At 43.6% G+C, this 288358-nt stretch overlaps 1 protein-coding gene across 1 annotated transcript; it reads right to left on the reverse strand.

The window, feature by feature from the left end:
- Positions 1 to 6379: 6379 nt before the first annotated feature.
- Positions 6380 to 194632, reverse strand: ALDH1A1 (aldehyde dehydrogenase 1 family member A1). Its single transcript, XM_085633036.1, has 13 exons — positions 194461 to 194632; positions 173891 to 173995; positions 142972 to 143112; positions 137732 to 137861; positions 132807 to 132868; positions 119754 to 119882; positions 106734 to 106847; positions 100733 to 100835; positions 94783 to 94967; positions 73684 to 73848; positions 65308 to 65465; positions 41036 to 41110; positions 6380 to 6596 (listed from the first exon to the last, which is right to left on the reverse strand). Exons 1-13 carry the CDS (start codon positions 194557 to 194559, stop codon positions 6524 to 6526), a joined length of 1539 nt encoding a protein of 512 aa, XP_085489162.1. The 5' UTR covers positions 194560 to 194632; the 3' UTR covers positions 6380 to 6523.
- Positions 194633 to 288358: the final 93726 nt, after the last annotated feature.

Genomic DNA, 288358 nt, shown 5'->3' on the forward strand with positions numbered 1-288358 from the left:
CAACTTATGCATTCGTGGGTGTAATCGGATAGGCACGTTTTACTATATGCTCTATACTTGACCATGAACCATGAGCTTTTGGAAATATATACTGCTAGACCTGAGGTTGTCTCTGGGTTTTCTGTCCCCTTGGGGAAAAAACGCATGCCCCTGAATATATGACCAGGCTCCTCCGTGCCTGCCCAAATATACCAGAATCCTATGTAACCTGGGACTAGTGGTGGCATGAAGATTTATTACTAGACTCTAAAGTCACCAAGTGTAGGGCAATGGGGCTCTAGCATGGTCTGGCATGCTTATTGATGGAAGGGTCAATTTATATTGATGGAGGCAGCCCCAGGTGGTTCAAAAAAATATGGGATGAATGGATTTGACCTTTATGGGGTAGTGGCTTTCTGGGACTGTGAGATTTTACTTTACCAGATGACTGGCACTTTCATTGTCTATTGCCTCTTCTGTAATTGATAAAGTCATTATTTATGATTGACTAGATGCATAAAATGGATTTATTTTGGATAAATCTAAGGGTCCTGGTCTCTAAAATAATCCTGATTTCTCAATTCACAGTCACCCAAAGATGTTTATGCAGCAATGGAATGCTGAATGAAATATGCAGGTACTAGAGATAAGATGTCTGAGGCTAAAGTATTACATATTCCCATAGTCAAGTAAAGGATGTACCGGAGCAGTGGCTATCCTGCCTTCAAGATTAAGCTAAGAATGAATCAACATAGGACACTGAGATAGTAGAACCAGAATAGGATTGAGGTGACTTGTCGTTAAAGATATCAAAGATTATGTTTTGAAAATGAAGTGCTTCACTGCTTTCTAAGGAGGCAGACACATCCCCAATTCATAAACCCAAAGGTAGTTATACCAGACGTACTCACGGTCACGTCCAGTAGGACCGTTTTTTTGTCATTGACACAGTGTCAGCTCATCCAGCCTTGGATCTTCAACATGCACTGAGAGAAATCTGATGCAGCTGTCCCCCAATTAGAGGAGGGCTTGTTATTCTTAACATATGTATCAACATGGTACCCCTATAACCATAAGAGACAATGCAAAGGTTCAACATACATATTGAAACAACCAGATGCCAATGAATTGCCTGAGGAACCACATACGAAATGTGAGGGACTATGGAGGTAAATGGAGGTATGGAACCTCCTGAGGCGGACCAGTTAGAATCCAATTAAGCTGCAAAGTAAAGTGCTCCCAACGTTATATATGATACACTGCCTGTTCAACCTGTCAGCCTTAGGCTGGTCGTTTCCCAAACATTTTTGCCTTACTCTTATCTATTTTTCAGATCTCGTTTTTGTTGGCCTGAGGAAACTGTGAACTTTACCACTGCTAACCAGAGATAATTTGCATGTGCTCATTCCATAAAACAGGGTAGGATTGGCTTGGCCTCAATTGCCATATTTAATTTGCTGATAAGTTCCTAATAAACTGGTACTACATGTACCCAGGGCGTGTAAATTAAATGCTACCAGAAGGACTGCCACACTTGTTGTGCCGCCCACTTAAGTAGTCTTGCAAGGGGAACAACCTTTACAACGCAACTTTTACAACGCACTACACTTACAACGCATTTTTTACAACGCAACATCCACTACAACGCATTCCATTACATAGCATGACACCACAACGCATTTTTAAAAACTACCTTTACAACGCATTCCATTACATCGCATACTACCTTTACAACGCATACCATTACAACGCATAATATTACACTACACTATCCAACACTTACCCTACTGTTGCACCCCCTGGAGTTAGAATAGTAATTTTTACCCCTATACTATCCAACACTTACCCTACTGTTGCACCCCCTGGAGTTAGAATAGTAATTTTTACCCCATACTATCCAACACTTACCCTACTGTTGCACCCCCTGGAGTTAGAATAGTAATTTTTACCCCTATACTATCCAACACTTACCCTACTGTTGCACCCCCTGGAGTTAGAATAGTAATTTTTACCCCTATACTATCCAACACTTACCCTACTGTTGCACCCCCTGGAGTTAGAATAGTAATTTTTACCCCTATACTATCCAACACTTACCCTACTGTTGCACCCCCTGGAGTTAGAATAGTAATTTTTACCCCTATACTATCCAACACTTACCCTACTGTTGCACCCCCTGGAGTTAGAATAGTAATTTTTACCCCTATACTATCCAACACTTACCCTACTGTTGCACCCCCTGGAGTTAGAATAGTAATTTTTACCCCTATACTATCCAACACTTACCCTACTGTTGCACCCCCTGGAGTTAGAATAGTAATTTTTACCCCTATACTATCCAACACTTACCCTACTGTTGCACCCCCTGGAGTTAGAATAGTAATTTTTACCCCTATACTATCCAACACTTTCCCTACTGTTGCACCCCCTGGAGTTAGACTAGTAAATTTTACCCCTATACTATCCAACACTTACCCTACTGTTGCACCCCCTGGAGTTAGAATAGTAATTTTTACCCCTATACTATCCAACACTTTCCCTACTGTTGCACCCCCTGGAGTTAGAATAGTAATTTTTACCCCTATACTATCCAATACTTACCTTAAATGCAATTTAATAATATGCGTTGTAATGGTATGCGTTGTAAAGGTAGTATGCGATGTAATGGAATGCGTTGTAAAGGTAGTTTTTTAAAATGCGTTGTAGTGTCATGCTATGTAATGGAATGCGTTGTAGTGGATGTTGCGTTGTAAAAAATGCGTTGTAAGTGCATGCGTTGTAAAAGTGTGCGTTGTAACGACATACATCCGTCTTGCAAACCTGCCTCAGGCCACTATTTCAGCCTGTGTGTGCAGTCTCAACCTGCCTTTCGACATTGCAAAATAAACCTCTTGCTCTGCTCAAATCTACCTTTTTAATACATGTAAGTAAATCCCAGGGTAGGCCCTAAACAGCCCACAGGGCATTGTGCAATGTATTTAAAAAGTAGGACATGTAAGGTTTTACATGGTACTGGAGGTGAAAAACTCTTACATTCATTTTTCACTACTTCCATGCTAGCTTCTCCCATAGGATGATATTGAAGTTACCTTATTACATTCAATAGGCTGTAGCGTCCAAGTGGGACAGGTAAACAGTTCATGTCGGGTGTCATTAGAATTGTAATGAATAGTCCTATTTTATGGATTTTGTTTTACAATTATGAAAATGTCACTTTTGGAAAGTTGGTATAAAGGAACAAGGGTCCCTGTGACCAATAGTTATACATTTAGTAAAAATAAAAAGTTGGAACCAGACACACTGTCCAGGAAGACAAATAAAAAATGAATGTATTTAACAAATAAGTCAAAATGGTTGGCAGAAACAGAAAAACCAGAAGACAAAAAATCATATAGACAAACTCAGGCAATAATGTGTAACGCAAATCAAAAAAAGCTTTCAGTCACAAATAAATATATAGCAGCAAATCTGCTTAATATTAAATATTGTACCCCCCCCCCTTAGACAGCTACACACAATAGAGAGCTCAGGTGTGTACAGATGGGACATCACTGGCAGGATGGGCGTGCAGAGGTAGGGACATCCCCACTTACACCTAAATAGGCTGTGTCCTGCTGTCACACAAAGGACCCCTTGTAGTTAGTCTTGAGCCAGGGAAAGAGAGGCAGGAACCCTGAGCTCTTCAAAGGGACTCCTCAAGAGGTTTCTACCACTTCAAAGAAGGCACCAGGTATAAATATTGCACCTCGGACACTAACTCCTCAGTACACTCCTGGACCTGTGGATACTAAAGAAGGACTGCTGTGCTGCTTTGCTACCAAAAGGTTTGCCACTCTGCTCCCCTGCTACTCTGCTGCTTACTGAGAAGAAAGATTGAATCTGCACCCTTCATCCCAGCCTTAATTGACTCCGAGAGTCAGCCAGCTGACCTTGTATTCTGATCTATAGGGACATATTAAGCTGCAGAGGCTCTCTGCAACTGCCCAGCTGATCTGCTGCCTGGACCTGTGGCTGGATCTGAAACTGGACCTGCCTAAGCCCTTCTGGCCTTTGCTGGAGGGAGTTCCTGATCCCCAAGTGGTGCCCCTTCGGTTCTGGACTGTTGGTGTGGCCTCAACAGAGCTCCCCTGAAGTCTGTGTATCTTCGCAAAAGCAAACTGGTCCATTGGCACCAAAACATTGACTTTTGCTGCAACAACCAATGCTACACTCCGGTGAACCAACTCTTCATTCTACAGCATCAGCCCTTGTGAAGACTGCCAACACGAACCGCCGGCAAGGATCATTTGCAACACTGACTGGAACTTTGCTTCATAGTGACGACCGTTCCTGACCCCAACCTGCTCTTTGAACTACTTCGCTGCCACTTCCCTAGTGAACGGAACTCGTTGCTCTGGACTTGAAGTATCTCGTTCACTGAGACTGACCTGGTCCCTGTATCTGGCCCACGTTCCATCACATCAGCCAGATCTTGTAACTTTTGACCTGTCTGGCATGACCAGATTGTTGCAGTTGCCACTTTGGGATTTTTGGTGCTTTTTCCACTTTAAAATTGTATATCTTCGTTTCTACTGACTGGATTTTTTTTGTTTTGGTGTCAAATAATGTATTCGACTGTACTTTAATTATCTTAATTGGTTTGGGATCTGCTTGTGTTGTGTTTTTACTTTATTGTGCTGCATAAATACTTTACACGTTGTCTCTAAGTTAAGCCTTCCTGCTCTGTGCCAAGCTACCAGAGAGCTGAGCACAGGTTAACTGGGGGTTTGCTTGTGTCTCACCCTGGCAAGGATTGTGGTTGCTGCTTGAGTAGGGTTTCACGCCCCTCAACCAGTAACCCAATTTCTTGCACTGCCCAAAAAGATGACGCAGTCTACAATGTCATAAAGGATAAAAAAGGCGAATGTAATGACATTCTCTTCAAAGGCCTGTCTGTGGTCCTCCACAATGTCAAGTAGAACTGATTCCATACCCTGCCCTGTAGAAATCCATCTTGATATACATGCAGGGGTATAAGGATTCTAGATGACTATGGACCAGGGTGGGCACAAGATATTTAAGGATTTTGCTGGCTGCAGCAAGGGATGAAATCAAGCAAATGTCCCCAGGACAATGGGATTCCGAGAAGGTTTTCAACAATGGGGAGAATGCTTAAAAACATTAATTAATTTATTTCCATCACAGTGGATTCCGGTTTAAGATTAGCCGGAGCTCTACCTTTATCTGAGAAATCACTAGTGTCAGCATCCTTTGAATACAAGTAAAGTAGGAATTCAGTGATGAGAGACAATTTAGGAAACAGAGGGAAAGGGAACTGTGAATAACTGCGGCTCTGTTTGCAGAGTTTTGGGGTCACAGGTAGATTAGCAATGACCCTCCTAATACCAAGACCTTTCTCTTAAATAAACGCACATCAGCAATGTCCTCTGTAAGAATAGATCCGTGTCTACCTGCCCATTGGAAATGAAATCACTAAAGCGTTCACCCTCTCCCCTCAAAACCAACCATTAGGAAGCTCCTACTTATAAATAAGTAAGGGATTGTTAGTAGGATTTTTAAGCCAGGACTATTGAGGAAATATCATGTCTCCATATATCTAATATTAGTTGTGGTACCAACTAGTGACTAAGAACCCTAAGGAGCGTATTTGGTGCCAATCCCAAAAAATCTGTGCAGTGGGCGATACCAAGTGATCAAAAACGATAGTCATCCATGATGCAAATCTGTCATGTGTCACAGAGCAAATGACGTCATATGTGTCCATGGGGAGGCAGGCAAGGAGTAAAGCAAAGCAGTGAAATGAAAAACTCGATTGCCTGATGGTCAGGTCACATCAGAGGGAAAGAGGAGGCAAATTAATCAGACCAGAAGGAACAAAAGCAGACAAAAATATGGTCGGCACTATCTGAGTGGCCATAAGATTAGAATCAGGGTTCAGAGGTTACAGTAACAGAATAAGATGACTCTGCTAGAGCTGGATAAAATGGGACCCCTTTGGTAGCACAGTGGGAACCAAAATAGCTACTTACCAATATATTTTGATTTGTTCATTAAATATATATAATGTTCTAAAACAAAACCAAATCTCATTCTACTATTTTCAAGCATTCATTCATACTTCACCAACGTCCGTCAAAATCCAGAATGGCTGGGTTTGTCAGTATGTGTTTTTGCACATTAGTATTTATAGAGAAACTAACGAAGCTAGAGGGGTGATGAACAATTTAAATTTCATGAAATGTCTACAAAATAAACAAAGCGCACATGAATAAAGCAAATGCTCGTAATATCCGACATAATGAAACAGAGTGTTCTATGGCCCGTTTTTTCATCTTCTAATCAGTTATGTTTTGCTTAAAGGGCATATGATAACAAAAATTACTCTGCAAACACAAAAGCATAGGTATTCAACATTCTACTTTATTATAAGCATATGTCAGGCTTCATGCGAATGTCTAACAACTCGAGATTTTGTGAAAGAATGGAGTCTTTAAAGATCTGCTGCGTTCAAATGGGTTCGCTTTGGTTCGAAAGTGTGGTATGTTTAGGAATTCTTCTGTGGTACTTTGATTGTGACAGTCTTCACTTCTGTATACTCATGAAGGCCATATTCTCCCCTGTGAGGAAAATAGAAGAAAGCAGAAAGACCTGTTAATATTGACATTTATTAAGGTGTGCTCAGAGAAATTTAACAAAAGATATATGATGAAAAATGCCTTAGGTTTATTATTTGTACAAATCTGAAATATATTAAGGATAAAGTCCCCTTTGCCGTATATGATAAGGATACTGCAAACGAGGAGTTCCATAACCTTGTAGAGAAATGTGGCAGAAGGCCAAGTTCCTTTATATTGTTATGGAACTCTGAGTTGACTTGCAATATCCTTATCATGTACTCCAGGGGGTACTTTATCCCATATAATACTGGTCACATCATCACCTTTCCCACAAACCACTTAAAACCTTGGTGTGCAACTCTTTTATATGAAAGAGTGAGTAAGTTTGCAAACATGAAGAATAAAAATAAAAACTCTAGTGCAAAATAAAACACATCTAAAACCTGTTAGATATTTTTAGCAAGCAGATATTAAAAAAATGTTTAATACAAGTTAGTTTATTTTAAAAAAAAAAAAAGAAAGAAAAAGCTGCAGTAGCTTGGGAAGTGTAGCACCATGCAGAAAGATTCTAGCTTTTCTCATTCTAAGGAGTGCAAAAAATAAACATATTCTCATTGCTTTTCATTGTAAGTTATCAAAATGGGGCAGAAGAAAGAAAAGCAAAGTTCTGTTTGTTAGTTAAACAGCTGCTTTAATTATGCGCCATGACCTGACCTGACTTTCACCTGGCTGCTGGATCTGGCAGCAGGCATTGTGACATATGAACTGGACTGTAATAACCTTACAATAGTCCAGTTCTGACATCTTTTCTTTAAAATCGGTGACTTGGTGTGTCAGAAGTCACCGATTATAAAGAAATTAGTGACTGATGATTATACAGGAATAACAGAACCCCATGTATTTTAAAACACTCGAGTAGAACGGAAAAACGTTGACAGACAGGAGCATTTTTAAAAAGTACAAATCACATTTCTGTGTAAACAAATCTTCGCACCCTTAAACCTAGTCCCTAAAAAATTGCAATTGAAGAACAGATTGCAGGCCCTCACTGTTTTGTCACTGTGTCCAGGGGAAAGTAAAACACCGGGCATAGAGAGAAATGTTGCGCTTAAGATGTGGACACTCTGCGTGTTATTTAGTGAGATTACTTGGGCGGAGCTGGTGTGGTACAAAATGACGTAAAGCATTATTTCAATGTATTTACCATTATAAAAGAAAGTGGGTTCAGCGCATACCTGCACAGCAGTATTGTAATTCAAAAACATTTACTTCTGGAACCCATAAATTGCTGACTGCACCCACTTGTAAGGGGATGTTTGGGGGGTCCATGGGACCCCCTTCCCTCTATCCTCCTGCCAGAGGTCCGCTCTCAGGGGGCACAGTCACAGTGCACCACCTTCTAGGTGGTGCACTGTGAGTGCGCCCCCCTGAGAACTTCTTTGCCTCTGCGCCCGCATCTGTAATACAGCACGGGTACAGAGGCAAAGGGATTCCCTCATTTGCATGTGGCACGCCCTCATACAAATGAGGGAATAGCCCTTAAGATAGTGCTGGTGCTTTATGTGCACCAGCACTATCAGTATTACAGAAGGAGCTGCACAAGTGCCTGAGACCCCTTCTGTATTACCAGAGTGCCCAAGGGGCGCGCAAAGCAGGATCAAAACCCTGTTTATTTTATTTTACAGATTTTTATATAGTGCGAACTTGACCCAAATCGGGTATCAGAGCGCTTTACATAGCACCAGTTGCATTAATGTTGCGCCCCCGGGGCACTTTCTGTAATAGGGCTCCAGGAGGTGACCTGGGTCCAGCACTAGCTTGAGTTAGATTTCCAAAGCCAGGAAGAGTAGTTGAGTAGTTTACTCAATGTAATAGGATAGTCACTGAGTGGCAACAGAGCTCTACAAAGTGGCAATGTGGTCTTGCCAATTTGAAATACACCCCAGAATAGTGCCTTCTTGGGTACGTTTACTCTGAATCGGGGGGATGTCTGTAAAAGTGGAATAGTGTCTAGTAGTTGAAACCTATCAGGGATAGAATTAGGCCCTCCATCAACCACCACTGTTTAGGTATTCATTGGAGCTAGAAATCGTCCCTTTTCCTTTGGGAGCTTAGGGTGTAACCAGGAGTAATAACTTGAACACCCAATAAAAGTGGGACTTAGAAAGAATTTGACTTCCGGAGGACTGGAGTGTGAGGAGCCAAGGTTAGTTGATGAAGGTGCTATTTCAATACTCAATGGATTTCCTTTTACCCGTGCCTATAGACTTAAATTGCCGCTTTGCTGTTTTGTGTTCTTTTTTATATTTTAACTTTAAACATTCATATTACTTATACAAATTTGACCATTTTTTGTTGTTTTTTATTCATGCATTTTCTTCATTTTATTAAGTAGAGTTGAAGTTTTATTAGTTGGTTATCTTAATTGTCCTGCTTTTTAAAGTGGCTGGAAAATGTTAGATGCTGCCTGTTGACCTGATGTTTGAGCTATAAGCTTATACATATCTACTTTTACCTACTAATTTGGTGGGGATTCTCCCCTATTCATAGTACAGTTTCTCTTAACATGCCCAAATACAACAAACTTACGTTTTTTTAAAATTAATATCCCAAAAGCAGTTTATCAGCAAATTGTAGTCCAATCAAATTTAAAATATTTATAATTGAACACTCTCAATGTATAGTGTAATAGAGCATTCCCTAGATACAGTATGATCCGTACTTGTTGCAGGGGAGTGTGTCCTATACCCACCAGCTTTAAAAAGATTGACAATTATTTGATGGAAAGCCGGGTAATTTATTAAGGGGTGTGTAGTTGCTTACGTGGCACTGTGCAGCAGTGCTGGAAAGTAAGGGGGGCCTGCTTGAACTGGGTTTGAGCAGCTATTTCTAGGCTGAATCCCCAGGGAAACATGTTGAATTTGTCCTGGTTGACAGACACCGGGACATAATTCAGCAGTGTCTGCATGTTGCCAGGATTCTGTTCAGAGGGCAACCTGTGGGCAGTGAGGGAGGCTTTCTTATTTTTCTTATTTTTACTTCCAACTGCCTCTAAAACAAAGGCTTGATTTAAAGATTCATCAGCCCTTCTTTTGTCCAACTATCCTCTCAGCTGTGAGACAACTGGAGCCTAACACTGAGATGCCAAGAAAACAATGGCCCACAGCTCATCACTTCACAAGTACTTAGAGAGACTTTTAAATGTGCAGGCGGGTTGCCAACTGCACTGTAAAAACACAAAGAGGTCGTAAAGCAGCTGTTTTTTCACCATATGCGCTGCCCCCAAGGCAGCACAATTTCACGGCTGCCCTGGAGGCAGCACATTCATCATAATAGGGCACATTTTTAGGTCTCGCCTGACCCAGCGCATGCGCTGGTCTGGTGAGACTTATTGAGAGGGCTCCAAAAAGTGCTACCAGGCCAGTCTAGAGCTACAGTGCATGTGCGCGGGAGCGCGCGCCGCGCTTGACCGCGATTACTTTCACTTTCACGGCCGCACAGCCCCTTTGATGTTTGATCGCGATCACTTTCGCGGCCGCACAGCCCCTTTGATGTTTGATCGCGATCACTTTCACTTTCGCGGCCGCATGGCCGCTTGGCATAGCCAATAGGTCTCGCTTTTGGGACCATATAAGTATTTAGTTATGCAACTGTTGCATGGCTAAACACTTAAAAGGTCTCAAAGGCGAGACCTATTGGCTATGCCAATGCTTGTTATTGTTTGCCCTTTGCGCACCTTTTAAAAAGTGCGAATGGCGCAAAAATGAAAATGTGCCTTGTATGTAATGCAGCCACTGGTGTGACAGGAGTTAGCTTAGTTGGGAACAGGCCACCAACAAAGCAAATTTCAAAGTAGACCCATGTTTACTATGAACATGCTAAACTGGAAGTTCTTGAAAGTCTTTTGTGGTGCCCATCTGGTTTACCTGTTCACTCCCTATTCTGCAATTAACCTTTCCCTGCCTTCCCAAAAGAGAGACTTTAGTATGCCTACTAATTCCTGAGGCCCTTTGATCTCCAATAAGAGTCACTTCACATCTGTGCTCTGCCAAGGAAATCAAATGGCTGCATAATGGTGGCTGAGACAGGACAGCACCATTATGGGGCTTGTCTAGGCTTTAGCAGAGGTATACAACTTTCCTGAAAATCATCTTTGCAACATATTTATAGAGTGTTTATGGGTATGAATTTCTCTCCATGTACCTTGAGAAAGCAGAATCATTCCTTGTTGTGCCTTAAGACCAGTGCTTTTTTTTTAATAAGACACCACTGCTTATGTGTGCCTTAACATGTACAGACCCGTTTCATGAATGATTTGAAAATCATTTTTATATTAACCTGAAGTGCCTGAGCCCCAGAAACCCTTCTATGCTGTGTTGTACAATTGCACATTTTCTGCACTTGGTAGTAAGTGTATCAGCATTTCGATGATTGTCAGTACAAAGCATAAATTGTAGAAAGGAATGGAGTCTGTATCTCGTCTTCAAGGACTTTTCGCATTATTTCTTGTGAGAAGATTCTTCCATTTGTTTATTAGTTACTTTCTTTCAAGTAACAGTTTCCATCGCAGGCTCACATTTCCATGGGACTGTATTGAGAAAACACTCTGTAAAAGTGTGCTTAAAATGCATGGATTTTAGCACTTTATGTTTCAAGTGGATTTTGGACGAAAGCGCTGGTCAATTGAAAAGACAATTGTCGCGCACTATTTAGCGTGCATACTGGCTGTTTTTGCAATAAACACGTTAGACTTTTAGGGTTCCCCGAACTGTTGTATTTTATTTTAAGGTCCTGTTGTAGTACTGGTGTTTATTTGTCGGCTGGATTTAGTGTACACTATGCTTGTATTTAATATGATATTTTCACTCTTGTGAGAATGTGGTCTGGGTTCCAGAACATCTAAGCAACACAGAGGCAGTTTCTGCATGCCAGGGAGCTGGCCAGTTTTACTGGGTCACGGTTCCCTGTTCTGGATTAAATCTTCTTCAAATCTAACCACTGGTTCTTCTATCGAATGCTGTAAGAATACCACACCGATATGGAGAAATACCACAGAGAATGTTTTTGTTGTGTTGAGATGTCAATCCTAATATATGACATTATATTGCATTTTGCACCCAGGGCTTGTGGGCTACAAGGAACTACTTATAAGTAATTTAGGATTTTAATCATCTAAAAACATTTACCTTAACATGTGAATGATCCAGCATCCAGCAGCTGAGGCTGCTGTCTTTGGGTGTAAATATATGCTGAAAGCCACATATGATATATGACATTTACATTAGCGATACATTGCTGCAGATGTTACTAGGACCTTCCTACATGAATTAAGGGTAGTTAATTATTATCCATTATTAAAGGCCTGAGCACATGCGCTGGGAGTTGGTTTAGCAGTCTCAGTGCCCGGAGATAACAAGTGCTTTAAAACCAGTCACATAAATGTAAAATAATCTGGGAAGAACATGCAAAAAGGTGTACTTCCCTACACATATGATGTAGTGACTGTTGAAAGGCATATTAAATGTTAGCATAGCCAATTTATTTCCCTCTTTTCAAGGCATGTGAGAGAAGCACATTTTTTATTATCATGTAATTAGTAGTCAACTGCTAGTCCAAGTTTCCTTTCACACTTTGTCAGAAATGTTTTCCATTAAAGAGATTTGAAAGCAAATTGATTTGCATGCGACCATTAAAATACAAAGGTACGATTTACTATTGACTAAAGGATGAGGTAAAAAAAAATCTCAATCCAAATCCTTCAGTTATGTGGCTGAAGACAGATTTGTTTTTTCTTGTAAACCACATGACATATTTGTTACATTATGGGGCAGAGGCAGTTCCCGGATCCCTAATGTAAAACATCTCCGTGGGTCCTGCTAAATGGGGACAGATAAAACATTCAACTTATGGAAAGTATTCCTTATCAGACCTCTTTCAAGTTAGAATGCTAAAATTACATTCTGGATTCTTCTGAGTGTTCTTCATATAAAACAGGGGTTTATATAAAATAATAGTTTCGGTTAACTGATAAAATTGGGAACATTGGCAGAAATTGTCCTCCTTGGTCAATTTTTTGTGGGGCCAGGATGTAATTGTTCAGCATTTATGTTAGAAGTACAATTGTTCTGCTCTTGACTATTGGAAAAACATACCTTTTTGAAGAAATAGATGTACTTTCTGGTGAGTGACAGAGAGAGGAGGTCATGTCAAGAGAAGACGGCCTTCAGATGACTCCCACCCACTCCGCCGGACACACGCTCGACCCCATCATCTCAGCCAGCAACCACGTCACCTTCAACCACACCACGAACTCCACGGGACTGACCACCTAGCCTTCGAGAAGCCCACCACACACCACCGCACAAAACAGGCCCCCGACCACAGCTGGAGCAAAGTCACCGAAGACCAGCTAGTCACTACCCTTGCCCAAAACCCACCAACGGACACTACCGACACCCACTCAGCCGCCCTCAACCTCAGGCAATGGATTGACGACTGCGCCAACACTCTCGCCCTGATCAAGAAACCCTCGAACAGATGCTCCGACAGAAAAGCCACCTGGTTCACTGCCGACCTCCAGGCATCCAAGCAGGCCTGCCGTAGGCTCGAGAAGAAGTGGCACCACAAACAGACACCAGACAGCAACACAGCCTACAAGTGCGCCATCCACAGACACCACCAACTCATCCGTACCGCCAAAAGGACATCCTTCAAAGAGCGCATTGACAACAACACACACAACAGCAAAGAGCTCTTCAACATCGTGAAGTAAGTTTCCAACCCCAGCTCCAACTCCAACGACATCCTGCCATCACAAGACCTCTGCGACTCCCTAGCCACCTTCTTCCACCGCAAGATCGCTGACATCCACGACAACTTCAGCAACCACGCCTCCCCACCTGACACAGACACCTCAGACTCACGGCCCCCCAGCCACATCAACATCGACCCCTGCTTTCCTGGACCCACGTCAATGACGATGACACCATCAAAATCATGAACACCATCCACTCCGGTTCACCATCCGACCCCTGCCCGCACCACATCTTCAACAAAGCAAGCTTCACCATCGCACCCCATTTCCGCAACAGCTCCTTCGAGACCGCCACCTTCCCGGAGAGCTGGTAGCACGCCGAGATCAACACCCTACTCAAAAAACCCAAAGCTGACCCCAAGGACCTCAAGAACTTCCGGCCCATCTCCCTCCTCCCGTTCCCGGCGAAAGTCATCGAGAAGATCGTCAACAGGCAACTGACCTCGAAAAGAACAACATCCTGGACCTGTCCCAATCCGACTTCCGCAGCAACCACAGTACCGAAACAGCCCTCATCGCCGCAACCGACGACATCAGGGCCATGATGGACAACGGAGAAATCGCGGCCCTCTTCCTCCTGGACCTCTCAACCGCCTTCGACACCATCTGACACACACCCTCCGCACAAGCCTCCACAATGGCTGGACTGGACCACCTCCTTCCTCACCGGCAGCACCGAGAGTGTCCGTCTCCCCCCATTCAGTGTACCCCAAGGATCGTCCCTCAGCCCGACACTCTTCAACATCTAAATAGCACCGCTCGCCAACATCACCAGATCGCATGACCTCATCATCGTCTCATATGCCGTCGACCCCCAGCTGATCCTCTCCCTCACCAAGGCCCCCACCACCGCTAAATCCAACCTCCACGAAAGAATGAAGGCCATCGCTGATTGGATGACGATCAGCCGCCTGAAACTGAACTCGGACAAGATGAAGGTTCTCATCATCGGATCCACTCCCTCTGCCTGAGACGACTCATGGTGGGCAGCCGCACTGGGAGCTGCACCAACGCCCACTAACCACGCACCCAACCTGGGAGTCATCCTGGACTCCGCATTATCAATGACCCAGCAAGTGAACGCCGTCTCCTCCTCCTGCTTCAACACCCTCCGCATGCTCTGCAAGATCGACTGTTGGATCCCCACCGGTACCAGAAGGACAGTCACCCAGCAGACTGGACTACAGCAACGCTCTCTAAGCAGGAACATCAGCCAATCTCCAGAAACAACTACAACGCATACAGAACGCCTCTGCACACCTCATCCTCGACATCCACCACCACAGCCACATTACTGCCCACCTGAAAGACCTACACTGGCTCCCCATCAAAAAGAGGATCACCTTCAAGCTCCTCACCCACGCTCACAAAACTCTCCCTTAGAACTCTGGACCAGCGTACCTCAACGAACGACTCACCTTCTACACCCCAAACCGCCAGCTTCGCTCCGCTGACCTTGCCCTAGCCACCGTCCCCCAAATCCATCGAGCGACCGCCGGCGGCAGATCGTTCTCCCACCTCGCTGCAAAAACCTGGGACACCCTCCCCATCCGCCTATGACAGACCCAGAACCTGCTGGCCTTCAGGAGACTCCTTAAGACCTGGCTGTTCGAGCAGTAGCAGCACCCCCGCCCCCCCAGCGCCTTGAGACCCTCACGGGTGAGTTGTGCGCTCTACACATGTATTGATTGATTGATTAAGTGAATAAGAAGGAGGGGCCTATAGACACTGACGAGATAGTGGCACAATGGAGTGAAACAATAGCAGACTGAGGGGTGAGCCTGTCTGGGAGGGATCCAGTGAGTGGGGGCTGTGATGGAGCGCAGACAGTAAATCATAAACAAGAGACAGTGAAGCAGCTGTAAGGCTTAGAATGCCAGAAATCAAGCAAAGGAGAGAAGGGGGCACTGATCATGGAGCAATAAGACAACAAGGCAGGGTTCCCTCATATAATTTACAGACACTGCTGGCACCATTTAATTTCCATGTCGCTTCTCTCTGCTATGGTGGACTATTGTGGTAAATGGGCTGGTTGGAGTGGTCGTAATGCGCTTGGGTTGGTTCTATCTTATCGGAGTCAGTACTCTTCCTCATTAACCACTGTGCCTGAATCCTTGACTGTTTCAGATCATGGGAGGCGGATTAGGTGGGCTAAAATTACCTGTGATTATTTTTGTCTCTTGTTGAGCAATTTATCACTGAGCGGGGGAACTGTCTTAGCCCTGATTTATGCCCGAAAGACATCCTTAGAGCTTTTTTGGGCCTTTGTGCAGGGGCCAAGCTTGCTCTCACTGCTCCAAGCTCAGGATGCCCTACCACCAATAACCCACTGTGGTTTAATCAAGATTGTTCCAAAGCCTTGGGAGCCTTAAGGGCAGCACTTAAATCTCATCCGAGAAATAGGGTGGAGATACAATGCTTAAAATCTCTATACAAGAGGGACCTTAAAGAGAGAAAGTATTCCCTCAAGGATGACATCTGGGATGAGTCGGTCTCTGATAGTGACACTAACAATCTAGTAGCATTTTGGAACAGTTTAAATCATCCCTTTGTGGCTTTGGATTCTTTATCTAGCATGGCCATTGTTATTTCGGAAGATCACTGGTCTGATTATTTTTCTTTAGTTTATTCCCTGGATGATCGAAAGGGTCTGTTAACATCAAACCTTGGCTTACAAGGGGCTAATCTTCCCTGCCTTTCATTTACCTTCCCAGAGGTTTCTCTTGCCATCAGTCGTTTGTTTGCCATAAGGCCCTTCGCCCCGACGGCGTTCTAGTCAATATTTTAAATGAGATATAGCAATATTGGCACCTTTGCTGACAAATGTTTTGAATGTTGTGGTTGTTTCTGGTCCTCTGTCCTCTTAGTCCCAGTCCATCATAGTTCAAGAATTTAAGAAAGGTGACCGGGGGGACACAAAATGTTATAGGCCAATCTCACTTATTACTCATGGTTAAACCAGCAGAACGCGTATTTGCGCTTCACCATTGAGTACAATAAACACCGTTTGGCCTTCCTGGATATCTCCATCTTTGTTCATGAAAACTCACTGGGTTCTGAACTATATAAGAAACCTATGTCCAGAAACTCGTTGCTGTCCTTTAATAGCCATCATCCGAGGGCACTCCGAGAGAATCTGCCAGTTGGCCAGTTCCTGCGGGTCCGCAGGAACTGCTCGACCAGACAACTGTTTGACAAACACGCTGAGGCACTTGCCAGACAATTAGAAACACGGCAATATCCAAAACGTCTGGTGCGTAAAGCTTGGAAACGGGCGTCAAATAACAATCGTGACGCCCTACTGGACACTGACGTGCTCAAGACCACTAATGAGAGACTCACATTTGTCACCACTTTCTGTACTATGTCCAGCCAAATACAGAAAATAGTACGGAGACACTGGCAAATATTGAACATAGCGGATGGCAAGATTTCGCCTCCCTTATTTGCCTTTAAGAGGGGTCCTAGTTTGCGTGACAGTCTGGTCCACACCAGACCGCTGTCACGTCCCACAGCTGAAACCAACACTTTGTGGTCACTACCGCCAGTTAGTGGCCACTTCCCTTGCGGAACCTGTAGTGTCTGTCCGCAAACCACCAAGACCATCTCGGTGGACATAGGCACAGGACGTCCCTGGGTATTACGCAACCACACGAACTGCAATTCAGACTGCGTTATCTACAGAATCACGTGCCCGTGTTCCCTACATTACATAGGGTACACCACACGCAAAGTGAAGCTCCGCATCAGCGAGCATAAAAGTACCATCCGCTGCATGAGACAATCTACTCGGATGACGGAGCATTTCCTAGCCAAAAAACACAAGGCTGAGGATCTAAGGTGGCTAGTACTCGAACGCCCGTTTATTCCTCAACACATAACGGACGTTGCCCAGTTCTTATTTCTCAAAGAACAAAAATGGATTTTCAAGTTGAAAACTGACACTAAAGGACTGAACGACAATATTCCATGGGCTTCGGTCTATACTTGAATCGGTCAGACTGTCTCAGTGTTAATCACTCCGGAAATATTGTTGGTTGATCTAGTTCAGTTACTGTATCTACAGCTTTGTGGTCACCCTAGGTCCCAGTCGATATACCTTTCCCTAGAGACATCGCTATATGTCGACTGATCCGATGTCATTACGACATCTCATAGTATGCGGAGACTTTTAGTTTCACTGTAGATTGATACTACATGTAATTTAACAAGGGATTATATTTCACCATCTGTCCCACAGTCACGGTGGCCTAACCACTTTTGGCGCCTTCTCTATGCCTTAAAATTCCATATTTCGAGAGAAGGAATAATCCATACCAAATTGCCAGTTGACAGGATTACCTTTGTCTCACACCACTGATCAGTTACACTCGAGTGCCCCTATTGGTAAACATTAATGACTGGGTTTCACATCTACCCAGGGTATTCCCATGTCCCAGGCATGCTTGGGAAGAATTCCTGGCCTCCCTAAGCGGGCTCTCTAGATACACAAGGTCCTCCCTACATTGTACCTCAAACGTAGGGGGTCTTTCTCTCATGATCATCCGAACTCGTGGTGATTAAATATTTGACAACACCATTTTTTTCGAAAAGAACCAATTATCTACATTTAAACAAATGCAAGTAGACAAGTCCACTCCATCCGCGCTCCACATTACAGGGATATATGAATGCGCCCACTGCTTGGAACTAAATACTGGGTTTCGGGATGTTACGATGTCTAGCGCATGCGCGGGTTGACACCTTGACTCCCCGACGCATGCGCGCTAGACACACGAGGCCCTAGTAGGGGTGGGATGTATACTACACACTACACCGTATACGTAGGCGGTCTGATCCTGCGGGATTTGCCCTGTCCTGATTGCTCGGATTATTCCCATCACTTTTGAAATACACTCGGACTTACAAGTTATACTAGCGCAGTGTCTGACACTAACGCATGCGCACTTCTGTCAGCATTCATCTTAGGCGCATGCGCGTTACTTCGCAGAGACGCGGCTGAAATACAAGTGAATAAACAGCTGAATTCAATTCACGACGTACGCGTCCCACTTGAGCACTATGAATAGCAGCCTCCCCTTCCTGTCGATACCTCCCAGACAGCTTGTGAGCCAGTCAGAGGTATCGACGGACAGGTGAGGAGGCAGGCTGCTTGTGCTCTTGGTTTACTCCAGTTTTGGATATAATCCTTAATTTAGAACTGGCTTGTTGACCCCTGGGCTGGTTTCTTTCTTCTCCTTTTTACTCACCAACCTTTCATGGGTAGATTTGCCCCAGGTCACATATGAAGCCTTACAGGTTCTTCTGTCTTCAAGAGACATTAATTTAAATATACAGACCTATTCTTGGGGTCTTGGACTTGTCTCTGTCAAGCACAAACAGAATTAGCTGTTAAAATCCTGTTGACAGCTCCTTCAACTACCTAATTACAATCATTTACAGTATTGTCTGACCCTGGTCGCACTAGATGTCAGATAGACTGTTTTAAAAGTGACATCACCTCAACACTACTCCGATGGGCGGCCACGAGGTCTCGGACTTTTTTAATCAATTTGGGTTCCTTTTTAATTTGTTTAGAATATGTGTGTTGAGCTTTGAGCAGACGGGTATCCATTGGCAATCTGTCTTGTTTTCTTTCTCCACATTTAAACAGAGCGGTGCCTCCTTCTCCGAGCAGTCAGCCGGGTGAGGTGAGGCTTTTCTCCCACACAAAGCTGGGTGAGTCTTTTTCAATTTTCTATACTAATTTAGTATCTATAAACATCATTTTTGAGTTTAGTTGTTGATCTGGGTGATGCTGAATCAGCTTTACCTTGTGGCAATCAGTAGTTGTGTTTTGTTATACATGAGGTTCATATATATTTTTCTTTTTTAGGAATGAAGACATCGTTCTTACGCTCTAGTTTGAGCCTTTTTTCGGTAGGGTGGCAATTGCCACACCGGTATCCCACACTCACGTTTGGTGTATGGGTTTAGTTTATCACTTTGTAACTAGTTTGCAGTAGCTCTTTTTTCGGTCCTGATGAAAGCCGGGTTAAGTCACCGTAACGGCTGAAACATGTCGACCACACTCTCACATGAACCAAAGACTAGCCTGTAGAAATATACAACAGACTATAGGTTCTTTTAGACATGAAACTTGGTTGATCCACATTAAACATATTTTTTGACCAAGTATTCATTTTTAACTCCACTTCACTTTTTTGCACTGCACATCACTGGAGCCCTCAACTACTTGGGTACAGACCCTGGCAGGAGTTGATTTCCTTTTGGGGTATCACTGTCCGGTGCACCTAGACAGAGTCCCTGGGGATCTGCATTTATAGGTCTAGACAGTGATTCCCAGGAGCACCAGATGACGAGGCTCCACCAATAAGGGTGGGCTGATGGACTCCTACCTCCTGCGGAGGGCTTGTCTCAATTATTTGTAGGATCTCTTGTGTTTCTCTACATTTACTATTGTTTTGCTATCTTGCTCTGCCACGGACTGTGCACCTTCTTGTTGTTTTCAATCTCACTTATTGACACCACAGTGAAAGTTTTGGGTCAGATTGCTTTAAAAAGGTTAATGGATTGGGCCGATGAGAAGGAAATCAGCTATAACTGCCAGTACGGCTTCGGCCAATGCCTGAATTTGCATCTTTTGATCCAAAAATACATGGTGGCCAAAAAGGGGACACTCTTTTTGTGTTTTATGGAACTTTCAGCAGCTTTGACACTACTAATTAAGTAGCATTTTGGAAAATTTTAAATCATCCTTTTCTGACTTTGGATTCTTTATCTAGTGTGGTCCTGGCTATATCGGAAGTTCACTGGTTTGATTATTTTTCTTCCATTCATTCCCTGGATGATAGCAAGGGTCTGTTACTATCTAATCTTACCTTAAAAGGGGCTAATCTTCCCTGCCTTTCATTTACCATCCCAGATGTTTCTGGCGCTATCACTCGTTTGTCTTGTCATAAAGAACCCTGGCCCAGATGGTGTTCTAGCCGATCTTTTTAAAGAAGATATAGTCATATAGGCACCCTTGCTGACAAATATTTTGAGCACCGTGGTTGTTTCTGGCCCTCTGTGTTGTTAGTACCAACCGATCATAGTCTCAGTATTTAAGAAAGGTGATCCGGGGGGGACCCAGAATGTTAGAGGCCAGTCTCACTTATTGACACCACATTGAAGGTTTTGGGTCAGGTTGTTTTAGAAAGGTTGATGGATTGGGCTGATGGGAAGGAAATCATCTCTAACTGCCAGTACGGGTTTAGGCCAATGCCTGAATTTGCATCTTTTGATCCAAACATACACAGTGGCCAAAAAGGGGTCCCTTTTTCTTGGTTTTAAGGAATTTTTGACAGACTTGGATTGGGTGAACCGATCAAAGCTGTGGTTAATATTATTGTCTTTGGGAGGTTGAGCCAGAATTGGTGTCCTTTACGGAGAACCTTCATAGGGGTATGTCTGCTTCAGCTAGATTTACAAACAAGGGCTCCTGTACAAAGAGTTTTACTATCACCAGAGTTGTGAGACAAGGATGTATTTTGTCCCCATTCCTGTTTACCTTCTATATTAATGGCCTGGAGGCCGCACTCAGGGAAGTAAAAAGGACACCCTCCCAGGGTGGGATCGTGAGCACTACCAGTCCTACTATATGCAGACAATGCTGTCCTTATGTCAAGGACAGCACTAGGTCTTCAACATCTTTTAGATTCTTATTTGAACTTTATGGATGGTCAGGATTTGTCAGTAAACACATCTAAATCATTTACGATGATGTTGGGGGTTAAGCCCACCAAACCAAGGAGTCATTTTTGTCATAATGCTAGGATTGTCCAGGTATTGTTTTTAGCTAACAGGACATCCTGTTTGATGATAAATCCTCCTGGGGTCCTTCCTTTCAGTTAAAGAAGCTATCTCTTGCTAGACTGTGCGGACATGGACTTTAGTTCTAAGGTGGGCAGGAAACCTGTTGAAGCACTGATCCACGTGTATAAAGCCACGTGTGTCTCCGCAATTAGTTGTGGCAGCGAACTTTGGGAGTATCGGTATTGTGGTTTAGTACAGAAGGAAGAAAACAAGTTCCTGAGGTAGCTTCTGGGTGCTACGCATAGTTCTTCTACACTCGCCGTGCATATGGAAGTGGGTATCAGTTACATCTCTGACCTCATTAATCTCAGGCCTTTATTAGGTTGGATCTCAATCTGGCTTAGGAGTGAACACACATTATTAAATTGATTATCCAGGACTGCATTTCCCTAGATAATCATACAGTTATAACATGGCTAAGCTATATTAAGTCTGCATTTTCAGCCTTGGACATCCCAGTCTTTTCACGCAGCTTGCGGACATCATTAAACATGACTATCAATGGGTTTCACCACAATTTCTTAACGCATCTATCGGCCACCAGAGAGGACATTGAGCTTTATAAATTATCCATAAAGGCTCATTGTTTGATTAAAACAGGCAGCTCCATGGAACCATACTTGACCTGGGAGAACAATATTTATCATCATCAGCTTTTATCCAGGTTCCGATTGAAAGTTTTTTTTCCACTGATAAGCTTCCCTAAAGGTTGGGCCACAGATGGCCTTTTAGATCCCTGTGAGATCAATAGTCTTTCAGGGCAGTCCATGCTGCACGTTGTCATCTTTTGTAGTATTTATACTCTGTCAAGGAAAATGTATTTGGTTCCCATTTTGAGAGAGGCTGAGCTTGTTCAAGGGAGGTCTGATATGCCTTTCCTTGCCATGTTGGGAGATGCTCGAATAGGTGTTAGTATGAGCTATTTTTTAAGCAATGTAATCAAGATTTTAGGTGCTTGGCCATAATGCATCTGTCTTATAAAGTTTGTACACGCTGTATATTTCGTTATCTATTTACAGTTTCATCTTTTTTTGAATTTTACGTACTGTGTACTTTGAGTTTTGTCATCATGTCTAACATTTTTTTATTGTTTTTATCTTGTGTTTATACATTTTATAGTTATTTATCTTACCGAATAAAGATATTTACTACTACTACTACTTCCACCCGGTAATAGGAGGCAAGGTGAGGCTGAACTAATAAGGTCCTGAGCCCATCACTTAAAAAAAGAAAAGGAGCAGAGTGTAATGAACTACACCAGAATCACCCATAGCAAGTCAAGCAACATAAAGAACAGAGTGGCAGGGAAGGTGTTATTCATCTCCCCCAACTTTGTAACAAAACAGTTACTGGAAAAATAAAAGCAGCACAACAATATAAACCAGTTCACTCGCACAGAATGGTAAGAGCTACAAAAACAAATGGCTCAATGGAACAAATTACAAAAATACATTTTTAAGAGGGGGAGAGTCAAAAAGGACAAAACAGAGCTATTCACAGAACTTGATAAAGGGGAATGGCAAGAATAAGAAGACCCAAGTCCATAATTGCACGTCGTACCAGAGAGTCCAGAAATGCTTTAGAGAATACAATCCACACAGTGTCCAAAGATATCAATCACCTGAAGACAGGCCTAAATTATATTGTGGCAAAAGTGACAATAATAGAACTCAATGTGCCAAATCAAGACACATCAATTAGAAAGCTCCAAAAAACATATGTTATCTCAGAGAAGCCACCTACCAGTTACAAGCCAGATCGGATGATGCAGACGGGAGATCAAGACAGAACAATATTCCCCTGGTAGGGATCCCAGAATAGGCAGAGGGAGGATCAGAAGAATGATTCATGGAGACACCTCATCACAAACACACTAAAACCACTCAAAAGAACCCACAGTGTGCTGAGGCTGATGCTGAATTCTGATGTGAGACCAAGACCTATCATTACCCAAATCCTTACTTACAGGGACTGCAATATACTACTGAGGTCAGTACAACAGAAATGGGCCTATTCAGGTTCATAACTCAAAGATTATAATGTTTCCTGACTACACTCAAGAGGTACAGGCGAAGAAAAGCAGGACCAATCAACCATCACGAAAATCTGAAAGCAACCAATCCCTGAGAGGGGCCAGTGACAAAGACCAGACAGAGCCAACTATGGGCAAAGGCAACAATGGGTCTGTTGGGGAACAACAGACAGGAGTGCATCAGATCTAAAAGGCCATGAACTTAGGAACTGATTCACAAAGGGCCCCTGAATTTGAGTGCAGAGGTCCTTTCTGAATCAGGCCTAAAGTTAGAACACCCTAAAGCACTGGGTTCAGCAAATGCCTGTGGAAATCAGTGGTGGGGAGGGACACACCCTGACCATTCCACACATCATTCACAAAAAGGGGAAACTATCAAAACAATGCTACTCATATAGACCCATTTTGCTTCTCACTCTGGAGACAAAAATCCTACCTAAAGTGTTGGCATACGACTGTAGCTGGAAATACCTGTTAACTGACAAATTAATTAAAGTAGATCAATCAGGATTCATGCCATTAAATTCAATGCAACGTAGTCTTAGAAGACCACATGGGTAACCTGGGAGGAAGAACACAAAACAAGAACCTGCAGTGCTGGTGGCACTGGATAATGAAAAGGCATTAAACTTGCTCGAGCAGCCTTACTTACAGGTGGTCCTAAAACAGATGGATTTTGGACCTGAGTTCCAATCCTGGATCGCACTACTTTACACTGAACTGCTAGCAAAAGTGCGAGTCTACACTTCTAGGGGCTCATAATCGGCCAGGACACAAATCAGAGATGCCTTATCTCCCCTCTTCTGAATGGGATAAGTTGCTTGGGAACTACACGAGAGGAAGCTCTCTCATTAGAGGGATCAGATAGGACCTAGAATGGGAGGGTGGCATTTCCTTATAAGCAGATGAGATACTTTTAAATTTGGCAGATCCAAAATGATCGATCTCCAAAGTCTTAAAAATACTTAATACTTGGGGAACACCCATAATTAAACACAAACCAAAGCAAGTATATTATGTTTCCCCTCAGAAAATGGTGACTGTAAATTATTTGGGGTTGCCTACTAAAACTGTCACAATACGGGTATAAATAGTTGGAAGTACATTTTACAAATAACCGTAATACATCCCTAAGGGAGAACCCAACGAACATTTTAGATGAATATCTGCCACATTGGAGAAGGCTGACAATCTCTCCTTAATGGGTCTATATAAAATGATCACAGTATCCAAATTCCAATATATCCACCCAAAAAACTGTACAAGATTCCAGAGGAATTTTTTACGAAAGTGAATTACGTCACAAGAATCCTTTCTGGAGGTGTGCTCAGGATTGAGATGAAAACCCTGACCTGAAGACCATGTGATGAAGGAATTTTCGTAACAGGACCAAATGCTATACCACTTTGTCTCACAGTTGATACTAATTAATGACTGGGCGTTTACTTCACAGCTGAACCCCTCTGTATGCTCAGATAGGAGAGCTGTGAAACCTGGAGGCTACCTAGAGACTCTATATAAGGGAAGTCATGAATCATGGAACCCTCACAAACATTCACTGTGCGAGGGGAAGTCACATCAGAGACATCAATATGGACATCCAATGCACTTGGAGACCCAGAGAAAGGTTTCAAGAAATTGAACATTTTAAGGAATCTCTAAACTGGGTGAATTTGTAACAAATATAAGATACTATAACTTGAGGACATGCAAACACATTTTGAATTAGCTGACAATAAAGGATATAAATATTTGCAAGCTGAACATCCATTAAGTAGGTTCGGACTCATATGGGCTACAGTTGAATAAATTGTGATCTACTCCAAAGCTTCTTCTATGGTTTCTAGAGTTGTCTCTGTCCCTGATAGCTTTCTCACCATTGTCTCCATTCTAGTCTTCGCAATTTTCCATCCATAAAAATATGTCAATTGATAAAGAAAAAACTGTATATGTACTACATTGCTCATGGGTAATATGTTCAGTATTAATAACAAATTTGAAGGCTACATTCATAGTGCTGTGATCAAAAAAATAAGTATTTTCATTTTGACATTTGGAAATTAGGTACACAGAGATTTTTCCTTGTGGAGTTTCCAACAATTGCAAACGTTCTTATTTAAACTTTGTGACTGTTGTCCAATACCATCTATTTAGGATGCTTTGTTGTACAATACTAAACCTTAAATAGGATTATTTTATAGTTCTACTTGACAAAATATTGTTCATGTAGCATCATCAAGGCTAATAGGAAGTTCATCCTTTCAGTTCAATGTATTTGGAACCTGACCATCCCTGGTTGTTACAGTCATTGGGGTGATGACTTAACCTATTAATTATTCCACTTTAAGATTCAACAGGATTTGTAAGACGTGTCTAAAAATACACCATATTTCTTTCTTTGATCGTATTATTCATTTACTACCCAACAGATGAAAGAGTATGTTACAGGTACACATGCTACCCAAAGTAAAAAGAACATAACTGTATTTGATCTTTTTCCAGTCTTCACCTGCTTGTTTCTTCGTTTGACAGGCACCTTAGGCACAGCCTCCATTTTAAGAATATCTGAGTCTTGCCTCTCGATTACCATTCCCCTCATACATATTGTTTCAAATTCTCCCCAGGGACCCCAGATTTTGATAAAGTTCTGAGGGCATCCTCACATCTTATACATTTTTCCATGGCATGCATGCACCGGTCCCTATTCATTCACAATTGATCTATTGAGGGGTAGATCGGCTTCCACAAAGTCTAACTATATCTAATCTGTGCCATCATTAGTACAATGTTGCAGAAAATATCAGAATATTTTGATGTGGTTGTGTCCCGCTATATCCCCAAAAAAGCTAGGTGTGATTGTAGGTCTATATCCTTGTTAGCTGCATTCGTCACTAGGCTACCAATCTCCCTCCAAAAGTGTTGAATTTGCAAGAAACTCCACATTCTGTGGAACAGTGTACCAACTTGGTCACAGTCTATAAAGTATCTATCATTCTTGACTCTCCCCATTTTCAGCAATCAGATCCTTGTAACATAAACCTAGTACACTGCATCCAGACATTACCTCTACCACTCTGACTGACAACAGTTTGTCAAACATAGAGATAACCACTGGACGGGTTGTCCTCTGTGTATATTGAAAGGAACTACCTTCACAGCGGTTCCTTTCAATGTACATAAAGTTTGGTGGATGACTGCTGTCAGTTTTTCAATAATATTTTTTCAGAAAACAAAAACATTGATAAACTCCACACCGTGGGTGTCCTTATTTGTTCCTTCACAGCCAGGTTTTTCCTGCAGTGACATACAGGAAAACCAAAGCATAACATAGTCCAGCTTAAATAGGGCAGGCTGTGTAATCACCTTCCTCTGATGAAGTTTACTCCTTCAGGTCATCAGAGAAAGTATTCGGCTGACCAACGGGCGCTCTGTTGATGAAATACTTAAACTTCACCCTTCCATAAATGAGGAGGGTGGACCAATGTTAAGGGGTATGGTACTCTGTTGCATTGGGTTTAGGTCTACCAAACTCTAATTAAGGTCCTAAAACGTGATTGTCATTGCCATGCTTAAAATAGTGGATGGTTCTCTAAGCATCTTTGGCAATCGAGATTCCTCCATCAGTATCCTCCTGGTCATATCAGATGAATTTGATACAGACAAAAACCCATCCTCAACAATTCTCAAAGAATGCATGAGATTAGATAGAACAGTCCTCATACTTAAGTCGATGAGTTCAACAAATAAAAATCAGTAACTCTCAAGCGATTCCTTCTTTTGACATGAGGTACACCAAAGGTTCAATCTCATGTCTATCCTTTTCAATTTCTACATTAAATCCCTTGGATCCCTCCTTAAACTTTTCAATATTTCTCACCAGTTGTATGCTGATGATATTCCATCTCTGAAGACATATGTCCCGTCACTCAAATACTTAAAGGTATACCACCATGGAGGACAAATCCCCATTTCAAAGTGAACTGTTAACATTTTACAATATTTCTCACTTCGTGAATGCAGATAACACTCAGTTATACGTGAGGGCCTCTGCTCTTACAGACTGATTCTCTGATTACGACACTTAAAGATATAGACTACTGGCAAATTAAAATGTAGCTTTCAACTTAAATTTACAACTGAATTTACCTCAGTGATGCCTGCAAGGAGTTCACATAGTGATTCCCGATAGGCATTAGCCCATTTACTTGTGCAGAGATCTTCACCACAAATTTTGAGATCTCTTTACCCATAAATTCCAGTTAAGGGTTGGGATTGAGGTTGTTTGAAAGCGTGGTTAGCCTTGGGAGTTTGCGAATGACCACTCATGTAGTAGTTTGGGGTATTCACAAACTTCCAAGGCTAACCACACTTTCAAACAACCTCAATACCAACCCTTAACTGGAATTTATGGGCATTCACAAACTCCTCAAATTCTTATTAGAAATGGTTGGAAATGTACTCTGATCAAGTACTGGTGAAAATCCCTTACCAGGGTGGGAAAGGTATGTATGTATGTGTGTTCTTATATAGCGCTCGACTTACCCTTGGGCATCTCGGCGCTTGCATTGGGAATCCGTCCTGGTTTTCCCCTGTGAGATAACCCGTACTGGGCATCCCCAAGGTGAAAGACAGGCATCCCGCTGCGGAGGGGCCGTTGTGGAGATTAAGCAAGCTTGTTGCCCAGAGCTGCATAGTGTGAACTCGTGAACTCATGCTTAGAGTGGGCACCGAAGCGAGAATTATCGAGTCCGTGGACAATTGGGCTCCGGACCCTGCCGCGTTGGGAATCGAACCCTGGTCCCGGGTCTGACCTCTGCCTCAGGATTGGCTCCTGAGGCGGAAAGCCGGGAGCAGGGCTATTCACTTAAAAACCTGTACTTGTAATACTGTGTTTTTATCTCACGCACCTGCATCACTGGGCTTTCTCAAACAGCGCTACTCGCTGCAACGATCCCCGCCATTCCCGAGGGAGAGGCGAGACACGCCCCCTCGGCTGGACACGCCCCCCGCCATACCTACAAGTAGAGCGCGCCGCCCTACAGCGTCGCATTAAAGATTGGCTCCTGAGGCGGAAAGCCGGGAGCAGGGCTATTCACTTTTTAAAAACCTGTACTTGTAATACTGTGTTTTTATCTCACTTACCTGCATCACTGGGCTTTCTCAAACAGCGCTACTCGCTGCAACGATCCCCGCCATTCCCGAGGGAGAGGCGAGACACGCCCCCTCGGCTGGACACGCCCCCCGCCATACCTACAAGTAGAGCGCGCCGCCCCACAGCGTCGCATTAAAGATTGGCTCCTGAGGCGGAAAGCCGGGAGCAGGGCTATTCACTTTTTAAAAACCTGTACTTGTAATACTGTGTTTTTATCTCACTTACCTGCATCACTGGGCTTTCTCAAACAGCGCTACTCGCTGCAACGATCCCCGCCATTCCCGAGGGAGAGGCGAGACACGCCCCCTCGGCTGGACACGCCCCCCGCCATACCTACAAGTAGAGCGCGCCGCCCCACAGCGTCGCATTAAAGATTGGCTCCTGAGGCGGAAAGCCGGGAGCAGGGCTATTCACTTTTTAAAAACCTGTACTTGTAATACTGTGTTTTTATCTCACTTACCTGCATCACTGGGCTTTCTCAAACAGCGCTACTCGCTGCAACGATCCCCGCCATTCCCGAGGGAGAGGCGAGACACGCCCCCTCGGCTGGACACGCCCCCCAACGTACCTACAAGTAGAGCGCGCCGCCCCACAGCGTCGCATTAAAGATTGGCTCCTGAGGCGGAAAGCCGGGAGCAGGGCTATTCACTTTTTAAAAACCTGTACTTGTAATACTGTGTTTTTATCTCACTTACCTGCATCACTGGGCTTTCTCAAACAGCGCTACTCGCTGCAACGATCCCCGCCATTCCCGAGGGAGAGGCGAGACACGCCCCCTCGGCTGGACACGCCCCTCCAACCTCCTGACCCGCCAACATAAAGCATGTGTCTTGCCAGGAAGCGCAGCGGACGTGCGCAGCGGGCGCGACTTTTGCGCGCCGAAGGCGCGCCTAAGGCAAGCCCGTCTGCGCCCGTCCGCGACCGACCGGGACCAGGGGGGTTGAATTTGGTTAAGGAAGCCAGTTTGGCTAATTTGCTTGTGTATTTTTGCTTTCTACATGTTAGTAACTGAATTGCAATATTTTAAATTACTATAAATCTTGCTTTGCCATAATTTTATTTGACTCTGAATTTGGTTTTCATTGCCTGCAATATCGAATCATGAGAATCATATGTGAGTGGGTACTACTTTGCAGGTTTTCACAAGGGGATCTGTTATTTAACTTAAATCGACCCTCGTCAACTATTTTGTCAACATCAAAACCTGTTTAATGCTTAAATACGCATGTAAGAATGGGGGGTGGAGAAGCCCCAAAAACTAATGCCGGCCGGGTCGTACCACACCCCCCCTTGCTACGCCACTGCTTAAATAGTAGTCAGTGGTAACCTGGTGTCCTTCTCAGTGTACTCATTCTTGGCAGCAGAAGAACTATCATTACATAAGTAATAACACATTGTTATATTCTTTGTGGCTCCTTGTTAAAGTCTTGGAGGATTTCAAGCAATTTAAGTTTTTAGGTGTAAGAAAAATGTATGAGCAATTAGAGCATTAGAATGTGGAGCACTCTATTAAATACAATGGAGTGCTCCAGGCTTCTACTGGCAGGTAGAAGCCCACAGAGCAACATTCCAATGTTGTTTTTGTTGACAAAGTTCTCTCGGAGCTCAAGGACAATTTAACCCACTTGGGCTCCGAGAGGCCTTTGTTTTTAGTAATTAGAATATTCTGCCCTCTTGCGGCAGAATGTTCTAATAGGCTTGGAGCTCTCCTAGCGGGCTCTAACAGCCATTATAGGCCCACTCACTTGTTCAAAGCCCTCACCGTCGGCTCGGGCCTTTAACACTGGTGCGGGCCTTTAATGGCCGGTAAAGCCTGCTAGGCTAGGCTCTAAGGTTATATTAAAAGCAAGATTCAAGACTGCCAGAAAAAATATCAGCTGGAATTCTAACAACAAACCGGGATGTTTTCATCTACCGCATACACTTCTGTGTGTGGACAGAAAATTACATGGCAGAGAGGAGACCAGATTACAAAGCCTTTGCACGTTTGACCTAAGGTTTAGGGGGTTGCAGGGATTCAATCCTGCAAGCACTGTTTTCCGTGCCCAATGTCGTCATTAGAACCACTTGAAGAAATGAATGCTGTCACGGAGCTTGAACTTTTATCCTTTGTGATCCATCTCTTGCAATCCCACAGGCTGTAATTGCGTTCTTGGCCGGCTCAAGTAATTCTGCTTCTTAAGCTTATTTGTAAGCATAACTGAACTGTAACCAGCACTGTAATATTTAGGTAGGTGTTTCCTCAGCCAGTCACGCAATTTTCACGACATCCTAAAGCTTGGTGGAATAATTTATTTATTGCTTTTTAAACAAAATGCTTTTTTCTCCACCTCATATATTCCTTTTTTATTTAGAGATTCTAGAAGACAGTAAATACTCATGAAACAGAAAATACTATGTGTACATATATTGCATTCGAGAATTAGTATGTCGTATTAGTAATATGAAATTATTAAGAATGCACTCATAGCCAGGACAAATAACAAGATGAGGCATACTAATTATGAACATGATCCACAACTTGTAAGTATTTTTCCCGAAAACCCTGCTGACCACATGATATCTTGCCAGATGCAGCTGTGAGCGAGATACAATTTAAACTGCACTCTTGTAATACATATACAATATCATATCAATAATACTGACAGTCATTATAATAATCACAATATTAATAATAATAAAAATATTAATAACTCATAATAAGCACAATAAAATGATTAATATTTCATATTACTTCAATTATTTTACCATAATGCTTCCTACTGCGTTTCTGTTACTAAACACTGTAACATAAGTTAGTTGCTTCTATTACCCAGTTACCCAATTTGATTTTATGCACTGAATGTAGCAGATAATAAATAGTTTTAATTGTTTAAGCAATGATACTTTAACAAGATTATAACTGATTGTAAAAACAAAGCAACAGATTTTTAGCAGGAGTCAGAGCGCTATCGTAACAAAAGCTGAATCTCTTTTGTTTAACTTAATTTTGAGAGAGGGCCTTGACAATTGTTTTGAAGAGATTCCCAGCAAAGTGCAACAGAAAATACACGAAAAGGGCCTTGTGCTGTAATTGCAACTTTCATCCATTGATGTATGACCATGAGTGTTACACTTTCTATGTGCAGGCTCATCATGTTTTGTGAAGCCGCACACTTCTCTGATGCTGGAAGTCACTGCTTGTCTCCCAGAGTCAATCAATCAATCAATCAGAACATTTGTAAAGTGCACTACTCACCCGTGGGGGTCTCAAGGTGCTGGGGGGGAGGGGGGTGCTGCTACTGCTCAAAAAGCCAGGTCTTGAGTAAACTGTGCACAGTGTGGATGTTCCTCAGACCCTTTTGGCTTCCGGAAAACGTTTTCTAAATTTTGCCTACCCTAATAATAGGTAACTAAAGTACCCTAAAATGCTACAGTGGCAGCTTAGCCGGTCCAAGAAAGAGACCCATCCTCACTCCTACCAACACTCATATTTATTTCTTAAGAAAGCAAACACCTGTTTTCAAAGACATCAGTACATCAGTTCTTTAAAATCATTCTATTAAATGCATATACTTAAACCATAGCAAGGACTCTTGTGATCAATTCTCTCCATACAAGTGCTTTCCACACCACAAAAAAAGAACCTTGGTCCATCAAACCATGACATCTATAGGCCGATCACAAACGTCCCATTTCCGGGAAAATTGGAAGAACGCTTTTTCCAGCTCTGCACTTCTGCAGAGGAGAATAATGTGTTGTCAGATCTACAGCCAGCATTCCAGCCAGGCAGAGGTATTGAGATACTACTGGTAACCACCTGCATTGATGTGATACTCATCAAATGGAATGACTGCACTATAACCACTGGACTTAAACACAAAGCCTTGGACACCCTTCATCATCAGAGACTTAAAACACATTTAAGAGTTTTTCACTACCACAACATGTAAAACTAAAAAGTCCATGTCCACATTTTTAAATGCACTGCACCCTGCCCCATGGGCTGTTTATTGCCTACACTAGTGGTGTCATATATGTATGAACAAAAAAGGCTTAGGCCAATAGAGTGAAGTGGGATACACTGGGGTAGAGTGGAGTGGGGTACAATGGGGTAGATTGTAACGAGGTAGATTAGGGTAAAGTGTGGCAGACTGGAGTAGGATAGATTAGGCTAGATTGTATTGTTTAAGAGTGGGGTAGATGGAGTGAGGTACATTGGAGTGGAATGGAGTGGGGTACATTGGAGTTGAGTGTGGTGGGTTGGAGTGGAGTGAGGTAGATAGGAATGGGGTAGATTGGTTTAGGTAGATTGGAGCGGGGTAGATTGGGGTGAGAGGTGATGTAGATTGGTGTGGTAGATTGAATTGAGATGCATTTTGGGGGATTGGGGTTGATTGGGTGGAGTGGGGTAGATTGGAGTGGGGTGGATTGTGGTAGTTTGAAGCAGAGTTGAGCATGCAAGACTGCAGTAGAGTTGGGCAGATTGGAGTTCAGTGGAGTGGATTAGATTACAGTGGAGTGGGGCAGAGTGGAGTGGAGTGGGGTAGATTGAATGGAGTGGTGTAGATTGGTGTGGAGTTGGATAGATTGGATTGGAGTGGAGTAGATTGGAGTGGGATAGAGTGGAGTGGGATAGTTTGGAGTAGGGTAGATTGGGGTACACTACAGTGGAGTGGAGTGGGGTATATTGGAGTGGAGTGGGATAGACTGGATTGGGTTAAAGTGGAGTGCAGTAGAGTAGTGTGGGGTAGATTGGGATGGGTGGGGTAGAGTGGGGTAGAATGGGGTAGATTGGGGTAGAATGGGGTAGATTGGAGTGGAGGAAGTAGATTGGAGTGGAGGAAGTAGATTGGAGTGGAGTAAATTGGTGTAGATTGGCGTAGGGGAGATTAAAGTGGAGTAAATTGGGATGGAGAAATTAGGAGTAGGGTAGATTGTGGTAAAGTCGGGTCAGATAGATGGGAGTGGGGTGGATTGGGATGGAGTAGTTTAGATTGTCCTGGAGTTGGGTAGTTTTGAGTGGAGTGTGATACATTGGAGTGATGTAGATTGAGGTAGAGTAGAGTGGAGTGTTGTAGAGTGGGGTAGAGTGGAGTGGAGATGGGTTGATTGGAGACTTGTGGAGTGGGGTAGATAGGGTGGAGAGGAGTGGGGTTGATTTGAGTTGAGTTTGGTAGATGGGGTTGAGTGCTTTGGGGTATATCTTGGTAGATTGGTTTGGGGTAGAGTGGAGTGGGGTAGACTCTAGTGGAGTGGAGTTGTCTAGATTAGAGCGGAGTGCAGATTAGAGTAGAGTGGGGTAGATTGGGGAATAGTGGAGTGTGGTGGATTGGGGGTAGATTCAAGTAGATTGGAGTGGGGTGGGGTAGATTGGAGTGGAGGTGGGTAGATTAGAGTGGATTAGAGTGGGGTACATTGGAGTGTAACGGGTGGGGTACATTGGAGTGGGATAGAATGGGTAGATTAGTGTAGGGTAGACTGGAATGGAGTGGGATCATTTGGGTTAGACTGGAGTGGAGAGTGGTAGATTGGAATTGCATTGGGTAGTTTTGGGTAGATTGGGGTAGAGTGGAGTAGGATAGATAGAAGTGGGTAGTTTGGATGGTGTACATTGGAGTAGATAGGAGTGGTGTAGAGTGGAGTGGGGTAGAGTGTGCTGGGGTAGAATGGGAAGGGGTGGGGTAGATTGGAGAGGGTTGCAGTGGGGTAGATTAGAGTGGAATGGAGTGGATCAGAGTAGAATAGATTTAGGTTGATTGGAGTAGGGAAAATTGGAGTAGAGAAGATTGGGGTGGAATGGGGTGGGGTAAATTGGAGTGGGGTGCGGTGAAGTGGGATGCATTGGGGTGGAGTGGGTTAGATTGGATTGGAGTGAAATGGAGTGGGGTAGATTGGGGCAGAATGAGTGGATTGGGGTAGAGTTGAGTGAAGGTAAGTAGTTTGCAGCAGAAGGGAGTAGATAGGGTGGATAGGAGTGGGGTAGATTTGAGCAGAATGGGGTTGATAGGGGTGGAGTGCAGTGGGGTTGATTGTGGTAGAATGGAGTGGGGTAGATTGGGATAGGGTGGAGTGCTGTAAATTGAAGTGGAGAGGAGTAGATTGGAGTGAAGTGGAGTTGGGTAGATTAGAGCGGAGATTGGAGTGGAGTTGGGTAGATTAGGGAAGAATGGAGTGGGGTGGACTGGGGTAGATTGGAGTGTAATGGACTGGGATTAATTGAAGTGGGGTATATTGGATAGATTATAGTAGGGTACATTGGAATGTAGTGGGGTAGATTGGAGTGGAGAGGGGTTATTTGGAGTGTAATGTGTCAGTAGGGGGTTAGACTGGAGTAGGATAGATTGGAGTGGGATAGATTGGAGTGAACTGGGGTAGATTAGGCTAAAGTGGAGTAGATCTGAGTGGATTAAATTGAGGTATATTTGGGGAGGGGTAGATTGGAGTAGGTTAGATTGGTTGGGGTGGATTGGAGATGGGTAGATTGGGGTGCAGTCGGGTAGGATAAATTGGAGTGGGGTGGATTGGGGTGGAGTGGGTTAGATTGGATTGGAGTGGGTGGATTTGAGTGGAGTGTAGTAGATTGTAATGGGATAGATTGGAGTGAAGTGGAGTGGGGTAGATTTGGGTTGAGTGGCGTGGAGTGCAGCAGAGAGAGGTAGACTGGAGTGGAGTACATTGGAGTGGAGAGGAGTGGGGTAGATTGGGTGGACTGGAGTTGAGTAGATTGGAGTGGAGGGGGTAGATTGTGAGAAATTGGAATAGAGTAGATTGTGGAAGATTGGAGTGGTTTAGATTGGGGAAGAGTGGAGTGGGAAAGATTTAAGTGGAATGGGGTAGATTTAGTGAAGTAGCATTGGATAGGTTGGAGTGAAGTTGGATAGATTGGGGTAGATTGAGTGGAGTCGGGTAGATTGGGATAGATTGAGTGGAGTAGATTAGAGTGTTGTGGAATATATTTGAGTACTGTGGGGTAGATTGGAGTAGATTGGAGTGGAGTAGGGTAATTTGGGTGCAGTGGACTGGGGTTGATTGGAGTGGAGTGGGGTAGATAGGAGTAGAGTAGATTGGTGTAGATTGTAGTGAAGTGGAGTGGGGCAGATTGGAGTAGATTGGCGTGGAGTGGATTGGGTTGACTGGAGTGGATTAGGATAAATTGGGGTAGATTGGAATTGAGTGGGGTAGATTGTTGTGAAGTGGAGTGGGACAGATTGTGGTAGTCTGGAGTAGGGTAGACTGAGGTTGAGTGGAGCAGGGTAGATGGGAGTGGAGTGAAGTGGGATAGATTGGAGTGGAGTGGAGATTGGAGGCAAGTGGGGTAAATTGGAATGGAGTTGGGTAGATTGGAAACTGGCGTAGATTGGATTGGAGTGGGGTAGATTGGGGTGGAGTGGGGTAGATTTGAGTGGAGTTGGGTAGATTGGAGTGGAGTAAGGTAGAGTGGAATGAAGTGTGGTAGATTTGAGTGGCATAGATTGGAGTGGAGAGGAGTTTGGAGGCGAGTAGGGTAATTTGGAATGGAGCTGGGTAGATTGGAAACTGGCATAGATTTAGTGGAGTGGGTAAGATTGGGATAGATTGGGTGGAGTGGGGTTGAGTGGGGTAGATTGGGTGCAGTGGACTGGGGTAGATTGTAGTGGAGTGGGGTGAATGGGGTGGAGTAGGTTGGTGTAGATTCTAGTGAAGTGGAGTGGGGCAGATTGGGGTAGATTGGCGTGGAGTCGATTGGGTTGACTGGAGTGGATTAGGATAGATTGGGGTAGATTGAAATGGATTGCGGTAGATTCGAGTGGGGTAGACTCAGGTTGAGTGGAGTGGGGTAGATTGGATTGGGATAGATTGGAGTGGTGATTGGAAGCTAGTGGGATAAATTGAAATGGAGTTGGTAGATTGGAAACTGGCATAGATTGGTGTGGAGTGGGGTAGATTAGAGTGGAGTGGGGTAGATTGGAATAGAGAGGGGTAAGTGGTGTGGAGTGGAGTGCCCTAAAGTGAAAGAGCATAGAGTAGAATGGCGTGTTGCATCGTGGAGTGAGTGGCGTAGAGTGCAGTTGAGTTGAGTGGGATGGTTTGCCATCCAGTGTCTTAGATTAGGGAGGTAGAGTATCGTGGAGTGGAATGTCATAGAATGGAGTGGTGTGGCATACAGAGGAAGGGCATAGATTGGAGCAGAGTGTTCTAAAGTGGAGTGGCATAGAGTGGAGTATGCAGGATTGTCACAATCATTCTCTCACTTTGAAATCAGAGAAAGAAACGTAAACACCAAGCTCCCTTGGAAGACAGAGCCTGACATTTAGCTTCTGTGTTTGAATGCACAATAAATGTGACAAGATAAGCACACGGTCCAAATACCTGTTTTCAGAAAACAGTAAACAAGGGATGCTCACGGGAGCGATAAACTCAAGCTGTACAACCTAAAGCAAATAAAGCCAGCAAATATAAAGCAAGCAACTGAATTACAAACCACAAAGCCAATAGTAAATAATGGGTGAAATGCATTCACAGGGAAGCTTCAGAATGCCCTCAAGAAGACGTAAGCGAACCTGACAACCACGTTGTCTGGTAGCCTTCAACCTAAAAATGGGGTTTGCAGATTGTGTTCACATTTTACTGAATCTCACTTACATATTTTGTGCATTTGCAAACTATTAAAATATGATCGATGATATGTATGTTGACCAGTTTTGTTAAAACTGAAGTTCAATCCTTCCATGGCACTACCGATTTATGATAGGTACAGGCATGTTGGTCACCTACACTGAAACTGCCAGGGGATTGTTTACCTTATTGCTGCTTGTGAAGACTACCTGTTTACTGGACTTCCCTGCTAATCAGGCTCTCCAAACACATGGCTGACATGTGGGTCCTGAAAAGAAGCAGCTGGATCAGAAATGAGGCTTGCATTGTTGAAGATACAGATAAGCTAAAAAAATAATTTGTGCATGGGTTTATGTGAGTGTATCTACATATGTGTGCGTATGTGTGTGTGTATAAGAGAGTGTGATGGAGACTTTGAGTGAAGTATACCCACCACCCACTGCATTTTGTGAACCCTCCTCACCACTGACTGGGTCTAAAATTGTGTTCCTGTCTCAAGAATAATCCCTGTACTTGCAAAGTGATGGTAATTTTCTCATTGTGGTAAGCATGGCTTAATGAGCTCTATCACAACTCTGGCCTGGTATTATGGTAGTAATTCTTGAAATACCATAGACAGCATGAAATTATAACAACCACATGTTAGCATTATTTGCATAATGTCTGTGTTTACATCTGAATGATGCTAACCTCAGTATAATTTGGACTATGGCATAATGGTGTTAGTTATTGGCATGGTGCGAACAACCGTAATCATACCTAGGGTAATGCTGGATCTAGTGTGATGGTATCTACTTCTGCCATAATTTTGGCCCTTGAGACATTGTGGATTGTTGGCATATTGTGGGCAACCTTTAGCAAGTGAGGAGCAGAGGCCACTTGCATCCTACATATCCTTAACTATCATCAGACTTTGTCAACAATTCAAGATCCAGTCATACGTCAATCTACTTTCATCAGCTTAACCATTCCTTCAGCCAAGCTCATTCTCAGAACATCTGTTCTTCTTCTCGCTCACTCATTCATCCATCCATAAGCTCATCCATCCTGATACCCACCCTGTCCTTGCACCCATCCAACTAGGCAGTCATCAAGTCATCTAGTCTTCCAGCCTGTCACTTAATTTCACATTCTCCCACTTACCCGTCCACACAAACAATGACACAAACTCGCCAATCCATGGAGAATCAACTGACTTTAGAACAGTTCGATGTTTTGTCCCTACTAATTTAGTTTCGTTCTAGGAGAGCTAGTTCCATTGGACATACCCCCTTGCAGAATTATCATGTTTATTATTGTTTGCTTCAATTTTATCAAGTTAAAAGAAAAAAGTTGTTTTTCTCTCATGGGAAAACCTCCTTGAAGTGGGCTATTTTCAACCATTTTAGTTTAAAGCTGTAGACAAAGGGGCACGTGCCTCTGTTCATACAGATGTGTTCTTTGTAAATGTGATGATTGTTAAGAAGATGCTGCTGAAGCCATGCTGTTTACGACAGCAACAGGTGAAATAAGCCTGATGTCTAAAATATCTCTATCCATCACCCTGGGCATTATTTGTTCTTGATTAGTCATTGCTATTTGCACTACTGCATAGAGCTACCAAAAGCCAAGGAAATGGGAGAACTCATTATATGTTGTCACATTGGGAATTGTTCACTAAAAAGGTAGTAAACCTGCATCCTTAGAAGTACTACTTTTCACAAATATTCCTAGTAGAATACCTGCGAAGCAGAAAAGTGTGGCAAGGGCATTTTTGTAGGTGAGTAAAAGTGTAGAAAATCTGCACAGGGGAAAATGGAGCCTCATATGTAAAAGAACATTCTTTTTTTCCTCTGTGGGAAAACATTTTGGCCTATAGAGAAAGTTCTTCCCTCACATTCCACAAGATTTTGGTGTCATAAGTTTCTCTTCCCATCCTGGCTGGAGTAAATCTCTGACCTTTTCCCAATTGGAAGGAACTCGGGAAGGAGTTTGGGAGCACCCACACACATTCATATTTGTGGGCATGTTTGACTTGCTGAAATCTGTCAGGGAACAATAGTGTGAGTGTTACAAGGGTGGGCGGAACTCGCGGTATTTTACTCTGTGGTATTCTGCAGAGTTACCTAAAACCTCTGTGAGATTCTGCGGAGTTGGGCGAGTGGAGAATTCTGGTCAATTGTACTGCTCATGCTGATTTTTAGCACTGGGAGCTTGTCCCACAATGTAAAATCAGCGCACACTGCACCAACCCAGAGGGTGCTCCTTCTTTCTCAAGTCGATTTTCTAGTAAGCAGCAATTTTTGCAACACGACCGTCAACTTTCCCAATACGCATGGTAGCGACCTCCCGTGAACCCCCCGTGTTGAGATATTTAGCCGGGAGGCAGTCTAGCACTCGTTTTTAGGTCAAGCATTTGAGACCTCTTGTATTTACTTTAGTATATACTTATATGTGTATGTACTTTGTGGGTTCTGGAGTTCAGCCCTAGTACCTGTCTGCTTCCACCTAGGGACTTATTTTCTGTTCAACTGCCTCTATTTAACTGTATTGATAGAAAACGACCAGTAGAGGTCAGTAAAATACCAGAATTGCTTTCTGCTGAGGGACATTGTTTTTTAAAATTTTCTGGCAACTGCCTCCATTTAACTTTCTCGATAGAAAACGACCAGCAGAGGTCAGTAAAATACCAGAACCACTTTAGCATTCTCTAGATTCCAGTTCATAGAAATTGTCTCCCACGAGCACCCGTAGACAATAATATTTTTTTCTTGTATTTTCAGTGATATGACCACCGAAGGCCCTGATTTTATATGAAAAACAGAGCTTTGGACTATACCATTTCCCGCTGAGAGGCAATATTTCTCTCCATGTGTTCCCATACGTGGCATGTCACGCAGTTTGGTGCTTACTTTCCCTCCATGCTAAAGAACAGTAGATGTTTCAGCACCCAGACTAATGTGCTGCATATCTAACTACATAGAAGGTCCCAAAGGCGAGACCGATTGCATAGCAAATGCTTGTTTTCTCACTCACCAATTTAACATTGGCGAGCCGAGTTTGAGACAAACACCACCACAGGGTGGTTTGTGGAGTTCTTGTCGAACTTCGCGCTCCAAGCAGAGTGGGCATAACTCAGAAAACTCCACTGGTTGAGTGGAGTTTACAGCCCACCCCTAAATATTACTCCATTCTGATTTATTTTCCCATGTTCATTTTAACAGACAAATACTGGTAAAATGTGCATGAGAAGAAAATAGAGCTGAATGAGGAGAAAACATGTTGGGGTTCCTGCTGAAACACCAATGCTCACAGTTATTTCCCATTTCACAGGGAAAATCTCTGAACTGTGCAGAATTACCACACATTGAAATTACCTCACTCCAAGGTATCAGAATTGCCAGGTGCAGCAATATGACAGTGTGAGTCCTGTGGCTATTAGGAATAAGCTACTTAGGCTCTCAGTTTGAGTTGCCCTTACAAAAAACCCTGCTATTTCCATTACCCATCACCCGGATTTCCTGGTATTACGGATCCCAATAGTTCCAGAGGAGGGAAATAATGGGGATTATTTGTTTGCGGGCACTCGCATACGGAAATGGGCCACTTATAATGATTTTAGATTGATGAGATAGTTCCCTCTCTGTCACTTTCAAACCTCCATCCATTTCTTCAGTAACCTCATGACACTTCTTCCAAATATCAGCTGCCCTTTTTGTGTTTGACTGGTTTATTTTATTGATCATATTACATACATTATCATGATGCTCAATTGTGGTATGTTGGCAAGAGGGCCCTGAGAAAGCATGAATGAGGTTCATAAGAAAGCATAATGAACAATGCGAGTCAGCAGTCAGAGTTCCAATGCCAACAGTACATCCTAGTAAACAAAAAATATGTGTCGACATAATCTAAGGAAACATATCCAAAACAAAAGTTTATGTATTGAAGCATAACAGAGTGCACATGCCTCTCAATTTTTTCAAAAACTATCAGCAGAAATAGATGCTTAGAAATATTTTACTCACATTTCTCTTCCATTTCCTGACATTTTAAATCCTCCAAAGGGACACTGGGATGACAAGGCACTATAGCAGTTAACCCTAGTAAGAAATAACACTTGTTAAGTAATCACTTTAGTGGTTTTCCAAACAGCAAGTCATCACTTTGCATAGTTCAAACTTACATACTGTTAAAACATCAAATTCAAAAAAACTCTGCACTTTGTGTACAAAATATGAAGGGCTTTATTTAGAGGGGCAATGTCCAAAGCATGCCATATGTCAAGTCTGTCATATATAGGCTGGAGTTGACATCAATACACTCATAATAGGGTGAATGGCCAATCTCCCACTTTTTGGCAGATGTTCTGCACTTGCAAAACTCTAAGCAAGGACTAAGTCAGGGCTTTAAATATGAATAATGCAGGAGGCCACGCGGACCCCCCCCCGCCCCTGGCAGCCCCGGGGACAGCTACCTCTCCAGGGCTTTAACCAAAAAGAATGCAGGGAGGCACACAGCCACCACGCAGTCCTAGGAACCACCCCTCCCGGGGGCTAAATCGAACAATGGAGGTGGGGCTGCGTGGCCCCCCTGCAGGAGCCTTAGATGGCCCTGAGAACTGCCACCCCTCAGGGCTGGCTCCTGCAATGTACTGGAGTGCCCACCCCGGGAGATTGTAGTTTGCTATGGCTTGGTGGGAGCCGCCAAGCCATAGCAAACTCTGCTCTGCTTTATAGAATTGAGAGCATGTAACTGCTCTTGCTTGCACAAAGTAGAGCAGAATTGCTTTTTGATAGACGGAGCTGCATTTTCAGCAGCTCCCTCTGTCCAAAAGCAATGCTAGCAATGGAAGCCGGTGGGACTGCGGGGTCTTGAGGCTCCCCCAATGGTCCCCAATGTGAAATACTAGGTGCCCTAGGGGAGACTAGTGCACCCAGTTTGTGGCCAGGCCCAAAAGGATAGGGACCCTGGGGCCAAAATTGGCCCGGGAGGGGGGTCGCATGGCCACCCTCCCATATTAATAAATAAACAGCAGGCTCTGTACTTCCTGGGGCTGTATGTCAATTATCAATACCTCACCAACCCCACCTTTTCCCAAGTAGTCATGGGGTGGGGTGGGGTGTGGTGGTGTCAGTAATCATCAGTGATCCCATCCCACCCTATGAGGAGTTGGGAAAGTGTGGGATTACACAGAATCAGGACTCTGCCTGTGTAGGAGGTAGCAGGTGGGCAGAGCAGTAAGTGAGAATGTGACATGGCATCACACATTATCTGGCACATATGGGCTCCACACATTACAGTTCTGGGAGACGTTATATGTAGAAAGCGCTAAAGAGATATAGTAAGTGGATGCCTGCTGCATGTGATATATCTGGTGCCTTTGCTTTCACCGAGACTCAGCACTTCTCAGGTCCTCTGCCCTCAAAATCTCCCAGATCTCCCTCCCCTTTCTTTCAACCCCTCTTTTAGTTTATTTTAACCAGTTACGTGTGGATCATCCCTGTCTGGGGTTGTATCATCTTTGTGTACTTTTTAGGTCATGCTTAGATTGACCTGTTATATCTCTGCCGTGGGGTTTGACAAACCCACCGATGGCCATTGGTTACTATGAATGACATTCAGAAATGCTGGCTTCTTATTGGTGCATTTCTGTAAATGTCCCTCCTTTGTGTGCTTTGCTCTCTTTCCGGTGATTTCACTGAGAGAACACTGAGGGGCATATTATCAAGAAATGGCGTTAAAATTATCGCTGCTTTAGCGGCAGAAAACTGCTGCTACAGTGGCGATAATGGGCTTGATAATATGCCCTGGAGAATTCCAATAGTAGCCCATGTTCTGGTGTCAACATGGGCTTCTATTGAAATTCTCGTGGGCATATTATCAAGCCCATTATCGCCACTTTAGCGGCAGTTTTCTGCCGCTAAAGCGGCGATAATTTTAACGCCGTGCTTGTTAATATGCCCCTTTGTTTGGCCATCACACTGTATTCCTCCCTAATTCGGTGTTGGTATTGCAGCCTTTACACAGCTTGGTTCTCTTCCACCTCGCTGCTGCTAGCTGCATGGGGCTTGTAAGTGCTCCTCGTTGTTGTTTTTTGGACAGCCTTGTTTAGGACTTGTTATTCTAATACACAAAAGTGTGAAACCCCGCCCACGCCCCATTATCAATGCCCAACCAGTGCAGCCCCAGCCGTAGGAGCAGCAGCGTCAGCAGCATTTTTAGGTCTCGCCTGATCCAGCGCATGTGCTTGTCTGGCCGAGACATTTAGTAGGTGCTTTGAAAAGTGCTACTGAAGCAGCCACCAGCTTACTGTCACGCGCACAAGCGCACGCGCTATTGCGCGCACATCCCTAGCATGCTTTAGCGCATCATCGTGATCACTTTCGCTTTCAGAGTGATCGCGATGACTTTCGCTTTTACAGCCGCGCGGCATTACTTTTACTGCCGCGCATCCAATGCTTGTTAATATATGCAGTGCATTCCTCTCGAAAGAGCCCTGTCAGTGGAGGATTCCACGAGTGAGAACATTCAAAGTTCAAACATGTTCTTTTTCTTGTAAGTAAATCCAGTCGTAAGAACTTGGGGGCATATGTATCAACATCTCCATTTGCGATTCTCAAATAGCGATTTTTAAAGAATCGCTATTTGAGAATTGCAACACGGGATGTATTTAAAAAATCGCAAAACTTTAGCGATTTCTTAAAATTCCTTAATTGCGATTAGCAAATTGCAAAATCGCAATTAAGGAATACCTTCCCATTCATTTCTATGGGCCAGGAGACCCATAGGAATGAATGGGAAGTAATTCTCAAATTGCGATTCGCAATTAGCTAATCGCAATTTGAGAATAATTTCAAAGGTGCAAGGGTGTCAAGATGACACCCTGATGCACCCCTGAAATTAGCATGTGTGGTCATATGGCGCACATACATGCCCTAAGGGCATGTATGTGCGCCACGTGGCACTTTGTAAAATTTAAAAAAGTGCATTTTTAAAAAAAATCGCAAATTAACACCAACTTGTAGTTGGTGGTAATTTGCGATTTCTTAAGGATTATTCGCAATACTTTGGTGCGTCTTACATTTCATTTAAGAAATCGCAATTTGCGATTTCTTAAATGCTTACGCAAACTTAAGAAATCGCTAAATTAGCGATTCCTTAAATTTGCGTTGAGGATTTGCCTCATACATCCCATTTTGCGAATTTTTAATCGCAAACGCTGTTTTTTGCGATTCGCAGCGTTTGCGATTAAAAATTCGGTTGATACATATGCCCCTTGGTTCTGTGTTCTTAAGAAATAGAGGCATTGGCTTTTCAAATAGAGCGATAATAGGATATAGAGATAAAGCAAAGAAGACTTTTATTATTGTTTACTAGACGCTTGTATTTTGTAAAATAATCTTGCTGTGGCTTGTCTGTTTTAATTTTAACCCCTTCGCTGCCAGGCCTTTTCCCCCTCCTGTGCCACGCCCTTTTTTGGCTATTTGGCGCTGAGGCCCCTGCAACTTTTTGACCACATAAGGTATCCACGCCAAATTTGTGTCCTTTTCTTCCAACACCATGGGGATTCTGAAGGTACTCAGGGTTTGTGGATTCCCCTGGAGGGGTCACAGAAATGAGCCAAAATACAGCAAAATGTAGGTTATTTTTGGGAAAATCGGAAAAACAGGCTGCAAATGAAAGCATCTGGGTTTTTCCCTGCAAGTGTTATCAAAAAAGGGTTTCTGGGGCTGAAATCACCATTTTCCCAGCTTTTAGGGGATACCAGACTTTTGTCAGAAACCCAACATTTTTTACACAGTTTTGGCATTTCTGTGGGACATAGCCTATTTTTGCTATTTTTTGTGCTTTCGACCTCCTTCCAGTTAATGGTAGAAATGGGTACAAAAGCAATAATGGATCCTGGAAAGCTATACGTTTTAGAGAAGTAGACAAAATTCTGAATTCAGCAAGGGGTCATTTGTGTAGATCCATCAAGGTTTCTTTATAGAAACTAACAGTTAAATATAGGATAAATTGAAAATTTGTTGAAAAAAGGCACCTTTTGTGTCAATGTTTTCACCTGTAACTTCTTCTAATTATGACAGCTCTTTGAAAGCAATATACCGTTACATCCGCTGGACATTACTGGTTTTGGGGATATATAGGACTTGTAGGTTCACCAAGAACCCGATGAACCCAGAGCCAAAAACTGAGCAGCAACTTGCAATGGTTTTTTATTATGTACCGGGTATATAGTAATTATTCTGTAAAAATGTGTACATGGAAAAATCGGTATGAAAGACACCTATGTATTTCTGAAATGGGAACAAAATATAGAGTTTAGAAACAGTAGATATTTGCACATTTCCGAATTTGGGAATACTCATACTAGCATGAGAATACTCAGTCATTTTTTAGAATGACTTCTTTTTTACACAATGTCTTTCATTTGGAAGGCAGAAATGCATCGAAAGTCAATAGATAATAACAGTTCCTTTACAAATCTGAATTACCCTAAGTCCCGATAAAAACGGTGCCTCACTCTTGTGGGAGGCCCAAGTACCCGCGACAGGCAAGGGTCCAAAACGTAGTGCGCCTCAACAGGCAAGGGTCCTAAACGTTGTGCGCCTCACTACGTTTTGGACTCTTGCCAGTGGCGGGTCCTTAGGCCTCCCACACAAGTGAGGCACCGTTTTTATCGGGAGACCCGGGGGAACGCTGGGTGGTAGGAAATTTGTGTCAGCCCGGTGATGCCACAACTTTCCCACACAAAAATGTGTGAAAAGGTGATTTTTTCAGCTAAATTTGAGGTTTGCAGGGCATTCTGGGTAAGGAAACGTTGGGGGATCCATGCAAGCCATACCTCCCTGGAATCCCCCGAGTGTCTAGTTTTCAGAAATGTGTGGGTTTGGTAGGTTTCCCTAGGTGGCCGCCGAGCACCGGGCCAAAAACCCAAGTGACCCCCTTGCAAAACCAGGTCGTTTTGAGATAGGCAATTTTCATGTCGCCTCACTACGTTTTGGACCCTTGCCCGTGGCGGGTCCTTAGGCCTCCCACACAAGTGAGGCACCGTTTTTATCGGGAGACCCGGGGGAACGCTGCGTGGTAGGAAATTTGTGTCAGCCCGTTGATGCCACAACTTTCCCACACAAAAATGAGTGAAAAAGGTGATGTTTTCAGCTAAATTTGAGGTTTGCAGGGCATTCTGGGTAAGGAAACTTTGGGGGATCCACGCAAGCCATACCTCCCTGGAATCCCCTGGGTGTCTAGTTTTCAGAAATGTGTGGGTTTGGTAGGTTCCCCTAGGTGGCCGCCGAGCACCGGGCCAAAAACCCAAGTGACCCCCCTTGAAAAACCAGGTCGTTTTGAGATAGGCAATTTTCATGTCGCCTCACTACGTTTTGGGCCCTTGCCTGTTGCGGGTACTTGGGCCTCTCACACGAGTGAGGCACCGTTTTTATCGGTAGACCCGGGGGAACGCTGGGTGGTAGGAAATTTGTGTCAGCCCGATGATGCCACAACTTTCCCACACAAAAATGTGTGAAAAATGTGATTTTTTCAGCTAAATTTGAGGTTTGCAGGGCATTCTGGGTAAGGAAACGTTGGGGGATCCACGCAAACCATACCTCCCTGGAATCCCCAGGGTGTCCAGTTTTCAGAATTGTGTGGGTTTGGTAGGTTTCCCTAAATAGCCGCCAAGCCCGGGGCCAAAAGCTCATGGGACCCCCTTTGCAAAACCAGGTTGTTTTGTGATAGGTAATTTTGATGTCTCCTCAATTGGTTTTGGGCCCTTGCCTGATGCGGGCACTAGGCCTACCCACGCAAGTGAGGTACCATTTTTCTCGGAAGACTTTGGGGAACGCGGGTGGGTGGAATTTTGTGGACCCACGCAGATTCCAGAACTTTCCACCACAGAAATGTGAGGAAAATTTGTTATTTTGGACACATTTTTAGGTTTGCAATGGATTCAGGGTAACAGAACCTGGTGAGAGCCAGTCAAGTCACCCCATCCTGGATTCCCCTCGGTGTCTAGTTTTAAAAAATGTACAGGTTTGCCTACGTGCCAACTGCGCTAGGGCCCAAAATCCACAGGTATGCACATTGCTAAAAAAAAGCCGGAGCCCAGTGGGCTTTCTGCCGCCCGGGGGGGGGGGAATCGGGGAAGGGGGATTCATCCCGATATGCCCCTAAAGGCAGATCAGGGGCCGCTGCCGCCAACTACCCTCCCGGGGGGGGCAGAAAGGCTGGAGTTTCTCTGGGGGTGGGGTGGGAGTATTGTCATGCCCATTTTGGGGAGCCCCTACCCCTACACTAATAAAACAAAAAAATCCATGGTTTCTAGTGGGCTTTCTGCGCCCATATTGGGGGCTACAGCTTCCATCTGCCTCCTGGGGGGCAGAAAGACTGTCATTTTTGTGGGGGGGAGGGTGGGGGCATTGGCGTGCCCGTTTCGGGCAGCCTCCACCCTAAATAAAATCCATCACCCGAAAGAAAATTGCGCGAAAAAATCCCTGGCGTCAAGTGGGCGCTTTCCGCCCCCCTGAAGGGGCAGATTAGGGGCCAATGCCCCATCTGCCCCCCAGGGGGGGGTAGAAAGGCTGTAATGATGGCGGGTGGGTGGGGGCATTGGCGTGCCCGTTTCGGGCAGCCCCCACCCTAAAAAAAAATCTAAAAATAAATCCCTGGTGTTTAGTGGCCTTTCTGCCCCACCGAAGGGGCAGATTAGGGGCCAGTGCCCCATCTGCCCCACGGGGGGCTGAAAGACTGTAATAATTGGGGGAGTGGGGTGGGGGCGTGGGCATGCCCGTTTTGGGCAGCCCCCACCCCTATTTTCTTTTTTTTTTAACCCCTTCGGTGCTCATGACGGAACGGTTCCGTCATGAGCCACGGTTGAGCTGTGCTCATGACGGAACCGTTCCGTCATGACCACGCCCGCGCAAGATTCCGTCAGCACAGCGGCGGAATCTGCGCAGCATGGAAGGGGTTAATTCCCTGGTGTCTAGTGGGCTTTTTGCCCCCCCGGGGGGGCAAAAAGACTCAATGGTGCCGACGTTATTTGGGGGGAGCAAAGGCTCTTGCCCAAGGGGCCACTCCCCCCTCCCTGGTGTCTAGTGGGTGGATCCCTGCTTGGGGATCGCCCTTCTGTGGCGATCCCCAAGCAGGGATCCACTGAGATTCTCCCCTTTCCAACGATACCCCTCCCGTCTTTCTACGTGCTCAGGGGGCTGAGATAGCACCCTGAGCACGTAGAAAGTGAAACTGAAATGAGCCTCTTGACTCATTTCAGTTTCACTTTCAGCGTAATGACGTCGGCGTGACATGCGCGCCGATCGTCATTACACTGAAAGGGGGGGGGGCCTCGGGAGCTGGGGAAGCTCTTCCCCAGCTCCCGAGGCTATTTTTAATTAAAGGGAATCCCTCTGGTGCCCGCACCAGAGGGATTCCCCAGGGAATGCCTCATGACGTGCTGGACTCGTCATGGGCACAGCGCGACTGTGCTCCATGACGAGTCCAGCATGTCATGGGCACAGAAGGGGCTAACATGTGTCCCAATTGTCCGCACACCAAAAGTCCATAAATCACTCAAGCCAATTACTTGAGAAGGTTTTTGAGTCTGAGAATGTTTTGGTCAAACAGTGTGGTGGTATTTTTTTTTTCCGTGAACAAAAACATATTTTTCTGTCAGTGCACATGGAGGGTAAAAACAACAGAATGGCTGTTTTCCCTTGCCCTTTTTCTTTGTTCGGGAAGCCAAGTTAAATAAACATGTTTTTCTAAGCCTTTCTGTGGTGAAAGCTGTGACCGATGACGCAGCTGAAACGAAGGCCATTTGACCGGGCGCCATACCTTTTGTCTGGGCCAGGCTGCATGGCACTGCTCAGTGAAGGCTGTGGCAGCGCTAGCTTTCATACAGATGCCCTACGAGACAATAGTCTTTTCAAAGCGAGTGAAAGCAAAAACTTTTGGAAGATTAATGAGGATTCCCGGAGGCCTATGTCCAGATTGCCCGTGTCCTTTCATCAGTGATATCTGGTGGACAAATAGACCCAATGCAAGGACAATAAGGCTCCTGCGCGTCTGCACAAAGGAAAGAGGCCTTCTCGACAATAGGGTTAATTGCACTCTCGCCCCTGTGAAAGCCATAATGTAATAGCAAACTAAATGAAGAGGGCGTTCTTTACACTTGCCAAATGCTCGTCTGCTTATTCAGCTTTTTGAGCAGACCTAAGGGAGAGAAAAGACAATAAGCAATCATATTATAGAGGCCTTTCATGTTCTTACACTCTGTTGGTCCTACTCTCCTTCGCCCCCCAATACATAATGTTATAACCCCTTCGCTGCTAGGTCTTTCCCTTCCCCTGTGCTAAGCCTTTTTTGGGCTATTTGGGGTAGAGCGCGCTTAGGCCCCTGTAACATTTTGACCACATAAGGTATCCACGCCAAATTTGTGTCCTTATCTTCCAACATCATGGGGATTGTAAAGGTACCCAGGGTTTGTGGATTCCCCTGGAGGGGTCCCAGAAATTAGCCAAAATACAGCAAACATTTGTTTTTTTGGGGACAAATGGGAAAAACGGGCTGCAAGTAAAAGCATCTGGGTTTTTCTCTGCAAATGGTATCAAAAAAGGGTTTGTGGGGCTGAAATCACCACTTTCCCAGCTTTTAGGGAATGGCAGACCTTTGTCAGAAAACCAACATTTTTTACACAATTTTGGCATTTTACTGGGACATAGCCTATTTTTGCTATTTTTTGTGCTTTTAACCTCCTTCCAGTTAATGGTACAAATGGGTATGAAAGCAATAATGGATCCTGAAAAGCTATACATTTCAGAAAAGTAGATAAAATTCTGAATTCAGGAAGGGCTCATTTGTGTAGATCCATCAAGGTTTCTTTATAGAAACTAACAGTTAAATATAGGAAAAATTGAAAATTAGTTGAAAAAAACAGACTTTTGTGTCAACGTTTTCACCTGTAACTTCTACTAATTATGACAGCTCTTCAAAAGCAATATACCGTTACATCCGCTAGACCTTCCTGGTTGCGGAGATATATAGGACTTGTAGGTTCACCAAGAACCCGACGAACCTAGAGTCAAAAACTGAGCAGCAATTTGCAATGGTTTTTTATTATGTTCCGTGTATATAGCAATTATTGTGGGAAAATGTATACATGGAAAAATCGGTATGAAAGACACCTAGGTATTTCTGAAATGGGAACAAATTATAGAGTTTAGAAACAGTATATATTTGCACATTTTCGAAATTGGGAATACTCATACTAGCATGAGAATTATCGGTCATTTTTCAAAATGACTTCATTTTTACACAATGTCTTTCATTTGGAAGGCAGAAATGCATCAAAAATCAATAGGTAAAAACAGTTGTTTACAAATCTGAATTACCCTAAGTCTCCCGATAAAAATGGTACCTCACTTGTGTGGGTAGGCATAGTGCCCACGACATAAAATGGCTCAAAACCCAACGTGAACACACCACATTTTCACAATGAAAATTTACCCTTTTTTTTGCGAAGTGTCTAGCTGTAGTTTTTGAACACTAGCTCTGCCGGCACCTAGGGAAACCTAGCAAACCTATACATGTTTGCAAACTAGACACCCAGGGGAATCCAAGATGGGGTGACTTGACTGCCTCCCACCAGGTTCTGTTACCCAGAATCCCTTGCAAACCTAAAAAATTGTCAAACAAACCACATTTTCCCCACATTTCTGTGGTGGAAAGTTCTGGAATCTGCGTGGATCCACACATTTTCACCCATTCCGTGTTCCTCAAAGTCTTCAGAGAAAAATGGTACCTCACTTGTGCGGGTCGGCCTAGTGCCCGCAACAGAAAACGGTGCAAAACGCAACGTGGTCACACCTCGAATTTGCAGGGAAACATGACCCTTTTTTGGCAAAGTGCCTAGCTGTAGTTTTTTTACTTTAGCTCTGCCTGCACCTAGGGAAACCTAGAAAACCTATACATTTTTGAAGACTTGACACCCAGGGGAATACAGGATGTGGAGACTTGACTGCCTCCCACCAGGTTTTGTTATGCAGAATCCCTTGCAAACCTAAATAATTGTTTAAAAAAACACATTTTCCCCACATTTCTGTGGTGGAAAGTCCTGGAATCTGCGTGGATCCACAAATTTCCACCCACCCCGCGTCCCCCAAAGTCTTACGAGAATAATGGTACCTCTCTTGTGTGGGTTGGCCTAGTGCCCGCGACAGGAAACGGTGCAAAATATAACGCGGTCACACCTCAATTTCGCAGTGCAAAATGACCCTTTTTTGGAAAAGTGCCTAGCTGTCGTTTTTGAACCATAGGTCTGCCGGCACCTAGGCAAACCCAGCAAACCTATACATTTTCGAAAAATAGACACCCAGGGGAATCCAGGATGGGGTGACTTATCTGCCTCCCACCAGGTTCTGTTACCCAGAATCCCTTGCAAACCTAAACAATTATACAAAAAAACAAATTTTCCCCACATTTCTGTGGTGGAAAGTTCTGGAATCTGCATGGATCCACAAATTTCTACCCACCCCGCATTCCCCAAAGTTTTACGAGAAAAATGGTACCTCACTTGTGTGGGTTGACCTAGTGCCCGCGACAGGAAACGGCAAAATGCAATGTGGTCACACCTCAATTTCGCAGTGATAAGTGACCCTTTTTTTGCAAAGTGCCTAGCTGTAGTTTGTGAACCCTAGCTCTGCCGGCACCTAGGGAGACCTACCAAACCCACACATTTCTGAAAACTAGACACCCGGGGGCTTCCAGGGAGGTATGGCTTGCGTGGATCCCCCAACGTTCCCTTACCCAGAATCTCCTGCAAACCTCAATTTAAGCTGAAAAAATCACTTTTTTCACACATTTTTGTATGAGAAAGTTGTGGCATCAATGAGCTCACACAAATTTCCCACCACCCAGCGTTCCCCCAGGTCTCCCAATAAAAATGGTGCCTCATTTGTGTGGGAGGCCCAAGTACTCGCGGCAGGCAAGGGCCCAAAACGTAGTGAGGCGACATCAAGATTGCACATCTCAAAACCACCTGGTGTTGCAAGGGGGGTCACCTGGGGTTTTGCTCGGCAGCCATCTAGGGAAACCTACCAAACCCACACATTTTTGAAAACTAGACACCCGGGGGCTTCCAGGGAAGTATGGCTTGCGTGGCTCCCCCAGCGTTTCCTTACCCAGAATCCCCTGCAAACCTCAATTTTAGCGGAAAAAATCGCTTTTTTCACACAATTTTGTGTGGGAAAGTTGTGGCATCACCAGGCTCACACAAATTTCCCACCACCCAGCGTTCCACGGAAAAATTGGTGGCTCACTTGTGTGGGAGGCCCAAGTACCTGCGACAGGCAAGGGCCCAAAACGTAGTGAGGCGACATCAACCTTGCCTATCAAAAACATTTTCGGGCCCTTGCCTGTCACGGGTACTTGGGGCTCCCACACAAGTGAGGCACCATTTATACCAGGAGACCTGGCGGAATGCTGGGTGGTGGGAAATTTGTGTGAGCCCAGTGATGCCACAACTTTCCCACAGAAGAATGTGTGAAAACAGTGATGTTTTCAGCTAAAATTTAGGTTTGCAGGGGATTCTGGGTAAGGAAACGTTAGGGGATCCACGCAAACCATACCTCCCTGGAAGCCCCCGGGTGTCTAGTTTTCAGAAATGTGTGGGTTTGGTAGGTTTCCCTAGATGGCCGCCGAGCACGGGGCCAAAAACCCAGGTGACCCCCCCCTTGCAAAACCAGGTTGTTTGGTGATAGGCAATTTTGATGTTGCCTCAATACGTTTTGGGGCCTTGCCTGTCACGGGTACTTGGGCCTCCCACACGAGCGGGGCACCGTTTTTATCAGAAGGCTTTGGGGAACATGGGGTGGGTGGAATTTTGTGGATCCACGCAGATTCCAGAACTTTCCACGACAGAAATGTGAGGAAAATGTGTTTTTTTGGACACATTTTTAGGTTTGCAAGGGATTCTGAATAACAGAACCTGGTGAGAGCCAGTCAAGTCACCCCATCCTGGATTCCCCTGGGTGTCTAGTTTTTTAAAATGTACAGGTTTGCTAGGTTTCTCTATGTGCCGGCTGCGCTAGCGCCCAAAATCGACAGGTAGGCATATTGCTAAAAACAAATCCGTGCCTAGTCTGCTTTCTGCTGCCCTGGGGGGGATATCGGGGGTGGGGTTGCCCTGATATGCCCACAAGGGGGGCAGAAACACTGTGGCTATTTGTTTAGGCGGTGGGGGCATGGACATGCATGTTTTGGGCAGCCCCACTCTAATTCAAATTTGCCCCCAAAAAAACCCTGGCGTCTAGTGGACTTCTTGCCCCCCCAGGTGCGGTACATTGGGGGCTAATGCTCCCATCTGCCCCCCGGGGGGGCTGAAAGTCCAATAGATGCCAGGGAGTTTTTTGGGCAAATTTTAATTAGGGTGGGGGCTTCCCAAAACAGGCATGCCAATGCCCCCACTCTAATTAAAATGTGTCCAAAAAATCCATGGCGTCTACTGGGCTTTTTGCCCCCCGGGGGCATATTGGGGCTAATGCCCCCATATGCCCCCCAGGGGGGCCAGCAAGGCTGTAATTTTTGCAGGGGAGGGGGTGGGGGCATGGGCATGCCAGTTTTGGGCAGCCCCCACCCTAATTCCAATTTGCCCAAAAAAAATCCCTGGCGGCTAGAGGTCTTTTTGCCCCCCCGGTGGGACAGATTGGAGGCTAATGCCCCCATCTGCTCCCCAGGGGGGGGCAGAAAGCCTACTAGACACCAGGGATTTTTTAGAGCAAATTTTAATGGGAGTTGCATTAAATGGGCATGCCAATGGCCCCACCCTAATAAATATTTGCTCTAGTGGGCTTTTTGCCCCCCCACGGTGGGGCAGATTGGTGGCTACTGCCCCATCTGCTCCCCAGGGGGGGCAGGAAGGCTCTAATTTCTGCGGGGGAGGGGGTGGGGGCATGGACATGCCTGTTTTGGGCTGTCCCACTCTAATTCAAATTTGCCCTAAGAGAAACCATGGTGACTAGTGGGCTTTTTGCCACCCCAGGGGTGCAGATTGGGGGCTAATGCCCCCATCTGCCAGCCAGTGGGGACAGAAAGCCTACTACACACCAAGGATTTTTTAGAGCAAATGTTAATGGGTGTTGCCAAAAACGGGCATGCCAATGCCCCCACCTAATAAAAATTTTCCCCAAAAAATCGCTGGTGTCTAGTGGGGTTTTTGTCCACCCGGGGGGCAGATTGGTGGCTACTGCCCCACCTGCTCCCCAGGGGGGCAGGAAGGCTGCAATTTTTGCGGGGGAGGGGGTGGGGGCATGGACATGCCTCTTTTGGGTAGCCCCCACCCTAATTCAAATTTGCCCCCCAAAAAAACATGCCATCTAGAGGGCTTTATGCCCCCCCCTGGCGGGGCAGGTTGAGGACTACTGCCCCATCTGCCCCCCCAGGGGGGCAGAAAGGCAGTAATGGTGGTGGGGGGTTGGGAGCATTGGCGTGCCCATTTCGGGCAGTCCCACCCTAAAAAAAATTGCGCAAACAAAAATCCCTGGCGTTAAGTGGACTTTCTGCCCCACCCCAGGAGGGCAGATTGGGGGCTACTGCCCCATCTGTTTGCTAGGGGGGGGCAGAAAGGCTGTAATGGTGGTGGGGGTGGGGGCATTGACGTGCCTGTTTCGGGCAGCCCCCACCCCCAAACAAATGGGGCAAATACAAAATCCATGGCTTTTAGTGGGCTTTCTGCCCCCCCAGGGGGGGCAGATTGGGGGCTACTGCCCCATCTGCCCCCCAGGGAGGCAGAAAGACTAATTTTGTGCCAGGGGGTGGGGGCATCGGCATGCCCGTTTTGGGTAGGCCCCACCCCTAATGAATAATTTATTACAAAATCCCTGGTATCTAGTGGGCTTTCTACCCCCCGGAGGACAGATTGGGGACTACTGCCACCATCTACTCCCCGGGGGGAGGGCAGAAAGACTAATGGTGCCAAAAAATGTATAGGGGGAGCAAAGGCCCTTGCCCAAGGAGCCGCTACCCCATCCCTGGTAGCTAGTGGGTGGACCCCTGCTTGGGGATCGCCCTCCTGGGGCGATCCACAAGCAGGGATCCACTAGGGAGTGGTACCATTGGATTCTCCCCTTTCCAACAATACCTCTCCTGAGTTTCTATGTGCTCAGGGGGCTGAGATAGAATCCCTCTGGTGCCCGTACCAGAGGAATTTCCCACGCGATGTTTCATGACCTTATAAGTGTTTAGCCATGCAACAGTTGATGTTGTTGCACCAAGGATATTGTGCTGCATAACTAAACACTTATAAGGTCCCAAGGGAGAGACCTATTGGCTATGCCAATGCTTGTCTTTGTAGACGCTGGGAAAGCCGACGCCGAGATTCAAACTCGGAACCTCAGTCCCAAAGTCGGCAGCTCTGTTCTTTATTGGGTGTGGCTTCATGCCTAGTTTACTCTGTCCTTGATTACTGCCCAGACCCTTTCACACAATGGGCCTATTGGGGCATTTAAAAGTTTGTGAGAAGTGTCATGGGGGTTTCATCATATTTAGCACCAACATCACAATTGTTATTAAGTAAATAGGTCAATTTATTACGGAATTGTGTAGGAAAATGCACCATTTTCTAAAATGTTCTCAGGGGGAAAACTCTTCCTCCCCTCTCCTGTTTCACGAATTTCCAGAGAACAGTCAAGCTCTTCCTTACACTCGCTTATGCACCTTGGGGGCATATTATCAAGACAGGCGATAAAATTATCGCCGCTTTAGCGACAGAAAACTGCCGCTAAAGCGGCGATAATGGGCTTGATAATATGCCGTTGAGAATTCCCATAGAAGCCCATGTTCTGGTGTGAACCTGGGCTTCTATTGGAATTCTCTGCTGCACATTATCAAGCCCATTATCGCCGCTTTAGCGGCAGTTTTCTGTCGCTAAAGCGGTGATAATTTTAACGTCGTCCTTGATAATATGCCCCTAAGTTTGTTAAATGGTCTCACACCTGACTACTTTCAAATTCCACCAGCCGCCACTGCCAAACATTACTGAGCAAACTGTGAATACTCTGGCCTCGTTGTAACTTTGTGTAAATCATTCACAATGTGATTGTGTAAAGCTATTGAGTGATGCTTAATAGCCTCTTTACCATCAGGGACGCTTTGCAGAAAGTTTCAAGCATTCGTTTTTGTCTTCTATTCACGTATATTTTATTTTAACGTTTTATCAAATGAATTATTTTTTTAAATGATTCATTAAATAATGACTTTAAAATACTTAGATGTTCTTGTGTATGTCTATGCACGGTGAATTGCTACTTCCTTTCGTTTTTAGAGTGCGTGGCTGTTGTCTGGCTCGAAGAGCCTGCGACCTTTATTCCACAAATGAAGCAGCGGTTGCTGTTCGTTGACACGAATATTAGTTTACAGGCATTGGCTCCTTCTTTTGTGGGAACACCTCTGGTGCAACCTAATGCAATGCGCTTTCTAAAGGCAGGGCGCGGCGCTGGGAGAACACATTAATTAGGCTGTCTCGGTGTCTGCAATGGAACCTACAGAGAGGAAACACAAAACTGGTACTCGTGACATTCAATGGTGCCCAAGAGATTAAATATTGATATGCATCACCTGGAAAAAACGAGGTGCGTAGCACAACATCACGTGGTGTGAGAGCTGCTGAGGTGTTTGAGGGGAGTGGTGACGTCAGTCTTATTAGAATTCTATGCACGTATAAATACATTTTGTATCATCTGTTTAAATAGTGCTAACAGGAGCATCTTAACTACTCCTGTTGTGCCTTACATGCTAATGTCAATTTTCAAAAATACTTTTCTTTCACCTATTTTGAGCCTGAGCTGCAAACACTGCCGATGGCTGCGAACTGCTCAATCACGACAGCTCCTCATCTGATGGTGGTACACTCACTCATTCCTTGGGACGGCAGACCTACAAACGCATGTGGTGCTACTGGGCGACACACAATATCAGCTCTCATCACACGGTCACCCGGCGAGGAGCCAGTAACACGCGGTGGCAAGGAAAATGAGCTCAAAACTACTGTAAATAGTGGATTTCCAACTTGTTTTCTGATGCTTTGAACTGCCTAGTCATTCATTTCATTTCATAAGGCTTTATTCGAACATAAAACAAGTTCATAAAAGCACACATTAAAAACAACATAAATATGGCATATACACTAAATTAAATACAGAGACAGAAAATTTCATCAGCAAAAATATAGTTAAAAAAGCATACTTTTCCTAGCATTAATGGATTTAAGTAGGAAAGTAGCAGTATAAAAACACACATCCGGATAATGCAAGTTAAAAAGTAAACTCATACAGTCTTGTAACGATCTAACCCCATACTTAACAAACATGGGTTTTAAGTAAGCTATCCGGATGAATTTATACAATTGACAGAGTAGAAGAAAGTGCATGGTACTTTGTGGAGTGCAGTTATCACAGGGACATGGGCCGTCTGGATGTTTGTTCAAAGAGGGGAAGGCAACAAGGTTGTGGACTACTCCCATTCTAAGTCTAGTTAACACAAACCGATGTGCCTTCCAGGCTACTTGAGACAAATAGGGTTGAAAACCCCCAACTTTGTTTAGATCATGGCTAAAAACATAGGATGAAAGATTAGAGCTGCTATAATGTCTCTTAATGGCAATCTGATTTAAATTACATTGTTTAAGATGGGATTTGGATACCACGTCTACCCCATGGTGATCCAAAATAATGTCGATCTTAAAGATCTCTCGGAAATTATCAATAACATACTTCAACCACGGGATCCTTGTGTAATAGTCCAAGGCAAGACAATCAGAAATGATGGCTCTACACAGAGACGTCTCGTCTTTGATCCATATTGAGCGCCATAAAAGCAGGGGTCTAAAAGAAATCAAATCGGAGAGGTAATGCATACCCAATTCATTATGCACTAAGGCATTAGACACAGAGCTTGGTAGGCACAAACGTTTCTTCAAAAATGTATTCTCCTCAACCTGAAGAGATCCTGCCGGGGCATAGCCCCATATACCAGCTCCGTATAGGGCAATAGAAACACACCGTGATTGAAAAATTTTAAGCATGTCCTTTACCCGTCTATCTCCTAATTTGCTTGCCATGGTAAAAATTCCATAAGCGCTCCTGGCCATTTTAGACCGTACATTCTTATGTTCATTAACCCAGGAATTATTATTTGAAAAAGTAACCCCCAAATAGGAAAAATTGTCAACAGCCTGAACCTTTTGGCCCTCTATAAAGAAGGCAGGCTGTTTCTTTCCTGGTCTACGCCCATATTCCATAGTAAAAGTTTTAGTTTTATTTAAAACTAACTTTCTGCCTTTAATAAACTGCATAAAACCATCCAATAGCTTTTGAAGACCATATGGTGTGCGAGAAATTAAAGCCGCATCATCCGCATAAAGTAATACTGGGATATATTCATTATTAATTTTGGGGGCGTCCACTGCCAGGGATTTGAGGAAAGAATCAATCTCATTAATAAAAAGTATAAAAAGCAGTGGGGCTAGGACACAACCCTGGCGTATTCCACGGCCAATCTTAAACATGGGTGTACATTCACCTTGCGGCCCATATCGGACACAAGCTCTCAGTTTGGTGTAGACGTGCTAAAAAGAAGATAATACCCTCTGGGGCCCCCATTTTCAACAACTTTGCCCAGAGAATGCCGTGATCCACCAAATCAAATGCACTGCTTAAATCCGCAAAGCAGAGATAAATAGTGCCCGTCTTGGCCAAGGTATATTTGCCGATGAGCAGTTCTAAATTTAAACACTGCTCAATCGTACCACGACCCTTCCTAAAACCAAACTGGCTCTCGGCCAAAATACCGTGTTCTTCCACCCATTCCTCCAATCTTACCAAGAGCACTCGGCTCATAACTTTTACCGAGGAATCTAGCAGGGAAATTGGTCGATAGTTTTTGGCTTCCCCACGATTACCCTTCTTAAAAATTGGGACTAAAATAGATTCTTCCCAGGTTGGGGGCATTTCACTACTAACTGCTGCATTAAAAATATTAGTAAGCAGAGGCCCCCATATTTCTGGGACCAATTTGTACACATCAATTGGTACCCCATCTGGGCCTTGTGCTTTCCCCCCTTTGCTGTCCCGTATACTAACTAAAACCTCTTGGACCGTAAAATCTAAAGGTATATGCGGCCATCTATTCTTTATGACATTAGAAGCAACATCTGATTGAAAGATTTTAGAGAAATGCGAAACCCATTCTGTCTGTAATACATTGGAGGTTAGTTCCGGAGTGTTATCATTTTTAAGAAATGGGGAATTAACAGTTTTCCAGAACAAGGAACAATTATTCAATTCGGCTGCCTTAGTCAAATTGTCCCATGCCTCCTGACGAAGTTCTATTTTCCTCTGGTTAAGGGTTTCTTTATATCTGCCTCTTAAATCTACAACCAGACCCTTATCTCTAGGTTTGGCAGATAAGGCAGATTTCAACTGCCTCAAAGCCAGGGTGCAGGTAGAATTAAACCATCCCCGTAGTCTATCCTCCTTATGTTTACGTGTACATGTAAATTTAGAGTTGATGACCGCATTAATACTAATAAAATGCTCAATGGAGCAAAAAGTACCAATTTTACCTTCTAGGATCATAGTAATATCTGCCAGACAGCTGGATATAATAAAATCCGACGTAATGTCGGCCTTATCTCCCTTCCATCTGAGTCTTGTGCCGTTGGGGCGCTCAGCCTCAATACAATTAATAATACGGGCCGGGGTATGAGCATCAACATTTTCCCACAGCATGGCCTTTACTACCAGGCAATTATGGTCACTAAGTTGGATATCTATTATTTTTGGGGCCATAATCCAGGCCTCTAGGCCCGGGGAAATACAGATAAAATCTATAACTGAATTCGAACCCCGACCTATAAAGGTAGGGCAAATTTCCCCCTTAGCGTTTTTTTCGTTTTCCATAATATACATATTATATGATGCGAGGAACTTATTTAAGGCATCTCCATAGTAATTATGTGGAAAGTGAAGAAACCCGTCCTCGTGACCATCCACCAGCCCACATACATTGGCCTCTGAGAAGGGGCAGGTAGTGATATTAAAATCCCCAGCCATAAGCAAATCAAAAACTTCATTAGTATCCCTAAGGAGATCCTCCGATGCATTGAAAAGATCTTTAACAGGCTGGTCCCTAGAATGTATAAAAAAATGGTTATAAAAATTCATTAAAAGGATATTTCTGCCTCCATTTATATGCAGCCATAAAATTTGGGAGTTAGTCCCAACTGGGATATATTTGATAACTGATAAGGGGGCTTTAACTGAGATCAAAACAAGTAAGCCCCCCTTTGCTCTTCCTGATACCGACCCCAGTGCAGGTAACTGATATGAGTTAAAACCACTAAAACCTTTAAAATCGGTGCACCATGTTTCCTGTAGGCAAATTATGTCAAAGAGGTTTAAGAATTCAAACCACCCTAGACTCTCAGCTTTTGATCTAATTCCAGCGATGTTCCAGCTTACAATATAGCAACCGGATAAACCATATACGTCCATCCCTGGATCAGTAATATTATTGGCCTGTAGGGGGGTGGCAATATTTCAGAACTCTCCGTCTGATACCGGATAACCGGATAACCTATTATGTCACTTTCCTGAGGGGTTACCCCCTCCTCCGTTCGAGATTCCGTATGTATAATGGGAACGGCCATCTTATCCATAGTGGGGGAATTATTATTTAACTCTAGGGCGACCCCCGTCTCCTGTCAATCATTTTGGTCCAGCCCACTCAGACATTGAAATCGATTGGCAGTGAGAATCTGGGGGCTGTTTACCCAACTAGACATCTCTTCTCTCCTCAATCTCGCTCCCCCCTGATGCACAGGGAGGTGTTCCATATGATGACTATAGAAATACCCCAAAGGGCGGAGTGAAATGCCCTGACCAGTGCTGGGACGGGACGAGGCATGGATCAAGGCTGTCGTGGCAAGATGGGGATTACCAAAATTAATAATAATACAATCACCAGAAATGTCTTTGGGGGACATTCCAATCCAATTGGTTCTGCCTAGTCAATTAAGAAGTGTGAAAACACCACAGGGCATCACGCTAGACTCAGAAACGTTTACGTTTTTTTGGGGGTGGGCAGGAGACGGCTCGGGGGCAAAAGATCCTCTGAGGCATTTTTTGGCACACGCTCCGCCCCCTCCAAGTCCCCGCCCCCTTCTCTCACGTGAGATTTTTGTACAAGTTGGCAGGTCTTTCTCTCACCATACTCCTCACTCTTTGATCAGACAAATACTTGTATACTGCATATAAGTGTAAATGGAATTGTATGGAATGGTAGCAATTGTTGAGAAATGTAAACTTTACTGTGACATGTTCTCTTATATTATTAACATTTGCCAATTCCAAATCGGTGTAAAGCAATGTTGTGAATTTTGGACTTTCGAAACATATTTGGAGAAATACAAGCACTCAAATGGACTAAAAAAACCTTCAAATGAGATTCTGTGAGAGCAATTCTGTCATGCGATGGCTGCGTGTTTCGTTACTAGCCAAACTGCTTATACATTCTCGCATATTGGAATCTTCCCAGCAGAGGAAGAGGTACTAATGAATTCTGGATCAGTAAATCTGATATCTGCACAAATAGCTACAAACATGCCCGTGTGCAGCCATCCTATGTTGAGTAGTTAAAAACTGCATATCTACCCAGAGCTTAATTTGTGAATGAGTGAGAGCCAGTGCCCAAAGCTCTGCTCAAACACTGTGGCCATGGCAATTAAATGTCAGCACACCGAATACCAAAGCTGTGTAACCTTCAATTCACCTCAGTTCTCTTCAATACACTACAAGACACTCCCTCGCCGTTTAATTCACTTGTGCGTATTCCTGATTTTTCCTGTTATGACAGTTTTCCCGTCTTTCTCTTACTCTGTTTTTCTGTTTGGTGTGTTTAGCATTCTCTGGCTTTCAGTAAAGGTCTGATGTGAAAAAATAAGTACTGGTTGCAAAAAAATAAGTAGCAGTGGACCCCACCAGCAGCCATCAGTTCAAATTAACCACTATATCCATCACATTACTTCAGATTGCGGCTTTGTATGAAATGGTTGATTCATTTCCTGATGAATGAATGATTGGGCAGCAATTGTGATTGTTAGACCTGGCATGCTTGCTATGATTTTTCCTACGTTTTTGCCTTCAGACCTTCTGTTTTGTTGACCTCATTTTTGCTAGCCTTAGGATTCTGCACATTTTGCCACTGCTAACCAGTGCTAAAGTGTCTGTGTCCTTTCCCTGAAATATGGTAACATTGGCTTATATCCAATTTGCTAATTTAATTTAGATGTAAGTCCCTTGTTGGATGGCATACCAAATACCCAGGTTCTGTAAATTAAATTCTATCAGTGAGCCTTGAGCACTTATTGTGCCACCCACTTAAGTAGCACATTAAAACATGTCCCAGGTCTGCTTTTGCAGTCTGAATGCACTTTTAAACTGCAATGTCAAATTGGCATTTCAACCCCATTGCCAAGCCTTAAACTCCCCTTTTATTAAATATGAGTCACCCCTAAGGTAAGCTCTAGGCATCCCATAGGGCAGGGTGCTGTGTAATTAAAGGTTTGCACATGTACTTTTAGCTTTTACATGTCCTGGTCATGAAAAACCCTTACATCCACCTATCTCTCTCATAGATTAACATTGGAGTTGCCTTAGTGCATTTTATAATTGTAATTTACATGTGGGAAGATATAGCCAGTTCATCTTTGGTGTCTCTGAAATCACAATTTAAAATCCTAGCTTATGGTGAAGTCGGATTTTAAATTGCAATTCTGGAAATGCCACTTCTAGAAAGTTGCTGCAACAACAAACTATGGATGGAATGCTGAATAAATCAAACATTTACCCCCAGTCAAGAGGTCTGGTTTAAATCTGTTGTTCTTTTGCTCACTACATCACCCAAATCTTGGCCCTGCTTCTCATGGGAACAGCCCAGCCAGGACTGCCAAGCCAGGTGTTCCTGGACCTGAAACAAGCATCCTGAGATCGGTTTCGGGGTATCACCCTTCATCAGCCAGACTTGCTTGAATCTAGTGGTAGTGTGAGAAAGGGACCCACATCTGGGCATACCCATTCCACTTAGAGCAAAAAATGCTGCAGCAACAAATGATGGACGGAATGCTGAATAAATCAGTTAAGAGATCTGGGTTAAATCTATTGTTCTTTTGCTGGCTACACCACCCCAGTTTGGCCTTGTATTATTAATTAAAATAAGCTCTGTTTTTCTAACCTGATATGGGAATCTTTCTGTGTGGTGCTGTCCCTGTTTTATTGTTTGATATGTTGCAAGAAATACTTTACACATTGCCTCTAAGTTAAGCCCTCCTGCTCTGTGTCAAGCTACCAGGGAGTTGAGCATGGGTTAATTCGAGGTTTGCTTGTGACTTACCCGAACTAGGATTGTGGTTACTGCTTGACCAGGGCTCACATCCCAGCCAACCAGTCACCAAATTTCTCACAGTGATTAACACAATATGTTACGATTCTTAACTCACTGCATGTTAAGGTATCGTTCAATCAAACAAATCTCACACCACAGCCTAATTCAGACTCCCTTCTTCAAAACAAAATTTCAGAGCTGCTTGATTTCCAGAAAGTAGTCTGGAGACATTCAATGTCAGCAGAAATCAGATCCAGCGCTGTCTCTTGTACCAGATAGCCGCTTAGAGCACCTACACATTTCTCCATTATCACCATATTTTCTGTCCCCATCATGAAAATGAAAAATCATATTTTATCCTACAGAAAATCCCAGTCGTAACCACTTTAAAGACTGCCCACCACTAAATTATCTGTGACTCTTTAGTAACAATTTTTCCTTTCTCCATTCAGTGACTCGTATGTTTTCATAAGTCCTCTGTCAGCCCTTTCTATTGATCCAGTTGATTTGGTTCCATTCACCCCATTTCAAAATGGCGTGGAATAAATCCACCCCTGTTCATAACACCTCCGTGCCCACAAATTCACCCTGAAACTGAGACATCCAAAACAACATCTTTTCTAAGGGCCTACAACTTGGGAACCCTCTGTAAATGCTTAATGATTTTCATCAACCAAAAGATCATTTTCCTGTTGAACCCCTCTATATAACTTACCTATGCCCAGACTCAGACAAAAGCCCGTATGAGAAGCTAAATATGCTTGCCTCTGAGGATTTCAGGTATCACCTACTCTATGAAGACTTAAACAATGCATATGGCTCAAATCATGCAAATTCATAGGTGATGAGTGCAAAGCATGCAGAAGTCTCAGCCAGCCGCAATCACTCGGCTGTACTCCATTCCATTGTTTTTCAACTATTTCCCACTTCTGATAGACATCTAGCATATGGAAATCAGGTTCGGCCCTGCTTCGATAGGAACAGTCCAGCCTAAACTGCCTGGTCAGTTCCACTGGATAGGAACACAGGCAATCTTAAGACCAGTTTAGGTTGACTCTGCAAGCGCAGGTTGAGACCTGTGGCACAGTACGCATGGGACCCATATCTGGGCAAAGCCATCATTCTCTTCTTGAAAATGTATATACTCAAAGAAAATGGCCTCATGGTTAAATATTTTGGAACAGCCAGGCATATCGCAGCACTTTTAAGCTGTGATTTTTAACTGTGGTCACTTGAGTCTATGTAAATTAAATGCCCCAGATACTTCATGCTTTTGTAGTTGAACATTATCTATTTTCATGTGAAAGAGGCTGGAGAGATGCCTTTTCTTAAGCGTGACTACTGTTCCGGCATGGAATGCTATTCTACTCAATAGGTAAATAAACATTAAGGCAATGTTTCCCTTGGCAGTTACAACTGTGTACTTAAAATACAAAAACACACTAGCTGTTCTTGTTTTCTTGCTCTGCTCTGATATAGGCTGATGCCACAGCTCGTTCGACCTCATGTTATGTTATGTTATGTTATGTTAGATGGTGTTTTATTGAGCGCTCAGCTACTCAAGCAGAGTGTCCCGGCGCTATCAGACCCATAACGGCAGAGCCCCGGCGAAATAGAGGAGACTTATTGGCCGAACAGCCACATTTTGAGCTCCTTTCTGAACGACAGTAAGCTCTCACTCTTTCTTAAGGACAGTGGGAGGGCATTCTCATGACAGGTAGAATTTATTGGTACTTTAGTTTGAAAACTACTGCAGAATTAATTTTGGAAACAGCAGTAGGTGCATGCTATGCACGACTCTAACCATGAATACATTCGGGATATTGTGACAGTCAAAATCCAATGAACAGACAAAGGAAGAGCAGCTTACCACACAACGCCCGCCTGAAGAGCAGTAGCAAAGGTCAAGGCCTTGTCTAGGTCTTTGGTAAACACTCCTGCTGCCAAACCATAGGTTGTGTTGTTTGCACGTTTAATGACTTCATCCACTGTTTTAAATTTCATGATTTGTTGGACAGGCCCAAATATCTGTTACAATGAACAAAATGAAAGAAAAACATGCTTAAGTCGAGATAATGCTTAACGTCTGGTCAATTCATTCGATTCCAATTGATGGTATTTTGATTTTTAAACTTGTACTGGTTCTCTCCGATGCATACTTTCAGTTTTTTGGGTGCTCTCTCTGAATTGTATGGTAACAAAAACTGTGCCAGCGCAATCACGTGCCAAGTTATTACAGACGTTCAGCAATATACCATTTTGTAGTCAATCCACCTTTTCTGCATGGTTACCACAGATTGTTCGTGTTTTTACCTGACTTAGGGGCAAATTTACAAAGAAACGGCAGAGCGTGGTGCTGCAGCAAAGTTTGCAGCGCCGCACCATGCCATTTCCAAAATGCATGGATGCTCAGCATTTACAACAATACAGTGAAACCCTGCTTTTTCCCTAGCGCTAAAAATAGCTGCCTAGTACCAACAAAGATATCCTTGCGCCATAGTGCAAGGGTGCATCTGTTGCAGGGAATTATTGTTTATCTGCAGAAAGGTGTCCCTTCCTGCACATAAACAATCAATAATGCTGATTTGTTACTTCTATGTGCTATGTGTGTTGCATCCTGCAGCACACATAGAATTAGCAAATCGTCATTATTTAATGATTGTTCATGTGGAGGGAGCCATAACTTCCTGCACATAAACAATCATTAATGGTGTTTGTTTTTTCTATGCGTGCTGCAGTGCAGCACATATAGTAAAAGAAAAAACAAGGAGAAATAAAAGTATTTATCCTCATTGCACAATTTTAACACCTGCCATTGCATGGTGTTAGTTTTTGGCGCTGCTTCAGACTTACATATCCTTGTAAATCTGGGGCAGGGTCAAAAAGCAATAGATGTTGCGGGGGAACGCCCTCTGCAACAACCACTGCACACCCCTTTCACGCAGATACCTGCATGAAAGGGTAATATATTTACAAAGCAACGTTAAGCCACAAAATGGCACTTTGTAATGTGGTGCAGGGCATTGCGCCACCGGGACGTCGGTAAAAGTGATCCTCCGGTGGTGCAATCCTCTTGTAAATATGCAGCCTTGGTTTTGTTAAATAAACTAAAATCTTTATTGTTTTCAGCTGAAAGCAATTACAATACAAGTTACCACACTTATTAAAAACTGTAACCTCACAATATATAGGGAAGTTTAAAAATTCCTTATGGTTTTGTCCCCTTTAGCCCGGGAATATAGAAGTATAGAGGAAGATTATTCACACCTAGCTTCCAGGGCAGTTTGTGCTTAAAATCTGTCTACTGTTTCAGTCTCGCAAGGTACCACATTGGTACAATATAGAATGCTACTGGAATGGAAATGTCTTCAATGTCTGACTGCCAGGAGAGGATAACTGCTTCTTTGCATTGCCGTATCTAATGTCATCTAAACCAGTGGTTCTTAATCTGGGAATATGGACCCCTGGAAGTCCACAACACTGCTCTGGGCTCCGCCACTGTTTAGAAAATAAATATTATCAGACAGTAATGAGACAATCGTACTCCCTATTGTATTCAGTGTTTGAATCAAGTATACTTGTTATTGGGTGCTGATGGGTTTAGTCTCCTGGGCTCAAGACGTTAATTACATTTAGATTTGATGCGTTTTCCTTAAGAGGCGAAAACGTTCGCAATCTGCACTCACTCACTTATGTTGAAAGAATTGAAACATTAATCCAATGTAATCTGATTTTTATATTTATTTGCTTTTCTTTACTTTTCTTTTTCTCTTCCTTTATTTTGTTCTTCAATATTCAGCAATGTTACTTTCCCATCACAACATCATGATATTATGTCCTTAAGGCATTCCTCTTTTTTGGCAAGCCCAATACATTTCAGGCTAGGCCCTTCATCAGGGGCTATCTCCTGAAAACGTAATTACGTACATTAGTCACTGAAACTGAGTGCCACCTTCACAAGTAAAGCATTACCTAATCCTGAGGTAAAGTATTAAAAAAGAAACTATCTGCATGCTTGAAATAATGGTTAGCCAGATAGTTTCCTATCCTTGGCCATAAACCAAAAAAAGCTACGCATCTGCCCAACGTTTTTCTTTGAATGTTTCTCTTAGAACGTTTTTCTAGACTTCTACCCTTGGGCACATGCTTAGCTTATTTTGGTTTATGGCCACAAGTGTACTTTGGTTTATGGCCACAAGTGTACTTTCGACACGGGTTCAATATTCACTATATGTTTACACGCACTCGGTCACGCCCGTCGGGAATCTTCTGTGCACCTGGTTTTCTTTTTATTCCACCTTCGGGCAACCACGCTATACTTAAGAATAACTTTACAGGAAACTATCCGGCTAACCATCATTTCAAGCATGCAGATATTCTTATTTTTTTAATACTTTACCACAGGATTAGGTAATGCTTTACTTATGAAGGTGGCACTCAGTTTCAGTGACTAATGTACGTAATTACCTTTCAGGAATAACCCCTGATGAAGGGCCTAGCCCGAAATGCATTGGGCTTGCCAAAAAAGAGGAATGTCTTAAGGACATAATACCATGATGTTGTATTGTGAAAGTAACATTACTGATGAATGAAGAACAAAATAAAGGAAGAGAAAAAGAGAAATAAAGAAAAGCAAATAAATATGAAATTCAGATTACATTGGATTAATGTTTCAATTCTTTCAACATAAGTGAGTGAGTGCAGATTGGGGAAGTTTTTGCCTCTTCAGGAAAATGCATCAAATGTAAATAGAAAATAAATATTGGCAGACTAATATAGTATACATATATAAAAAGCAAAATTGAAAAATTTATATTTTAAAATGTGCTCTAAATGTGAAGAAATTTAAAATTGGAGGCTAAACAATAAGTTGGCATCCTCATGTTGATGTGTGGGAGCAGCACAAGTACCACAAATAAATCTGATATGGATAATTGGTGGCTTCAATGGAAGCACAGGCATGTGCTGACAAAAAGAGCAGGTATTTGGATCAGAAAAGAAAACATGATATGCTGCAGGTCAGCACACTACAATATCTGTTAGAAGTAAAACTAGATTTTGAAAAACTCCAACCTCTGCCTTCAAATGAAAATTTTCGATTTTTACATTTTTTTTTTGAGAATTAAATAAAACATTTCATAATTTGTGAACTTGTTTGATGTATACTTGTTTCTGTATTGGTCTGAGGTTCAAAATGTAGAAATTGCTTTGTCGGGGGTCCTTGTCTTCCAGTAGTGGTTCAGTGTGTGTCCACAGAAGTCAAAAGGTTAAGAACTGCGGGGCTTATTTGCAAACCCATTGCGCTGCCGTTGCGTCACTTTTATTGATGCATAGGCTGCACTGTGGGCTTCCCCATATTAACAAAGCCATGTAAATTCACCCTGCATGACTTTTCATGAAATATGTTTCCCTTTCATGCATAACTCTGAATGAAATGGGCATTCCATGGGTGTTGCTATGGAACTTGACACACTCCAGGATTTACAACATTTTGTAAACATAGGAATGCATCAGAATCCTATGCCTCCCCAGTGGAGGCGTAAGGAGGCACAATCTCCTCATTTTTTCCTTTTTCTATGCGTTCTGAATTCTGCAGCAAAAAATAGAAAGAGGAAAATACCATCAATTATTGTTTTTGTGCAGGAAGGTGTTCCTTCCTGCACAAAAACAATCGTCCCCTCACCACAGGCACCCTTGCAAAATGCACAGCTGCTGTTCGTGCATCGGTGCAGTGGAGAAGGACAGGAATGCGCGGTATCTTGTAGGTAGGGCTCATTGCTGCCCTTTTATTTTGACCAACCGCAGCTATGCATGAAGGCTTGCTGCTCTGCCGTGAATCAAAATATTGTAAAAGAGGCCCTGCAGGTCTAAATAAAGGATCGCGTGTCCATTTCCTGATGGCCCTGGTTTTCCTGCAAAGGGCCAGGAATTTTGTTGATTTTTGAATGCAGAGCCATGGTAAGCAGGAAACATAATATTTATGCAGGCTTGCTTAAGGCTAACAATTGAGTAAGTAATTAAGGATTTGTTCAGTGGTACTTGTGAAATTGTTTACTACTTCTCAGCATTATTGGTTCATTACGAAATGGTAACACAATCCAAAGAAGCTTACATCAAGACTCATTAAGTGCATGGGTTCTCGACAAACAGGTTGTGAACAGATATAACAAAAACAACCGCCCCGTGGTAAATGATATTGACTGCTGATAACAACCATAATATTAATCCGCGCAGATGTACCCGGACTATTATGTTCCTTATTTCAAGCACACGGATTAGGAGTTTCCATAACATATCTGTAGCATATTTTAGATAAATGGCCCAGTTTTTAAATACCTCCTCTGGAGAAAATAGGAGATTCGTGTGGGATTTTCAGATTACTTTAAGAGCTCTGGAGACTTGTTTGTCACGAGTCAGAACGTGTTTTGACCCAAGCATTTAAGTGTGTGAATGGGTAAAAGCATATGTAATGTTACCCAATCGCCTCACCTGCTTTTCACAGCTGGGTAAAGACGAAGACCGCTGGATAAACTCTGTGAAGAGGCAGATTTAAGCGTCCTTCTACTCCCTGGGCCTTGTGATAAACCAGATTTAATTTAGACCAATGCCCCATAAATTAGTTGTTCTAAACAACATAACGTTTGTTGAAGTAGCAACTGGATCATACCCATCAAATAAAAGAGAATGTGTAATGGAACTGTGCCCTGTGTCCAGTGTGATCGTTTATAGAAGTGTAAATAGCGTGCACCCATCAAATATTCATTTTTTTCTATCCTATTTTATGAATTAAAGGTACGTGTTTAAATGCTTTATTTCTATAGTCCTGATGTGATGAAATTCATAAAAATTTATTTTCTTAAGGATACGAATGAAAAGAGCTAATATGAGTAGGAAAATATATGTGACTAACTTAGAGATAAAATGTCTTCTAGATACAGTGTTACATTCTGGCAGATGGATAAACAGATCCATGAGAAAATTATCAGGACAAAACATTCCTGCTTGCTTAGGGCAAACCGTTACTGCTTGCCTAAAAGCCCAGAAAATAATAGAGTCACTCTTTATGAGGTCTGGATCCAAGGTTAATACCATCAGAGGCTGGGCATTTATCAAATTCAGATACCGTGCTACCAGTCCAACCAAAATGTGCATTTACCCATAGGGCTACCTTCTCTCACAGGAGGACTTTAAATAAAATGGTGGCTTGTACTGTGGGCATCTTACTTCCCCACGGAGCGTTATTATCCTAGAGAGAAATATCCCCTGTCATGCGTTAAATTCCCTTCCAAGCGGGATTTACTAATTCTATCTACTTTGACCCTGCTCGCTCTGTTTGACTTATGTAACAGTGTACATCTATTTTATGGGCTGATTTGAAAGCAAGCGGTAGCAAGACTCAATTGAACAGGCGCAAAAGTCCCACACAACCACTTCTGTAGTCTATCCTCCTCTTATGAGGCGGGGGAGATGGGCTTCTCAATGGATTGCCGCTGACAGTTCTGCTGTAATCTAACAATCTTGTGTCACTGCCTAACATAGTGAAAAACAGACAGCTGGCCAATATAGGCATTGTTGACTATTCCCATTTTCTGGCTTTTGGAAGAATTGCACAAAACGCACTCTGACCAAATAGAAGAAATACCCACATGTCAGTAACCCTTGTGGGTAATCCCTGGTTTAGGCTACATTTTAAGTATCCACATGTGGTGATGCCAAGTCTACAAAGTCACACAAGCATGATGTGCTAGCAGCCAGTGAATTTTTGGGCTTGAGTAAAAGCTACAGTGCTAAAAAAAATACCTGATTTGGTGGAAAGTTTAATGCTACAGACCTGCCACTGATTGTGGAGCAGAGGTGTTTCCTCAGTACAATTTTAGATGAATGGGTCAGCCACCAAACCTTAAAGCAGGCCCGTAAAATGTACACATTTCTATAGGATTGTTTATATCTGTCTGTTAAAGAGTGTGATCAGCCAGCTTTAGGGCGGTGCGACCTATGCAGCCGCACTGGGCGCTGGAGGGAGGTACTGACCTTGGGGTGAGCGCTGTATGTAAGATTTAAAAGCACCTACTGCCGAGAGTCTTGTGCGTCTAGCTTTCAGGCAGCAATAAAAATATTAATGTTTCTCCTAGAGAGAGAGATTGGAGTTTGTCTAGTAGCAGTTTTAACTCAACATAAAGTAGCGCGGAGGGTGAATATGCCTGCTGCAAAGAACAGATCTGCATTTTATGTGGATATTTGAGTCGATTAGTAAAGCCAGCCTTGACCAGCACTTTAAAAGAAAAGAAATGTATGTGAAAGTGGCTATAGCGAGATGAAGGGCACTTTTGCTCGGTGGTAGTGAGGGAATCCAAAAAGGAGTCCATAGGGGGAGGGGAGGGCACCAAAAACGATTGTTGCTCCGGGCACCACCAGCACTAAAGTCGGCCCTGAATGTGATGACAGAAAAAGTTTTAATTTATTTTCAATTTTCATCTTCATGATCTCAAATTGTAAATGCAATCTGAAAAATATTGTGGCTAAATTATTGTTCATAAAAATGGCATCCCATTAGTTGTAGATTTGCTAGTAGTAATTCCAATGGGACAATATTTTTGGAAGCAATATTTAGGGCATGATGTTTAAGTCAGACAACCAACTGGCAGCGGTATTCTTGTGCCAACCGTACCCATGGTTTGTAGTTCAGGTGAAATGTCATTAACAGTATTACTGAGAGGTGGAATTTACATGTGAGAAGGCCCATGGAGTTGAGGATATATATTCCATGAAGGGTGCAAGGCCAGGAAGTGATGTACATGACAGCTAGTGCATGATCCCTCTTGAGCGTGCAGCTGATGCACTGTGTGCCGTAGCCTGTTGGACTGAGAGCATCTAGCAAGTGTGTGTTTGGGGGTGGTGGTGAATGAGCGTATGAATTTTATATGAAATTTATATGTGGTGATTATATCTGTAAAGTTAGAATATGACATACTAAAGAGTATGCATTGATGAGCCAAAGGTGCAGTGTCTCAAAAGTGTGCTAATAGTGAAGAGTGATGTGTGGTGATGTGAATAAGGTAGTTTGGATTGGATGAGCAGATATGATGTGTTGCAGCACTGGTTAAATGTGTGCATGATGAATGCAAAGGATGCTTATCTGGCCTGTGTACTTGTCTGAGGCACAATGACTCATGCATGTGTCATGGTGGCTGGCTGCTATGGGTCCTCTGGCGGGAGGCAAGGAGGAGATGAGTGTGATTCCAGGACTGACGTTGCTGCTGGAAAAGCAGAACTCATTGGAAATTAACCTTGTGTCCTTGGCCACAATATAATGATGATGGCTTTTCGCCTTGGTGGTTGAACGTTGAAATCTATCACTGTGGCCCCAATCCACGATGATGTTTCCAAGCTAAGATACCATGTGCAGAGGAAAACAATGAAGGCTACCCAATCCAAGATGATGGCAACCATTACCTCTTGTTAAAATTTGTGCAGCATGAATTACCTTGATGTACTTCCTTACAAAATGCCATATGAAAATGCAAAGTTGTCCAGCAGACTGGATGCTGCTATCTCTGGCTGTTCCAGACCTCAGACATCTCTTGATTGGTTTCTTGCTTGTTCCTGCATTACCATTCCTGGTTAGTGCCATTCCTCCCAGAGTTACTACTGTTAGTTTGGCTTGGAGAAATTGAACCTGATTAGGGGAGGAGGAGCCCTGGAATCTATTGAATCTACTGAGACATTTGTCTGCAACCTGATGAGTTAGCTGGCCCTAGAATGGCGCCACATTTACATGTTGGGGGCTTACCCCACCCATGAGATGCAGGGAGTCTCTTGACATACCTGGAAGTACTACAATATTTAAGGATTCTCTTCCAGGCCTGCCTCTTAAACCTCTAGAGCTATAGCTCGTACTGTCTGAAACATCTTACTATCACATGCATGGTTTGTCGCAATTGTTTCAACATTTTCCTTGGTGTAGTCCCACCGCAACTCCTATGGAAGATGGCAGGGGCAGGCTGACTTGTGTGTTCAATATGGAACAGGCATTAAAGCATTTTGTAGGGGTACTTCTAGCTGCAAGCCCAGTCTAATCCTATTAACAAACATTAATGATTTATGCTCCCCTTAAACCTTCTCAGGCTGCGCTTACCTCGTGATTTCTGTTGTTCAAATATGACTGAAGCTATGTCAATAGATATAATAGAAAAGCAAAAAATACAAGAGAATGAAATATCTACAAAAGATTGATACATGTGTTTACCTCTTCTTTGGCGATGCGCATGTCATCTTTCACATCAGAGAACACAGTAGGCTCAATGAAGAAACCTTTGTTCCCCCAGGCACGGCCTCCACAGTGCAGTTTTGCTCCTTCTTTTTTCCCACTTTCAATTAACTCAAGAATTCTGTCAAACTGTTCCTTATCAATCTATTAAAAACATGAAACAGAAAACAGAAAATAATTCGTAGGTTGAACTCATCATACATTACACCCTCTTAAACATCATCATGATTACTTATCATAATATCGATTGTCTATATCTATCTATCTATCTATCTATCTATCTATCTATCTATCTATCTATCTATCTATCTATCTATCTATCTATCTATCTATCTATCTATCTATCTATCTATCTATCTATCTATCTATCTATCTATCTATCTATCTATCTATCTATCTATCTATCTATCTATCTATCTATCTATCTATCTGTCTGTCTGTCTGTCTGTCTGTCTATCTGTCTGTCTGTCTGTCTTTCTGTCTGTCTGTCTGTCTGTTTGTCTGTCTGTCTGTCTTTCTATCTATCTAACTTGCTTCCCTGCCTGTCTGTCTAATTTGCCTGTTTATCTGTCTGTCCATGCATCTATCCATTTATCTAGCTCAGTGTCTATCAATCTGTCCGTCCGTTCCTCTTTTTGCACAAAGTGAAGGTTAATCACTTTTTAAATCAGGGCATTGAGTTTATGTATCATGGATTAAATGTCCCAGAGGCACAAGTTTACATTTCAGTATATTCCTAATTCACAGAGAAATGTGCAGGAATGTGTACCTGACACGTTTCTCTTCCCCTCCTGTAGTCCTGGTTGAGCCCAGATCGGCTGTTCCGAGAGTCACGGTTTACGAAAGGGATGTATCTCTCTCTTCCTCCATATTCCAGACCCCTGCTCCACTGCTCGCATATTACCTGAATGGCGGTGTACTGGTTTAGATTGCTAACCCTTCTTATGGGTAGGGGTGGAAATGTAAATTTCAACATGGACCGCACCTTTGAGGCCCCTAGGTGTCAATGTTGCTCCTATATTTGACGTAAGCATGGGAGATGGGAGCCAATGGGAGCCTGGTAACAATGGCAGACCCTCATCACCATGCCTACATGACTAATGGGAGGAAATGCATACTTGGGCAACATTAATACATTCACTCATTGTTAGGCAGAGGGCCGAGCAGGAACTGTGAGAAGAGCATCATGTGCTCACTGCTTGGCCCTCCCGCTAGCCGTAGGTTACATTTAGGGACATGGAGCCAAACATGTCCAGCCTATTTTAGGAGATGAGTAGGACAGAGCCATTTAAAACTTTCTGACAGGGCATGTGTCTATGTTTATAGATGGACTTCTGTATGAACTTGTAGAATACAACACAATTCTCTGGTTGAGTGCCAGGCAGTGCATTGAGTATATTACTTGCGATACACAATCAGGCTCAGTGAACCCCAGGATAGTAGCTTCAGGGGGGTATTTGGGGTGTTACACCCCCTAATAAATGTATTTTCAGGCTAATCATTGGGTACAGGGGCTTCTAGTCTGGTATTGTGAGGTTTCTGTTGGATTTCACCAGGAATGTTTACATACACACAGAAAACAATGTACACACATTCTCCCTCTTTGTTTTAAAAATCTTCAAATAGTGTTGATTACTTTACAAAATATTGTATTTTCCCTCACTTAGTGCCCTACCAATCCACATTCATTTCCCTTTCCACGGCAACTTCAGCCCCTCCAAAGCACGCTGCTTATCCTATGATATGCCAACGTGATTGCTGGAAAATCTGAATCTAACCCCCCCTTCCCCAATCTTACTGACCAAGCTACCTCCCTGGTGACACAGCCACAGTCTGAGCAGATGCAATCTATGCAGACTGTCCATTGGCAGGTCCAGATATACTGGGTGGTTGACCAGAGAAGATATAAATGCAACATTCAACTTGTAAGAAACATGATGTTGTAATTTGACTAATTTGAGAAGTTGTGTTTACTTTTAAATTAATTTTAATGTGGAGGTGTAAGAAATTGGGTTATTGGTTGAGAGGGGTAAAAGCTACACTCAAGCAACAACCTCAGTCCTTGTCTGGGTGATCATAAAAGTCACTAAATTAACCTGTGATCAACACTCTGGTTGGTTGGCAGAAAAGCAGCCAGGCTTAATTTAAAGGCAAAGTATAAAGTATTTATGCAGCACACAAGCAGTAATAAAGTGAAAACACAACGCAAGAAAAATGTCAAATCAATTTAGAAAAATAGATTGAATAAATAAATGATATCAGAACGACAAAAATCCAATCAGTGAATCTGAGATATTGATTCCTACAGTTTTAAGTGAAAACATCATCACGATTCAGAAAGCACCAACTGTCGGTATCTGGTCACACTGCACTGGGGCAAAATCACAAGTTCAAGCCGACTGCAATGCAGCACAGGCTGGGCACATGAGTTTGGCCTGCTGGGATTTGCACCTTAAGTCCTTCGTGTGAGGTCTGTGCGGTGTTGCTTTGCGCGGCTGCTCATCGTTCCAATGCAGCTTTCAGCTGTGCAGTGAGACTTTGTGGGGCTTGGCGTTGATTCCGATGAAGCTTTCAGCTGTGTTGCGAAGCTTTATAGCACTTCGTGTCACTTGCTATCGGTTCTGATAAAGCTTTAAGCTGTGCTGAGAGCTTTGCTGGGCTTCACATAGCTCTGAGTTGGAACCGGTGAAGCTTTCAGATGGGATCTGAGTGGCGTTGTCCTATAAGGCTTTGAGTTGCTGGCGAAGATTCCAGTGAAGCCTTCAATCTGACACTGCACAGCTTTGTGAGGCACTGTGTCAGTTCATGCCAGATCTGAGGGAACCCTCAGTTAAGCAGGGAGGAGTGCTCTCTTATGCCAGCCACGGGTCCAGAACATGGTGGCACCTTTTGGGGCTCAGTACTCACTACAGCACAGGCCAGCAGCTGAGCTAAGACAGGGCCAGTTGGAGTTGGTCTGCTGGGCAGTTGCAGCGCATGCCTCTGTAGCTTACACAGGATGTCAGCCAACTGACCATTGGAGTCAGTCTGGGTAGCTTGGGATCAAGGCAAGCAGATCCAAACTTCCTCCTTCAGACAGCAATGCAGTCTTTCAAGTAAGAGGGCAGTCTTTCTTGCAGCAGGGCAGCCCTTCTTCTGAATCTTCCAGAGGTCCAGGAGTGTTCTGAGGTGCGGTCTGACGGGGCCACGTTTTATCCCCATTGTTGGACCTAGCACTTTCTGCAGAGTTATCCCCAAACCTTTAGCCTTCCTCTGCCTATTGTTCTGACCTTTTTGTTGGCTTTAGAACTCTGGGCACTTTCCCAATGCTAATCAGTGCTAAAGTGCATGTACTCTCTCCTCTAATCAAGGTATGATTGCTTTTCACCTGTTTGACATATTTAATTTACTTGAAAGTCCATTGTAAGGGGTTATCCTATATACCCAGGGCCTATAAATTAAATGTTACAGGTGGGCCTGCAGTACTGATTGTGCCACCCACAGACGTAGTCTTTCAAACCTGTCTCTGGCCTGCCACTGTATGGCCTGGGTGAGCAGGTTACTACCACTTCAACTTAGCACTTAAAACTACTTGCCAAGCCTTAAACTCCACTTTTATTACACATAGGTCACCCCTAAGGTATGCCCTGGGTGGCCCTATCGGCAGGGTGCTGTGTAAGTAAAAGGTAGGACATGCGCCTTTATGTGTGACATGTCTTGGTAGTGACAAACAGCCAACTGAGTTTCTCACTACTGTGAGGCCTACTTTTTTCATAGGCTAGCATTGGGAATTCCCTTATATAATTTTAAGTGGTAATTTCAGATCTCAAATGAGGACGTTGCCATGTTTGGTATGTTTAGAATAGTGGTGCTAAATCATACTTACTGGTGTAGTTGAATTGTGCATCACTCTTTTAGAAACACAACTTTTAGAAAGTGGGTATTTCTCTGTGCTTATGAATCTTTGTGCTTTTCATCCTGACTCCAATACACGTGTAGGGCTGGGTGACAGCTACACTTGGTGCATACGTTCCAGACAGCCACAACACAGGGAGGTCTGAGTGTGACGGGTGACATCTCCATTCATCTGCATATTGACAGTCTTCCTGGGCTGGGAGAGGGAGAGGTTCACACTTTACATCTGTATAGATTGGGTCCTGCCCTCACACAAAGGGCTAATTTACCCCTTACTGGTCTCTGGAGCCAGGGCTGGGTTGAAAGGGATTGTTGCACACTTATAAGGGTACCTTTGAAGTCACCCTTTGATCAAAGACAATTTTAAGTATAAGAACAGGGAATCTGTCCCCATGTTTTAGCCACTGAATGGTCTGGTAATCAGACCCTACTGGCTCTTTGAACTGCACATTGCCAGAGGACTGCTGTGCTGCCAGGAGAAACCACCATTGGGAATACTTTCTTTGTTGTGCTGACCTGCTTGCCTGCTCATCTGCTGGAGAGACTGCCACTCAGCCCAAGTAAACTAGTGTGCTGGCCTGCTGCCTGCTTCCATGCTCTGTGTGTGTTCCAGGCTGTTGGCATGTCCCCCTTCCTGCCCTTATGTTTTTTTTTGAGGATTTAGAATGTATCCATCATACCACCCACAATCGGCCATGGGACTCTTGAATCCGGTCATCAACATCGTTTTCATCAGCGTGTGTTGAATGCTGGTTGCAAAGAAGGTAGTGCTTGCTGAGCGCTCCTCATTTCTGCCGAGCGGCCTGTAAAGTGGGAGTGCCGTATCGAGGCACCCACTTTCTGTGCCCCGCATCACCGTCAACCTGATGGAAATCCCTCGATAGCCCTGCTCCCTTTCAGGAAATTGAGGTTGCTGAGTGACAGCTGCAATTTGAATGCTCCGCATGCGGAGGGACCCATTGAGGTCTCCCCACTGATACTATGGTGTGTGCACCCTCCTCCACCCCCCACTCCCATCGGGTCATGTCTTGGAGTATTTGTTCTTTGGAGCCACCTTTCTCTTCAGTGGCATTACTGGGTGAAGCCTCGATGGAGGCCGCCGGATGTCACTCAGGATGAACCTGAATTACCATATCACAACAAGTAGGCAGGCAGGTGCTTCTGCGGCCTACGCCTGGATTATAAATACTCTTGTTTTTAATGAGGCTCCCAAATCTACCATACTCCTGCTGGGATGAGCGGCGAGGTGCTGGGCTCTAAGTTCTGTGGATATATATGGGCATTTCATGTCATTGCCTCTAAACAAGATTGCATTACCTGCAAAGTATTTATGGTTTCATGGTGATATATGGTGATTTATGTGTTTTCTTTCTCTAACCAAACTGGCATTACATGAACTGATATTATGATGTATGTCATTTTGATTCTTGCATTGTCAAGAATAACAAATACTATCTCAGATTATCATAATATGCACAGTATTTATGATTCATGGTGTTTTGGTCTTGTTTTATATACAATATACTATATTTATTTTTAAATAATCCCATGTCGAGTCTTTTTTGTGGTGTGTTCATTGTATTTCTGTGTGAGTATGTTACTCAAACGCTTTACACATCGCCCCTGATGATAAGCCTAACTGCTCTGCGCCAAGCTACTGGAGGGTGAGCACAGGTTATCTTTTTTTGTAACTTACTTGCCCAGACTAGAGTGGTGGGCTCTCCCTGGCTTAGATGCATGCCCTAGCCAACCAGAACCCCATTTCTAATACGCATTGACAGCCTTTATGTGGAGGAATTATCAGACTAATCCCCAAAACCGGTTCAGGTCACTTAATTCCTTCCTATGGGCTTGGCTCCAAACTGTCTAGGGGGACCAAAGGCCTGGTGTCAGATTCCTTTTTGTGCGCTCTAGGCAAGCCCTTTGAAAACTAATCAGGGAAGGGTACAGCACCTCCCCAGCCATCCCGCCATCTGTTTATTTAAAAAGTTTATTTTGCCAGGTTAAAAGGGCAGTTTAGAACTGCACTACAGTCAGAAGTGGCAGGCATGAGACATGTTTTAAAAGCATACTTTAGTGGGTGGCACAATGAGTGCTGCCGCCCACTAGTAGCATTTAATTCACATGCCTGAGGTACACGTGGGACCTTTTACTAGGGAATTGCAAACTAATTAAATGTGCCAATTAAGTGTAGTCCAATTTTACCATGTTTTAAGGAGCGAGATCAAACACTTTGCCACTGGTTAGCAGGGAAAAAGTGACCAGAGTCCTAACAACCAACAAAAAGGGATTCAACAAAGAATGGCTGAGGAAGGCAAAAAAAACTGTTGTGACCCTACTGAAAGGACCAGGTCCAACAGGAGGCTTTTGCACAAACATAGACACACCACTGTTGGAAAATCTTGAAGTGCACTTAAATGGCACTAGTCTCCTAAAATAACCTGGGCATTTTTTAATCCATGTCCATAAAACTAACCATGTTTGATGTTGCTGCTGCTTCCCACTTGCACCAGTAAATCAATTGAACTGTCTTCCTCTAGCTGTAAGCCAAGAGATAATTTGTTGAAGCTTTAAATTCAGAATAGCTTTAAGTCCTGGTACTACCCGCTCAGCAACTTATAATACACATCAGCTGCAAATAATTGACACTTCCCAGAAGATGCCTCTGAGTGAATTATAGCACTTTACAAAATACCAAATACAAATACAGATAGGTCACATAAGTATGAATAAAATCCAAGGAAGGTGTCAGCAGTTTCTTGGTAGTGCCAGAACTTAGAAGAAGTCGGCGCCCATCATGAAAGAACCTTCATCATAAGCACTCAGTCAAATAACTCAAAATAAGCTCCCATGGGGGTAAAGTGAAACATATCTGTACCGTAACTGACAACACACCAGAAGTGCAAAATATGTTATCCAAATTTGTAAACAATGGTAAAGTTTTTAGATCATCTACTTTACAGTTCGGCTGTCACTGCGGGAGATATTATATGACATCTCAGTATCCAAAAAGTGTTTGAGGCTCTAATATCTAGAGGCCACACAGAAATAAATATTTATACACCCATCAAGCAAACTCAGTCCTAATTGTATGATCATACTTTCCAGATAAACAGAAAGCATCTCCTTTTAATAGCCTTTAGATGGTGTTATTGTGTTCTATTGTGTTAGTTCTATTCGAATTGATTCAAATGCAAGAAATAATAATTTTAGTAATAAACCTTTCAAATCACAAGTTGTCATATTTATATCAATACGAAAACAAATTCAGTTTTAGCTCTATCATATAAACATTATTTCCAAAGAACCACTGTAGTCAGATATTTGGTGGAACTAAAGCATTTCCAAGATAATATGATGAATCTGGCCATATTTAAATGAGAGAGTACTACAACTTCAAATTTGTCCCAAAGGTTTTGAGACTCTTAAGGCCTTTAATGCACTCAGTGTACAAAAAGAGATATAACTTTACAACATTAATGCTCACGCTTTAAAAGAGTCCTGAAGAACACACAATTTGTGAAGGAGACAAAATTTGAAATTTGCTCTAAATTCTGTTAATGTATTTATTTTCTCACTATGCAAGTGCAAAATCATCCAGTAGACACGTCTGGTTTGCAGGAGTATACCTACAGGGGCAGTAGGATAGTATATTTTGTAAAACACAGAATCGTGGAGGCTTGGAAACAGCACTACAATGTTGAAAAGAAATTCTGGAGTTATGTACATGTTTGGAATTCCAGATCTAACTGTATATGAATGTGTGGAGTCCCACCTTAGTTTAGAAAGATGAGTTTGCATAGGTTGAAATCCCAAAGTGACTAAAGAAGAAAGGTGTAGGCTTTAAGAGGAGTGACTGCATAACTAGTAAGGACACATGACATTGGAAAAAGGTGTAGTACGTAAGGAAGCAATTCAAGATGCACAGGAAATTAAGCTGTAGAATGATTTAATGCTGGGAATAAAGGATGGCATGGTGGAGAAAGAAAAATAAACATGTGGGAATGAGAAAAAGTAGGAATTACAAAGGAAAAAGAACAAGCTTTTATAATAAAGAGGAGAGTGGCAGATAAGGTGAAGGAGTGAAAGAAAGTGAAAGATACCAAAGATAACAAATATCAGACAGTTATGCAAAGAAGAAGAAAGGATATTTATGTAGTTAGAGCTTTTCTTTTGCCAGCCATTGGAATTAGTTGGGTACAATCTCACCATATCTGGAGGTACTTCTCTACCACAAGGGCAGATAAGCCGCTGGGGAAATGAAGAAAGAGATATGGAGCCTGATTTAAAGTTTGGCACACAGGGACAAAGTACCCTGCCCACCAAACACGTTGTCCACTGGCCTCATTTAGAGACAGGTGAAGCATAAGCATTCTGTCAACAGATCCCACTTCCGCTGATGGCTTGATGGAGTAGGGGTCATCAGAGGAAGAAGAGTTCCAGGGTGTGGGGTGGGGGGTCGTGTTTTATTAGTTGTCTACAATTCTGACTTTGGTAGATTGCATTTGAAAACCAATGACCTTTTTAAAAGTTTGATGGCTGGCCATCATGGCTGATGGCATTGTCCATCAACCTTCTCCTACATAGACGGGAACTGCCATGACAATATCAATGTAGAGAGATATCCATGTGGAAATCGCTGAATGTGGTGGCGAGATCTCCACCAAGACATTTCTAAATCAGGCCAAAATAGTTATCTACAAACAACAATGACCTAGCTTGGAGTCAGACATACCCAGAATCAAACTGGAAGCTACCTACAGGAAAGCTAAATAACTCTCTACCTGCAAGAGCATGGGAATAGGAAAAATAACACCAGAGATGAACCACTGTGATTAACTTCACTCAGCATTACATTCCACACTTCAAATTAGACCATATATTATAATGTATATTTTATGTTCCATTACGTCTACTAAATGAACTTTGGGTGCAATTTAGAGTTTGGAGGATGGGTCCTCCATCATGAATGTGATTGACATTCCGATCGTTTTATGACAAGCGTGTATAATATTAGTCATGAATAATGTCTGTGGCAGAGTACCAAGACCACCACACTCTAAACCAAACCCTATGTACGTATTTCTATTACGACTGTCCGGTGTATTGGTTAGCTCAAATATGATGTTTGAAATTTACCTTAGAAGCCCTAATACACAGCAAATACACTGTATGATTATCTTAATCTAAGAAATGCGACTTCTCACTTTTGCAGGTAAACATAATTAAGACTACTTTGAATGAGTCATAGCAACAGCAGGCAATGCTCCAACCTCAGAAAACAGTAACTTTGCATTCCTTCATCTAGTTTGTTTTGTTGTGCAGCTAATTCTGGCAAGAATGTGCACCTGCCCCCCATAGGAATGGATATCTTTTCATCATGTTCTATGCTTTGGAAGCTTTTGCACTCCAGTTCCATTATTATGTAAAGCGATATCTGATTAATTGAGGATTAAGTACTCTGTAGAAATATGGCCAAAAAATGCATTTAAGCTAAGCCTCCACCCTGCTCAAATATTTAATAGGTCAATAAAACTGAAGCCAAGAATAGAGCTCGGTGATCTGTTTTCTAACGTGACCTGTGGGCCACAACTAAGGGTATTTATCAAAATGATTTAAAAATGAATGTGCACATCAGTTACCTACCTACCCCTTGCTTATATTGCATGGCATTGTGACTGAAAGGAGGTGATTTGCCAAATAGCCTCTTTATTTGAGATAGAACGGGTAGACCCAAACTTCAGGGACCTGGGCCCTTGTCAAGCTTAGCAACTTGAATATTTTCCCATGGTAGTCTGTTTAGCATCCTTTTCGTTTTAACATGCCCCTTTAAACAGTGAACTTTTCATTTATATCTCTCCAACTAGAGAGCATGCAATAGAGCATTCATGCTGTACTCAGTAAAGAGGGCACTAACTGTCAGGAAAGGCCTGCTCCTAACAGCCCTGAACATTGGAATGAAACAAGGATCCACCAGTAAACCAGTCACTCACATTCTTTTGCTGCATTGGTTCAGTGTACTCTGGGAGATGCCACTCTTTGAACTGCCTCTCGGATAATATTGGTTAGAAAGTACATTAGGCCACATGATTCATGTTAGCTTTCCTCAAATTTGGAATGAATTTTCCTTCCGACCTTACTATAATCATTCCATCCCTGAAAATAAAGCATTCAGGGCCAGATGTACAGCGTGATTTTGTATGCGCATACGGGTTTGCAACCCGTTTTCACATGCAAAATCACTGTGGGCATGAACAAATACTATTTTGAGACTCGCAAAAAATGACGACTCGCAAAATAGTGTTTAGCGACTCACAATTAGGAATGGGCGTTCCACGGGCACCCCTTCCTAATTGCAAATAGCAGCCCTATCTGTGAATGCTCTGCGACCGCAATTGCGGGTGCAAAACACTTGCAATTTATTGCCCTCTTCAAGAGGGTGGTAAACCAGTCACAAATGAGATGGGGTCCCCAGAGGACCCCTTCCCCTTTACAAATGCAGGGGAAAATATTTTTTAGGGGCAGGCAGTGATCCCAGGGACACCTTCCTGCCCTTAAAAAATGAAACGAAAAAGTTTCATTTTTTTTCTTTAAATGCATCCTGTTTTCATTTAAGGAAAGCGGGCTGCATTAAAAAAAACTTCTTTATTTAAAAGCAGTCCCAGACATAGAGGTCTGCTGTGCTCAGCAGGCCACCATCCCTGAGAGGGCCAGGTTTTCCCAATGGGGTCGCACATTTTGAGTGCCTCATTAATGTTAATGAGCCTCGCATTTTGCGCTCGCAATCAGTGTCTCTGACACTGTTGTACATTGCAAATTGTGACTCGCAATTTGCTACTCGCAATCGAGCGCATATTGCGAGTCGCAATTTACACTGGTCGTACATCTGGCCCTCAATCCCATAAAGTAACAAAATATGAGAGAGGAGGGCATTTTACACTGAAAAAGGGCTCCAGCCATGGCATGGAAAAGGTTAATCCAGCATCCACTACAGTTCGCAGTGTAACTAAGGTGTTTGTTTGGACTGAAAACAGCATAATTAAAATTAGTCAGAAATGTTTTGCCACTTTTCTTCTGCATCGCATGTCATATTTCTGTTTTGTATAGATTCATTCTCATTCAATTTTCTTCCTTAGAATATCATGGAAGCGGTCACGAACGCCACACGAGATGGTCGCAGGGGCTTAAATCGGTGAACGCTTGTCTCCACGGCGACTCTCCAGGATGTTTTTGTCTCAGAGTGCTGGAATCAGTTTTGGAAGGTGGACACCTTCCTCTACACCCATTATTTGGCCTCTAGTGACCTCTGCTGGCTTTAAACTCTGCTTTCAGTGCGGTTCACTTCAGAAGCGCTTGTTATTTTGTGACTCTGTGAGGATTTCCCCCAATACGTCTCACCGGCTAGAGACTCTTAATTTAGCATCTCTGCGTACTAGATCGCCGGTGTCCCTGTTGCAGTAAGACATTAAATATTATTCTCTAATGGGCGTTTTCTTTTCTTTTGGAGTCCTCTGACTTGCGGTGTTGGCTGTGTCCTCATTTGTTTCTGACTGGATTTGGGCTATGTTAAGGGGTTCCAGGCGTGTTTCCCTCTTAATGGCCTCACCTACCTTCTTTTATGTACTGTAATCTGCAGAAGTCACATGCTACTGCTAATACCTGGGTCACAATTGACTTTTTGGATTATAGACTATTTTTGGCAGGGATACTTTGCATCGTTCTGGTCATCAGCCTCCGCTGCACCTCTGGACTTGATCAATTAACAGTTTGGACTACTAATTTATGGGTAGGTCCTTGAAGCAAAAGTACAAAGTTACTCCTCACACATCTCCCATTAAAATCATGTCATTAAGGTCATCAAAGTGCTCTTGCTCCCAAGATCTTGTCAGCCCTTATGGAGATCCCAAAAGACCTTGGGATGGGATGTACTAACGCTGTATCTGCTGCTCTGCAGAGGAATTCTTCTGCTCCAGTTATGAGACTTGAGAAGGAATCACATTCTTCCTCCAAGTCACCCCCTCCATTCACCTTGAATGGATTCTCCATGCTCTAAAACCCTTTGTTGTGGAAACTAATGCCTCCCTTTTGAGCATTGAGGAGAAATGGTCCTCTCATTACCACCGTATTACTGCTATTGAGTAGAGGATTAGTGATGTGGGGGTCTCGCTCTCCATGGTTTCTCAACTGACAAAGGCAATAGCACTTCTGAAGAGGACCACAGAAGAGCTGAAAGACAGGAATTGTAGAAATAACTTACGCCTTTACGGTATTCCAGATAATTCAGAGGGTGCCAATATAATCTCCTTTTTACAACAGATCATCCCTACTATTGTGCACTTACCGGATCACAGTCAGCTTAATATTCAATGTGCACATTGCCTCAGTCCCAAACCTTCACCCATAGTGTCTCTTCAGAAACCCTGAGGCATCATTATCTTTTTCTTGCAGCACAGTGATTTAATGCACATCCTTTCAGTGACTAAGCAAACCGGACCCCTACAATGGTCTGACCACAGGATCTTTTTCTCGCAGGGTTGCAAGAGTCACAAGGAGGAAACATTTTCTTGAACTTCGCTCACAGGTATAATCCATGAACAGCAGATTTGGTCCTGTTCATCTTTGCTTTTATAAAATCACATCTAAGGAGACTTTTTACACTTTTGAGGACTGAGCCAAACTTCAGGACTTTCTTTAATTGGGATTCACTTAGAGTGGCTTCCAGAGGATGTATTATTAGCTATGTTTGTAACAAACAGAAAACGATGGAGAAAGAATCTGCTTCCATTTTAAATGAAATCAAGCGACTAGAGAACAAGTGCTTTATGTCTAAGAATAATAAACCCGACTGAGATGCTTTGATGGCTGCCAGGATTCCATTCGATATATCAAACATAGAGAAAGCATGTGGTGCTCTCCTTAAGATTAATGCCAGATATTATGGAGATGACAAGAAAACTTGAGCCTTTCAAATATAGATTGAACCATTATGATGCCTTTTCTGGTTTCCAGATGAATAATGTACACTGCGTATACGGATGACATTCTTGTTTCCTCCTCCAAACCAGAATCCTCTCTTCCTCACTTCTTTGAAGAGTTAGTTACATACTTCAGGGTGTCTGGCTATAAACTTAATATAGATAAGTCAGAAGGGATGCTTTTAAATAATTTCTGTTTAAAATCATCTTTTGCAGGAGCAGGTTTCTCATGGAACCCCGATAAGATCAAACGCCTAGGAATCTTATATTGCAACAATCGTAGACATACACTTCATTCTATTAAGGATGACCTTCTTGTAAAAATTGCAAAACGAAAGCAGGGCTGGTCATCTTTGTTTTTGTCGTGGTGGGGCCGCCTTGATACAATAAAAAGATTCTACTTCCTATTGTTAATTTTATCTCATGATGTTGCCAAAAGAATCCCTAATAAATACTTCATAGCTATTGATAAGCTTTTATCTAGATGCTTGAGGAATAGGAAACCTTCTAGTATCTTCCTACATTACTCAAAATTACATAAATATTCTGGAGGGGTTAACCTACACAACTTCTTTCACTATCACAAAGCATTTGGTATTAAACATGGCCAAGATTGTTCCCTTGAGTTGTCTGACTCTCAGTCCAAACTGTGGCATCAACTGGATCTAGCCTTTATCTCTCCATTCTCTCTTAAACATATACTACATATGTCTCACACCCCCAAGTATTGAATACTGGAAGTCATGTCACACTCCTGCTCTCTTTTCAAGCCGTATTTAGTAGCTCAACTGTCTTCATATGAGCAATTTGTTCACAGTCCTTGTTAGACCTGGCATCTTTTGGCATGTTTCCCCTGTCTTTTTGCTTTCTGTCCTCCTGGTTTTGACTCTGTTTTTGCTGGTTTATTGTCTCTGAGCACTTTCTAACTGCTGTTCAGTGTTAAAGTGCAAGTGTTCCTATTGTAAATTATATTATGAATTGGTGTTTCCATGTTTGGCATATTTGATTCACTAGTAAGTCCCTAGTAAAGTGCACTGAGACTGTCAGGGCCTGTAAATCAAATGCTCTAGTGAGCCTGCAGCACTGGTTGTGCCACCCACATGAGCAGCAATTCAAAGGTTTCACAGACCTGCCACTGCAGTGTCTGCACGCAGTTTTTACTGCCATGTCGACTTGGCAAGTGGACCCACTTGCCAAGCCCTAACCTTTCCTTTTAGTACATGTGAGTCACCCCTAAGGTAGGCCCAAGGTACCTCTATTAGCAGGGTGCAGTGTATTTGAAAGGTAGGACATGTCCTTATAGTGAACTACAGTGTAATTCGTTTTTCACTGTTTAAAGGCTATCTGTCCCATATGATAAAATGAGTAATACTTTGTAACATTTTACGAGTATATCCTCCCATTGGCACAAGGGAGAGAAATAGAGTTTAGTATGTCTGAACCTAGAATGTAGAAATGCATCTTTTAGTAAAGATGATTTTTATGTTCTGTGATTGAAAATGCCACTTTTAAAAAGAAGGTATTTTCTTGCTTGGCCATCCTGTGTGCCTCTGCTGGGTTGTGGATTGACTGTTTGGCTTTTGAGTGACAGGGGCTTGGGATGTGCATTCTCTTCAGAGTGGCACTAGGGGTATCAAGGTGTGTCCTGCCTTTCCTGGATGAGTCAGGACTGGGCTGAATAGACCTAGGCTGCATTTAGAGTAGTGGGAGGATATTTCCTTGCACTTGAATGGGCCTGGTCTGCCTTGGACAATGCTTTCTCCACCTCCTACCGGGAAGCTGGGCCAGAGAGGACCAAACTGGTTTGGACTAAGCACAGACACTCTCTGCCCCAGAGAATAACGAGACATGAAATATAAATATTGGGGCCCAGACCCCAGAACTTTAGAACTCGCTTAGATCAAGGAACCTGTCAAGAAGAACAGCTGGAAGAACTGCTGGGAGGAGTACTACCCCGTTCCTGTGTTGTTGCTTTGTTGGGTTGGCCTTCAGTTGCAGCTTTTGCTTTGGGCAGTGAAAGGTTGGACTGAACTTTCTTTACTTGTTGCTGAGTATCTCCAAGGACTTGAAATAGAACAAAGACTTAACCTACCTCTGGGTACTGCCTCTTTAACCGTGGTTTCAGTTGCCACAGAGGGGGAAAGCAGCCAACACCGTCACTGACTCCGCTGAGGACTCTGTATTTTCACGGCACCACAGAGGGCACTGCTGCACTTTGCACCACAACCCTGTTCTCACCGACGACCGCCGCGGCCATCGAGCCACTGCTTGCAACGCGACCTGTGGGCACCGCACTCCACACCGGCTCGCTTCACTTTGCCGCCCTGGTCTCACTGACGACGTTGCTGCCGGATCACTGCGACACCCATGGGGGCACTGCTCGTAAATCACACAAGCCACTGCCCCGTCTCACACTGCAGTCTTGGCAGACTGACGCCAACTCCCATCAACTGGCACTGTCGCTTGCACCAATGCGATTGGCCAGAACCAAAGGTCCTTTTTACAAGTCTGCTGACACTAAAGCCAATCCGCACAGACGCGGTCGGCTGGAACTGTTGGATTCTGTTGTTTTCACCACAGCTGTAGCACCGGACTGAGCTACTGACTACAAGGAACTGCATTTTTAAAGTCATACTTGCAAAGTGCCTATTTTTGATTACTGTATGTTGGTCTTTTATCGTTTTGGTCTTGTTTGCACAGATAAATACTTGTTATATTTCTTAAACTAGTGTGGTGTCTGTTTGTAGTGTTTTCATTGTGTTACTGTTGGTTGTGTGCAAATGCTTTACACACTGCCTCTGAGATAAGCCTGACTGCTCGTTCCAAGCCACTAAGGGGGTTAGCAGTGGTTATTTCAGTAGTGTATCACCCTTATCCTAACTGGAAGGAAGGGCCCCTATTTGGACAAAGGTGCAAACTATTGCCAACTAGAGAACCCCATTTCTAACAGTTCTATTTGGTATAATCAAAGGATCGCGGTTAATGGCAAAGCTTTCTTCTGGCAAAATTGGTTAAATAAGGGTTTATTTACAATCTCTCAATTGCTTTTCAAGAACAATAGTATTATCCTATTTGATACCCCAGACCTGCCAACTTCAACAAGAATCTCACCGTGTGAGCAGGGGAGGGGGCCTAGTGAAAGAAGTACCTATGAGGGACTTTTTCCACCACACCGTCGCCAAGGCTCCTCCTCCTCCCCCCAAAAAATAAGCTTGCTGAGGATGGTGCAGATGCCCTGGGGTGTTTTCACATCCCATGATGGACGTCAGCAGTTCAAAGCCTCAGAAAACTAGCTGAAATCCACTATTTACCATGGTTTTCAGCTCATTTTCCCTGCCACTGTGTGATATCGGCTCCTCACTGGGTGACTGTGTGATGGGAACCAATATCAAGTGTCACACAGTAGCACTGTGCGAGTTGGCAGATCTGATACCCTCTCCTCTTCTTTAAAACTTGCTCCAAAATATCTCAAACAAAACCAGCTCTTGGAATCACTGCTGACTCCCATTCTTGTCTCTCGCCCTATTCTTTCGGCTCAGGACAGAGTCCACAACCCTCTCAGAGCTACATCACCCACCCTCCAAAGCAACCCTAATTTTTTTAAAACGGATAACTCCCACTTTTGACAGACCTGAATCCAAATTGAGAATCTGATTTGCTTTCTTGTAGGCCTATATCTCACTGCCAGAGAATATAGGAAAAAATATATTCGACCGCACCCCTGCCAATCTCACTCAAACATGATACTACTTCTATGACAGGCTCTATCATACATTAGCACATTTGTTTAAGTTCAAATTACTCAAGCAAGGCACCTGTTGGCATTGTAATAATAATCCTGGTACCTATCTTCACATGTGCTTTTCATGTCCTAAGCTGTCCCATTTTTGGGTGCAGGTATGGACAAGAATAAGGGACGTCACTCAAGTTCACATTTCCTTCTCCATTGTGTGTTTGCTTCTTTGGGGGGGGGGGACGGGGTGAGTAATTCATGGCCACAGAATAAAATGCTTTGCAAACTAGCTAATCTGTTGATGGCAGCTGACTTCCAGGTAATTACATCTAATTGGAAATCAGAAGATAATATTACCCTTTAACCGTGGTGGGATTTGGTATGCTACAATTTGCATTCTGCATTGTTAGCAGTTAATCGTTGAACACTGTGTGAACCTTTGACTCAATATTTGACTTTACATGCAAATAATATAATTTAATTATCTCTGTGTTCCAATATATAATGCTTAGGCCATTGTTATGCTCAATTCATTATTGATACTATTTTTCCCTTTTTATTGTATAAAGTATTAATACATTGTTTGTTAGAAAGTTATTTTTAATATATATTATAGAGTGTACTTTCTTCTCTTCTTCTCTCTCTTCCTTTTTATTTTTCTCTCTCTCTTTTTTGACTATTTTCTCCTTTACTCTTTCCTTACATTTTATTACCTTTGATTACATTTCATACACACTGTTTTTTACTTAAAGGCTTTGCTTGTATTCTAGATGTTAGCAACTACTTTATAACTTCTTTCTCACTGTACTTAATTTAGTTAATGGACTGTTTTGATGAAATTCATGTGTTGCTATATTGAATTGCTATACATCTCTCATATCCAGATTCATTTGCTTCTGGGAGTGTCTAATTTCCCTTAAACCAACCATTGCTTCAATTGCACTGTCGCCATGAATGGATTGTGCTAACATTTGTATTTCTTATATTTTTGTTCATTTTGCTTTTTAAGCGCACTCTTCAAAGCATTATTGCTTCTATGGACAGAAGCATGGAGTTTGAATGCATAGCGAGTTACCGGTGGATACAAGTAGTGATCAGCTTCACAAGAGGGACTGGCAGTGGTTGCATACAGCGGCCCGGCAGCTGATTGAAGAGTGGGAAGGCGAATGTTGCCCGAGAGTGGCAAGTAAGAACGGGGGAGGCTGCCTCCCCCAAAAGTCATGCCACCCGCGGCTGCATTGAGGATCACAGGAGAGTCTGGGTCATAAGAGCTTACTGCATGCTCCCAGTTTCTTCTTTTGGCTAAGCCTGGGCGTAGTGGGGCTACGCGGAGTGCCACAGAGCTGAGAAAAAAATCTGTGGTGCTCCGCGTAGTTCCGCTACGCCACCCGCCCTATTAACAAATAATACAACTTCTCAAAAACGCCTTTAAAATAAATAAAAAGAACCTTACCTTAGCTGCGGCGTTCCCGAGCAGCCCTCCTCGTCTTCATCTCATTCTCGTTGAAAACTGCGCATTCGCGGGTGCCCGCGCATGTGCATTTCTCGTGAATTTGCATTTGTAGAACAGATCATTTTGTTTTTCTGGGAGTTTGTGCAGTTGTGGGTGGTTTGCCACAACTGGTTTATGTGTTTTCTGGCTAAATCTCAGACTCCTCAATGTGCTGTGCAGCTTTTGGGAACTTTGGTTTAATAGTCCACGATAAAGGTTGATTTCCAAGTCGAGTCTAGAGTTCCTCAGAGTCTCGGCTAGTTAAGTGTAGTGTGGGGAATGAATGAGAGGGTTTTTGGGGGGTTTTGATGGCAGGAGGTTTTTACTACTGCTCCCACCTGTGAGATTTATGTCCAACAAGACCGACAGCTTTTTTGTTTGTTATTTAACCTTGTTGGCAAAAAAAAGAGAGGGTAAAGGGTGTGAATGTGTACTGAGCTCTAGCATAGATTTATGCTTCTGAGCCATATCATTTTCAGCCATTGTCCTCCATTCCTCAGTGTTTAGTGACTTTGCTTATGCTTTTAAATTGCTTCAATACCCGGTGCCTCCAAGTTAAATGTGAATATCGCCCACATAGCAGCTTAATTGAAGTTGGTATGACAGCATCAGTTTCATTAAGGGTGTATGAAAATGTTAAAGAAGACAGGTAATAATGAGAATCTTTTTTGACTTTATGGGTATAGTAAAGGAGTTTTCTCTTTCTAACACATTGTGCCAAGAATGATTTAAACCATTTGAAGGCCATTTTTAGGTGCATGCTTAAAAGATGGAAATACATTTTGAGTTTACAGTGTGTACCAGGTTATTTCGCTGGTGTGACTCTTAGATCTGAGTTTTTATAAGCATTATTTAAACATGAGATGGACTGGCATTGGTTTTTAGCTGGGTCTGACAACATGAGGGTATGGTGATTTTACATGTGTCCTTGAAGAGAGTGGATTGTGCTGTCCTTTAACCTAAAGTTGAAGTTTTCATCTACTGAGATGTGATTATAGGTGAGGAAAACATCAGTTAATAGGGGGCAAAATGGAAAGCGGTGTGGCTTGCGGTCACAAAGGCACAACTAAGAGCTCCTCGACTGACCCTCTAAACATCCACTAAAATATGTGCCCGTGACCCTTCTGGGACGTGAAACTACATCTGCATTGTTGCCCTCCTTCCAAGGGCCCAAACAAGTGGTTAGCTTCTGGGATAGCGGTCAGACAACTCCCTTTGCCCACCACAGAGTGTGCCGCACTGCAGGCCACATTGGTGACAGTGGCTTCTGGGGCGGCGCACCGAAGAGGAGCCACTGGGGCTGATGGCAGCCGTGAGAGGTGTTATACTGCTGGGTTCCAGTGCCATTGCTCCAACTCAGCTGGGCTGTCTTCTGGCCTTCCACGGGGGTGCAGTGAAGCCTGCCTCGCCATTGCATCTAGTGAAGTTGGAGAGGGCCACATCGGGATTGCTGGGAGGACAACTGACATGCAGCACTTTGAGGACTCTCCGCTGGGGCCTGCAGCATGATTGTGCTTGGTTGGCGGCACTTCGGAGGGTGGCTGTTGAGCGGACAATGCCTGTGACTTCTTTCCGCCTTCAAGGCTGCAGAATTTTCACTCTAGCCATGTTGGACTGCCCCTAAAGCTATGGCTGAGCAGCGGGTGTCGCCCTGCTATGTCGTAGCACCTGGTGAGACAGCCGGGTGGATTGTCGGCACTGACAGGGCCTACTTCCCCGGGGTCTTCAGAGGTGACTGTGCAAGGGCTGCGTTCATTCAGCTAACGAAGATCTGCATCTCCAAGGACCTAAAGCTGCAAACCAAGGTCAGGATTTTTAACACCAACATAAAATCAGTCCTTCTATATGGAGCAGAAACTTGGAGGACCTCATTGACTACCACCAGCAAAGTCCAGACCTTCATCAACACCTGTCTGTCGAAAATCCTCCAAATATGCTGGCGAAACACCATCAGCAACAACAAGGATGGGGTCAAAAATTCAGTTTCCGATGGTGGGGTTTGCCCATTCCGCGCTTTGAGAGTATAGCAGAGTTTTGGCAAAACTCTGCGAAGCTCTGTGTGGCAGAGATTTTTTCTCACACATGGTATGCTAGCATTAAGTTGGCGAGCACTAGTGAGATTTTTGGGCACTAGAACGTCTCCTGGTTGAGATTTTATCAACACGGGATGTTGCGCCAGGTTGTGACCGTATGCGTTAAGGAAACTGCCACTTGAGTAGAAAATCTTCTCAAGTGCAGAAAGAAGCAGCACCGTCTCATGCACGGTTGGTGTAAAGTCAGTGCAGAACAAGTTACTGGTGCTCAAACTCAGTGCAAGCATCATGTGCCAATTCCGCCCACTCCCGGAGCTCTAAGAAATCTTGCAGATTTGTTATGTAATGCTACAAGTTCCGCCCACCCCTTCCGAACACCATCATCAACAAAGACCTATGGCAGTACACTTTACAACTCCCTGCTCGTGAAAAAGTCATAAAAAGAAGCTGGGGCTGAATAGGTCACACCCTATGCAAGCCTCCATCATACACCAACAGGCAAGCTCTGACCTGGTACCCTCAAGGACAAGAAAGGCTGGCGTTGAGGGCTCAAGGCTGACTGTAAGGAGATGGGTTACACCTTGAGTCAGATTGAAAGACAAGCCCACAATAGCGATGGCTGGGGAGCCCTGGTTGATGGCCTATAACCCAGAAGGGTAGTAGGCATATATAAGTAAGCAAGTAAATTATAAAAATTGGGAATTTGTCACACCTTTTTAATTAATTAAACAGCATGGTACAACGAGTGTGGATGGTGGCAAAACTACAGTCTGAAGTATTCCTTTCAAATAAAAAAAAGTCTTACGCTGTGGTGGTGCACAGAGTATTTAAATAGTTCAAGAGAATGGTTTGGTCTACTTGATAAAGACATGTTGAACGGTGATAAGTAATGTTAAATGATTATCCCAAAAATATATTGTATACTTTTAATGAGAAAGAAAAGTGATTTACCTGGGGTCCCTGATTTACTCCAGGAGTAACAGGATCACCAAGAACCCGTGTCTTTGCTTTTTCAACACTCCGTCGAACAAACTCGTCATAAATAGACTCTTCCACAAAAATCCTGGAACATGCAATGCAGCATTGACCCTGGTGGTAGAACAGGCCGTTGTGAGCATGCTCTAGTGCATTGTCCACTGAAATGAGAAAAATGTTTTTTTTGTTAGTGATATCAATTTAATTTCACTACAATTGACTGAAAATGGACAGTAAATTTGACTCATGTTGTTTCATGAAAAAAATGTTGATGAACATTGTATAGTTGGAAAGTTTTGCATGGAGATTTGGGATTGTCATTGTGATAATCAAACCCATATTTCATAGAAATTCATGAAATATATTTCAGTATTTCATGAGTACCTTTGAAATATGGGATTTTATACAACTGCAATTTAAGCATTGTTATGGTTAATGTTGCTCCTAAGATATTATTATTTATTTAAAACCAAATTCTGTGACAATTTAGGTATGATTTACATTTTTTTTAAACTTGGAATTCATCATTTAAAGTCATTCATAGCTCGGCACCCAATCCATTGGTCATGACATTGACCCTGATTTCACAGACCACAAGGCACCATTGAGGACATGACTGGAAAGATACCCATAGCTGCCAAGTTTCCCTGGTCCATGCTCGATGAGCAGTTCCAATCCATGTTTTTTCATTTGAAATCTGTGACTCGTAATCCGGTTTTATAATGGAGTATGCAAGACTACAAGTTCCAGAACTCAAAGAAAAAACATGGACCGGAGCAACATATCACATATGGACCTGGGTAACTTGGCAGCTCTGCATTGCCAGTCAACTTCCAATTGGCATTGTGAATGACATCGCTATGGATTGAAGCTTCATACCAAACATTTAAAATGTTCATGCAAATATAGCATCTCTAGGCTCATCAGTTTAAAACAGAGGAGGCTCTACACTGAAGAGTTATGAAACTTGAAATCCTTATTGCTGTTTAGAATCGACAAAGAATGCATAGTCTGCCTTTTCATCCTGCTGCTGAACTATAGGGAAATGTTTTGTCAAGAATCTATTTTATTCAAAGATAACGGGCCTGGTCCCATAAGGGGTTGGGTATAAGGCCTTGTCAACGGCAGGACACTGCATTCAATCTATGCTTCTCATGACCAAATCCTGTCTGCATTAGGCATTTTGGTACTAAGGTTGGGCCATGTGGGAAAGCTGTGTTTAATGCTTGGTTACCCCAGATTTTTCATCTTTTGCTTCACCCTTAATTGTGCTAGCTTCAGAACATATTGCACTTTTCCCCTTCTAAACAGCAGCAGAGTGCCTGCGCTCGCCTTTTAAACATGGTCAAATTGGCATAACCCAAATTAGCATATGTAACTTATATAGGGCCTAGTATATAGTACAAGGAGCACCCAGGGCCTGTAAGGCAACTGTTACTAGTGAACTGCAGCACCCATTGTTCCATCCACTGGAGTGGCAGTCTAAGCGTGGCTTCAGACCTATCATCGTCGCCTGACTGTAGTAGTGTAAAAACTGCAGTTCGAGCTGTCAGAATATAGCCTTTTGAAAGGTCAAAACAGTCCATTTAAATATCAATAAGTCAACCCTATGTAGGTTTTGTAGTCCAAAAGACAAGATGCATGGTATTTAAAAGTAGGACATGTACAAATGTAACGTTAGCATGTCTTTACAGTGACTAGCATCCAAAATGTATTTTCACTGTGGAGTACTGATTAAAATACTAATGCATATCTTGGAATGGCCCAGCTAAATAAATGTTCAAGGAACTATTTTAATAGGTCTTAAAAATACAATTCAATGGTGGAGTCAGATTTATATTAAATACTTAGGAAAAGTAACTTTTAAAAAGTTACTTTTTCCTGCCTGAAGTTCTTAGAGGTTAATTTTCATTTTCTCTTCAGCTTTCCTAGCTAGCAATTACCATTGAATCCATGTGAATTGATGTAAATTGCATCCCAGGAACAAAAAATAGGCTGATTTGAATCAGAAGAGAGGACTCCTCTAAACCTCACAGAATATGCTGGGTGTGGCTGTGGGCCTATTTTTTGATACTACAGTGTCAAATCCTATTTGACAGGTCTGCTGGTTCACATTTAACACCTGGGGCACACATGAAAGGGGAGAGAATAGGATGCCAAGACAATTCTTGTGTATCTACTGTTTGGTTGCTGAAGGTCTCTGCTTTTGTCCTACCAGACTTCAATTTCTGGGTTTACATATAAGCCATGGATCCCATTAAAATGGGGAGGGAACAGGATGCCAAGAAAAATCTTGAAGATCCACTGTCTGGTTGCTGATGGACTCCGCTTTGGTCCTACCAGACCTCTCTATCAGGGTGCAGTGGCTGCCTCAGACTGGATTTTATTGTTAGATGAGGGATATTGTACTCCCCACACATACACCCCCAGACCTCAAAGCACAGGTTTAATATCACTGAAGACTTTTGCCATCTTAAAAAAAACCCAAGTGAGTAGGGATGCCTCGGTAACGTTTACCCCATTGGTAAGAGCGTGCCCATGAATCATTCCCATCCACTAGCTAGTTGTGGCATAATTGCGGCACTATCAGGCACCGACTTGAGAACACTTCCTGGGCCTGTAGAAGATCAGCAGAGAACTGGACTTGCAGTTTGAGACCTGACAGGTGCCTTGAAGGACTGGACCTGCTGCCTCCTTTAGCCAGGACAAAGGAATAGGCTTCAAGGGCCACAAGGCTGGTCTCTTGTTCAAGCTACACGGATAGAACAAGTTACAGGAGGCCTTTCCTGGAAATACCCAGCATACCAGTGGCAACTGGACCTGAATTGGACCCTGCTGAGTGCCTCTGCTGGATACCCTGTGAGCCTATAAGTGTCTAATGGCCGGTGGGGTGGCTTTAGAAGTGTACTCATGGGGAAACAGTTGGAACACCGTGGCCTCAGCCACATATATTCCAACACCACAAGTTTAACCATGCTTGCCTTAGCCATTTTTAGGGCTTAGAGGAGGGCAGAGTAGTTTTTAGGGCTTGGGTCTGGTAGTGTTTTTAAAATAGGGGTTTAGGTTTTACACCTAAGGGCAGTGGAAGGAGTTGGGGTAGTTTTTGGGACAGCGCAGGGGGTTGGGAGGGGTTTGGGGTAGTGTTTGTTAAGGGTTATGGACAGCGTGGGGGTAGGGAGGGGGTTGAGTATTTGGACCTCAGGGCGGGGAGCAGATAGAGAGTTGTAGCTTAGCGCGGTGGGAGGGGGGTCGCGACCTTAGCCATGCATACCACTTTACCACTTATGCCTTTACCATAAAATTACATGTTAAAGGCATGCATGGTAAAGGAAAGTGTGGTTAAGACGCATTGGTTGTTTAGGCTGCATGGTGAGGTACACGTGATTTAGTTATGCTGCCTCTATAATACAACCATACTCATGTAGTGGATGTGACTTAAAGGACAAAGTGTAAAGGTAAAATCTTTGACCAGGATGAACCAGGTTGGTGTATCTGGCCTGCGCTCCATCGCGGTCAGCCTGAAATTGCACAAAGGTCGCAGTATACTGCGTGTTTCATTGGAGCTTTGTGCTTTTTTTGCGCTTCTTGCCTCTAATTCTATTTCAAGCTTTAATAAATTGTATCTCCAGTTCCTCTTAATGGATTTTAATCATTTCAGTGCTATTTTGTTTATAAAAGTTTATTCTATTTGTCTAATTAGGTTTGGGATTTTTACTAATTTATATTTTGACATTAATACTGTTTTGGTACGGCATACATACTTTACATATTCCCCTAAGTTAAGTTATTGGCTCTGTGCCATTGCTACCAGGGGATTGAGCTAGGGTTAATTTAGAGACTTCAACAGTTCCCAAGGGTTGTGATTGTTGTGTGAGATGAATAGTCACTCACCGCAAGCAATAATTCAATTTCTTACAGTGTGTAAGGTCAGTTAAACATGTTCCATTCAGAGCGTGTTTCAGGAAATGTTTTCACCTTCCCCAGGTTAGGGGCAGCTTCCTCAAGCTAGGTTCATGAAACAAGCACCCCTCCCCCCTAACCAAACATGAAGTCTTTTTTAAGAAAATGATGGTTTAACAAGGTAACAGACATTGCCTTAGGTGGAAACAGCCTTCAGGAAAATGTGGCATTTCATTGGCACCTTAGCAGCATTTGATGCATATGCCCACAGATGCAAACTTCAAGTATTAAAAAGGGCACTATTTGATAGACATTTTAAACGTGATGTGCCCAGAAAATTGGTGTAGAGGACAATGGTGAGGAAGAGAAGCACAGGAAAAGAGGAGCTATCATTAAGGTAGAAGGCTAGTTCACAATAGCTGAATGGAATGGAATGTATTCATAAGACTTAATACCGACAATGAGTACTGAGAGCTAACATGATGCTCAACTTACAGAAGATAATTGCTTTAGGGAGAACACATTTTATGTTTTACCAAGTGCAAGCTAATAAATTGCTGACACAAAATTCACAGCTGCAACAACAGGACAGGATATTGCAAATGATCAGTGGATAAGGTGACTACCTTGTCATGGATCAAATAGTAATGACAAGAAGTTTTAAAAATGGCAGAGATTTTGACTGCTGTATGAGATATCAGAAAACACTTGGGGGCAGATTATCAAGACAGGAGATAAAATTATCGCCGCTTTAGCGGCAGAAAACTGCCGCTAAAAAGGCGATAATGGGTTTGGTAATATGCTCTATGGAATTCCAGTTGAAGCTCAGGTTAGATGTCGTTCACATCTAACATGGGCTTCAATTGGAATTCCATAGAGCATATTATCAAGCCCATTATCGCCGTTTTAGCTGCAGTTTTCTGCCGCTAAAGCGGCGATAATTTTATCTCCTGTCTTGATAATATGCCCCTAAGACACTTTAGAAATGTTGAGGATATAGCCGACTTAAAAGGAAACACTTGAACAATCAATGAAAAAGACACAATGAAAAGCAATAAAGTCTTTGCAGTTGAAAAAGGCACATGGTAATGATAGATGTATGTTCCAGTACACCCAAGAAACAGCTAATAATGTATTTCAGTCGTGGATTTGGGAAGAGTGGTTAAGGTAACGGTTTTGTACTGTTAATTGTAGAAATGGAGTGCTGGTGGGCTACACCAAAACATGTCTTGGCCTTGTTGAGGTTGTGCTACATACTACAGCCTACAGCCAAATCACTTGCTGGGAATGATAACAATCACATTATGCCCACTCCTCTGGCCCTTGAACAAATTTGCTTTAACACTTCTCTATATTTGGCTAAAGTACTTAAAATGTAAGGAGGCATATGGAGCAGAAGAGTGTTACTAAAGATGCTAAAATGTTTAGGCTCAACCTTTCAAGATGTAATCTCTCCAAAACCATAAATGAATTATTCACAACCAAGGTGTGAATTCCTGGCCAGTCTCTGTAGAACTAGAAAATACAGTACATCACCACCAGTAGACCCATAACACTGTTATCATCAGGTATGGGAATGCTTGTCTTGCTGCTCACTGGAAGGCCAAAAGCTATCCTTCTAAAACTCATATACAACACTCAAGTGGAATTAATAAGCCACATAATGAGGCGAAGTCTAGTGAAAGAATATTTTCCTAGGCATTTAGTGAATAATCATTGTGGGAAAAATAACTTTCATATCTTTGAATATCACCATGGATTTTAATAAATTGAAGTGGACATTTCCCAGAAAGTATGTACCTAGATTTGCTACAGATATTTTGTCCAGCAAATGTGGTTGTTCTACGAAGACATTAATAAAGCCATAACTTAACTTCAAAAAATATATGGGTCATCATAGAGAACAGAAGTAGGAGTTGATGAACACATTCTTTAACCTGCCAAATAAACCATTCTTAAAAGGTCACTAAAGAGAAGTTTGATGATCAGCATCAACAGGATTACACCACGAATAAAAATTACTAACAATCAGCATCAGCAAATACGACAATTGGGCTCTTTCCTCCAAGCTCTAGAGTCACCCTCTTCAGGTTGCTTTTTCCAGCAGCTTCCTTGATCAGCTTGCCAACCTGAAACAACACAACGGGAACAATCAGACCAGACACCTGTTTTATCTTTACAACTGAATTCATACAACAATGGTGCACTGTGCCATAGATCAAGCATTCTCTATTTTGGATTTGTTTGCCTTCTGGAACACGGTGCAATCACTTATGGGAAAGATCTCACTCATGAAGATGGTGGTCCTCCAATGATGTTTATATGCCATGCAGGGAGCTGTGTATGAGATCACACACAGTGTGTTCCATGATCTCAACCACTTATTGGTAGAACTCCTTTGGGCAGGAACATGCTGTAAAATTAGCCTACATACCCTTAAGAGGTAATGGGACATGGGTGGGATGGAGGTTCCGGATCTGGAACTTTACTATTTAGCGGTACACCTGCAGCACATCATCCATTGGCTAGATGGGTAGCCTAACTGGAAGAGGGCACTGATGGACGGTATACTTGATGGATACCAACTTGGGGCCCTACTGATAAGAGGAAGGGATATTTCCAATATATTTCTACACCTGATACCTGATATGCCTGCTGGCCCATCTCAGGTGCAGAGGGTGATTTGGCTTGCGCCGTATGCCCCGGACTTTTTCCTTTGGATAGTGAGATCCTTTGAACAAAAAACCTGGACTATGGTGATTGACAGGTGGCTGGCGGGGGGGCTGAATCATGCTGTCAAATCTATATCCGTTAGGCCTCTTTATAGTGCTGAAAGATGCAATAGAGAAAGAAGTATGGGATTGGGTAAAGGACAGTTTCTCCAATATGCCAAGATAGCAGCAATTGTGAGACATTTATGGCCATACTTTCCAGATGCCCCTGACACACACAGACACAAGCGACCATGCTCTCAATGGTGGGTGGTTGCAAATTTATAATGTACAGATACCGAGCATTGCGAGCAGATAGATGACTAGCTCCACTAAAACTACAGAACACCTGACAGCTTGTGTGCGAAGAGCTCCTTACGCCCAGAGACTGGCTTAAAATACAAGCAGGAGTGTGCACGGTGTCACTTATGCGAGGTTTAAGTTGGCCCAATGTTATATGGCCTGACTTTATCATGGCTCCCGTGATGCACTATAGGACGTATCCTTCTGTGCCGAATACTGGAAGTGTATTTAAATACCTCCAGTGAACACCTCAGTAGCACAAGTTCTAAAGGTATTCAAAGTAATGTCCTGGAGAGGAGGTAAGAATGCCGTATGGAGTAAAGGCAGGCTCATGGGGAGTGGCATTTTATCAATTTTAGACTTGGTATTCTTATGCAGCCAATGCTTACTAGTAGATTGACTGTTATCCCAGGGGGTCTATCATACTTAGGCCTGGGCAGTGAACTTCGCTCTGTTCGAGTTTTCTGCACTCATCACTTCGCAGAGTGCAGAACACTCTGTTTCGCGATGTGCAGGGAAGTTTTTCCCTGCTCGCGATCGCGAATTTACTGCTCGCAATTGCGAACAGTAAGTTCTCGAGCGCCAGCTGCTGCTCGGGTAGAATTTCTACCCGAGCTGCAGAAATACCAGCACAAACTGCAGTTCGCGCTGCACTCCACCACTCGGGGAACTTTGCGGAGTTTTTTTGTAACTTCATGAAGTTCCACGTCCGTGAACTACGCCCAGGCCTAATCATACTGCGTCGATCCAGTGACGACACAGCATCTTTATGCAGCTACATGCTCTTCAGTTAATTTATTGTAACCTCATGGGGGTCTATCACACAGCGGATAAGACCACTGTATAATACTTTGGTAAAAAATTAAACATTATATATAAAAAATAACAATACAGATGTCTGTCCCATAGTGGATACAACCCACTGCATTTCAGTAAGAAATAATAAAAATAAAAAATAGGAACTCAAATTTGTTTTGGAAAGTGAGGACAATAAGTAATTTGTCAAATAATCTCCATAGGAATTACTGGATTTAAGAAGACCTGGGGCAGCCCGTGTATTAACCCCTTCCATGCTCATGACGGAACGGTTCCGTCATGAGCCACGGTTGAGCTGTGCTCATGACGGAACCGTTCCGTCATGAGCCCGCCCGCGCTCGAACCCTTCAGCACCGCGGCGGAATTCGCCCAGCGCTGAAGGGGTTAATAACTGGATGAAGGTTCTATAATCTGAAATAGAACTATATGCCATCTGTGACTCACTACAATCCAACAAAGATGTGAAGGGTAAGTGAAAGGAATTTCCTTCTCTGTCCCATTCTGAGGCATTTAAATCGCTATATTAATTTTACTGCTCTTGGGTTTTTGATAGGTGCGGAGTGGATGAATAACAAATGGAAGCAAAATTCATCAGTACATCATAGACCCTTCAACTGTTTTAAGAAGTACATGGAACTAGAGGGGACCCGGAAAAAGGGTGCGTATTCTAGTACAAAAAGGTCCATTACAATGATGACTTTATATCCACAGATTGAGACTCCTTAATAAGTGCTGGTACACAAATCCAGAGATATATCCTCGAGTTCAACAGCAGTATTATATCCATCACTCTATGAAGCAAGTTATGAGTGTAAGTAAAAGAAATCTATGAATTAATAATACAATAGAGGAAACAGTTATGTACATATTTTTGGGAACCCCCCACTGAGGTAATTTTTTATGTAAAAAAACAGAATAATAAAGAAAAATATTCTTCATAATTTATTTTCATTTTATTATATGAAATGATGTTTTTTTATCTCATCAGATTTTTTATTCATTTCTGTTTCACAGATTAATCACTTTTTAAAAATAAGTATTGTAAGAATATATTAGTATTTCTGAAATTGTCCTGAAGAAGGCGGGGAATGACTAGATAATCCACCGAAAGGCCGCATCAACATTAGTTCTATTTAAAGAAGCAGATAAATTAATTTAATAAATGTTTTAGAGGTTTTATGTGAAAGAAACCTACATGTATAAGCAACGTTTTATTCATATATATAAACTGATTTTATGATTGTATTGTTGTGTATATATACAATGTTTTGAATCTTCTCTATGTTTTTCGTTTTATATGTATGAATGTGAAATAAGCGTTTTGTATCTGTATTGGAAGACAATTGATCAATAATTTAAATAAAAACTTTTTAAGAAGTGTAAATAGAGGAAATTGACTTTTGTATGTTTTTAAGGTAATAGATTTCCTGAGACTATTCTGGTTCAGTGCACCCTGTTTGATGATAGATTTATGAATTAATACAGAGCACAAAAGGGATCCTTGTGTTTTACAGTTCAATACTATATGGTACACATGGGGTGTCTCTTCCCTAAAAGGGTCTGCACCATCTGTCCAGACGGATTCCAGAGCTGCAACAGGTGCGGCACAATGGTGGCAGATTTTCTGCACATAGTATGGCACTCCCCGGACATAGCGGTCTACTGGAAGGCTATATTGCAACTCATTAAACACATGACAGGTTGGGAGGTTCAGTGCATGATTAAATATGGCGTGTTAGGGCTCCTTCCCGATAATCCAAAGAGGAAACTGAGTAGGCGCCTTGCAATGTTAAGGCTTATATTGGCCAAATGACAGGTTGCAAAAGGTTGGCTGAGGGCTAAACCCCATGCACAGAAAGACTAGAGACGGGACATGCTGGAGGGGGCTGGCACTGAGAGTGTTCATATGGGGAGAACCGGCAGGGACAAGAGGGTGGCGGATGACTTGTTATCCTGGAGTATTATGACACAGGAACTAGAGGAGACAACTGAGGAAGACCTGACTGAGATGATTTAATAACTTTGTAACAGGAAGGGAGGGGTGAGAGAGGCGAGGGAGGGAGACAACCAATGGCCAGGGACTTCCCATGTTATAAGAGATAACACTAAACTGTTCAGACCACTGATTATTACATATTGCCCGGCTGGGTGATTGGAAGCTGGGAGGCCTGGGATTGGGTGGGGGACTTATGGTGGACGTCATTGTAGATTTTTCTTCCACAAAGCTTGTTTCTTTTTTAATTCATTTTGTACGTAATATTTTAGTAACTATAGAACTTCAGATACAAAACTTGCAAAACTGTACGACGTCACCTACATAGGACTAAGACCAGGCTAGTAATATTAAAAATCCAATTCTATGTTAAAAATGTCCTTTGCTAACACTTAGACCCACTCAAAGACATACACAATATAATGGGGTAAGAAGGGGGAGGAAAGGAAAAATAAATACATACTGGGTTAAAAAACTAAAAATAGAAATGTTGAAAAATATAATCGTAGTACAACATACATGCATTAGTATAGCTCAATGAATTCCTTCCATATCTTATCATATCTACTTCTATATTTTTGTAGAAAAAAACTTTCACAATCTGTGGCAAAACTGCCATATCCATATTCTCTTCTTCAAATATTACTATAATAATGTCAATTTGCTGCATCATTTAACTGCTGTGTTTTGGGGTTTTCCCACTTAATGAAAGCTGGTGCTAACGTTTTTAAGAAATCTTCATGATGCTGGCAGAAGTACAATACATCACATTTCTATACCCCTAACCCCTGTCAGTCCAAGGCACATGAATAAGTGTGCTATATGAGAGAGTCAGGGGCCCGTCATCACATTCTGAAGGAGGGGACATTATTTTACGCCGCTAAATTTAAATTTTCCGAAATTAGTTTGTACTATTCATGTAAGAACGAAGGTTGATAAGTATGTCAATGGCTTTCAAACATGATGGCTTATTTCATCTGAACCATCATATTGAAAACTGAGTACAAGTCTTCGGAAAAAGAAAACATTTTAGTTAGTAAATAGGTGGGGCTTTATTGAAGATATTTTAAGACTCCTGGGTTAAATGCATGTTTTGGAGCAGGAGAAGCGTGTTTACTCAGCTGCTAAACTGAATGATCATAGGGTAGGTGATTGCATAGGAGGTTTGCGTTTTCTTTCGACTAATGAAGGATCCTGACGATTGAATAAAGAGGCTGATTAAATATGGGTAGTGTTTTGTTTATTCTGTGGAGTTGGTATGGAACGGAAATGAGACTGAGGAACTAAATGAACTGATGACATATTTTTTTTTTTATTGCTTGTGGCTGAAATCCAAAATTCATGAGAATGATATAATCCCTGTGAGCCATGGAAACCAATTCCTGCTGACAACATTCATGTAAATTGCATGTTTTGACGCTGCTGTGCAATACTGTTTCTACTCTGATTGTGGGAGAGCCTCCGTACTATGGGCCTCATTACAATGATGGGCGGACTTGAGTCTGCCCGCCATCGTAGCAGGGACTGGCACCGCCCGCCTGTAAGACGGCGGTCCCCCATCCCCGATAACGGTGCGACGGCCACCGTGGCGGTCGCATCGCCCATACTTTGCATTGTGGCGGGGATGAGTTCAGCAATCCCCTCCACAATGCAAATACGAGGCACTTGCATATCCCTGTACTACATGGCAGGCACCATGCGGTGCCTGCCACATGGTGCAGGGATATGTAGGGATCACCATAGGTTCCCTCCAGTGCACTTGTACAGGGCCCAGAGATGAAGGGGGGCCCGCTACGGGCCCCTAAATCCGTTTCCGCCTTTCTTTTCTTGGCGGGTTGCCCGCCGCGAAAAGCCCGGCGGAAAGGGATATCGTAACCCTACGGCGGTGCCTGCAAGGCACTACTGGAATGTTGGCCTATGTTTTCTTTCTGCAAGGCAGTGCAGAACCGTGGCAGGCACTCTTTGCGACCGCCACGCTTTCGCATCGATTCCCCAGCCACCGTAATATGGCTTAGGAAAATAGCGGTTCGATGGTGGAGGGACCGCCAACACGCAGCTGGCAGTGGCGGACCCTACTCCATCATGATGACCCCCTATGTGCCTGCACGTCGATCTCCATAATGTAAATATGATAAATGGGAAATCCTACTTTACTAACAATTTGCGCAAATAGAATTGTGAAACCATATTTATAATGTACATACCACTGTTGATCCAGTGAAAGCCACTTTGTCAACATCCATGTGTTGAGAAATAGCTGCTCCTGCTGTTGGTCCGTAACCTGGCACAATGTTCACAACACCTGGTGGAATTCCAGCCTAGAAAAGGAGCAATAGCAGAATATATCAATCTTTAGTGTTGCAATAGAAATATTGAACATTTTGTAGATATTTTCATCAGCAATTCGTCAAACTTTCTATACAAATCTGAATGAATCAGATCAGGATAATTTTCTTTTTTCCTATTCTGCACAAATATTTATTGTTATATTAATTGGCATTTCTGTAGCCTATTGGTACTTTTGATTTTGCTCAAATATCTTCATGGAGGGCGTAAAGATAAAGCTATTTAATGAAAGTTGTGATTTAAAGCGATTTAAAAGAATCTGTGGAACGAGCTCAGGGGATTCACAGATGCTACTCAGATTCATGGGAATAAGTATGATGGAGATGCATCCCAGGTTGCACAGCACTAGAATGTCGTCACTGACATATGCATTTAGATAGCTTCGCAAAACAGAATGTAAATAACTGTATTTCATTCACTAAGTGGTGACGGTGGTCTCCCACATGCATGTGGCACAAAACGTCACAAAGAGTGAATGTACTTAACCCAACAACAGACTGCACACCTGAAAAATGTCTGACTCATTAATAACGATTATAGCACAAATTAAATGCAGGTGTGCATGGACATAATTTATGCACCCTTAAATTCGGTGAAGGTGTGTGAACCTATCACACCATTCAATGAGTGGCCAAAGGGATGCAAAATACAACTGATAGTCTTTGCCAACAAAGAAAATAATTTTAGAGCAGAATTGACAAACCAAAAATTAAAATAAGCTGCTCCATGATTTCCTGCTAGTAAAGCACTTTTGTAGCATAAGTATATTTTTTATTAGTTTCTGATCAAAAAGATATGTTTTCTCAGTGTAAACTGTTTATTTTGTAAGCGCTTGAAATATCGCGTTGTTTTCAGCGTGCGCTGAGTCGTGTTTAAGTTCCTTGTTCAAACTTGCCTCTGGGCTCGTGGCCAAAACCATATTCCTGTGCGTCGCATACATTTTGCATTAGCACAGTAGCCGTTGTGTAATACATGTGCAGAATTGAATGTAAATGAGCAAGACAAATAAATAAGGTGTGGGAGTTAGGATAATTTACACAAGGAGTGTGAAGCTCGAATTTTGAAGGATGTTTCTGATTTCTGTCTCAATCACCTTGACCCAGTTTCACAGAAGTTGTGCTCAACTATGCATCATTACTTATTCCAAGGATCTGCACGGATATATGCATTTTCAGAAATTCACAGGTTCCTTATGAATATTCTACTTAAATCTACACAGATTTTGAATTGAAATATGTACCAATGGGACACTATGCACATTCCACTGTAGTATACACAGAAATATATAAAGGCACATTTTTTTACTTTATTATTTTTCACAGTGAGGAACAGCATATATCCCTTTGGGCAAACCCCTTTCCCTTCAACCCCATTCCATAAAGAATGGCACCCATCCCTTTTATTCATTTCTTTATTAAGGCATAGATTACATGATAGAGAGTATTAATCAAACGGTGAAACAGATAAAGCAAAAATGAGTATGACAAAATATCACAAAATTAACGCAAGTGTCAGAACCACTTTCAGGCAACCATGGGGTGCACAGGGGATACTAGGCCCAACCGGGTTGGGTGAGGTCTTTTACTCCTGATGACATGGGCCTGACCTACTATGGATCCTGCTCAACTGGGCCAAGTACTCCTTCTGCATTTGGCTCTCAGTGGATATCTGTGGTTGAGCAGCCAGCCCTCCCTCGGGGGGAATGCAGTCACAGGTCGGAAAACACAACTCATAATTTAAAAATGCAAACAGTACACAAAATAATTCACTGTCCAGCCAAATACTTGCTTTTATAAAACAAATATAGCATTTTGTTTCTAACTCTATACATGCAAAGATATGCGACATCAGATTGTAACAAAACTATCCTCCTTGAAGTCGGGGGTCTAGTAGTTGTCAGACGAATCCCTGTCCCACCCTTCTTTGTGTAATGTGTTCAGGGTTATTCCCCATTCTCAGGTGCCCACATCAGGGAATGCAAATTATTAGGCTGTACTCAAGAATTCTCCATTTTGACCTTTTAGGAACTTAGTCAAAAGTATTTATGATGCTACAGCACCATGTGCAGTGAGTTTCCACGGGGCCCAACCGGCCTAATTCACATCTTACCTATTCTCGCAGATCAGAAGGGTTCAGTGATGCAGCATGTACCTTCAAATGCTCACCCATGAGTCCTGCTCAGTTCAAAGAGGTCGGGTTGCTCGAGGCCCATGCGGCAACACCCGGCGGCACATGCTCTCTCTCCTGAGTGACCTTGCTGGAGGTCTCCGAGATGACGGATCAGCTCCCTGTTCACGAAGACTTTGTAAGCTGACTTTGCTCAATTGCTCAGTGGTGTAAGGAATCCTTTCTTCAGCTCCTGACTGGAGCCACCGAGGGTGCATTGTGGTCCGTAGACCCTCTGGCAATCCTCAGTTGTGAGTCAGGAGCAGTTCCCTCACAGAGAAAGTCCAACAGAAGGATCGTCGCCTCAGTCTTTCCTTTAAGCGGCGGCCCGAGTCCTTTAGCAATGTTGGAACTGGCAGTGCCTGCATGCATATGAAGTTGTCGCAGTATGGGGTGATATGGGCGCGGGCTCTCCCAGCCTCAGCGCCCTGACCCAGGCAGTAACAAGTCTTGGTATGCCTTGAAATGGCACTTTACCAGTGGCTCCCTCTGCCATATGGGATCACCGCAGTGTGGCAGTACGGGGGTAGCAAGAGCCACATGGCGCAACACACATCTCAGTCTATGACGGCCCTCTCCTTGCACATGGGATACAGCCCAATTAGTCCACAGTCAAATCCTCACACCTCAAAATGGGAGTCCTCACAGTAGTGCTCCCCATTGGACCACACTCTCTTCAACTCTCTCCTCACAGGGCACACTGTTTTTGGCAAGCAGGCCAGCAAGGGTGCTCTAGGCTCTAGGGCAGATGGTCTTCGTTTCCCTGTGCTATGTTCCCTTACCTGGCAAGGAGACTAGCAAGCCTTGATCCCAAGTCCTGGTCACAGGCAGACATCTTCCAGAGTTTTGCCTTCACACACAGCCCATATGGCTGCTTGGCAGATGACACATTTTGGGGAATTCAATCTCCCCTTCTAATAATCCTTTTCCAGACACCAAATGTGATTTAGGGGCTGGGTGTTTGCTTCCTTTGAAGTGGGCACTTCTAATTTTAATCTTCCTTCATGAAAGATGTCTGTCACTGCAGGCACAACTCTGGAAATGATTTTCCACAACACAATTCATTGGATTAACCAGAATTTTTTTTTTTTTGTAATTGTATTTATTGGCATTTTAAAAACAATGCTACAAACAATACAAACAACAAGTCAGTTGTTAATCGATACATAATTATCACGACGTAGGTCCACCACTTTAATTACAAAATGTCATTACATGCATGCTCGCTCCACAGCATAAGATTTGAAAAGGAGAAAATACATTTTATCATAAAAATAAACAAGTAGTCGCAATCCAAAATACAGTTGAAGAAATAGTCCACTGCAGCACCACCCAGGGCACACAATTAAGTAGACCCAGTAACAAACAATTGCATGGTTCCTCCCAGGAATCGTTCACCCCCCAGCCCCCTATCCCTCCCCAAGTCACCTGTGCCGATTCATAAAAGCCCAGGTCAGGGCGTTGCACCTCCAGCAGCCTCCTGATGCTCTCGGGCCCACACAGCAAAGGGTTCCTAGATGTCCCTGGGCCTGGATGCCAAAGGCATCAATTCCCAAAAGGTGGTCAATTGTGAGTGTCCAAAGGTAACATCTCTAATCCAATCATTTTTAAAGGGAACTCCCCTACGACCACAATGCATGGCAACTCGGCGTTTAGCAAATAGGAGTAAGAGTGCGTGCAGTTTGCGAACCTTGACGGGCGTGTCCTTGACATAACCCAATATCCCCTGTACAGGGTCGGGATCCGCGGTCATGCCAATTATTTGGTGAATCACAGTAAATACGTTGGACCAATATGTTGCCAACCGTGGGCAACTCCATGCTATATGTAAAAAAGTAGCAGGAGCAATTCCACATCTCCAACAGCTTTTGTCATCTTTCAGGCCCATGTGATGCAAACTGGAGGGTGTCCTATAAAATCTATTCAAGAACTTAAAGTGGATTAGACAAAGTTTATAGTAAGCGGACAATGCTGTAAATTGGCAACCGAAATAATCCCACTGGTCCTCTGTGAGTGGAGGTTGGAGTTCTTAATTCCATGCCAGGAGTGTCAAAGGGGCCGAAGTTTGCATGTGATTATATATCCGGGTAATGAGTCTGCGAGGTGAATCTGATTTAAGGATGTTCTCCAATGCGTTCAGGGTGGGCGGGGCGTCCGGAAAAGTGTCATGAAGAGACCGACATGCAGCCCAAGTTTGTAATATGCGAAGAGTTCAGAAAAAGGCACAGTCTGACCCTCTGAGGACACCGGGGGCAGCCGAAACACTTCCTCTGGATATAGGTCTGCGAAAGTACGGAGGCACATTTTTTGTGCCAACTCCTTGCTAATACCATCACCAATAGCGAACAGCATAGGGTTATAAGCTAGGTGTATGGATGGAGCATAGAGAATAAGACTGCCAGCCCTCTTAAAGAACTCATCCCATGCCCACTGCAAGGTCTCAACCGTGTCTATGCCATTCCTAGGATGCCTGAAAGCCTGATATAATGCTACCGACAAGGGGATCGGTGCCGCAGCATCCGCCTCTACAGCCACATGCGGTTGAAAAGGGGTCGATGAACCCAGTGGTGTAGAAATTGAGCCTGAGCACTCCATGCATACAATTGCATATCTGGGGCCCCCAAACCGCACTGACGTAGAGGGAGTGTCAAGAGATCCCACGAGACTCACGCCTGCCCTCCCACCCAGACCAAGGAGATCAGCAAGGATTGGAGAGTTTTAAAAAAGGCCTGTGTGATGGGTAGAGGTATGTTGACAAAGAGATAAATAAATCTAGGGATTAACCAGAGTTCACAGCTGGATGTCATCTACAGAGATATGTGCATCAAAAGGTTAATCCCAGACCCACAGCCCTACTCATTATGATCCTCTTGTCACCCAATCTCCTTCCTGAGATGTGTCCAGGGTCCAGGTCCCTTCCTTGTGATCTATCACTGAATCAAAGAGCAGTATTTGGAAAAGTAAAGGGAGTCTCTTCCTTTTCTCTCAAGCGGGTCCCTACCTAGCTCACAGGAATGCAGCAATACACCAAACTGTCAGGGGGATTCCACTTCTACTCATGTTTTTAACAGACAGGCCTATGCTTCCCAAAATGGAACCCAGGGTCGTCCATACAATGTACCCTTTGCATGTACATTCACGTGTTCCTCCGTGCATTGTACCTTACGGGTACCCATGCATCCAGCACAGACTCAGTCTGTGTGCACTGTTCAACATTGAAGCTTTGCAATAGTTAACCAAGGTGTGCTCTTTACTAACACACACACTAATTATGTGCAGACTGCAAAACACTTCATCCATCATATTGTACTCCACACAAGCACACATACACCCAGCAGATGCTTTATCCACACATGCTCTGCAAGGTATATTTCTCTCATGTAACATATTACTTTCAGCAGGCATACATCCCGTACATGTACTAACCGCAAATGCCCGATGCAGTACTGCTCCATACATGTACTGTTCCCTTCCCAGGCACACATACAGCTAATGCACTGCCCAGCACTCCACAACTTACCTGATGTAGGCCAAGGGTGAGTTCAGTACACAGCAGATGTCTACCCCAGATTAATAAGCTGTCCGGTGTGTGCTTTGGCACACTGAAACGCTTAAAGAAGTTCCAGCCCCTCCTGCCCAAAGTGGCTAAAGAAATGGTGACCCGTGCTCTCATCCTGTCAAGGCTGGACTATGCCAACCCCTTGTACATTGGTCTCCCGGCATATCAGCTAAAAAAGCTGCAGGTTGTCCAGAACGCGACGGCCAGAGCTTTATTGGGTACGCCAGACAGATCTAGCATTAGGCAGACCCTGCGGGATCTGCATTGGCTCCCTGTTGAGCAACGGATACTATTCAAAACTCTTACACTGGCTTACGGTGCCCTCTATAAAGCAGGGCCACAGAATCTTAGGAGACGCTTTTCGTTCTATGTGCCACCCCGTCATCTACGCTCTACAGGCCAATGCCTTGCTGTTGTACCTAGGCACCGCCTGATTAGATTGGGCACAGTTCCCTTTCTGTTAGAGCAGCCATGGCTTGGAATGCTCTGCCCTTCGAACTACGAAATATCGAGGACCTCAGGTTGTTCAAAAGACAGTTAAAAACCCTGCTATTTAAGTAATCTCGTAGCCGGGTCAGCCCTCTTCCGTCTCAACCATTTGCCTTTCGCAAGTAGGCATGCGCGTTATAAATGGAGATTAACATAACATAACATAACATAACAGCAGATGAACTTTTAAAAAAGTGAGAGAGGCTGTAGGCCTGACAACAGTGACACAGGGTAAAAAGATCCTGTTCGTTACTACTGATCACTACACTGTGTGCTGCAGCCACTTCACTCGTGCTGCTTAACTCCTGGTGAAGGTATTGGGTACCCGTCCCAATCGAACAAGACCACAGTCTGTGAGACAGGCCTATGTCATGAGCCCACGCATGATCTGTGTTTGCCTGTGACCAAGAATCAGCATTAGGGATCCAGACAAAAGTAGAGTTGGGCACTCCGGGCAGGGTGACACATCATTTATCATGCGGAGGACTTTTCTGTTCCAACAGAAAGTCATACGTTGTATGAGTGGGTGAAAAAAATAATATGACACATAATCAAAAATTAGGGTGGTCTACATTGAATTAATGTTGATGTGATGAAACGTAGTTTCAGAACACTAAGTTTCAGAACAAAAGGTACTTGGCACTGATACATAGACTGCATATTGTTAAGTGAAGTTGAAACTACAGCCCTTGCTGTGATTACAGGAGTTATTCGTGTGGACAGCATGCTACAGAACCCATAGGTCTGGACTAAGCCAGTGACCCTGTGTCCTGATGATGACCATTTAGTTTCACTATGGTCGAAACGCCATCGACGCACATATGTGACTGAAATTGAAGAGGACCCATTGTTTGCTTTGTGTTGTTTCAGTTTTGTCGACAACTCTTGATTCTTGTAAACCTTTTTTCCTCAGCCACTTGTCTGTTTACACATTGCACTGTTTATAGGTCTTTGTTTGTGTATTGTGTTGAGCGCCTTTTGTCTTAAAAGTTTTAAGAATTAATTATTTATCATTGTTAATAAACCTTTTTCTATGAATTGTATATATTTAAACATGGGTTTTCTCTTTTCTCTTTTTTTCTCCCTTTTCTCTTTCCTTTTTCCTTTTCTGTGTCTTCATTGGTATAATTTTCCATATTTTTCATATTATAATGTTTTCTTTAGGTTTTTTTGATGTTTTGTTTAACATTTGATGCACGTATTGTGTTAACTTGAACCCTTGTTAGGATTCTAGTAGTGACTAAATAGAAGGCAGAAACCACTGCAGGGTTAACTCCATAGTTGGCCCTGCTCTGCAAATTTTGGTGTTTGTTACTCTGGGGTATGTGCAACCATACAGATGCTGTAAGGAGTTTCCATTTCACTGTTACCTTAAGACATAACATGGTAGAGCATGTGCTTTTAAGAGCAGTTTTGAGTGCTCTGACTTCCCTGAGGAGAACATCCGTTTTGTTAGAGACATTGGGAAGTGCAAGAGGCAAGAGCAAGGCTATTTCCTGGTTGAAACATGTCATCGGCATCCATTGCTAATGATTAGAAAAGGAAGTCTCCTTGTGTGAATAACTTGATCCAACTCTGGTGTACAGTTTGATGTTTTATAAACATCAAGTGACATTCTTGTGGTTAAAAATCTGAACCTTTGCTAGTGTGTCAGTGTATATCTCTTTTTAACCGCATGAATGGAAACATTAAGCTACAGAAGAAATATTATGTGGTAGCATGAATATGAAATATCACAGAAGGGATAAAAGTGCAAGACCTGTAAGTTTTCAATGTGCTGAAGCTAGTATGTGAAATCATAACCATTGCTACGCATGGCTATGACATGTTATTTTTATGGTGGTGGGGGACCCCTACAACAGACACTTAGAATTGCGAAGATACACTCTTAGGTGTATCTGTGAGAAGGCTTAAAGAAACAGTGTGGGGTGAAAGGGATGATGTCAGCTGTCTCTGGATGGATAAAGTCATAATAGAGAAGTTGTTGAGAGGGCTGGTAATTATGAGTGAGGAGAGTTGTGCCTGGACTCTAGTCAGAAGCAATTGAATGCAGGGTTGTATAGGCACATCAGTGGGAAGAAATGTTGGGTTATGTCTCATCATACTGGATTCTTAGGGTAGAGGTATTTCGGAATACAAGAGCAAGGTAGCAGAGTTTTCTGTCTCATCATCCATGTAACTCTCAGTGGAAGAGAGTTTGAGACATGAGTGGAGCCTGGAGAAGGATGCGGGGGGGAAGGTTCAAGGATAGAGGAAGTGGGAGGATGTGCCTTAGATTAGGTGAGAGGTAATTGGATGAGGAAAGGGAAGATGGGTGTGGCTTTTGTCTAACTTGGTAAGGACCTTATCAGTGACGAGGATACAAGGAGAAGGAGTGGACTTTCTTGGTGAAAACAAGGGTTAGGAATGGAGATGGTAATGCTAAAGATGCACACAGCTGATTATTCTATGGTTTAAATAATGTTACAGTGATGCACATGCAATGTTTTTACTGTGTTTAATATATCAAAGTCCTTATAGTTGACAAGAGTGGTGGTTTCAATTTAGCATGCTTGTGATGTGCAGTAGGCACCGAGAAGCCTCAAATGTGACCTTAAGTCTTTTATTTAATTACATGAAATGCAGTTAGCTCTGCGGTCTTGCTTGCACTGTCATTTATGAAATGTATTATTTTCTGCTCATGTTCTTCCTAGAAAGGATCCATTTCAACTGTTTAGAATTAAATGCTATTTCTTTTAGCTGAATGAAATGATGTTTTTATTTTGAATGTGCCTTTGTTTCTGTTGTAGAGCATAATACAAGGTTATTCACTAGATGTAGAGTAAAGGTCATATTACTATCTGATGTGTTTTCTATTTTACTATTTGTTAATAATAGGAAACTGAGAAATTGAGTTGTTGGATGAGAAAGGCAAAACCCTACTCAAACAACAGCCACAGTCCTTGTCAGGGTATACCACAAAAAGTCACTAACTTAACCTGTGCTTAACCCTCTGGTAGCTTGGCACAAAAGAGGTCAGGCTTAATTTATAGGCAACGTGCAAAGTATTTATGCATCACACAACAGTAATAAAGTGAAAACACAGGACAAATCCCACACCAATTTAGACAAATTGAGTATGATTTAATCAATTATTTGACACCAAAAAAACAAATATCCAATCAATAGAACCAGAGATTTGCAGTTTCAAAGATTTAAGTAGGGATAGAGCCTAAGAGCTTAGAGCTCCATTCGTGGGAATCTGGCCACGCTAGACCGGGGGAAAGTCACAAGTTCAGGCTGACCAGGTTAGAAACGCTGAGTTACCTTCTCAAACACCAATGCAAACAGTCCAGTTCGCTGTGGAGGAGGCCACAGGGAGAGCATCACGGATAGTCGACACCATAGTGTGAAGAGCAAGCCAGGTGTCACAGATGGTTGTCACTGTAGCGCCAAGATCCAATCTGGCGGTACGGACGTGCGCTGCTGGAACTTCGTATTGGCACTCACCGCAGGCTGTCGATGGGGCAGAGTGAAGTGCAGATTATATGTTGCAGGTTATTACTGGCAGTTGCTGTAGCTGAAAAGAGTCGGGTTCACCGTAGTTTTGCATTGGCGGTCAATCGCAATCTTGGTGTGAACAGGTCCATTGGCGTTAATAAAAAGCCCAAAACTTCATGATATCTTTGTTACTTCCAAGAGGAGTTCAGCTGGCCCAGGACCTGGGTGCCACCTTTTAGGGATCAGGAACCCACTCCAGCAGAGGCCAGCATGGCTCAGGTAGGTCCAGGAAGGTCTAGTGCAGCATGTCAGCTGGGCAGTTGCAGGGAGGCCTCTGGAGCTTGTTATGTCTCTGTAGCTCTGAACAGGAGGTGACCCTTGGAATCACTTTAGATAGTAGGGATCAAGGGAGCAGGTCCATTCCTTCTATTCATACAGCAGGGCAGGCCTTAAGAATCAGTAGGAAAGTCTTCTGGCAGCAAGGCAGTCCTTCTACTGTAGAATCCAAAGGTCCAGGAGTGTACTGAAGAGGGGGTCTGACAGTCCAATATTTATACCTGGTGCTAGCTTTTAATTGGGAAAAACCTCTAGACTTGCCCACACATCCTATTCTGGCATTCCCTCCCTTCCTGCCATGGTCCCTGGATGTCTGGGGTCACAAACGATGAGTGTGAAGTTCTTTGTGTGTGGGCTGAGGCAGCTCCTTTGAAGTTCAAGTGTGGTAGGTGACAGCTCCCACCCTCCCATCTTGACAGTATGGCCCAGTCTACCAACACCCAGTCCCTCTTTGTGATACTGTCTGGGAGAAATACACAAGGGCCAACTGTCAAGTTTACCTAGTTACGTGACCTAGGATAAAGGCTGCAGGCACCAAATGGTTAGGATAAGAAAATGACAACTTTCTAAAAGTGGAATTTTCTGAATTGTGACTTAAAATCTAACATTGCCATCAGAAAGGGTTTAAAATTAGAATTCATTAGAGACCACGCGTCATTTTTACCTCTTCCCAAGCAAAGTTATCATTTATTAAATGTAATAAGGCAACATAATGTTATCCTATGGGAATTTGTGAGTTTTTCACTACTATCACATGTAAAACAAAAACGTATATGTCCAACTTTCGGGGGTACCCTAGGGATGACATATATGTAGTAAAAAGGGAACTTTAGGCTTCTCAAAAGGTTTTTTGGCCACGTCTAATTGCAGTTTAAAACTGCACACCTGCTATAAAAGCAGGCCTGAAACACGTATTGTTTTAAAGAGCTACTTAAGTGGGTGGCACACTAAGTGCTGAAGGCTTACTAGTCGCATTCAATATACCAGCCCTGGGTATATGGTATGCCCCATAACTAGGGACTTATATGTAAATTAAATATGCCAATCAAGTGCAAGCCAGTTTTACCATGTTGTAGGGAGCGAACACAAACACTTTAGCAATGGTTAGCAGCTGTAAAGTGCACGGAGTCCTAAGGCTAACAAGAATGAATTTCTGAATGCAGGAGAGGTGAAAGTAAAAAGTCAGGGGGTGGCCCTGCAGAGAGGACCAAGACCATCGAAAACTGTTATGTCAAACCAGAGTCACTGTCTGATTTATCTGTTTAAAGTGTATATAAACTCTCTATTTGGGACATGGTCCTTGTGATTTCCTTTTGCGTCTTTAGAAACAAACTTCACACCAAGTCTTTCATTGATCTGAACCTTGAATATTTTTCATGTTCCTTCTCTCCTTTAAAACTGAGCAGTCATTATGAGAGAATGCTCTAGGATTCATCATTCGCCTTCTGCTAGACCATATTTGGTTCTCACTGTTGGCTAGATTAGGGCTTAGTTTTCAATGCCACTATTGGTTTATATTTTATCCATTTTTGATCATTTTGAATTAAGTGGCTAACCAGCAACATTTACCTTCTATTTTTAAATAACCATTCATGGTTTGTCCTTTAAACCTTGTCTTGTGTGGATTGTCCTATATGATTTATATGTGTTTACATGAATCTGTGTCTAGGGCGCTCATCTTTAAAGACTCACACGTAGCCTTGATCCATCAATCAGCCCTTTAATGCTAAAAGCACAGACAAAGATTATCATCAGTGAACTGAATCATAACATTACCACTATCAAAGACGAAGACTGGTTAATTGACGTAGATGTTCATAGAGGGAGAAATAGATTGTTATAAGGCCACAAGGAATGCTAGACACCACCCTCAAAGGGTTTGAGAAAAATAGCAACTATTGAAATGACCTCAAAGAGAATATGAGCTCTGTTTGGAGATTGCCATTGCAAGCTGTTTGTCTACAATGACGTCTTGGAGATATCCTCAGTTACCTATGTTTAGAGAGCATGGTGGCATTTTTGGAGAAGTTGGGTGATACCAATTGTAAAGGAATACACACATTCTTTCTCAAGATGTTTAGAAGGGAGAGGATTTAAGACTCTTCCTTTTTAACAGCGGATGCCACGAAAGGAAGAAAAGTATAAGAAATCCCATTTTGAAGAGCAAACTCTTCTCTTCTTCATTGGAAAAATAATCCAGGTTGGCAAGGGGGTCTCTAAAATGTTTGTAAATTCAAACGCATGAGCATGTAGGTATTTCCCAACTTTTTGCCAGGCGGTGTACAGGTAGTGACATCCCTTAAGCTTTTCCTACATACCCCAGATAGGCAATTACTCCAATAGATATTCCACAAAACGAAAATTGTGTGCAGTAGTATGTGTCCTACAGCATAAATGTTCAGTGATCCAACTTCTCTAAATCAGGATTAGCAGACTCGGAATCAAGTTCCTGTTATATGCATAACAAATTTTGTGAACTGGGACATATAGTGATCATTTTGAAAACTGCCCAGAGGAAAAGGATGTCTGGACCAAAGTACACCAGTTCTATTAATTTAGATCACTAATTATCGCAATTTACTCATCTACATATGTCATGATAATGTGTAAGTATAATGCGCAAAATCTCCTACAGAGCCTTATGGTGCTAGCTAAGGTTGGGGGGGGGGGGGGGGCTGAGAATCCAGACAATGAATTAGAACAAACACAAACAAGTTTCACATCACAATAGATTGTTCTTTCTCTCTTGCAACCAATCAGTATCTGCAAATAAATTTGTATAAAATTTCTTGGTACAATATTCTGACTTTGCCCTTCGGTCTCCCATTAATGCTACATGAAAACTCACCTCTTTGATCAATGATCCCATGTAGAGAGCGGAAAGTGGCGTTTGCTCTGCTGGTTTAATTACAACGGTGTTCCCGCAACAGAGAGCAGGTGCCAGCTTCCAAGCAAACATCACCAAAGGGAAGTTCCACTATAATGCAAGAAAAAATAAAAGGATGCCATACATTGAGTTTGTATATAAAAAGGTGCCATTCTGAATGTAAAGATTATAGTATTTCATATTTTTTCTCAATAACATAATGCAAACAAGTTATGGACAGAGGGCCTCATTTACAAGCCCATTGCGCCCCAGTGCATCACTTTCTAGATGCACTGGCGGTGCAGTGGGCCTGCCTATATTTACAAGGCCACATAGTCACCTTGCAGGATTTTTCCATGGCCTTGTAAATAGGGGCCCTTTTCACCCATTACTCTGCGTGAAAGGGGCGTTCCATGGTGTTGGTGTAAGTGTTCCCACGCAACATCCATAAAAACTGACACATTCCCAGATTTACAAAGTGTAGTAAAACTGGGAATGCGTTAGAATCCTACACCTCCCTAGGGGAGACGTAGTAGTGGCACAATGAGGAGAAATGTGCCTTATCTTGTATATATGGTGCATTCCTGCCCTTTTATTTTGACGCACGGCAGCGCAGCAGGAAGGCTTGCTGCGCTGCCGTGCAACTAAATATAGTAAAAGAGGGCTAAAAAGCATGATGAAAGGCACAAATGTGAATTATATATTACCTTGTCAAAATCAACCAAGATTTTTGGGGTCTGTGAATGATAAATATGTAGACACAATCGCTAAAATATATTTTCATAGTGGAGTGAAATTGATTTTATAATTACTTTTACAAGTTTTGAAAGAATCCCTCATCATAGTTTTACTGAAGGTTTGTCGAGTATTCGATGAGGGTCATAACCCAGGGGAAATAATTGTCCAGCAGACCGTTTCTCAGTTTACATATTAAAACTCAAAGTGAAGGATTGATTATCACCATGGGGATGGATCTCAAAGGAGTACTCTGTGAGGACTCACCTTTGTATTACGAGATATTTGGCAAAGTAATCCAATAAAAGAATTTATGAAGCTGACAACGTTAATCACACGTGATAATGAGAAATTAAAAACTGAAACAATTGAAGAAGGGTGCAATTAAGGATAGAAACATAGGAAAAGGTGATCAGCGTTTGCGTAAACCCACAACCCAGACACCAAAAAATTGTCTTGGTTCAGGCAAATTAGTATGTGTTAGTACAGTGCAAATAAATAGCACATTACACAACGTAACCATGGGTATGGATACAGGTGTAAGACCACTGACTCACTGTCAGTAAGACTGCTCTCCCACCCTCGTAGCTCCACCACTAAGTGAGGCCCTCTGTGATCCCCTGCATTCCCTTAGTGCTGGTGTTCGAGGCCCTCCTCTACCCGCAGGTTTACACCTGCGCCTCATCCCTGGTGGTCCAGTGGACCCCTGACCCCTTCTCTCACTCTGCTTTCTGCCCCCTTCTTCCTCTCCATTCTGCTCCGTTTCACCCTTTAGCCTCTTGCCCCTTCATCTTTCCTTCTCTTTTTCTCTGCCTTCGGCTCCATTTCACTCTTTATTCTTTTTTCACTTTTTCTCTGTATTTCACTTTTTCTCACTTTTTCCTCGCTCTTTTGGCCTCCTTTTCCCCCTTTTTCCTGCCGCTGCTGCCCCTCCCCACCAGCGTGACCAGCCCGTTCCAGTTCCCCTCCCCGCCTCCCAGCTGTCCAGCCCTCCCCGACCCCTACTTAATGGGGACAGGCGAGCAAGACCACTGACTCACTGTCAGTAAGACTGCTCTCCCACCCTCGCAGCTCCACCACTAAGTGAGGCCCTCTGTGAGCGCCTGCACTCCCGTAGTGCTTGGTGTAGGAGGCCCACCTCCACCCGCAGGTTTACACCTGCGCCTCATCCCTGGTGGTCCAGTGGACCCCTGACTCCTTCTCTCACTCTGCTTTCTGCCCCTTTCTTCTCCTTTCTGCTCCGTTTCACCCTTTATTCTTTTTTCACTTTTTGTCTGTATTTCACTTTTTCTCACTTTTTGTCGCTCTTTTGGCCTCCTTTTCCCCTGGTTTCCTGCCGCTGCTGCCCCCGCAGCCCCTCCCCCGAGCGTGACCAGCCCGTTCCAGTTCCCCTCCCCGCCCCCGCCTCCCAGCTGTCCAGTCCTCCCCGACCTCTAGTTAATGTGCTATTAGCGCGCAGAAGGCGCGCCAACGGCAAGCCCATCTTCACCTGTCCACAACCCGACAGCGACCAGCGCCAGGAACCCTGGACCTACGCACCGCCAACGCTACGACCCAGTGGCACTCCACGCACTCAACCCAGGCTGCAACAACAACTGCAAGCTAGCATCACCAGCCGACACCCATGGACCCTTCAGCTTTCACCGCTGCCGGCACACCTACAGCACCACCAGGAACACTGACACAGCACATCCCGCCCGCAAGAACACCCCGAACCAAAGACCCTGCAATGCATTCTCCTCACCGTCCGATCACTCCACAAACACGCCACCGAAATCTGGGACCTCCTCGACAGCACCACCCCGGAAGTAGTGTTCTTCACAGAAACCTAGACCAACACCACCTCGGGACCGGACATCGCCATCGCCATTCCCCAAGGATACAAGATCTCCAGGAATGACCGCCCCACCCGCCCGGGAGGAGGAATCGCCATCATCCACAAATCTACCCTCAGCCTGAGCACACTCCCCGACGAGCCCACAGACCTGATGGAACACCTTCACTTCAAGATACTGGCCAGCCCTACCACCACCCTCCGAGGAACCCTCATCTACTGACCCCCTGGACCCCGCGGGCCTTTTGCCAACTCCAACACGGACATCATCTCCCTGCAGGCCATCGCATCCACCAACTACACCCTGCTGGGAGACCTCAACTTCCACCTCGACAACCAACTGGACCCCAGCACCACATCCCTCCTGGACAACCTCCACAACAGTGGACTCCGCCAGATCATGACCGAGCCCACGCACTCAGCAGGACACACCCTCAACCCTCTCTTCATTACAGGAAACTCCATCACCTTCATCCACATCAGTGACCTCCCATGATTTGACCATTGATGCGTCCACTTTACCTTCAAAACACCCACCATCCACAAGCACCAGCACCTGCTCCCACAAAGAAACTGGACCGAAATCACCGACAACCAGCTCACCTCCTCACTCACCAACTCCACCCCAGCCATTGCGGAAAACAATGACCCCAACAACGCAGCCCGAACCCTGCACAGATGGATCTCCGACAGCGCCAACACCATAGCCCCCCCTCAAGAAAAACAACAAGACCTACGCCAAGAAAGCTAGATGGTTTACCACCAAACTTCGAGAGTCCAGACGCACTTGCCGCCGCCTTGAAAAGGCCTGGAGGAACACCAAATCCACAAAAGCCTAAAACAACTTCAGAGCCGCCACCAACCCTCACCACCAACTCATCAGAGAAACGAGGAAAAAAGTGATTGAAGACAGTATCTCCACACAAGCACACAACAGCAAAGAACTCTTCAACATCATCAAGGTGTTCGCTCAACCCACCAGCGAATCTACTTACATCCCTCCCTCACAAGACCTCTGCGACAAACTCAGCACCTTTTTCCACCACAAAATCAAGAGCATCTATGACAACTTCAACGAAGACAACCAACACACTGAACCCTCACCAACCACCCCCAACACCCTGAAGCCTGCGATTCACAACTGGACAGCCCTCACCACCAAAGACACACTGAAGACAATGAAGTCAATCCACTCCGGGGCCCCCACGAACCCCTGCCCCCACCACATATTCAACAGATCCTCCGACACCATTGTACCCATGCTCCGCCACACCATCAACCGCTCCCTGGCGACCGCCTCGTTCCCCGTTGACTGGAAACACGCCGAGGTAAACCCCCTCCTGAAGAAACCCTCGGCAGACCTCACCGACCTAAAAAACAACAGACCCATCTCCCTGCTCCCGTTCCCAGCAAAAGTCATCAAGAAAGCCATTAACAGCCAACTCGCCACATTCATTGAAGAGCACAACATCCTCAACTCCTCCCATAAAACCAGGAAAAACCACAGTATGGAAACCGCCCTCCTCGCCACAACAGACGACATCTGCACCCTACTGGACAAAGGAGAAACAGTAGCCCTCATCCTACTCGACCTCTCAGCGGCATTCGACACAGTCTCTCACCGCACCCTAATACGCAGACTCCACGAAGCACGGATCCAGGACAAGGCCCTCAACTGGATCTGCTCCTTCTTCTTCGGCAGAACGCATTTGGTCAGACTCCCCCTTTCCTCTCGGACCCTACACCTACCACCTGCTGAGTCCCCCAGGGCTCCTCCCTCAGCCCGACGCTCTTCAACGTCTACAAGGCTCCGCTTGCCCCCATCGTCAGAACCTACGGACTCAACATTGTGTCATATGCAGACTACAGCCAACTCATCCTCTCCCTATCCAACGAACACACACCGCCAGACACAACTTTCGAGAAGGCATGGAAGCTGTCGCCCAATGGATGAAAAACAGCTGCCTACAACTAAACACCAAGAAAACAGAAGTACTCATCATGGGCCCAAACCCCGACGCCTGGAACGACACCTGGTGGCCCCCCACCCTCGGAAGCCCACCCACCCCCACAGACCATGCACGCAACCTGACCGCCTGATCAACTCCGTCTCATCCTCCTGCTTCCACACCCTCCGCCTCCTACGTAAGGCCTTCAAATGGATCCCCCTCAAACACAGAAAGACTGTCACGCACACACCCTGGTCACCAGCAAACTCGACTACGGCTACGCACTCTACGCCGAAATAAATAAAATCCTCACCCGCAAGCTACAGAACATCCAGAACTGGTCCTCAACCTGACAAGACACTGCCACATCTCCCAGCAGCTGCGCACACTCCAATGGCTCCCCGTTGAGGATAGAGTTACCTTCAAGATGCTCCCCCACGCACACAAGGCCCTCCACGACATCGGACCAGCATACCTGAACAGCTGACTCAAATTCCATGCACCCCAAAGGACGCTACAATCAGCCCAACTCTCATCTGGCTGTAGTCCCCTGCACCAGAAAGACCAGATCGGGAGGCCGCTCCTTCTCCTTCCTCGCGACCAGAGCCTGGAACGCCCTTCCGCTCCACCTCAGACAAACAACATTGCTCCCCATCTTCGCAAGAAACCTAAAAACCTGGCTCTTCGACAGACCCCCTCTTTGATGGACTGGAACTTGCACTCCCCACCCCCAGCACCTTGAGACCCTTACGGGTGAGTAGTCGCGCTTAATAAATGCCTGATTGATTGATTGAGGTGTGTAGCTTCCATCACCAGGATCAAACCGGATGCAAAACCAAGAAGATCATTTGCAAAAGAGGAATAGTCAATTGATGCATTGAGCTCAGCAGTCTCTTCCAATGAATAAGCAATAAAGGGCTGGACAAGCCTTTAATTGCACCGGGCATTTTCCGGGTTACTTTGAGGCCAGTTTTTAAAGCATATGGAAGCTACTCGTGCTTCTGAAACAGTGCTGCTTGTGCTGGGATTTAGCACCGGGAGCACGTTCTGTGCAAAAAAATAAGTGCGAACTGCACCACACCATGCACCACAGGATGCAACTACTCGAGTAGATGTACTACTCGAGCCACAGCCTTTGGACCGCAAACGGTTATGACTGCCCGCGTTAGAAAAAAATCTCACCAGATGTCCTCCTATAGACTGGAAATCGCACTATGGGACACCAAATCTCACTTGAGTTTGTCAATTTCACATTCTGGAGCCACACACAAGAAAAGATTCCGCCACATGGCGATTGGCAGAATTCTGCCAATTCTACCAATCCGCTGGCAGAACAGAATATTTCGCCCATCCCTAGTATGGATATCTGAGCAGGTAAACATGGTAACCAGGAACTCAGAGGAAGAAGAAGCCATGGCCCTGTTTTTTACCAAATTTGACTTTAACAGGTAGATTCATATAAACATAGTGATGTGGTCATTATGTCAGAAGATAGATAGCACAATGTGGCCTTAGGAGGCCTGTCCATATTTTTCAGGTGCTGTTGTGATTTTTTTTTTTGTTGTTGCGTATTTATATAGCGCGAACTCGACCCGACAGTATTGGAGCGCTTTACATAGCACCGTATTTACATTACACATTCAGGCACGGGGAGATTAAGTGATTTGCCCAGAATCACAGGATGTGGACGCGACCTCGAGGCTCGAACCCTGGTTTCCTGCACCAGAGGCGGCAGCGCAGCCGACGGACCACATCATCTTGATTGCAATGTTGCACAGGGCAGAAGATCAGATTGTCGAGATCAGAGGTTAATGAGTCATGAGGCTGCATAGTGTTTGTGAAAGCTGTCAATGAGGTGTAGCTGAACATTCACTTTACTTTGAGGCTATGTGTTTCTTTCCTTATATGTATTCTGTGGCCAGTCTTATGTTGCTGTTCCATGGGGTGTTGTCTGCATAGTTATATTTCTACTACAGATCCTCCTATTCTACTTGAGTAACTTGCTCAGCTTTTTCCCCCTTAGGTTTTACTTGATAGTGTGCCTTTACATGTACGTGTTGCCTTGTTTCTCAAAGTGTGGCTTCAGAGGTGTGGGATTCTTTCCTTCAGTGTCTGTGGGACTCAGGGTGGTCTCCCGTCGGATTTCTTGATTAGTTCTCCTAACTTCAGTTCTCATGAGCATAGGACAATATGTTTGCCAGTGTCCTATTTTATCTTCTGTAGGAATGCTAATGGTCAACAAAGTTTTCCACCTGGATGGCCTTCAAAACCATTGCGAACCTGCGCATTGTCAGTAGAAGAACAAAATTGAATCTACTTTCTTGTTTTCTCCTGTGAGTGTGTGAAAACTTTCCAGTAGGCATGCTTGAGGATTGTACTTAGTCGCCTGTATCTCAGTTAACAGAGCTGCAGATACCACACCAGGTACGTACCCCTGATTGTCCTTTCATCAGCAATTGCTACCTTCAGGTCATTGGGGAGTTTTCTGGCTATATTGGTGGTGACATCTGGATTTACAGCACATTGGTGGCAGTACTCAGACCCCTTGCAAAATGGTGGCGATGCCAAATGTCATTCTGGCACTTGGAGCTTTCACTTCATGAAGTTTGCCAAATAAACCCTGTAAGGAGACCGGGTGATGCCTCTCAGCTTAGATCATCTCTGGGCACACTTGAGCATAATTCTGCTTTTAGTGAATGGTCCACTCACCTGGGCATGACTGGGCTTCTCCTGGACACTCTTTTATCCTGCAGGGCAAGGCACTTTCTCTACCTCTCTAAGCAAGCAGCCAGGCAGGCTCTAAGCAGACCCAAAACTCAATTTAGAATTTGTGCGCACTACCGATAATGTCTCATCTTAATTGGAAGACTAGCTTTCAGACTTGCACCAGCTCTGGTTCACATCAGTTCCTCAGGTACTCTGTGGAGCACTCCCTTGCTTGGACAAAAAGAATTTGGGATAGGGACAAAGTTTGGATAGCTTGGATCAGACATATTCATTTTCCAGACAGGGGATATTGATCAATTTTTTAACTGTTTGAGGTGGTTCCTTTAAAAAATGTCATTTTTGAATACAGCACAGATACCAACCTTTATGGAAGGTGATGATTCCCACAGCAAGTAGTGATCAGGATGGCCAAAACATGAATACAAGGAAGTGTGAAGATTCTGCATCTGACTGTAACCAGCCTTCCTGAAGCACCAATCAGTGGGAAAAAAAGGACAAGCGCTGCCTAGAAAAGCCTTCAGCTTGAACAACTGAATGTCCTGACTTGCCCCTCTCCCCTTATATTCCGCAAATGGCCCTCTTCAAGAAAGGCTGATCAGCAATTCGCAGCTGAAAGGTCCGTATAGACAGTTTAAGGGCAGTCCTTTGTCCAGGGTTCCTCACTTTAGTGTCTAGGCCTCCTATCTTAAGCTTCAAGGATCCAGAAAATGCACTTACACTGTCTGACAAAGCTGTTTCCCTTCCGCTACCTTTTGCCATGTCAAAGAGGGGCTATCCATAATGGATCCCACTGGTCCCAGCAAACTTGCACCATAACACGGAGTCCTGTTAACAACCCTACTACATATACATGGACACAACAAACACATAGGATGTCAGACCAAGAGTCGGGTGTCACACTAAAGTGGAACTTTGCATGATTAGGTCCAGTTGGCCACACTCTCACTGAAACAAAGAAAAAGGTCTGTTCTTTTTTATCACTTCAGAAAGATCTGCCACCTCCGCTTCATGTCAACAGTCCAGGTTATGGACATTAATCCCATTTCAGCAGTGAGAGCACACTTGGTGCACCTCTCCATGGAGCAGAACGGTTTTGGCCCTTAAGGTTACCATGGAAAGGCCTAAGCTTCAGTTGGGCCAATTAAAGTCAAGATACCAGTTTCACATGCAGTCAGGTCTAGGCCACGCACTCATTTGCCAAGCAGAGGACATTCCTGCCCCAACTGAGTTCAGGAAGGTGTTCAGAGCAGGATTCAACTCATAAAATGACCTGGCTAAGTAAAAAATTATATCTTGACATGAGCGGCAGGAAAGATTGCCACCAATTTTCAGCCGCTCTGAAAAGTAATTCAAAGAAGCTCCTTCTCAGGAATTCTGCTTGTAGGAGATGTCTAGCTGCCTTGTCGTTGTCAATGGAACAGTGATTGGGTATCACAAAGATAATAATAATAATAACAATACAGCATTTTCTAGAGCGCGAACAGCTACCTCACAAGGAGGTGTCCCGGCGCTGGAGCAGCATAAACACAGAGACCAATTTTATGCAACTAGAGCGGTTGGGAGAAGAGCCAAGTCTTCAGCAGCTGCTTAAAACAGGCTTCAGAGGGGGCCTGCTGAAGCGCAGGAGGTAGAGAATTCCATAGCGCCGCCACCTTGGCCGAGAAGGTTCTTCCTCCTAGCCGGGCCCTTTTTATTCGTGGAACTGCAAGCTGAACACGGCAGTTGGAACGAAGGGAGCGGGACTGAGTATATCTCGGCAGCCGAGCTCTCAGGTAATTTGGGCAAGTGCCATACAGAGATCTAAAAGTCAGCGTACGTGCCTTAAATTTGATCCTACTGGCTAGAGGTAGCCAGTGAAGAGAACGAAGGTGCGGAGAGACTGAATGCTTAAATGGAATACGCATTAGCAGTCTCGCAGCCGCATTCTGGACCAATTGCAGTCGCTGGATTAGGTACTTTGGCAAGCCCAGATAGAGGCCGTTAGCGTAATCTAGTCTTGACGTTACTGTGGCATGGATTACTGTTTTTCGGCAACTCTCAGGAAGAAGTCGCAGAATCTTCCGTAGGTTCCTCAGCTTGCCTAGACAGCATCCAGCTACCTGTTGGATATGCGAGGCAAAGGACAGATTATCGTCCCAATGCACCCCCAGATTTTTTGCCGTTTGACTAGGCGAAGGGGCCGGTCCCATCACTGCCGGCCACCAAAGCTCAGAAGGGGGAGGGGAACTTTTTCCAAAGAAAATCACTTCCGTCTTGTCCGCATTAAGTTTTAATTTATTGGTGTTCATCCAACATGCGACGTCTTGAAGACAGCCCTTAAAGCTTGAAAAGGCCGCCTCCGACACCACGTAATATGGAAACACCAGTTGGGTGTCATCAGCATATGAGATTGCCTTGACTCCCCAATTGGCAATCAATGTAAAAAGCGGAGCAAGGTAGATATTAAATAATAATGGGCTAAGTGCCGAACCCTGAGGGACCCAACACCCAAGAACCTTAGGTGTGGAGGAAACGGTCCCCAGTGCTACCTTTTGGGTTCTCTGAGTCAGATACGACTGTATCCAACCCAGCACCTGGCCCTGGAGGCCTACCTCTACCAGTCGCTTCAACAGCCTTGCGTGGTCAACCGTGTCAAAAGCTGCCGATAGATCCAGGAGCACCAGCATGGCTGAGTCTCCCGAATCCATCAACCACCTCACTGATTCTGCCACCTCAATCAGAGCAGTCTCGGTACTGAAACCGGGTCTAAAACCTGCCTGCGTTTCATGCAGTATGCCATATTCCTCCGTAAATTTACTTAGCTGCCGCTGAATTACTTTCTCAAGCATTTTGCCCGGTGCAGCCAGCAGAGAAATAGGACGAAGGTTACTGAGGTCCGTGGGGTCCCCATTTGTTTTTTTCTTTAATGGGAGGAGGGTGGCATGTTTCCAAATCTCCGGGAACACCCCGGAGGAAATGGACGAATTCCAGATATGCTGTAAAGTGGGAGCCACAAAGTCAGCCATTTTACTCCAAAGCTTAGGTGGACAGGGATCGTCAGGTGACCCTGACTTACAACGTCTTAATTCCTGCAAGACCGAAGTCAGTGCTATAGGCTGAAATTGAGCCAGAGAAACACCAGTCACCTCTTTGACAGCCAGATCTGTCTTCACCGTCCTCCTCTCAGGGCCGAAGGACTCATAAACTCGCTTAATTTTTTGATCAAAGAAATCAGAAATGCTATCGCACAAAGTGACCGACGGAGGTACCTTCCTCTCAATACATCTAGGTTTAAAAAAGGACTGAACCACTTTAAAAATGTCCTTGCTAGAGTGTTCTGCCTGCTGAATCGATGCCGCAAAAAACTGTTTTTTGGCCTTTCTAACAGCCTTCTGCAATTTTTTGGAGGCTTCCTTGTAACGCGCTTTTTCCAGGGTCCCGTAATTTACCCTCCAGAGCCTCTCTAGCCTCTTGCAGGCTGCCTTCTCTACTCTAAGGTCCTGTGAAAACCAGGGAGCGGACGGGGATTCCCTCTTGGACATTGTGCGTTTTGCTGGCGCGATGGACGACACCATGTTTTCAATCCAGTCATTAAACTGCTGAGCATCAGTGTTAGCATCCGAAGTTAGCGTTTGTTTATTCTGAGCTAGCACTGGGCCCATATTGGCAGGAATTAGCTTCTTCCATTGTCTCCTCATAAAGGAACACTTGCTTGTCGCAGGTTTATCCACCGCTAGATTTATTTTAAATGGAATGAATGAATGGTCTGACCAAACCAACGGCAGTGCCGCCTCCACCGTCACATTTTTTATGTTGGAAAGAATTAGATCAAGCGTATGACCCGCTCTATGTGTGGGGCCATTATTGATTAGTCTCAAATTCGCTGCATTCAATGTGGCCCTCAATGTCTCTGCCGGGGTGCAACCCTCCTTATCCACATGGATGTTAAAATCCCCTACTATGAGGAAGTGAGGGTGAAGGAGGGAACTCTGCACAATCATATCCAACAAAGCTATCAGGTTGGGCTCATCCCCACCAGGAGGGCGGTATATAACCAGTCCCGCTAGTGATAGCTGAGGTCCCACCTGAAGGCAAAAATGCAGTCCCTCCAGTCCCGGAATCAGGGTTGGGGCAGAGGATGTTAATATAAACTGCTCCTTGAATATAGCAGCCACCCCCCCCCCACCTCTTCTAGCGCCTGCCCTGTTAGAAAAACACATTTTATAACCTGGAGGTACCGCCAGTGCAATGGCGGTCACATTGTCCTCATTAAGCCAGGTTTCTGTTAAAAACAGAGCGTCCCACTCATGACCTTCCAGTAGCAGCCAGATGTCGTCTGCATGCTTTGGTAGGGATCTACAATTTAGGAGGCCAGCTCTAAAACCTCTGTTAGTGAGCGGCCTGGGCCTGGTATACACCTCCTCCCTCTCATCGCCCCTCACATCCAGAGATTTCCCACAAGCCCCACATGTCTGAGGGAGGGTATCAGACCGTAGGTCTATCCTGTGAGCGCAACACACAGCACCCGTGTTGAGCGCCCCTAGGTCTTCTCGTGACCACACGATCCTTACCTCTGAAATCCCCCCCCCCCCCCGACAGCATGCCCGGCCCCGGCCGCAGTCTGGTCGCGGGCGGGCGCAGACGGGCTTGCCTTTGGCATATGGGGGCATATGTACAATAGTACATCCAAGTCTTTTTTCAAGTCAGATCGCACCCACCGGTCATCAAACCAGCATTAGCCCCAAAGTAGCAGGCAGGGTCCTCAAGCCAAGATGAAATTGTCTGTCCTTGAAAATGAAGAGCTTAAAGCTCGGTGCAACGATATGTTACCCAGTAAGGGGACATTCAGGATACCAGACATAAGATTTGGTTTTTCCACTCATATGAGACATGGGCTGATATAGGAGGTATTTTCCCACTACATACATATCTCACAGTGGAAAATAGAGGCAATCATGGCTGAGGTGTATGCAAACCCCTCTCCAAGTCCTGCCTAACAGTAACTGTACCTTTACAATGGAGGAAGACACGAAGGCTCACCATGTTCAATTCATTATTGAAACCGCGTTGGTAAATATTGGGATTAGCTCCCATATCCCCCGAGGCATAGAAGTGTATTGGATGGAGAAGAGGACTCAGCAGGCATTCTCTAAAGGATGCAAGTCTATATATTATCCTACCTTGTTGTCATGCATCACTTTGATAAACAGGATGCTCTTTGATCCCAGAGTTGGAAGAAATTATCTTTAAAGAGTCGCCTGGGCCCACACCTATTAGTCTGAGTAACCAAAGACCCGGGGAACCTCTTGTTCCCCTGAGGAGCTAAGGGCAAGTGATGGGTTGCTTTTGAGAGGAGCTAACAGATCTTCAGCAATCATAGATTGTAAGTTGTTGATGAGGAAACAGAGGAGCTTGGAAGTCGAGCCGTATGGACCGTGGAGCTTTGGATCCCCACAGCCAAGATGACCTCACAGATGGCCTTGGAAAGAATCCAGGCAATGCTCTTCTGATGTGGATGGTTTAGCATTAGCTGAGCCCCTCATGCACGTGCTTTCAAGTTGCGTTCCTGAGGGAGGATGTCACTATAGTATGCCAACATTACGAGAGCATAAAACAGTGAATATTTGTGACACTGCCAAGTATTACGTGTTAAACAATATAAAATGAACACACATACTTTTTCAATTCCCCACACTTTGCTCTTTGCATCTCATTTATTGACACAGTTATATATAGTTGTACTATCAATCATATGCTTATCAAAGTTTTCGCAATTGTTCTCTGTCAACAATGAAAATATGTTATACTCACTGGGATAATTTGACCGCACACACCAACAGGCTCGTGTCTTGTAAATGTAAAGAAGTCTCCATCTACGAGAAAGCACAGAGAAGTATAGAAACGCTTCTAAAACTCAGAGGAGGTTCTAAGTATGCAAAAGTATGCCGACATTTAACTGTGAGCCACGATAAATGCTACAATCAGGCGCATCATGGGCTTGACGTGCTAAATTCATTGGTGCTCAGAATTTATAATCATAAGGATAATATTTTCAGTCATTTAAGTAACCATAAAAGAAATGCCTTTTCTGTCCAGTCAAAACGTTTCCCCTCTTCCGTTCTTGGTTGGATTTTGATGAACACAGGATATCATGGGTACTTCAGTGACTCTAATCAATAGGATTTTAAACTGCCACTGCCTGCTCCGGTAAGCACATGCGACTTAGTAAGGGGTGCATGGACGTTTTCTAACAATGATTTCTAAGTATTTGATATTTTCAGGAGAATATTAAAACTCCTAATAAGAATCTATTCAAACCCTAGATTTCCATGCAAATCAACTGTTCCGTGCAAACACCTACAGGATTACATACTGCAGAAATGCATATGGGTCTTATGAATGTTTTTATTTTTCACGTGGAAATATCCCTTAACTTACTACCTCGCAAAGCAAGGCGAGACAGAGGCCCTATTTAAAAGTTGGGCAGAATAGGGAGTATGTATTTACCACACACGCTACATACATCCTATTCTGGGTTCTCAACAGCAAAATGAGGCATAACACAGATTTTTAAAAAATCTTGCTAGATGTATTGTGCATTTATTACAAATATCATTGTAAGTTTAGGTAGAATTTTAAGCCCATAACTTCACCCTAAAACCAAATATGTACCCCCCACCAAACTCCCAACGCAAGTTATTCCACTTGCAACTAAAATAATGTCTCTTGAGACATACTACATGAGAAAATCAGCACTGTGTTTCCTCTCTTGGAGAGTGTCCATCTGTTCATATTTAAGATAATAACCGTATTTTATGAATAACTGGCTCGGGGTCCCAGGTCATTTTGACTGCTACCAATGTTCTTGGACTTGCCAAGTGTGGGTCCTCGTTCTGGAAGACAGTCATTGCAGGTTTCGCGAGGTCATTAAATTTGTGTACTTCTTTTCATAAACCATATAAGGTAATTTCCATTGCCCTGCAGTCCAAAATATTCTAGCCCATATCCGTTTGTCTAGTGAGGTTGTTCTTTTCCCGTGGGACCTAGTTCCTTGTTTAACAACTAGTAACATATTGGTAATAATGACTATTCTTTTTGGCAATAGATTCCCACCGTGGGGGGCTCATGCACTGTACCACTACAAATTTAAGGTTTGAAATTGGGAAACCCACTGTCTTCCTAATGTGGCTCAGAATCTAGAGTGTCATGTACCAATTATTCATTATCTTATAGCACGCTTCTCTATTTCTTCACTTTGCTATTTCAGTCCTTTTATCATGTAGTGCGTCGCCTGGGGGCTCCAGGACTGGTTGATCTGCCTTTTAGATACTTCGCACTAGGCCTTTGGTTGCTTCATAGTGTGGTAATATCTACTCCATTGCTGTTAGTTCACTGGTCCCTGCTTCCTCGCTCTCGGAGCCAAGTACGCAAATACTGCAACTGTAAATACGGCAGCCTCTCTGCTTCCTCCACCCCAAAAACTTTTTTCATTTTTCAAATGATTAAATGGCTTGATTCTAATTTAGGTCTCACTTTAGGAAGTGTAGAACATTGGAAGCGGAATGTTAGCTGGGATTATTATGGATAGGTATGAAGGAAGACGGGAATGATTTTTATTCCTTAATTGTATGTCAATTTCTCTCATGTTTCAAAGAGTGGCTTGTAATGTTGGATACATATGCAGCTTTGGGTCTGGACGTTTTTGGTAACCAAAGTACGTCCCAATGGGGTCTCCCTTTCTGTGCCATTTCCATATGGGGCACATTGACCATTCCGTTTGCCCTGGTTATGAACCAACATAATATCTGCTTACTCTATTTCTAGAGTGACTGCACCTGTGTATAAGAAGGAATTATGTTATTTTTTCTTGCTGCGGGAACTAGGAGAGATCAGTATGTTTGTAATTTATATTTGATAGGTCATCTGGTCGGGGTTATTTTTGGCAGATATTTAATAGCTGCTTCCACTTCCTCCACTATAATCTTCTAATCTCCCATCTTTTAGTGTCCGTTATCAGGATCAAGATATCTTTTAGGTGTGTTTCTTGGGTGTAATTGGAAGCATATGTGGCTGTTAGCACAATCTCTCAGCTTAATTGTTTCCGAAGATTATATGTGTACCTTCTTGAGTGTCGGTTACAGCGGATGATAGTTCCAAAGGTTGTGATTTATTTATGTATTGTATTCACAGTTCCACAAGTTTTCTTTGCTTCTGCTATTTTATAGTACTGTTCCAAAAACGATTCCAATATTAGCAATTTATCGTCTTTGGCCATAAGATAACTTTCAACAAAATGTGAGAAGATTCACTCTTGATAGCTCTCCATATTTTATGTTGTTTAATCGATGAGTTAAGTTCCATGTTATAATTCAAAACAAGTATTTGTGTATATGCGCTTGAGTCTTGATAGTCAGTGTACAGTGTAGCAATGTGTCGTAGTTTGCAGAGTACCTGGACGGGCAGCCCTCATCTCGCCCCCTTATCTTGGAAAGAGAAATACATATTAATGCTGCACCTTTGTACTTACTGCATTATCCACCAGTGGCGGTGATCTTCTGGTCAGCCTCCTCACTTTTGCCCCGATCTCCCAATGTTGATGCACGCATAGGTCAAGTTGTGCCCATCTGGGGACAGGTTGTTCGATGTGCATCCTTGTGTGCTTCTTCTGTTGCCTTATATTTTTATCTGGCGACTTCCTGTGTTAGGGTGGCGTTCTTCTCTCCTGTTGTGGGTTTCGTGGAGTGGGCTTCAGGAGCTCCAGACAATGTCTATTTTCCTCAAGCAATTTAACAACTGTTGTCCTCCCTTTGAATAACAAGCATTGGCATAGCCAATAGGTCTCGCCTTTGAGAACCTTATAAGTTTTTAAACATGCAACAGTTAATGTTGTTGCACCAAGGATATTGTGCTGCATAACTAAATACTTATAAGGACCCTAGGAGACAGAATGAGAGTGAACTATGCACATAAAACACTTGCTCCTGTGCACTGCTAACCTTTATACTACTCTAACATCCCTTCATGGGGCTGTGATGTTCTCTCCCCATTTGTGTATTGATTCAGTGTATTTCTTAATCCTTATGTTGCTAGCCGGTGCTGTTATTCATACTTAATTTTATCATGACAGATTTGCTCGACTCCAAGTTAATACCTTCTTTAACTATTCCACATCTTATGTGCTCCTTTTGGGGATTTTTTATATTATCTGAGCTTCTTGACAGCTAACACTCCTTATTATCCTGAGCATTGATACTATCACTCACTTGAACCCTTACAACTACAAACTCAACAACCACCAGCGACTAAGCTCTTGATCCATTTCTTCCCAATTCCACTTTCATATCGTGTTTTACAACAGGCCTGCTGCATGCTGAAAAGACTCATAGGTGAACAACTATGGTGCATTTATGCCTTTGACAGCTACCTCCCTTACCACCTTCTCACCCAGTCCCTTGGCCAAGTACTGAAGGCTAACTCTTTGAACTTCAATGCCATATCTCACCATGTAAAAAGAAAAAGTGCTCCACTGCCTCACATTTTAAAACGGAACCATTGCACTCCTACAAGAGACACCTCTGTTAGACACAGAATTCCAAATACTGAACAGGGACTAGGTGGCACATTATTTAGTAGCCTTCGCACCATTACTGACCCGGGAGTGTGTAAAGGTGTTTATAACTGAAATCAGACATGTGGTGTGACCGTCCGTATGCCAAAATCCCTGGCTCATAAAGTTCTCAAAAAGAGATGAGACCAGGAGGGTTGAAATGCTTTTGTGAAAATAGGGATGCTAGACAGTGTCAGGTATTAGTGGTGGGTGTAGTTTATGTGAAGAATATACACAAGCATCACTTCTTCACTACAGTGTCTGACTACTCATTAAATTTGGCAGTGTACGTGTAGTGACTGGTAGAAAGCGGAACCTTGAGCGGCAATTGGTATGATCGTGCCACTGCGCGCACGCAATCCATTTTCTCTGCTGCTCCCACCTCGGTGCTCCAATGTAAGACTTCGATATTGCGCTCAGACCTTGCAACTATCTCTTCATAATGAGCTCTTTCAGGTCCCTATTCAGGGACACTGATTCTCACCTTGGATTCCTCAACAGGGACGAGTACCTTGTTCTCCTGACAGGCGCTTCTCAGGCATATATCAGTACGTCCTGATGATGATCCCCCTATCTTAGTTGGGATCGAAACGTCGTTGACTTGCACATCTTGACTCCAAACTGTTTTATTTGGATTTATATGAAGCACAAGATGTTTTTCTGTACTGTGAGTGTTCCTACTATGCGATTATTAACGAATTCACTTTGTGTGCACATGCCTGAGGTTTTTAAATCTGCTGATTTCCAACCTTTTACCCACTCAATTTGGAAATAGATTTTGTTTTGTGTTTCATTTTTGTGCGCTTAATAAATACATTGTCTCTCCGTTTGGAGATTTCTGACACAGATATCAATACAGCTCTGTGTAACATTGGTTCTATGTTTGTTGGAGGGACTGCTGTCTCTTATTATAGGTTGCTCAATCAAAGAGCACAGAACATTTTTTGTACGCATTAAAAGTTAATTCTTAAATAAAAATGAAGACTGCCCAGGATAACTTTGAAAACGTGCACAAAACCTGAATAAAAACTTGCCATCCAGCTTCCCTATCGATGAAACCTTTTCATTTCACCCCAGTGAACAGTCTTTTCTTTGAAGTGGCCTGCTACCTCACCTCAGAGCTACTCACCTGAAGGGATAGTGCGACCGTGGTTTTTATCAGCCCAGCCCGCACAGTACCGGACCGATTTAACAGCGCCAGGCAAATCAGCGTAGTAGGCAGCAGCAAAAGGTTTCCCAGCATCAAGGCATTCTAAGGTCTGAAAAACAAAAATACACAATGAGCAAATACAAGATCTGGATTTTCACAAACAACAGCCCCAGGAAGGCTTGCAACTCCATTTTGCGATCTTGCTATAGGGATAGCATCATCGTCTGCTTCAGCTTCCGCTTCAGCTTCCTGCTCCTTATTATGGCTGAGCGAAATTTAAATTGGGCCTGTGTAATTTGTGTCATTTTAGGAATTTCGTTTTCCGCTTGTTATGCGAAATTCCCGATATTAATTATGCCATTATGCCATTTCTCGTATTCATGTAGCATTCACTGTACGAATTTACTACAAATACACTGTAACAACAGTACATGAGCAGTTCTTCGGAGTGGTTTTGTTTAAATAAAATTGACATTGGCTGCATTTTGTCTTAAAATATAGCAAGAAATAACAGATTTGGATTTAGCGTAATTACGCATAATTCTGTCAAAAGTTTGCGTGATTAAGCAATAGAAAATTATGTGAAGTTATCCTGTCCAGAGGAGCATTTTGGTTTTATCACCTCTTCATTGGATCAGTTGTATCTTTCCTTTGCTGACATCAGTAGACTACTTTTCCATATGCATGGCATTCCTTACTCTACTCCTACCTCTTCACACCGATATTTAAAATTGTTGTTGTCTTCCCATTTAGCTCCTCTCTCTTCTATACATTCTGCATGCATTCTCCCTCTCCCCTCCCTGCCTCCATACTTACTCCTTTCCCCAATCACTGCAACCCACTTCACTAGTTCACTCTTCCCACCCCTTGCTTTTTCTCTCTGCTGTCCACTGCCCTCCGCTGCGCAATATTGTGTTCCAACAGCGTCTAGGCTCCACCCAACGTCTAATGGCTATCTTGGATTGATTCAAAATTAGCCTTCAAAATAGCCGTCTTCGCAATTGGCTTTTGCGATGTTAGTGCTGCCATTCAAGAAGCCTTGGCAAAGGTAATACCAGCAGCAAATCAGCTTCAGCAAAGTGAGACTGATTGGCTTTGCTTTGCTAAAGCTTGGTAAAATAGGATTCATGTTCCTTTCCATGCCGTCCCTACTCCTACGAGGGTCAACTACCCCTAAATATGTCACCCACTCATGCAACCTCTTGTGTATATGAGATCAACATGAAGAAAATTGTGTGCATCGAATTTAATTACCTTGTGGAGCATTTGTGGGTGGCATTTCATATTTGAGCAGATGATGGGTTTCGCTTGTTAGTTTGTCCAAAGGTGTTAAGTAATTCTAGTGACCCAATGTTCTTCATTGTTATGGGGGGGCCTAATTATTCCGAAGGACAACAGTCAAAGGGGCAGATTTATGTTCCCTGGCGCATCCCTGCAAATCAGCATGGATGCGCCAGGGAAGATGCGTCACGCAAGTTTGCCCTTGAGCCACCGCAGATGCGCCGCATTTACAATGCGGTGCATCGTGGCGCAAGGACAAGCAGATACGTGACGCATCTGCCGGCGTAAGGTTGGCGCAGTAATGAAGTTGCGTCGCAAGCGACCCTGCACCTGCTTCAAGCAGGTGCTGGGTTTTGACGCATCAGCGTTGGGAAAGTGACTCAGTGAAATCTCATAGATTTCACTGAGTCACTTTTCAGGGGCGTTCCTGTGGCGGAATGCCCTCCCTGAGTAGAAACACCCACATGAAACCTGACGCAGGTTTCATGTGGCGCAGGGCTTTACACCGTGACGCATCTCCATAGATGCGTCACGATGTAAATGGGGCGCAACATGGCGCAGGGTTTATGCCGCCGCTGCGTCACAAAAGTGACGCAACGGCGGCGTAAAAGTGGCGCGAGTCTGATATAAATCTGCCCCAAAGTGTTTAAAGATAATCAGATCATTAATCAGTAGAAGATGGCTTGGACTCCAGTGATCCGAGAATACATCCATCTTTAGAGGCACCAGCACATACCTTGCCTGTAATACCTGCTTCTCGTTGAGTCCCTGTTTGACTCAAGGGCGCCCTCCAGTCAGTTTCAGTGAGAATCATAAACAGAAGCTCAAGGATTTGGCTTTCCGCCATGGCCAAGAGAAGATGAGAAGCAATGGTAACATAAACAGAAAATGTTTAGGAAACAATTCTCCCTCATAATGACTATTTTGGTTGTACTGGATAATTATAATATCAATGACCCATAAAATGTCCTACAATGCACTCCATGGGCCAGTGTACGGAGTTTCGACAGATACTGCTCTGAGGTAAGGTAATTGGACGGCCGGCGTTTGGAGATATCACGCACCCTTTGCCCAAACTCCTGAACTAAAGGAGAATTTGTTTCAAAATCCTGTCCTAAGGTTTTGTTGCTGATTGTTTTCCTATACATACCTTTGCTATGGGGTTCTGCTCTTGCAAACGTATTATCACAAAAACGAAGGGCAAATTGTATTCAGCGACTAGAGCCATATCTCTACATTTACATATCCAAACCTTATCACATGTAAACTTTTATAATGAGAAATGTCCGTGCTAAACATGAGGAAGAAAAAGCAGTTTTCTTTATGTTATTTAGCTTAATGGTTATTGATGCTAACCATAACCTAGCAGATCATACGACCTGTCTATAATTTACAACAGATTAGATGAAATGCAAATGTATACGGTATATATGAATTTTAGTCATGCACAGGCGTGGACATGCTACCCCAAATATAGGTACTGACACTAGCAGAGCTCATAAATGCATATTCTGATCTGCTGACTTGTTTATGTTGGTCTTGTCCGGCTGTCTCATAGTTGTGTGAATCTGGTGTACTGCATGGACATGAATCCTTACAGAATCCTCTGCTTAACACATGCAACTAAGGCTAGTGGCCCAACTTATGTGGTGTATTTGGTATGTTTGACTCGCCCACTTCTCCCCACTGCAAAGGACAAGCCCTCCTTATTGTTTCATTCTGCTGAAAGTACAAAATAACGTGTCAGGAGGTAATAATACACTCAGCAAAGTAATTTAAAAAAGTCCAAAGAGTGCCTGTAGTTTTATTTTGTTTTGTTTACATTCAGTTCCTTTATTATGAGATTCCGGAAAATAACTGCGATAAGAACTGATGAGAATGAGCATGATTTGTATGACACTAAAGGAACTGAAATAAATCAAACAAACAAAAACACTTGGGTTCTTTGGACTTGGAGAGATAGTTTTCTGAAGTGTGCTAAATTCTACCACATAAAAAGTGCTACGCAAACAAATGATGGACGGAATGCTCAATAAATCATACATTCACTGTATTGGAAACTAGATAGGATGAAATTATCCCCGTATAGTAATGGCGCTTACTAATTCCGGTATATTTGAATATCACACGACTATCTATTGGTGCTCAAGGGAAGAAGGGTCATCCGCCGTTCATCAAAGGTGACCACAGTGATCACACAACTTAATTACACAAGCCCGAGCACACAATCAAATATTATTACAATTTACATAGAGTAATATACCACATAGCAACAGTATATAATAAAGTTTGTCTTTTTTTGTTCTTTCTTCCGTTGGTCCAGCCAACACGTATTTCGTCGCCCGGGAGTGACCCACGACTTCCTCAGGGCTAATAGACCTTGTGCAAAACGATCAGTCCTTGTGCCGGTTATAATTCCGTCCTGGCCAAAAGGGCAGGGATAAGTAGCTAGTTCAGTTTGTTTAATTGTTTCTTATCACCAATAGTTGTCCAGTCCGCGTGTGCACGGTCGTGAACATAGATTGGGACAGAATCCGTCCTGGCATCCAAATATTACAAATTTAGCACTTTCATGCTGGGAGGTGTATCCGCGTCCTCCGTCGACTCCCTGTAAGGCCTTCCAAACGGACAGAGGACGCGGATACACGTCCCAGCATGAAAGTGCTAAACTTGTAATATTTGGATGCCAGGACGGATTCTGTCCCAATCTATGCTCACAGGCGTGCACACGCGGACTGGACAACTATTGGTGATACGAATCAATTAAACGAACGGAACTAACTACTTATCCCTGCCCTTTTGGCCGGGACGGAATTATAACCGGCACAAAGGCTGATCGTTTTGCACAAGGTCTATTAGCCCTGATGAAGTAGTGGGTCACTCCCGGGCGACGAAACACGCGCTGGCTGGACCAACGGAAGAAAGAACAATAAAAGACAAACTTTATTATATACTGTTGCTATGTGGTATATTACTCTATGGTAAATTGTAATAATATTTGATTGTGTGCTCGGGCTTGTATAATTAAATCATACATTCACCCCCAGTCAAGAATTCTGAGTTAAATCCATTGTTCTTTTGCTCACCAAGCCACCCCAGTTTAGACCCAGCCATATGCAAATCAGTCTTGACCATGTGCCTCATGGGAACAGTCCAGACCGAACTGCCAAGCCAGGTCCTCCCTGGACCGGAAACAAGCATCCTGGGACTGGTTTCTGGGTACTATCCTTCATCAGCCAGGCTAGCTTGAATCCAGTGGCACAGTGAGCAAGGGACCCACGTTTGGGCATGCCCACCCCAAGTGGGACGGGTATGCCCAGACGTGGGTCCCGTGCTCTCCATACCACTGGAGTCAAGCTATCCTGGCTGATGAGACATTGGGCGCAGGGTCAAGACTGATTTGCATATGGTTGGGTCCAAACTGGAATGGCGTGGTGAGCAAAAAAACTATGGATTTAGGCCCAGATATCTGTACTGGGGTGAATGTATGACATTGTTCTGCATTTTGTCATCAATTGTTCTTTTTGCAAATTCTACCACATGTTATTCGGGAATGCATCAGTAGAGTAACTAATGCAGGAGGTGGATCTCTGGGAAAGGCCCTCTGATACATTAGTCACGTTCATCATAGAAAGATACTGCTGCTTCCAGAATGTGAAATTGCACAGAATCGAAATTTGTATGAGAAAAGGGTGCCATTCTGTAATCAATATGTTGCAACATTATAAACACTGTTTTGGCGCATGAGTTTAAAATTTCATTTTAATAGAGTACCAAATAATGACCCGTTTCAGGAACGTTTAATCATCCAGAAAATCATAAAGAAAATCATCCAGAAAATATTACTGTGACATTTTAGAATCAGTGAATGTTCTGAGCGCCACGTCTTTGCATATTCGTTTTAGAAAGTGTGTGAAAAGTGATCAGAGATTACTCACGCTTAAAATCAGGCGGTCCCTCTCTATTAAGTCAGCCAGTTTATTTAAGATCCTTCCCCTTTCTGAGGCATCCATCCTGCGCCAGGGTGAGCCAAGCTGAAATGCTTCTCTTGCTGCCTTGACAGCCTTGTCAACATCTTCCTACAAAGCAAATAGAAGAAGAGTTCAAGATATTTGATTTAGGAATTTGAAGAAGTTAGAATGCGTTTCACCTGACAGCTTTCAGTTAAGAAACTAATGTGATAAATTAAAATAATATGTAAGTCATTAAAATCTGTATCTGCAAATACAAAGAGATGGGGCATGTAAAATATATGTATAGCAACAAAATGTCCCGTACAAACTGTGCAACTCTTTAATCTCTACCACCTGTCCTGAGTCTCTTACAGTTGCACTGTTTAGGTCTGGTGCCAGCCAAGACCTTGTGATTTTGCTAAAATTACATGACAAATATACTTACTTAAGAAGATGTCTGCCAGCTCTGGCCTGTTGTTGCGCCTTTCAAACTTTGTTTCTGCCCATCATAGCATACAGCATGGGACAATGGGTCGGTCTACTTCAACCACTGGCTAACTTTACTTTGAGTGACTGACTGTATGTTGCTCTTTCACAAGGAGCACATCGGCATACAAACTAGATCACCTCGGTGACAGTGATCTATCTATCTATCTATCTATCTATCTATCTATCTATCTATCTATCTATCTATCTATCTATCTATCTATCTATCTATCTATCTATCTATCTATCTATCTATCTATCTATCTATCTATCTATCTATCTATCTATCTATCTATCTATCTATCTATCTATCTATCTATCTATCTATCTACCTATCTATCTACCTACCTATCTATCTATCTATCTATCTATCTATCTATCTATCTATCTATCTATCTATCTATCTATCTATCTATCTATCTATCTATCTTTGAAAGTATTTCTATCCATCGATCTGCAAACCTTTGTATTCATCGGTCTTTGCAAGCCTCTATCTTTTGGTCTTTGCGAACCTTTGTATCTATCGGTCTTTGCAATCCTCTATCTATTGATCTTTGAAAGCTTCTCTATTTATGAGAAAGATCTACACTCGCATTACAGATATCAATGGTAAGAAGCTGGCATTTTATGAACATTATGTGCACATCTAAAGTTACTTAAAGGGGATTAAAGCCACACTTCGTCCACTAATCTGAGGTTGTGTCGCCCATATTTTTCTTCCATTCACTCGAGCATGCATCAAGGGGTAAAGGGTCAGCCCACTTCCACTATAGGCTTACTTTATTGAGAGTCACAGCATGCCACCATGTCACAAGGAGCACATTCAAGCACACACAGTAGTTCCCTTAAGTTCCTGGAGATACTATCGTAATGTTTGCTGTTTGAGACCACACATATATATTTTTTGAAGAATGATGAGGGGCAGGCAGCTCTAGAATAATAACCATGAGAAAACAAAACAAAACAAAAATTGCCAAAGGAAAAAGGCTGGAGAACAACATCAGACTTCTTGGTTTTGGCAATGTTTTGCTTTTTTGTTTGTAACTCCTCTAATTCCGAACCATGCTCCCCACAGTCACCTTTTCACTGTAGCATGAGAAAGGTGACCTAAATTGGCCATCCCACTCAGTATCTAAAGGGGGAGACTAGATTGACCCCCTCTACACAAACCTGACTGGTGACGCAATAGTGATAGCTTTTGGAGTGCAAAGCTGTACCCAAGGCAGTTGCCTACTACCATCACATGGCAAAATAAATCCAGTGGCTTGATACAGAGGGAGAATGGTAATGTTTTGTTTACTGTCGAAGATGTTCATAGACATAATGTGAGGATTTGGGTGTCTTATGTGATACGGCTGTGGGGCCTTATCGTGTAATACACTTGCAAAGCTGGTCTTGTGTCCAGTCAGACTCATTGGTAAATCTTAGGCTCAACCCTGGGTAGCTGTGGCTTCAAGCAGCAAGGCTTTACAAAGGAGCTTAGTGTAAAGCATTTAACAGCACCAAACAACAAAATAAGAATGTCACACAACACAAAAGAGACACAACAACAATTTATAAAAATAGAGCTTATTTTTATACATTTTTAGAGACCTTGATTATCAAGACCAGAGGGTTCCAGAGATACACATGCTTGAACGTTAAAATACTTTTAAATGCAACCACATACACGCACTGGTCAACAAAAAGTTTGTAAACTTTTTCAAAGTTTGAAAGAGCTAGTTCGGCAAATCCGGCACAGCTTGGTTGACCAAATACAACAGGATATAGGTCTATTGGGCAAGAGATGATACTTTGAACAGTTGCCTAGCCACAAGAGCATTTTTAGAGCAAGTACCAAGCTATACAGGATGACTGCCATAGCCTACAGCAGAGTGGTTCTGATGCTGGGGATGTAGGCTAAAGATGCTCAAAGGATGCTCCGATTGCCCTGCAGTTGACGGGGCATCTTTGTGGTTGTTCCTTGGTCCACGGGTGACAAAGGGCGACTCTGGCCACATCGATGAAAGTCCCTTGCAGACATCTACTTTGCAGCAGCAGGCCACACGATGTTGGGCTACTGTTCTCGTTGCACCGTGGTTGGTTGAATATATGATGGCAATTTAATTTCATAAACTTAACAAAGGTTCACCATGAGACCATTTGTCCCACAACCATGCTGCCTCTTTAGAGGCAGAGGGATTCGTGAGGGCTCCCTCAAATATAATTCCTCTCTGTTCACATAGGAAATTGGATACAGAAATAGCTTTTAGGACTGTCATATTGTAGTTCATATTACCAAGACACTGGCCCTTGTTACAAGTGCAGGGCTAAATTCCGATCCTTATGCAAACAGATCTTTTGTTGTGTGCGAATTATCACACTCTCACAGTTTTGCCCTGGTAAATTCTGAAGGTTCAAACCAGAAAAAATGTGCGTAGCAAAGCAAAACAAGAATCTGGTCTGCTAAATATTGATTATACATGTTTTGCTTCATTTTACAGCTGAAAATTCGGAATAGAATTATTTGCCATTAGTAGTAAATCCCTCCCTCTCGGGTAATGGTATTTTCCATATGTGAAAAATATCACACCCTATTCGACCCCAACTTGTATTGAGGGTCATAGTTTATCAATCCAGACTCGTCCTAAACCTCGACTGCAAAGGTACAAAATGTTGTCTGGCTGCACCTAATCAATAACATCCATTGCATTCCTGTGGCCACTGCATGATCATCAAATACCTACCTTGTTCCAAATCATGTAGGCAACAAGAATCTTCTAGCAAAGTCCATAGGATTGTAAACAACCTCTGCCAAATTGACAGAACTTCTTTAAGGATTTTTTAAGCTTGGAAACTGGTTTCTATTTTCTTATCTAATGTGAACACATCAACCTATTTTTCCAAAGCTTTGCCCCAACGGAGTGATGTACTGTATTGTTGTCAACTCAATTTATCAGTCGATATTTCTACCGTAACAAGTTGTGCCATTTCTTTTCTTATATTTCATCAGGTTGGTGGTACAAAATGAGAAATAATATAAATTGCTATCATCCATTATTAACAGTACCAATTGTTGCCATAGAACAATCACACACTATAGCAGACAGCACAATAAGATTACACCATAATTGTGCTAAAGGCTTGGCTATTATGGGCACTTGAGAGGTATAGTTCCGGTCAAGGCATTTCGATTTTATTTCGTGTTTTTATATTGAATTTGTTACAGGCCCGAGTTAGAAAGCATTCTAACTGCAGTAGGTAGAAAGTCAAAATGCCAAAATATGGTTTTAATGACTGTGAAAACAACTCATAAACATGCATTCACTAGTGGGAATAAATGGAACCTCATCAAAAAATATCACAGAAAAACCAGCAGTTCAACAGCAAAATTGTTTCCAGAAACAATACACTAGTGCATCAAACTATAATCTGCGAGTTAGTTGTGATGATTTGAATGCACGTATGTGGCTATGAAGTTTTTTAAATACGTTTTATTGCTATTTATGTTTTTATAAATAACAGAGCAACACACCATTCGAGGAGTTCAACTTTTTCAGGTGTAATAATCTTGACATAATCTTCACCGCTCTGGACACGTTGGGCCCAATTCACAAAGGGCCTCTGCACTCATGGCGGAAGCCCAGCAGTCGTGGAGGGAGGCCCACACTTGCTGTGAGACCTCCACATTGCAGTTTGTCAATGCAGAGGTCCCTCCATGAGTGGGAGTCCCCCGCCATGATGGTGGGGGGCCTCCGCCACGAGTGCAGAGCATACATGCCAATAGATCCGATTTTTCAAGTCAAAAATGGCTTTATTTTAGCTGTCTCATGCCTGAAATTGCATGTTCTACAATAGAAGCCAATGGGGAATATTCGTTCTCCCGATTTTTTATTTTAAATCTCCCACGTCCCTGACCGCAAATGTTGGCATGTATGGCGCAGGCACTTTGTGAATTGGACCATATGTAAATTGTTCTGTTTCTCCTGGAGCCCCATCCCTGCCCAATCTCCTCCACTCTCTGCCTTACCCCCCATTCTCCCATGTAGGGTTCACTTGAGCCTGCAGTCAGGGGACTATGTCATCCTATTAATTTTCTTCTTTAAACTCTTTATTCGATTGTAAAGGCAAACATAAAAGAGAATAAAAACCACAACACGTACCCTCATACACATAAAGCATAAACTGTGTGCAATAAATGGGAAGAAAAAAATAATTACCAAGCACTATTAAAACCGATAAAAGCCCCGCAATAACAACACATTAGAAAGCCCGGATCTCAACGCAGCTTGTAAAAAACAAAAAACAGCATATACAACGTTATTGTTAGGAAGCAGCTGCAGGCACATAAGTGCAGGACATTCTTGTGTAAAGTTCAGGGACTTCCACAATGGGATAATGAACTGCTTTCTGGGCACACTTAAATATTTACAGAACCTTACAAAATGTAGAGTGTCCTGCGAAGGCCTATTTCACAGCTGCAGAGCAACATGATGCCCTAGTGATTGCAGCCACTAGGGGATGCCAGAAGATGGTGTAACAAATTAAACCTAAACCCTAACAATACAAATCTGTCCCTCCCATTGGATACCTGGGCAGGTTAAGACTCCGGACCCAGAAGCATATATCCCCACACCATAGGTTTCATCAGCTCTGCTTGTTCTCTAGTTAACAAGACACACTCTTCGAACAAGTCCTTCATCCTTCCCAATTCTAAAAGAGATAGTGAGCTGGGATTCAAAAATATGTCTGCCCGACGCAAGTCGGCAAAAGTTCACATAGGCGATCCTGGGAATTCTGTTTGCTTGGTCAAGGGACAGGCAGTCTGAGAGAATCTATCTGTTCAGCTTCAGTTCCTCCCTGGTCCAGATCTTAATTCAGCACATCAAAGTACTAAGGGCGACTATGTCAGCTAAATATCTTAATCCAAGCTACTCATGGACAGAGAAGGCCAGGGTGCTTTTAGAGACCTACACCAGCCATTTTATAAACTCATTTTTGGCGGACTGCATTTTGTCACTCTTCACATACCCCCATACCTCACTGCCATACAGGACATGTGAGACACATTTCGACTGATAGATCTTGAGCAAAATGCATGGTGACTAAGAACCCAACCAATGCACAAAGCTGGCCACAACCCCAGTGGCCTTAACAAGCTCACAACTCCTCCCATTAATCAGGGGCTTCTGCTACCTATTAATCCTTCAACCCAAGTTACCAGATCTTATTCCACTGCCTCATCCCGCCTTGAGGGCCTGATCTGTTGTTCGTCTGCAATAGCACATTCTGTTAAATCCCTCTTCCACTGCGCCACCACCTGGGCCCATGGTTTCACCCAGTGTATTGCTTTCATGTGTCTCACAAAACTACTCCCAATGCGAACATTTTGGGTTCCAATTTTGATCGCTGCTGCCTTGGGACAATGCCCACGAGACACGGCATGACAGAGCCCTCCAGTGCTAGTCCTATAATACACGTTAGGAGCAGCAATATGTCTCTCTAAAATTCTGCTCACAGTAGGTGTCTCTGGATAAAATTTGGTAAGATTCTGTGGAGTCATGTAGGTCCTATGTAGGTAGTGGACGTATCCGAGCTTCAAATGTGCAGGTTATACCTGTTTGACTTGTGCTCAAATTTTTCTCCAGTCTGCCATTTGTCAAGACATCAGGGCAGCCTTCCTCCCAGCATGCACGGGTCCAGTCTTTGCGCCCTCCCATCCATTACTAGGGCTGCATATAAGTGAGTTATCAACTGTCTGCAATAGGCCAATTCCACAATGTGCCTCACTGTGACATGTCCCTGAGGTTTGGCAGGGAACGAGGGCCAGATCGTGTGCATGATATGTGCTATCATGGTAAAATGTAAAAACTGTCCCGGTTCCACCCCAAACAGCTCCTGCTGAGCAAAGGACACAAAATGATCATTAGGTATAGGTCCCTGACTTTTATACATTCTCCCATGCACCGTACTGCAGGAGGTGTCTTTATTCATATTGTTAAAAAGGCCTTAATGTCCTCAGAGGAAGATCCTTTGCAAAGGCGGGTCCACGGAAGTCCTTGCTGACCACCCTGAACCACACTGTCACCAATTGCCAAATTAAGTATGGGGGTCTCTTGCGACTCCCACCCCTATCAAAAACACCACTGGAAGTGTGTAGGGACTGTGTGTATCTGCCAAGAGCAGTGTTTCCTAACTGGGGCCCTGGTCTAACCACTGCACCACATTCTGTAATTGCAGTGAAACGTAATAAAGCAACCCGTTCGGCCGCCCAACCCGCCTTTGTCCCATGGGAGTTTCAGAAAGGACAAACTCACCGACTTCTCTTACCCACCCAACCCAGGTCAGTCAGCAGCCTATCCAACCAGGCAAATGTCAGCGCCTGCACCAGGCACATCACATTCTTCAGGATGTACAAGCACTTCAGCAGTAACACCATTTTTGTCAGGGCAACACTCCCCACCATAGACAATGAGAGTACTTTCCAAAAGTCAACTGACCTCAGTCCTTCTATCAGCCTCCCTACATTCAGATAATACTGCTCCTGTTGGCCTCGGGTCACCCACATTCCCAAATAATGAATCATGTCCCACTCAGGGTCGAGCCCAAGACCCTCTGGAAGGGCAAACCCCCCACACTCCAGTTCACCCAGTAGAAATAGTTCAGAATTATCTCGGTTGGTTCATGCCCCGACACTTATGCAAAGTCTTTGAACACCTCAAAGAAGAGGGGCACCGAATGCACTGGATACTGTAGATCGATTAACTTATCATATGCCTACATTGATACCATAAGGTTGCGTTTGCTGCCTGAATGTTCCAAACTCCAAGGGATATCGTTCCACTACAATTGCAAACATGACCAGTGGGTAGGGGGTACCCCTGACTAGTCCCTGTGCCTAATCGCTAGGTTTCAGAAATGATGTTTCCTGTTCTCACTCTGGCCACCAGTTCAGTGTACAAGAGCGTGGCACATCCAATAAACCCTGGACCAAAAACCATTTGGTGCATGGTCACCCACATGTAGCTCCAACCCACTGTGTTGAAAGCACGTTCTAGATCCAGGGTTGCCAGAGCCAGGTCATCCCCTGATCCTGTGACCATATGCATAACGTGGGACAGTCACCTGTTATTGTACGTTGCGCTCCTTCCCGGGTTAAAACCAATCTGTTCAGAGTGGACAAGTTCACTGACAACCCGCAGGAGCCTATTGGCCAAGACCTTACACATCCATGTTTAGCATGGAGAATGGCATGTAGGAAGAAAGGTGCTCTGGGTTCCTGTCCCCCCTTCAGAATCAAAACCATCACTGCTTCTCTCATAGTTGAGAGAAGCTCTCCTTTCTTCTGTGCCTCTAGGAAAACCTCCAAGAGGGTCTCAAGGAGTGAGTCAGATAGTGCTTGGGATATCTTATGTTGCAGCCCATCTGCTCTGGGTGAATTACCCCATACCTATATCCAAGAGTGTCTCCTTAAATTCTTCAACCTCTAATGGGCCATCAAGGCTATGCCTCTGTTTAGCTGTGAGGTTCACAAACATTGTTCCATTAAGGAACTGCCCCAAGGCATTCTCTGACATGGTATAATGAAGACAGAAAATTAAGGTCTACTCACTTCAATGAAATTACCAGCAGAAAAATGTGTTCAGCACTACGTGTTAAAGGATGAATACAGCCCTAAGCTGCCTTTGGTAACAGGATCGAAAAAAGAGCACAGATGGAGACAGGACCCGCCAGGGAGGAAAGTAGATATGAGCTTCAGTAGAAACGGGAAATATAATTAGGGATAGAACAAATAGAAGGTCGCAAGCCCACATTCAAAGAATATGTATCAGAGAATATATGTTGATAAGGCAGCACACAGGCACAGAACAAGTGGTAGGCTAGGCTTTGCCAAGCAGCAGTGGGAGCATAGCATTGTTAGAATTAAAGCACTAGACAAGTCAAGGACAGCAGTAGTGTAGCAGTGGTATGGAAACGTAACTAATGATAACATGTGCACCTGAGTCGCATTTAGTAAACACATGACTATCAGTTTTTGCAGAAAGTATAACCTTTTGATAGCATTTTTATTCTTTAGAAGATGCTCATTTACCATGCAAATGTACGACGTATGTACGATAAGACAGTGGTTCCCAAACTTTTGACTTCTGGGGACCCCCACTTAATCATTACTGGAACCCAGGGACCCCAACTGAATCATTATTTGAATCCGGGGACCCCCCATGAGTCATTACTGGAAGCCAGGGACCCCGGCCTAAGCAATGTTGATGATTTGAACCTCAAAACAATACACAAAAATACAAAAAAAATGTATTCCTCAAACAAATACACAAACAAAACATTTTATTTAATTAGAAAACATATAAATAAAGAAGAAATCAAAATGTAATTTTAATTAAATGGTTGGAGCTCTTCTAAATTCAATTGAGGCAGCTCAACATCCATTCTATATTCAGTTTGATGGACCTGCACCTCTCCCACAAATTAATCTGAGGATACTAATTTAATTTTTAGCCTCCAGTTTCAAATTCCTTCACATTTACAGTATGCTTTAAAATGTTCAATTGTACATTTAGCCTCTTTATATATCTGCACTTTATTGATCTGTTAATATTATTCGATTTTCAAAGTAGTCCCGGATCCCCTGAGGAGGCTTCGGGGACCCCCAGGGGTCCCCGGACCCCAGTTTGGGAACCACTGCGATAAGACATTGATAGACGAAACGGTCCATTACATTGGAAGTCGAAATTCAGATTCCAGTTCCAGCAACTTTGGTGGAGCCTGCCAAGGAGTTCATCACAACTTCTCCAAACTCTGTCCGAGGGAGCAACTGCCTGCCATCGATTGAATGATAACTGCAACAAATATCAGTTAAGCAAGTCTTATACTAAAAGGCTGCCTATTCAAGGGAGGAGAGATCGAACTTCGAAGCTTACATTTTCTAATTGTATGACTCTTTTGCAAGCATAGTATATGAATGCATGCATGGGCTTTTTCTTTTTCTTTTGTTATGATGATATTATATGCTTTGAGAAACGAAATATGGTGATTCCCGCTACGCACTGGAAGACTACCTAGTGCAGATTCCCCTTTGAATTGGAAGGGATACTCCTTCGAGGGGTGATCTAACAGGTATTAGTGCATTACCAAGGAGACAAGCTCCTGGAAGAGACACTCCTTCAGGGATATCTTGTAGGTATTAGTGAATTACCTAGGAGACAAGCTCCTGGAAGAAGGGAATGCCCTAGCTGAAGGAAACTTCTGGAAGAAACATTCCTTCAGAAGTGCTTGCAGGTATCAAGGTTTAACCTTGAAAGCCAGAGTAGGAATAGTGACGGCACTGGGAAATAAGTGTGTGAAGTCTGACGTGGTAAAGAGACGGTCATTCGATAGGCGCTGACAAGCCTTACTCTGAAAAAGTCAGACACCTGGCTCCCGAATTCCCAGATTTCAGAAATCTTGGAGGCATTTTAAAGGAAGAATGACCAAGGTTGAGATATCAGTTGGCAAAAGGACAGCGAATCACTGGTGTCAATTGACTTTACCCTGAGCATGGCCAGACTCTTGGTTGCGAAACAGCGAAGAGCATGAGGTGTATGTAGATATCCCTCCATGAATAAAGAAGACAATATAAAGAATATGTAGTTAGTGCATAATCATTAAGGGCAAATCTTAGAGAAGTGTCAGGGGTCCCGCAGGTGTTATACAATCTGGTATAAGTGAGGAAGAAAGGCAGCATGATTTGTCTGATATATTTGGTATTTCAGTACAGACTCCTAAGGTGTCCTGGGGAAACATTATCCTTGCTAAAAAAAAAATGCATGAATAAAACATCTCAAGACAAGCCTAAAATTAATAATAACTTCCGATCAGTGAGTCCGATAATTTACCATGGCAAGATGAGATTGAATTCCGTGTCCATTTAATAACCCAAGAACTCATATAATCACAGTCACCTATCATATTAGAAGCCCTTCTTGATGCATTCCTTACAGTTATTTATGATTCAGGAGTTTGAAATATGAATAGGAGGCCCCATTCTCGAGCACTGCAGATAGTCATTTACATTCATGATAATATTGTAACATGTATAGCATCAGGCCCAAATCCTCTTAGACCCAACCCAGAAATAACTATTGATTAAGTGTTACACAGACTAGCATTATGTGTGCTTGATGTTCTTCACTTTGGTCTCACGGTGGCACATGTGAAGTCAGGTAACTCTGCATAAGATTAATATACGTGCTTACCACTACCATATGAGAGCAATATATATTAGCAAAGGAAACAGGTTCAAGAGGGCGCACGACAGTGGGCTAAAGAGCAAGGCATAAAAAAAATGACACTTTTATTGTATATTAGAAATGCACACACATCCTGTGGGGACTATGGAGACCACTCTGGAACATCTAGTAAAGACTTTCCCTGCAAACAAGAAGATACAAAAGTATTGTAAACAATGGCACTAAGGCACTAAGGGCCACTCTCAGCCATGGCCAAAGTATGGGGCACATTTAATGAAGGCATAATTGAGCACACATTGACTAACATTTGCTCTAAGTATAACAGAAAAAAAAGACAGAAAAGGGAAACCACTCTGTCATTATGACGAGTATCCTGCGATACGAAAGCAAACATGAAACCAACAGCACCCAAAAAGGTAGATTAGATTTTGTACTCGAGCTGCAGCAAAATCCACTTGAATGGCTGGGCTCTCTTGTGCAATGCATGGTGACATTCAGGCTGATTTTCATGGCTGCTTGCGCTACCGGCGCTAAATTGCAGCATGAACAGCAGATTTTCCACCCATTGGCTGAGCTCTGCTGAATCTCGCTCAATTTTTCTGTAACCCCGCTGAATACTGTGGAGTGAAACTCCACAAGTTCCACCCACTCCTGATATTTTCTTGAAAACCAAAATTATGGCTAACTTTGCATTTGTTGATTTTTCTTTTTTTTTTATGTTAAAAAGTATACATTGTCTTCCATCAAGAAACACTGAATCAAAATATTTCCTCATGTCATAACAATAACTGTTTCAACACCTAAATAATGAATATAACATTTTAGTTAGCAATTCTAATTTTTGAGGAATTGTGTGAAATGTCTTTTTCATTTGGATGTAAGAAACTAACATGTTCTGAGTTTCTAATCGCCATACACAGAGGTACAATGTTTGGCTCGCCGTTATTAGCGAGGCCACAGCAGAAAGAAATCGTTGAAAGAAAATATGTAAGGTAATATGCGTGACTAACATTACAGGTAAGAAATAAAAAAACTGAAAAGTCATCACCAACGTTTACAGATATCAACTGAGTAAAATAAATTATAACAAGCATGAAGAGAGTGTGTGAAAGGGTTATGGTAAAAAAGAATGGAATCTATGGGGGAAAGAGCTGCATGTAGGTTAAGGAGTAGCATCTTTCAAAGAGCCTTTTGAACGCTCTCAGTCAAATACAAGATTGGGGGTTCGTAACTGTGACAACATTTACCTTTGTACTTCAAAACAAGTGTAGGACATAAATATCTCCAGTGGAATGAACCTGGGCTGGAACCTCTACCAGAGAGGGGAACAATAAAAGCTTTCTGTCGAGTGCAAACATCCGGGACACAGTTGCAAGATGAAGCTGACCTACAAGTGCATGCAGACGATTTTGAGAATCAGTTTTGTACACATTAGGACTGAGAAACATTTCTGGAGCATAAATGTGTTTAGCGGGATGAGACAGATGTGTGTAGCCAGTGGGGTTGCTCTCACTTTCTATGTTTATGTTCATGTTTATGGGATTTGTAGCATGCCAGCTACTCAAAGAGTGTCCCGGCACAAGCCCAGTGTTAAAAGAAGCAGAAGAAAATTAACAGAGTAGATGAAAAGGAAAGTCTTAAGCCTTTTCCTATAGAGCTTAGATCCTGAATGCTGCAGAGGTCCAGAGGGAGTTGGTTCCAGGCCACAGCTGCCTAGTAGGCAAGGGAGCTGCTGCCAACCCTTTTTAGGTGAAACCTAGGGATGTGGGCCAAAAGCCACTTGGCTGAGCATAGCTGCCTGCGAGGGACATAGAACCTGAATCACTTTCTCAAGTATGTGGGGCCAAGCACATAGAGAGCTGCATGTGCCAGGACCAAGGATTTGAACTTCACCCTCTCTATCACCGGCAGCCAGTGCAGATTAAGCAGGTGTTGTCTAACGCTGGTCTTTATAGGAATATTGAGAAGAGTTCAGGCCGCGGCGTTCTGCACTACCTGAAGTTTGTTCAGTAGATAGCGGGTCAGACCAACGTAGAAGGCATTGGCGTAATCAAGGTGCGAAGATAACAGCGCAAGGGTGACAGTTTCCCTTGCAGAGATGGGGAGAAGAGGGAGAAACCTTTTAAAGGATTTTAAGGTGCCAAAGCACAGACCCGTAAACTTTTTAATCTGAGGGGTGAAGGTCAACTTCTCATCAAGCCAGATCCCTAAATTCTTCGTGGGTTGGTCGTTGGAAGTTGGCTGGGGAGATTCTTCAGGCCAGAACGAGTTCCAGAATTGCGGGTGAAAATTCCCAAAGAGAAGAATCTTGTTTTTTTTCCTTGTTACATTTTAACTGGGCAGAAGAAAGCTAACTAAAGACAGCTGACAGGCATGATTTGACTAAGGAGGTGGTGGAGTCATTTTTATTCCATGAGAAAAGGAGCTGGGTGTCTTCTACATATTCAATGACTTTGGCACCGAGATCTTCAGCCATCTGGATAAGGGGAGACTTCTAAATGTTAAAGAGCAGAGGGCTCAATATAGACCCTTGTGGCACACCTGTGGTCAGGTCCTGGGGTGAGGCTGAAAATTGTGGGATCCAGATTTGCTGCATGCTGTCCTCAAGACAGGATTTCAGCTACCGCCAAGCAGACCTTGATACTCCAATTTCCTGGAGACGGGCCAGGAGCAGGGTGTGCGGCACTGTGTCGAATGCAGCTGACAGGTCCAACAGAATCAGGGCATCCCTGCCTCCTAAGACTAAGGTTTCCCGGGTGGCCTCAGAGATTTCGAACAGAGCTGACTCAGTGCTGTGAAAGGCTCTGAATCCAGATTGGGATAGGTGGAGAAGACCATGTTCCTCTACATATTCGGACAGCTGTTTGTTAACCAGTTTTTCGCGCACTTTCTCCACTGCAGGGAGGAGGGAAATATGGCAATAGCTGGAGGGGATGTTGGGGTCAAGAGCGGGTTTTTTCAATAGAGGGACATTTTTTGCTTGTTTCCAGGCTGGAGGCACAATGGCTGAGGTAAGAGATAGGTTGATAAGCATATTCAACTCTGGGTTCATCACCTCAGTAGCCTTGGCTAGCAATTTAGCTGGACAAGGATCAGACAGCAAACCAGATTTAAGTGATTTGAGGGTTGCTAAGAGTATACTTTTTGTGTGATGTCCTACTGTTCCGTCTGAACTTTGCAGAACTTGTAATGGGGCAAGTGAATTCCTTTATCTGCATTTCATAGCTAGTTGGGCAGCCTGGACCTCAGAGACCCTTTGTCTTTAGTCAATAATATTTGAAGATGTGTTTGAAACAGGGTGGTTTGTTTTACTTAACCCAATTGGTTATGCAGATCTTTAGGACTAGTGTCTGGGTTCCTAATCTACTGCATCCTCAGTTTTCTGATGCTGGCATCTCACTCTGCGTCATGGACCTTTGCATCGGGTGAAATGATGGACACATCCCCAAATAAGGAGTCCCAAAGATTTCTGCAAATGAAGAGATTGCAGAAAAATTGAGTAATATCGAAGACTGCCTGAAAATTGGTCAGAGGGCAGTGGTCAAAGCAGAACTGAACTGTGTCTCTTGGGCGGGGGAGCAAATTGCTATTTTTAGCTTATTCTTTGGTGAGAAATTGTCTCTGACTGCGTCAGGAACAACACATTCACGTGACCACCACAGTAGTGGCTGCTACCAGACGGGAGTGGGGGGGAGGCGGGGGCAGGTGAACAAAATGAAAAACAAAACATTTACCAGTGCTGGCTGGCCGCCATCTCCCTCCACTGTCCTCTTCTTCCTGTCTCAGCTGGCAACAGGAGGCACCATGGCTACCCATAGCCAATCACAATGCTGCAATGCAGTGTTGTGATTGGTTTGAGCACGAGAGGGCTGGCCAAGCAGTCCTGAGCACTTGAGGAGTGTAAACCACTTTTCTCCGTGATCTGGCCAGACCCGCCCCGCCCCGCGAGCCACTGACTCAATAGGAAAAATAAAATTATAATAACAATATGTTATTATCATTTTATGTTTCCTTTTGAGCAGTCAGGCATTGCTCCAACACCTTAGCAGAGAAACCGCCACTGGACCACCTCCGAACAGGCTTTAATATGACAAAAAACCTTTAATACTACAAAAAACAACAAAATAGTTAAAAACTGTTGTTCTCTTGGTAATTTAGAACTTAATGGTGCCCTTTCATGAACTGTAAAAACCCTTACTCCCACTTAATCGCTTTCCTTGCCTGAATACTACAAACCACTTAACACTACCATTCCCTGAACCCTACTAACCCCTTACTATCCATTAAATGTGTGTCTGCTGCACCCAGAAACCCTCACTACCACTTAAGGCTTGCATTGCTTGAACCCGTAAAAACCCTTTCTAACTTTTAACGCTACTCAACCCTGAAACCTAACAACCCCTTACGACCCCTTAATGCTGATCTTTCCTGAGCTCTAAAAATTCCTTGTTACTCACTGACTATACTCTTCCGTGATCCCTAAATATCCTTACTACTGATTAGAAAAGTTCTGCTTGTGAAATAGTGGCTAATGCCGGTGCTCACTGTGATTGCAAACTCTCCAAGATTTAGCAGTTAAAGAAACCAAGTCACAGGGGGTTAGAGTGATTTAGGAAGACTCATCCAATTACTTTTACAGAAGGAAGGTCAGGATTTGAAATTTGGTCTCCTAGGTTTCAAAATCTCAAATTTGCCATTTGCAGTGCTTAATTTGTATATGTGCTGGTGCCCAAAGGTTTCATCAGAAGCCTTTGGCTGGTGCTACTGAATGTCAGGGGTGCCAAGTACCTAGACTGTCTGATCTTGATTCCACATCAAGCTGACTCTGATTTTTCCTTGCTTTCTCCCTTTGTAACTGCTTTCCATGTTTTGTTTCCTCTTTTTCCTCTTTCTTTCGTCCTTTAGTGTCTTTCTCTCCCTTGTTCTGGGCCAAAGTCTGATGATCAAAAATAAGTCTCGATCAAAATGTCCCTTATTCTGTAGAACAGGAGAAAGCAGTCTATGGCATTAAAATGTACAGAGCTGGCATTGCTTCTTCTAAGCCACTACCTAAAAGTTCAAAAGAATTTACATTGCGAGGGGCGTAGTTGATTAGGAGATTGCTGAAATTGTGAAAAAAATGCAAATATTGTCATGAAAAAGCTTCCAGAAAAGAGACACATTTTGCAACCTAGGATCCAGCAATGGCGAAGCCAATCGTGAGACTTCTAACAGAAATGACTCCAAAAGGCAGAAACCCGCTAAATACCTGGGGATTCTGCCGCTATCCACGGAGCAGCTTGGTGCCTTTGATTCTGTTCGTGCCTGCATCGGCATTTCGTTCCCGCCGTCGCACCTCAGCGGCCGCAGTGTGGAACTACATCCCCCACGATCCCCTGGGACCGGACCAGGAAACACGCCAGCAGTGCGCCCGGAGGCGCTACATAAAGCACCCTGACCCCCGCGTCGCGGGTAGCGCGCGGGTGGCGCCGGGAGAAGCCCGGGACAAGGGCGGGACCGTCTGTGGCCGTCCGGGGCAGGACGAGGCAGGGCAGGGCCACGGAGTCGTGATTATCAACGGACTTGTAAGTGACCAGTTCCACATCTATACCTATCTCACAGGTTATCGCATTCGTCATCATTGATGTCGAAGTCCAAGTCTTCTAACCAATCCGGCACAGGGGAAAAGAGGACTATGGATAATTACCTGGTAAAAGTTGTAAATAAGATCAACAAAGATCGGAGACTCTCATTGGGTAGATCGAGCTTTGAAGTATCCCAGGTGGACACATTAGCACCTAATACTGAAACATCTTTTTCTCAAAGTAGCAGGGCTAATACTGATACTATAGATGTGATTGCCGATGTACCCCTTGATGTACCCCTTGATGTGGTTAATGCTGGAAGCATCGATGAACCTATTTCCCTAAATGACTCATCCTCCCCGCAGAGTATAGTATCCTGTTCAAAAACCACCCCAACTCCTTCTCCTATGCAGAGGAAAATGCGGGCGTGTAGGAAAGTACCAGTGAAGAGGGTGGTGACTCATAAGTTAAAAAAGCAGGGTACATCTCAATCAAGTAGGGGGGTTACAACAGATCAGTTAAAAGAAATATTGGGGACTAATGATAAAGCTGAGGGGGTTTTCTTCATACAGCCTCTATAGGACATCTGGTATCAATTATTGAGTCCAAATTGGAGGCTTTAATTAGCCCCTTGCTGGCAAAGTTAGATTCAGTCTCTGCAGAAGTAGACAGTTTAAAGGGTCTTTTGGATTCATATGAAATTCGACTTTCCCCTTTGATAACTCCCCAAATGGCCGTTCCGGCCCCTGTGGTCTATAGTCCAACAGATGGTGCCCTGGAACCCATTTTGCATCCATCTGGTGTTTACAGTAAGGGAGCTCCCATGGCATCGGGGGATAGCAGCCAGTTAAGTCGACCTATAAAAGCGTCATCCACTATGATACCAGTACTTTCATCTTCTACTATAGCCACTTCATCAGGCAAATCATTCTCTGCACACACACGCCCACAGAATATTCAGAATCCTGTAACTGAGGGAGATGCTGGGCCTATTAAACGCAAGAGGAACCATATTGTTAACCTCCCACCACAGTGCGCACCTTACACAGTGGTATTGATTAATGTCCCTGAGGTCGACTCCAGTATGCTTAACTCCAAGCAGGAAACTCACGACTCTCTAAAAAATAAGTCACTTGCCTGGCTCAACAAAAATTGTGGTTTTCCGCTGGCATTTTCTAATGATAGTTTGTCTACCCGCAGAGTTGGCTGGATAGGGGAAGGCAGGAAAACTTCCAGAGGGGACTGCATCATAGTTAATTTTAAATACCCTCAACACGCGGCAACCGTCCTCCTGAGAGCCGCCTCCTTACCCAACCAAGTTAATTTAGTCTCTGCTAGACCTCTAGGTTATTTTTATAGTTATTTGAATTGCTCGCAACTGCCACGGCCAGAACAGGATGAGCATTATTAACCTGGTTTAACTAGGGGGGGGGTTGGTTACCCTCCTAACCTGCCACTGAGAGTCCCGATGTATTCTAATAGAGGGGATATACACGGAAATGAGCCACCTAGCAGGCAGAGGGATTATACCCTCCCCCTCTTTAATCGATATTCTGCCCTGTCCTCATTGGAGGAAAACGACTGACTGTTGGATAATACCGGGAAGTCGAACGATAAACAAGCTTTCTGTGACCTGTCTAATAAAGTAACGACTGTTCTTTCGCCCTCTCTACCCGAATCTAATCAAGTGGGTGCTGTTATAGAGAGCATAGGAACTGAACAGACACAGATTTTAAATTCAGATCCCTCCCCTGTAGATCCAGTAAATGGTTGTATAGTGGCAAACTGTGACCCCAATACAGGTTACCGCGTTGTTACATGGAATATTGCTGGTTTGAAAAGGAAATTAGATTCCCCTTTTTGGAGGGATTTTATCAACATAGGGTATGATATAATATGTCTTCAGGAAACTTGGTGCGAGGAACCTATTTTTATTGAGGGATATTCAGCACACAGTTTGAATGCAGTGAGTTCGATCGCTGGAAGAGCCAAAGGTGGCCTCTTGCTTTTAATAGCAACTAAACTAAACTCCTGCAGAATTAAAAGTTGTGTTTCAGTGGATGTCTATTCTCAGGTATTATATCTAGAGTTTGACAAAGGGAAAGATTTGTTGCTGATAAATTTTTATAATAATGTATTCACTGCTGACAGAGGTAAAATTCTGACCCAGCTAGAAAAAGAAATTGAGAGGACACAGGTAGTTTCAGGCCATCAGTCAATCGTCCTTTGGTTGGGTGATTTAAATATAAGTCCCTGTCCTTTTGCCACGAGTAACTTATGCGGATTCAGAAGGGAATGCGGTAAAACGGAGGAAAACGATTGTTTACACTTCCCACATTGTGCGTATGGCACTGCCCTAAATATGATGCTAGCTAAGTTTGACTTGGACATGTTAAGTTGTACGAAAAACAGTACTAACGAAAACTGTCCAACTTTCACTGGAAGAGGAGCTAATTCATATATTGACCACATTTTACTTTCTAATGATTGTGCATACTCCAACTTGTGTGTTAATGAGCAAACTTTAAGTGATCACAACAGTATCTCTTTATCACTGCATTGTTGGGGTTACAAAAACATGGATGCCAACAATTGTATTAACCATATCGAGGCAGTAAGACCTAATGGGTTTAGGATTAAATGGTCAAAGGTTGTTCCACATAAATTGTTGGAGGAGGTTTTAAGAAAATGCGACATGGAGGTAAATTATTGTATTGGCGATGAGGTACACTCGCATGTTATACTTAACCACCTATGTACAATTAATGAAACAATCGACAACATACTTACAAAACCTTACAAGGGGAAAAAAGAAATCGACACTGGTTGGTTTGACAAAAGTTGTACTCAGGCTCTCCATGCTTTAAAACACGCGTTGAGCTCCAAACCTCGAAACTGTACAATAATTAAAAATTGTCGTGTTGTTTATAAAACAACCCTTCTTAAGAGGAAAACAGCTCTTCAAGAAGAGGCCTGGCACAATCTCAGCTTTGCGGCTGAAATAAATGACAGTAAATTATATTGGCATACCATAAATAGTCCCTTTTTAAAAAATGATAAAGTGCCTGAAATAACCTCTCATGTTGACTGTAAATCATGGATGCATCATTTTTTAAACATTTTTAACCCGGATAGGTTAGTTTTAGATTCCCATCAGGATAATGAGTTTACCTGGCCAAGATTGCCTCTGGCTATTGGCCTGGATGAGGTCTATGAGGGTCTAAGTAACAGCAAAGGTGGTAAGGCGCCTGGCCCGGATGGGGTCCCGTTGGATTTATATAAGTCCGAGTTACATCTATGGGCCCCCATTCTGACCAGGCTATTTAACGCAACTGTGGAGGGACAGATGCCAATTTCCTGGGGCCAGTCTATAATCATTCCCCTTTTTAAGAAGGGTTCCAGGTCCGAGGCAAGTAATTACCGTCCCATTTCCCTATTAGACGCATCTATAAAAATTATGAGCAGAATAATTTAAAATAGACTTGAGACTTGGGCCAAGGATAATTCGATAATTTCAAAGGCACAATACGGATTTAGGAAAGGTCTGGGGACATTGGAGCAGTGCGTTAATTTAGACCTCCTTATACATAAATATACTGTTGCTAAGGATGGTAATCTGTTCCTCTGTTTCGCAGACCTAAGCAGTGCCTTTGATCTTGTAGATCACAATATCTTATGGGACACCCTGTTAGATCTGGGTGCCCCCAAGGAGTGTGTATACTTTCTGGCCCGGTTATACTCCGGATTATCATGCAAAGTACGTTATGGTCCTATGGGAGAATGCACGCCCTTTTTTAAAGTTGCAAGAGGAATTCGCCAGGGGTGCGTCTTGGCTCCGTTTTTATTTTCACTATTTATAAATGAAATTGATTCGATTTTAAGTAAATTGCCTTCAGACGCCCCTTTGATTGATGGAAGCGTTACCCCTATTTTATTATACGCTGATGATGCGGTTCTTTTATCACGAACACAGAATGGCTTACAACGCCTTATAGATAGATTTGTATCATTTACCAAAGATAGGAAACTGATAATCAATAAGACTAAGACTTTTGTTATGACCTGTGGAAAGAGGGTGAAATCTAATTCTTCCTTCTTTATCGATAAAGTTAAGATACAATCGGTAAACAGTTTCTGTTATTTGGGGATAACATTTTCTGGAAATGGGAAATGGACCAATGAGGACGAGAATGTGAGGTTAAAAATGAATAGAAATACCAGTAGTATTTTTAGATTTGCGGCTAAATTAGGGCAAAGGAGATTGAAAGATATGCTGGCTATTTACAAAGCCAGGTGTATTTCATCCGCTTTGTATGGGGCAGGAGTATGGGGCCATCATCCCGTTAATAGTTTACAAAATGATGAAAATAAGTTTTTGAAGAAACTGCTATGTGCCCCCCCCCTCAGTTCCCAATATTCTAACTCATATGGAAGCCGGTATTGACTTTATCATGGACCTAGCTGCATTACGCCCATTGCTACTTTGGCGCTCCATTTGGTCCAAAACTGAGACAGTATTTACACAAACAATTATCAAGGATTGTTTGAACCTTGATAATTTGTCTCGTATACCTTGGTTGAGCTATATTTACTACTGGTTTAATCTTCTGTTTGATTGTAATATTCGTCTGAACCCTGAAGCAACTGCACTGATACCAAAGAAAGATATAAAATTGAGGTTTCTAGCATATAAGAACGCGGCTAGAGAGAATCAGTCCAGTAATTTAACAACTGTTGCTTCTTACCTTGATTTGAATTTAAGGAGAGGTTTCCAGACATATCTTGCTATTGTGACTTATAACTCCCACAGATTTGTCCTAACCCGACTAAGGCTAGGGATCGTGCATCATTTAGTCTCATTCCCGGATATGAAGATCAAATCTAATATGCTGTGTCCTTGTGATAACATTTCAAAACAAAGCTGCTGTCACTTTTTATTGTTTTGTAAATTTTATTGTCATCTTAGGAAATTTTATCTAAAACCTATCCTTTTAAAACATAAGATACGCTCTACCAAATCAGCAATGAAGTTTTTAACAACTCTGGAAAGCCCGGATACCTGTTTCTTTGTGGCATCCTATGTGCTAAAATGTCTGAATATAAGGAAGTCTATAGTCTGTGTTGATTAGTTTAATTTGGTTAAGTAATTTACACATTTAGGTATCGCTCAGACTTTTATATGCATCTTGTAGATGAGTGAATTGTTGATGAACACTGTATTTTTGGTATTGTTATTATACTTAGCATCTTTTGCACATCTGCACATATTAGACACTTTATATGGAACTTGCACTTTGTTAAAAATATAATGCAGATGCTTTGTCGGTAAACTAAGTTTAATTATGAACTGTTCAAAGAAGCACTATGCACTTTAATAACAACCTTACATATTTTCTGTCATGTTCAGTGTACAAGATATTTTTTGATTGCTATGTATTTTATGTGTTTTGTTCTGCTTATATGGTTGTACTTTTTACATACCGAATAAAGCTTTTGAACTGAACTGACTCCACTTTCAGCAGCACTCGTAAGAACCTAATTATAGCCATTTTCTAGGAACCAGCGTTCTTTCGTTCATGTTGTCAAAATATTTGTTTTCTTATCATATAGAAGACCACAAAACACACAAACCTCTGCAGAGCGGCTCTTAGATCCCTCCATGCATTGAAAGAAAAACATACATCACATTCTCCGCATTTCACAGCTAAATTTTGACATCAAGCCCTTCCTTTTCTCCTAATTGTGAGAACGTGAAGGTCTAGGAACGTGCACGGAAAGGGTTCTATTCACACGGAATTCTTTTGAAATATTAAATCTTGCGGTAGCAATTATGCAAAATTTCATTTCCTCATGGTGATGGTATTATCCCTTGACAGATAGGAGAGGATGTGGTCCCGAGCCTTGGGGTCGCGTCCACATCCTGTGATTCTGGGCAAATCACTTAGGGGCATATTATCAAGCCAGGCGATAAAATTATCGCCGCTTTAGCGGCAGAAAACTGCTGCTAAAACGGCGATAATGAGCTTGATAATATGCTCTATGGAATTCCAATTGAAGCCCATGTTAGACGGCCTTCACATTTAACATGGGCTTCAATTGGAATTCCATAGAGCATATTATCAAGCCCATTATCGCCGTTTTAGCGGCAGTTTTCTGCTGCTAAAGCGGCGATAATTTTATCGCCTGGCTTGATAATGTGCCCCTTAATCTCCTCGTGCCTGAATGTGTAATGTAAATACGGTGCTCATGTAAAGCGCTCCAATACCTTCGGGTCGAGTTCGCGCTATATAAATATGCAACAAAAAAAAAAGCACAAAAAAAAATACCTGCGTGCATTGTTTCTTAAACCTTCCTTGCCAAGTAAGCAATGCCTTCCAAGTAAATCACTCTGACAATTGGTGACATTTTTACTAACATTCTGGTCACCTCAGCTGCAGGTGTGACTGTGGCCGCTGTGCAGACTACATGGGTCAGTGTGAGCAGCTGAAATATGCCATATTTTTAATTTGTCTTCTATGACAAGTGAAAGAGACGGGCACAACACCCTAAAAGAGCTACCTATGTGGTTTGAATCTTTCTCAACATGCAATAAATTGGATTTGTCCACGGGGCCACTTTAAGGGGCAGCGCCCTGTCTTTTACCCTTCTGCTTGAGCCCTGTTCTGCTATTCACTTCTTCACTTAGGATATATTCCTAGTGTGTGGATAATTCTGTAATCACCAAACCTCGATGTGAACTTTGAGCCTGTATCACAAATGCAAACTTACACTTTTAAGTTTACTATTTTTGGGGTATTCACAAATTACAAATTAATAGTAAGTTTACGACTGCAATGACTCCACGGTCGGAGTGGACAACTTAAAAAGACAGGACAAGCTTATCTTTTTATGTGTGGAGTTCTCTGCTCCAACTGCGACTCCGACGGTTGCACACTTACTATTAACTCTTAGTTTGTAGATACCAAAAAAATATTAAACTTCTTACACAAAAGTGTAAGTTTACCTTTTTGAACTTAGACCCTTTGTTTCTTGTTCTTCCATAAATTCTCTCTGAACATGTCTTAGAGAGTGTGAATGTAGTGTACTGAGAGTTTCTAGAAGGAGTGCAGTGGTATACCTTATCGTCTTTGGAATGCGTCTTGAGTGCTCTATTGAACCTGGTAGATTCTTGATCAGTTGCTCTATCTTACTGCTGTTACCAGGATCATTTTGTTGGTGCTCTGCTGTTCTTTATTGTTTTATTACATTTCTTGAATACATCAGCACTGGAAAGTGTCATCCTTAATAAAACACATGGTATGGGACAGAGTATTGGTCAATAAAAGGGGTAACAAGGAAGGCACCAGTGACACTTTTCCCCAATATTATCACCAGCATTAGCAGAATTCCACAACTTCACTTCTTACTTCTAACTATTTCTCCCCATTGCCTCCTGATGTGGCACATGATTTACTTGTAAGTCCCTAGAATATGGTACAACATGTACCCAGGCCCTGTAAATTAAATGCTACCAGTAGACCTTCAGCACTCATTGTGCCACCCCATAAAGTATCCTTTTAAAATATGCTTATGACCTGCCACTGCAGCCTGTAGCGCAATTTTATATTGCCACTTCATCTTGAAAAAATATACCTTTTGCCAGGCCTAAACCTTCCTTATTTATACTTATAAGTTACCCCTAAGGTAGGCTCTAAAGGCTCATTGTGCAGGATGTGTGGTATTTAAAAAGTAGTAAATGTGTGTTTAAGTTTTACATGTCCTGGCTGTGAAAAAATCCTTAAGTCGCTTTTCACTGTCATAAGGCCTATAATACCTAGCTTTCTCATTGCCTAATACGGGGCTACTCTATTACATTTAATAGAGCTAACTTCAGATTGTGAGTAGACAGACATTTTGTTTCCACTCAACAAATTGTAGTTTAATGATAAAGTCGGATTTTAGATTACAATTTTGAAGATTTCAGTTTTGGAAAGTTGGCATTTTCTTGCCCAAAACTTATGGAGCCTTTCTAGGAGATTCCAGTTGCCGGGGCCTGTTAATTGTTCCCCCATAAACGATGTGTATTGGGCCCAGGCAGTCAACAATGGGACCCATGGAACCCCAATACATAGCTTCTCAATTCGCCTCACATTTCGAAGCGGTTTATAGGGCGGGGAAGCCCTATGCCGAGGTAGACTCCACCAAACTACTAAGAGACATCACTCTGCCCACCCTCACCTCGACAGATAAGCAACTAATGGACTGTTCTCTGACCACAGATGAAATTGCCCAGGCCATCAGGTCGCTTCAATCTGGAAAGGCCTCTGGCCCGAATGGGATACCAATAGAATTATATAAACTCTGCCCGGACAAACTATCAGCTCACCTCAAAGCCATGTTAGAGGAAAGCAGGGAGTTGGGGGAGCTTCCGCTAGATCAACGCATAGCTAACATCGTTGTAATTCACAAAGAAGGGAAACCAAAAACAGACTGTGCATCATATCGGCCTATTTCTCTTCTTAATGCTGAGCCAAAAATCCTTGCGAAGGTTCTTGCTAATCGCCTAGACTAGTGTTGATGGGAAGGGCGCCCACAGGAGACTGTCGTAGGAGGTGTGGCCAGTTGGGCACGTTCCTACATATCATCTGGGAATGCTCACTTGTCCAGTCCTACTGGAGTGCGATTCATAGAGTGGTGGGGAATGTCCTGTGAATCCCCCTGCTCTCGGAGGCGCATAGGTGTTTGCTCAACATATGGGAGCCCACTGACCTGAATGTAAACCAAACACAATAGGCCACCCTTGGTTTTATGGTGGCTAAAAGGAACATAACCCAGGCTTGTGGGGCAGCCGCCCCTCCAGCGCTGAAAGATTGGAAGACCAATATGGACTGGTGCATGTTCCGTGAAAAGAATGTCTATGTGGCCCGAGGATGCCCCAGGAAGTGGATATGGGGGCCCTGGAACCGCTACAGAGGCAACATTTGTACCCCACCATTGCAATTAGACCCGGAAGACGCATTTGCCTTAATTTGTCCCATAGTGTACACAGTGCTAGGTCATTGCTAACTTTGTATGTGCCTGATTGAAGTATCTACATTATTGTAATGTGCCATATTTTCTATCTGAAGTCGATGACTGTTAATAAAAAGAGTTAAAAAAAAAACAATGGGACCCATGTATACGTGTAAGTGGATCTTCCAGGCAGGATGGCAAGCGAAGAGCTGTGCCCTGCCCTGATTACATTTGAAAGTACCATGCCCCCAACACACACAAAGAACCTGCCATCAGGCCTGACCTGCCTTTTGTCACCCTATAAAGTTTGGAGGCAGGACCAGGGGAAGAACTGACCAGGACCAGTTTTTGAGGGTAGACTAGAGAATGCCACAAACAAATTTTGGCACAGGGTCTTCAAATAAAACCTTCAAACCCTCTCATCAGAACGCTCTTGGACCCGCAGAAGTTTCAGAAGAAGGACTGACCTGCTGTCAGAATGGTCTTTCCTGCTGCTTGAGGGACAGCCTTGCTGCCTTAAGAAGGAAATTTGGACCCGCTTTCCTTGATCCCAGCCGGCTCACGTTGACTCCAAGGGTCCTCTGGCAGACCTCGTCTGTGAGTTACAGGGGCACAACAAGCTTCCAGAGGCCTCCCTGGAACTTCCCAGCTGACCCGCACCAACTGAACCTACCTGGACCAGGCCTCTTCTGAGTGTATTCTGATCCCCAAGAGGAGCCCCCAGGTCACGGACCTTTGGCTGGCATCAGTGACAACTCCTCTTAAAAGAAAAGGTGGAAATCTTTAAGTTTGGGCTGCTCGAGATCATCAACGGGCCTGTTTGTGCCAAGTGTCTGCGACCCACAATGACCACCAAAGAAAGTTCCAGCAGGACTTGCCCTTCACGCAGACAGTGATTGTTGGTGATGACCGGCAACATGAGGCCTGTGAATCGCGTCAACAGTGACCATCTGCGATGATCCTCCAACGTAAAGTTTCAGAGACAAGCAGATCTTCGCACTGCAGTGACAGCCATCCGTGACACTCACCCTGCTCTGCACCAAAAGCCTCCTCCTCGTGGACCCATCCAACATTAACCGAACTCTTCAAGCCCCACTAAAGAAGGTAATTTTTCAGCTGGACCAATCTGGTCCCTGTATCCAGCCGGCACTCCATTGCTGTCAGCCTGAACTTGTGACTTTCCCCTGTCTAGCACGACGAGATATCCACGAGTGGTGCTTTTTGCTTCTTGGCACTATTTGCACTAAAAACTTTAAAATGTAATAACTCTGGTTCTGCTGATTGGATTTTTGTTGTTCTGGTATCACTTTGTTTATTAAAATTGACTATTGTTTCTACAGTGATTTGCGATTTTTCTTGTGTTGTGTTTTTACTTTATTATTGTTTGTTCACAGATTGTGTCTAAGTTATTCCTGACTGGTTAAGCACAGGTTAATTTGTTGGCTTTTGTGGCTCACCATGAGAAGGTTTTTGGCAGTTGCTTGAGTGGGGCCTTGACCTACCTCAACCAATAATCCAATTTCTTACACACAAATAGGTCATTGGTTCTACATTTATGCATTCAATTCAGAAAGGAGATGCAGATTCACAGGCTGCATTTTCAGAACCGGTTCAAATGTCCTCTTCAGTCTGCTCCCCAAACCCATCATTTATGCATGGTGATGCGTCCCAGAGCAAGGTAGTCTCCAAACTGGAGAAACTATATCAAATGCACACAGACATTAGGGCTTCTGGCACCTGGCTGTCATCAGCCATACTGATGAGTAATCAGGAGAAGACAAAAAGCTGGCCTCAACTAAGTGGTCACATTACACAACAGAGCCTATAGTCCCACCATTCACCCCACCATCTACAAAATGGCAGTGCTACAGGGAGAATAATCAGCAGCCCCTATCAACAAAATGCCTAACAAAAATTCTAAAGAAGCCTTCTCCTCTTTCCCCACGTTATGTCTTGAGCTCCTCCCACCAGCTTCAGCAAATGTCAGCAATACACTCCCACTGTCTGGGGAAGCAACCTCACATCCATATTATGCAGAAAGGCCAGGTTTCAGGTTATCCAAAATGGATCCTGCCGGCCTCTGTTAGTTTGGTTCACTCATACATACCATTCATGTACATGCAGGCTTTACACACCAACGTGTATGACATACACTTGGGATGTTAGTGCTAAAATAAGGGTTAGCGCATAGGAGCAGACTTTTAAACAGGTTGGCAAATAGGCCTCCACTCTAGTGCGCAGTTACAAAGTCTGGCAAACACTTTGAATATACAACACAATGTACTTTGCCACCATGTCTTCATATTTGTACTAGTAGTGCTGCACAATTTTCAGAGTGGGGGCGCTGTCATTAGTGTTTCAGCCTGAAGAGACAGGGAATGTGAAAAATCCAATGGTTTGACATATAAAAGTATAGCGATGAGCCACACCAATTCAGTGAGTTGTAAAAGGGTGGTATGAAGCCAGTGGCATATGTTGCAAATATTTTTCTTATACATGGTATTGTAGCGCACTGTCATTTACAGACAGCTCGTTTCCATTGAAATGGCCACAACATTGTCATGGACATGCAGTTTTACTGATACAACTATATTTCTGCAAGTACTTACCATTTTCACATCACCAAGTAGTGTCTCTTTATTTGTTTTGATCTTTTTACAATCCTTGTTTGCTTCACAATTCAGAATTACAAAAAGAGTGCATCATTTCTGCTTTCTCAACTAATGATCTATTTTGAAATATTTGTAACCTTCATTCATATGTATTTACATTTTACTGTGCTAGAAAAAACTGACATCCTACATACAGTCTTTCCTTTTACACTTGCAATACTGCAGCAAGATTGTCAGATGGTTCACTTTACACAATCCTTTGACTTGCAGTGATAGAAAGAAACGTAAACACCAATTCCCATATTAAAACAAGAAGCATTAATTCGTCCAAAGACATATTCTATCAGTTGACCTTTGTCTTTGACTGCACAGCAAATGTGACAAGATAAAAACAAAAGTTAAAGGCATGTATATTTCTCTTTCCTCTTGGTAACTCTAGCATGGTTATTTTGGGGGTGCTGCAGCACCCCTACTTCCAGCTCCTATGATCTGTTCAGTAAGGGGGGCACTTGGTGTGCCCCAGGTCACAGGGCAGGTCCGGACCTCACTCTTGTCAAGGGTCGGGCCCAGACGCCTGTACGCGCACTAGACTAGTGTGAGGCTATGGCCAAAATCAAAAGCCAGGATACCGGATCCACGCAGAGGAACAACCAAGCAGGGGCATTTCTGTGCCAACAGACTGTGATGAGAAGCTGTAGGTCTTGAGGTGATGAAGAGTAACGTCAAGCAATAGGGACAATACTCACTGATAATTGTCAATAAACTGCCTTTAATTGGGTTCAAAGTATTAGTTGTCATTGATTGACAGCAACTTTTAAATTAAACCATTCACATGACATCTATATGTCTTTGGAGTTACAGAAAGCGGAATATCAAAGCTAAGTTAATCACCTACCCTCTACAACATTTTTGAAATTTATTTTGCCACGTCATGAAAGCGTCATATTGCTTTTGTACACAATTCCTATATCACTATTTAATAACATTAATACCTACTCATTTAACTTTTAGGCTTCTCTCTGACTTGATTTTATGATATACAAACATCCTGAGATGTGGCATGCTTGCGATGCACAGTACATGTGCTAACATATTTCTCCTCACAATTAAGTGCAATGTACACGTTTTAAATAATGTTAACGTTTTCGTAGTTCCTTTCATATAAAACCAGTTGTTTACTCCAACGTTAGAGGCTCTTTTGACGATTATTACTATTTTATTTGTACTAAAGAAAAAAGCCATCCAACATGCTGCGTGAGCTTTTGTACTTTCAGTGACTTCAAAATAAACGTATGAAGAAGAAGTAAAGTGAGTGTCCTTAACATACATTCCAGAAGCCCTGTGGTCTGTTATGTGACGGCTTTGCTGTTCCATACCATGTTTACATCACCTGAATAATGAATCACATTTGAGCATTTCTGCGGGCAGTGCAGTTAATACCAGCCCTCGTCAGAGGTGATTTTACAGCTCACTGAGCAGAAAACGTGCCCGGTTGTGGTCCTGTTTAGCAAGGGGTTCAATTACATTCTTGGAACCAAATCTCCCAGGTTTCCCTTGGAGGCTGGCTGCTGCTGCCCTGGAGGGATTGCGAGGGCGAGGCTGCGGAAAAGCAAAATGGGCTTCACCTGCCCAAGAGCAAGTTTGTACTTCTTGGAATGTATATGTGAACGTGTAGTATGTCTCTTGTACGTACATAGCTAGGAAGCAATAGGACAAGAAGACGGCTGAAACTATAAAGAACCCGATGGCTCTTAATCGAGAGTTAATAAGGTCTCCCTTCTAGGCTAGGTAGGCTCTTTAGTTTTTTTTCTGAATGGCAGTGTCATGGAAACCTGATCTAAGGAGAACTGCTGGAGAACGAAGACTTGACTCTATATGTCTACTTTTTTCAGTTTTGAGTCTGTTCATGTCTTTGCTTCATGTAGTTAGCTGCTTGCCTAAGGAGATTAGCTAGTCAGATTCGCCATTTTACACAGGCTGCAATGTGTCAGTTGGAGCTATTGAGGAGATGCAGCCCTATTATCATGAATCTGTGTGCCATAGTCCCATGCAAATAAGGGAATGCCCTCTGAAGATAATGCTATCCTATTACAGAAGAGGGGGGCGTACAAACGTCTACTGCCCCTTCTGCAATACTCCAAGGGTGCAAAAAGTGGCCACTGTTTCTAATACAGTCTGTATTGTGCTGCTGTGCTGGTTAGTGCTAATTTGTATGGGATACATGAGGTTTCTTAGATTATCCACACTTGTGGACATAGTTTGTGAAGGCCATCCAGTGTGGCAATAATGTTGTCTCATTTTATTATTGCAATGATTGAACGGTAAGGGTATTGTAAGACATTCTTCCGTGGGAGCAGCAGAGAAGCGGGCAGTTTATTAGCTTCTGGAATGTCTATCTACGAACCCCAATCACCAAAATGTTGTTTAGGATTGTTATTGTGGGCTGAAACATATCTACTTCCTAGTAGGGTTGAGGTAGGCTCCTGTAGTTTTATTTTTGTGCCACTGCTACCAGAACAAAGTCATTGGTGTTGAAGAGTTCTTCACACAGATACATTCTAAGACAGAAGAACTTCCTACCACATAGGTGAGTCCACTTGTGAGGGAATATTTCCTCACTCGTGAGGAGGGCGCAGCATGATTAAGAATGACATCCTTGAGTGGGTGAAGTTTCAACATCTTTTTAATTGAATAGTCTAGAAGCCAGGCTATCATTTAACCCTGTGCGAATTGTTAGGACTTCATATGACAGAATTGAAGTATTTCCTTCCTACGCAGTTTTCTCCCCTAGAGTACTTTTGGTTTGTTTAACTCGTTATCTGAGGCCATTTGCTTGTAATAAAAGTTTGCAGCCTGTCAGTATTGCCCTCCTCTTGCACCCCTTGGAAAATAGTGATGAGAAGCTTTTTTTCTATAGTACAAAAGAGCAATATCCTTTGTGTCAGTGATTTGAAATTTTCCAGAACCCCATGATATCACAAAACACTAATGAAAGAATAATCATGCATTTTTCAAAAACTCGTTTTACCTTATCACCTTCTTCCACTTCACAAATCTTTTCTCCATTGGCTGGGTTGTAGACTGGAAACTTCTTACCACTGGCTGAATCATGCCACTCGTTGTTTATGAATATCTGCAAGGGACATCAAATTTGGTAATTTTGAAACTACAATAAATATCTTAATTTCAAGGAAACAACAGTACACTTGTCTGTAGTTGCAGTAGGTGATGTCAGCGATGCATTATTTAAGCCCCTTTCATGTACTAGGTCAACAACTAGAATACAAACGGTTCATTTGCCTTTAGGCACAAGTGCGTTCAAATTTGTTGATTAGAGCATTACGATTTATGTTTTTGATTGTGGATCTGCCAAATCAGAACATGCAAGAGTGTTGGCAAACTCTTACAATTAGTAAATGGTTTATGAGGCTGATTCTGCGCTGGTTTTGGGAAGGAAATTCATTTTGTTAGCATTTTCATCCTCTCAGATAAGTTAATGGAGATCATTTTTACAAAGCAGTGGTATGGTGCAAAACATATTAACAAAAGCAGCATTAATAAATCTGGTATTTGTTAAGCGCAAACTAATCATCCCCAAGGGTCTCAAGGTGCTGGGAGATTAAGTGAGCTATTGCCCAAAGTCACAAGGTGCTGAGCAGAGCTTCCCGGGTGCCGGGGATCCAACCATGAACGCTGCGCTCTGGTGTCAGCCGCTCTGGCCGCTGCGCTGCTTGCAGGAGAGTAGTGTGATGGACTGGCTATGGGGAGAATCCATACAAGGAAATTTCAGCTGGTGACAATATTGGTCAGTTGGGTGAAAATTAAGGAAGGAGGTCAGCATAACAATTCCGTCACTCTTCCTGTTGCCAAAGACAAATGTACCAAGGTCTCCCATCTAAGCACAGCCCCTTGGAATTGTCTTTTATAGCGCTTAGTGGCCTGGTGTCTGCCTTGGGTCTTTGCTATCTTGCCCCTTGAAGCCCACCCCAGGGATTTTCTTTCTGAAGAAAAAGCATGTGTGGATGACTCGGCACCGTCTAAAGTTAAACCCTAAGAAAACAGTTACAGCGTGGCCCTACCCTGCGAATCTCTCCGTCTGATTATGGCTAGAATTTCTGAGCATGTTCTCCAATGCTTAGTTTTAAATAGTGGTGTGTGATGTTGTAAGTTCAAATGTTTTTCAAACCAGTGTCTTTTTGTAAAAAAAAAAAAAGTCTATAGTTCCAAAATGTTGGAAGATGGTCAAGTTTTTGAAAAAGGAAGCAAAAAGGGGCTTAGGGCTCAGATTTGCAGGCTTGCAACTCAGCTACTGTTTATTATATCCCAACGACCCTACATCTGATCCGCTGCTACCAGATATGCAGAGAATGGGGTGTTTGCTGCAGCCCAGCAGTGGCTTTTGTGTTTACCCCTGACCCTTACAGCTAAGGGGAACCAGGTGTGGCATGGGCTACGCTAGTTTCCTGCCACTGGGAGTTCTATCTTTGCAGGACATCCAGCTTCAATAATGAGGGACCGGACAAAGTTGACTTTTGCCCTGGATGAATTCGTATGAGGTCAGGCTCATCTTCCTTGAGTGCAAAGTTTCCTGTTTTCCTCAGTGAAGGTTACTTTTGGCCCATCCTTAATCCTAAATAAATAGTATTGTCCTGGATGAAAAAGCCACCTATTGATGCCCGGTGCACTTAACAAATAGCAGGATTGGTGCAGGGAATACTGCAGACTGCTATCTTGCTAATGCATTTCACAAAAACTGAACCTCTCAGGTCTGATTGGTTCACTTCAAAATGAATGTCAAAGACAATTAGTATGGAGCCATAGGGCCTTGAGAAACACGGTGCCGCTGTGAGTCCTTGTCAGGATACGCCCTGAGAATCTGGAGCTCCCTTCTGTAGGAACCTCTGGTATCCGGTCCCCATACTGGCTTAAAGAAGATATCTGGGTGCTCTTAATGCCTTAGCTCACTTTCTTGTATACTGTGCTCCTAGGTCCCACAATTGTTGGTCCACTGCAATCACTGTATGTATTTCTCTTTGTAAAACCTCTGCTGTTAGCAACACCCATAAAGTCCAGCTACTAGAAATGTTGTACATACTAAGTTAAGGATAACAGGTAAATGTAATTTGCATTATGTGACTGAGCTCTGTATGTAAACTGCTCTTACTCCCTCCAAGGCGTGGTCTATGATGAATAAAATTACAAATGAGCATGTAAATAAATAAATAAATAGCATGATCCTGCTTAGTTGTCGAATTGAGAGAATTACAAATCTAATGAACCGCCATTCGAAAGTAAGTAATTGCCAAATAGATCAGTTGTTACATTCTCACTTGTTTGATATCCTCGAAGTACTATTGGTTTCACCATTTTCTTTTCATGAAGCTTCAGCTAACTATTGAGTGAACATAGAACGTCTTATAAATCGAATACTCTTTTGGGAATGACAAAACCAGAAGTGCCTTGTTGATGGGTCTCTTTAAATGTTTACTCTTAGTCTGTTTTTTCTTTCGCATTTAACTGAATGAGATGCATTGTCTATTGTGTATAACTATACAGGAATAGGAGACTTTCAATTATCTGCTAATATGATGTATCATTTTCAGGGGTTCTAGAAAGGTGTACTACATCTTTAATTGCCAAATTGTCATAGTGGTCTTTAAAAGCTACTTTAATAAACCTAGGGTTGGGTTTACCCTCTTATAAAGAAATATGACTGGGCAAATTAAGAAACAATATAGTTTATACCTCTATGTTACAGATATGATATTAGCTAAATGAACAGCCCATATCTATTATATATTCAAATGCTCGGTTTCATAGCACTGGAATGGCTGCATCAAGTCAAAATTGAAATCCTTTTGAATTTAGAATATTATTCCAGATATTTATTACAACATGAATCTTGCTCTCATTTTCCAAGCTATACCTAAACGAATTGTTTTGGGAAGAAGTATTGTCAAAGACAATAGTTTTATCTTTATTGTGCTACTGCACACAGAAAGCATTGATCCATTCCTGTGTCTGAGTATGTATGTATTGGTACACTGAATTCAGAAATATGAGCTTTGGAATTGCTTGCTTTTTCATATAGTAACTGTAATCTGGGCATTTCATCATCAATAGAGACCAAGAGGTGTCTAGGTGTCAGCCCTGGCTGCCCCTAGGAGGGGAGCCTGGGCGTCGCTCACTGCCTCCCTCTGGCACTTCTGCTTGGCATATTAAAGCTTTTATATGAAAACAAACGATCTCATGGTTCGTTTGTTTGCATGTAAAAGCCCTGAAATTACTTTGCCAGCAGAAGAGGACTCCACTAGATGTATTGCGCATGTGCCAGGTGGGGACTGTCACTACTCTACCTCACACACATAATACATAACTGACATGCCGCACTAACATCACGCAATGCACCATGTCAGATAATGGAGCTTGACGGTTTGTCAATCACACGCCCCCTTGCCCAATCACAAGCTGTAATACAGAACAAGCATTTGTAATGCAATTGGTCTCGCCTTTGGGACCTTATATGCAGGGCCGGACTGGGAACCAAAACCGGCCCTGGCAAAGTGCGCGCCCCCCTCCCCCACGGTGGGTTGGGGGTGCCACCGAGCTCTTTGCCAGGGCCGGTTTTCGGCCGATTTTGTTACAGGGCCGATTTTGCAGCTATGCTGCAAAAACGGCCCTGTAACAAAATCGGCCCCCAGAGGCCCAAAACCGGCCCCCACCCGTGCGGCGCACCGGGTATTGCCCGGTGCCCGCTACGGCCAGTCCAGCCCTGCTTATATGTATTTAGCTATGCAGCACATTAGTCTGGGTGCTGAAACATATACTGTTCTTTAACATGGAGGGAACGTAAGTCCAAACTGCGTGACATGCCAGGTATGGGAACATATGGAGAGAAATATTGCCTTTCAGCAGGAAATGGTATAGTATAAAGCTCTGTTTTTGATATAAAATCAGGGCCTTCGGTGGCTATATCACCGAAAAATACAAGATTTGAAAAAATATTGTTGTCTATGGGTGCTCGTGGAAGACGATTTCTATGCACTGGAATCTAGAGAATGCTAAAAATGATTCTGGTATGTTACTGACTTCTGCTGGTCCTGTTCTATCAAGAAAGTTAAACAGAGGCAGTTGCCAGAAACATTTAAAAAAAGAAAGTCACTCAGCAGAAAGCAATTCTGGTATTTTACTGACCCCTACTGGTTGTTTTCTATCAAGAAACAGAAAGAATAGTCCCTAAGCGGAAGCAGAGAAGTCCTTGGGCTGATCTCCAGAGCCCACAAAGTACATACACATATAAGTATATATACAAGAGGTCTCAAATGCTCGACCTAAAAAAGGTCTACCTCTTTACCTTTAACCCTATTCTAGCTTCTGATTAAGTGAAAGCTCATGGGTCTTCCTCTGGCTGGAGACAGATGGGGGAGTCAGGAATTGTGGACTGGCCCAGGAAAGGTTTGTGTTTTAAAGATTGAGTTTGTATTTGTCTATGTTCTGGGGAGTGCATGTGTATTTAAGCGTGAATGTCTTTGTGTGAGTACCTGCAACTGTGTGTATATAACTGTCTCTGAGCTGCAAACTGGCAGCATAGAATGTGAGTAGATTTCCTGCATCCTGGGGCATTGCCTCTGAGCAGAAAGATGAATCATGGCTGGTAGATGCTTGGCATATTCAAAAGCAACTATCAAGACTGGACTTAAGAAATAATTACATAAGGATGTCTGCAGAAGTCAATATAACAAATCAATGTTTTTAGCAGCTTTGAAGACCAAAAGTGGAAGTGGTGAACTCGTATGCTACTCTGCCCTATCCTGACTAGTTTTGAGAGGCACTAGCCTTTGGGATGTAGTTTAGACTCGGGGAGAGTTAGTCTGCCTTGGGTCTTTGCATTGATGTCAGCAAAAAGATAGCTTGAGTTAGGAACACCTCATCTGGGTTGGCACTGTGACAGACCGATCTGTATTTTTTGCTGGCAAGCCGCTGCACCGAGTTCAATGCTGACCGCTAACATCCGTTGTGATCTATAAGGTTCAAGTTTCTATCCCAATTAGGATCAATTAGCCTTCATGCATCTGAGGTGTGTCAGTTGACTAGAATTGCATTTGGTAATAATACCAGAGCACTTTTATATTTCTTAGAAAACATGAAAGCGCAGTGCCATTTGCAATAGGACAAACAAATTAGTATTATTATGATGGTGATGATGATTATTATTTTATTAGAACATTGGAACGTTGGGAGCTCAATTGAAAACAATGGAGCGCTCCGGGCTTATAATGGCTGGTATAAGCCCGGAGCACCAACATTCCAACGTGTCTTTGTTCACAGCTCTGGCTGTGAACAAAGGCTTCAGGGAGCCTCAGGGGATTTCAATCCGCTCGCGCTCCCTGAAGGCTTTGTTTTGTTAGAACATTCTGCCCTCTAGTGACAGAATGTTCTAATAGCCTTATAGCCCTTCGTAGCAGGGCTATACCGGCTTTTAAAGTCCCTCTGCTTCGTTAAAGTCCCTCGCCTTCGGCTCGGGCCTTTAACACTGCAGCGGGCCTTTAACAGCCGGTATAGCCCGCTACGGCGGGCTATAAGGCTATAATATTATCATCCTAATATCAAACTTTATTTCTGCATATTGCCATAAAAGCTCATAAAATCAGATACATCCTCTTCATGACTCCTGCATGTTTGCATTTCACAGTCAAGATAGATTAGTGAGTTCATCACTTGCCACTAAAACAATATTCATTTAAAAGTCACAAGTTAACATCATCCCAAAGTAGAGGAGAGGGTCCCTATACCACAAAAGGGGGTAGAGCACCAAATAGACTGTAGTCAAGAGAAGTGTCCCCCTTTCGGCATATAAACAGTTCCGCCTCATTGTTGAGTATTTGTTGTATAGAACATTAATTTGTGTTTTTAACCTTTTTAAACTTTGTTGTATAAATTTTGCTTCGTGTCGAAATAACTTTGTCAATTTTAAATAAAATACATGGATATTATTCATGTGAATATCCGACTGTGTTGAGGTTCTGGTGTCTTGTTCTGGTGACTGATTGGTGGTTTATGTGAACTTGTGTGCGGAACTGTTTATATGCCGAAAGGGGGACACTTCTCTTGACTACAAGTTAACATCATGACAAGGCAAATACAAAAAAGGTTTTCATTAGAAATGCTGTTGTTAAACGATCCAAGATGCCAAAAATGGTATACCTGTAGCCAAACCAAAAGAGCTAAACCTGGGCTCCCAGGCCTATTTTCAAAAAAATATATTGATCCTGTATTACAGTTCCAAAGGCAAAAGTCCAAACACATCAACAGAAATTATATTTTTGCAAAGCTCTCTAGTGAAGAGTCCCCAATGCTGAATGTTACCATAACATCGGAGGAAGAAGAGACTGCTATACATAACCTTCTTAATGGCAAAGCACCAAGAAAGGACAGCTATCCTGAAGAATTCTTCAAAATACTCACCAGAGAAATTACAAAACTACTTACTCAATGTTTCAATTACAGCTGGAGCAAAGACCCCCAGCTCCTCTCATAAAAGTACTTTGATTTGCTATTTGAAAAAAGGCAAGGATCATTTAGACATTAATGTGTATTGACCCATTATACTACTAACAATTTTAAAATATTGAATTAGCACTTATATTTAGTTACAAATGTAATGTAATTAACAATAACAAAATATTTACGAAAATCGTGAAACAACAAATAACTGAGGTTCCACTGTTTGACGCCTGGAAGGAAGTCATACCCAGTCAGCTTAAAGACAACTATAATAAAAATCCGAAAAGGTATCTGGGTATTAAAATCTCAGAAAATTACCAGGACCTCTATTTAAACTATGTCTTTTTGCTAAATAAAAAACTGAAACGTCTTGATAGACTAGAATGTACTTCCAAAAACAGACCCTAAAATGCCATGCAATTTGGTAGTGGAACATAACTCATACCCCTCTGAAGTTACAGAGGCCAACTCCAGGAACTCCTTAGCAAAGGATTGCCAGGTGTAGGTGACATGCATCACAGTGTCATTCAGTCCTCTGTGTGATCTTTACAGTGCCACATACACATTTTCTTTAAATGGATCCTCAGTGTTGCAAGGTGGAATATTATGCGGTATGAATGGGGGGTGCCTTACCATACAATATTCTCACAGTACACAGAGATGGACCTCGGAGTTGTTCTTAGCAGTCCTAGCTCGGTCCTGGGAGTGTGGGACAGAGCAGTCAGGCATATTCAGAGGAACATGTGATAAGCATTTCACAGTACCAGCACTGACAATAAGTATGTGAAATGACTCGAAAGAAACCTTGACACCAATTTGTGAAAAATAGACTATATTTTTATATAAATATTGACACCAAAACTGATTGTGTATCCTACATACAACTGCAGCTGTGGATTTTTGAAGCGGTCAAAAATTGATACAGTAAATCTGTCAAACTGGTACCATTGAAGTCAATGGGAAAAAACACAGGTGACACTCGGTCACTTTCAGGGTGAGTTCAAATGAACCCTCCTGTGGATAAGGTCATTTTCGAACAGGTATTACATTGTTACCTTGCTCAGGGAGTCTGAGGGCAGTGGTGACTTGGCTGTCCTTGGTACTGAGTGGGATCAGTAGGAGCTATTAAACTTGCAGCACTTGGCAAAACCACACTTGGAGATGGAGTTCCACTCTACCCATGGAGAGTAGAGGACTTTGGGGACCTAGGTTCCGAGATCAACAGCTGGATATCTTCTACCTTGCACGGCAGGTCCGGGTGCAGAGTTAGCTGGCAGCTGCCAATCACCAGGGCATGTTGCGCCAGAGAAGCTTTGCCACATACTCGTTGATTCCAACTTCAAGATGCAGAAACACAAAGCAGATGAGTCATTCCTGACATCAGTCCCTGTCGCTGTGAGGTGCTCTCGGGCTGTTCGTTCAAGCGGTCGATCACCCGACTGGCGAGCCCCAAGCCTGGCATGCGGCAAATATAGTCCACAGTTACTTCGGCAGCTGGTGGTTGACAGGAGTAGAGTAATGGCTTGAAACTTGGTGAAAGCTTTGCTACCATTCAAACCTTGCAGGACCCCACTTCTCTTCGTCTCACTTTCGACAGGTGCAGCGTGTTGCAAATCTAGTCATGGAGCGATTTTCCTGCAGCTTGCAGGGGACTGGTTGCACCAGTCCAAGGTAGTCCACGTCAGTTTCTGGCATCCACTGGAGTCCCTCTTGCTGGGAGCAATGAGCTTTTGTCATGGATACACGTCCTATCTCCGGACGACAGCAGAGTTCAAGGTCCTATTGTCGGTGATGACGCCTTCTTTGTGCCTCTTCTTCATATTCAAAGTCAGAACTGAGGTTCTGGTCTCAGGGAACCCCTTAAATTCTAGTGTAGGAGGTGGTGAGGGCATGAGGGACAGTGACCAAAGGGATCCTGGTCCCAGTAGCTACCAACCCCTGAGGTGACAACATCCTGTGGGTGTATGTCACCTTTCTACCCAAAGTCCTCTAATGTATGGTCTTCCAACATGGCAGAACCCTTCCTTGGCGGTATAGACAGACCTCCTAGTCCACCCTTTTTAGGTCGAGCCTATAGCGTCAGCGTGCATGCGCTGCTCGCTTTGCGAGGTATGCAGTATTCAGTATGACGTGGAAGCTCTGCCCACTCTCCGCCCATCTTTTTGATTGGCATAGTTCCTAAATGCTGCCTTCCAATTGGTTTTAGGCTTGTTAGTCCCTCCTCATGACGGCCATGTTGTCATTTGTATCATTCCATGACTACTGGCCCCTTTACTTCGAGCACTATTTTCTTCCCGTGCCTCCCCCTCCCCCCTCCCGCAGTCCATGCCTTCTCTGCCCCACCCACCCGCACTGCTGTTTGTGCCTTCTCGCCCGCCCACAGTCTCGTTACCAACGCAATAGGTCTTGCGTAAATGCGAGTCCTATTGCATTGCATATGCTTGTTTTCTTTCCTTAACAGTTGCAAACATTAACTTCGCTCTTGCGTGTGAGAGGCTGGTAAATTTGTGTTTCTACTTGGGGGTGCAATCTCAGTGAATTGTAAAGTGTCTTGCACTCATTGTTGGGGGTGGGGTGCCGGGGATCGGAAGATAAAGTGGAAATGGCAACATTTTGCTTTACACGGTGCAGGTGCAATCAGTTTATCGTCAATTGAGCTGAGCACCGCCATTAGTGATCGGGAAGGCTATTTACCAACTTACTACTCACCAACATGCCTGGTACCGTCGGAGCGAACATTTTCTGTGTAGAAACGCACATATCCTGACTGTACCGGCTTCTTTCGGCTCCTGCCTCCGGTAAAGCTTTATATTTCCTAGTCTCTGCTTTTTCCTCAGGGCACTAGGTTCCCCTTTTCCGGTCTGTTAGCCTTGGGAAGATTCCCTCGGGTCACCTTCAGAGCCATATCTAAATATCCATTTATTCATGAGACTTTTACTCCGATTGTTTACGCGGCTAGAGCTCTAGAAGGTAGCTCTGGATGGCAGCACTTTGTCTATGGAACACCATTACAATCAATTCAGAGCCAATACATTATAATGATCACAAGTAGTGTGCACCGTGTTTGCAAGTATTTTAGTTTTACAAGCACCTGCTGCCGCCTTCCTGTCCTCGAGAAATGTTCATGCAACAATAAAAATGTCACGATAACTCTGTGATTAATGTTCTTCCTAGGGTGTGATCATTTTGTCTAATAGAAGTTTTGACTGATTATAAAGTAGAGCAGAGGGTTAATATGCTTGCTGCAAAGTATGGATTCCATGCAGACAGATCACGGAGTGTATATTATGAAAACGGCTCAGTGCTTTTGTTAGTGAGATCCAGGTCACAATTTTGAATCGAGCTTGGGCCTTCAGAGCCTTTCATCCTTCTGAGGTCGAAAACCTACTGTTAAATTAGGCAGTAGCAAAGCCGGTTATTTACAGCACTTAGGGACAGTAAAATGTGCAACTAAGTAATGCATAAAGTACCAATGATTCTATCACTTTAGAGTGACTTCTGCTGTGCTTATTACTCATGAGAATGGACTCATAGCGCTGTATTATTATTAGTAACCTTCCTCTCTCCCATGTTGGCCTGTTGAGTCAGGGTGCACTAATGCCCCATGGCGCCAGTGTGGGCTTTCGAAGAGCAGCAGATCTGTGTGTACACAACCACATAGACATGCCTTGTGATACTGTGATGCCCACTCATTCCTTCAACCACATTTGCACCCACTCTATTCATCATAGACTAGAATTGGTTCTACTCTGCTTGTTGGCAGGACGTCTCGACTGCAGCTCAAAACAGGCTTTGACAGTGCTCTGTTACCAGCCTTATTGTACAGCGAGTAAGTGCAGGGCATTGCAGTGCAAGCCCGGCCCTATATCGGGGCGTTTGGGAGCTTAGTCCATCCATGGAGTATTTTTTTTTAATGGAGCACTATTTTTCAAGTCTATTGGCTATCTATCAATGGTCTTTACAGGCAGTTCTGCAAAGAAACTCTTAGAACATGGAGCATTATTTTCCTACAGCAGCAAGTCATGCGCATGCCTATATGGAGATTGTTTTGTGCCCTCACATTTTTCTGCTAAGCGCCCACGAACCCGTCTTGCTGCAGTAGATCACTGGTCTGCAGCTTAACAGAGGGCCAGCCCAGCTCTACTTACAGGCCCAAGGTCTGCAGTATCTTCTGCTTCAAATTAGCACGAGGAGTCACAGAAGAGCAGACCTTCCTCTTCCAAAGCACTACTGGGAGGTAAGAAAGGGAGTAGATTAAGGGCACAGTTTAAGCTTGACAGTTCGTGCTTGCGTAATAACGGTTTCTAGCTGGAGGTGTTACGCCTCTACGAAATGGCTTGGGTCCTACTTACCAGTTTTATTATGTGCATTAGTTAATGTGAAAATTACAAGATCACCAAGAGGTAATCCACATCCGAGTCCGATTTGGGTGAGTTTTTATGTTTGCTCTCTGAAGAAAGTGCCTAAAAGTTCTTGCACCGCTGGCGGAAAAGGGGTTTTGCGCTTTCACTGTGGCAATGCAATAGGTCTCGCATTTGCGAGGGTTTGAGCTATTGGCATTGTAAATGACAATGCCTTTTATTTACGTGTTGGTTTTTAAAACAAAGCTTAAACTCTATAAATGCGAGACCTATTGCATTGCAATGCTTGTTTTATTTAATGAAGGCTTGGCATTTGCAAAGTACTACTGGGCTAACTGCTTTTTTTCAATATTTACTTTTAATTTCCAATTCTAAGTGGCCATTGGCAAAGCCAATTGATTAGCCATTCATAGGAAAGATCTGCTGGCTTTGCCAACGAGTGTTGCATTCACTACTAATGAAACAAATACTCACTGAAGACCAATTGGGCTTTGGAAAAGAATAAGGAATTATGCATAATATAAACCCTCCAAGCCCAGAGGGATAATTGCCAAAGAGATTTTCCACCACAGTGCATCTGATATAGTAATTCTTTTTTTTATTGTATCTTAGAAGCGCAAATGACCATCACGATGTCAGAGCGCTGCTAAAGGAGAGCTGATGAGGGTTGTGTTACAGTAAAGATCATAGTGACTATGATATGCTGTATATAGAGTTTGAAGAGTCAGATATAACACAATTGTATACACTATCGCTCAAGGTGAATGACAGTTTCACCAGAGATCTAATTTATAGAAATCAAAGTGCAGGCAAAAACAATAGTATACAGTATTGAATCAAGTGAATTCTGGTTTCAGATGTTTTCTTTTACGCCACATGTTTTTCTAGTAGTAAGACTTTAACTTCATTCTTAAACAGCTTGAGTGAGGCAATTGTTCTTGTTGAGGGTGGAAGAGAGTTCCATAATTTGGAGCATATCCGGAAAAAGTGTGGCCTTGAGTTTTCCTTTTTTTGAATCTGACTGATTCTTGTACAGTAGATTTAGCACTTTTAGAGATTCTTCTGCCTCCTGATAGCTTGATCCTATTCGGCAAGTATTTTGGTCCAAAGTTGTGTGGCGCTTTGGGCCAGATGTATGACCCTTGCATTTTGCGAGTCTCAAATTACGCAATTTGTGACTTGAAATTTGCAACTCGTAAAATGCAATTCACAACAGTGTCTCAGACACTGTTAGCGATGCCTAATGGGGTCGCAAATTGCCTGCCTCATTAATATTCATGAAGCAGGTTCTATTTCCGACCCCTTTAGGAATGGCTAGCACGCCAAGGGATGGTGGCCTGCTGGAGTCAGCAGACCACCATGTCTGTGACTGCTATTTTAATAAAGCAGTTTTTTTTATTTTAAATGCAGCCGTAGCGAGTCGCAAACCTTATTTTGCAAGTCATTAATTGGTTAATGAGTGGCAAAATAGGGTTTGTACATGGGTCAGACCAATTTTGTGATGGCAAAACGGACCGATTTCCCATTTGCGACTGCAAAAAAAAGTCGTACATCTGGCCCTAAGTGTGTTATTCATGCAACTTTCGGTTGAACTCCGGCTTCGACAGGGAGCCAGTTGAGGGCTCTGAGTGAAGGGGAAACGCGATCACAACATTGTGTGCCTGTTAAGAGTCTTGGTGCTGCATTATTTGTCACTTTCACTGGAGCTAGGCTGGCTTTTGGTAGGCCTATGAGTGTAGCATTCCCATAGTCCAGTATAGATAGCACTCAAGTTTAACTGCAGTTTTCAAGTCTCCTAGCGGTATGCAGGTTTTAGTTTTCTGAGAATGTTCAGATGTTCAGATGTAGGTTGGTGCTTCTGGATGCCGCTTGCATGTGAGATCGCATATTCAGATTTGAGTCTTTTGTGATACCTAGGGACTTTATGGAGTAGCAGATGGTAGAGGTGCAATTTAGTGAGTTGAAATTCTGAGACCTAGTGAGGTTGTTTGGCATCTGAGGGAGGGAGAGAAAAGAATTAATTTGTTTTCTGGCAGATTTGATTTTAGTTGGTTGTGTGCCAGCCAGGCTTGTGTTTTCCTCAGGTTATCATCTAGACCCAGTATATCCTCTTGAGAGGAGAGTTTGATGTATAGTTGAGTATCATCAGCATGCATGCGGTATGACATTTTTGGTTGTATCAGGATTTCAGTGATTGCTCCACGTAAAGATTGAATAGCATTAGTGATAAACAAGTTAAAGAACAGAAGCCAAATAGGCACCCCTCTTTCAACCTATTATTGGACAGCAACAGTCTAGTTCAGAATCTTAAATCACAAAAACACCATTACCCAAGACTACATATAGGTGGGTGATTGAGGCCAATAGGACAGGATTGGCTCCTCAGCAAAAATCTCTTTTTTAAGCATTGCTTAGAGGTACCTTCAACTGTTTCAACAGCCGCATGATTCCGAAAAAATCATAATTTATAAAAGTGCATCCATACATACATACATATACTAGGTTTTGGTCAGCCATTTTCATCCACGGGCCTCTTATGCTTGTCTGTTCTTGTGTCATTTACCTTTTTCCTTCTGGTCACCACAGCTTCAGCCCACTTCAACCACTATCTGACATGCCAATTTTCCTGATCACATGTGGAAAGCTGCCAGAACTGTATACACTTCAGTCCCAGTACCAGTGTGCCTAGGCTGTTCGCTCATTCTGTTTATTTTCGAAGTTTTCAAATCCGCCCATCCTCACAATTAGGTTGTACTTTAAATGAATATGTATATTCAACTCCCTCTCCCTAACTGATCTTACCCCTTTTGTTTTATTGTGTTGGGGGGCCTTTGATCTCTGTATATAATATGACTATCTGATTTTATGTAGACTCTTAGGTATGATTGGATTCTATGTGTTATTTTATTCATGCTAAAACTCAATCAAAAGTGTTGAAATTAAAAATGTATGTGTACTTGAAGGTGTTTTGTTATTTCTTCTCTCATGACCAAGGCATACCAATGGATTTTAACATTCAATAATACGGCATGTATTCAGGAAGAAAACAAATGCCTTCCTACACCCACGTTTTACCAAAAGAATAGCTTTAGCTTTCTCCCAGCCTCATGTTTTCAAAAATTCCTTATAAAAGTATATTCATGCTTTTGTCAACTGTCTTTGTCCACTGATCTTTTCAAGTACCACTCACATTTTATTTGCACCCTCCGCAGCATACAGCATCAGCCAATGGGTCACTACACATCATTCATTGTTTTTTGTGCACTGTGTAATGCCATTTTGCCTTTTCAAATGTACAAAGTCCACTATAAATCAGTGCACTTCATTGCTACTGTAGGTGTGTCAGTGCTGCTGTTCCACTACTTTCTTTTCTATTCTTTGTGTTTGCTAACTTTTTATTTGCATATTGCATATGTTTGGAAAACAATCAATAAAACAACATTGAATGCTTGCAAAGGCCAGAGCGAATGGTTTTGCCAGTGCATGTTTGGTTATTGTTTTGCTTGTCAACATTCTGTTCCTCGTTTTTGCAATGAGGATTATTGACATAAAAATGTGCATGAACATGTGATGGGTAGATATCGCCTTCAGCGAGCAAGTTGTTATGGTTAAACTTGAATAATCCTGAACATCTTCTAATATGAGACAGGGAGTGAAAGAGGGAGTCAGGAGTGGCCCGTGCAGGTAAGAGCATCTCCTGAAAACTTCAGACCTATCTCGATACTCCCTTCCTTCGCCAAAGTAGCCGAGAAACATGTCAATGCTCAATTGACACATTTTATAGAATCAAACAACTTACTTCACAAGTCCCAATCTGGTTTTGGGGCCCAATACAGCACCAAGGGCCATATGTATGAACACATTTTCCCATAGACACAGAATGGGTAAAACCCTTTGATACATATGGCCCCAAGTCAGCATTATTGCTGGCCTCCGAGTCTCTTAGATCTGCTGCGGACCAGGGTCATGCTGCCGTTCTCCTCATGCTGAATTAAGTGCGGCATTCAATACAGTTTCACGCGGCCTGCTGCTGCAACTGCTCTGGAATTGCAGTGTGTACTCCTTTGTATTAAAGTCGCTGGCTTCCTTCCTTCAAGATCGCACCTTCCGGGTAGTTCAGACTCCTTTTGCTTCTGAAGTGTTGCTCCTGTCCCAGGAGGTGTCCAGGGCTCTAAGGTAAGCCCCACGCTATTAAACATCTATATATGCCCCCTGGCAGATGACATCAGCAAACACAATGTCACCATAGTGTCTTATGCCTATGACACACAATTGATCATCACTCTTGCTCAGGACAAAGGAGGTACCACAACACGTTTCGGGTCCTGCTTGGTAGAACTGGCTCAGTGGATGAACTCTAGTTGCCTAAAACTTAATGCCAACAAAACAGAGATGCTCATAGTTTGAAAGCAACCATCTGTGTGGTCCTCAGCTTGGTGGTCGAGGACACTATGCCCTACTCCTACCCCAGAGCCTAAGGTGAAAAACCTTGGAATGTGGCTAAAAGCAAACCTCTCTTTCAACAACCAAATAGCCTGTCTGGCTGGTAAATGTTTCGCCATGCTTAAAATGTTAGCTAAGATCTCTGACCTGCTTCTCTTGGCCACTAGGAAGTTGGTAGTGCATGCCCTCATGATCTCAAGACTAGACTATTGTAGCAGCCTTTATATCGGAGCCACCCTGGGAAGGATCCAGAAGCTTCATAGAGTGCAAAATGCAGCTGCCTGACTTCTTTTGAAGCTCCTGAGACGAGCACGTGTCCCCGGCACTGACTGAACTTCCCTGGCTAACCCTGGAAAAACGTATCATCTTTAAGGCTATGTGCCTTTGACCAAACATCTTTAACAAAGGAGGGCACACTATCTGTTCGACTAGGTGAAACCCTATTCACCTGGCCGCAGCCTCCGATCCTCGGTTATAGCACTTGCTGTGATTCCATGTGCTAAGAAAAGCTCCGATGGGTGGCCGTTCATTTGGTTTCCGAGCCTCCAAGCACTGGAACACCCTTCCCTTGTACCTGAGGCTAGAACCTGCAGAGGCAATTTCTATGGAAAAACCCAAAAACTTGGCTGTCTAGACAGAAGTGGATTTTGCACTGGTCTGTGTCTTGAATGCTGTACTTCTTTGAGGATCTCTGCTAGCTTTTTGCATTATTTTTCTGTTTTCTTTCCTGCCCTGGGAGGATAGCAAACCTAGTGCAGTGACGCTCCAGCTGGAGTAATCTGAGACCTTTAAAAAACGAACATAACTGAACATAAATAGCACTTTTTATCATTACCTAATCCAATGGAACCCAGTTTATGGACCTCGGTAAGATAAAGTTCTTACTTGGTCTCACCAGGAATCAAAGTCATCCCACCACATGTCAGCAGCTCAGTTCCACTAGTTGAGACACATATGTCTTACTTGCATCTCTCACTAACTAAATCGTAATATTGAAACACTGCGTGCGCTAATCGAGCTCAGTGAGTTAACCATTAATTGCTGAGATCCTTGTGTGAAGCAAAGGTTAGGCAGTCGGATTTTTGCATAGTCATTCCATTCTGTCAGATGTCCAATGTCAATGAAATGAATGCCAGGTTAGATAACACCAATAGTCCAGTGCCAATGGCTGCACCAGTCGAAGGTCTTCTAGTCAAGTTATGTGCTTTAATAATTGATAAATGCTCAGGCACAAATGGAATAATGCTATTAGAAGATTCCACCGACTGAGTGTAAAACGCTCTAATTAACCAGGGAGAAACAGAACGATGAGCATTGGAATGTATGAGCAGAAGTGTATATCAGCCTTCATTGGCCATTAGACATTCAATTTTTTCCACTGGAGCTCTTACCATTCCAGTGTTTAAATGGGTAAAAATCAGATGTTGAAACAAATAAATAGATTTTTTAGGTAAAAAATAGAAAGCATAAAAACAATGTTACATCACTAACATATTAATGCAATAATTCACGATCCAAAACACCAAAAACATGTTAACATTGACACAGCTAGTATGTCAGAGAAACAATTTTCTATGTGTGGAAAGTTGCTAGCAGTAACTTTACATTCATAAATTATCTCAACTCCCAAGTTTGGAGAGGTGGTGATATGTAAGGCTATGCTTTGGAGTAACTTGACACTCTGAAATGGTGAATAGCCAAAAGTAGTAGTTAAAATAAAAAGTAAGAGCAAACTTACATTTGAGCAAATCTACGTTTGTAAATTTACCTTTGTGAATAAGGCGCATAGTTTGGGATTCAAAAAAGGCTAGTACGCACTAAATGCTTTCGCTAAGTGATTTAGTCAAGAGGTTCTTTACACCTACAAAATATGCTTCGGGATCTGGGAAACATGTTATTATAATGTAGAACCCCCATTGTGACTTTAGCCAATGCCTGTGACTCCCATTCTGGTTTACATTGGTGATTAAGCACGCCCTTACCCATTACATTTCACTACCCGGTATTACCTGAGTCACCCAGTTTGGCAAATGTATCATTGAAGTACTTGAACCAGGGAAGTGAACCGGCGTTCTATAAACCAAACACTCTGTCACAACGGTGACGGATATCTTGTCTGCTGAAATATAGATCCCATTGTATCCTAAGGGATTTATATTTCTGCGGCCGGGATGCCAGTGACGGTTCTGACAGAGTGACCTGTACACCAAGATCTAAATCAGGCCTTTAGTCTGATAGATGTCTTGAACTTGTATCAACTAAAAAAATAAAATTCCTAAATGAGAAATTGCTAATGCTTTCAATTATAACTTTGGGAATTCTCATAAACTTTGTTCACATATTTCTGGGGCTAATTCCCATAACCTTTAATTTAGGGAAATTGCTTTTCAAATCTGGCATTTTCAATGAAGCAGACTTGACACTATTGGCCATTAAAATATTTTTTGTAAAATGATACGGATAAAATTGTGATATCAAGAATACATTTAAAAACCCTACACCAGCAAATCGGTTTATGTGCCATGAAAATATAACACTGAGATTTCTTGCAATGCCATATTTTTTTACAAATTATTTAATCTACATAACACCCATCACAGAGGTCATATCGTCACTTAATAAATCACCCTACTTGCTTATCAGTCAATTATCTCTGTGGGGCAAAATCGGATGAACGAGTTAAGAAGAACCCTGTAAGGCAGGTTTAGAAGTGTATTCAATAGCAGGTTATGATTATGCTTGCTAACAGTCACGGTGATTGGCCAAAATTTGAGGTTTGCTAACAAGACAGAGAAGCACGCACACTTCACGGCCCGGTGATAAACAGGTGTGGGGAAACGCTGTCCACTGCGGCTACCCTTTACTGGTGACGTACTATTTTTAAGCAAAAAAAGCTCTGCTGCAGAGCTTTAAGTGGGACGCAAAAACTGGGGGATCTTTCAAAGGGGCGTGGCCAATGTAATTAAGGGCGTGGCGTAAAAACTTGGAAGCTAAAAATCTGTGCTTAGCATAGTGTGCCACCCGACTTGTATTTTGCTGTTTCTGTCATTGCATCCAGATAAATGATACAACAAGTATCAAACCAACAAGAAGTCAGGACTATTGGCTTTGTCAATGGTTGTTAGTTGCCTAAGATGGCTAAGCAGCAACTATGGCTTGTATATAATATTGAAAAAGCTTCCACTTAAAGCCCTGGTGACACCACGACAATGTTGCTGCACCTGTGTTTCAAAAAGAGAAGGGAAATCTAGAGAGAAAATGGATCTCTTTAAAGGATTCCCCTTCACCTACAACGCTCACCTGGCATGATGTCAGGCCGTAACTTCTCCACTAGTGAGAAGTGTGAGCACGTGCACATCGATATGCCTGCTGTCATTGCAGTCCGGAAAAAAATAGACCGCTTGTGCCAGGGCACAAAACAGAGCCCGATAGAGACCCGTTTCGAGCACCCCTTTAAAAAACGGGGGGTGCTCAGCACCGGTGAGGCCCAGCCCAATCAAAGAAGCCCTGCTGTGCAGTTCAAAGAGGAGGGGGTCTGCTGACATTTGAACTGGTCTGGTCGGTGGATTATGAATAAGGCTCCCTGTTTCCGTTTTTACTGATTTTTACAGATATATACCGACAGAAAACATACATTTTCTTGTCTCTATCTCTTTTAAATGTGGATATAAACGGATATTGGGTTGCTTTTTGATTAATTCTAAATACTGTCTACCATGACTGCCAGGCCAATAGATGTGTGGATTGATAGATAAGTGGTTTAAAAAAAAACTAATTTTTGTAAAGATGCTTTAACAGCAGTAGATATGCACAAGGTTGACACTGAAATGTGCATATTTTCATATAAGTGCACTGATTTATCTTCTGCGTGTGTTCACAGCACTGAAACCTGGCAGACATTCAAGCATGAGCGCATATTTGTCTGTTAAATAAATGTGGACATATACTAATTTCTTTTTAATTTTTTCACAAAACCCAAAATAAATATGGATAAATACAGATAAAATTAGCAAAAAATAAATATGGATAAATACTGTTGGAAATGGCCAAAAAATAAATACCATAAAACCGGGAGACCCAATTATGAATGCTCAGATCGAGCAGCGCAGGGAAGGAGGGGCCAAGTGGCAGCCCCGCCCCTCTCCCGGGCTGCATGGAAATAGCAGGAAACATCTGCATGTGTTGTCAGCGTGTGCCTACAGATTAGCAAAACACGCATGCATATTCTTTGACAATCGCAGAGTGTCTCTGAACCCACTGCCCAGTGGGGCAGCATATCTGCAGGAGTTCGCGCTTGAACTTCATCGTTGGCAAATCGACTCCTCACAGCTGCCGCGTTCAGGCAGCGCCATGACAAGTCTCGGGTTCCCGCGCGCTCAGGGGGTGCCATAACGCGTTTTTGAAAATAACGACTCTGATAGTATACACTACTAAACCCTAGTAGTCCATTCGCATAGAATTTAGACCCCTGATATCCATCTAATCAAAATACGGTTCCCTTTGCTCCACAAGTCTAAAGTCAGAAGTAGGCTAGTCACGCGCTGCCCGGTTTGGTCAAAGTTCCCGTTTAATTTTCTTGTTATGCGACTGCTGCGAAGCAAAGAGCAAACAACCGGGCAGTGACTGTTCTTGAGATTGCATTCCTTTGTGATTGTTTTTTTTTTCCTGCTTGCTGTTGGCAGTCGGTGAGACTAGCAGTGCTTCGCTGGTTTTTGACGTCTGCGCAATGCATTTACTTACCAATTTGCCCCTTGGTCGTGGATTATGCGGCAGTCCACGCACTGTACTTGCTGGGCTGCAGAGGGTGCAGTTCATGATAGGCCATGGTGATTATGCAGCTGGCATTTAACATGTGGTAGTAGAGCCATTACCCTGGTGTATTTAAAGTATCAGTGCACCGCATAGTTTCTTCAATTTAATTTTCGCACACATGAGTGATGAGTGAGCAGTGATGCAATGACAGACGAAACAGCTTTTCTCTTAGCTCGTAAATGTTGTTGTACACAGTCGAGTATTGCTTATAACAAGAGCCGTGGGTCACAGAAGAACAGAGCGCAATACCTGAAAACACAATGATAACGTGTTCTCGCTGATTTCCCCAGAAAGAAAGATAAATATAAGGGCTGGACGAGTTCGCCAAAAATTCTGAAAAGTCATAAAACCCAGGAAGCAATACATGTGTATTGGAACAGTTTAAACATGAATGGAAAGCTTGCGCGCGAGTCTTTTGCAGCTGTAAAGCAAACGAGGCAGGTGTCTAGTGAGTCATGAATATGCAAAACGAACTCACCTTTGTGTATTTGATCTTCAGGTCGCTGAGGGGCGCAGGCCCTTTTGCCGGTGCACCGTTCTGGTCCGGGCTTTGTTTTTTCTTACTTTCAGTTGACATGTTTAGCCTTTCGCCTGGAACACAGATAAACACAGCGTTGTGTTAGACAAGCCCGGGATTTTTTGGCCTGACTGAGCACTGCCTTTTTCGCTTTGCCTTTTACTCCAGACCGGTTACACTACATTTGCATACGCACTTATGATTGGAGGAAACACTCATAGCCAGGGAAAAGAGAGCAGCAGTATCTGATGGTGACACCTCCCGCTGCAATCCTTCAACTTTGTCTCCACGCACAGTATCTCTGGTATGTGATTTGTCGTCATAGAGGCCGCTTTGAATGGAGTGAGGCGAATTCTGATTTAATATTTGTTGGGAACACAGAAAACGACTATACTAGGGCATCATCACACACATTAGTGGCGGGCGGGAAACCAACGTGGATACTTTATATATATATATGTCAATGAGAGAAAAGAAAGGGGACCTATGACTTGATATACACTCGCATGAATGCTTAGGAGAAACATTTTGAAACTTGATGAGGCAGTAAAGTACCAGACACTATCTGCTTTTCTATACAAGCAGGGACAGATTTACAAACAAAAGACGTGTCCGGTGGAAGTAGCAAAAGATGAAGTTTGCCCCTTTAAACAGTCACAAAAAAACAGGACCCGATTCACAACGCTTTTTTTTCTAATGTAGCTGTGCTGACAACTTTGATTACAATTGTAAATCCACAGGACTGATTTAGAGAATTGTGCAATGGTCGGTGGATTTACTTAAATAAATAATTCCAACAATGTGGTGGGCGCTCCATATCAGCAAATGTGGGGGTGGCGGTTAAGAACGTTCCAAAGCAGGGGCACCTGCAAAAGTTGGTCAACAACCAAAAAATTCTCAGCTTTATAGTTATTCACCAACCTTTTTGAGCGAGGATTAGAACCTTGAAAGCAAACCTAGACCTATTTCATTCAATGTCTAGAGTAAATCCATTTTCGTGGCGGGACAAATTAAAACAAGCATTGGCATAGCCAATAGGTCTCGCCTTTGGGACCTTATAAGTGTTTAGCCATGCAACAGTTAATGTTACTGCACCAAGGATATTGTGCTGGATAACTAAACACTTAAACGGTCCCAAAGGCGAGACCTATTGGCTATGCCAATGCTTGTTAGCATTTGAGTGTGATTATAGAGGTATGGGCGAAACCGTTTAGGGCCGTTCCGTCCAGAATTTGATGGCCTGTGGTGTTGAAAGCACTGCTAGATAACAAGGGTATAAGAAGTCGGGAATGGGCACAAGTGAAGGGTATGACATGAAATTCCAAATGTCAAAATCATAAAATGTGTGATTTAAGATATGGATGTCGTTTAAGAACAAATGTGTTATTTTCTTGAAAGTTAAAAACGACCAATAACTGCATTGTAAATAGAGACACGAGTTTTCCATTTTTACTATAAATGCTTCCCTCTCTTTATTTTAAAAATCACAAAGAAGTAGAGGTTAAGGGTCTGATTTGCAAAGGGACTTACGTGTAGTAAAGGTACAAGTGTGGAGTCTCTGCACTCTGGGCAGCCTCTCTGTCCAGCGCACTGCAGTGAGTGCAGTGCCGAGATTCTGCCATGAGTGAAGAGACACGTAACATTATTGCATATTAGTCCCTTTGTGATATGAGCCCTAAGCCTTCATTTAAGGGTCTCACCATATGTTCAATCATGTCTGCTAGATCAAACGTTATGCATATAATCAGAAGCCCTAGTATTAAAACATGCCATCTTGTAATGTGCCATACATTGTCATTACCTTTTCTGTTTGCGAAAGGCACCAGTTATCGAAAGTAGTAAAATAAACTTTTACTAAACTCACCTTGGTGAAACTGCAACGATTGCTGCTGCTTATTGAGGAGCATAAGGGCTGGTACCCAGCTAATGCCCCGTGCGCTCATTGAGAAAAGTGTGGGGTGACCAGCAATATCAAAGGAGAGGCAGAACGATCTAAGAGTATGAGCATAGACAACAACAGAGAAGAGGATAGGATAGTGGAATGAAGGGTCCCGAACACAGGAGAGGGTTGAGTAGTCGGTTACAGGACAGGCAGTCAGTGCGAAGGGAAACGCAGGGGAAACTGTTGGATGAAAGAGGCAAATATTTGATGAAGGGAGGACAAAATGGTTACGGGGGGGCACAGGGTGGATTAGCTACTTTCATAAGAGGAAACGTTTGTTAGGAGGATGTTGTGTTAAATCGTAATAATGTAACTGCGCAGGGTTGAGGCGAGTGAGGACTTGAGCACTGTGGACTAATTATATTGTTAATCTTGGAGCAGATGTAGCAGGGTGAAGTCATGAGCAGGTAAGGATGAACAATAGAATACTGATAATTGAAGATGATGGAGAGAGTAAAGAGCTGAAGGTTTGCACAGAGCGCTTGTGGATGGTGAGGTAATGAGGTCCTGGAAATAGATAGATTTAACACCTCCTAGATCATTATGCAGTGTATGAAGGGCTTGCTTATTAACCAAGAAGTTAGCAGTGAATATGTGCTTTCGCCATTTAAGTACTGCTGCCCTCATTAACTGTTATGCGCTCTTATTTCAAGTGTAATTCATGGCTGAGGCCTATCTTTGGTACAAGGTGGATAATGAAGCAGTTGTATGAGCTGTAGTGCAAGACTGAAGTGAGGTCTTTATGAAGATCACGTGGAAAGCAGTGAGGTCCTGTTTTCTACAGCAGATGGGTACATGAGAGAGCGATCTACAAGGAGGCGAACTGATTTGCATGTGAAATGTGTGATGTCAGATGGAGTGATGATGGGTTTAGATTTGGATAAAGTGTTTGAAATTAGCATAACATTGAGTGGCTTACCTTGCTTGTGGGTGGGATTAAGGAAGGTGTCATTTGAGGAGTGATCAGACAGAAGTGGAGACACTGCCGAAAGCATCAGTAAAATAGTTTGGCAAGTTATGGTCACACCAGTGAAAGCAGAATCGTTTGGCGAAGGCAATAAATAGGTGTGTAGCATAATTTCCGCCAGCTGTAACTGAAAGCCATTACTATATAGTTACAGAGACAAATGCGTTTCCAGATGTTTGGAATGAAAGAGGCTTATGGTGCGAGTCCTAATGAGAAAACATCTTGTCATCCATAATAAAACACTGACCAAGGAGAGTAAGATCACATAGGTATGCTTTACTAAGGTAATACCTAAAACAAAACAAATGTTAGATTGGTTTTGAAGTAACAGTAATATCATGAGTCTGAGTCTTAGGACCTGGAAGGCCAGTGCAATCAGGAGTGAAATACGGACAGTATTGGAGCATGCTAGTATAAACTATGTTCAGGATCCTTTGAGACACCTTTAAAAATACATTTTAATACAAGTAAAGGATAGCTCCTCTCCGCTCCTAAAGCGTCTTTTTTTTAACGCAGAACAAAATGCTGTATGGTGCTCTGTAAAACACGTTAGCGCCACCTGGTGTATTTCATGCAATACGGCCCCAGAAATGTTCTGCCAAATGCAATGGATCTCCGTCACATAAACAAAGGCAATAAAAATCAAACATCAAAGCGGCGAAAGTGAAAGTAATCGAGCAGAGCATCAAAGGGCTGGGTGAGAAGGGAGGGGGGAATGCAAGGGTCAAAGCGGCTAAAGTGAAAGAAAGCTATAGAGAAGGGAGGGGGGAGTGAGAGCAGCTGTGCACGTGCATGTGATCGTGCACTCAAGGTTTAGGCCAGCCAAAAGACTGTGGGTAGCACTTTGAAAATCCCACATACAAAATGTCTCTTCGAGCCTTTGGCTCAGCGAGACCTAAAAATGGTATAAGTCTAGAACATAGGTTTTTGCCACACGGCATGATGTTTTTGGGGGGGAGCACCAAGAAAGGTTTAAAATGACAAATACATTTCTGAGTGACTTTTCCACAAAATGTACAATTTACCAATGCAAATTATCAATACATATGACTGTTCCGAGGAATCTATAACCTTCACAGGGTCTCAGTAGTACTCTTAGATTTTTTTGTTTTGTGAATTTGAAAAAAAACAGATATGTATTCAAACTGAAGCATATTGAATACATTTTCAACATTTGATGTGAGTAGGACCAATAATGTGCAATAGAAATGATTCACAAACTTTTCAATTTGCATGGTACTCATGTTGTGCAAGGAGTACGTTTTATAAGGAAAAATATGTTGATTACATAAATTATGCTCACCGGTCTAAAAATGCATGCAGCTTACATGACTCAGCACTTACAAGACCCAGATGTGAAGGACATGATAATATGCAATGAGTCTAGCAGAGCATTGTGGAAGCTAGACAAACAAGCATTTGCAATGCAATCAGTCTCGCCTTTGGGACCTTATATGTATTTAGCTTTGCAGCACATTAGCCTGGGTGCTGAAACATCTACTGTTCTTTAACATGGGGGACAGTTAGCACCAAACTGCCTGACACGCCAGGTATGGAACACATGGAGAGAAATATTGCCTTTCAGTGGCAAATGGTATAGTCCAAAGCTCTATTTTTAATATAAAATCATGGCCTTTGGTGGTCATATCACTGAAAATACAAGACTTGAAAAAAATATTATTGTCTACGGGTGCTCATGGAAGATAATTTCTATGGACTGAAATCTAGAGAATGCTAAAGTGATTCTGGTATTCTACTGAGCTCTGCTGATCGTTTTCTGTCAAGAAAGTTAAATAGAGGCAGTTGCCAGAAAAATTTAAAAGAGAAAATTCCTCAGCAGAAAGCAATTCTGGTATATAACTGACCTCTACTGGTCGTTTTCTATCAAGACAGTTAAATATAGGCAGTTCAATAAGTAGAAAGCAATTCTGATATTTTACTGATCTCTAATGGTTGTTTTCTATCAAGACAGTTAAATAGAGGCAGCTGAACAGAAAAAAAGCCCCTAAGCTGAAGCAGACAAGTCCTAGGGCTAATCTCCAGAGCCCACTGGCACATACACTTGCAAGTATATACTAAAGTATATGCAAGAGGTCTCGAATGCTCGACCTACAAATGTAAAAAGTGGCAGAGATCATTGTGTAGCAGGGCCAGAGGTCAACAAGCTAACCCTTGAAGAGGACAAGGCTCCAAGACCATCCGTCAAAATCATTCAAGAACTGAGAAACTGGTATTCAGCTTCTGTTGCTGCTTTGTTTGTGGAGAAGGAGTTCTAGATGACTCTTTGTGACTCTTAACTCACTGTTGCCCAGCACATGGATTACAAGGGAGCGACCCATGCCACATAGGATGAACACTAGCTACATACATGAGTCTATGTAGGTTTTTCTGTGGTATATCTGGGTTGGTTCTGATCCTTTTGACCAAACACTGGACACCCCTAATTTAAATGTATGAAATAAAATTTCAGTAGACAACAAGTGTAACTGGTAGGGTAACTGAGTGTACTGAGTACTGACCATGGGCCAGCAGGCCATAGGCTCAACTCATACTAGAGATATCATTCCGTTTTACGAGTTTGCTTCATTGGCCTTAATCTAAACGCTAGAAGTATGACAGAGTGAGTACACAGACATCCCCAACAAATGGAAAAAACACGTTCAACCATTATCAGGAGAGCATATTTGTTTTTGTACATACCTTACAGCCACACAATAGGCTGCCAATAGTCACTGTGATAAGACCGTTTTAGGAAGGTTGGATATACACCTGACTCTGGTAGTTTCTAAGTTTTTGCAACAAATTATAGGAGAGGCTGAAAAGTGATTGATGCGAGCGCAGTATTTGAAACATGGCTGCCAACATTTGCACTTGTCACACTTCCATTTTGCTCACCACTAAATATTAGCACATAAGAATTGTAAACTAAAAATAACTTTTATACGGCATTCCAATTCATACCTATTTACCATTAGTGAAAAGAGGCGGGAGTAAATCAATTATGTTTAACAACCAAATTCGAATTAGTAGGTTTAGACAATAATCTGATTAAAAGTTATTTCCTCATTGTCATTTGCTGTATGCTATGCTACCTCTGCTACAAGAGGTAGCAAATACTTTACTTGGGCACCATGTTTCTAAGGTTCTGTGATTTCTATTGATCAGCTGTGCAAGTTTTATATTTCTAGTGCAGTAATGATGTATGTGTCAATAAACTTTCTGCTGGGTGGTTGCAAGTTTGCAACTCCTTAGCCCGGCATATGTGGCTTGTTTACTAGACAGTATCACTAGCAAATAGTTAACCCCTTCAGTGCCCATGACGAGATGGTCTCGTCATGGGCCGCGGTTGCGCTGTGCCCATGACGAGACCATCTCGTCATGAACCCCGCCCGCTAATGAAACGCCCGGCACAGGGCGTGGAAAGGGCGGGGCACTGAAGAGGTTAATAAATGTAGGACAGCAACACATAAAGATTCTGGATAAGAAACCCGCACTAGGACAATGTTTAGGGTTTGCTTGGTACATGTGCGTTCAATCTCTGTTCTGTTTTCAGAAAGAAATGCCCCATTCCATGCTTGTTGGAGAAATCCAATGAAAAATGATGCCCTTGATTTGTAATTAATAAGTACTGTATCGATTGCTTGCTGTTTCAGCCTTGTGTTAGCACTGCCGGCAGGGGAAGGATGCAAAGACATCAGGTTGCCACTGTACACGATAGAGGCTGAGCATCCAGACGACAGGTAATGAGCTCGGGAATACTCATTATAAATGTGTCATAGCTCACTCTCACTCTCCAGGAATAGACTGCAGAACGGGTCGAGGCAGTCCGGAGGTTGTGATTGCAATGCATTCTTGTATTGTTTTCGAAAGGACGTTCCCAGCCTTTGTTTGCAGGATAACAATCTTTTGAAACTGAGTGTAATTAAAAGTAATTTTATTCAGGTGCAGGATTTCAGACTCAGAGTTTTTTTATGTGCTGATGATAAAGTAATAATAATGGCCTGGTAGAGCACTCAACTTCCTTTTGGCTAGGGACCAGCTATAGCAACAACATTTACAAACATACAATAAAATTCCTCAAACCATTATGCCCAAGTGGCAGGTCGGACTGTAGTATGGATGCTGAGCAGGTAAGACAAAAATAAATTAGCCAGGTTGGGTGGCTGGCAATGAATGGGGAATACTCCTCACATGAGCTTGTGATGCCTCAGTGTTATATAGCATCATTTTGTGTGACACCCTTGTTATGGAATACCACCTGAATTTGTACTATATATTTATAAATGATCATATGTTAATTGACCGTAGGCCCCACGTTGAACATAACGCATGTGCAATGCAACCATATATTCTAGGAATTGTGTTACTCAAGTCCTCCATTGGCAAAATCAATAATGCCATTTATTGAAATGACCTTGCCCAGAAACAAATACTGTTTCTGTATTTCATAGAAACTAAAAGAAGTTCCCTAGATGGAGAATTAAGTTTAATGATTGAATGAATTATTGTATTCCTGACACAAACTTAAGCCCATGTGTTAGAACATGTACAATATTGAATTAAACCAATACAGTTTTAAAATGAATAAAAAGATATTTTATTAAAACAACAATTAACATTTTTTTTTTGTAGACATCAATCGTCTATACTCCTACCAATAGTACATATCTCGACAACATAAATGTATCACATACACTTGGTAGAGACCTATTTCATTAAAGACACAGAGTAATAATACAGGATTATATTTTTGAAAAAGGCCACAAACAGCAAACACCTAAGCCTAGCTTCTATCCTTGACCATACACTTAACAGAGAGACAAAAACAGACAATTCCTTTTGTCATTGTGTAACACATCAGTTTTTTTTAAATTTCAAAAGCTCTTCTTAAGTACAGTCTATTCGTTATGTATCTAAAAGAAAAGCTATTCCTACAGATTATGTTAGATACAGCGTCGACGCGTTTTGATGGTTTTATCTAATAATCAATCTTTATCAAGACCAAAGGTACATCTCTCTTGTTGTAGGCACTGGTTGGTTGTCATTGTGGATCACTCCTTATATCATGTCATAAGGTCCACAATTCTGTTAATTTTATGGGTTTATCCTTGTCATATGATCGATTGAATCTCTATAAAAACATTAATATTCGCCATATATTACGAGCCCAATTCTTCGTCTTCGTGCCCAATCATGAGATTACAACTATCTCATTAAAAGGACAATTGACTTGCCGTTGTTATATATCCCCTTTTGGGAATAATGAATTTCCTTCAAAAATCAAATGTATACCACTTCTTTTAGTCGCAGACTACTGTGTAAGAGTTTCTGCATGGAAGAGAGTTCCTCACGTTCTCCGAATCGTCTGATCAGACGATTCGGAGAACGTGAGGAACTCTCTTCTATGCAAGACATCCTCTTGCAGCAATAGCATTAGATGCCGAAAAGGCTTTCGATAGAGTCGAGTGGCGTTACCTATTTTACACCCTTAAATGGTTTGGCTTTGGTCCTAAGTTTACATCCCTAATTTCCCTATTATATTCGAATCCACGTGCCGCGGTGGGCGCTAAGGTTTTAATATCCTCATTAACAGAAGTACGCACCTTCTCCCTTATTTCTGGATATAAATTAAATAGTGATAAATGCGAAATTCTCCCCCTGACTAAATACACTTTTAAAGCAGACTTTACATCAACTAATTTAACATGGAAATCCAACCATATTAAATATTTAGGATTACAATTCACGCCCACGATCCCAGATACGGTAGCATTATGTATGAACACTTGTATTCAGAAAATCTCGGAGCTTACTACTAAATGGCATCCTCTTTATTTATATTGGGGGGGCCGCCTCAACACTATAAAGATGATGCTTTCCCCCATAGTGTTATACACCATCTCCAACATACCGGTTCTTATCTCAATGACATTTTTCAAATCTATTAATTCTGTCCTTTCCTCTTTTTTATGGAAATTAATCCATCCTAAGGCCAAAGGAGGAGTTAATTTTCCCAACTTTATTGCTTATCAAAAAGCCTTTTTATTGCGTCAAGCCTCATTCTGAATATTGGACTCCACGGATGATTGTCTTTTATGGACGCTGGTTGAAAACTCGTTTTTATCTCCATTCTTTTTTCAAGAATACTTATCCTTTTCCCGCAAACCTCAAACTCTTTCTACTCCCATATTTAAACTCACTTCTAAACTTCTTGACCCACTCTATCCTTCGACCCACATCACTCTAGACTCCTTCCTCGCGTCACCTATTTGGCACAACAAAACTCTATTAATACTCAACAGGCCCTTTTACTGGAAGACTTGGAGACAAAAAGGCTTAATTTGGATTTATCAACTATTTTCCAATTCGGATATCATTTCCTTTGCATCGCTCAAGCAATTATATGATTTACCTACTTCATTTTTACCTAAATACCACATTCTTAGAAACACTGTTCTTGACACTTGTACCCATTTAATTAATACCTCTTCTATGGCCCACAACTATACTTTCCCTACAGATTTTTCCTCTTTACTTCGCACCTCACCTAAAGCGTCCAAAATATTTACTTTCCTCCAGTCTCCTGACAAAAGTAGGCTAAAATCAAAGACAGAGCTAGCCTGGGAAAGAGATTTTAACACATCCTGGTCTCTTTCTATGTTGAGTAATATATGGATCAAGCTCCGTAAATCTACACGAGCAGCTAGTCTAATGCAAACATTATTCTATATTTATAATAGGTTTTTATTGACCCCCAGCCACCTTGAATAAAAGATTCCCCAATGTACCTGTTACTTGTTGGACTTGCCATTCTCCAAATGCTGATTTATTCCACTTGTTATTTTCTAGACCATTAGTGCATGACTTTTGGAAGCGTGTGTGGTCTCAAATCAATTCCATTTTTGGTACTAATGCTCCCTTCTCTATCATTAACATCTTTTTAGGGAATACCTCACCGATATGGATTGACCATTCACACAGTGTTCGAATTATTGATCTGTTATTGGTGGCTGCTTTTCAACAAATAACACGGAATTGGAAGGATTTTTCAAAAATTTCTTACAAAGCATGGTGGTATGATATCTGTCACAATCATAGATTGGATGCTATCCCACGCATTTGTCCACAAAACGTCTTCTATTATGGTCACCTGTAACAACGTTTTTTGATACTTGTGCTAAACGATCTTCTTCTTTATATCTCCTGCCCAACAAGAAGTGCTTAAACCCCCATGAGTCCTCCAGACATTCCCAACTTTTCTACGTTATCTGTTGTTTATTCTATTTTGCTGCTTTTTAAAGTTATTGTTTTATTATATAACCCTTTTCATGTATTACTTATTGACTGACTATATGATGTATCGATTTTTGAACACATATATGTATTGTATATTGACACCTCCATGTTTTCTATAAATTTCTTCTTTTGAACTGAAAAAAAGAAATGGGGGTCTCTAGTTGGCAAGGGCTTGCACCTTTGTCTAAATAGGGACCCTTCTTCTGAGTCAGGATATGGGAGTTACACTCTTAAAATAACCCCTACTCAACCCCTTGGTACCTTGGCATGAGCAGTCAGGCTTAACTTAGAGGCAGTGTTTAAAGCATTTGCACATAACCAACAGTAATGCAGTGTAAGCAGCACAAACGGACACCACACCAGTTTAGAAAGATAGCAAATATTTGTATATACTCAAGACAAGACCAAAATGATAAGAATCCACAAAACAGTACTTAAAAATCTTCAGTTATCAAAATAACCTTGTAAAACAGTTTCTTGATGTCGATAGCTCCGTCCGGGGCTATCACGGTATCGTGAGCAAACAAATCCAAACAGTTCTGGCTGACCACGGCGTCGCGAGCCAGCTGCGGTGTCGGGAAGACCCGCAAACATTACCTTTCAGAAATGCAGGGCATCGATGACCTCTCGTTGACACAGAATGTTAAAACCATCTTCACTAAAAGATGTATTTTATCATTCTGAGTTCAGGCATACTAAACTTGAATTTCTACCATGTTCCCTGGGTCAGTTAGGATTATAGGATGTTATAATCAAACTGGCCAATGGGAACAGGTAGCCTTGCAATAGTGAAAAACAAAGTAGGCTGTAATTCACTATCAGGACATGCTACACACACAAGGGCATGTCCTACCTTTCACATACAATGCACCCTGCCCACAGGGGTGCCTTGGGCCTGACTTAGGGGTGACTAACATGTAGAAAAGGGAAGGTTTCGGGACTGGCAAGTGTGGGCACTTGCCAAGTCGACATGGCAGCCCCAGGCTGCACACAGGCTCTGCAATGGCAGGCCAGAGTTACACTTTACGGGCTGTTTGTGTGGGTGGCACAATCCAGTGCTGCAGCCCACCAACAGCATTTGATTTATTGGCCCTGGCACTTGCAGTGCACCTTACTAGGCACTGACACATAAATCAAATAGGCCAATCATAGAAACACCAATCCATAACACAATTTACCACAGGAGCACTTGCACTTTACCATTGATCAGCAGTGAGAAAAGTGTGCAGAATCATTACACAGTCAAAACCGGGAGGTCAGAAAGCAAAAACTCAAGGGAAACATGCCAAAAGATGCCAAGTCTAACAGAGGGACCCAGGAAAATCAGAGAGTAGCGGGACCCAATTGTAGCAACTGAGGTCCCTCAACACTGTTGTCCTAGGTGCCCTATACTTTGTAGCCCTTAACTGGGAACCAAGCACACTTTTTTAGCACATGAATCTCAAGGATATTTAAAAAATATGAAGTGTGATTAAAATGCATTGATGGCCCGGTGCCACTGGGGGCCCACAAGACAGCTTCCCCCATGAAGGAAAGCAAGAAATGCTTTTTGCACCAGCCCATATGGTCTAATTTAGATGGGGTTTTCAGCTCATTGCTCCTGGTGGTGGGCTCTATCCACCAGGAGTGTTTCATTTTTTCTTCCTGGCCTCTAAATTGATTGGTTCTTTCAGGAGCTTCATTCTCCTATGCTCTACTTCCATTCAGAGCATGCTTGGGGCCTGACCTCCTGCGCTTTAGCTCCTCACGGCCTGTTGGTCAGGATTCTCATGCAATGCTAGCACCTAGCAGCCTCTCTCCAGCAGGAGTGACTGCACAGGGCCCAGGACCTGCTCCTTTGGGATCCTGACATGTTGCCAGATTACAAGACACGGTGAGACAAAAGAGACCAAGGAGACAGCAAACATGGGAAAATCGCATACAGGACAACAGAAAATACACTGCTACATATAAAACTGCATTAGGTATAAATGGCCGCACACTGCTCGTCACACCAGCAAGTTGCCCCATGGAACTGTGGGCGATGTAGTAGCGACGGCGAGTACGCCTATGCTACGAAGTGTAAGGATAAGTATGTGTCGCATTAGCCATCCCTGGACACGTGTTTCGAGGTAGTTGCCTCTCATCAGCAGGGAGTAGGTAAGTGTGGAGGGGTGCCGCGTGGACTGCCTGCAATTAAAAACAGGTAAAGTACCTTTCAAGGCGTGCAGGTGCCGGTCAATGACTCGTCAGTCGGTTAGCTCAGGAGAGCCGTAATGTATTAGGTATAAATGGCCGCACACTGCTCGTCACACCAGCAAGTTGCCCCATGGAACTGTGGGCGATGTAGTAGCGACGGCGAGTACGCCTATGCTACGAAGTGTAAGAATAAGTATGTGTCGCATTAGCCATCCCTGGACACGTGTTTCGAGGTAGTTGCCTCTCGTCAGCAGGGAGTAGGTAAGTGTGGAGGGGTGCCGCGTGGACTGCCTGCAATTAAAAACAGGTAAAGTACCTTTCAAGGCGCGCAGGTGCCGGTCAATGACTCGTCAGTCGGTTAGCTCAGGAGAGCCGTAATGCATTAGGTATAAATGGCCGCACACTGCTCGTCACACCAGCAAGTTGCCCCATGGAACTGTGGGCGATGTAGTAGCGACGGCGAGTACGCCTATGCTACGAAGTGTAAGAATAAGTATGGGTCGCATTAGCCATCCCTGGACACGTGTTTCGAGGTAGTTGCCTCTCGTCAGCAGGGAGTAGGTAAGTGTGGAGGGGTGCCGCGTGGACTGCCTGCAATTAAAAACAGGTAAAGTACCTTTCAAGGCGCGCAGGTGCCGGTCAATGAGTCGTCAGTCGGTTAGCTCAGGAGAGCCGTAATGTATTAGGTATAAATGGCCGCACACTGCTCGTCACACCAGCAAGTTGCCCCATGGAACTGTGGGCGATGTAGTAGCGACGGCGAGTACGCCTATGCTACGAAGTGTAAGAATAAGTATGTGTCGCATTAGCCATCCCTGGACACGTGTTTCGAGGTAGTTGCCTCTCGTCAGCAGGGAGTAGGTAAGTGTGGAGGGGTGCCGCGTGGACTGCCTGCAATTAAAAACAGGTAAAGTACCTTTCAAGGCGCGCAGGTGCCGGTCAATGACTCGTCAGTCGGTTAGCTCAGGAGAGCCGTAATGTATTAGGTATAAATGGCCGCACACTGCTCGTCACACCAGCAAGTTGCCCCATGGAACTGTGGGCGATGTAGTAGCGACGGCGAGTACGCCTATGCTACGAAGTGTAAGAATAAGTATGTGTCGCATTAGCCATCCCTGGACACGTGTTTCGAGGTAGTTGCCTCTCGTCAGCAGGGAGTAGGTAAGTGTGGAGGGGTGCCGCGTGGACTGCCTGCAATTAAAAACAGGTAAAGTACCTTTCAAGGCGCGCAGGTGCCGGTCAATGACTCGTCAGTCGGTTAGCTCAGGAGAGCCGTAATGTATTAGGTATAAATGGCCGCACACTGCTCGTCACACCAGCAAGTTGCCCCATGGAACTGTGGGCGATGTAGTAGCGACGGCGAGTACGCCTATGCTACGAAGTGTAAGAATAAGTATGTGTCGCATTAGCCATCCCTGGACATGTGTTTCGAGGTAGTTGCCTCTCGTCAGCAGGGAGTAGGTAAGTGTGGAGGGGTGCCGCGTGGACTGCCTGCAATTAAAAACAGGTAAAGTACCTTTCAAGGCGCGCAGGTGCCGGTCAATGACTCGTCAGTCGGTTAGCTCAGGAGAGCTGTAATGTATTAGGTATAAATGGCCGCACACTGCTCGTCACACCAGCAAGTTGCCCCATGGAACTGTGGGCGATGTAGTAGCGACGGCGAGTACGCCTATGCTACGAAGTGTAAGAATAAGTATGTGTCGCATTAGCCATCCCTGGACATGTGTTTCGAGGTAGTTGCCTCTCGTCAGCAGGGAGTAGGTAAGTGTGGAGGGGTGCCGCGTGGACTGCCTGCAATTAAAAACAGGTAAAGTACCTTTCAAGGCGCGCAGGTGCCGGTCAATGACTCGTCAGTCGGTTAGCTCAGGAGAGCCGTAATGTATTAGGTATAAATGGCCGCACACTGCTCGTCACACCAGCAAGTTGCCCCATGGAACTGTGGGCGATGTAGTAGCGACGGCGAGTACGCCTATGCTACGAAGTGTAAGAATAAGTATGTGTCGCATTAGCCATCCCTGGACACGTGTTTCGAGGTAGTTGCCTCTCGTCAGCAGGGAGTAGGTAAGTGTGGAGGGGTGCCGCGTGGACTGCCTGCAATTAAAAACAGGTAAAGTACCTTTCAAGGCGCGCAGGTGCCGGTCAATGACTCGTCAGTCGGTTAGCTCAGGAGAGCCGTAATGTATTAGGTATAAATGGCCGCACACTGCTCGTCACCCCAGCAAGTTGCCCCATGGAACTGTGGGCGATGTAGTAGCGACGGCGAGTACGCCTATGCTACGAAGTGTAAGAATAAGTATGTGTCGCATTAGCCATCCCTGGACACGTGTTTCGAGGTAGTTGCCTCTCGTCAGCAGGGAGTAGGTACGTGTGGAGGGGTGCCGCGTGGACTGCCTGCAATTAAAAACAGGTAAAGTACCTTTCAAGGCGTGCAGGTGCCGGTCAATGACTCGTCAGTCGGTTAGCTCAGGAGAGCCGTAATGTATTAGGTATAAATGGCCGCACACTGCTCGTCACACCAGCAAGTTGCCCCATGGAACTGTGGGCGATGTAGTAGCGACGGCGAGTACGCCTATGCTACGAAGTGTAAGAATAAGTATGTGTCGCATTAGCCATCCCTGGACACGTGTTTCGAGGTAGTTGCCTCTCGTCAGCAGGGAGTAGGTAAGTGTGGAGGGGTGCCGCGTGGACTGCCTGCAATTAAAAACAGGTAAAGTACCTTTCAAGGCGCGCAGGTGCCGGTCAATGACTCGTCAGTCGGTTAGCTCAGGAGAGCCGTAATGTATTAGGTATAAATGGCCGCACACTGCTCGTCGCCACTTCATTTACCACAGTCCTTTGGGGCAACTTGCTGGTGTGATGAGCAGTGTGCGACCAATTTGTGTACAAATTATTACGGCTCCCTTGAGCTAACGGGCTGACGAGCCTTGGATCTGCACCTGCGCCATGAGAGGTACTTGACCTGTTTTTAATTACATTTTGGCAGTCCACACGGCACCCTTTTACACTGTCCTACTCCCTGCTGACGAGAGGCAACTACCTCGAAACACGTGTCCAGGGATGGCTAAATGCAACACATACTGTTCTCTTTACACATCGTGGCAGAGGCGTACCCGCCGTCGCCACTTCATTTACCACAGTCCTTTGGGGCAACTTGCTGGTGTGACGAGCAGTGTGCGACCAATTTGTGTACAAATTATTACGGCTCCCTTGAGCTAACGGGCTGACGAGCCTTGGATCTGCACCTGCGCGCCATGAGAGGTACTTGACCTGTTTTTAATTACATTTTGGCAGTCCACACGGCACCCTTTTACACTGTCCTACTCCCTGCTGACGAGAGGCAACTACCTCGAAACACGTGTCCAGGGATGGCTAAATGCAACACATACTGTTCTCTTTACACATCGTGGCAGAGGCGTACCCGCCGTCGCCACTTCATTTACCACAGTCCTTTGGGGCAACTTGCTGGTGTGACGAGCAGTGTGCGACCAATTTGTGTACAAATTATTACGGCTCCCTTGAGCTAACGGGCTGACGAGCCTTGGATCTGCACCTGCGCGCCATGAGAGGTACTTGACCTGTTTTTAATTACATTTTGGCAGTCCACACGGCACCCTTTTACACTGTCCTACTCCCTGCTGACGAGAGGCAACTACCTCGAAACACGTGTCCAGGGATGGCTAAATGCAACACATACTGTTCTCTTTACACATCGTGGCAGAGGCGTACCCGCCGTCGCCACTTCATTTACCACAGTCCTTTGGGGCAACTTGCTGGTGTGACGAGCAGTGTGCGACCAATTTGTGTACAAATTATTACGGCTCCCTTGAGCTAACGGGCTGACGAGCCTTGGATCTGCACCTGCGCGCCATGAGAGGTACTTGACCTGTTTTTAATTACATTTTGGCAGTCCACACGGCACCCTTTTACACTGTCCTACTCCCTGCTGACGAGAGGCAACTACCTCGAAACACGTGTCCAGGGATGGCTAAATGCAACACATACTGTTCTCTTTACACATCGTGGCAGAGGCGTACCCGCCGTCGCCACTTCATTTACCACAGTCCTTTGGGGCAACTTGCTGGTGTGACGAGCAGTGTGCGACCAATTTGTGTACAAATTATTACGGCTCCCTTGAGCTAACGGGCTGACGAGCCTTGGATCTGCACCTGCGCGCCATGAGAGGTACTTGACCTGTTTTTAATTACATTTTGGCAGTCCACACGGCACCCTTTTACACTGTCCTACTCCCTGCTGACGAGAGGCAACTACCTCGAAACACGTGTCCAGGGATGGCTAAATGCAACACATACTGTTCTCTTTACACATCGTGGCAGAGGCGTACCCGCCGTCGCCACTTCATTTACCACAGTCCTTTGGGGCAACTTGCTGGTGTGACGAGCAGTGTGCGACCAATTTGTGTACAAATTATTACGGCTCCCTTGAGCTAACGGGCTGACGAGCCTTGGATCTGCACCTGCGCGCCATGAGAGGTACTTGACCTGTTTTTAATTACATTTTGGCAGTCCACACGGCACCCTTTTACACTGTCCTACTCCCTGCTGACGAGAGGCAACTACCTTGAAACACGTGTCCAGGGATGGCTAAATGCAACACATACTGTTCTCTTTACACATCGTGGCAGAGGCGTACCCGCCGTCGCCACTTCATTTACCACAGTCCTTTGGGGCAACTTGCTGGTGTGACGAGCAGTGTGCGACCAATTTGTGTACAAATTATTACGGCTCCCTTGAGCTAACGGGCTGACGAGCCTTGGATCTGCACCTGCGCGCCATGAGAGGTACTTGACCTGTTTTTAATTACATTTTGGCAGTCCACACGGCACCCTTTTACACTGTCCTACTCCCTGCTGACGAGAGGCAACTACCTCGAAACACGTGTCCAGGGATGGCTAAATGCAACACATACTGTTCTCTTTACACATCGTGGCAGAGGCGTACCCGCCGTCGCCACTTCATTTACCACAGTCCTTTGGGGCAACTTGCTGGTGTGACGAGCAGTGTGCGACCAATTTGTGTACAAATTATTACGGCTCCCTTGAGCTAACGGGCTGACGAGCCTTGGATCTGCACCTGCGCGCCATGAGAGGTACTTGACCTGTTTTTAATTACATTTTGGCAGTCCACACGGCACCCTTTTACACTGTCCTACTCCCTGCTGACGAGAGGCAACTACCTCGAAACACGTGTCCAGGGATGGCTAAATGCAACACATACTGTTCTCTTTACACATCGTGGCAGAGGCGTACCCGCCGTCGCCACTTCATTTACCACAGTCCTTTGGGGCAACTTGCTGGTGTGACGAGCAGTGTGCGACCAATTTGTGTACAAATTATTACGGCTCCCTTGAGCTGACGAGCCTTGGATCTGCACCTGCGCGCCATGAGAGGTACTTGACCTGTTTTTAATTACATTTTGGCAGTCCACACGGCACCCTTTTACACTGTCCTACTCCCTGCTGACGAGAGGCAACTACCTCGAAACACGTGTCCAGGGATGGCTAAATGCAACACATACTGTTCTCTTTACACATCGTGGCAGAGGCGTACCCGCCGTCGCCACTTCATTTACCACAGTCCTTTGGGGCAACTTGCTGGTGTGACGAGCAGTGTGCGACCAATTTGTGTACAAATTATTACGGCTCCCTTGAGCTAACGGGCTGACGAGCCTTGGATCTGCACCTGCGCGCCATGAGAGGTACTTGACCTGTTTTTAATGACATTTTGGCAGTCCACACGGCACCCTTTTACACTGTCCTACTCCCTGCTGACGAGAGGCAACTACCTCGAAACACGTGTCCAGGGATGGCTAAATGCAACACATACTGTTCTCTTTACACATCGTGGCAGAGGCGTACCCGCCGTCGCCACTTCATTTACCACAGTCCTTTGGGGCAACTTGCTGGTGTGACGAGCAGTGTGCGACCAATTTGTGTACAAATTATTACGGCTCCCTTGAGCTAACGGGCTGACGAGCCTTGGATCTGCACCTGCGCGCCATGAGAGGTACTTGACCTGTTTTTAATTACATTTTGGCAGTCCACACGGCACCCTTTTACACTGTCCTACTCCCTGCTGACGAGAGGCAACTACCTCGAAACACGTGTCCAGGGATGGCTAAATGCAACACATACTGTTCTCTTTACACATCGTGGCAGAGGCGTACCCGCCGTCGCCACTTCATTTACCACAGTCCTTTGGGGCAACTTGCTGGTGTGACGAGCAGTGTGCGACCAATTTGTGTACAAATTATTACGGCTCCCTTGAGCTAACGGGCTGACGAGCCTTGGATCTGCACCTGCGCGCCATGAGAGGTACTTGACCTGTTTTTAATTACATTTTGGCAGTCCACACGGCACCCTTTTACACTGTCCTACTCCCTGCTGACGAGAGGCAACTACCTCGAAACACGTGTCCAGGGATGGCTAAATGCAACACATACTGTTCTCTTTACACATCGTGGCAGAGGCGTACCCGCCGTCGCCACTTCATTTACCACAGTCCTTTGGGGCAACTTGCTGGTGTGACGAGCAGTGTGCGACCAATTTGTGTACAAATTATTACGGCTCCCTTGAGCTAACGGGCTGACGAGCCTTGGATCTGCACCTGCGCGCCATGAGAGGTACTTGACCTGTTTTTAATTACATTTTGGCAGTCCACACGGCACCCTTTTACACTGTCCTACTCCCTGCTGACGAGAGGCAACTACCTCGAAACACGTGTCCAGGGATGGCTAAATGCAACACATACTGTTCTCTTCACACATCGTGGCAGAGGCGTACCCGCCGTCGCCACTTCATTTACCACAGTCCTTTGGGGCAACTTGCTGGTGTGACGAGCAGTGTGCGACCAATTTGTGTACAAATTATTACGGCTCCCTTGAGCTAACAGGCTGACGAGCCTTGGATCTGCACCTGCGCGCCATGAGAGGTACTTGACCTGTTTTTAATTACATTTTGGCAGTCCACACGGCACCCTTTTACACTGTCCTACTCCCTGCTGACGAGAGGCAACTACCTCGAAACACGTGTCCAGGGATGGCTAAATGCAACACATACTGTTCTCTTTACACATCGTGGCAGAGGCGTACCCGCCGTCGCCACTTCATTTACCACAGTCCTTTGGGGCAACTTGCTGGTGTGACGAGCAGTGTGCGACCAATTTGTGTACAAATTATTACGGCTCCCTTGAGCTAACGGGCTGACGAGCCTTGGATCTGCACCTGCGCGCCATGAGAGGTACTTGACCTGTTTTTAATTACATTTTGGCAGTCCACACGGCACCCTTTTACACTGTCCTACTCCCTGCTGACGAGAGGCAACTACCTCGAAACACGTGTCCAGGGATGGCTAAATGCAACACATACTGTTCTCTTTACACATCGTGGCAGAGGCGTACCCGCCGTCGCCACTTCATTTACCACAGTCCTTTGGGGCAACTTGCTGGTGTGACGAGCAGTGTGCGACCAATTTGTGTACAAATTATTACGGCTCCCTTGAGCTAACGGGCTGACGAGCCTTGGATCTGCACCTGCGCGCCATGAGAGGTACTTGACCTGTTTTTAATTACATTTTGGCAGTCCACACGGCACCCTTTTACACTGTCCTACTCCCTGCTGACGAGAGGCAACTACCTCGAAACACGTGTCCAGGGATGGCTAAATGCAACACATACTGTTCTCTTTACACATCGTGGCAGAGGCGTACCCGCCGTCGCCACTTCATTTACCACAGTCCTTTGGGGCAACTTGCTGGTGTGACGAGCAGTGTGCGACCAATTTGTGTATACATATAAAACTGCATTTCCCAGAGTCAGATGTGCAGTCCCAGCCACTAGAGGACCTGCACATTCAAACACACTTTCGGGTCAATATTGACAATTGGGTAATTAGGCTCACTAGCACTGTGCTCCTTAGTCTAACAACAGTGTTTGTGAGGCCTCACATTAGTTCACACCTGGTTTGATTTGTCCTTTTGCCTTTGTTGTTTTATTTCTTGTTCTGTTCCCCATGGTCATCCTGATTGTTTGTCTATGGTATTTTGCTATCTTTCTCATTATCTTCTTGCTAGTTTGCCTTCACTGGCAAACTTCCTCCCTCCAGTGCTGCAGTGGTCTCCATCTTCTGAGCTTGTTTCGGAGTACCCCAGGCACTAATTACAGCTTGCAAATCACAAAGAGAGTCTGATGGAAGTATTTAGACTGATTGTTTGTGTACAACTACCACAATAGCATATAAAGCACAATTGAGGTACTCACATTCTCAGAAAAATGTGTTATCACCCGAGATCATTCTCAAAGGATGGATTTTCTTGTACTGTCAGTCAATTCTTTGACTTAGGACGGTAGCCTTCACCCACCCTTAAGTGGCATGCTTCATCATTGAGTTCCTCCTCACATCATGACCAATGGTACCTGGTGCAGGCTACGCTCTTTGGGTGGTTTTTATGGTAGAGGTACTATGAGAGTCAATGGTGAGGGTGAGGTGTGCAGAGTGCGGGGTGAGTATAGGTTAGGATAGACTACCTTTTTGAGGGCTGAACAAGTTTCATTCTGCTGCCTCTAAGAGCCAGGTAAAAATCAAAAGGGAAGTGAATCCTCAGAACAATTAGAGAGTAGTCAACATGTTTCTGCCTGGCTAGTGACCTTAAAAGGAGGTTCTAGGCATACTTCAGGACTGCTGATGTAGGAATGTAGTCACTCTCCCAAATACTAGAGCTCTCCTGGTGTTCACAGGCTTCATTCTAAGGCGTCTTGCACCATGTGCCACTTCAGAGGTACAAACTCTTCCTGGATTGTGGCCTCCCTTCATTCAGTGTGTATAACACCCATGTTGAACAGACAGTGTTGGAATAGCTATGCTTTGTCTGGATTTGTTATGATATTGCATGTATGGATATGGTATTTCTATTGCTATTTATGTTTGCTGGTGATTCTTCTCCTTCTGCTGTATGTGTCAGTTGCGGCCCGTCCCCTGCCACAGTGGGGGGGGGGGGGCAGACCGAAGAAGGGAAGCAGGAGATGGGGAGGTGGGTAGGGTTTGAGCACAAAAGAAAATAATAATAAAGAAAACCCTTTCACTTACCTTAATGATGCTGCCGCTGTCTCCCGCGCATTGGCTCTTCTTGCTTCTAGCTCTAGGGCACAGGCTCCCAGCCTGCCCTGCAGCCAATCCTGAAGCTGCTCTCACAAGAGAGCAGCTTCTGGATTGGCCTGAGCATCGGCAATTTACGCTCCCAGGCATACTGGGAGCCTGTGCCTGCTCTCTCCAGCCCCAGCAATGCAGCTAAGGCTGGAGAGAGCTTCACTGCGCATGAGGGGTATGGCCAGCCTGAGACGGCAGGTCAGACACCTCTTGCGCATTGAAGGAGGGGCTCACCACTCCATCACCAGCAATGTCATCCCCTGGACCCGCCCCCAAGACTTGTCAGAGTCCTGGGGCAGGTCATTGAAATAAAACGATAATAAAATGGGTTTAAAACCCGTTTTATTATAGTTTTTTTACTGGTGGTAGCAGGGAGGGCAGCGCTCCTCCGATCTAATGAAGCAGCCGCTACTGGTACTCGTAAAATTGTGTAGGGAAAAATCTGATCTTCCTGCTGGCCAAAAGAGTACTTAACTTGGCCCAAAAAAGTAGTTCACAGTCCAAATTTAATTAAGAGCTGACTGAGAAATATGACCAAACTCAAATTACATCAATGTTAGACCTGGCACCATTGGCGTGGGTCTCCCCTGCTTTTTTGCCTTTGCCTCCCGTGTTTTTGCTGTATGTTGGACTCCGTTTTGCTGGTCTAGATGCTTTGGGCATTTTGCCACTGCTGTTCAGTGCCAAAGTGCAAGTGCTCCCTTTGTAAATTACCTTTATGTTTTGATGTTTCCATGATTTGCTTTTTGATTTACTAGTCAGTCCCAAGTACAGTGCACTGTGTGTGCCCGGAGCCTGTAAATCAAATGCTGCTAGTGGGCTTGCAGCACTGATTGTAGCACCCACATAAGCAGCCTGTAAATGTAACTCTGGCCTGCCATTGCAGAGCCTGTGTGCAGTCTTGTAATGCCATTTCGACCTGGCACATGCACCCACTTGCCAGGCCCCAACCTTCCCTTTTCTTACATGTCAGTCACCCCTAAGATATGCCCAAGGCACCCCTGTGGGCAGGGTGCAGTGTATGTGAAAGGTAGGACATGCCCTGATGTGTGTTGCATGTCCTGATAGTGAATTACTGCCAATTTCTTTTTTCACTAGACTAATAGGCTACTTGTTCCCATAGAACAGAATAGCGGTTTATTTATAACATATTATAAACATAACTGCCCCTGGGAACAAGGTAGGAAAATACAATTAGTATGCCTGAACTCAGAATGTTAAAATGCATATTTTAGTGAGGGTAATTCTTCCATACTGTGTTTGAAAATACCACTTTTAGAAAGTAGGTATTTTCTTGCTTAACCATCCAGTGTGTCTCTGCTAGGTTTGTGTATTGCATGTCTGGGTTTTGGATGGCATGGGCTGGGGAGGAGCAGTGGCACCAGAGAGCCTGATGAGTCAGTGCTGGGCTGAATAGACCTGGGCTGCATTTAGGGTAGGGGGAGGAGATTTCTTTTCACCTGAATGGGCCTGGTCTGCCAAGGACAATGCTGTCTCCACCTCCTGCCAGGAAGCTGCACCAGTGAGGACAGAACCGGTTTTGAACAAGCACAGGGCTTCTCTGCCACCAGAGAACAAAGGATTTTGTGATATACATATTTGGGCCCAGACCCCAGAACTTTAGATCATTTCTGGGAATCAAGAGGAACCTTTGCCAAGGAGAAGAGAAGCTGAGAAGGAACTGCCCATGTGCTGTTTGCTGTCTGGGGTTGGCCTGCGGTGGCTACTTGCTACCAAGGAAAGGAGAAAAGGACTTTGCTGTTTGCTGTGTCCCCTGCTTGAGGAAGATCTCCAAGGGCTTGAAGCTGAGCTTGCCTCCTGTTCTGAAATCTCAGGGACACAACGACTTCACCACCAGCTTCCCTGAACTTCCTTGCTGAGAGTTCTGACCTGCAAAGAGGTGCCTGCTGTTCTTTTGGACATCTAGAGACTGTTTTCCCTTGTAGGCTGGAAAAGTATCGCAACTTCAAGAAGCGAGTCGCTTCCGCACCCGTTTCTGATGCATTGCCGCAGAAATTATCGCAGCGCCTGCCGCGGCTCAAGAAATCGCTGCATGCCGCATCGAGTGCACTGATTTCCGAAGTCCGAGATCATAGCACCGATTTTGACGCAAGGCCTGCTGTGCAGCTGCAAGAGTTCACGCATCGTTCCTGATGGTCCCATCGCATCGAGGCGCGAAGTTCGTCGCATCATTGGGGGACGCAGTAAGAAACAGACGCATCACCTCCCTGCGCAGTAAGAAACATACGCATCACCTTCTCTCCGGTAAGGAACTGACGCATACCTTCCCTGCGCTGCAGTAAAGAACCGACGCAGCACCTTCCCTGAGTGTAAGGAACCGACGCATCACCTTCCCTGCGGCCCATTTTGTTTGTTTGCGTGACACATCCCATGTACTTTGTGAGAAAAGTGTTGCATCTGTAATTTGGTTTGAACTGAACTATTTCTACCATCTAAAAGTCAAATTTGTATTACTGTATTGTAGATTTTTGTCGTTTGGTCTAGTTTTGGTTTAGAAGTGTCTCCCCCATACCCTGACTAGAAGCAAGGGTCCCTATTTGGACAAAGGTACCTACCTCTGCCAACTAGAGACCCCATTTCTAACAATCAAGGAGTGCGAATGTGGCCAAATTAATATTATATTTGCACTCCAGACCTTTGTATACAGAGTGAAAAGTGAGTTAGGCAACTCTCTAGTTTTAGCCAATTAAAAGGTGTTACATTTAGTGAAGGATTACAGAATGACAAAGGCCATAAACAATTTATTAAAGGTTGAACTGCGACAGACTACCTGTGCATAGATAAAGGTCTGAGTTAGATAACTGTCCCATTTGTTATGTCTGCAAACGTGCACACAGGTGTGTGCGCATTGTCATGTCCAATCAGCCCAGAGTCTCTTTACATGCTGAGCAGTAGTGCACCTTAATTTAAAGGGTAGTCATTGGCAGCTAGCATTCAAAGCCATTTTACCAGCTCTTACCGAGAGTGAGACTTAGTTAATGAGATTCACTCATCTTCCTTTGCATGCTACATTTGTCACAAAATGGTCATAAATCCACTTGCTATGTCCTGTGATTTAAATGATGGAACACAGCCCTAGACATTCTTTAGATAATTTTGCATATTTGTTAATATATGGAACACAATGTATGTACGCCATGATATATGTATGTATAACAAGCAACTAGCATTGCTGTTGTCAAATGTATCCAATATGTCCTCCCCATCAATCCTGAGTCAGAAATTTGTAGTTAGGCAAGCCCTGCAACCAAGCCTGAAGCAACTGATTGACAGATCACAGGTGGGATGTCACGTTACCTTTAGACAAACGCGCAAACAGGAAAACCCAGATTGATCCCACAGATAGGCAAGGACACCATAAAGGTCTTAGGAGACTGTGCCAAATAAAACATGTTTGGCCAGAGGGGTGCACGTTCCCAAAACACCATAATGTCAGACGCCACACTAAGTTAGGAACACTCAACCAATCGGAACACATCATGCACACTACACACAGTGATCACGTGCTCCATATGCCGGACATCTGGACATGTACCCACTGGCCCGACATTTTGTCCAAGCAAGGTCAAGGCCCACCTGTGCTTCTTATCAAATTACCAGATTTATGGCACTGTGACTAGGCCCAGACTTCTGTATCCAAAGGAATTTCCAAATTACTTTATGATGCTTCATGAAATGTATAAAATATGGCCAAAACCAATGTGCTTTGAGACTGTCTTTAGATCCCGACTCTGTTGCCTGTTCTTGTGGCCACTGCTTTTAATTAAATTATCTGTTCCTGATTTGCCAAACACCTCTTGCCTTTTATTTTTTCAAGGTGAATTCACATTCGAGCAACATTCTTTAGACGATCTCAGATGCTTGTGTGCTGCAACCACATTTCATAACTGTATGGTTCTATGTTGCATATTGAAATGGTCCTGCTGGAACACTTTGGAGGCTCTAGGAAGCTTTGGTTTGTGAATTGATGGCATGAGGTTCCTATTAAATATGTTTTTCACAAATTTTTCCTCTCAACCTTTATTGGTAAAGTTTGACACATCTACTACATTTCTCTAGCTTCCTAAATTTGGACCGTTGAATTCATAGCCTATCCTTGATTTGGCTTTGAGGTAACAATTCTCCCTACTATCTATATATATATTTTTGATAATTCAGGCTTGAAGAGTGGTCCTTTCTGACAGTAGCAACAATCTTCTGTTTGACAGCATGAGTGGTCCTCTAAATCTGAAGCACAAGGTCCTTATGAGCTTTCATTTATTCAAGTACATCTTCTATTGATGGATTGAAATATTAAGGGTCGGATGTGGTGCTTTCAATTGCTATACAAAGAAACATTTTTGTTTTGTTGGAAAGAAAAGGCTTTGGAATACAGTTAGGAATTATAATAGGAAGGCAGTGGAGGTCATGCTGATCAGGCTGGTTAGAATGATTTTTGGATGATGACAGAATCAATGAAAGAATATGACAGTCTCTCAATACAAAATATCACACACAAAATATCTGTAGCTGTGCATCTATTCTGCAAAGTGGCAGATTAATTAAATACTCAAGGACCTATGGCCAACCCTGGGTTGATGGAGATGTTTTCATCAATGGAAACAAATCTACTGTATCAGCATTTCTAAACATGTTGAACGCATTCCAAAGCCTGGAGTATTCAGATTATGGCATAGTTCAACACACATTGGTCTGAAACACAAAGTGTTCAACGCAAAGAGGTATGAAATCCTGGAGTCAACTACATTGATCCTCCATAGTTGTATACAGAGTGCCACTAAAAAAGACAGCAGAGGCAACTTTTGAAAATAAAACATTGCAAGTAACAGAGAAGGAAAACCCATGACCTCTCTGCAACATTTGACACGGTCTCACACCCCATCCTCATTGGGTGCCTGCATGAGATCAGCATTCAAGGACCTGCTCTCTTTTGGGTCTGCTCCTTCTTCATGGATAGAACACAAGCTGTCAGCCTGGCACCTTACTCCTTGGAAACCCGTAGACGTATCTGCGGAGGCCTCAAGGTTTGTCGCTCAGCCCCACCTTTTTCAATGCATACATGATCCGACTGGCCAATGTCATCCATGCACATTTCATCAACATCCTCTCCTATGCAGAAGACTCAGAACTTATTCTCTCCCTCTCGGGCCAGACCCCCACACATGAAACAAGTTCAAAGCCTCCTCCTCTTTTCTTGAATTCAACAAGAAGCTGTCTTTTCAATTAACCTACCTAACATAGGTAGAGCTAGGCACACACACCTTCTCAGCACCAGGATACCATTGTGGATAGTAGTGCACTTTACAAATACACTTAACATAACACTTTTCTCGGAGCTAACAACACTGCTTGTCACAGCCACTTGGATTTTCACAACCCTTTTCTCCAGGCACCAGCATGTCTCAGGATGATATCAGTTGTCATCTTAGTGTATATCATGGACGAGGAGGCAGTTGTACTTTGAAATGACGCATTTGGCAATTACATTAGTTACCCGTCAACAATGTCTTAAAATTAGCATTATTAAATCCAATAATTTTGCCCTTTTAATAGCATTACTATTATGATATCTTTTATTTTGATTAGAAGTATACTTATTCTGAGCATGCTAATTGGTTGTTATTCCTATTTGGCTATGCAGTGTAAACTTGTATGTATAATATAAACTTTATATGTGATCAAAAACAGGCTTCGAGATATATAGTACAAGAGCAAAGACTGGGGTGAATTAGTAATGATATATTATGTTGCAACAGATAAAGACAAAGTAAATGAAACAGTCTACCAATCTCCATTTCTGTTCATTTAAATTCTGTAAATTAACCAGTCCTATTATGAGATGTATTTGGATGCTAAAGGCACCATAATGAGTGTCCCCAGGGAACCCCAGAGGGCCAACAACGGGAGATGCCAGCTCTATAAGGATTAAAAGTCATAATGTTTTAACCAGAGATCTCAACTGGAAGTGAAACACTAATTGAAAGCCGCTGACCTCTCTGGGGGTAATACTGGGGGAACCAATGCAGAATTTGGAACTGAAACACTTATTCCCGCACTGGCATGCCAAAAACAAGCCTGTCTGTGCCTGGAACATACCCAGCAACAGGAACCCTGGTCCTCCGGCCACCAACAGATACTCTGCCGAAGAGCTCTGAGCCCTGGACCCAGAAACAATAGCATCAACTGCTGCCTTGCATCTCCGTAATCAATGTTAGGACCTTGCTCCTGCCACCACTGTTTCTTCACCTGCTACTCAGTATCGCCTGCCCGCATGGAGTCCCTAACCACACTCACCCTGTTAACTGCAACAGCCATGGAACCACTCCAGTACTTCCTGCTCAATGCCAGATCCCTCTGCAAACACACCACTGAAATCTAAGACACCATCACCACCCTCGCTCCTGACGTTATTTTTATTACAGAGACGTGACTCAACCCCTGTGCCACCCGACATCACCATCCGCAACACCTTATGGATACAAGATGATACACCAGGAGCACACGAACAAACACGGAGGTGACATCACCATCATCCACAGAGAAGTCATAAGTTGCACCACCACCGAGGGCGACCATACACCAATCATGGAGCACCTCAACTTCCAACCTCCAACTCCCACCAACTGGCCATGGCTGATGGGCAGGAGAACTCTCTGACGATTTTGAAGAGTTCCTTGATGGGATTGGAGGAGGCTTCGATGCAGTATACTGGAGTGCATTTTTTTCATGTCTTTTAGGCATTGATGGTATATGTTGAGGGCTGTTTTGAAGATGGGAACTTTGCTGGTGACCTATCATCTCTCTAGACATTTGCAGTTGTGTTTCGTGAACCTGAGTTCTGGTGTGTACCAGCTGGCTTGTTAGATGGTCTTGGCGGGCTTGATTGGGGTGGCTCTGTCTATGCAGTTGGTGATCAAGGTGGAGAGGTTATTGATGGCCTGTTTGAGGTTGGTTGCGGGTCAGAATGGATAGTGTTGGGGAGTTGGTCTATTGTCACCTTGTTCCAGCTGCAGTGGATGGATCTAGGGGTCTTGGTGGTGGTGCAAGGCTCTCCGCCAGTTGTAAAGTTAATATGGAGTGGCCGGTCCAGGTGAGTTCAGTGGCATGGGCGTACTGGACCCTGTCGCTGGCTGTGAAGATTGGTCTGATCATGTGTCCCGCACTGTGTGTGGGTTGGTGACCAGTTGGGTGAGGCCGATGTTGCTCAGGCTTTCCACAAGGTTGGCAGTGTTGGTGTCTTCTCATCAAGGTGGAAGTTAATTTCCTTTCCTTACTCCTGTCCTACAGCTCCTCCAGGGATAGGCTCTTTGAAAACACACTGCTGCCTGCTCTAGAACGGACAACCAGTCCTGAGAGAAAATAGTTTCCTCCCTCGGCAGACGGCATATCAAGATCCTCTGTGGGGTATCACTCTGATCCTTCTTCTGCCCTCTCTTCATCCACTACTTAACGTTAAAGGCAAACAACTGGAAACCAGGCATGGAAACAAACAATGGGCGGTCAGCAAACAGTATCATGCAGTAATTGTGATGCAGTGATGATGGTGCTACCAAGTGAGGAGGGGTCGGCCGTGCACACCACGGATTATTCTCTGGACGCACCACACTATATTTTTCTACTATATACTTTCCTCTTGAGTATTTATGTAGACCGACATTACGAGAGGACCAACTCCGTGGGTTCATTACTGAGAGGTTTTAGAATTTCATTACCTCTAGTTGATACGGTCGTTATTGGATGCCATAAAAGGATATCTTTGGATTAGAACATTAACATTTTGTTCTCAACCCTGAAGAAGTCAAAGTGCGAGATAACACAAAACTAAACACGTGTTGGCTGTATTAAATTGCTTTGTTTACAAATCAACAATTTCAAGCTGAACTATTGATGAACGAAAGCCATATTGCTGATGAAGCTGTATGAATGTAAAACAAATATGGAGTGAATTATGTACCTGAACGGATGTCGAAGGATTAAAATGGACTAGAATATTTGAGACCCTGAGACTCTTATTGACTATTACTTTTGGTGTGCTCGGAGAGGATTTGTATCACTTCTCAATGTTGTTTTGTTCATTGATTGCGAGAAGCCTTAAATTTGTTATGCCCCCAAGAGGACCATCTGCAGACACTAAAACTCAGTCTAGCATGAAAGGATGTGGGTGCATCAATGTTGTCTACAGATTTGCACCAGACACTTGGGTATCATCATAAAAGGAGAAAAGTGTTAATATTTTTGTATGACCAGTACTCCAGACTGTGGCCACTGCAACTGAATCTGTTCTCCAACTAAATAATTGTTGAAGAGAGGCTGTTAATCTAGAGGCAAGCTGTTAGAAACTGAGTTTATGGTTGGCAGATGTATGCAACCTGTCCAAGCAGGAGCCGCAATCCTAATCAGGGGAAGTCAGTAACACACCTGAGCTCGCTCTCTGGTAGCTTGGCACAGAGCAGTCAGGCTTAACTAAAGAGGTAATGTGTAAAGTATTTGTGCAGACAAACACAGTAACACAGTGAAAACACCACAAAAGGACTTCACACCAGTTCAGAAAAATAATTAATATTTCTATGACTAAAACAAGACCAAAACAACAAAAATCCAATAATCATTAGTTTTCATAGAACAGACAGTCTGTAATGCCTAGAGCAGATACACCAACTGGGGTTCTCTGGTTGTGCTTAACTGAGCAAATCCAAAAGTTCATGTCGACTGCGATGGAGCACGGCTTGGATACAATGACCGGCTTTGGCCAACTGAACAGTACCTTGGATGCATCAACGTCGAAGACGACGCATGGTGCAATGGATGTAATCCGTCGCTGTCGATCTCACAGATGGGGCGATGCATCTGTTCAAGCTGTGCAAAGTCAAGGATGTGTCGACTGTCAACATGCAATCCCATCTGGGCGCGGTGTAGTCGTCAAACCGCTAAGCTGTAGGAGATGTGTGCAGCACAAAGCGAGGAGTTGGGTCAGAGCAGCACAAAGTCAGAGATGCATCAGAAACAGAGGATGATGCGTTGTGCTGTTGGAGATGCAGTTTCCACAGGCCACGCAGCAGCAGCAGTAATCCGTCAGTTTTGAAGGAAACACGCTAGTTCCGATCGGTGCAACTTTTTCGATGTGTGGATTTTATGGATTGCAGCACTGAAAACACACTTTCAAGGGCCCAGTACTGGTTTGACACCACTTGGACGAGAGGGACTCACAACAAAAAGAGTGCAGGTGCTGCTTGCAGGTTGCAGTGTGAAGCCCTTGATATCCCTGAGACTTCAGAAACAAGAGGCAAGCCAACAAGCCCTTAGAGATACTTTGGTTCTGGGATGTAGAGATGGAGGTCCAGTCCTTGTTACTCCCAGGCAAGAGGCAGTAGGCCAACACAAAGGCCGTTCAGTAAAGTGGCAGTCCCTTCTGTCAGTACAGCAGTCCTTCGTCCTTGTAGAATGTCCTCAGTTCCAGAAGTGTTCTCATTTGATGGTGTCAGGGGTCCAGTACTTATACCCACTTGAGCCTTTGAAGTAAGAGAGACTTCAAAGAGATGATTAGAAAGTGCACAGGATCCCATTCTTTCCTGCCTTGTCTAAGACTCACTACAGGGGGTATGTAACCCTTTGTGGGGGGACAGGACACAGCCCTTTTAGGTGTACGTGTCAGCTCCTCCCTCCCATCCTACTCAGGATTACCCATCAGTATGAAGATGGCCACTCAGTCACACCTACTGTTTCTTTGTGGATGGCTGGCTAGAGGGAATGCAGGAAGCCAGCTTTCACCCATTTCAGATGTGTATTCCAGAGACAGGCAGAAAGGACCACATGGTTATAGTAAGAAAAATACATATTTCTAAAAGTGACATTTTCAGAATTGCAATGTAAAAATCAACTTCACCATAAGCTGTGTTTTTAAATTGTGATTCCAGAGACATCAAATTTGGGGATCCCATATTTTCCCAACTGGAAGTTCCACTTGTAGTCTGTAATGAGGCAAGCCCAATGTTATCCTACGGGAGTGATAGGCCTTACAGTAGTGAAAGACAAATTTAAATGTATTTCACTACCAGGACATGTAAAACTTAAAAGTACATGTCCTTATTTGTAAATACACTACACTCTGCCCACAGGTGGTTATCCAGGGACTACCTTAGGGGTGACCTATGCTTAATAAAAAAAAGAAGGTTTGGGCCTGCTAAGTAGGTTAACTTGCTAGTTCGAAATGGCAGTTTAGAACTGCATATACAGGCTCTGCAAATGCAGACCTGGGACATTTTTAAAAGGCTACTTAAGTGTGTGGTACAATCAGTGGTGGAGGCTCACTAGTATCATCTGATATACAGGCCCTGGGCACATGTAGTGCACTTTACTAGAGACTTATAAGTTAATTAAACATACCAATTGTGAAGAAGCCAATGCTACCATGTTTTAAGTATAAAGCTCATGCACTTTAGCACTGGTTAGTAGTGGTAAAGTGCCCAGATTCCTAAAGCCAACAAAAATGTAGTCAGCAAAACAGGAGATCAGTAGGCAAAAAGACTAGGGCAATCATCTAAAGATGCCAGGTCTAACAACAGGGGTCACAATTTTACTGACCAGATGTAATCAGATACAAAGTATCCACATATAATTTTACAACTGAACCCAAAACATAAATTCATAGACATTGCCGAAAATGTATTTCCATCACCCAAAACAAATGTTGACTGTAGGAAGGTGGAATCTGACTGCATGGTTGCCCCCACTTTCTTCCTGGTGTTTTGATGGTTTTTGACTTAGTTTGGCTGGGAACCTGCTATTCAGGTCCCCAGCCTATCTGTTTTCTCTTGTAAAATGATTCTATGTACTTTAGGTACATTTAAGATTGGATCTGGAGAGCCTTTATAAGTCCCTAGTATATGGTATACTATGTACCCAGGGCATAGGAACCCCAGTGGCCTACCAGGGGCTGAAGCATATATTATGCCACCCCTGGAAAGCCACCCAAAATGACACCACAGGTCTGCTACTGCAGCCTGGGTAAGGTGGTGCATGCACCCCTTACTGTGATATAGGTTACCTGTATCACTACATATATACACACATTATAAACCTATAAGTCACTCCTATGGCGGGCCTTGTCAATCCTGAAGGCAGAGTGCTCTGTTCTTATGTGAGAGGGTGCCCCTGCATGAGCAGAGCCCCTCTGCAGCGTTCGGAGTCAGTCAGTCATAAAGTCTTTATTCGGTTTAGTGCAAACCATAAAAGCATACTACAATAAATACATGTTAAAAACAGAGATTTCATTATTAATAAATTACCAACATTAAAAAGGGTACAGTTCATTTCCTCAAGGTACGAATTACCACAGTTAAAAAACTTGCAATGTTAAAAGTTTCCCAGACATTATTTAAAAGCTGTAAATACAAAAAAGCAGGTCTCACTTGAACAAAGCCTTTATCTTTTAAAATTGGGATTAAAAAACGTTTCCTGGTGTCAAGAAAGTGCTCACAGAAGAAAAAAAGGTGTATAATGTCCTGGGGGGAAAAGTTATCACAGGAGCAAGGGCCAGGGTCCAATGCCCTTTTCCAGTCTTTCTTAGCTCCGATCAGTGAGTATAGTTGGTTCAATCTAAATCTGGTTAAAAGAAAACGATGATTTGGGTTTGTTACATATTCAAGATAGGGTTCCATGAGTGGTGTTGTTTTACAGAGCTGGTGGCTCCTAACGGAACCCTTGACCAACTCCTTCTCTTCCCTTGCCAAAGTGGATATGCAACTATAACTTTCTTTGCACCAGATGATGTCGCCTTTTACCAAGGTCTCGGGAGAAAAATACAACTCTAGTCTCCTGAGTTTTTTAGCCAGGGTCCAAATGTATTTCAACCATGGTATATGCAAACCATGATCGAGCGAGAGACAATCTCTCAAAATGGTGTGGTTCAAGTGTAAATCCGGGTTAAGCCAGATGCTAATCCATTTCAGCATCGGGGCCAGGACAATGCTGTCTTCAAGATAACCAATGCCTAGCTCCTGATGGACAATATAATTAGCAGTACAGATCGGTACTGAGAGGAGATTTTTTAGAAATCTGTCCTCAACAGTCTGAATGCTCTTAGCGTTGTTAATGCCCCAGACCTCAGCTCCGTACAAGGCTATAGAGAGACACTTAGCCTTGTACACCTGAATAAGAGCCTTCAATGGTCTGGCTCCCAGTTTTCTCGCAAAACCCAGGACTCCTACTGTAGCTCTTGAAAACACAATCTTTTTTGCCTGTATTTGGGTTACCCCAGAATCTCGATCATCAAAGAGGAAACCCAAATAAGGAAAAGAAGAGACCCTCGATAATTGATGACCCCCACATAAAAAGGTTTTAGATTTGGCAGATTTAGGGCCAATGACCATGACGTGAGATTTAACAAAATTAACAGATAGGTCCAAATCCTTCATAAAATCAGCGAAGGAATTTAACAGTCGCTGAAGGCCCACTCCCGTTCTGGCAATTAATGCAGCATCGTCAGCATATAAAAGGGCAGGGACCGAATATTTCCCTGCTCGGGGGATATCTTTACATGAGGCGACAAGGGTGTTGTCCAGATCATTTATATATAAAGTAAAAAGGAGAGGTGCCAAAATGCACCCCTGCCTGACCCCATAAGAAATGGGTATATCTTTGGTACAATTTCCCTTTTGATCATAACGAACTGTGGCTATTAGCTCTCTATGTAGGTCCGCCAGAAAATGAACAATCTCTTTATCAACACCAAGTTCTAGGAGCATAGGCCATAGTTTTGATCTATTTACGCGGTCAAAGGCCGAGGATAAATCCATAAAGGCAACCAACAGGGTTCCTTTTTTGGCCACCGTGTATTTACCAATTAAGAGTTGTAGGTTTAAACATTGGTCTATGGTGCCCATCCCTTTCCTAAAACCATACTGGACCATAGAGAGTTTTCCAGATTCCTCTAGCCAACCGTTTAGTTGGGCAAGAACAACCCTCCCCAGGACTTTCACTGAGGAGTCTATGAGAGAAATTGGTCGATAACAGCTCGGGTCACCTCTATCCCCTTTTTTGAAAATAGGGACGATGACTGATTTTGCCCATGTTGATGGGAGGCCCTTTTGGCAAGCATTTATAAAAACATTAAAAAGAATTTTAGACCAAAGTTTAATATCTGATTTGAAAAGGTCAGCCGGGACTCCATCGGGTCCCGGCGCCTTATTACTTGTCATCTGTAAAATAGCATTTGTCACCTCTGATTCTGTGAAGGTCAACGTATAATTGTCAAAGTTAAATAAGGGCCCCGCCCTTGAACCATCTCCATCATACACCTGTTTAAAATGAGCATACCAAACATCCTCTTGGATGCCGCATTCAAGCTCGGTGTGACTTTTACCATTAAAAAAAGGTTTATTTACAATGGACCAAAATTTCGCACTATTATTAATGACATCAGTAGACAGGAGATCATTCCATGCATTTTCCCTGATTTCGGTTTTACGTTTCTTCTGAGCCATTTTGTAGGCCTTCCTGCAAATGGCAATTTCCGCTCTGTCAGGTGGAACCGCTTTAAGAGCTAACATGAGCTTCCGTTGGGAGGATGAGCAGCTGTGATCAAACCATTTCTCCCCAACTTTGGGTTTATCCTTGCATACTTTTTTGAGATCACTGTTCACCTGACAGCAGATTTTCTCATAAGCTGTCAAGACCGTATCACTACAAATCCCGTCCTGTGAACATAGAAGTATTTCATCCCCGACCGTCTCCCACAAATTTTTGGTGAAGTCCTCTGGAACCAACTGGCACCATTTCAGGCGTCGCATTTGGTCTGTTGGCCTTATGTCCAGTATACTGACAATAGGTTTATCCGCTATTCCTTTTTTAAGATCATCAGTAAGAATTAACTGGACGGGATTGTGGTCACTAAGAGTAGACCAATTAACCTTATAGTGACTTACATTACCAGCTAAGTTGGATGTAACAAAAATGTAGTCAATAGTGGATCCTATTCCACTTCCTTTAAAGGTCGGGGTTTCATTTATGTCATTTACGGGATAAACCAAATGATTCCCCACTAGAAGCTCATCTAAAAAAGTCCCCTGTGGTGTGTGTTCAAAGTGTAAATTACCTTGATCTTGTGGACCTAAACTGTCCCATATAAAACAATTTTTAAAACATGGATGAACATTAAAATCACCAAGCACAATAACCGAATATGGATTTTTACAAAGTTCATTATACATTTGTAAAAAATCAAATAGACTGCATAAATGTTCATTAGGCATATTCTGGATAAATGAGTTATAAAAATTTACTATAAGCCAGATCCAATTTGAATTAGAATGAATTTCAACTGCTAAACAGTAAGGCGAACCCGTTTCCACTATACTGTATTTGCCATCAATGGTTAGTGCAATAAGGGTCAGAAGACCACCTTTAGCCCTTCCCCTATTGGAGGCCACTGCTGGTGACCAAAAAGCACAAAATCCGTCCAGTATAAAGGTATTTTCAGTGTCCCAAGTTTCTTGTAAGCCGATGATTTCATGGCCTAATAGAGTGTCCCTCCAGATAGGGTCGTGGATTTTATTATTTAGTCCAGCTATATTCCAACTAAGGACACTTGTGCCAAGAGGCATTTGAGAAGCACTGACAGTCGCATCCACTCTATCATCATTGACATTCCCCAATGCGGACGCATCATTGTGTGTGGTCTCTCCACATGTGGCTGGTACAGAATCACCTGATGCCATAACCTCTCCCTCCACAACGGATACATTTTCCAAGCTAAGACTTGAAGTGCCTCCATCAGGGTACAGTCAATCATTAGAGTCTAAATTACTCAGAGCCTGAAAGCGATTTGAGATAGCAAAACCTTGAAAAAACTGGCTTTCAGGAAGACTTGCTCTAAACTCCCATGGAGCATTGTGGGGTAAATTTTTCTGTTCTTTATAGAAATAGCCCAGTGAATGCAGGGTAATACCCTCGCTAGTGTGAGGGAGCAGGGTGGCTTTTGATAAGATGTTATGCACTATATGGGGATTGCTAAAGTTTATTATTACACAATCCCCCTTTACAGTCTTGCGTGATCGGCCAACCCAGGAAACTCTTCTCGCGGTTAAAATCAGATGAGATAGATGTGCTGGAAAACCATAATTCTTATTTAGCCACAAGACTGATTTATTTTTGAGAGATTCATGGGTTTCAAAGGAAGAGTTCTGGGTGACGTCCTTCAATTGGGGAACATTTTTTAGCACAATAACAAAAGGAGCGCAATCAGGGGGAAGATCTGGTTTTGCACCACCCAAATAGGTACTTGCTATTGCATTATTATCGCTTAAGCAGCTGCCAGAAGGTAAAGTGTTCTTCTCATTTACTGGTGGAACAGCTACCAAAGGGGCTGTCCTGTTTAGAGTATCCTTTGGGGACCTCGTAATATCAACAGGGACTGATAGGCCCTCTGCGACTTTAGTCGAATTCTCAGAGGAAATGGTCTTGTTTGCCAAAAGATTACGTAGGCCTTCAATCTCAACAGATAGTTCGCCAATTTTGGTAACTAGAGGTTCAACAATTTTCAAGATTTTAGACTCTACGAGGCCTAACAAGGAATCAAGTTGATCGGGATCTAGCTTGGCCATAAGATGGTTAGTGGTGACTGGTTCCTTAATGGCCTGAATTATTGGGACAGCACCCGTCTTTTTATGATTACTTCGTGTGGAACCCTGTTTAAGATGGGTCCGTTTACGGGATCTTAACGCTCTCTGGGATGGCCGGTCCGGAGAGTCTTCTACAATCTCATTAACGTCAGTTGCTACATCTCTATTCACTTCATGTGGTTCCTGTTTGCTAGGGAGGTGATCATCCAAGTGTGCTAAATCATTCTTTTCATTTACACAGTTTGTGGCGTGGGGTGAGGTAGGGAGTGCAATATCTATATCATTTAACAAGGGACCAGTAATCAATGAGTTTGAACCCTGACCCAGTGATTTACGTCTATCGCTGTTGATTTTAGTGACGACTTTAACTAGGTAGTTATCCAGCGTTGAAATAGTCGCTAATTTACCTCCTGCACTCGCTTTAGCCATATTTTGTTATAACCCTGGGAGGGCCTAAAACATATATTAAACTATCACAGATGTATAATAATGCCTAATGAGACTTATTAAACAAACATTAAAAATCAATCCTATAAAGTCTTACAGTTTAGTGGGGGGGCCCGTCCCGGCCTCACTCGGTCCTCTGAGGGCCACAGAGGGCCCGCCCTTTGCCCGGGCTTAGCCCGGCGCCCGCCCGCGCGCGTCCCGCGACGCGGAGGAAGCAACAGAGTTTTAAGCGCCTCCGGGCGCGTGCTTAGTGTCACCAGCCGCTGGGGCACCTGGGAGCGGTAGTTCCCCGCTGTGGGGCCGCGCTGTGAAGTGGCGTCGAAAGGAGCCCAGGCGAACAGCTAAGAGGCTGCAGGTAAGGTGGAAAGGGCACCAACTGCTCCGTGACGCTCCCTCGCGTCAATGACTGGCTTCCCCGCTCCACCGAGGGAGCAACAGAGTTTTAAGCGCCTCCGGGCGCGTGCTTAGCGTCACCAGCCGCTGGGGCACCTGGGAGCGGTAGTTCCCCGCTGTGGGGCCGCGCTGTGAAGTGGCGTCGAAAGGAGCCCAGGCGAACAGCTAAGAGGCTGCAGGTAAGGTGGAAAGGGCACCAACTGCTCCGTGACGCTCCCTCGCGTCAATGACTGGCTTCCCCGCTCCACCGAGGGAGCAACAGAGTTTTAAGCGCCTCCGGGCGCGTGCTTAGCGTCACCAGCCGCTGGGGCACCTGGGAGCGGTAGTTCCCCGCTGTGGGGCCGCGCTGTGAAGTGGCGTCGAAAGGAGCCCAGGCGAACAGCTAAGAGGCTGCAGGTAAGGTGGAAAGGGCACCAACTGCTCCGTGACGCTCCCTCGCGTCAATGACTGGCTTCCCCGCTCCACCGAGGGAGCAACAGAGTTTTAAGCGCCTCCGGGCGCGTGCTTAGCGTCACCAGCCGCTGGGGCACCTGGGAGCGGTAGTTCCCCGCTGTGGGGCCGCGCTGTGAAGTGGCGTCGAAAGGAGCCCAGGCGAACAGCTAAGAGGCTGCAGGTAAGGTGGAAAGGGCACCAACTGCTCCGTGACGCTCCCTCGCGTCAATGACTGGCGTTCGGAGTCCCTTCTCTGATGCTGTTTGTTGTGCAGCCTGACCATTTACTCTTAAGTGCATTTTAACCCAACGGTAAATGCTAACTTTGGACTGGCTGCACGGAAACATGTCGTGTTTGGTGTCAAACACCTTGGAATCATACCTCCACACCGGTAACTGGTGTGGGAGTATGATCCCACCCTTCTAGAGGGAAAGACATGGCAGTACTGGGTTACCCGATAGAAACTTAATAGAGCCCTGGCATCACAAAATGGATAGCTGAAGCCACAGACACGGGTCTGGCCTCCTGCTGCTGACTGAAACTCCAGCAGGGGAGGCCTGGACAATAGGTTTCCTGTCACAGGGAGGTGTAACCAACTCCCAGACAGTCTTAAGTGTATTGGGGCTGGGTGGGAGCACTCTCTGAGGGCTTTGAAGTCCTGCACTGGGGGCACATTTGGTGTCCCTGTGCATAGTCCAGCTCAAACCGCTTCAGGGGCTTCGAGCCCCTGCTCTGGCGCGAAACTGGACAAAGAAAATGGGTGTAGCAACCCCTCTTTCCAAACCCATAGGTGGGTCCCCAGAGCTAGTCCAACCCCTTCCTTAGGTATAAGTGAGGAACCTCTGTAACCAGAACTTTAGATATCCCTGGATAAAACTCTGAAGCTGAATCCTGGAACTTCAATGCTCTACTCAAGACTAGAGGACTGCAGAAATCTCCCTTGGGGTCAAGGAGTGACTCCCCTGTTTGGCAGGCACCAATGAAGCAATTTGCCAGTCTGCATTCCCGAAACTTCCTCCAGACTCCGAAGTATTTGCAGCCCAGGAAGAAGATTTTCAGGCATCTCACAGGCCGACCCGAGTTCCCAGCAAACCTGAGACCCACAGCTCTCGTGAGTAGTGTGGAACTGGAACTCCTGGTCACCGTGCACTTTTGCGAGTGCATTAACTTCTCGACGTCCCCTGAAGTCGTGCTTGGGCTGACTTGTAGCCCCCACCTCGAGCACAGAATCCACTGAAGATTGTCAGCCTAGTCACCCCGAGTGACCCGTGGGCTGCCCTTTTGTGCTTCGTCTTGAGGTCCCTTTGCGATCCCTGGTCCGTCAACTGGTGGGTCCCTGAGGGGGTAACTTTGAATTTCCTTGGGCTTCCCTGATTGCTCCAGACATGCCCCGGATCTCTACCAAGTGGTGAGTCCCACAGACTTTGCTGGCCTGCACCGAAACATCTTTCTTGTTTCTGCGTGGGTTGCTGTTGCCAAGGCTTGTTGTGTCAAATCCGGGTACCGACACTGCAGCACTCGACATCCTTTATGGGACAGCTCGAACCCAGCTCCTGGTTGTCCTTAACACCTCCTGGTCCTCTTGGCTGAAGAGTCACGCTTCACCTCCTTCACCTGAAATCACCCGACATCGGTGGGCATCTGCCTATCGCCTTCCTGGTCACTGGCTAGTGACCCAGACTCTGTCCCCTCTGCTTTCAGGTTCTTCTCATCTTAGATCAAGGCTTGGATCTCTCCGGACACTTTGAATCTTCCAGGCAGCAGCACTTCTTCACCAGCTTCTATTGAAATCAACTTCGCGACCCGACACCATTTGACACCTTTGCACCCAGCTTCCCTGGGTGAGGTAACACGAGTACTCCGGTGCTCCCCTGGGTGTTGCCCCTTCAACTTCCTAAGTCCCAAAGGGTTTGGCCCTAACTCAATTCTAAGTGTCCCTAATCTTTAAAAATCTAACTGTGACTTTCCTCACAGAAGCTAACGGGAGCTCGCGGCTGTGTTCACACACTGTACACAGCCCCCGTGGGTCCCCTGTGTCACTACCTTGGGTGGTTCCTTGGGGTCCCAGTGATTCAACAGGCTCTAGGCTTTGTGTCTAGCTAAGTCGTGGTTCTTATGCCACTATTTTAGTATATGGTTTGGCTCGCCCCCAGGGCCTGACGTGTATTTGTGCTATTTTACTGTAATATTTGAAGTGTAACTTATGTGTTTTGACCTCTAGTCTCATAAAGAGACTAGGAGGGTGTGTATAGTAATAAATACATATATTTTATATATATATACCTGGTGTGGATATCTTTCATTTAGGCACTCAAGAGATTATAGATTGGTAAAACAAGCTGCTTTACATTTCTTCAAGACGTAGCCTGAAGGCTGCTCTCCATAGCTACCACTAGGATAGCTTTCAATAAAGGTTGTCTTTAACCTATAACCAATAAGGGGTTGTTCGGACTGGTACAGGGTGCCCACTATAACTAGTGGACAGCATATAGCAGGCAAACGTCTCACAATAACTGTAAAATACTGCCTGTCTGTACAGTGTACTAAAATTAAGTACACTATGTAGAGAGTGCAAGATATCACCACAGAAAGATAGAGGCAAGAGGAAGACAATACTAACTGTCTTTTTGTGGTGAGGTGAACAGTTAGGCTTATGAGAGGACAGTGTTAAGCATTTGTAGTACGCACAGAGGCAATAAAGGAGACACACACGCAAGAATAAATCCAATACCAGTTTTGTATAAAAATAACAAGTTTCTTTATATATGTCTTGAGAAGCAAGACTTAATATCAGAGATATTCTTTGTACATAGTTAAAATACTTCAATAAATACTTTGTAGAATGTGGTAGTTGGAAAAAAGGCAATGCAGTTTGAAGAATGCATTACTTTTAGTATCTAGGCACATGTTGGTCGATACAGTCAAATATTCACCATCGGGGTCGCCAGAGGAAGCTCGGGAGGCATATAACTTTAGTGGAATTCAGTAGATCGCCAACACAGTTACCGTTGCGGTCGCCGGCAGCAGGTAACTGTAGTTCTATGGAAACACAACCAACCCAGCAGTCGCGGTTGTTGTGATGAAGGTGTAGTCTTGGATGGTGGAGTACTGCTGACACAGTTATCCTTGAGGTCGCTGAAAGGAGGACTCTACCGAGTAGTTTCGGAGGACCATGCTACCTGGGATGGTTGGAGGTCTTCTTCACCGGCTGGATAAAGGTCTTTAGAGGCCCAAGACTTGGGTACAGCAGCAGTCGAGATGCACCTAAAGCAGGAATACCAGAAGTCGTGGGTGCTGGATGTCAGAGTTCACCGGCAGCGGTCGGGCCACTGGTGGGTTGCAGGGCAGACCGTCACGGAGGAGAGATGATCGTGCCAATGTTGCTGCTTCTGCCATCGGAGCCACCAGCAGGAGGGTACGGGCTCTTAGGAGCTGGGCTGTTTCTAGAGTCGGTCGCTGTGCTGAGAGACGTGCTGCAAAGTTTCTTTACAGTGGTGATTCGCGTCAACACAAGTGCCGATCCTTAAACACCGTGGTTCTTTATCAGGGGTCGCCAAGGGGAAGAGCCTCTAGCCCACAGGGAGGCTTATGGCAATTTACAAAGGCAGGAAGGACTCCTGTGTTTCTTGGAGGCCTTGCAGGTTTCAAGAAGGACAGCTGGTCCATGTGTCAAGTCTGTTTGCAACTGGCAAGGTTTTTGCCGGTTTGTGTTGCAGCAGGGCTCAGTTCCTGGCCCGTCAGTGGTCTTCTTCCATTGTATTCTTTTTGTCTGTCAAATCTGAAATCATGTTTTTTGGGGAGCCACCTAAGTACTGAATTTAGGGGCATTTTCAAAGGGGGCTAAATAGTAGCCAATGAGCTGCCTACCTGTAGGGTGTCTACAACCTCTTTATGCTCACCCCACATGGGGGTGGAGATACCCTGACTCCTAATAGCCTACTATCCCCATCCACAAGATGGCGTATAGCGGAATGTGGGGTCTACTTTGCCTGCCTCACCTGAGGGGTGGTCCAGGGTGAAGGTAGACGTACCTCCTAGTTTACCTAATTTTCCCATTAGTCCTCCCGCCTAAACTGGAGCAGGACTGGGGGGGTCGTCATTTGCTTCTAACAACAGAGGGCTGGGGCAGGGTTCATAGGCGGCATGTCCTCTGAAGTTCCCGCTTTTGCCTGGGCAGATCCTTCAGGGGGGAAGGTGTGACGCCTCCACCCAGAGCAGACATTGTCTTTGTATCCGTAGAGCTCTGGCTCTCTATCCAGGGGTCCAGAAACATGTGCGGTGATGGCAGGCTGGTGACAACTAGACAGGGACAACACCAATGGTCGTAGGTTTCAGGCAACCCTCTAGCAGGGTCTCCTGTGTGAATGTATTAATAATTCCAATACTGGCATCAGCAAGGATTTATTAAGACAATGTAAAACTAGGAAACTCATGCTGATGAATATCCAGCTCACATGCTCTTTATGGCTTCCCTTTTCACTTACAGCACCCAGAATTGACTGGACATTGTAGGGGCATGTCCAATCATGCTGATATGCCCTCACATATTATATAGTGCACCCTGCCTTAGGGCGGAAGTCCTGCCATATGAGTGACTTACCTATATCGTATGCAGTGTAACGGTGGCATGGTACACAAGGCTGTGTGCCATGATGACTCTCTGGTTCGTCCTGCACCTGGGCATGCAACCTTCTTCTGTCCCCATGCCCTGCGTACCAGGGGTACCATGTACTGGGGCTTACAGGGGAAGCAGGAGTTTTGGCAATCAAGGTACAGTTTGAGGGAAAATAGATCTGGCAGTGGTAACCTGGTTAGCAGGGACCCAGTGCACTTATAGTTCAAAATTACATCAGATATCAGGCAAAACATGGAGCTAACTATGTCAAAAGAGGCACTTTCCTACATGACCCCCCAAACGAAAGAGGATGAGATTACCCTTCTCCTAGTAAGTCTTCATTGTCTAAGTGAGAGAACCTGGAAAGTCTATCTGCATCGTCATGGACAGTTCCAGGTCTGTGCTCAACTTCAAAGTCCATTCCTGTAGGGATACGGACCACTTGAGTAGTTTGGGGTTCTCGACTTTCTTCTGCATTAACCAACTGAGAGGCCTGTGGTTGGTTTGAACACTAAAGTGAGAGCCTCAACTTCATCAGGGACCAGACCACAGCAAAGGCTTCCCTCTTGATGGTACTCCAAAACTGTTCTTTGGGAAATAGCCTTGTACTAAAGAAAGCCACCGGCTGGTCTTAACCTTCATCATTTATTTGGGATTGGACTGCTCTTATCCCATGTTCAGAGGCATCAGTCTGCACAATGAATTGCTTGCCATAATCTGGAGCTTTCAGAACTGGTGCAGAGAATGTTACTTCCTCCAGGGCGTCAAAAGCCTTTTGACAGCTCACCATCCAGTTCACCATCTTGGGCATTCTTTTGGAGGTTAGTTCTACGAGGGGGGTCACTATGGTGCAATAATTCTTCACGAACCTCCGGTAATACCTAGCCAATCAAAGGAAGGCCCTGTTCGTGAGTCTGGAGCCACCCCGTCCTCGTGAGTTGGAGCCACCCCGTCCAGAATAGTCTGGATCTTGGCCTTTAATGGTTGAAACTGGCCTTCACCCACAAGGTGTCCCAGGTGTAAAACCTTTCCCTGACCTATTTGGCACTTGCTTGCCTTGACTGTGAGGCCTGACTTTGCTCAGGGCTACTAATACTTTCTTGAAGTGGATCAAGTGATCCGGCCAGGTGTAGCTAAAGTCAGCAATTTCTTCAAGATAAGCTGTACTATAACTATAGGATTCCAAGCCAACCAAGACGTTATTCACCAACCTCTGAAAAATGGCAGGAGCATTTTTCAGGCCAACGGGCATTACAACGGGCATTACAGTAAACTGAAAATGCCTATCTGGGGTAGAAAATACATGTTTTTCTTTGGCTCCTGGAGTCAGGCCTATCTGCCTTATCCAAACATGCGACACCCCGACGCACAACCTGGGTGCAACACTGGGTCTTGTCATTGGCAGGACAAACTCCATCCAACTTGTCTTGATCGTCCCATGTGAGTGGACGGGCCACAACGGCATCACCTTCCTTATTACCAAACCACCGAAGACACATAAACTCCAACTTAATAAACCCAAACAATGGAAAAGGAACACTCGCGACATTAACCTCAACGACTTGACATCCCTCATCAACAACGTACTACCACTGCCAGCAGACATGACAGATGCCCATGACCTCACAACCCACTATAGCAACTCGATGACAAGCATTCTTGATGAAGTTATGCCCTTTCAGCTGAAAAGACTTTTCTCTAAAGACTCCAGACCTTGGTACAATGGCAGCCTCAATGATCAAAGATGCAACCTGAACCTAGATGAACGGCATGGAGCTCCTCGCCATCCCTAGAGCAGCTTAAGCAACTAAAATCAAGGAGGAGCAACCTCAACAAACTCATAAGAATATCAAAAGCAAATTTCTTCAAAGATCAACTAAACAATGTTAGAAATTAACCACGAAAACTGTTCTAAATTATCAAGCGTTAATCCTCTCAACAACTCAACACCTCCTCATTAGGTCCCAACTAGCAACCAAACCTCCACACATTTCCCTCCTACTTTCAAGAAAAATCTAAAAATAGAGAAGGAACTCCAAACAGCAAAGGAACAACTTACATTGTTACCTTCACTTATCCCACAGATGCCGACGGCTGCACAAACCCCTAACCAACCCTTGAAAACAAAGCGTCTTGGAACACAATCAAAACCTTTGATAAAAATTCCATCCTCAAGATCTTAACAACATTTAAGCCATCAAATCACTTCTATGACCCTCTTCCAGACAACATTTTCAGCAAGATCAAAACTTCTCCAATATCCCTCTGGACACATATAGTAAATGCCTCACTACTGCATGGAACCCTTCTGAACTGCCTAAAAGCAGGACAGGTAACCCCATTCTAAAAAAAACCTACAGCAGACCACACAATCCCAGATAACTACCATCCAATATCCACTATTCCTGCGCTAGCAAAACTACTGGAGAAATGCATCCATTATCAACTATGCAGCCACATAGCTCAATTCCACCTTGTTGACCAGTACCAATCAAGCTTCCAGCAGAATCATAGCATAGAAACAGGCTTGACACACATTGTCGATGACACGCTCGGAATAATAGATCAAAACAAATCTTGCCTTCTAATCATCCTAGACCTATCCTCAGCCTTCGATACAGTCAAACATAACAGTCTCCTGACTTACTTGAACACAGAATGGGTTTATCAGGGGCTGTCCTAAATTGGTTTGCCTCTTTCCTAGACAACCAAACTCAAATAATCAAGATTAACTAATCGCTGTCCACCACAACGCTGGAAACCCTTGCAGTCCCTCGAGGTTCCTCTTTATCACCTACCCATTTCAAGTCTATTCATGGAGTCCTTAACATAAATTCTGAAACTCTTCAATGTTCATTACCACATGTATATGGAAGATACCCAACTATACCTAAAAATATCATCCCTGGATGATATCCAGTTACACAACAAAACTCTGCAGAAACCCCTCAACTGGCAGACAAAAATAAAACCTCAAACTCAATGCGCTCAAAACCATTTTTTTCCACTTTTCCCACCACAAGGACACGGAGACATTGAAAATTGGATAAAACACTTAACAGCCTTCAACTGCATACTACACATCATAGATTTAACAAGATCACTGGGAATAACACTCTACAAAAATCTCACAATGCAGGAACACATCAGCACAGCTACCAGAGGAGCAAACTTTCATATGAGCATTCTTTGAAAACTAAAACTCTTCCTACGACCTCAAATCAGCCATGCAAGCTCTAGTGATACCCAGAATAGACTATGGGATACAACCTTATGTGGATTGCCGAGATCCAGACTGGCGCCACTAAGAGCCTCCCTCAATGCAGCTGTTAGACTCGTCACCAGCTCCAAAAAGAATGACCACATCACCACTGATCTAAAGGTACTAAACTGGCTCCCTTATGAGGTAGGAACACAGCAAAAAATCGCCTGTATGACACACAAAGCCCTGCACTTCAACACACCAAAGTATCTAGCCAATAAACTGGAATTATTTGTGATGGCAGAACTACAAGAAGCACCAGCACCTTGCTATTGAAACATCAAAAATGTCAGAAAAAGAAAACATACATCCACACCTTCTCCGAACTTGCACCTAGGATCTGGAAAGCCCTGCCTCCGGAAATTAGAATGAACCCTTCAATCACTTCCTTCAAAAAAGATGTAAAAAAACTTTCAATGACCAAAATTCTACCCTGATCCCAGTTCTTGAGCTAGTACTGACAACATTTACATTTTCCTGTTATCTATTCATATATATGTCCCTAGTTTCTCACTTTATCTATTTGATTTAACATTTGTAAAGCGCTGTTATACCCTTCCAGGGCCTAGTTCACACTATATAAAACTTTATAAATAAATACAAAAATAAAAGTCTAGCTTGCTTTAGCTTTGATGCTCTCTTTAATGTGATCAGACTTCTTGGAAATTTAGTTTTTGACAGGTAGGCTTTCACCAGTGTCCACGTCATGGGTACACCAGCTAGTCTGACCACGGGTCAAAGAGAAGAGCTCAGCAAACTGATGTAGGACTTGCCTGCAATCAGTCTGCTGCTGGACAGTGAGGGTGTCTGACAAGACCACTCCATCGACTGACCCATCTTTCGGGTTGTTGGACAGGAGATCAGGGAGAGGTTCACTCTCTGCTTCCTTATCCTCATCTGTGACCATGAGCTTAGTCACATCTGCCCTGTCATAATAGGGTTTAAGGCGGTTCACATGGATGACCCTCTCGGGGTTACTACAAGAGCCAAGGTCCACCAAATAGTTGAACTCCCCTTTTCTTTCTACGATGGCGTAGAGCCCATTCCACTTACCTTGGAGGGCCCTAGGTGCCTCAGACTCCAACACCCATACCTTCTGCCCTGGTTTGAACTCTACCAAAGCAGCCTTTTGGTCATACCATTGCTTCTGGAGCTCCTTACTGGCCTCAAAGTTTTGGTTGGCTTTTTCCATGTATTCAGCCATCAGAGAGTGGAGGCCAAGTACATAGTCCTCTACGTCCTGCTTGGGTTGGACAAAAGGCTTCTCCTATCCTTCCTTTACAAGGCATAATGGTCCCTTTAAATGATAACCAACCAGAACGTCGAATGAGGAGAACCCCACTCCCTTCTGTGGTACTTCCCTCTAGGTAAAAAGAAGGTAATGCATTAAAACACCCTATCTCCTTTGGAGATTTTCAGGGAGCCCCTCAATCATACCTAGTGGCATTATCCACAACCACCATAATATATCTGTTCCCTGATGCTATAGGAGGGTCAAGGGGAGCAACAATGTCAATCTCAACCCTTTCAAACAGAACCCCAACTACTGGGATAAGAATTAAGGAGGTTTTGGGTGCCCCCTGTCTTGCCACTGGCTTGACAGGTGGGGCAGGAGTTGCAGAACTCCTTCACCCTCCGGTGTATCACTGGCCAGCAGAAGTGGCTGACAAGCCTACTCCACATTTTGTTCTGACTATAGTATCTAGATAATTGGATACTGTGGGCCAACGTGAGGAGGAACTTCCTAAACATATGAGCCACTCGCCAAGTGGTACACCAGGTTTTGGGTCTCTAGCCTCAGGGTAAAGGATTCCATCCTCCCAATAGGTTTTGTGGGAGCCACTAATATCACCACTTCCCTGTGCAGCAGCTAGCTGTTGCAGGTTTTCAAGAGTTGGACAGGTTCTCTGCCCCTGGCACAGATCGTCCATAGAGGGTCCCCCAGGGCCCAGGAGGTTAGCCTGGTAAGACTCCAACTCTTGTGGTTCAGTTCCCTCTGGAGATGACTCCTCTTCTCCCAGAGGACAGATGTCAGGTGTCTGTTTAATGCCCCAGTCTTTCTGCCTTTTCTTTTGGAGGTCTGGGCCATTTTTCAAGACTCCAGCACCTTTTTTCACTCTGAGCTCTGTTCTGTGCTCAGGTCTTTTCACATGACCAGTGTGTGATTCCGGAGAGTCCAGCATGAATCCTTAGCTCTGCCTCAGCCCAGTTTGAGGTTTCCAAATCGTTGCCAAGCAAACATTTAACTGGGAATGTCAGAGCGACCACTACCTCTTCCTTACCAGCACCCCCCCCAGCCAAAGGACAACATCGCCATGGGATGGTTTGTCGTCACATTGTTAGTGCTGGTGACTGGATAAGACCTTCCAGGCATGTACTTACCAGTAAACACTGGGTTCTGGGTCACCATGTCACCGTGGTAGTGTGGGCGAGCGGTTAGGCTTATCACAGAACAGTGTTAGGGTCTGTTGTACTCACAGAGGCAATAAATGAGAAACACACTCAAGACTAAATCTGAGACAAGATTTGTATGACAATAACAAGTTTCTTTATATAAGTTTCGAGAAGCAAGACATCAAATCAGAGATATACTGTGTAGAGTTATAAATTACTTCAATACATAGTTTGTAGACTGTGGTAGTCGGTATAAAAGGCAATGCAGTTCAAAGTATGCAGTACTTTCAGTATCTAGGTACACAGGGGTCAATACCGTCAAATGTTCACCATCGCGGTCAGCGAAGGAAGCCTGGTAGTTGTATAGTTTTAATGGAGTTCAGTAGACCTCCAACACAGTTACTGTTGTGGTCGCTGGCAGCAGGTCACTGTAGTTCTATGGAAGAACCGCCAACCCTGAGGTCGCAGTTTCTGGGATGCAGGTGTAATCTTGGATGGTGGAGTACCACTGACCCAGCTACCCTTGCATTCACAGGAAGGAGGCCTCCGCCAAAGGAGTTTCGGAGGATCACACTACCTTGGACAGTCAGAGGTCTTATTCACCTACTGGATGAAGGTCTTTGGAGGCCCATGACTTGGGTGTAGCAGGAGTCGATATGCACCTGGGGCCGTAGGACTAGAAGTCATGGGGACTGGATATCGAAGATCACCGGCAGCATTTGAGCCACAGGAGGGTTGCAGGGCAGACCGCCAGGGAGGTGAGGAGGTCATGCCAATGTTTTTGCAGTCGAGCCAACTGCAGGAGTGTTCGGTCTCTCAGGAGGGGGCAGTTTCCAGCTTCAGTTGCTGTGCTAAGAGGATCCCTCGAGGTGCTGGAGGGATGCTGCAAAGTTTCTTTACAGTCGTGAGTCACGTAGACACAAGTGCCGGTCCTCAACCATCGTGGTTCTTTACCGATTCTCTAGTCCACAGGGAGGTTTGTGGCTATTTGAGAAGGCTGGAAGGACTCAGGGTTTCATGGATACCTTGCAGGTTTCAGAAAAGACAGCTGATCTGGTTGTCAAGTGCTTTTGCAGCTGGCTGGCCTTTTGCCAGTTTCTGTTGCAGCAGAGCTCAGTCCCTGGTATGTCAGTGGTCTTCTTCTGCTGTCTTCTTTTCATCCATCAAATCTGAAGTCAGGTTATTGGATAGCCACCTAAATTCAGAATTTTGGGGCATTTTCAGGGGTTGGTAGTAGCCAATAGGCTGCCTACCTGTAGGGTTTCTATACCCTCTCTATGCTCACTCTACGTGGGGGGTGGGCATACCCTGACTCCTAATAGACTGCTATCCCCATCTTCAAGATAGCAGATAGTTAAAAGTGTGACCACCTCTGTCCAGAGCAGGCATTGCCTCTGGATTCGGAGAGCTGGCGATGGCAGGCTGGTGAAAAATAGAAAGGGACATCACCAATGGTCGGTAGGTGTCAGGGGACTTTCTAGTAGGGTCTCCTGTGTGATTGAATTAATAAATCCAACACTGGCATCAGCAAGGAATAATAAGACAAGATGGTGCCAAACATCTTAGAAATCAGTGAAGCCATCATGTAGCTAGGAAACTTGTGCTGACAAGTATCCATCCCCTGTGCTCTTTACGGCTTCCTTGTTCACTTACAACACCCAGAATGGACTGTACATTGGAGGGGCAAATCTGCTCATGCTGATATGCCCTTACATGGTATATAGTGCACCCAAGCTTAGGGCCCAAGGCCTGCCATAGGAGTGACTTAACTGTATTGTATTGAGTGAAAGGGTGACATGACACACTGGGCTGTGTGCCATGTCGACTCTTTGGTTTGTCCTGCACCTGGACATACAGTCTGCGATAACAGTACCGGCTGGTCCAGGTGAGGGTACCTAGGGGACCTTCTTCTGTCCCCATGCGCTGGATTCCAGGGGTACCATTTACTGGAGATTACAGGGCACACAGGAGTTGTGTCAATAATGGTACCGTTTTTGGGAAAGGAGATAAGGCACTGTGTACCTGGTTAGCAGAGACCCAGTGCACTTACAAGTTCGAAATTACATCAGACATCAGGCAAACAGTGGGGGCTAACCATGTCAAAAGAGGCCCTTTCCTATAATGACAGAATTGATGTTTAAGTTGCTAACTTTATTCTTACAATCAAATGTTTTACCGCTGCAGTAAGTAATGTTGTCTTAAAGTGATACAAACTCTCAAATGATTACAATTAGAATTTTCAAAACTGCTGATCATAATGATGGTGATGGATATAATTGACCCACGTTGGTGAGCAGCCCTATACTTTGTGCTTAGTGAAGAGTATCAAGGCTTAGATGTTATTTACTTTGGGCGGTGGTGACAATACAGGTTCTGTTGCCTCCAAGCTAGTTTCAAACCAGGTTGGTACTGTCAGAATTTGTATTGTCTTGGTCTGGTCTGTCGAGGTGGACAGGGCATGGGGTGCCTTTGGAAGTGGCAGTGAGCTTGACGCTGTTTGCTTGTGCGTCTGTGCATTGTTTACATGTGCTGTGTATGCAGACAAATGCTTAAAGCACTGTGTTACTATTCAGATAGTGTTCAGTGGTATACACAAAAGGTGAAAATTAAATTAAAGAGGGAGTCAATAGATGCATTATCTGAGAACGAAGGGTCATAGAGGGCAGTGGTTTAATGGGCTCTGCCAGAGTGTCTGAACTGTGAAAGATTGTGAGTATGTACAGTTTACAGTGTAAGGGTCATCATTACAATAACAGTCTGTGCCCCTGTGTAGTATTAGTGTGTCTAAGGCTAGGATTGTAAGGGTTAGAGTAAGCAGTGTCAGGGTGGCCAATGTTATGATAATAGTCATAGTCAGCTGATGGACAGTTTTAAGCTGGGCAGTGACAGTAGGGGAGATGGTTTCAGGGGACAAGAAAGTGGTATGATGGCAATACATTAAAAGGGTGTCTTCTAGGAGCTGTCTGCAAATTCAAGCACTTAGGCATCTAGAAACAAAGTGTTTCAAGAAGCATGAAAACCCAAAGGAGAAGCCTGCAACAAAAGCACACTAACACCAATACGTTCAAAGCCTTATCGCCTATGCGCTTGCACATATTGGCCCTCTTGCTGGAAAATTTGAGCACAGTCAAGACTCACATCCGTTTTATTATGGTTTTAGGTATGGTTTCTGTATCCCATCTAACGCCTTACCCTCTCTCGCCTCCCTAGGAATTAACAGTCTGTTGCATAACAGCCAGAGGTAGCCAGGGAGAAGCTACTCAAAGAAGTGCAGGGTGGTAGTGTAAAGGGCCTGTTTCATATGCTGCTAGTAGAGGGCTTGGTCTGCTCACCATTTAGGCAAGTGCCAAAGAAAGAGCCGGGCAAGTTTCACTTGATTCACAATCTGTCCTTCACAGCCAGTTAGTCTTGGAATGATGGTCTACAACAAGACTTGGTCACAGTCGGATATATTTCTTTTGATGAGGTGACATGTGAGCTTCAAAAGCTGGGGCTGGGAGAGCTGATGACAAAATCAGACATAAAGACATTATTCTGCCTAGTGCCAGTCTACCCAGAGGATATGCGCACCAGGGCTTCACTTTTGAGGGACGTTACTTAATAGATCTGTGCAAGCCTATGCACTGCACTACAGCATGCTCTTACTTTGAAGCCTTTAGTTGCTTTCTGGAGTGGGCCATGAAGGGCTTATTAGCCTCAAATGACTGAGTGCACTATTTGGATAATTTAATGTTCATGGGACGTTCTGGCTCCCAGGCTTGTGGGCAGGCCCTCCGGGGTTTTCGTGAAATAATGTAAGCGCAAGGGGTGCCACCAGCAGAAGACGAAACTGAAGTACAGGTTGCTACACAGTCTTTCCTCGGTATAGAAATAGACTCAGTGGCAAGGTTTGCATGTTTCTTGGTACAATGTTTTTGGTTTTCAGGTGTCCCTTGAGGCATGTCTGGCTACGAAAATAGGTCACCTTTACCAGCTGCAGGCTTTGGTGGGCCAACTGAATTTTGCGCTTAAGGTTATCCCAATGGGGAAGGTCCTTTCCAAAAACATTGCTTGAACTATGTTGGGACTTCAAGACAAATGTCACCATACAAGATCATCTCCTGAGGTCAGGGAGGACCTAGCCATTTAGAGGGAGTTCCTTGAACACTTTAACTGTACATTCAGGTGCCAACAGCAGGCACTGTCCAACTCAGACTTGGCGCTCAACAAGCATGCGACAGGGAGGGCATGATCAGTGGCATAGGAAGGGGGGTGCGGTGGGTGTGGGCTGCCCCGGATGCCATCACTGAGGGGGGGTGACAAAATGGCAGAAATATGTGTTTTTAAAATAAAAATAAAATTTGGGGGCTCACGACACTTTAAAAAATATATATATATTATTTAAAACAAGTTTAATAATTTTGTCTGACAATTAATTAACCTAAACAAGTCAACATAATACGTATTGAAACTTTTTAGTTCAGTCAACAAATGCAACGAAACGCAGCTGAACTCGACGCTGTGTAGTGGAGAGCATATGGATAAGGAAGGGGAGGGAGTGTGTCTTTCGGCCGAAGTCTGTCTCTGCAGTTTGTACTTGAGCAAGACGTTAACAACCGGTGACTCATCATCACTCAACCAGCAATCAATCCTATCCGCTTCCATGCCGGTCAGTCACCCCACGTCATTCTGTTGAGTTAGTTGTGTATTATTACTGAAGCTTATAAGTGCTGTGCTGAATTCATTTTCCTTATATTTTCTATTTCATTGATTCATTGTGATCATCCTCTTCTCTATGATATTGAGTTATGTAAGTAACGTAAACGTTATGATGCATGCTATTTGTTTGTATGTGTATGTTAAGCCGGGGTTGACAAGAAATTTTTCGCACCATGTACCACCTGACCTTGCTACGCTCAAGTGGCGTATACAATACTGGCTGGGTCACATCTGGTATCACAAAGAGTGTTACTTTCCTTGAGCTGTTCATAAACGAGGTAGCGCTGCAGATTTGGGAATGAGTCCTGGCAAACATGAGGATAGATAACATGTCTACAGTAACAATTATCAACAACCAAATTGCAAAATTCCCCTTGTTAATGAGATTGCTTAAAACTTTGATCCATAGCCGGCTCACTTCCAATGGGTATTTCACTGCCAAGCATGACCCAGGAATGCTGAATGTGGTAGGGGATGCTTTGTCCCATTTTAAGTTGGTAGAGATCAGAGCAAAATGGCCGAAGGCAGACTAGTTGATGGCAGTGTTCCCCCTGGACTTGTGGATGCTTGGTGCCCCATTGTTCTATCCTGATTGTAACCTCGCTCGCCCCAGGGACTAACAAGCAGCAGGGCGAACGTTTGATGCTCTCTTTGTAGCAGGTGATAGAGAGGAACAGTTTAGTGCTTTGGGAGTATTAAAGTTGTTAGTGAAGCAGAATGAACTGGGCAAGTCAGTGGTGATGATAGGAAGGCAGTTGTCAGCAATCGCTTTCTTCACAGACCTAAGGCACATAAGGAACCCGATTAGGACGTTTAAGGTTAGGAGGGCTGTAAGGGGACTGGAGGGCACTGCTCCAGTAGTACAGGATGTAGAGAGTCCAATTGATGTGTCAAGACTGTCACATATCATTGGAATACTGCAACATTTATATCCACCGCAATACGAAACCCTACACCCTACTCGTTGGGCTGGTTTACTCCCTCAAATTCTTTAGAACTTTTAGGGCATCTGAGTTAGTTGTGGCCTCCAAGTCGGGTCAATCCAAGTGGTTTGTACCATAGTCATAGTCTTGTCAGTTGGACTCCACCAAGAGTTAGAATAAAACGGTCAAAAACTGACACAGCAGGAAAGGGGGCTTGGGTGCATTTCTGCACGACTCCAGGCGTCGTCTATTGTTCAGTGGCCCAGTTTCATGAATATTTGATTTGAGAAGTGTCCCGGCACTTGAAGAATCAAAAACTGAAAAGTCTCCTACATGCATAGACCAGGTAACTGACTCATATAACAAAAGAAACTGAATGCCTCCACTAACGGTAGAATAGCTAGGTCTCTAATTGCTTCCTGAACGTCAGCAAATTCAATTACAGCCAAATAACTGGAGGGAGAGCATTCCAAATCAAGGCTGTGATAACCAATAGACGTCTACCTTCCTGCCCAGCATTTCTAAACCTGGTGTTGCCAATTAAGCCATTGTATACACATCTTAATTCTCTGGCTACAGTCTACAGAGGGAAAATGTACTTCATATACATGTGTAGGCCATTCGCAAAGATAGTTTTATGGCACAATTAAAGAACTTGAAATATGGATCTTTTGCCTATAGGAAGCCAGTGCAGCAGGTCTAAATGCTTGGAAATGAGAGTATCTCTTCACAGGCCTAAAATCAGCTGAGCGTCCACATTCTGCTTGAGCTGTAGTCGATGAATCGGATATTTAGCAGCACCTACTCAGAGCACATTGCAATAGTCAATGCACAAGATGACAACTGCTTGAACAATATCTTTCTTTTCTCACATTAGGATAAAGACAGGATCTATCTCACATCAGAGCAATCTGAAGCCAGTGCATAGCTAGTTCCATATGGAGCTGCCTTAACACAATTGCCTCATTTAGCTTGGCATAGGTGGGTAGAAGTGATATTGACCTATAGTTGATAACTCATTTGGATCCAGTGAAGGTTTCTTCAATAAAGGCTTTAAAGCTTTCCATTTTGGTGAAATGCAAACCCAACCTTAGGAAGGAAGGAAGTTCAATGAGAGCCGAAGCTTATGCAGAAGCAACTTTTTAATTTGCATATTAAGGGTCTCTAGTTGGCAGAGGTAGGTACCTTTGTCCAAATAGGGACCCTTGCTTCTAGTCAGGGTAAGGGGTATACACTAAATTAACCCCTGCTCATGCCCTTGGTAACTTGGTACAAGCAGACAGGCTTATCTCAGAGGTAGTGTGTAAAGCATTTGTGAACACATACAGTAATACAGAGAAAACACTACTCGTGGACACCACAACCGGGTTAAAAAAATAAGTAATCTTTATCTAAACCAAACAAGACCAAACAACAAAAATCCACAATACAGTAATAAAAATATGACTTTCAAATGGTAGAAATAGTTCAGTTCAAAGCAAATTGCAGATGTGACACTTTTTACACAAAGTACCTTGGATGTGTCGCACATACAAACAGAAAGGGTTGCAGGGAAGGTGATGGGTCGGTTCATTACACTCCAGGATGGTGATGTGTTGGTTCCTTTTTCTGCGGAAGGTGATGCGCCGGTTCCTTACTGCTGCGCAGGGGAGGTGATGTGCCAGTTCCTTACCAGAGAGGAGGTGATGCTTCAGTTTCTTACTGCCTGGGAAGGTGATGCGTCAGTTTCTTACTGTGTCCCCAAACGATGCAACAGACTTAGTGCCTGGATGTGATGCGACGATCCATCCAGGATGATGCGTGGGTTCTTGCTGCTGCAAAGCAGGCCTTGCATCGTAATCGGTGCGGTGATCTCGGACTTCGGAGATCGGTGCACTGAATGCAGCGTGCTGCGATTTCTCAAGCCGCGGGCAGGCGCTGCGATAATTTCTTCGGCGATGCGTTGGAAACAGGTGCGGATGTGTCAATCTTCTTTAAGTTGCGTTACTTTTCCAGCTCCCAGCATCAAACAGCCTCCAGAGGTCCAAAACAACAGCAGGCACCTCTTAGCAGGTCAGAACTCCCAGCAGGGAAGTTCAGGGGAGCTGGTGGTGAAGTCTTTGTGTCCCTGAGACTACAGAACAAGAGGCAAGTTCAGTTTCAAGCCCTTGGAGATCTTCCTCAAGCACGGGACACAGTAAACAGCAAAGTCCTTTTACCTTTCCTTGGCAGAAAGTAGCCACTCCAGGCCAACCCCAGACAGCAAACAGCACGGAGGCAGTATTACTCCTCAGCTTCTCCATCTCTTCTCCTTGGCAAAGGTTCCTCTTGATTCCCAGAAGTGATCTTTGAAGACTTCCCACAGGAGGCAAGCTCTACTTCAAGCACTTGGAGAACACTCTAACAGCAGGATTATGAAAGCACAGTCCAGTCCTTCCCCTACTCAAGACAGAATCAACCACTGCAGGCCAACCCCAACAGCATACAGCACAGGGGCAGTACTCCTTCTCCAGCTTTCCCTGTCCGCCTTCCTGGCAGGTTCCTTAGTTCAGCAGTGATCTAAAAGTCTGGGCCCCTTTTTTCATACAGTTAATCTCATTGTTCTCTCCTTGCCCAGGGCTCTGAGCTCAGTCCAAACCAGTTCTGGGGGGCACTTTGCAAGTGCACAACAACCTCCATTGTCAGTGTGAGCCCTGGCTCCAGACACGCCACAGGGGAGTGGAGCCATCATTGTGGAAGTCAGGCAAAGCCCTATTCAGGTGCAGGTGCTAATCCTCCCAACGCTCCAAATACAGACCAGGCATTCTCAGCCTATGGCTGACTCATCCAGACTCTCCGGAGCCACTGCACATCCCCAGCCCTTGTCACTCCACAGCCAGACAGTCAATTCACATCCTAGCAGTGGCACACTGGATGGTTAAGCAAGAAAATACCTACTTTCTAAAAGTGGTATTTTCAATATTAAATGTAAAAATCACCCTCACTAAAAGATGCATTTTAACATTCTGAGTTCAGGCATATCAAACTTTATTTTCGTACCCTGTTCCTAGGGGTAGTTATGCTTATAAGATCTTATATGCAAACTCCCCATTCTATCCTATGGGAACAGGTGGCCCTGCAATAGTGAAAAACGATATTGGCAGTATTTCACTATCAGGACAAGCGACACACATCAGGGCATGTCCTACCTTTCCCATACACTGCACCCTACCCACAGGGGTACCTTCGGCCTACCTTAGGAGTGACTAACATGTAAGAAAAGGGAAGGATAAGACCTGGCAAGTGGGTGCACTTGCCAATGTCGACATAGCAGTACTAAACTGCACACAGGCTTTGCAATGGCATTTACAGGCTGCTTATGTGTGTGGCACAATCAGTGCTGCAGGCCCACTTGCAGAATTTGATTTACAGGCCCTGGGCACACACAGTGCACTGTACTAGGGACTGACTAGTAAATCAAATCAGCCAATTATGGAAACACCAATCCATACATACAATTTACAGAGAGCATATGCACTTTAGCAGCGATCAGCAGTGGTAAAGTGCCCAGAGTCATAAAACCAACAAAAACAGGTCAGAAACAGAAGGCCATAAAGCAAAAAATCTGGGGATAAACCCGCTGTAAAAGCCAGGTCTAACAGGGAGCAATGTCAGTAGGAGACCCTGAAGAAATGGCCAAAAACTCAGCCTCCACATGGATTCCAATACAGGGATAAAGTGCTCCAGTAAAATATTAGGATTATCATACTTCATGGGAATAGATTCTGTAACCTCATCTTGGAACTTGTCAACTAGGTTGGCAATTTTAGTGTTAAACAATTCTGCAGTATTCTCACATATTTATTGTGTTGATGTAATTTCATTACACTCAACAATGGGCTGCGCCAAATTTTTATACAAATTAAAAACTTCACTGGTACGATTTGAGGCATTTAGGATTTTTGTGCGATAAAAATGAGCTTTTATGATTTTTACCTGGCGATTTTATGCCTGACGATTCCCTTTTGTAACATCTTTTATCCTGCACCCCATACCAGCTTCTTCATTTCTTCTCCAGGTCCTTACAATTCTACTACAGGAGATTAAGGGGCATATCAGCAAGGCGAAGCTATGAAATTATCGCCGCTTTTGCGTCCGTTTCCTGGTGAAAAGCAGCGATAATTTCATCGCCTTATCAGCAAAGACTCGCTGTCGCGTGTTTTGCTGATTTAGCACCCCTTACAACAACGCCCAGCTTTGCATCTCTAATGAGATGCAAAGTGGGCATTCCGTGCCAAAATAACTGGAGAATTGTCGCTAACCGACATTTCTCCAATTATCAAACTGCACGCAAACAAGCAGAGCGATAAGAAAAGTAGCGCTAACCACAGTTATTGCTATTTTCCTCACACCTGCTTGTAATCTGATTTAACCATGTAATCCAATAGAAGGGGGATTACATGGCTAAGACCACTCTGCCCTTTCAGCAAGGTATTGTTGGTCGCAGTGCGATTATCGCTGGATTTCCAGCAATAATCACACTGTTTTCCAGCTAACGCATGGATTCCTATCGCTTGGGAGATAAGCGTTGCTGATAGCACGCTGTCTCCGCGACAGAATCCAGCGTTAGCCTGCGATAATTATCCTCGTGCTAAAAGCGCTGAGCGATAATTATCACAGGCCCTTGCTGATATGCCCCTAAGTGCGGCATTGAACAAGGGCTGTGTCTGACACTTTCCATGGCATGTCCTTAGCTTAAGGGGAGCTAGAGAATCAGTGGAATTGACAATCCAGTCGTCCATTAGCTTCGAATTACTTACCGGATCTGCTGTGCTGAGTTGTGGTCAAGAGTTAATAACCGAGATGTAATCCCAATTAGTGGCATGAATTCTGCTTCCGGATCTACAAGCACCCTCCTGTCTTTTGTTTTAATCCTTTTATTAAGATTTCTAGAGGCATATCAAACATCGACCAACACTAGTACCGAGAGCACCCAGTGACACCCTATGCAAACTGTTGTTCAACATTACAAGTCAGCAATAAAAGGTGAGCCAGGCTCTTTGATAGTCATGCAGTGAAAACCAGTAAAGAGTGGGCAATACAGTACCGCAGGACAGAAAAGGTAAGGGACCCTCCTGTTTTGGAGGCTAAACTCTGGACAGCTCTGACAGTAACAAAAAGGTTATCAGGAAGTGATCAGCTCCGGGTAGGGACCACACCTCATACAATACAAGACTAGAAAAACATCCAAGCTGTGTCCTGATAATGGGTGTAACAAGAACTGAGCAGGTCTAAATTGAGCGATTCACTTAATTGCCTAAAGATTACGGAATCTTTATCAGTCCCGACATCTATGTGCTTTTTTAGGTCTCCAAAGAAAATCATCTTTTTAATAGTAGGCACACATGCTGAAATTGCTTCAAATGAAATGGGAATGAACTTTGAAGTATGCTTTTAAATGAAACTTTGGGGGAAAACGTGATGTTAACCCATAATAATTCTGACCCCGGATTTGTGCCAATTTTAAACGTTTTCAGTCCCAAATTTGCCCTAACAATATATGTCACCCTTTCTACTTTTTTTGCCCACCTGCTTTCTAAATATGATATGATATCCTTTGGGGACTGGCTGTGCGAGATTGGGAGCCAAATATTCCCAGAGCCAAGTTTCTGTGACAAATGTCTTTGTCTGAATGATTAGGTGGTGTACTTCCAGGTAATGTTTATTTAATGGATGAGCATTTACTCTAAGTGTGCCTAACAAGCTGTGCAGGCTTTCTGTCTGAGCACTCGTGTCCCACAGGCTTTTCTGGTTGTGGCACACGGAAATGCTATAAACTGCAGGCCCCCAGAACGGGCACCACAATCTCTTGGTGCATGAGAACTGCATCCCATTTACACACTTTAAGTTTCACAGATATGTAGGCGTGCTCTGTCCTGTTTGGGGGATGATACAGTCCATCAACTTAATCTCAAACTCATTCTGAATTGGAGGTGGGGCTATGGCAGTGGCGTTGGACTTGCCTCCGGAGGCCATAAAGGGGGTAGGTAGATGTTTCGAGTGATATGCCCAGCCTCATTAGGCATGAGGCACTGTGCCCCTCCCTGTCCCGCTGCCTAACCCTGACCTGGGTAGGTGCGAGGTATGGTTCTTTCTACATCTTTCCCTGCAGCCTCCTATCAAATGACTGGTGAACATTTGCTGTTGTGGCTATTCATTTATCTGCAGAGCAAGTGAGCAGGTCCGCGGATGTCGAATGGAGAGGTGAGCGGCTCTGCGGATCTCGGATGAAGAGCTTGAGCAGGTCCACAGATCTCGGGTGGAGAGCGTGAGCTGGTCCGCGGATCTGGGATGAAGAGCCTGAGCAGGTCCACGGATCTCGGATGGAGAGTGTGAGCAGGTCCGGGGGTCTCGGATGGACAGCGTGAGCAGGTCCACAGATCTCGGGTGGAGAGCATGAGCTGGTCCGTGGATCTGGGATGAAGAGCGTGAGCAGGTCCGCAGATCTCGGATGGAGAGTGTGAGCAGGTCCGGGGGTCTCGGATGGACAGCGTGAGCAGGTCCACAGATCTTGGGTGGAGAGCATGAGCTGCTCCGTGGATCTGGGATGAAGAATGTGAGCAGGTCCGCGGATCTCGGATGGAGAGTAAGAGCAGGCCCGCAGGTCTCAGATGAAGAGCGTGAGCAGGTCCGCAGGTCTCAGATGAAGAGCGTGAGCTGCTCCGCGGACTCGGGATGAAGAGTGTGAGCAGGTCCGCGGATCTCGGATGGAGAGTAAGAGCAGGCCCGCAGGTCTCAGATGAAGAGCGTGAGCAGGTCCGCAGATCTCGGATGGAGAGTCTGAGCTGCTCCGCGGATCTGGGATGAAGAGTGTGAGCAGGTCCGCGGTTCTCGGATGGAGAGTAAGAGCAGGCCCGCAGGTCTCAGATGAAGAGCGTGAGCAGGTCCGCGGATCTCAGATGGAGAGCGTGAGCAGGTCCGCAGATCTCGGAAGGAGAGCTTGAGTAGATTTGTGGATCCCGGATGGAGAAGCACAGCCGGCTGGGGTAGTAAATCATTTGTGGGTAGGCATCGGGCCGAAATTGGAGTACCTCTTCGGCTACGTGCTAAAGGCACTTGATTCTGGGGCCATTGATCCACTGGATGTGGTGGCCATACACATGGATATTACCGGCATGGAGCCCTTCCGAAGGTTCAGGACTTGCTTTTTGCAACCATGTCCAAAGCAAAAAGGAGGCTCCCGGGAACTGCAATATTTTGATCAGAAGTCAAATCGGGGTCTGTATGGCCACACGGCTCGCCTTTTAGACCAATGAATGAATCCGTGAAAAGTTGATTCACTCGGTGCAAAATATACTTGTGGACTCATCCATGGGCACTATCAGGGATAATCTGCACTAGCCTCGAAATGTGGAAGGATGGGGTGCACCTGTCTCTTGGGACTATGACGTCTTCATTCAAACAATCTTAGGGGTCATAGCCAAGGCAGTACAGGTGCGAAAGGGGAGGGTAATTTTGCCCTTAATTTCATCGCCCTGTAATGGAATTTTGAGCAGAGGATAACAGGGATACCTGAGAAAGTGGACTAATTTGCTGGTTTTATCATGTTGTTGGGATGGCAATCTTTGTGGGCATGTGGCTTGCTGTAGAGGGGACCACAATATTGGTGGTCTCGGACTTTTCAGTCCTACCCTAAGTTTCTTGGAGGCGATTTTGGATGGGGGCTTTGTCTGGTGGCAGATACACCGGCAAGGATGTTGTGTTATGCGGTGCCCTAGTATCGTGTATTTGGTATCAAACTGTGTGTATTTTTCATCTCTCTGTTGAAGGTGAAGCTTGCATAAAAGGATGCTGATGACATTATTTGCCCAATTACACTTGGAAGGAACGTGAATTGTTGGAACCAGGTGTATGCCTGTGCAGTAGAAGCGTACATAGAAAGGATTTATGGGATAGAAAGCATTCTGAAATTGTCTAGCACTGGGTTGAAGAACCCTGGCTAAAACTGTATCTTGTTCCACATATATTTCAAGAGACTTGCTATACAATCTGTGTGTTGTGTCAACTTACCTTGCTTCTTTGACTCTCACATCGAACGTCTACGAAACTGCCATCTCATTCCTTGATGGATCTAAATAGCTTTGTCTTGGTAGAACCGCACACCTGGTGTAAGACTCTCACTCTCCTTGTGAAATGGGGAGGGGATGATGGAGTAGCCAAGGAATGTGACAGGTGTGTGTGTTTATTGAGCAGGGACTTCCCTGTTGTGATTATACTCTGGAGTTATTAAAATTGTCCCTTTGGGCTGTTTCTTTTTCATGGTTATAGGAGCAGGAGAACTGAAGTCAGTAGCCATTGTTGCTGGGCCTGGTCAGGGAGCGTTGTAACTCTGATGTCACATTGAGTAGGATACTCTGAGTGTTTGGGAATGAAATGTGTTCTGGTGCCTGAGTAATTGACGACTCTGGAAACAAAAGGTCTGATTGTTAATGAGAGTGTCTTGATTGAACAAAATGGTGTAATTTGGGGCAAATCACTTCATTTCCTGGCCTATGCTTTAGTTCACTTATCAAAAAATGTGAAAATTTAGAAAAGGGCTGATCATCTAAATGTGATTTATTATATGATATTTGCTATACGGGTTGGAGATACATGGCCCTCTGGCCAGGCCACCAGGTCCTACCTCTGGGAAGAGGGCAAACTCTGCACAGTAGACAATGGCAATAAAGACATGAAGATTGCATCCCGTTGCCTGTCAGACCAGGCGGGTGTTTTTGTGGTCCAGTGACCGAGTTTGGGATTTCGATCCTTGTTATTCATGGTAGGAAATGTGGTTTATTAGCCAAGTAGTTGCCAATAACCATGGAATCACAAGACTCAAATTCTAATCCTGGCATCCACACCCTACAGCATACTCCTGGGACACTGACTTCATCTCCTCACACCACGTTTTCTCTTATTACAAAAATATTTAGAAAAGGCCAAACCCCTACAAGTTATTAATGTTGAGTTGAATTGTTATTCATGCTTTAAGACTCACTCATCTCCACTTTCAGGAACTAAGCACCATCTCAACCAATTCCAGGGTACAGTGTACCTCCAGATACACAGAGCAGCTTTAGCTTGGGCTGAAAAGTGCCATCCTCCACTTGCTACAGCATAGGAGAGGCAGTCTGGATTAGGCCAGATGCTCACTCTCTAGTTTCTTCGATGAGAAATACAGGGACACAAACGGTGTTGAACTATTTTCCAAAAGCAGATGTTGAACTCATGTTGTTCAAGAGGCCTGAGGTGACACATTTTAAATAACTGCCACTTGCTTCTCAATTTAAACCATTGAGAGGCTGAGAAAAGACTGGCAGCGTACACCGTAGCAGGGCGAGAGAGATGGGAGAGGAGTTGGCCTAATGGCTAGGGCGCTCGACCTCGGACCTGGGGAACTGGGTTCGAGCCTCGGTAATAACGCAAAAAAAATACACATCCTGTGCCAAATCACTTAATATCCCTGTGCCTAACAAAAAATGAATGTGTACTCATGTAACGTAACTGGCGCTATATAAAGCGCTCTGATACCTGATTGGATTCGGGTCAAGTTCTCGCTATATAAAACTTTGCTCAAGGCATAGAACCTAAACCTGTATACCTCCTCAACTACACAGCAAAACTCATATGTGACTGCTTTAGAAGGACAGCACTGGTTTTTGACTTTGTTCCATATTTGTACAGAGGGTGTGTAGAGTGTCTTTACATTCTTGTTGCCCAAAGGGTCAGTGCGAATGAATGAATGAATGATGGCGATTTGTAGAGCATGCAGGATACTCCTGGGAGAATCCCAGCACTACAAGGACGCACAGAGCTCACAACTAATCTGGGGGCATATCAACAACAACTGGCGATAATTATCGCTAAGCGCACTTAGCGCTAGGATAATTATCGCTGGCTAGCGTGGATTTTTATCGCTGAGATAGCGTGCTATTAGCAACGCTTATCTCAATAGCGATAAAAATCCTCATGCTAAGTGGCTAACGTGAGATTATCGTTGGAAACCCAGCGATAATCTCACGTTAGCTTGTTGATAGGGACAGACAAACTTACCCATGATATCCTCCTTCCATAGGATATCATGGCTAAGTCAGAAAAATACCAGACGTAAAAAAGCAGCGTTAACCGAGGTTAGCGCTGCTTTTTTTGTCTCTAACAGGGTTAGCGATATTCTTGATAATAGGAGAAATGTCGCTTAGCGACATTTCTCCAATTATTTTACTCTGGAATGCCCCCTTTGCATCTCATTAGAGATGCAAGGGGAAGCGTAGAGTAAAAGGGTGCTAACATGCAAATTTGCATGTTAGCACCCTGTTGTTGGTAGGGTGCTAGTTTTATCTCTGCTTTTTTGGCTTTTAAAGCCAAAAAAGCAGAGATAAAGCCCTTGTTGATATGCCCCTAGGTTTGCAATAGTTTTCAAACCTGCAGTTGATTTGCAGTACTGCAGAGGTTGACCCACAACTTGTTCCCGGCGTCTGCGGTCAGATGGCGCCACCTTTCTGACGCCTCTGACTCTAGGAGCCTCTGATAGAAGAGCAGGAGATAAGCGGAGAGCTCTTGATGGCAATCAATGAATAAACATTTCAGATAGATACTGAGGGCATGAGCCAGCACCAGGGCTTTCGAAAGGATCCTTTTCTTGAACTACAGCCAATGTAAATGTCCTGAGATGATGCCAGATGGATTTTCAGGAGAAGATGCACAGCTTCATTCTGAACAACCTGCAGATGCCTAATCAAGCAGCCTGGATGACCCAAATACCAAACATTTGAATTGAATAGTCTAATCTCGAGGTGAGAAACGCACTGTTCACTGCCTTGTGAGAATGCAGCGGTAGAAGAAAAAAATATTTTATTAAAGCACAGAGCAATGGAAAGCATGAACCCAGGCTCCTGGGACTGAAAATAAACTTAGTGTAACATGTGAGTTCACCCCAAGTTCGTGGCAACTGTAGTTGACTAAGGTGGTGGGAGCAGGGTGTCAGGCCACCCGTTCCCCCAGTACTAGGATTGAAAAGACCCAAACAGTACAATGTCTGTTTTGTACAAATTGCATTTCAAGTTGCTGATGTGCATTCAGTCCAACACAGACACTAAACAAGCTCTGAAAGAAATCTTAACTGCAGCTGACCCATTCTCAAATGAAAGGATCAGCTGCGTCTCATCGCGGAGGAGGCCACTTTAAATCCGAAGGAATCAACCAAGCGGGCCAAGTGGGCCAAAGAAGCCATATAGATGAAGACTAGCGTAGGGCTCAAGGATAAGCCCTGTCACACCTCACAGTTGAGAGATTTGGTGGCAGACGAAAAATGTGCCATCCATACGGCCTGTCCTCTGGGCCCCAAAAAAGACTTAATCCACCCCAGTATCTGGCTCCAACTCCGATGTCAACGAGGCATTCCAGGAAGATGGCATGAGAGATGGTATCAAACGCCACTGATAGATCAAGTAAAACAAAGGCCGTGTTTCTCCCTTGGTACAATGTCAACTTCATGGACTCTGACTCTCCTGGACACATTGCCTTGGTGCTGTGTTGAGGGCCAAAACCCGTCTGACTGGGGTGCAGAAACCTAAACTGCTCAAGATAGTCTGGGAGATGGCTATTAATCAGCTTTTCCAGCATCTTGGGTGGTGCAGGCAAGAGTGAAGTAGATATAAAAACTGGAGAGTAGGTAAGAGTCTGCAGAAGTTTTTTTATATTTTTTTAACAGCGAAACAATTTCAGCCAGTTTCCAGACAGGTGGACTATCACAGAATTTAGTGAAGGATTAAATAATCTGTTGAAGACTGGGTTCACTACCTGCACTGTCATCGCAAGAACCGAGGGTGGACACAGATCGACAGGGGACCTTAATGTGCAGTTCCACATGGCCTTTTCAAATTCTTCCAAAGAGATGTAATGAAACTGTGGGAGAAAAAATCTCTTCAGAAAGCCGTGGAGGGCCAATGCAAATGGAAGGTCTCTGAACATGAGCACCCACCCGTGACTGCCCGCATTGATAAATCTCATCAGTATATGGTCTGGAGTAAGATTTTCCTCGCTCGCCAACTTAATGTCAGTGAGTGAGGAAAAAAATCCACCACGCTATGCAGAGCGGAGTGGAATTTCACACCCAGGCCTAATTTTAAGACAGAAATAGGTAATCTATGTGACCTTTATAGTGGCATGCTAGCTTTTTTAAATGATTTTTGTAAATAACCTTTGTAAGAGACAAAAAATTTCTCCACCTCTCTCTCTTTCTAGTCTCCTTCAAGCCCTTATTTCAGTGACCGGGATTGAGACACCAAGGGCTGACCATATTTGCGGTCCCTTCTCTGTTTCAAGGAAGCAAGAGTATTGGAAGCAAACTGCATTCAACTACCAATTGCTTCCAAATGATAGGTTCAGCTAGTTCAGGCACCAAGTTAAGAGAAGCCTGATAAGCTCTTTAGGCTTGATTTTGCTCCAGGTTCGAGAAACGGAGAACCCATCCACTTTTTACAGTATAACGATAAGAGCCAAGGTACTCTTAGAAGGCTCACCAATTGGGCCAACAATTAACTGTGAATGCTTTTCAGGAAATGATAGATAGCACAATACTTATAGAAAAAAGCATAGGCAGTATATATACTGGTCAAATGGGGGGGAGTAGCGAAATGAAGAGAGACAGGAAGTGCCTCTTGATCCATGATCATATGACAACATGGGTGCATGCATAGATGAGGAGATTTTATTTGGGCAGGAGTGATCCTATAGTAAATGTCTCCAGCTTCCTGCATTAGGTGTGTTCAATAGGCACACCAATGAATGCTGACCAACTGCAACTAGCTACCATCAATTTAGCAGTGTATGCATCAGGTGACTGACTTACTGTAGTCGCCCTCTGTCCCTGTATGGAATATATATATTGAAACAAAAACAAAGGTTAAACAGTTGTTATAGTTGGGAAGTTACTTATTCTTTTTATTCAAACCAAACTTAAAATACGCAACCAGTAAAAATTCGAAAATAAAAGTTATAACTTCAATTTTTATATTACTCTCCACCTTTAAATTAATCGAAGTTCATTTATTCTTTAACTACAAAGCAAATTTAAACTATACTAAAATAGAAACTTTTATACTTATCCTTATAACTTTCAGTTAAAAAGTGGGCAGAGAAAAAAGTGGTTCCCGAAATACGTGTTCCCCATAAATGTTTCTGTAGGAAAAATTAGACACAGCTACATCCAAAATTGCTGAAAGGAATAACACCAAATTTGGCAGAAAGCTAGGTCCTGGTCCAAAAAGCATGCATATTGTGGTTTGGTGTTAACCCATTCAGCAGTGTTGGAGAAATTAATGGTAAAATGTATGTGTATATATTGTGCCATAGCAAAAGATTTGATCGGATTCGTGGCCACCACATCAACAAAGATGTGTCGGCAGCATTCTTAGGATTCGGGGACTTGGTCTCCGAGTCCTAGAAAATATTTGTAAAAAGGGTCTAAGGGGCAGGGTTTGGTATCCTGAGCCACTAGGCCATGTGAGGAGTGGATCCAGTGGGACCCCTTCTGGGCACAAAAATGTATTTTTGTTAATGTTTTAATTTCACCGTTCTGTGGATCACTGGACCCACCTTTGCACTCAGCGGGTACCCCTGAAGAAGCGTAATATATATGCGGATTTAGCAGAGTGCAAAAAAAAAGTTAACTAAGGGGCGGGGGAATAACATAGGCCCTCTGCCCAATCCCACGCCACAGGGGATGCACCCCCCGCAGACCACTGCTAAACCCCATGCCGCTCATGTCAATGCACATCTTACTTTATGTGAAACAAATATAGAAGTGCACTGAAAAACCAAAGGTTATATTGAACAATATAGTTAGGTATTGAAAAAAAACCTTAGAAATTCACTGAGAAGAACAAAGGTTAAAGGGACATTATAGAAATGCACTGCTTACGACCTCACATATTACATCACTCATTACATGATCTATGAGACCATTGATAACATCACTGCAACATTGGAAATTACATCATTGATAACAACACTGTGCATGGCGAGGGCACAATGTATGGTTACTTAAGAGCACGAGCTATAGTTACTGGAGATGATTACAACTGGTGAATTTCAGTGGTTGTATTAATTTGAAATGGTATGTTTTAACTGACTTTCAGGTTTCAGTAATTTAAACCTGAGCTCAACCCATAGTAAGTATATCACAGAGCCAACAGGCTTAACATAAGAATATGTGTAAAGCATTTAAAAGTACCAAAACAACTAAAAAACAAAACCACAGCACAATAAAAATCCCTCTCCAATTTATAAAAATAGAGAACAATTTAGTAGACAAAGTGACACCATAACAACAGAAAAATCCAATAAGGGGAACATGAGATATACTTTTGTGAAGTTTTCGATAAACATAGTGAGATATGGGTATGGTTTACAGCCCAACCATGATGGAGCACTTGTCTGATAAGAGGACCAGGTTGGTCCCATTCAGAGTTGCCTTTGGAGTGATGCAGGCTGTATCCGAAGGAAAACTTATCGATGATGGGTTGATGAAGGATGACGGTGTAGCTGTCAATTGAGGTGGAAAATGCTCAGAGTGAGAAAAAAACAGAATTCACGCCCTGAGTTCACATCCAGGAAGTTGTCGATGTTGATCGGTAGCTGCTCGACATCAGGCCCGGTGAAGATATCTACCTTTGATAAGTCTCTTTTCTGGAAGTTGGATCCCTCAACAAGGCAAGGCTACAGACGGTAGCTCAAGAGGGTTTGCATTTGCTACTAGGGAGAAGAACATAGCGTGAGTTGCAGCAAAGTCAGGCTCTCCAGCGATGCACCCTCAGTGGTGACCCAATATTATCCTACGGGAAAGGTAGGCCTCACAGTAGTCAAAAATTAATTTGTACCTTTTTCACTACTAGGACATGTAGAACGTAAAAGTCCATGTCCTACTTTTTCATTACAAAGCACCCTGCCCTATGGGCTGTCTAGGGCCTACTTTAGGGGTGAATTGTTTGAAATAAAAAGGGAGTTTAGGGCTTGGCAAGGAGGTTACTTTGCCAAGTTGAATTGGCAGTTTAAAACTGCCAACAGGGGGCAATGGCAGGCGAGGGACATGTTTTAAGGGGCTACCTAAGTGGGTGGCACAATAAGTGCTGCAGGTCCACTAGGAGCATTTGATTTACCAGCCCTGGGTAATGGTGTACCACCTTACTAGGGACTTATAAGTATATTAAATATGTCAATCAGCTTTAAGCCAATTTAACCATGTTTTAGGGAGTGAGCACAGCACTGTTAGCAATGGTAAAGTGCACAGATGTATGCCTGTATACACCTGTAAAGTAACTATTAGTAACTGTGAATTATACTTTGAGTGTACAAGTCCCCCCACTCGTGTATGGGAGTAGGGACACATTTGCCTCCTACTAGTCGACAATCTCCGTCTTGTCTTTGAGCACTGCATCTAGACAGTGGTTTATATACAGGCGTGGCTTACATCGATGTTCATATAGATTGCTTTCATACATTTACCTTCGTGAAATTCCCCAGATGAACCATTTTGTGAGCAACTAGCACCAGTCAGAGCAGGCTTGAGTGCTGATGTGTTGCGGCAAACTCGCCACAGACAACGCGTCGGAATCCTTTTGATATGGTTACCCCCAGACTTTAAAAACTGTTGCAATACCACGCTGCAATACTAACTTCAGACTTTGTGTGTGACAAATGATAAATAACGAAACCAACAATTCTCTTTTGCCATATGCAGCAAGGAATGCGGCCAAGAATGAGGTGAAACAGCAACTGATGAGAGCTGAGTGTTTCTGATGTGTCACCATGACTTGCAAATTCGACTCCTAAGCTGAACTTCACTATTTCCGTTCTCATGTTTACCCTGCTTCTGCAAAACTATGAAGTTAAATAATAACTTCTTATTGTAGAATGTGTTATCTACTTCCTGTGTCTCTATCAGCAACAAATTCTACCAGATTATAATTCGTATGATTTTATGACGAAGGTCATTGGCTGTCCCCTACTGTGGTGTCACCTCAGGATTCAGGGCCATGTGGATATCACCCTCATTGCCCTTATGATTTCAGTGAAGTTGCACCACTCCAGTCACTGCAATTCTGCAACAGGCACTCGACTAGAGCACAACATAATCTGACCACCCACTGCAAATAATCAGAGAAACCCATTCCAAACGTACAGATATTAAAACAAAAGAAGAAATAACTCTGCAGTTTCAAATCCCGCGGAACACACTGTTACATTTCAGTGCCAGCATTATTGAACAGCCTCTGCTGCTGAGAATAAATAATAAAGAAAAGATCCACGAGGAAACACTCGTAAACTACCTGTGCTTGACCTCAAATAACTAGAATAAGTGGCAGAAACATCAACATCAAGCAAACCGAGATATTCAACTTCAATGCAAATCAATCCCAACATGACATCATGAAATGACAGAAACTGTCACTCCCAGCATCAAAATAAAGATGTAGGACGTTATTCAGAAATATTGTCCTGCGATTTACTCCTGTAGTGCTCTTGGTTCACTCTGAATCCAGGAGAAAGCTAGGAATTCTCCTGGTTTACTCCTGCAATTCTGTAGAGATCCAGGAATACTACCGGAGTAAGTAACATTATCCGATAACAAACCATTTGTCAAAGGGGCCCACGAATCTGAAAATGGTATATGTTTGCAAATTAACCTTCATTGTGTATTTTCGAAAATGCTAGAAATGTCTGAGCGAAGGGCCCGATTCGCAAAGATGGTGCTGTGACTTACACTTTGTGTACTCCCGATTTACTCCTGCATTGCAAGATCAAGCACTGAGTACTCCTGTCTTACTCCTGGAAATGAAGGGTATGCCTTGAGTAAGACACACCTACTCAGAGTCAAGCCTTTGTGAAGCAGGTTGTACATGTATAATAAACCAACTAGTGAATAAAACAGGATTTTTTTATATGGACATACTAAGTTATAACTTGTTACATACCAAAGATCTGATTAGTTCTCACGAAAATGGACACTTACGACAGGAGCTCTCAGCATCAATGATCTGGATTCCAATAACTACCCACTCCCACTACTTTCACATGTTTGATATATCTATCCAATGGCAGCCATTTCCGGTGTTAGTTTGACAATAGCAGCATCAACATAAATAACAGCAAAGTCTTCGAGTATATGTTTTAAAATACAAAGGCACACTCGCCATTTGGAAGAGCGTGTTTAAAGTTCACGGTATCATAAGAACATGAAGTTAATTACCGAAAAGGCTTTGTGACCTATCCCAAGGGTTCTACACTAGTAACTTTACTTTCTATAACTTTTTAATCCCCACTATACCTTGCGATGCAATTATGCAACGGTCTAGTATACACAACATGTTTTTCCCAAAGTCCTGAAGAAAATGTTTTCAGTTCACTATAGAAAATAATTATAAACATTTGCCTCTCTGTCTTTAATGAAAGACTCATAATAGAAAGTTAATAGCTTTTCCAAAACCAATCGGCCTGGCTTTTTGCTAGGAGGAGGTTTTTGGTGATAGTTGGAAGACTGTTGGCCCCAGCTGTCCTAGACAGAAAATATCAGAATGAACCAACATCTTAGACTACAACAATATGGGAGCAGGGAGCAGGACTACTTTGCTGAACAGCAGCAGCGGCCGGCACCGATCGGGGGTGTAGGCGCACAGGTGTAGGTGCGGCGGTGATGGGGGATGGTGAGGTTAAATCAAATACATTAATTTAACTTATCACCTTGTTGCATCCTACTTGCCACTCCTCCTGGTCACGTCTCTCGTCCCGCCGGCAGGAACAGGAAGCAGCCTGGAAGCACCCAGCCTCCCCTGAGCTAATCACAACGATGCAATGCAGCGTTGTGATTGGTCTGAGCACCATGGTTCGGCGCTCAGATGGGGCATGGGAGCTTGGGCATGTTCTCCACCCAGGCTGTAATGCAGCCTGGATGGAGAAGAGGGAAAGTGCGCATGACTCGTCTGGTCGGCCTGAGAGGGCCGTCCAAACAGTCATTGCACACTTGGGAGTGGGTGCAAACCACTCCTCGGTTGCTCTGTCAGCCCCGCCCACCCCGTCTTGCCTTGCTAAGCTGCCATGCACGAAAAAAGAAAATGATAATCACTGAGTTGTTATCATTTTGTTTTTTTCTTATACTGCTGGAAAAAAACTATGGATCGATGCTCCTCTGCCTTAGCGGAGCAGCCACTGAATAGACTGTTTTATCAGAGTGAAGCGGCTTCCTTAAAGAAGAGTGTTATGAAACAGAGTGAGAAGATGCATTCTGCTTTGCAAGTGAATTCCTAAAAGCCATACACAGCAAAATATTGAAAAGCTGATTTTTTTAGATACAAATTGTGAACATTTTTGCAGCATCGGTAAGAAAGCCTATGTGCCTTTAGGTCTTTCCTCTGTGAACAAAAACGCCAGAAATTCAACAACAGGAAAGTAAAACAATTAAAAGCACAGTAATGGTTAGTGGATAAAACTCTTGACCACATTACGAGTGGTCAGGTGTTTCTGGTCCTGAAGTTACTGGGTCCGAAAACACTAAGGGGCACATGCATCATGCATTTTACCAGTTGCAAATGGGCCGATTCACAGAATCGTTCCGTTTGCGACCGGTAAAATGCCTTTTCCGATGCATCAAAGGCATTGGATTTGCAAAATAGGTAATCACAATTTTTGCAATTACCTAATTTACGAATGCATTTAGGAAATCACAATTTGCGATTCTCTTAATGCGATGCATGTAGTATTTCCAAAATGTGACTTTGCATTTAGGAATTGCAAATTACCGTCAATTTCAAGTTGATGGTAATTTGTGAATCTTTTGGAAAATGCCCAAAAGTTCATTTTTCAAACTGCCATGTGGCGCACACACATGCCATTAGGGCATGTATGTGCGCTACATGTGCACACTTACCTTTTTTGGGGGTACATCAGGGGGGCCTTAGGCCCCCTAGAACCCTTGCAATTGCATTCGCAATTTTCGATTATTAATTTGGTAATCGCAAATTGTGTTCTCATTTTTTCCTATGGTCCTATAGGCCCATAGGAATGAATGGGAATGCATTCCCTAATAGGGAATGTTAAGGATTTGCTAAAATATTTGTGAAGCCTTCATGCATAGGCATTTGCGATTATCAAATAGTGAATCCCGTGATTACCGTGACGCATGTGCCCTTAGATCCAGTTTTACGAGCTGTGAGTCCACACCTGGGAAAATCCTGTGCAAAAAGGGCCATCCCATCTGACATGGCAGTTGGGAGGAAGGCATTTGGCAGTGCTCTGCCTAAGGTCCCGTAAACCCTCTGCAGCTCTTCTCCTGCATATGAACACTCAATCCTGGAGAACTGTGAGTATTCTCATGGAGGAAAAGATATACTGAGGATCCTGTTCCAGTGCCGTTTTTGGGAGTTCCAGCTTTTTGTCCACAGCTTGGGAGTCAGGAGTTGGAGGTATAGTGTGCTCATTCCAGCAGTGACCTATAATTTCTACACCTTCTTACACTCCATTCCTCCCTTGGGGATCGGCTGTTTGGTGCCTTGGCTGGTTGGCATGCATATGATTTCTGCTGGAAATAATGGCAGATACAATGTTCATTGAGCTTGTTGAGGAGTTTGCAAACCAAATCTAAGATTCGTCAGATTTAAGAAACTCTGGGGGATATGTACAAGGGAGTGGCAAAGAGAGTCGTTAGCCTTCCTGGCTTAACGCCTCTCTCCACCACTTCTGAAACGCAAGGCTGACCATATTTACAAGAATGTGGCAAGGGCGTAACAAACACCCCCGCAGCCCCCGCGGTGGGGGGTGCCCCAATCTTTAGTAGGTGAAGGGGACCCCCTCAGCTATTCGGTAGAGAGCTATGAGAGAGAGGCTTGTTCTAAAGCAGCTGCAGTGTGCAGCCTGCCTAGAGCTCTTCGCGCTGACTCAGAACTGAAGAGAATCAAAGTAACAAGTTACATAGTTTCTCTTAAGTCAGAGCCAGGCCCGGAAAAAGGATGGGGGTGGGGGGCCCAGAGAGAGCATTCACCACAGGGCACAGGGCACAGCCTCTGAGAAGGGAAGAGGCAGCACAGAGCTGACAGGGGCAGGAGAAGTATGGCATGCCCAGGAACAGGATCTGCTGGGACGCATTGGAAGTTAAACAAACATTTGCAATATATGCATTTGCATATATGCAAGTCATATATGGTTTGGGTTGGATTTGTTAGTTGTGGAATTGTGTTGTGTGGATTGGATCTGTGTAGTGAAATAATGTGGCATGGTGTGTAGTGTAATTATGTGGATAGTAATTGTGTGGTATTGAGTGTACTGGAATTATCTGTAGTGGGATTGTGTGTCATGCAGTGGGATTGTGTGTCTTGCATAGAGATTATATGAATGGTATTTTGTGTTGTGGAGTGGTATGTGGTGGAGTTTACTTATGTGGTGTGCTTTAAATATTGTAGCATGATGTGGAATTTTGTGGTGTAGATTGGATGTATGTGGTGTGTTGTGTAATTGTGTTGTTGGTTTGAATTATGTAGTTTGTTGTTGAATTATGTGGTGTGGAATGGAAATGTGTAGAGTTGAATTTGTGTGACATGGAAGTGTGTGCGCTGCTGAGTGAAAATTATGTTGAGTGGTAATATGAGGCATGGTGTGAAGTGTAGTTATGTAGAATGTTGCTACGTGGCATATTCTGGATTTATGTGGAGTGTATTTATGCAATATGGAGTAGAGCATAATTATGTGGAGGTAAATTATGTAGTGCTGAGTTGTATTATGTGGAGTGTAATTATGTTGTGTGATGAATTGTGTGGGGATGAATTGTGGAATTGTGTGACGTGTGGAATTATGTGGCATGGTGTGGTTTATAATTGTGCGGAATGGAATTATGCAGCATGTTGCAGAGTTGTATTTTGTGGAGAGTAATTATGTGTTTTGAAGTGGAGTGGAAATATGTTGTGTGAAGTATAGTGATATCGGTTGAAGTGGAATTATGTGTAGTTGAATTGTGTTGTGTGGAGTGTAAATATGTGGTTTGGAGTGGTATTAAGTTGTGTGGAATGTTATTTTGTGATGTGGAATTATGTGGTATGGAGTGAAGTGGAAATGTGTTTTTTTAATTTTAAGGATTGTAATTATGTGGTATGAAATGTTGTAATGTTAAATTATTGATAGTTGAATTGTGTGGCATGGAATTATGAGATGTTCAAATGTGCTGTGTGTGGTAGACGTATCATAGCTGCCAAGGTGACACTTTCTCGGAAGCAAAATCAAGCAATGAAGAGGAGGGAAACATATAAATATTAGAAATTACGCCCATTTGAGCAACTAGAAACTCTAAGATAGTCACTGAACTAAAGTGCGCTAACAGCAGGCTACTGAAGACTGAGCTGGGTCAGACTGTGTGAATGTCACCCATTTTTACAGTTAAATTATGAAAACGTCACACTTACCAATCTGAAACCTTGGCATCTATGAGTGAATCAGTGTGAAAATGTGCTCTAATTGAGGTGTATTCCTCTGCACCCTCATGGTGACCAGCCTGCCAGGTGTCTTTGCAAACTTGCACGCGCCAAGCAGTTTTCCATCAGCTACGTGTTAATGTAACTCTACAAAATAAATACATAGGATATTCTCTGCAGAAATCAGAGGTTTGCCTGCGCCAGGTTACACTTACTCCAGCACTTTAAAAGTGGCAGTTCATTCAAGGTCCAATCAGGCCTCCCATAATGTCTGGTTACTCTGGGTAGAAATGCTGCAAAGTTTTTTTTAAATGCTACTCTGTGGTCAGATTAAACCTTCCAAAAAGAGCTGCTTTCATTTATGAGTAATCAGTCCATTTCTGGGATGCTAAAATCACAGTAAGACCCAGTGACTTACCCTCTAGTGCCTCCTCAGTGATCTTCTGTCTGAGATAGGGTGCAACTGGGATCTAACATATTTTAGGACTATCTGGTCTAGAGTGCCCTGGTCTGAAGTGTTTCGCCCATTTAGCCAGGAGTGTGAGGAGGGGAAATCCGAGCCTGAAGCAGTATGTCCAGTGGTGCCTTTGATGCTCCCAGACTAGAGTTAGGCCACACCTAGACCCTTGGCACAATCAGCTCCTCTGCGGAGCAAGGTCTGTAGGTGCATTAATACAATTCCTTCTGGACGGAAGGGGACCTGAGGCCTCTTCTATGTGTGCATAAATTGGGCCTCACGGGCCTGCGACCAGCAGGCAGAGGCCCGAACTTGAGAGGTTGGATCAGGCAATATAGTAGACTGTTAGAGCATGCCTCTCGATTGACTCTAGTCAAAAGAGGAGCATTGAGGACCGCAGGAGGGCCAATAGGCGTTGGATCGCTGATAGGTGACTGACCACAGTAACAGGTGAAACTACAAGAGATGACTGGAGGCGCTCCCTCTGAGGAGCAATAATTCATGGCAGTAAGGGGAGGGGAGGTTATGTCTATGCACTCCAAGAGTGTATTGTGGGGTATCAATACAATGTCACCTGGGTATAGTAAAGCTTTCAGAAACCATTGTCACTCATAAAGCAATTACTCAATGTAACACACCTAATCAGTGCAGCTATATATCTATCTTGCATCTGAAGAAATCAATGCTCTGACACAGGTAAGAGTTACCACTACACCTAGGTCACAGGAGTTACGGTACCTTCACAATTAACGTTTTTGTTTTTCATTCCGGTATGTCTGCTGCTGAAAGTAGCTATTACCGCCATGTGAAAGTTTCGAAGAAAACAAGTAGGAATCAGCCTGGAAACAGACTCCCGCATGTTATTCCTTTAATACTTACTCATCATTATTTCCGTTCCCCCAACAACAAAACACCAATGAAATTGGGCACTTCAGGGCTGTGGTGTCATCATGTTGGAATCTAGAATCCCGGCTCCTCCATGCAGAGCGGCCATTTTTGCACATCGCTTCCCGCAGGGAGGCGGAAGTTATCCCGGGTCACATCACCCACTCCAGTGCTCCGGTGCCCTTCTCAAGCCCCTAGCTTCCATCAGGAACCAGTACTTGCATATGTCGCAGTCGAAATGGCTGACATCGTAGGGCTGCCAGTGCATGACGCGCGCCTGCGACAAATCCTCGCGAGACCTAACTTTATGGACATACTATGGAAATACGGCAAAATGTTGTGGGCAAAGAAAAGGGACATTCATTACAGGACTACCACACAGGCAGCTGTACTGCATAACGAAGTTACCGCATCGCGTTTAGGAGACAGGGGAAGCATGGAAATAATACTACACCAGCATTGATTAGCAGCACTGGTACCCAAGGAGGCGCGATGCCTGTTATGCCTGAATTTGCATTTCAGTGCAGTGATGCGGATCACCACACTGAAATGCGTTAGTCTAACGCCAGATGGTTGGTACTTGGCAGGGCTAAATTAGGTGGCGTGGATTTGTACAAGCTGTGCACGCTAAGGCTTTTATGTCATGGTGTATAAAGTGGACGTTTGTCTATTTTTCTTTGTAAAAATAATATGGGCTGTTTCTTTACCTTCTGGTACATTTCTGAACAATTTGTTAAGCTAAATTTTATTGTTGCATTGTGTGCGCATGCAGGGAAGAACAAGTGTCTGGCAGACATGCAAAAAATCATCCTACATCTCAGTATTAACTTCCAAACTTCTAAGCAGTAATTCCAATCCCAGAATGAGTTACCCATTTGCTTTACTACGATAGTTAGTAAAACAAGTAAGTGCTTTGTGAGCCTGTATAAGTAGCAAAGGTCTTAACCCCTTCAGCGCTGCGCGGATTCCCCCGCGGTGCTGAAGGGTTCGAGCGCGGGCGGGGCCATGACGGAACGGTTCCGTCATGAGCACAGCTCAACCGATGCTCATGACGGAATCGTTTTGTCATGAGCATGGAAGGGGTTAAAGGGACTTGTTTTAGTGCAAGGTATTGCTTTTACCAGTTCACGGAAGGGATAAAAAACATATCCAGATAATAATAGGGTTGACAAGAAGGTGCGATAGCAGAATATTGATACATGTGGATCTGGTGAGGACTGCGGACAGCAAGTGCTTGATACGCTATTTGCATAAGAAAATATTTTATATTTTTTTCATTATCCTCCATTAGTTATTAGTAAGGAAGGGGGAAGAGAAGCGTTCACCAACAGCATTCAGTTAGTCTTACGGAGACAAAGAATGCTGTGGTCTGTGGTAGATGCCGCCCAGAAGTCATAGGTATATGTATCAGGAGCTGTCATTGAAAGGAAGTGGAAATGCGCTTTAGATGTTGCCGGTATTGATGGCTACTATGCGGTTTCAGACTTCGCTGGGCTGACAGTGGGTGGGGAAGTGCTACGTTGTCACTATAGGTTTAATTACATGAATCGCGCATTCTCTCTGGTGTTTGTCCTTGGGGTACTTGTTGACTGGTGCTACACATGGGATCAGGTTTGGCTTTGACAGGGCATATGGTTTAGTGGGGTACATAGTGTAAATTAATGTTGGCGTGAGAAAACAAAAATCGGACCCTTTGTACATTTAATATTATTGTGTGCATCATGCAGAGGATGAAAAGTAGCAGGACTGGCTTTGATGCCGTAGAGGATAGCAGGAAGAAATGTTTTGGGGTGATCAGTTGAAGAGATTGTTTAACATGTTTCAAACTACTACAGTGGCATTGGGGAGGGCAGCAACTGAAAGGAACTGTCTTTACTGGTAGGCAGTGGTCTGATGGGGACCGGCCATCAGTCTTTCTATCGGTGGTGGACAGGGGGAGCAGTGGGCGACAGCCACGGGTTCTCAGTGACATCCGAGGGGTGGTTTTAAAGGCAGGCAGAAAAGCATAACTGCGGGTTTCGTAGGGGTGGGAGTAGATTTAATGGATGCGTTAGTAGCAGGCACGAGGTAGTTAACTGAGCGGGCTTTGCTTGAAGGTGGGTCATCAAGTAGGAGGATGTGTTTGGTGGGCCGGCTGGAGGCAGTGTTATGTAACTTTGCTGGAGGGCACAGCAGCAGTATTTACTGATATATGTAAGTCGCCCAATGAAAGGGCGGATGTGACCAATGGAGAAACCAGAATCCTTTTTTTATGGCTGGGGTGAGCCCCTGCAGTATTGCCGGTCGCTGGCCTGAGAGCTCTTGACTGACGCAGAGAATGGGAGGCCCCCTCCATGTACTTTGCAGGGGGGCCCCTAAAGTTTTGATACGCCACTGGAATGTGGTGCAGCCTTGCATTTGCCCCTGCGATGGCACCAGTGCAAGGGTGTCTCGTGCAGAGGAGGATTGTTTATGTGTGGAAAGGTGTCCCTTCCTGCACATAAACAATCCTAAAATGCCATTTTGTCATTGTCATGTGTGCTGCTTCGTGCTGCACACATGAAAGTCACAAAATGGCATTTTTTTAAAGGATTGTTTTTGTACAGGAAGGGATACCTTCCTGTACATAAACAAACCATGGCATTTTGCTTTTTTCTATGTGTGCGGCACAAGGCCAGGTTAAGGCCAGGTTTTCCCTGGTCTTAATTTTGGTGCTGCCTACTATGTACACCACCCTTGAACATAGGGGGCAGCGTCAAAATCAATGGGTATTGCAGTGGAAAGCCTACCGCAACACCCACTGCCCACCCCTTTCACGCTAACCATAGCGTGAAAGGGGGCCTCATTCACAAGGCAGCGATAAGCTACATTAAGTGGCTTAACGCTGCCTTATGAATAAGGCTAAGCACCTATCGCCACCACAACGTCGGTAAAAGTGACGTTGTGGTGGCAATAGGGGCTTGTATATATGCCCCTATAAACTGTTAGTACATTGGTGGAACAAAATGGTTTTAGTACCAAATGGTTTCCCAAAGATATGTTGTATAGAAAACACCCTTAGAAAATTGATTTTTATTATCAGATTTTCATAGATTCAGTGGAAGCCCGAACTTCCAACCATGTCTTTGAAATGGATGGGCTGGCTTGTATTGGAGGTCAATTAACAGACAATTACCAATAGCTATCAGCTATTCAGCAATGACTATAGCTGAAGTAAGGCTCCAGCATTATCAACATTTATTTTATTTTTATATTCCCCTAGCAAAGACCACAAAATTGGCGGGGAATTCTAGTTCATCGTCTCCAAGATGTAATCATCTGCCAGCAGACAGATGATATATTTTTTGACAGCTGCCTTCTTGTATTTAATAATTTCTTTTCATCATCTGATCTTTTGTAGAACTATGATATTTTATTGTTCATGACCGGATTTACTAAGGATATTTGTGACTACTTTCTGCTTCTGGCAATACTGTTCACTCAGCTACACTGGCTAAAGACTGGAAGAACCATAATCAACCAAACAGAAGCACATGTTATCCAAGTTATTCTCGAATTTGAAGAATGGATCAATGCTTTCCGAAGAACTACAACAGATAATTGTGTTTGGGGTCATGTAAATGTGATGAATTTATTTACAGACAAAAATAATTACAATGGTTAATATATCAGAACTTGGGTTGACTCTAGCATATAAGACATGTTGGTGTTCTGTGAACCAAAACTGGACTGGTAGGGCACTGTGATTGGATTATATTATCTACAATGTCTTTGTAGCTGCTCTTATGATGCATACAAATAAGAAGAGGGGAATCCCATGCAGAACCACAATACAAATCGACATCTGAAAGAGTACAGCAGAATTGTGGAAAACGTGGATATTCACCTGGTATTTCTTGGTCTACATAGTTATTTCCTATTCTAGAACCAAAACTCATAGGGCGCGATTCATACAGGTAAACCTAGAGCTGAACTGCAAGGGCCTCATTCATGAAGGTAAATTTAGGCCTGGAGTCTAAGTTTAGACATGAAGTCTAAGTTTAGACCTAATGTCTAACTTTACACCTAAAGTCTAGCTTTAGACCTGAAGTCTAACTTTAGACCTGAAGTCTAACTTTAAAGGCTACAGCAGAATTTTGGAACATTCACGTTGCCTGTGCTAAAGGCTCTGTCTGAGAAAAAAAAAATAGAATACAAATCATTTTCTTAGCCTAGTCAAGCATAGTTGATGTAAAAAAAAAACTTGCTTTCATTTATTTTTCCTCTTAGTTAATTGAAATCTTACATAGACATTTGGATACCTGCCAAACTGAATCTTTTTGTCTTTATGATTGAAATTGAAGCTCATAATTCTTGAAGACTTTTCTTATATTGCCACGACTGAGGGATTTATTTGCACAATGCTTTCAAATATTGAACAGATCCTTCTCTTTAGGCTGTTTACATTCTGCCTGTTATGAGAATTGCTGATATTTCATATGACTCCACATTGAGAAAAATAATGCTGATAAATTGATACTTACTTCAGTCCTTGCCAGTCTCCTGAAATATAAACATTTCCAATGACCCTGTTGTAAATCAGAATTCTTCCACATTCTTCACCTATTTTCTGTATTATACCCCCATATCTGCCCTAACCCACATCGTCTAGTTGTATTTTGAATGTGGCATAAGTGTTAACGTAATGCTCTTTACATCGGTTTTGCAGATATAGCTTAAGAGTTGGCATTATAAAGGAGGTACCAATTTTATCGATTCCAAATTTCTGGCAATATGTTTGTGCATTCTCATCTGTTATTTGATTGTAACAGTGAATTGTATCACTATACCTTGTGATGAGCTTTCGATGGCAAGTTTGCTAATGGCTAGCTATAAATGTAAATCCTGTTGATGTTTTACAGTGACAGCCTGATCCTGGCAATTTGCCAAATGATTCATATTATTTACATTTCTAAAACTATTGTTCTCTTTTAGGATTCCCCATCATTTGAGACATGTTATGTAATGTTTGATAAAAGGTTTTATGAATCCTCTCCATTCTCAACATTTTTATTGTGCTGAGGTGAGGTTGCTTGATGAGGAAGTGTGTGTTGCTTGATGAGGAAGTGATGAGGAATGGTAGTAAATTAAAAACGTCTATCTAACCAGATTTGAAATCTCTTAGCCTCCAGGCAAAATGGCTTTGTATGTATGCAATGTTATAACAGGATAGTATTAATGACCAGCACATATGTTGACTTTAAATATGAAATACCAATATATTGGCAAAATAAGCATACGAAGGGAATCATAGATTCACTATTCTTGATTCCACATCTACTTACCTTGACAATATATTGGTGCACAATAGAAGTGCAGAGGGATATTAAAACTTCAGAAGTGTAGTTGTACACCCCAGCTTTATTTTCAGAATAAAGTGAACTAAGCTTACTTGTGAACCTTTGGGAATCTGGGTGGTCTCTGAGTGCGATTCAGGCATTTCTTTTTGTACAACTGGATGGACTGATACACTGGTTTAAGTTTGCACAATATATAACAACATTATTTTTGGAGCAGGACTATTTAAACTTATGAATCTGAAATCACCTTATAGTAGTAAAAAAGTCCCAAAGCGATATCTTTAATGGAATTGTACCAGAAAATGGTGCGCTAAGTATCAAGCAACAAAAATATTATGTCCTAAATATTTTTAGGTCGAGCATTCGAAACCACTTGTATATACTTTAGTATATACTTATATATTAGTATACTTATATATTAGTATATACTTATATATGTATGTACTTCGTGGGCTCTGGAAATCAGCCCTAGGACTTTTTTTTCTGTTCAACTGCCTCTATTTAACTGTCTTAATAAAAAAGGCCCAGTAGAAGTCAGTAAAATAACGGAAATGCTTTCTGCTGAGGGACTTTCTTTTTTTAAATTTTTCTGGCAACTGCCTCTATGTAACATTCTTGATAGAAAACGAACAGTAGAGGTCAGTAAAATACCAGAATCACTTTAGTATTCTTTAGATTCCAGTCCATAGAAATTGTCTTCCACGAGCACCCGCAGATAATAATATTTTTTTCAAATCTTGTATTTTCAGTGATATGACCACCGAAGGCCCTGATTTTATATTAAAAACAGAGCTTTGGACTATACCATCTCCCGCTGAAAGGCAATATTTTTCTCCATGTGTTCCCATACCTGGCGTGTCACGCAGTTTGGTGCTTACTTTCCACCATGTTAAAGAACAGGAGATGTTTCAGCACCCAGGCTAATGTGCTACACAGCTAAATACATATAAGGTCCCAAGGGCGAGACTGATTGCATTGCAAATGCTTGTTTTTTAAATCACTCCTCTGTAGTTAATAATAGAAAATCTACACCCATAGGTGCGACATGTGCTTTAATTATATTTAGGAAACAATGTTTATCTCAGATGATATTTTTATTATTCATATTCTGGCATATGAACACCCTTAAAAATGTAGCTTTTCCTATACCTCTTTCTTAGAAATGAGGGGCACTCCAGTTAGTGAAAAAGGCAATTGTGGATGATTCTGGGGTAGATGGATTTAGCATTATATTGTTTTTGATTTATCTTATTTTTCTTCTTCTCAAGTTACAAAAGTCTGCACTTATGTAATGGATCTTGGCACTTAACATTATAAGTTAAATGTATTATTACTTATAACAAGATGGGTATTCAAACTAACATTCTATAAAGGATTGCTGTGAAAGTGAGCTATTAGTTTGGGTAGATGATAGGGCACAAGCAAATAAGTCACTAACTTGATAGGTCCGGTCAAAGGTTTCAGTAGTTTACACCTGAGCTCAACCCATGGTAGCTATGGCACTGAGCAGTCAGGCTTACTTTAGAGAAAATGTGTGAAGCATTTAGAAGTACTGTAACAGTCAAAACGTCAAAAACACAACACAATAAAAATCAAATCCAATTTATAAAAACAAAATTCTCCTCAAAAGTCTCAACAGCAGGTGCGGCCTACTTCTGCTTCCACAGGTCCATTAGCGTCTGAAGAAGGTACCCAGGGATGCTACATTTATGCCTACCACTAGCCTGTGGGGGGGCCCCACCCCAACCTAACCAATAGGAAAAAATCCCAGGAGTAACCCTACCCACTTTTGTAGTAGTTCCTATGTGTCATACTGTAATCACTCATAGAGTGCCCCTCTTCACATACATCCAACATGGAAGAACATTTTGTCCCCTGTGCAGAGATCCTGTATCTGCACTAGAGGTGCGGCCTGGGAAATGATTAACCTCTCCTCCGTTAAACTTTTACATGTCCTACATTTAAATATCATGCACCCTGCACTATTAGAATTTAAAGTCTACAGAGTGGTGACTTAGTAACATTTAAAAGGAGGGTTTAGGTTGTCAAAAGGTTGAATTCGAAGTTTAAACTTCCACAGCCAGGCTTCTTGTGGCAGGCCTGCAATCATACTAGAAGAGCCCCAGTGCACAGAGTCATAAAATCAGCAGCATCATTCCAATAAAATGGAGGTGATCATGCAAAAAGAGGCATTTTCCTAAGACACACATATTTATATATGGTATATATGCAGATGCATAGAGTGTAATATGTTATTTATTACTATTAGTGAGTGTGGGAGGCCCATAACTCACGAAAGGTGAAGCCTCGAGGGAGTCATGTCATCACCCCTCCCCTCACACCCTTTTTATGCCATGGCACATGTTATTTAGAGAAATTGTATTAATAAATACTAATCGACAGATTCTTTACTACACTGCAAAGGTCAAATTAGCCTTTATTACGACAGCAGAGCAAAACTCAGAAATAATACAATTCCTTTACTCTTGGTAACAACGTTCCTAATAGTCACTAGACGTCTGCAATGTGATTGTGATTTTAGCTGATACACAAATGTAATTGTAATCTTTTTAATGTTTGATCTGATTAAATAGCTTTACACATGAAAATATTTCATGGCATAAACCATAAATGCACATGGTCACAGTGTTATGTGTTGTTTATCACCACTGTGCTGATTATGATATAATGACTCACAATGTAAAAAACATGTGAAGTAAAAACTGGCAATCACTATTTGTTCCCTAAATATGGTCAGCATTCATTTGTAGTTGTTTTGATCCTGTCCATTACGCCTAGAAACAATTATATGATGTGTTCAATATATATAACATGACATCAAAGAACTTTATGATGGACACAGTTAGCAACTGTATTGCATAGGCCAAATTATCTCTCATACAGGTCTATTCTCCTAAAGAATCATAATTACCTGGATAGGTCAGGATTAATTTTCCATTTGCTTTTGCCAAAAACCCAATCTTATGCCCTGACATACTTCTAAAGGCTTTGCCTGAAACAATCACCCACCCTCAAGAACTATTATTTCGCAAACGACAATATCCTATTTTGCATTGTCCTTTAGAGCACAATCATATTTCTTGTGTCATAGGCTGTGTTTTCCTCTTCCTATTTCAATTTCATTTTGACAGATTTTCACAAAATATTTACCAAATCTGTGCACTTGGCAAGTTTACTACCACGCACACAGCAACATATGTACCCTACAGTCCAGTTATTCTACAAACCTCATTTTTGGATCACCTTTTGATACAATTGAAACTTCTATTTTTTCTAGCACTTTTTTGGTTCTGGATGGCCACTGAGAAAGGAATTTACAAGTATGTGAAGTAGTATTCGTGTAGTCGTACTTCACATACTCATAAATGCAGTTCACAAAGGCACAGTTATTGACCATCATACACAGTCCTACCTCTCATGCTTTTACAGTTTAAGTATAAATGTAGTAGTGGCAAGAGGTAGTGGTTGGAATATGAGAAATATTTTCGACACAGTGGGAGGAGGATAGAAAACATTTACATGGGGAGTAGGGAGTGACTTGTAAAAACAAAAACACACATGGGAAAGTTATTTGCTATTTATCAAAGTTACAACCACATCTTTTCCAGTATTACTTCAGTACAAACAGGCTCATATATACTCAAGCCAAGCCTTCGGGTATGTAAAAATCAGACTGTAAAAATGTTAATATGAGAAACTGGGTTGTTGTTTGAGTGGGGTGCGAGCCCTTCTCAAGTAACAACCACAATCCCTGTCAAGTTGAGCCACAAACTGTCACTAAATTAATGTGTGCTTAATTCTCTGGTAGGTTGACAAAAAAGAAGTAAGGTTTAACTTAGAGGCAATCTGTAAAGTATTTATGCAGCACTCTAACAGAAATAAAGTGAAAAAACAGCACAAGAAAAATCCCAAACCAATTTGGTAAAATAGAGTAATATTTAATAAATTATTTGACAACTAAGAGACAATAACCTGATCAGTTGAACCAGAGTTATGAATAGTGTGTAAAAGATCAAAGCACCTACCATTGACATCAAGTAGTGCAATACCTTGGCAAAGTCGAAAGATGTGGCTGACTGCATAGGAGTGCAGTCTAGATATACGAGGTGGATTGGGCCCGATCTCCACTTACCTTCAGGCTTAGAAGAAATTTTGGACAAAAAAAGCCAAAGAAGGTGAGGTTCGGTGGGGCAAGGCAGCTGGCAGTGTCTGAGGAGGAGGCATCATTGTTTGGGAGCTGCAGGATGAAATTGCGGTGAAGATTCCTAAATTTGTATCTATTCTCTTTTTTCAGACGTCAAAATCTCCAGCTGGAAGAACCTGCAGGCTGTAGCTAATGAGGGCTCCACGAGGCCAGGTTACCCTTTTGCAAGAAGCTGCTGAACAGGATTTGCTGCTGTTTAGAAGAACATAACTGGAAGTGCCGCAAAGTCAGGCCAACAGGCGATGCACTTTGGGGGGATCAATGAGCAGGTAGGTCCTGTCTCCTCTTGGCTCTTAGTGCACTTTAAAAAAATATTTTAAGTCCCATGTTTTGGATTTGGACTGCCTGGACACCTTTCTCTCCACTTCCAAGAGTTCAGGACTGGAGAATTACCACTTGGAGTATCAGAACTCACTCAGGCAGGGTGTCAAGAATTCCTGTCATACAAGGGAAACACGCCCTTATGTAAACAGGAGAGCTGTTACATAACTCAAGGGAAACACGCCCTTATGTAAACAGGAGAGCTGTTACATAACTCAAGGGAAACACGCCCTTATGTAAACAGGAGAGCTGTTACATAACTCAAGGGAAACACGCCCTTATGTAAACAGGAGAGCTGTTACATAACTCAAGGAAAACACGCCCTATAAAGGGAGGAACCGGGAGGTACAAGGCTGTCGGATATTGTGTTTACACCGACGTACCTGCTTCGTGAAGAGCAGTGTTCCGGAGTGGTGCTCCAGTAAGGCAAGAACGGAGGTAGGTCGAGTCGTTACTCCCTGGGCCGTGTCTTGCCCCATCGTCACCTGTGAAGGACCCGGAAGCTCTACCGGTCAACCATTGAGCTTCGCTTTTTGACTCGGCTGAGTCCAAGCGCAGTGGCGCTTTTGCTGGTTGGAGTCGTAACTCCCAGCCCGACCAGAGACACAGGGACTGCCAGCTGTAACGCACACCAGGAGGTGTTTGCCGCGTTACAGACTCGGAAGTCCACAGGATCGATCGAGCGGCTGCTCTCGGTTCAGTCTTCTTGCTTGTGATTGGGGTATCGGTGACGCATCACCAGGAGGTGACTCCGCGTCCCGGTGCAGTCTGAGGAAGAGGTTGAGCGGCTGCTCCCTTCAGGTAGAGACCCCGGCTGGGTGTTTCCCTGACTCCTCGATTCTCCCCAACACTCTTCGTGCCCCTCACAGCCTACCGATTGGCATTGTCGGCCATTTCATTTCTGCCCTCTGTTGGCATACGCCGGGATCGGCGTATATGCAGAGGACGGTTAGGACCATCCGTGCTGTGGGCTGGTAACGTACTTAGCCTGGAGGATTCCAGTGACTATAACTTTTGTTTGTTCTTTGTATTTTATTTGCCTTCATTAAAAGAACTAACCCTTCACAAGTGGTTGCGTCCTCATTGTCGTGTCTGTTAAACGATCCTGAGACGTTCAGGGCGTTACACAGGGTTAAGATGCGGCTTCAATATGGCTGCCTTTTCTGTCCCTGAGGCTCTGATCAGGAGGCTAATCGACTAGCCCTTGGAGCCACTATGGAAATCATGGGTTCAGGTAGAAGAGCAGGGCTCAAGCAGGAGGGCAGACCTCTTGGGGCTCAGAGCAGGCTTCAAGCATCAGGGACCTTCTTTGTGCAGCAAAGCAATCTGTGGAAGTACACAGCAGGCCACAGCAGCAGGCAGCCTTCTGACAGTCCTATCACTGGTCCAGAAAGTGAACTGAAGAGAGGGTCTAAGGGTCCCCTTTTTATACCTATATATGAAACGTCTGGAGGATGCCTCCATAGAAGTGTCAGAATAGTCTGCCTTCAAGGCTGGTTTGGCCATACCGGGCTTCAGGAGTTTCCCCGGGAGGCTGAAGGGGTGGGAGGCCGGTTTTGTTACTGGGTGTCAGTTTTGCAGCAGTGCTGCAATATTGGCCACCAGTAACAACATCGGCAGGCCTGGTAAGCATAATCACTCCTTTACACTCTATCTGCAGAGTTCCGCACATATCTAGCAGTTTTCAAGCAACAATAAAAGTGTCAGGGTTAATTTCTCTGGTGATTGATCTTCCTGCTGGAGAGAGATCGAAGTTTTGTCTGTTAGCAATTTTGACTCATCTAAAGTAAGGCAGAGGGTTAATATGCCTGCTGCAAAGAACATGTACCATGCAGATCACAGAACTGTATTTATTGTGCCTAGCTTAGTGGGTTAAGGCTGTTGTAGCAGAGATCCTTTTGTAACTTTCAGTTCATAGCTTACAAAAAGGTACAGCAGAGTGAGCTATGAACTGCCATCAAAGAGCAGCATGCAAACTGCATGGTACTGGTTTAAAAAGTATGTGTTTTCCCCAGTCTTTTGTTATCCTAATGTTGCTAAAATACATTCTTATTAGTAGATTCAACTCCAACTACTATGTTAGCATTTGAATCCGGAGTTTAAGCTTCTCTTGCCAAACACGTAAAAAATGCTTACCTGTATGGATGAGGTGTAAATCCTATACCTGGTAATCCCTTTTGTCTTATGTAACATTTTCTATACACTGATCTACACATGTATGATTTATTGTCTCTATATGTGTTTGTGCTGTAAAGTGTTCCACCATCTTACACTGGTATAAGAGGTGCTGTAATACAAATGACATATAAGTAAGAGAGGGGACATGGAAAGGGTAGGGGCTCTGTTGGAGGTTGATAGTGAGGGAATCATTGAAGGACCGCAACAATCATTGTTGTATACTGGTGCACTGTAAGGCCATAATTTACTATGCTTTAAAAGCTAATACAATTGAATATATAATAAAAAATGTGTTGTAGAATGCACCATTTTTGTCACTGTTTCCCAAATGTTCTTGGGAGAACCACCCCAACCCCTCGTGTAGTGGTGAGTCTCACTTGCTGTGCTCGCTCACTACACACCGTACGGGGGCTGGTCTGACAAAATTTGCCAATGATGCGTTGGCTTCATAGTCCCGCCGTGCTTGCCTCCCTGTCATGTCCCAGTCTGTTTACAGGCACAATAAGCCATAGGGAAGTTCTTTGTGTGTGTATGAGGCAAAGACTTTTGTAGTGCAAGTGGGGCTGCTCACAGCCCCATCCCCCATCCTGCCTGACATGGTTCATTCAGTCACACCTAGTACTTCTATTGTGTGGCTGTCTCAGAGTAACATACAAAGACTAACTGACACTGACATCTAATTGTGTCCAATTTGTTCGCCCTCATAGATATATACAAAAAATTGTACCCAGCAGGCTACAGCCTTAAAAATACATAAAGCAATAGTGTTGTAAAGTTGTAAAAACCAACAATAAGGCTGTAATGTTTTAAAATGACTGGTTGATGCACAAGATGTTTATTGGTTATGGTAACAATGTTTGTTTCATGTCTATGTTAAGTATTGTTTCAATTCATGTACTGTCACAGGTAGTCTGTCTCTTTCATTGAGTTGTCCTAACAATGTCTAACTTTGCTTAAATATTACAAATAGAAGTAAATGAAATACTTCAGATTCATTAAATGATCTAATTGTCTAAGTCTGTTTAAATAAACAACCAAGAAAAACACTGGCCAGGACCTCTCTTTTTGACACATGTTATATTGGCCCTTCCTGACCGGTCTCGGGCCAAACCCCTTCTTTGTATCTAACTTTATAAAAGTGGCATTTTCAGAATTGTACCTTAAAATCAGATTTTGCCATTAAATAGGATTAAAATACAATTCTTCAGACACCAAATATGACTTTCCTACGTGCTCCAATCAAAAAGTTATAATTTATTAAATATAAAAAGGTAACCAATGTTATCCTATGGAAAAGGTAGTCCTTACAGTAATGAAAAACACATTTGTGAGTTTTTCACTACTAGGGCATTTAAAAAGTGCATGGCCTACCTTTTCATTATAATTCACACTTGCAGAGAGGGTCAAGTTAAACAGAAAACATAGTACAACACAGCTTATTTCACATTTAATACTACTCTACACTCAAGAAAACATAACATGTAGCTGGTGCCTGATTCCACAGTAGCTCACAGCTCTAGGGCAAGGGTCTGGGGCATATTTATGTAATTCGTTTGTGAGGATTCTCATATCTATAATATTTTCCTCAGGTGATGCGTGTTCCTCCAGTCTTTCCAATTCCTAGTTCTACATAGCTTAAACGCAGACCTTCATCTGTGTTTGCAATAGTACTCTGGCTGATTTATGTCTATATACATATGTAACGTAACTCTTAGTAACTAAAGGTAATATTTTGCGATGTACAAGTCCCCAACCCTCATGTATGGGAGTAGGAGCACATTTGCCTACTGCTAGTCGTAAATATCCACCTGGTCTTCGTTAACTGCATCTAGACAGAGATTTATATCCAGGTGTGGCTTACATTGACATTCCCATAATTTGCCATACATACATTTACCTGTGGCAACTTCCCTCATTTTTTTTATTTTCAGATAAACCATTTTTGGATCCTCTAGCACCAGAGTAGGCTTTTGTGTTGATGTGTTGCAGCAAAAATCAACTCCCAGCTGATCACAAGTCAACATCTCTGCTATGGTTACCCCCCAGTGTGAGAAATTGGGCTACAGGTGCAGGTGGGTGAAATTACAACCACAGTCCTTGTCCTTGGAGTCACTTTGGGGTCCTGGGTTCAATAGATGCAGGTCCGTTCCTCCTCACACAGGCAAGAGGGCGGCAGGTCAGCATAGCAAGGCAGCACTCCTTCAGAGCAGCAGTTAAACAGAGTGGCAGTCCTTTCAGCAGAACTGCAATCCTTCTTCCTGGCAGAATATCCACAGGTCCAGAAGTGTACTGAAGTGTTGGTGTATGGGGTCCAATATTTATACCTAGGCCTTCAGTTGAAGTGGGAGAAGCTTCTAGAGCTTTTGTCTTGAAGTCCACAGGTATGATGCCTTCCCTGCCCATTCTCCAGACTAACTGCAGGGGGTATGCAGCCATTTGTATGGAGGCAGGACACAGCCTGCTCAAGTGTAAGTAAGGCTGGGCCCAGCTCCGCCCTACCAACCGCAGAGTGATGGCCCATCCAGGCACATCTAAGCTCTCTATTGTGTGTGTCTGTCTATGAGAAAAACTCAAAGTTCAACAATCAGCTATTAGTTGCACTGTAAACAAGGAGAGCCCAACAGTCTTTTGGGAGTTCCTTTCCACTTCAAGTGTTATTTGGAAAACAGAAAGTTTCCTTTAGCCACCAGAGTTTCCCCTTGGTGACATGCTTCATCATTGTGTTATTCCTGATGGGCCCTCTTTGTTTACAGTAAGGCAGGATAACGCCAACTTTCCAGAAGTTTAGAATGTAGAATTCACCTTCACCACGAGCGAGGGTTTTTCATTACAATTCCAACACTACCAAACATGAACTGGTCACATGCTCTCATTTGGAAATTATCACTTATTAAATGTAATAAGGTAACTCCAATTTTATGCTATGGGAGAGGTAGGCCTTGCAGTAGTGAGAAGCACCTTTAGGTCTTTTCAGTACCAGGACATGCAAAACTAAAAAGTATATGTCAAACGTTTTAAATACACTGCACCCTGCCCTCTGGGCTGTCCAGGGCCTACCCTAGTGGTAACTTATATGTCTTAAATAAGAAGGTTTGGGCATGACAAAAGGATTATTTTGACAGGGCAAAATGGCAATAAAAATGGCACACGCTGGCTGCAGCAGACCTGAGACATATTTAAAGTGCTCCTTCAGTGGGTGGTGCAATCAATGCTGCAGGCCACTAGTAGCATTTAATTTACAGGCCCTTGGCACAGGTAGTGCCACTTTATTACATACAAGTACATTAAATATGTCAATTGGGTATAAGCCCATTCTACCTTGTTTTAAGGAGGGCACACAAAAACACTGCACTGGTTAGCAGTGGTAAAGTGTGCAGAGACCTAAAGTAAAACAGAAGTCAGCCTAACAAGAGGGTTGAATGCAAAATGTTAGGGGGGAAATCACACCCAAGGATGCCAGGTCGATTATCCAGACGTTAAAATGTGGTGCAATGCTATGTTGCAATTCTAAGTATAGACTTTGTGTGTGACAAATGATAAATAAAAAAATCAATAATTCTCCTTTGCCAAATGCTGCAAGGGATGAGGTAAAATAGCAACTGATTGCAGTGTCACTGATGTGTCACCATGACTTTCACGTCGACTCCTATGTTGGAGTTCACCGTTTCCAGTCTTATTTTTAACCTGCTTCTGCGAGATTATGAAGTTAAATAATAACTTCTTATTGTAGAATGTATTATCTACTCCCTGTGTCTCTATCAGCAACAAATACTACCTGATTATAATTCATATGATTTTATGGTAAAGGTCATGGGATGTTCCTTCCTGTGGTGTCAGTTTGAAATTAAGCATCGTGGGAGTATGACCTACAATGCACCTACGACGTCTGTGAAGTTGCAGCACTTCGTGCACTGCAATACTGCAACAGGCACTCAGCTGGACCACAATATAATCTGACCACCCATTGCAAATAGTGAGAGAAACCCGTTCCAAACGTAAAGAAATTAAAGCAACAGAACAAATAACTCTGCGGTTTCAAATCCTGCTCAACACTGTTACATTTCAGTGCCAGAATTAATGGACAGCCTCCGATGCTGAGAATAAATAGTAAAGAAAAGATTATTAAGAAAACAATCATAAACTACCTATGCTTGCCCTCAAATGAGTATTAGCAACATCAACCGGAAAAAAGTTCAGGTAAACCGAGATTTTCAACTTCACTGCAAATCGATCCCAATATCACATCACAGAATAACAGAAACTTCCACTCCCAGCATCAAAATACCGATATAAGATATTATTCAGAAATATTCTGTTATGATTTATTCCTGTAGTACTCCTGGCTGTATCCAGGAACAAGCTAGAAATTCTCCTTCAACCCATGCAGTGATCCAGGAGTATGACAAGAGCAAGTCGCATTCCTGATAGGACAGGCAGGAGAGCGCCATGTCTTCAGGGATATGCCTCTCTCCTCCCCTTTCCCTTGCCGGGGCTGATTACAGCTGCCGTGCGCCACCAACACACCTTAGCGCCATAGCGCTAGGGTGTGTGTGTGTGTGTGTGTGTGTGAGTTCAGCATAGGTTTTGTACAGGAAGGATATCCTTCTTGTACACAATTCTATGCCTAGACAGAAGAGAAAGCTTTTCCCACTTTGTATGTGTGCTGCACAGTGCAGAACG

This window comes from Triturus cristatus, chromosome 2_1, assembly GCF_964204655.1.
Source record: "Triturus cristatus chromosome 2_1, aTriCri1.1, whole genome shotgun sequence".
NCBI lineage: Eukaryota > Metazoa > Chordata > Amphibia > Caudata > Salamandridae > Triturus > Triturus cristatus.

Bases quoted from the DNA above. Each gene is read 5' to 3' on its own strand.
- ALDH1A1 (XM_085633036.1), bottom strand. From the start codon at position 194,559: ATGTCAACTGAAAGTAAGAAAAAACAAAGCCCGGACCAGAACGGTGCA. The intron at 137,862-142,971 runs GTGAGTAATCTC...TTTGTTTTTCAG, and splicing joins GGGACCGCCTGATTTTAAGC to ACCTTAGAATGCCTTGATGC. The intron at 94,968-100,732 runs GTTAGTAATTTT...TTCTCATTTCAG, and splicing joins CGTATTTGCTGATGCTGATT to TGGACAATGCACTAGAGCAT.